Source organism: Chamaea fasciata, unplaced genomic scaffold (assembly GCF_029207755.1).
Source record: "Chamaea fasciata isolate MVZ Bird 193981 ecotype frontalis unplaced genomic scaffold, bChaFas1.0.hap1 SCAF_16, whole genome shotgun sequence".
In the NCBI taxonomy this organism is placed as follows: Eukaryota; Metazoa; Chordata; class Aves; order Passeriformes; family Sylviidae; genus Chamaea; species Chamaea fasciata.
Window position 1 is genome coordinate 13242795 of NW_027094101.1, and position 235690 is coordinate 13478484.

At 46.1% G+C, this 235690-nt stretch overlaps 7 protein-coding genes across 28 annotated transcripts in view; 4 read left to right on the forward strand and 3 right to left on the reverse strand.

Moving 5' to 3' along the window:
• Window positions 1-3929, forward strand: part of IL20RB (interleukin 20 receptor subunit beta) — a 14265-nt gene extending 10336 nt beyond the window's left edge. Inside the window, exons 5-7 of the mRNA XM_066198033.1 lie at window positions 2067-2217; window positions 3127-3272; window positions 3804-3929. Of these exons, the coding sequence (XP_066054130.1) occupies window positions 2067-2217; window positions 3127-3272; window positions 3804-3929 (423 nt within the window). The remainder of the gene's footprint in view (window positions 1-2066; window positions 2218-3126; window positions 3273-3803) is intronic.
• An 11020-nt stretch (window positions 3930-14949) lies between these two features.
• Window positions 14950-70053, forward strand: GSG1L (GSG1 like). Of its 4 annotated transcripts, XR_010723246.1 has the most exons (8): window positions 14950-15556; window positions 31689-31736; window positions 47024-47176; window positions 51262-51373; window positions 56389-56556; window positions 61997-62064; window positions 62628-64230; window positions 68400-68480. XR_010723246.1 is itself a non-coding variant. In XM_066198258.1 (7 exons), the coding sequence occupies exons 1-7, from the start codon at window positions 15256-15258 to the stop codon at window positions 69935-69937; spliced, it is 1815 nt and encodes a 604-aa protein (XP_066054355.1). In that variant the 5' UTR covers window positions 14950-15255; the 3' UTR covers window positions 69938-70053. The 4 variants fall into 4 exon arrangements, 3 of the variants coding, with proteins under 3 accessions (XP_066054355.1, XP_066054357.1, XP_066054356.1); XM_066198258.1 differs by lacking the exons at window positions 61997-62064; window positions 62628-64230 and adding an exon at window positions 69511-70053 and having other exon boundaries at window positions 68400-69005; XM_066198260.1 differs by lacking the exon at window positions 62628-64230 and having other exon boundaries at window positions 68400-68507.
• Window positions 70054-80771: 10718 nt separating this feature from the next.
• KATNIP (katanin interacting protein) lies at window positions 80772-137125 on the reverse strand. 10 transcript variants are annotated; one of them, XM_066198036.1, is made up of 28 exons: window positions 137005-137125; window positions 136726-136853; window positions 136221-136296; window positions 134541-134710; window positions 129830-129912; window positions 128061-128210; window positions 125792-126056; window positions 124322-124471; window positions 122116-122279; window positions 120952-121028; window positions 120423-120537; window positions 119833-120039; window positions 115600-115740; window positions 114644-114691; window positions 109935-110832; window positions 104931-105659; window positions 104153-104361; window positions 100440-100503; window positions 98384-98561; window positions 95875-96040; window positions 92479-92636; window positions 92100-92164; window positions 91637-91747; window positions 89680-89819; window positions 86804-86905; window positions 85980-86140; window positions 83545-83642; window positions 80772-82224 (listed from the first exon to the last, which is right to left on the reverse strand). In XM_066198036.1, the coding sequence occupies exons 3-28, from the start codon at window positions 136280-136282 to the stop codon at window positions 82169-82171; spliced, it is 4767 nt and encodes a 1588-aa protein (XP_066054133.1). In that variant the 5' UTR covers window positions 136283-136296; window positions 136726-136853; window positions 137005-137125; the 3' UTR covers window positions 80772-82168. The 10 variants fall into 10 exon arrangements, 8 of the variants coding, with proteins under 8 accessions (XP_066054133.1, XP_066054134.1, XP_066054131.1 ...); XM_066198037.1 differs by having other exon boundaries at window positions 83545-83633; window positions 129830-129915; XM_066198034.1 differs by having other exon boundaries at window positions 129830-129915.
• Window positions 137126-137264: 139 nt separating this feature from the next.
• Window positions 137265-175572, forward strand: GTF3C1 (general transcription factor IIIC subunit 1). Of its 2 annotated transcripts, XM_066198106.1 has the most exons (37): window positions 137265-137494; window positions 138349-138558; window positions 138729-138905; window positions 140019-140162; window positions 140725-140821; window positions 141279-141402; window positions 144354-144509; window positions 145121-145236; window positions 146295-146616; window positions 147589-147806; window positions 148290-148429; window positions 150818-150971; window positions 151923-152026; window positions 152267-152448; window positions 152801-153067; window positions 153299-153444; window positions 153845-153942; window positions 155471-155567; window positions 156286-156463; window positions 156879-157014; window positions 158049-158184; window positions 159917-159998; window positions 160659-160844; window positions 161324-161481; window positions 161619-161761; window positions 161947-162028; window positions 163185-163297; window positions 164229-164291; window positions 164817-164910; window positions 165819-165991; window positions 166508-166792; window positions 168532-168785; window positions 170139-170425; window positions 170947-171607; window positions 173082-173121; window positions 173812-174004; window positions 175066-175572. In XM_066198106.1, exons 1-37 carry the CDS (start codon window positions 137265-137267, stop codon window positions 175285-175287), a joined length of 6468 nt encoding a protein of 2155 aa, XP_066054203.1. In that variant the 3' UTR covers window positions 175288-175572. The 2 variants fall into 2 exon arrangements, with proteins under 2 accessions (XP_066054203.1, XP_066054204.1); XM_066198107.1 differs by lacking the exons at window positions 137265-137494; window positions 138349-138558; window positions 138729-138905; ... (1 more) ...; window positions 140725-140821; window positions 141279-141402 and having other exon boundaries at window positions 144496-144513.
• A 267-nt stretch (window positions 175573-175839) lies between these two features.
• Window positions 175840-176379, reverse strand: POLR3K (RNA polymerase III subunit K). The gene is made up of 3 exons (XM_066198119.1): window positions 176269-176379; window positions 176093-176180; window positions 175840-176022 (listed from the first exon to the last, which is right to left on the reverse strand). Exons 1-3 carry the CDS (start codon window positions 176377-176379, stop codon window positions 175895-175897), a joined length of 327 nt encoding a protein of 108 aa, XP_066054216.1. The 3' UTR covers window positions 175840-175894.
• A 13-nt stretch (window positions 176380-176392) lies between these two features.
• SNRNP25 (small nuclear ribonucleoprotein U11/U12 subunit 25) lies at window positions 176393-179228 on the forward strand. 2 transcript variants are annotated; one of them, XM_066198117.1, is made up of 6 exons: window positions 176393-176540; window positions 176609-176699; window positions 176878-176983; window positions 177068-177142; window positions 178130-178192; window positions 179008-179228. In XM_066198117.1, the coding sequence occupies exons 1-5, from the start codon at window positions 176415-176417 to the stop codon at window positions 178182-178184; spliced, it is 453 nt and encodes a 150-aa protein (XP_066054214.1). In that variant the 5' UTR covers window positions 176393-176414; the 3' UTR covers window positions 178185-178192; window positions 179008-179228. The 2 variants fall into 2 exon arrangements, with proteins under 2 accessions (XP_066054214.1, XP_066054215.1); XM_066198118.1 differs by having other exon boundaries at window positions 179011-179228.
• A 102-nt stretch (window positions 179229-179330) lies between these two features.
• On the reverse strand, window positions 179331-217117 carry RHBDF1 (rhomboid 5 homolog 1). 8 transcript variants are annotated; one of them, XM_066198114.1, is made up of 20 exons: window positions 216876-217117; window positions 216662-216739; window positions 199204-199348; window positions 197202-197335; window positions 194976-195080; window positions 191967-192180; window positions 190128-190334; window positions 189326-189448; window positions 189006-189166; window positions 186570-186821; window positions 185897-186008; window positions 184964-185038; window positions 184231-184392; window positions 184025-184125; window positions 183307-183370; window positions 182782-182876; window positions 181798-181873; window positions 181217-181317; window positions 180792-180945; window positions 179331-180088 (listed from the first exon to the last, which is right to left on the reverse strand). In XM_066198114.1, exons 3-20 carry the CDS (start codon window positions 199324-199326, stop codon window positions 179669-179671), a joined length of 2679 nt encoding a protein of 892 aa, XP_066054211.1. In that variant the 5' UTR covers window positions 199327-199348; window positions 216662-216739; window positions 216876-217117; the 3' UTR covers window positions 179331-179668. The 8 variants fall into 8 exon arrangements, with proteins under 8 accessions (XP_066054211.1, XP_066054207.1, XP_066054206.1 ...); XM_066198110.1 differs by lacking the exons at window positions 216662-216739; window positions 216876-217117 and adding an exon at window positions 214359-214679 and having other exon boundaries at window positions 194976-195077; XM_066198109.1 differs by lacking the exons at window positions 216662-216739; window positions 216876-217117 and adding an exon at window positions 214359-214679.
• Between the last annotated feature and the right edge of the window lie 18573 nt (window positions 217118-235690).

Consider the following 235690-nt stretch of genomic DNA (forward strand, 5'->3'; position numbering starts at 1 on the left):
CAAGGTACAGGAACACTCAGTGTTAACACCATAAAACAAAACAAGTCTTCCCACTGCCTTGTCTCTCCAGCCATTGTAAATGTGACTACCACAGAGCTGACAGTCCCATGGAACCTGAATCCTAGGTTCCTGTTTCTGATGGAGGATGCTGTGAAAATGTAGGAGAAAAATTCTCACGAGCATAATTCCACATTTATTGATGTTCAATTGCATTTGTTGCTTTATCATCAGATCCTCCTGCTGTTCTTCACAGTTATCTGTCATCTTTACTACTGTGAAGTGGGGTTTTGGTATCACTAGCAGGTATCAGTTTTCATTTTTCTTCATACATGATTCCCCACCATGACTTCCTGCCACTCTCAATTAGCAATTTACTCATACAAAAGTCTTCAGTCTGTAAGGAGGCATCAGGAGCAGGACTGCCCACAGTGAAATCCAGCTAAATGAGATCAGCCTTGTCCATGGGCTTTCTGACACCTCAAAAACAATCAATAGGTTTGTATCTGATTGTGTTTTATGAATAAAATATTAAATCTTCTTCAGTATGTGATCTTAATGACCTTAACATTAATTCCAAATTTCAGAATACTTTCTACCAACTGGACTGTTGCAAGCATTAGTTTTGCTGATCAATACAGGTCCTATGCTGGGACTCTTGTTTTTTTTAAAAAAATTTTTTTGCATTTGACATGTCTCATTTGATGTTTTTGCAAGAGGTCACCCCAGGTAGTCACAGATCTGATTTTGCCCTTGAAATCTTTTCAAGCTAATGTCCTTCCATATCATATTTCTGTGGAGAAGGCTATTTTGATGGTGGGAAGGACTTGCCCTGCCAGGAGAGCCCTCCTGGCCTGTTGGAGCTTTCCATATGTGTGTGGAGCTGGAGGCTGATCAGGCCTTCTGTGAGAACAGGTTTGCATCTGCAGCACAGAAAGAGGAGCAGCTGGGGAGCTGTTACCCATCCTCTTGTGGCTGGGGACACTGGAAATAACAAATTCATTTTGCTAGCAATGAATGCCGACCTATTTATGGCAATAAAGTAATGTACTGCTGACCACAGGCTGTTTAAGCCTTGCTGGAGCGTGTTACAGTCACACACATCAAATTCACTCACCCCTCGCGAGGCCAGTCCATCCCCTCTCTGAGCTCTCTGGCACAGCTCTCACACCCCTATCACAGCATGGTGATGATTTTGGCATCCATCACACCCAGAAAAACCTCAGATCAGTTCAGACCTCAGACATCCCCTTCCTAGCAGGGTAGCAGACTCTGGTCGAGTGTTGTGGCCCAGCATCATCCTTATGACTCTTTGGCTTACAGCTTCTTCCTTCCATCCCCTCCTGCCCTCCCCCAAGTGTGTGGGCTCATTCTGCACTCCACTGTGCTTTCTTGTTGGCTGATTTCATCCGTTTCTTTGTTCTGCTCACACAAGCCTCAGACATCCCCTGCTGCTTCCTCCTTTTCTGGCTGGACAAGCATCATGGTGATGCCGAATCATTTTTTGCGTTTTCTCTTTTCTGTATCTCTGTATTCTTTACACATATTTTTGGAGCTCTGTAGCTATTATTGCATTCCTACCTAGTTTTCCTAGTACTTTTCTTTGCCCTGATACACAGAAAGACAAAACATATTCCAAAGTCCCTGTCCTACCTTGGTTCTTCTTAGAAACCAAGGTTGAAAACCAGCTCTTTGAGACACATTTTCACCAACAAACGTCAGTTCCATCTGAGGGGGGAGGATTTAGAAGGGGCCTGAACTGGGGGGTGGGGGAGAGGGGGGAGGGAGTTGCATCACCACTTGTTCTCCTAATTGGTGCTTTTTGTCAATTATGCTACTTTACTAAACTTATAAATCTGTATTCACCGGGGGGTGGGGGGGCTTTTGTGGTTTTGTGGACCTTTTCCATATCTGCCCCTGGAGGCCCCCAACGAAGACCAACCTTTGTATTACCCCCTATACTAATATCATCTCCAAAGTGTGTATTGTTTCATTTGCAGGTTCTTTAAGGCATCGATAGCAGGGCTGCTGTTCGATGTCAGATGTTTTCTGTTCTGGGCCTGTGGCAGGTGCAGCAGAAGGTGATGAAGGAGGTGAGCTCCGTGGTTCACCTGGACACCATGGAGGCAGGAGCTGAGTACTGTGTGAAGGCTCAGACGCACGTCGAGGCCATCAACAGGAGCAGCAGCTTCAGCCCCACGCAGTGTGTGAGGGCACAGGGTGAGAGCCAGCCCTCCCTCCTGTTCCCCCGCTCTGGTCACGCCCGACGCTCCTCCTTTTGTGTCCACCCTGAACCTCCTGCCCTGTTTGCAAACGTGCTGTGTTTGTTCCTTGGGAGAGGTGAAACAGGAAGAGTCAGGAGTGCAGCCCCCTTGTCCTGGTTTGGGGCAAATTTGGGAGAAAACCTCTGAATGGGATCCCTCTGGAAAGCAAACCCAAACGGGACCTCCCCCAACTGGTCCGGGAAAGAACTTCCTTGGAGAAAAGTGGAAAAAACTATTTATTTAACAAAGTGCCCAGAAGCATTGAAAAATGAATAATATGAAACAATAAAACCTCTTGCTGCTCTGAAGAGAGATGGAAAAATTGAGAAAGTCCTTGCTGTGGGTAGCTCAGCTCTCTCAGTCTCCTCTCAGTCCCTCTGGAAGTCCAGGCCCTGGTGGGCCACAGGTGCAGCTCTTGGTGCTCCTCTGGGTTTTCAGTGCAGGGCAGGTTTAAACAGTCCCAAGAAAAAGAAAAAAGTAGTCCAAGGAACTTCTCTGCCTCAGCTAGCTAAAAACTAAAAGCACAGGAGATCTCTGTCCCGCTGTAGATGACACAGTCCAGGGGCAGAATGTGGAGGAGTCAGAGCAGTTTCAGAAAACAAACTCTGAGCTTCTTTCCCTCCTTCTCTCTCAGAACCAGTCTTTAAGGTACAGGACATAATATCCAACATCAACAGAACGGACCATTGGGGATACAAGCATCACAAAGTCACCCCAGGGCACCCCCCCACTGGCACTGCAGTTTGCTGGGGAGGGATGTCCCCAGGGTGGGGGAAGAGCGGCCACACAGGGCTCAGGCTGACTGCAGTGAGCGCTTGGTCCCTGCGGTGTCTCTGAGAAGTTTTGCTGCTTCTGTCGTTTCCAGGTGACACATCCGTGTGGCTGGTTACTGCCCTCATCTCCTCCGCTGCCTTTGCTGTGGCAGCTTTAACCCTGCCTTTCCTTACCTGGAAAATAATTAAAATCTTCCAATATTCCTGCTGCCCTGCTGCTGTCCTGCCAGACACACTGGTAACGTTTTTTTACTGTGCTTTATTGGTTTTTAGCATGATGGGCATTCGCAGGAGCGTGGGGCAGGCAGAAAAAGCAGATTCCCAGGAAGCTTTACCCATTCCAGAGTGAGGAGCTGAGCTGCAGGGATCCAGCAGCCCTGAACTGGCTGCAGAGCTGTCACTGCCTTTGGCCCCGAGCCCTGGACAGGGAAGACGCTCCTGGTGCTTCTGGGGAAATGTCTTGGGACTGACCCTGCCTAAGCAGCTGCTCCCTGAACCAAGCAGCTGTGCCACTGTGAGCACTGCCCTGCGTCCCCTGCTACCCCCGCTGGGCTTCTCAGCAACTTGCTAAGGAGCAATCAATCAAAAGCTCCTTGTGAGTATGTTTAAATGTCCAGGTCAAGTGAGAATGAACGTTAGCAGCTTCTGTGGCTGTGGGTACTCTGGGCAGCTGTGGCAGGAAGGATCAGAGGAACACGTCGTGGGGAAAAGGACAAGCAGACTAACTCAGCAGCCTGAGGGTGTTTGAGTGAGTGTATTTGTTTTCCAGAAGGAATCAGAGCCCCCCACCCAGCTGATCCTGCAGGGCAGTGAAGAAGCTGAGCAATGTGACCTGACAGTGGTGGTGATGCCCTCAGAAGAAGCTCCCCAGCTGTGGATTCAAAAAGCACTTTAGAGCATCCCAGAAAACAAACAGGCCCTTTGCATCGTCTTCATCCATCAACATCAAAAGCAAGTGAAGGTGACAGCTGCCAGCTCCTGTCCTTACCCAGGAGCAGATGTGGGATGACCCAGGCTCCCTTCTGCAGCCCCACTGGTGCTCCCAAGGCGGAGCTCACCAGAGCAGGACATGGAGAGCCCAGTCCCTCAGTTCCAAATCATTTCAGCCTCGGTGTTTTTACCTCAGTAAGAGCTTCCTACATGGCTAAGCCGGCTGGAATGACCAGGGGGAAAATGCAGACCCTGAAGTGAGGTCACGTTCCTTGAAATGGGCAGTGAGTGGATGTAGCATCCTCATCTGTGCACGTCACAGGTGACAGTGCTGGTGCCACCAAAACTTGCAGACAACACCATGAGGGATGCCTGGCTTTCAGTAGTGCTTTGGAAGGACGGATGTGGGAAACAGCCAGATTTCAGAAGTGGTTGGAGGGAGCACTGAGAACCTCCCTGGGAGCAGAGCTCTGCAAGACCACTGACAATTTACAGCCCCAATATCACCCAGTCGAGGTGTCAAAAATGCAAAAGCTGTGTACACATGAAGGGAAAACCAGGACTTTTAGGGAGAAGAAAATTAGGGGTGAATTATTTAAATGAGAGAGGATTGAAGTAGAGAAAGATTGGAAAAAGACGAAGATGGGCTCCAGAAATAGTAAAAGAAATGGGAAAACAGGAAAAAAAGATGAGTGAATAGTGGTCAGGATTGTCCAGGTTGCCTGCTGGGCATCCCTGTGGTTCAACACCATACCTGAAACGGGACAGGGATTATTTCACACAAAGCAGATGTGTTGCTGTGGTCAGGAGGGCCAGAGTGAGGGGGAAATGCAGTGCTCACCTTGGCAAACACAGGAATATCAGGCTGGATGGATGGAGCATTACAGCATCACCATTTAGTGACCATCCCATTATCCTGACAACACCATTTGCCTCCAGGTATCTCATGCTCTTAAGGAATGAAATTGCAAAAGACAAGAGAAATTCCTTCTAAACACAAAAAAAAAGACAGGTATTGTGTATATTGCAAATCTGGCCGTCACATTGGAAAAAAATCATTTATCACCTGTTAAACACAGACTTGTGTCGGCAGGGCATGAAAAGACATCGATCTGAGAAGCTCTCAGTGGTTTTAACGACATGCAAGACATCTCAAAGAATTCACCTTTTCCAGTTCCGTTCTTGCAACCTTGTGTGAGGCCATCGGGTGGCAACAGAGCACCGTGGAAAGGCAGAAGTGACTCAGGAGCCAGTACCTGTGTGCTGCCGAGGCCATGCGCTCCCTGGCTCCTGGCCAGCACGTCATCCTCCTGTTGCAGCCCCCTCGCTTGGTTCATTCCCGTCTCATTAGCTTCCTTCTGGACTCTATTGGAGTGCAGTGCTTTGGTGTGGAATTGTAAGATTGATATTGCTGAATATTGAGCAAATTACAGGGTGAGAAAATCCGTGCAGGTCTGGGCATTGAACAGTCAGCGTTGATTATTAGTTTGCTGACAATTAACTGGGAAATGCCCGGTTACAAGCATCCATGAGATGCTGGGCCAAGCAAAGAGGGAAAGGGCATTTTCATGGGCTGATATGAAAGTGCCCAGCAGGTCTCAGCCTCCCTAAACCAAGCTGGGGCAGCAATGGGAGGCAGGCAGTGAGTGATGCTGGCAGTGAGCTGCAGTGTGTTTGGGGAGCACAGACAGCACAGAACTTCAGTTCCTTGCAGGGTCAAGGGCCCTTGGTCAAACATCCCTTTGCACAGCTTTGCCCAGTGCTTGAATTTTCAAGGGCAGCTCCACATAAGAGGCCTTGGTAGAGGCGCTGGTTTAGGGAGCTCCCGTGCGTCATCTTTATCCTTATTTTATACCCCATTGATCTGGAGTTCAGTGTCTTGATTTCTATACACCCCACAGCGGTGCCCCCACGCAGGAAATTATCCTCTGGCTTGTTCGTGCCATAGGTCCAAGAACCCTCAGCAACTCCTCCTATCTCTTCCCCCCACACTGCTGCGTTTTCAGAATCACAGAACCAGAATCTTCTGAGCTGGAAGGGGCCCACAAGGACCAGCAAGTCCAGCTCTTAAGTGAATGGCCCATGTGGGGACCAAACCCACAATCATGGCATTATTAGCACCATCTTCTAATCTGCTATGGCAGCACCAGCAATTGTTCAGGGATATATAGAAAAGAAGGGAAATAAAAGGCCATTGAATGTGAAGGGCTTTAAAAAAAAATTAATGCATATTTTCCAGCTGCACATTAAGCATAGAACATATGTTTCTTCCCCACTTGCAATAACAGATTTTATGTCCTTCCTCATTGCCAATAAAGCAGTTAAACTGTTGTAGAAAACGGCACAGACAACATTAAACAAAAGAAACACCCGAGAAAAAATTCTTACAATGGGGACATGGGAGGGAGCTGTGTAAGTGCCACTGCCACCTTAGCAGACTATTCTCAATTTACATTAGGATATTCCAGTTTATGGCAGCTTGAAGCCAAATTTGAGATGGTGATTGAAAATCCCATTCAACCTTCGCCTTTTGAAGAATGTGCTGCATTTTGTTAAGCCTGAAAATCAAGGTAGAGAACAAGAGCAATTCCCCTGCCCGCCATGCACACAGGAGCAGGGTGGCATTGGCACAGGCAGCTGCCATCAGTGACTCCTTAATTCATTTTCCTTCCAGCCAAAAGTTAATTTTGGCAGGGCAAACACTGCCTTTGATAACTGATTTTGCTCCCACCACCACGGTACCACCTTGCAAAAAGGCCCAGACCAGTCACCACAGTGAAGAATCTCTACGGGTGAGCTTTGCTCTCTTCCTTTCCCTTCATGAGGTACGAAGTGGCTCCATTTCTTTCAAAATAAACTTTTCTACTTTTCTCAAAAAGTGTTGCATGCAAATAAAGCAGAATCCTGCATCGTCTTTTGAGTGAGTTTTGGTTCTGTGCTCCATCACCTGTGGGATGTGAGTCCAAAACCTCAACCTTTTTGTGAAGACTTTGTAAGAACAGAAGAAATGGTAATTAGAACAGTCTTCAAAGAACAAATTATGAAGATCAGCATGAAAACTGTTGATTACCTGAGCATTTGAGCAGAGTTACATATTGCTGCATTGACAAGAAAGCAAGGAATTCAATTATCTGTTCCATGACACTAACAGGCTGGAATTCAGGGTAATTTTTCCTCTGAAGTATATTTCATTTGAAGTATATTGCTTTTTGCAATTTTTTTTTTCAGTACAGCATTTCCCTCTCCAATGAAACTGAGATCTTTAACTTGATAAATTAGCATTTTATGTGTTTCCTGCACTATTACTTTATGTTTTGTCTCTTTTCTTACAAAATCTAGAGGTAACCAAAAGCACTACTTTTTTGACTGCAAATCAGCTCAGTTTCTTGTGAAGGTGGCACTCTGTCCTGCAAATAAGCTGCTACAAAAATAATAAACATCCAAAGCAGAGACAGATATTTATTGTTTAAAGAATTTGCCTACAGATGATTCTGTTGCTATTACAGTGCAAAAGCGCAGAAAGCAGAAAATTACTCAGTTCACATCTCTTGTGGTGTTTCTCAATAAATGGAACTATTAAAAAAATCAGAAATTACTAAATCAAGATATAAAAGCAATTAAAAGATGGCAAGGTTAAGTGAAACTGCCCGAGTAAATACTGCACACGGAGCCCTAATTCGGTTTCCTGTGGCGCATGGGCTATAATTTAGCTGTTACGACAGAAATGGCCCCATCTGAGGAGTTTAATGTCCATGATTTGCTTGGGATCAGCTCAGACCTTCATTAAGAGCCAAGGACATTCTGTGCCCATGCAGACAGTGCTCCTACCACAGACACCCTGCCCACCCCTCAGCCCCAGCCCCAGGGTGGCAGCAGCTTCACTGGATTTACACGTCCTCAGTGCTGGAATCAAGCAGAGACAAGAGGACACTGCCAGCCTGAGCTCTGCTGGCGTGGCTGCATTTAATGGTGTTAAGGGCTGACTTGAGGGGCAGTATTTGATTTTTCAAAAAATTGTGTATAGTATTCTTTCTTTGATCAGACATCTAAATCAAGAGCGTGAGGCTTGTTTAAAGACTGAGCAGAGGTTTAAGTCAATACATCCTACCTGCCAAACAATTCACATTTGGCAGAACTGTTTTAACTGAGTGCTCTGTATCTGTGTCAAACCCTGCAGCCTCTGGTAAAGGGTGTTGCATTAACCCGCACAAATATCAGGGGTCTGTGAAACCCAAATGATTTGGGCACTACCAGTAGAGCCCATGGTGGAGGGAAGGAAGGTCTCCTCAAAGACGCACAGAGGACAAGTGGAGAGGTAATGTTCCCTACCTGGAGACCTTCCAAGACACCAAGAATAGGAAAGACTTTTTCCCATCCAGAACCCAGTCATGGAAGGGGTTGGAAAGAGGAAATATTCATGACCAGCTATGAGGCTGGAAATACAGCTCCCAGGCTGAGCAGCCAGTATGATACTGCTGAACTTTTTGCTCCTGTAGCTTCACTCCTATTTAAGTTCCCAGAAGATTCATAACATTTTCCCTTTGAAGAATTGCTCTCTCATTTGCTGAGGCCAGAGAGTTCATGTAGACCAGTGAAGGTGGTCTTTGATACCAGCCAGCCTGCAGCTCTTTACTTTTCATCATACTGTGGTCTCCAAACCAGCCTTCCACTGCACCATCCCTCCATGCTCTCTGTTTTCACTCTGCTGCATGTCCTGCTTGTCCTCCAGGTTGCTCATATATCTCCTCCCTCCTGCTGCTCTCCAGACAGGCTGATGGCTAACATTTTCCCTCTTGCTGCCAAGTCCTAGCCTTGACTCCCTCTTCTGCCATCTGCTACAACTTCATTGTGAAATTTGACATTGTTCTCAACACTCTGCTGGGTTTGGTGCTGCCTCAGAAGCCCCGCAGTTTGGAGGATGTCTTTCCCCATGACGCTGTGTGCCATTTTGGGACAGTCTCAGCCAGGCCTTCTACAGCAGTCTGGCATTTTCTCTAGTCACTTTTGACTCCTCATTCACTTCTCCTCCAATGCACTGTGAAAAGCTGGCCCCAGCCAGGCAGAAGCTTTCCATGCACCAGCCTGTCTTCTGCCTGCTGACCTTTTCTCTTCCCCTTAGAACAGTTATGCAATTACCTGCCTTTGCTCTGGAGAGGCATCTTTGCCACTGTGTTTTGCTTTTAGTATCGATCTCTTGATTTTCAGTTTGGTTGCTTTGTCTTCTGCTCTGCTCCTGGGGGAGAGATTTCTGCTCAAATTGAGGTTTGCTGCTGAAATGTTTAAAACCTGCTGGCTGTATGTATAATTTTGCTGTGTTCTGTAACTTCTCTCTCAATGTAGACCAAATGCAGTGTCCTGTTCCATTCAGCTTCCAGGGCCAGCCTGACCATCCTGCCTTCCTGTGGCAAGGGAGGCTTTCCCTCACCTTCAGCATCACCACCCTGATGGGATCGTGGGCACACCCCAGGGGCTCTTGATGCCTTGCCTTGGAACACACCCCCAGTGACACAATGTGCACCCAATTTCTGCAGGGCTGCATGGCCCCATCAAAAAGCCATCCCTGCACATGAGCAGCCTCTTCTACTCTGCTCTGGTGAAGTCTGTTTCCCCAAGTGCATTCTGCACAATGTCTAATTTCTGCAGAGAAGATACAGAAACATGAAGCTCCAAGTACAGACCTTGCTCAAACAAATCTCCCTGATCACTCCTTTCTGAACTAAAATCCCACTGCAAATCATAATCTAACACTTAAAATGCCTGGACATATGGATGAATCTTAATTAGGGGGAAAAAATACATGGACATACAAATAAGCAACATTATTCTTCATATAAATGACACCAAATGCACACGGTTTACTCCTTTGCCAGGCAGAAACTGAAGACTACAGACATTTAAATGTTCTAGCTTCTGTCCCTAAAAATGGATTGATAAGAGAAGGGGAAAAATGTCTTTAAAAACACAACAAGCAAGTAATATAAATGAATTCATCTGTAGTTAGTGGATTAGACACTTCCAAAAGCACAGTGGGATATGACAATATATAACTTTATATGAATATGGAAATCAGATGCCTGGGTTATAAAAGAGCATATTAGGGTAATGAACCCTTTGACATTTCTCAGCACTGCGCAGTTTGTTGTGGCCATTTTTGCTCTGGGGCTGCTTTCATGCCAGGCCAGGGTGCCCAGGAATATTGAAAGACTCAGAAGCTGCCATTAAGGCTTTGATGTGCAAGAATGCTTCTTTAATTGCAGCAACAAAGAATGAAGTGGGTTCTGCTTTTAGAGTTCTTCTTAAGTGGGCCTGTAGCTTCTTGTAATAACAGACATATCAAAGTTAGCCTTAACAAAGAGTACTAAATATTAATTAAACTTCCATCTTAATCCAATCCAGCTGTCAATTGTGAGGAAATAATTCTTGTAACTCTAAGACAGAAAAAATTCTAATTCAGGATGAAAAGTAGGATAGCGTTTCACTTAATTCACTCCCACCATGGGTGGGCACATGTAAATAGCTTGTTGGGAAATGCCTCAGGAATGTGGTGCTTGCTCAGCCCTGACCTTTTGGACTGCCTCTTCAGGCAACTTAGCCAGTCAGCTCTCCCAGACATGAATCAAGGCATGACTCAGACCTGTCACTTCTTTTCATCTCCCTTCCTCTCTACCAGCTGCTGGAAGAATTAAATGCAGACAGGAGATCAGTACAAATCTGCTGGCATCCCAGGCCCACCCAGCTCTGACACAAAGTGCAGTGCTGGATGACGGATCTGATGCTGTTTGGGACAGTGGCAGGAGGGTGTCTGCAGTCCCTGAGTGGCACAGCCCTGCTGTCCCAGCCAGGATGAGCAGTGCTGAGCACTGATCACAGCATCCAGAGCAGGAGAGGGATCTGGAGAGGGCACTCAGGGATGTCTTGTCTACAGCTCAGTGACGCCGGACCAAGGAAATTTTTATGGGAGAAGCAACAGTTTATTTTACCACTTTCATTTCTGTCAAGACTACTAAAAGTCTTTGCTACAGTATTGTCAGAAACCATTTTTTGCCTGGTTGCTTTAGGAACAGGGAGAATTTTCTGAGCAATCCTCTTGTCCTTGCCTAAATGCCCACCAGCAAAGTACGTGAAAGACACACTGCGAGCCATAAGTTAAAGTGAAGACCAAGTTTCCTGTGGTATCAGCATTCAGCCCACCTTCACATGGACCCCTGGGGGCAGCCCACTTGCTGAGGGCTTAATTTCTGTCAGAAAATCAGGATTGTCTCTCAGCAACATCTCCGAGATGAGCAGGATGGTACAGCCCAGCCTGTGTGCTCAGAGTGCCAAGCATCACTGCTGCACACAGACTGCTTTGGGTCAGAGCGCCAAGAAAAAGATAAAAACCGGGGTGAAAATGGCAAAAGGGACCATGAGCCTGGAGTGGAGAGAACACAAACTGTTCACAGCTGGGTAACACAATCTGGGGAAATATGGACAGTATTTCCATCCCAACCCTCTTCTCCAAATGTAAAAATAAAACCTGTTAAGTGACTGAAGTAAGGAGAAAGTTCCCATTTTGCTGGACAGAGCAGGGACAGGGGAGGTATACTGGGGGCACACCAATAATTGATATTTACCGTGGAAAGAGAGCAAGAGAAAGATGAGCTATGCAGAGCTCTATGTCAAGGGAGGAAAATTCCAACTAGAAAAGGAGATGTTGAGCCATTTGCAAGACAAATGAATTGAACAAGTGAATCCTGTAGCTCTGTGGTGCTGAGGAAAAGCAAAGAGGAGCTGCCAGGAGGGGTCCGATCCAAAGTGGCAGGAGGAGCTGGAAAATCCAGTCCAGTGTCAGCTGAAAAGGACAAAATAAACACATGAGGAAGCCCAGGAGGGACAGAGCTGTAAGAAATGAAAATTTAAATAAAAGCTATAGGGGGTTTAAGATGTTGATTTAAATCCAGCATATAATCCCATGCTTTTGACATTGCTGGTTCCAAATAAACACCCAGACTGAGCTCACCGTGCCCCCATCAGCACCAGGGGACCCAAAAGTAGGGGTTCCTCTCACTTCAGTGAATGGAGCCTCTGTTTTCCACTAGTGAAAAACAGAGCCTGATTGAAAGATTCCTTTTGCAAAAGCTGTCATTATTTTAAATCCTCCGAGTCAAATTCTTTCTGTACACAAGTAAATACTGAGTAATAACAATCTACAATGATCCTATAAGAAATGCTAAAGGCAAAAGGGGTTACTATAACCTGTGAAGGTAATTTTTCTCACAACATCAGAGAAAAGTTATTGCTGCAAAAAGGTTTTTAAAGATTCTTGTTGCCACAGCCTGAAAACTACATCTCTGTAGCATTTAAACCCTTCTACGTTATCATTAAAGATAATACCACATAAATACTACTTAATCCAGGCATCTGAACTGCCTTCTGCAACATATGTATGATCTTTCCATTTTTATACACAACAGATCTGATAAACAGAGATTATATAAAGAGAAGTCGTTGGAGAATTACAGCATGAGTGTAGCACAGAACAGTTTCCTTCTTTTCAAGTAATCCCAACAATGAAAAAAACCCTGATTTCCTACAGGAAAAAGAAAATTATTCATATTTTAAAATTCTCTGACTGAGCCTACTTTACTTTGTTCTCATTATTTTTAAATGCTTAATATTCTAAAAGCTCTGTATCACAAAACAAACTAAATTTCTGCTTTATTTTGCTTTTCCTTTTTAATTTACTGCCACCATGTCTGTTCTTAACAACTCTGCCAATCTGAAAAACAAGAAGGAAGAAGATAAGGAGGAACAGAAATAGAAATATCTCTTAGGATTAGTAGTAAAAACAAAATGTAAGAAGCGTTTAGGACAAAATTATCCCAGATAACAAAAGTCTTGGATGCTCACCCCTCAGGGAAAGGGGCACAGGGAGAAGCAGAGTGTGCAGGCGTTGGTGCTGCAGGCCAGAAAACACAATCCACAGGGCAATAGGTAGAGAAAATTTGTGAGAAAAGAGCTGTAAAGACCTGTATTCACACTTGGAGAAGTGTGATGATTCAGATGCTGGCAGCCACTTGAAAGACAGTCTTGAAGAACAGCACCAGCTTTCTTGTGAAGGCTTTCTGTCAAAGTTTCAAGTGCTTTGTTTATTCCTCTTAGCAAGTGGATAACCCTGAGAAATACAGGAACACCAGAAACGCATTACTGAGTAAATGTCCTGCAACGTAAAAAATAATTGAAGTAATAATCCTGTGGTCCTCTGAATAGCTATCACCTCGATTTCTTGCATGCAATTAAAACCAAGGAAAGAATGCTGATTACCTGGCTGCAATGTGTAATGCTGAAAGGGTTGGGACAGGGAGAGGCACTCTGCTGGTGCAGACCACAGGGGAAAACCTGGCACTGAGGAGGTGGCACTCATCAGGCACAGGCAGGAGTGGGCAAGGCAAAGGCTCCTGGCTACAAAGTTATTTCACCAACCTTGCAGAGCTGCCACCACAATTGCTCTCACAGAGCCCTGTTGAGTTTTCTCACAAAAGTTTTCTATTAACTTTCCAGTTTATTTATAACAAAAAATGACCATAGCCAAGTGAGTGAAGAAATAGTGGAAAATCTCATCTACAGTTGGGCTCAGACATTCAGGACAGGCACCAAAAAGAGCCATGACGAGTCCTGTGAGGGTGTGTCAGGGTGGTAGGAACAGGTCCTGGATGCCGTAAGGAGAAACTTCACCTCATCCTCCCTGGCTTTCTCAAGGAGCTGGAGAAGTTCCCCCCATGTCCTGTGTGCAGGCAGCAAAGCACAGCGAGTTTTACCTGTGGGCTCCGTGGGCACTGTCCTGTGTGTCCGTATGAGCCTGCTTGGCTACATGGATGTTTCCAGGGAAAGCCACTGCTGGACTGCTCTGAGAGGCCACCAGCATCCCCACGGCTCCTGCAGGGAGCCCAGACTAGGCTGGAAGGAAACACCACCTCAGAAGGCACAAACAGCTTCTTCACCACACAGAACTCCACTCATCTACCAAGGGACAGAACTGTTGAGCGACAAGTGTGGCCAGCCCCAGCATGGAGCACGGGGTCTCATGGGTTGTGCGTCCACCACCACCATCAGGTGCTCTGCTCCTCACAGCACTCAGCGCTCACCAAAGAGCTCTGGGCAACGGGCAAAGGGGCAGAAACTCTACGAGCCAGCAGGACACTGTGAGAGGACAATACACTTCTCCTTGGAAATGGGATATTGAGTATTGAGCACTCCCTGCTCTCAGCATTGCCATCTGGTGAATAAAGCCCAGGGTTTGCTCTAATTAGTCCTGTCCGTCTGCACAAAGCAGGACCCACAAAATTTACTCCTAATCCACTTCAGCCAAAACATCTGCAAGAGCTGTGTCTGGGAATAAAAGCCTGGGCAAGGGGCTTCATTTGGTGTTGTGAAAGATGTGGGTTTCACACATCACACACTTTCAAATCTAAATTCCTCTGGGGCTGTCAGAGCAAGCCTCTGAAGAAAGAGATTTACACCATTGTGTCGAAAGCAGAATCAAGCCCTGGATTTACTACTCTCTAGCTCAGAGCAGAAATGCTAAAGTACCACTCCATCCCTCCTCCTCTTGGACTAATCTCTACCCCGTGGTATACGAAAAACGCCTTTCGCAGCTCCACATAATAATAATAATAATAGTAATAATAGTAATAGTAATAATAATAATAATAATAATAATAATAATAATAATAATAATTCTTTTCGGGACTGAGCCGTGACGCCTCCCCCAGCCCGGCGTGCTGCAGTGGGCTCCGAGCGGTGCCGGGGACGGTGGCAGCGGGGTGGCAGCTGTCCCTGCCTCCTCTGCCGCACGCTGAGCCGCTCCTGCCCATCCTCCGGCAGCAGGGGACAGCGAGCCTGGCAGCCTGCAGGTGTCTCCCAGCGGAGGAGGCTGCGGAGCCCCTCGGGAGGATGATGTGTGGTACCCGAGCAGATGTTCACTCGCCTCTGGTGCTCCTGGGGAGGCAGAGCCGCTCCGCTGCCCTCAGCGCGCTGAAGCTCCGCGGCTGCGAGAGCCCGGCCCCGCTGCCGCGCCGGCAGCTGCTCCTCTAACCTACACAGGCAGGGCTTCGAGTGAAGGGGAAGAATGGGAGTCTGCCTGCAGAGCCTCCTTCACCGCTTCGACAGCAGATTGGAAGAAGCTGAGAGTTTTGATGCCTGGACAACTGGATTCTGAATCGTGAGAGGCTTTGAAACCCCCCCCCTCCCAAATAAAACAAACCCCTTTGACTTCTTCTCTCAGCAGGAGGGGGAGGGAGGGCGGATTTACCATGAAGACAAATCGAAGATGCAGAGCCCTGCTAGCAGTGAGTCTGAATCTGATGGCTCTCCTCTTCTCTACAACAGCTTTTATCACGACCCACTGGTGTGAGGGCACACAGAGGGTCCCCAAGCCGAGCTGTGGGAAAGAGAAGAAGACAAACTGCCTCAACTACGGCGGGAATGAGACTGCAAATGAGACGAACCAGAATGTGGTTCACTACAGCTGGGAGACGGGAGATGACCGCTTCCTTTTCAGGTATTTCCACACTGGGATCTGGTACTCCTGTGAGGAAAACATCAATGCTGCTGGTAAGTATAAAACAACTTCCTCCCAGCCTGCGCTGCTTTGTGTTCGCCTCGGTGTGATAAGCGACGGGCAAAGCCGTTCTGTGCCGCGTCTTAGAGCAGATTCGCCCTGCGGGGAGAGAGGCAGGGTTCTCACAGATCTTTGTTGAAAAGCAACCTGTTTCCTGCGAGAGCAGGGATTTGCTTGTTTACCTGCCGGCTGCTGCAGGGTCTGAGCTGTCCAGCCAAGCCAGCTGAGCCCCCGAGCAGCAGCGGGGCCACCCTGCCGGGCACTGCGGCCGCCGGGCGGGCAGCGCTCCCCGGAGCGCACGGCAGGGCAGCGGCTTAAGGAGCTGCTGGCATCCCACAGCAATCGCCCCCAGCACGGCGGGCTGGATGGCAGGGAGAGCACAAAGGTCGCGGGTTTTACCAGCTGTAGCCCAGCCTGCCTCTTTTCTGCTCTCCCTGAAGTAAATGACCACCCGCGAGCCCTCCCTGGAGTGTATGTTTATTGAGCAGGGAAATGCGGCTAAAGGGCACAACTGGGCACAGGAAAGCTCATTTCTGTTCCCTGCTCAGCCGTTTACTTGCTGGGAACCACTCAAAAAGACATGTCTCCAGCTTATCAGTGCGTTGATTTCCTCTGCTGTAGCCTGGCACTTCCCAAGGAATAAAACACTGGAGGGTGGATGGCAGGCAGCTGCCCTGGGACCGATTTGAGTCTCAGCAGATGCAAACTGACAGCCCCTGCTCCCAGAGCTGTCTGCTAGAGCTAACAACCACACTCTGCTTTTGAAAGAGCTCTTTTCTAGATTATGTGACTGAAAAACAAAGTTTACCAATGTGACACGGTATGAGATGATGGCTTGTGGATACTTGTTCATCACTGGGCTGTTCCCATCCCATCCTGCCATTGTCCAAGGAGTAGATGGGGGAGTTGTGTTATGTCTCTGAGGAAACAGCCCCTCTGGTAATGGGAAGTTTAGGTAGAATTCTTGTAGAATTGATAGAATTCTCTGTAAAAATGTACTATTAAACAGAGCAAACCTGGGGAAGTGCTCACAGCCTTTTTCATCCCAAGGGGTTGTATATTCTCCCTGGTGTTTTTGAGGAGAGTACTTGCAGAAGTAGTTGTTTATTAAAACTCAGTTTAATGTAAAAAAAGGAAAGTTCATGAACTCCAGCCTTGGGACTGCAACAACTCCAGGCTAAAACAAGAGCACCAAAGCAACACTCCTGATGTTAGAAAGAAAAACATAGGAAAAAAAAAAAAAGGCTTGTTTGTCTTACTGATTTGGGAATCAGCTTAGGCCACAGCAGCCTGAGTGAGAAGCCTAAGACTCTCTGGCTTTTTGAGCATCTTAGCTGGGGTTGGCACGATCAAGGATGCCCATATTTCTGGCAGATATTGAAATCTTTCCAAGTCCAGATTTTTGTGTGAGATAAGTTGTAACTGTGTGACTCTAGCCCACTCAGAAAAGTGAGTTATCTGTGGGAGAAGAGAAACACAGTGATCTATTCTGTACCGGGTAAACAAAGCTGTGCTGTAGTGGGTGATTTCAGGAGAGAGTTGGAAGCCAGCTTTGAAAAGTTATGGTAAAAGCAGGAGAGAAGGGGTTGCTTCTCCCTCCCCACACCTCCACAGCAGCTCAGTGTTTCCTCTTACTTGAAACTCTTCAGTTAGCAAACTAGGAGTGACCAACCTTTGGAAATAACCCAGGCAGATACAGGGTTATAGTGGCTTAGACAGACAGGTGCCTCTTTCAGATTTACCACATCTTCTCCTGGTAAGGACAGGAACAATGTAATGGACATGGGTCTAAATTTGTCCCTAATAGTGCCAACATAAAATACCCGACAGCTCTTCGCTCAGACTGATGGGTTTGTAATACCAGACTGTCAGGGTGTTGTCATGGCCTTTTGCAGCCTGACTGATGATCATTTTATCTGAGCTGCAGGGCACTGAGACACCAGCCCCAGCCCAGGAGCACAGTGGCTGTGCTTATACAGACAGCTCCCACTCCAATCCCCCTGTGAGGAATCCCCCCCAGAGGCTCATCCCCCCATCCTCAGCACACCTGCTGACCCCAGTCCTGCAGGCATCACAAGTCACACGGTCATGGGTGTCGTGTTAAGGCCGTTAAATAGTGGTGTAGTAAATTAGCCAAAATCCCCAGCTGAAATGCACTGTACACTGTCAATAGCATCTCTCTTAAAGCTTTACCAGCAGCACACTGAAGTGACTGCAGTAGCAGCCTTGCTCCAGGCAAAGTCCCTTCCACAGTCACTCACAGCCTCACACTTTGTCAGCAGAACATATGGCCAGAGCCCATGGGCAGCACCATTCCCACAGCTCCCAGCTCATCCCTGATTCCTCCCTGACCCGTCGATGTCTGAATTTAAGCAACATGAGAGGAGCTCTCATCACAGTCTACAACTTCTTCATGAGGGGAAGAGGAGGGTCAGGCACTGATCTCTTCTGTCGTGATCAGTGACAGGACCCAAGGAAATGGCCTGAAGTTGTGTTGGGGCGGGTTTAGGTTGGATTTTGGGAAAAGGTTCTCCCCTAGAGGGAGTTTGGGCACTGGAACAGGCTGCCTAGGCTACTGGTCCGCACTGAGCCTGCCAGAACTCCAGGAGTGTCTGCACAACACCCTCAGGCACAGGGTGGGATGTTGGGGTGTCTGTGCAGGACCAGGACCTGAGTTTAATGATCCTTGTGGCTCCCTTCCCACGCAGGGTCCTCTGTGATTCTGTGCTGGATCTCACCAGGCACATGTGAATGCCAGGAACTCTCTGTGTGATCCTGGTACTGCCAAAACTCCCCAGAGCCTCCAAATTTTCACAGCTATGAGCCAAATTCTTCCTCCAGCCACCAGGCTTTTGATTTCTCTCTCCCCCACCCACACTGTCAAAACTTTCTGTTCCCTGCACTGGTGCAGCTGCAACACAACAGATCTTGTAGTGCCAACAGGACCAGCTCCCAGCAGGTTGATGCTGCAGGGAACAGGATTCCAGGGCTCCCAGTTGGCTGGAGGGGCTGGGACTCAGTCACACCTTAAAATGACATTTAGGCAGCAAGCAAACAAAATTTTGAGTGTCTTCTCCTTGGCCCTGTTTATCTGCAATGTGCATTTAGATTCCAGAGGCTGAGGTGCAAGCAGCATGCCATCCACTTTGTGCAGAGCCCAGCGGAGCGTGCCTGCCTCTTGGTGCCAGCTTCTGGTTTCCACTGACAGCTCTAACAGAGATTGAATGCTGTGATTATTTCTGAAATAATTTGTGAATCTAGAGTTTATTTTTATCCAGCATGTCTAGTACAGCTCAAGAATTCAAAAAGCATTTAGTACCTGAGAAATGTAATTGTGAATCCCCTCTGGGAAAAGAGGGACTGGAGCATTTAGATTTCATTGGTGGGGGAGTCCTGCAATTATTTAGCACAATCTCTGACTCAAAAGTGTGCTGAATCCCAGTCTGCCAGAAAGTCTACCCACCTTCCAGAGTGGGTTCAGTGCTTTGGATGGCACACAGGTGGAGGTGCCTTCTGTAGGAGCAACGCACCCAGCCTCAGAAGGGGATGAAGATAAAGTTCTGTGATGCTGCTCCTGAGCCCTGCTCTGCCCTCCCAGGCTGCCCCTGGGGCCTCCTTGTGGGCTGTGAACTCCTTGGCCAAGGCCAGAGGTCTCAGAACCAAGCTCACCAGCATTTCATTTCTTTTTAAATGTGACTTTGAGTGTATATCTCGTTGCACACACAGTCTAGGTCTGTGCTTGGGCACCACAGGGCACCACACAAGTGATGCGCTGACAGCAGCAGTGGTGAATCAGCTGGTGGATTCCATGACTCCAGAACACCCATGCCATGAAGAAATTAACCCATGAAGTAGGCAAGGTGGCATATCAAAGCAAATAGGGGAGCTGGAGAACTCAGAAGCAATAACAACTCAGACAGTTTTGTTCAATAGTGCATTTGCTTTGATGTTAATAGACAAAAAACCTGAACTCAGACTTTGCTTTAGTTGCCAGTGAATAGATAAGCTCAGAATTAACATCCACAGCCACAGGGGAAGAGCAGAGGCCCAGCTGCCTTTTAAGAGTACTGTCCCATTAAATAAACAAGGATGCTCACCATGCTCCCAAGAAAACAGGAGAGCAGGAATGGGCATGTGTATGGATGGCTTGTTTTGTGGGTTTGGATTGAATTTTTTAGAGGGCAAGGGGTCCGTAGCCCTTTGTGTGCTCTATGCCACCTTTTCCTCAGCATTCCTGAAGGAGGAAATGGTAGAGTAGAATTTAGATTTGATGTCAGTGTCAAAATGGGCCAGAAGTATGGGCACTGAATGTGCCTTGAGGAGCAGCCAGAGAAGGAGAGAGGTTTCTCCTGCAGAAATGAGTAAATCTGTGACATAAATACCAGAACTTGCCATAGCCTTTCCCAGCTGCAGAGCGGTTCTGCAACACCTTTGTCCCCTGCCCTCTGTGATAATCACACATCACAGTGATTCACCACAGGTGGCTGCTCAGAGAGGGGCTGGGGAGAAGTATCTTGTGAGCATATAATTAAAAGCAAGAGGACTTGGGAATTCTTGCTGGATTATGAGAAATACAATATAATTGGCATGACTGAAACCTGGCAGGTTTATTCACATGAGTGGAATGTAAAAATTGCTGGTTATAAATTGTTAGGAAGGAAAGAGTGGTAAAAGGAATGGAAGAGGTAGAGCTCTATATTAAAGATAAAATTTCCAGTGCTAGAGGAACTGAACCCAGGGGGCCAGGATAATCTCCATCTGAGGATGTTGAAATAATTGGTACATGAAAATGCAGGTTTGGAAGGATCTGTACATCACTGTATTTAAAGAAAAGTGGAAAAAAATTGTACAGGCCACTTGACCCAGGAATTTTAGGACAGTTTTCAGAGAAAGCATTCATTGCATGGCAACAAATAGGTTTTATCAAAGGCAGGGGTTTATTAAAGGTAAATCTTTTACCAAGATGAATCACTTCTCAGACAAGGGTAATGGATTAGATCCAGTCCCTGTGGATTTGCGAAAAAGCATTTGGTGGAATGTCCCAGTGAAAATTCTTCCCAGAAAAGCTGCAGAGTGTGGGGAGGATGGTAAGGACAGAGAGAGAGGCAGGCAGGCTCCCACACTGGGGGGCACTGAACTCCAGTGGAGCCTGAGCTCCAGCTGGACAGAAGGCCCAGGGCATTGGTGGGGACCAAGTGACAAAGAGCTCAGACAACACGCACCATTGACTGCTTCCATGACTCCAGAACAAAAAGGCATAACAGACAAAAATAAGGACTCCTTCCTGCAGACCCCCCTGCCAGGGAAGGTTGAGAAGGCCAAAACTGGGAATTTCATGGATCCAGAGAGGAAACCTCCATTCCTGTTACTGACAGGATGATTTTAGAGCAATCCCCAAAGTGCTGCTGCAGTACTGGTGTGACAAGGGGAGTACAAGAGCAGAATCACCCTGTGCCCACCCCTTTGTTCTTCCCTAAATATCTGTCACTGGAGACAACACAAAGACAGTGGAGCAGGGAGACCTTTTGCATCAACCTGTGTTTCAGATTTACTTTCTTTTATTGATTATCAATGGGATAAGTAGATTTTAAACTGACTAAAGAACAGTGCTACAAGGAGACTGTGGCAAGTAATACAGAAAGGAGAATTATCCCGATGGAGACCAGATACTTGTAGTTGTCCTCAAATTTGGTTTTGGGACAGATTCTGTTATTGCTGGGATTAGCTACCTAGGAATAAAAGAGCTAGGGATACATTTTGTGTCGCCTAAAAAAATAAAGGTGAGATGAATCCTACAGCCAGCCCGTGGCCATCAGCAAACAGAGGTGTCTGTGCCCAAACTGATCGACATCCTCATTACAGAGGAGAGAGGGAGCCCTCCTTGGGAGGTCACACTGCTCCTCCCGTGGATCTGAGCCCTGGCATCACGTGTTTGCCTCATTGGCCAAAAGAGAATCTGTCCAAGACATTGCAATTCCCAACACAGAAATCTTAATTTGAAAAGAATAATCCTGCTTTGAGCGTGCCTCTTACGTACGCCGCCACACAAAATCTGGGAATATTGGCATTACGGAGGAGAGATTTTTCTGCCTAACTGAAAATGTGAGCTGGCCTGATAGGGTTGTAAGAACAGCATTATGTTTTAAAAAAGGTTAAAAGCACCAGATGCTGGGGCCTAAAGCCCTGTGAGGTCACGGGTAGGTACCAGCTGCGGGGGGAAGATAAGAATCAAGTTGGGGGCCAGTATTTGTCTCTGGGGTGGCTGGGAGCTGCCAAGTCCTGTGGCGTAAGGAAAAGGTTATTCCAGGGAAAAAACAGCACCACGGGCAACACCAGTGTGTTTTGTAAATGCCACAGGTGCATAGCTATGCTAAGAAAAAGGGGAAGGTGAAATAGGTGCAGAGTGGGGTTTCCGAGGTTGTTAAGGAAAAGAGAATCTCCTTCAAGAAAAGGAAGCTGGTGTTCTGTAGTGTGGCAGACTGAAGAGCTAGAGGGGATGCAGTGATACCTTACACACGTGTGGATAAAGAAAATAATATGAGCTTAGTAACTCATAACTGAGGGGGGAAAGTGGCAATCCAAGGACAGATTCCTGCAGAGTGTGCCTGGACCTCACCTCCACAGAGGGCAGTGTGAGCAAAGGAAACCCATGGGCTGAAATGGAGCCTTCCAAAGTCCCAGGAAGAACTGCAGGAGAGAAGAGGAACATTTCTGGCCTGAGGAAGCTTGGCGTGACTCCTGCACAGCTGATGTGTTGGTGTTCTCAGGAGGGCTGGGAGAGCCCTCTTGCCTCCCTGGCTCACATGGGACATCCCTGCTGCGGGGTGGCTGCTGGGCACCAGTGGGAGCCAAGGAAAAAAATAGCTGCTGACTGAGGGCCCATCACGTTTTCTGGAGGTTTTAATGCCTTCCCTAATCTGAAGCAGCAGAAATTGGCTCCAGGTGGAGGCAGTGTGTGAGGAGGCTGCTCTGCCGCTGCTGACATTATTACAGCTGCTCAGGATCTAATTGGTATGGCTGCTCATGCACTGAACATTAAACTGATGATCTAATTTGGGATCAGAAGGGAAATCTCCCTCAGGCTAGATAACAGGGAGAGTAATAATTTTATGCCTTCCTTTACAGCATGGGAAGGATCCACTGCAGAAAAGCACTTGTGAACTCCTCCTAACAAATCCCTGGTATTTTGCTTTCAGGATGAGATAGGTCTGGCCGTAGGAATTTACAGATTTATTCGTGTTCCTCACGAGGACTCTTGCTCCTTTCCTGTGGTACATGATAGCTGTGATTTCTGTGGTGGTGATTGCTTTATTGCAGACATTCAGGTTTTTATAGCATGTTGGGGATATTTTGTGTCTGCGGTGCTCTGGGAGTTTCAGAGTTTAGGTCCTCCTGATCCTGCTGGGCAGACTAACTGTGTGAACATCTATCATCCATAAAACATGGACATAAAGTCCCTGCAGGCTGAGCCTCATAACAGAGCAAAGTAAGGGACCAGGCAGCTAACTACTCCTTATTAGATATGTTACTCTTCCTCACCAGTGTTTGGATGTGTCTGTTCTCAGCCATTTAACCCAGCAGCCTGAAAGGAAACATCTGAAGAGTTCTGGTAGTTCCTCATAAATGGGATAAACTTCAAAGTGCTGGAAGATTAACACACAGGTCCCAGATTTCAAAGGGAACTGAGATGCCTTACCCCAGTGTCAGCGCAAAATATGAACAGATGCATTCAGGGCTGAGGAAATACAGAAGGGACAGAAGATCAATCACTGTGGTATCCCTGTGGGTTTTAAATTACACCAGACTCAATCCTGATGTTAAAACTTCCCTGATGTGGAGTAAGGAGAACTGGCTGACTGGCAGATCTCAAAATTGGGACGTGCAGGTTGTTGTGGTTTAACAACTGATAATTAAATACTGCTCAGCCCCTCACTCACTCCTGCCCCAGTGGGCTGGGGAGGAGAGTCAGAGAAAGGTAACACCAGTGGGTTGAGGTAAGAACAGGTTAACAACTGCAATAAAATAAAATACAACAACAAGAAGCAATAAAAATAGAGAAGAGGGGAGAGAGAAGACTAACACCCCCAAACTGTTGCACAGTGCAGCTCCTCACTGCTGCCCAGCCCATCCCAAAGCAGTGACTGGCAGCTCCCAGCAAACTCTCCCCAATTTACACACCGAGCATCACATTCTGTGGTCAGGAATATCCCCCTGGCCTGCTGGGGTCAGCTGTCCTGGCCATGCTCCCTCCTGGTTTTTGTGCACCTTCTCAGGGACAGAGCATGAGACACTGCAAAGTCCTTGATTTGGGCAAGCCCTGCTCAGCAACAACCAAACTGCCTCAATGTTATCAGCATTATTCTCATCCTAAACCCAACACACAGCCCTGGACCTGCTTTAGGAACAAAATTCACTCTATCCCTGCAGAAACTAGGATAGGAGGGAATGGGGCTGCTTTTTCCTGGAGCCTCTGCTAGTCACAAATTTGTGTAACATCAGTGTTCTTGTTGCTAAACCAAAAGGCAGTATCAGTCTTTGCTGATCTAGCTTAGAAAAGAATACAAAAGTCAATGAGTAATAAGAAGCAGATGTAATTACTGTGGAATGACATGGCTTGTGACATGGTAGAATAGTCACAGGCAAACAAAATCCACTTTCCTGTGTTCCACCTTCCATTTGGCTACCAAAAGGACTCAAACCACGCTTACAAGGTGGAAAATCAGTTGAGAGGGAGAGACATTCCACCATGCTTAGACTCACTAGGTTTGGAGAGACCAAAAAAAAAACCCACACGATACAGCCTGATTTCACTGTGCATCACCTGGGCAGACAAAAAACGAAAAAGAATTGGCTTTTTTGAAACAAATTCTAATAAGAATTTGTTTCAAAGTTATTGGGTACGTGCTTGGGAATAGGGTTCACAAGAGGAAATGCAAGCACAACTTTTTGCACTTGATTTCAAAAACTAGATACTTATTTCCAGTGTGGTGCAGTTCACTACTTTTAAATGTCATGGAGAAAAGGTTAAAGTTACCCGTTTCCATACCCCAAGCCAGGGATTCCTGCCTGGAAAAATAGGACACCTCAGCCCAAAGAGCAGCCAGGGCAGGCACAGGAGGGCAGGAGAAGGCAAGACTTCATATGGTGAGGGACATACAGCAGCTATATCCTCTGTAAAGAGCGTTGGGTTTTGTCTTTCACAGCTTTCTGGGTGTCTCAGGGATCCTGGATTGCCAATATCTAATTTAATTTGGCATATTTACATTGGCTGAGGGTCAGCACAGTGCGTCACCTCTGGAATGAGCAGGTGAAACCTTCCCCTTCCTGTTCTACAGCTTCAAACACTTAAAGCAACTCAGAGGTCCTTGATTTAATGAAGTCAGCTCTAATTTGACACCAAAATCATTGAAAACCTCTCTCAGCACTGCTGTTCCCCCGATTCTCACAATCACTTGGAAACCTGAACTCTTTTCCAGCTCTCCAAGTGATGGATGTGTGTACACATCCTCCAGGTCTCACCAAGATAATCAGCTGAATATTGCAACTTGGCTGGGTTTCAATTAGCCATGATTTGAGAGCAGCCCGTGGAGATGTTTGCTTTGAGATGCTGGGGAAGATTTTTCACATCAGGGAGAGTTGCAGCCTGGAACAAGCAGTTGCCATGGCATAGTCCCAGGCAGCACCAGCAGCATTCTCAGCCCTGCCCACACTCCCTGCCCTGCACTGCCCTTCCCTGCTCCAACCATCCAAGAGGGAACCCCACCATGGGAATGGGAGCTCTGGGATAAAATCAGCAACATTCCTTAGGAAATGTGCAAACGGAGGAGAAGCACACGTCTGATATGGAAATTGGGAACCTTGACATTTTTTCCACTTTGAGACGTAGGAAGTTGGAAGGGATTGGGTTTTCTGAAGGAGAATTCAGGTGTAAAAGCAATCCCAAAGGCGATACAGGCCGTGAGGAATCACTGAGAAATTGGGAAAATCCTCGAGATATTCAGAGGCGGCAGAAATGTTGATGGGCAGCAGCAATGAATGGCAGCTGTCAGAGGAAGAGAAAATAATTATCTGCATAGTTCAAGATACATTTCTGTGCAATTCTGTGTGAGCTTGTTTGTTTTCCAGAAGAAAATATTGCTCCGGCAAAATCAACAGGGTCAACTGGAAAATGTTGATTTTACAGATTAACACTCTATTTTTCATTAGGGGAAAAAAAGTCAATTAAGTGTTCTGAGATTACTTTAATCAAAGTTTGAATATTTCAGTTGGTAATTAACCCGCTACAACTCAGTTTGAGTGAGCCCATTAACCTGTATTTTCCCTCATGTAGTACTTTTTTTTCACTAAAGTTGTGTTGGAGTCCTCAGCCTTGTCTAGGCTGGGATCCCTTGAGGGTTATATCTTTTTTTAGAAAAATAGTGATTTTACTCTCAGTAGATGATGTGGGATCTCATCAGAATCACATGACTCCAGATATAATTGGAGAGATAAAGATGTGTTAGGACCTAGTGGGAAAAAAAGGGGACCTTGTCTGTCGTAGGCTGGGAGCCAGGGTGTTACTAAAAGGGAATGTTGTTTAAAAGAAATGTAATCATTTAAATTTCCATCATAACTGCACTTTTGAACTCGTCAAATTTTATGCAGAGTAAGTAGATACAGACAGCTTTTCTTTCTTCTTTTTTTTTTTTTTGTGAGATGAAAAGCAGAGTTATAACAGAGTTCAGCCAGAACTACCAGATTTCTTTTAAGTCAATTTATTTAACTTGAATATTTTCAAACTGTGTTATTGGAAGACATATAAAGTAGGATTTTTCAGGGTTGTTTTTGTTTTGCTGCTCTCATTATTAATCAGGCATTTGCCCCTGGCTCAGAGAGGAGGGAACTCGGGAATGCAGGACCAATAAGTAGGACCCAGAACATCAAATTCTGCCCTTTGCTATGACAACAGCCACGTTAGAAACAGAAGATTATCTTGAAGCTGAAGCACTTTTTGATGTTTTTTCTGCCCTCTTCCTCATTTCCAGTCTAAACCAGGTTCTTTGCCTTTGTGAGGTCCTGAGAACAGGAGCAAACCTTTTAGGTGGAAGAAGAAGTAGAATGTGGGTCTCCCAAAGGCTTAAAGGCAGAGGGCACACAGGGCTTGGATGAACATCTGTGGGCTGGGGTTCAGCCCCAATTCATGTGCCCCTAGGCCTGCCTTTCAGCAGCCCTGTGCAGCTCTCTAACTCCATGGGCTCAGGGAGGAATCCCACGCTGGAAGCCACAGCCAGGTGTGTGTGATGTGTCCACAAGATGGGCAGGGCAGGGCAGGGCAGGGCAAGGCAGGGCAGGGCAGGGCAGGGCAGGGCAGGGCAGGGCAGGGCAGGCAGCCCAGGGCCCTGAAGCAGCAAACCGTGGGACCTGATGGTTCTTTGGAACACGTTTGCCTCAATTTTCTGGCAGGATTGAACTTGGAGGAACTTGGGCTCTCATATTCTGCTTAGGCTGGAGAGGTGCTGAACTCTGAACTCTGCTTTGGGAAGGTGTGAGGATTTGCCCCCAGCACAGTCCCAGCTGCCCAAAGCATGTGTGACACTGACCCGCTGTGGGGAATGGATTTGTAGAGAATCCTCAAAGCCTGACAGAAGGCTCACATAGTCTTCTGCATCTGTATGTAAGCCTTGAGATAAAGTGTGCTGACTTAGAAAGGTCATGGAATAGGACAGACATTGCTGAGAGAGAAATTGAACCGGAAACAAGTTTCAAAGGATGACCCTGCAAATCAACTGGATAGTTTGGAGAAATAGAACTATGAAAGATGTATTGTAGCAGGACACACGTGAAGTATTTTAATAGATGACTGGTTTAGAAGCATTAGCAGAATTGTGTGGCAAAAGCTGATAGGCCAAAAAACACTTACAATGTATTATAATTAGGAAATAGCTTGGCTTCTGATTGTGATGGCGTGAATCTGTACCATCTCACCCTTCACGTGAGACTGAAAATAGAATGAAAGTCTTTCAAACGCCTCTCAGGAGCCTTGTCTCTGGGTCAGAAAAAGGATTTTTCCAACAATCCTTCAGTAGAGCAGGTAATGGAGCAGCCCCACTCCTCCACTTTGTAGGAAAGAATTTGCCCTGCAGAGCTGAGGCATCTCCCTCAGCTGCAGAGCCACAGGATGGGAGAATTCTCAGAGAGCTTGTCTGAGAGCATGCTGAGCATTATCCCAGGAAGCTGAGCCTGGAGACTTTACGGCCCAGGGAATTCCTTTTCCCCTTCATCTGTTTGCTGGTGGTCCCTTCCCATCTGGGCTGGGAAAGTGTTCGAACACACACAGAGGTGTGCAAGCCTGACACAGATATCTCTGACCACACAGACCCCTGGAGAGAGCTGTGCCTTCATCAGCACCCACAGAACTATCACCCCCAGCACCAAACTCGCTCCTCTTCCCCCTCTGCCTGTCCAGGTCTGCAGATCCAGCTGAAACACCTCCACCTGTTCCCGCTGCAGATGCATGGGGACATCACGCTGGTGGTCCCTCAAATATTTTCACGGGCTCGACATCCATTACCCACACGACCTCAAGTCTCTTCTCCACCCACCAGCTCACTCTTCCCAGATGTGTCTCCTCCCACTCTGCCTGCTCCAGTTTGAAGTTCCCCAGCAAGTTACAAATACTCATAGACATGCACATATACAGAATTAGATTAATTAATTAGGATTAATTAGCCACGGATAAATTTTGGACTCCTGCTAGCTCCCAGTCCTGCAGATCCCTGTGACCCACGTCCCCTCCTTGGGAAGCCCAGCAGAGGCACAGCTGAGCCCATGCAGGCTCAGTGTGATTGGGAGGGAGTGAGTTCGCAAGGACTTGCACAGATGTTGTTTCTGCCTCTCCCTTGGGAAGCCACAGAAGAAGCCGGTGCCAAGAGCTTTGCTTATGGCTGCTTAGGTGTTGGTCAGCCCTCTCTCCTCAGCCTCCAGCAGCTCCCTGTCACTCCTGAGCTCCACAGAGCCTCACATGCTCTGCTCACAGCCACTGCTCCTGTGTGGAAGTACAGAGAATTCCAGCTAGGTCCCATCTCTTCCTTCTGCTTGAGTGAGGTGCAGGAGAGATCACTCCTCGGCTTTCTTCTCTGTCAGGAGCACAGCCACAAACAAGTGAAGGCAGGACTCTCAGGGGATGAATCCCAGAGACTCTTCTTTTTGCTTCTCTGAACAATTTTTTCTGTATTCTCTAAAGACTCTCCAGGAACTTGGTTAGGGGGAGAAGATGCATCTGGAAAAGGACAGCACAGCAGGATAAACTCTGCCAAGTCTAAAATTAAACTTAAGAGGGCTTAAGAGATCAGTTATACAAGATACCCAAAAATAACTTAGAATAAATCCTAAGAGGAACAGTGAAAGCACTGCTGACATCTTCAGTTCTCAACGAGATGCATGTCTGCATGTGCAAGTGTGGCTGTGCTTTATAAATACCACCAGTGGTTACCACTGAAAATGCAAGAGGGTTTTCCAGTGCTCCAGCAGCGGGAACAACAAAGGGAAGGGTCAGGAACTGCTTGTGCGGTTCCTACCACGACCTTCAGTAGCAAGCCAGGCACAATCAGCCACCGACAGTGAGGGGACATCCAGGCTTTTCTCTGTCCCCAGTCATTCTTTTTGCTATGACTCCTAAAGGACATTTTCTGGATACTCCAGCACTTTCTGTCCTTGTTGTTTAAACTGGAGGCCTCACCACAGGGAGAGATGGTGTTCTGGGCAAGCTAAATTTGAGGGAGGAAGAGGATGCACATTCCTCCCAACAGCCTGTGACCACCCTCTCCTCTGTCCTGCAGATGAGGCACCTCCAGTCAAACACTCTGGTAGCTCAGAGAAATTCTGTCCCTCTGTCTGAAGGGCACCACCAGCTCTCAGAGCAGCCTGTGCAGTTTTTCTAGGAGCAAAGGCCGTTCCCCTTTGCCTCTCTTGGGATAACATTCCAGAGAGTCAGGTATTTGTTAAAGGTTTCCAGTAATATGGCTTTGGACTCACTGTAACACAAGGGAGGGATGATGAGTGAGAGACAGCTTGAAGTCAGGTTCAGATAAAACTGTGATAAAAGTAATAACTTACATCTGACCAAAGGAAAAAAAAAAAAAAAAAAACACCAAAAAAACCCCACCAGACCCAAGCCACAGATCCATGCAGCTAGAATGAAAAATCCTGCTTAATCTACTTATATCAAGTCCAAATCTAGAGGTCACTCTCCCTATGGTCCCTTGATTTTATGTCAATAAAATTCCTGAAAAACCTCATGCCCTAAAACCCAGAGGCTCTGGAGCAGAATGTTTTCTACTTACACCTTAGTATCTTTTATACTCCACTTATTTATCTGGCTTTCTTGGTCAGGAACCTAAAGTAAAGGACCTGGGGGAGCTGGGCTTGTTTGTGTCCCTACAGACAGAGAAAGGATAACTACCTTGATGCCAGAGCAGCCACAGAAGTTCAGATTGGGTATAAGGAAACACTTCTCCAGAAGTGGACCAGAGTGGGAAGAAACTCCATCTTTGAGTCACTGAGGGATGGGTATCACCATCCTTGAAGCATTCCAGAATTTAGGAGGGAAAGGTCACAGCCCTGCTCTGCACAGGAAATGTGCAGGGCTGGTGATTTCTGTGATCCATCCGTTACCTTTCCATCTGTCTGCCCCAAAACTGACTGACTCACTCACCTGACACTCCTGCTCAGATACAGCCTGCCCTGCCCACCCCTTTGGGAACAGAGATGGTAATTTTGATAAGCCAAGTGTCACTTCCTTTTCTTGGCTGTCCTCTGGATTCACAGAGTAGAAATCTTTCCCCTGGACATAGCAAAATGTGCATTTCAATGTCAAGTGAACCCTTTCTTTTATAATTATTTATACAGAGACTACGGGCTACATACACATCACCTCTCAGTGTAATTAGTATAGATTTAAAACTGCAAAAAGTAAATAAAAAGTAGTAATAATAGCATTATGATAATAGATACTTATGTCAGCACAGCCATCATTTGAATGATTACGTTATCTCAATCTTGCCAGCAAAGACACCAGAAAGATGAACACTTTATATTGGTTTTTATGTATACTGAATTACAAATGAGGAAAAAAGTACACTGACTTCACCATCACTGTGGCATTTCACTGTTTATTCTTTTTTAATGGCTCACCTTTCCTAAATTAGTCTTTTGAACTTTGTAATTAAAAATGAAGAAAGCTAATTTAAAAAAACCAGCCTAGTCCTATAACTGCCTTTGCATCAATTAAAACCTTAAAGGGCAAAATGGACTCTATTCCATGACCTCTGGCAGATGTGCCAGCACACCTTGGAGCACATCGTACCAAAAGAAGCACATAGACTTGCTGGAAGGATGCACCCTGGGCAGAGGAATTATTTTATCATCTTTGATTACCTGAAGAAGTAAAAAGAAAGGTCGAAGCATCCACCCTAAGATACATTTCCTGTTCAGAAACTTGTCAAGAATTCCTGCAAGGCCAAAGGTGGGGTGCTAAACAGAAAGAGTTTAATTTACCGTGGAGCACAGGGAGTGGCACAGGCTATGATGCTCAGAGCAAGGCATTTGCCTGCTTTTTAAACATTTTTTTTAAAACATTTATACATTTGCTTAACTTCTTTGAGGTTTTGTCTTAGTCATGTGTGTCTCATCTATCTGTGGACAGCTCTGTGCCCCCCAGCACCGGGAAGTTTGGTCACACTGGTTGGGGCACGGGCACTGTCTGATGGTGAGGACGAGGAGGGCAGAAGTGTGGGTGGAAGAGTCCCGTGCCTTCCCAGTGCCACCTGCCGAGGTGTTTGTGTCACCCTGCATGGAGACCAGCCCTGCTCCTGCCCTGGGGAAAGAGCACCACAGGCCCTGCAGGGCAAAGAAGGATTTCCTTCACTCCCCATAACCCACATTCCTGCTCAAGGGCGGCAATCCCAAGGGAAGCCCAGCCCTTGGGCACAGGGGGTTTGGGCAGGTGGAGGCACAGGGCAATGTCTGTCCCCAGTGTGAGACAGCCCCGAGCTCCCGGAGAGACTGGGGTGGGACTCAGGGCAGGAACCCCAGGCAGAGCGACACCAACCAACTTCCGTCTCCTAAAACAATCCTTTTCTTTTCAAGGTGAAAAATGCCGAAGTTTCATTGACCTTGCCCCGGCTTCTGAAAAAGGTAAGAGCACACAGCCAAGGCTTCTTCCCGTTTTACAGATTGCATCAGTGTTGTGTCTTGTGGTAGCTGAGGGCCAGGGGAGGCACGGCTCCCACAGCACACGGGGACCCACATGCTATCCACGGTACACACAGCCAGCTGGAGCAAGCGCCAAGGCCTTGTGACAGCTGTGTGCTCACTTTATGCAGGTCTGTCATTTATTTGATCTTAACTCAGATGGCTTTTTTCAAGAAAAAATAAAGATTTATACTGTCAGATAGACATTCCCCTTCTTCCTCTACTGAGGAAGGAGATGCTGAGTGATCTCCTCAGGCCGTGAAGACATTTATGGTCAGAAAAATACAGTCACAGTATCAAATATCTCTTTGGGAGAAGGAATCATCCAGTTGCTGCTTTGGTTGGTTTAGCCTTGTCAAAAGTTATATATTCAAGTGCACAGAAGCAGGTTGCAACCATTTTCCTCACCCTGGTATCACAGTTTAATTGATTAATTATTGAGATTTCTTTCGTTTTCAGAAGGAATTTATCCCACATTTGAAAATCTATAAGGGAAAAAAATGCACAGAGTTCAGTTAAAGTGAACTGAGCCCGTTCTGGTCCCAGCTGACTAGAGGCCCCATATATTTTACCAGATCACTTTAGAAAATCCCAAAACCTTTTGGGCACAGGCTTGGTGGAGCAGCAGTAAGTGGCGTAAGGAACAATTTTCCTTAATTTGCCTGAATTGCTGATCCACTGGAAAACGGGAAGAAAGGCAATTACTGCTAATAAAGCAGGGGGATATTGCAGGGAGAGAAACAGCCACAGAGCCTCTGTGAAATTCATTGTAAGCAAGCCCAAATAAATTATGCACATAAGGGAAGAACAAGCCTGGGATTAGTGTCGCTAATGGGCTCCGAGTTAAATCTCACACACACAAACGGGACCTTGGGGCACAAAGGCTCTCACGAAACCACCAGCTCAACACTCAGCAGCCAGCAGAAAACAAACTCTGTGCTAGAAAACATTACAGAAGGACTCAGTGATGCCTCGTCAGGCTACCTAAAAACAGAAGCCAGACAAAATAAAGGAAATAAAAAGGAGGTATATTTATTGAAGGACCTTCAGGTACATTTTGGGCAGACAAAGCCCCCCAGGGGTTGCACCCAAAATGGTCCACGGGTCACGGGTTTTCACACTTTTATAAGTTTGGTCCATTTGCATATTGGGGGTTAATTTTCCAATTACAGCTTCAGGTAATGAAGTCATTTACCCCAAGTTTGCTGCCCCCACAACTCACTTTTGTTTCCATCCCTCAGGGCCTGAGGCAGAGAGGTGTCCTTGGTCCCCAGGCCTGGAGAGGAATTGCTGTGTCTGACCAAATGGGAAAGCAGCAGCTCACACCGTGTGTGGAGTTTAGAGTCATACACTAAAGAATTGCAGGGTTACAAATATATGGAAAATATAGAAGCTAAAATCCTAAGGCGTCATCAGGAGCAGGGCAGAGAGCAGGCTGCACACAGCTGAAAGCTGCACTTCTCTGTAATACAGTGGGGTATTTAGTGCTATTAATGCAGGGGCCAGAACAGCAGCGAGGACATCAAAGTTCTGGGAAGTTCTGTGCAAGGATGGGAGTAGGGCTGCATCCGGAAGGAGGGACACAGGAGAGGAGAGAGAATGGACAATGCTAGGGGTGTGAGAGGAGCTGAAGGGGCAGCTGGGGCAGGGAAGCTCCCTGCCTTTCCCATCCCCAGGGCTGTGGGCACAGCATGGCCCCTCCAGCAGACAGAGAACAGCAAGCACAAGGTGCCTGCTCTGAAGGCAGTGGTGTGGTTTTCTGCTTTATCCCCTTCCTGTGGAACTTCATTATGGTGCTTGGTGGCATCACCCACACACTTTCCAAAACAGCATTTAGTGCTTTACTTTTAGGATTTCTTTTGGTTGTGTGAAATGCTGTCAGCATTTTTTTTTTCCAGGAGAATTTTAGAGTTGCTGCATGATGTCAGTGCGTATTTCTAGACGATTCTATTTTTCTTTTTTGAGGAAGGAAGGCTCATTCTGTGTAGTATTATGAAGAAAATTCTATCTATTTCAGAAGACTTTCCATGGAGTTGTAAGGCATATTGACAGAAAGAGAGGGGAATGCTTTGTCAGAGATGGAAAGTGCTGACCATCAGACTCATAACCAGGATAAATTCCACCACTGTGCATCAAGTTGGACACTGCAACATGGTTAATCTGGAATTCTCTCTGTCAGTCTCGTACTCTCCAGAGCTACCTTCACCACATGTGAAGAGAAAATTGATGCCTGATTTACTTTCACTGAAGAACTCTTTAATGTCTTGACTTAATCTGCTCTTTTCCAGTTAGAAGGAACTTCCCATTCCTTTAATTTCTTCATCCCCTCTCTCAGCATTGACTTTAATGGTCAGAGGCTTATCAACTGCTCAGCTCCAGTCAGTCTAAGTCAATGAGAAAGGATGAAATTTGAGTTCAGTTCCAACATTGTGGGTTTCACAGGCAATCGTGTAACTGGGAAATTTGGCGCTAAACTTACCTTCACAATGAGACTGCAACTAATTCATTTCCTGTACGTATTCTTAGCATCACTTACCACCAAAAATTGGTTGTTTATCTGAAATGTCTCTGCAATACAAGCTCAATGCAGCTGAGCATTCAGGTTTCCCAGACTTTTCCTTTTAGTTGGTTTTACCTGATCCAAAGAGGATCCGTGTCTGACCAAGTTCTAAGCTGAATACAGGCTCTTGAAGCCCGTGCCTGCTTCTGAGCACGTCACCTTTCGCTTTTAAGACATGTTAGAAACAAACTTGGTGTAGCTGCACAGCCCATCTTTGCTTCAGTCCATTACCAATTAACAGCAAGGTGGTGTTAAACTCCTGCAGATTATTTAAAACCTTCTGATATAGGAAAAAAAAATCTATCACAAAAACTCACAGTAAATAAAACCATCCATGATGAGGTCTAGTCACATCCTTACCACAAAGCTTGCATTCATAAATGAAAATCCCTACAGTAAAAATCTGATAGTTTATGGCTGGGCTTCCTATCTTTATGCATCAGTGCTGATCTCCAGTGTAGCTGGAAACTGTCTCTCTGATCAGTTATTGTACCCTTTTCATATATCTCACCAATGACATCTACTAAAAGGAGGCAGCAAAATTTGGGGCAAACAGACCCACAGTATGGTATAAATAAGCATTTCCAACCCACACTAGGAGAGCTTTTTCCTGCATTTAAGGCAGCTGCCAGCAATCTGTCAGAACCTCATAAGCCTAACATTGAATTTATTAGCTGTTGCTGGTTCTTAGTGCCAAAGCTGCTTAGCAAAATCAGCTTCATGATGGCAGATATTAACTAGAAAAAAAACCATTTTCCTATGAGAGTTTACATTTGTTATTGATAAAAATGATAGAGAAATAGCTGGTTACAGTGGCCAGGACTTTTAATGGGCTCTCAGAGAGCAGATGTTGAGGCCCACGAAGTGCTCTAATTTTCACTACAGACATGAGCAGTAAGACAGCAAATATTTCCAAAAGAAGTTGGAAGGGAGCTGTCAAAGTAGGCTGGACTTGATATTTCAGTTCTCAATTGCTTCTGGGATATTCTCCACAGAACTTAATCAAAGTTTTGTTGCTGTTGAATATTTTGCTGCCTGAGGAAGAAAAGGGTGACCTGCTCCGTGAGGGACACTTCTGTCCCTGTTGTTGTGTCCCAACACTGAGGCTGGCACACTCCTCCCATGGCACCTCCTGTCATCCCTTTCCCACGGCCTCAAATCTGTGCCCAAGAGAAATCCCAAGAGGGCACGGATGATACATTCAGAAGGAAGAAACCAAGGAAGAAACCAAGACCTAAAATTGCATCTGGAAACCATGACACCACAATGGTCCCAACAAATGATCAAAAGATCAGATAAATGGCTTCAATGAGCCGATATCACCACAGCTGGACACATCCATAGGTGTTCCTCCCCCTGCCTGGGGCTGTGTGGGGATTCCAGCTCCTGCATCTTTCTCTGAATGCATTGCTGCCAGCTGTCAGCCCCAGGGAGAGCCACAGGGTGAGCCCAGCCCAGATCCTTGGGCAAGAGAAATCAGCTGGAAGCAGCACTTGTGCTGGACGCATTTCTCTGGAGGAGAGCAGGGCTTTGCAGGAAATGTGGTGCCCCCAACAGGTTCTGGGATGGTGCTGGTGGAGGCTGTGAGTTTGCAAGCACCTGGAGTGCCCACAGCATGGAAAGGAGGGGCTCTGGCCTGAGGAGCCCTGAGGGGAAGCTGCTGCAGGAACAGGCTCAGATGTCAGTGTTGGATCAAAACTTAGAGATGGCTGCACAAACACAGGGCAGGATTCCCAGCGCAAGCTCCAGCTTGGTCCAGGTTATTCCAATGCTCTGTAGTCCCTGACTGTGTGGAACAATTCCCACAAGGAATGGCAAGGCAGGAGGCCCTCAGCAGCTGCCTGCATTGCACTGCTTCCTACCCATTGATAAACTCACACACATGAAATAAGCAAGGCTTTTCAGACACCACAGAGGTTGAGGCAAGGCAAAATCCAGCAGAAGGAAAATGCTCATGGCTAGTGAACATTGAACAGTCCGAAATCTTATGGGGGACTTTTTAAATGAGAGACTTGTCCTGGCAGAGGAAGGAGATGCCTCCTGCACATCCTCCACACAGGCTGTGATGGTGCATCCTGGAGAGATGAAGCAATAACAAATCTGTATTGCCTAAAAAGTGGCTGGCAGAGCTAAAGTAGCACATGGCAAACAGCAAGTAAACAAATCAAGTCTCACCTAAACACAGCACAGGAAAAAGAGAAAGCTAAGCCAGTTCTGTGCATGTTCCTAAACCAGCATTTGAACAGCAATTAATGAGAAGAGAAAAACTAGATGCCTGATTTTAATGGATCCTGACATAATAGGTGTACCAGAAATGTGATGGGAGAAAGATAATTAGAGGGACAATAACGTCTTGATGCTGATTACCCTGAAAGACAAAGCAGATGTCATGTACTAAAGCTGAATCAGAATAACAAGGTAATGTCATTAATGAGCAACACAATCTCTGTGGATGGATTCCACGTTCAGATAAAAAATGCAGAATTATGTTAGTGATCACCCCTTGGGACAACTTCAGAGACAGCAGGGTTAAGCTTGATAGCAGAGAAGGTGTAAGGACAGAAAACAAAGCAGCAGGAGCTGACTCTAAAACACCATGCACAGACCAAGAAATGCTATGCATGATGTAGAGACAAAATTTGGATATGGGTTTGGAGAAATTAGTGGGAAGCTTGTTATTCTTGACTTACCCCTGCATTTGATTCAGAATGTTAGTAAGAGATCCCTGGTATGGCTGACTAACAGATTCAGCATCCTTCAGAAGCAATAAAAGTGTTTTTAGAAGTTGTGAAGAAGGAAACCCAAGAAAAGCAAATGCTGATTAAAATACATTAAAATGTTCAGCTAAAAGGACAACTGAAGCTTGAAAGGCTGAAAAGCAGTGGATATACTGCAGGCCTCTGAAGCATGCACAAACCCTTCACTGAGTGCGCGCAAATGGCAGATAATGATCACTGCTGATAAATGCGAGGTGGGGAACATGAGGAGTCATCCTACCTTTACATATATAGTGATGGGTTCTGAATTAGCTTTTCCCCTCAGGATAGAGTTCTTGGAGCGATGACAGACACTTCTATGAAAACATTAATTCACTGCTCTGCAGAGATTAAGATGAAAAAGAAATATTAGGATCATCGTAGGAAACAAAGAACAAAACAAAAAAGTCACCATGCCACCACAAGCAGTCATGATGTACCCACCTGCAGCTCCCTGTGAGCACCTCTCATCCCTCCCCTGCCAGCCCCAGCTCAAAGCACTGGAAATAGAATTTAAAGACATAGAGAGAAGAGTGACATTTATGGTCAAAAATAGAGAAATACTTGTTTGCATGAGAAGGACAATGCAAAGCAGACTTCAGGCTAGAAAAGAGACAAACAAGACTTGTAACAGCCAAGTTAAAAAACAAACCTCCTTTTTTATGTACCGGGTAGATGTTCCCAAGAAGAAAAACAGAGGATCAATTTTCTAAGAGGAGCACTTAGAGACCTGCATCAGTAAAAAGAAATGTAACTGTGTCTCCCAAAAGAACTGTACACTTTCCAAAACAGGCTCTATATTCCCCTTGAATACTTCCTATTGCATTATTGTTCATATATCTGCAATAGGGTAAATCCATACCCACACAAATACCTGTGCATCTGTCATAGGAGAACTATGATTAAGTATGCAGGAAAAAATATGTGTTACTTTTATTTTATCTGTGTTTTCTGGCACATCTGTTATGAATCACTGAAGTTAGTTTTAAAAGGCAATTAGAGACATACAAAGTTGAAACCATTCTTACCAGCAGAATTCAAGCTAAATTCCTAATTACTGAAGGAGGAAACAGCCTTGTTTTTCACACTGGGGATGCCAAAGAAGTGGGGAGCACTGGTCTGAACATCACCCATTTCTCAGCCCAGTGCTGAGGGTTGAAGTACATCACAGGCCCTGTACCAGTGGCCTTCAAAGAGAAACATTGAGCCCAAAAATATTTAGTAAGGTACATGGGATAGTCCTCCTTTAGAGTATTTTTCATCATCTTTTCCACTCTCTTGCTCTACTCGTTATAATACTACTACACCAGGAAAAAGAGAATATGGATACAAAGATATCCCACAGTCTGCTCTGTATCATGCACAGGATTCAATCTGCTCGATGCCAGAGCCATCAAAAGTCAGAGAAAACACATCATCACATAGAAGAGAATCATTTTATGAGTCACAGCTCCACCTCACCTTCCAAAATAAAGAGACTTATGAAGAGCTGAAGCTAAACAAAATCAAAACATGGCTTTTCCTCCCTCCCCTCAGCAGTGTCAAGTATTTCTCCTTTGGTTTCCCATGTTCTGCAAAGCGCAGTCTCTTGTCTGGGTGCCAGCCATTTGCCTACCCTTGCTGCCTGATTTGGTTGACCAGAACAGGCAGCTTTAGGTACCTGAGGTGACATTTAGGGTCACCTGAAGCTTGCCTTGTCTCTGCTGGCTCTGTGGTGTGCCTCTCTGCAGCACGGGAGGAGCGGGCAGATGGTCGGCTCTGCTGTGACGCATTAACCAGCAGCGCTCCGTCCCAGTGCCAGCCACAACAACATGCTCAGGGTTTATTCTTTTCACCATTTTGTATTGATCACTCCAGTGTATCTGGCTTGTGATTCCCAGTATTGGAGTGGCAGAGGAGAGCAGATGACTAAACCCATCCGAATGGCACTGGAAGAGAGAGTGAGATTCCTGTGAAGCTGGCCTTACTGCTCTTCCAAAACAATGTGCACAGCATTGCTCAGTGTGTGCCCATTTGCCCCATTTTTTCCTCTCTTCTCTCTTGAAGAAGAGAGAGATTTAAGCAAGATCCAGGTGTCAGTTCTAACAAAGTCACTAAGTCTGGAAAAGCAGAGCAATGAGTCCAGAAGCACAAGGACAGCAAAAACAGACCACACATGAGCAGAACTTTGTGTTGCTGCTAACATGAGCAAGGGTAACAAGCTGGGGTTGTTCAGCCTGGAGAAAAGGAGACTCAGAGGTGACCTTATCACTCTACAACTCCCTGAAAGGTGGCTGTGCTCAGGTGGGGTTGGTCTCTTTCTCCGGGCAGCAACTGACAGAACGAGAGGAGACAGCCTCAAGCTGTGCCAAGGGAAGTTTAGGTTGGATATTAGGAAAAAGATTTTTACAGAAAGGGTGATAAAGTACTGGAATGATCTGCCCGGGGAGGTGGTGGAGTCACCATCCCTGGATGTGTTTAAACAAAGACTGGATGTGGCACTGGGTGCCATGATTTAGTTGAGGTGTTAGGGCTGGGTTGGACTCGATGATTTTGAAGGTCACTTCCAACCTAATCATTCTGTGAATTCTGTGAATTCTGTGAACTCCCCCATCTCCCTGGCTGCCACAGTGTGAATGGAGAGCAAGGAGGAGAACAAAATGCTTTTGCACGAAGAAGAGATGACACCTGCAGGGTTTCCTCTGTGCAAGTTCACAGCACCCAGAGCCAGGGCTGGCCCTCAGGCATGGTTCTTTTCTTCCCACATGGGGTGACATCTGTCTGGTTGACATCTCACAGCCTCTTGTTTCCCTGTGTTTCGTGGCAGTTCAGGGATCTTGGGGACAATGACTGGGAACCACAGGCTGAGAGGAGCACCTTCTCCCCCAGGCAGCAGCAGCAGGGTCTGGGTTAGCAGCTGCCAGTGGGGAGGTGAAATGGTTCCACACTCTCCATTGCGTGGACACTGATGTCTCCTCAGCTGCTCAACAATGCAGCACTGGCTTGTCCTTCAAGTGCCACGCTCTTGATGTCATCTCAGTCAGGCACGAGGATCTCAGTGGTTATTTAGGAGCACACATTGCTCAGCTCCACTGCTTTGAGCAGATAGAAGGGGGTTTTGTCATATGATGAACTGTGATGCAGAAAACCCCCCAAAGCTTCTACTTGCCTGCATCAGACTTTCTCAGGCAGCTCAGGGTTGAACTGGCAGAGGAGTAACTGGAGCTGCTGTCTCACTGTAGCTCAGAGAGACCCTGGCTGTCAGGGCAGACATGTGACACTGAGTGATGAGGAACTCCAAACCTCTCCCAGAGCTCTCTGGCTGCCTGCAGCTTTTTCCAGCCTGGTCACTTGCTCAGGGACAGCATGGCAGAGGGTGACAGCTCAGGTGAGGCTGCTTTGGTCAGCCCGCTGAGCCCAGGAGGGCAGCTCTGCTCTGGGAAGGGCTGGGATGCAACAGCCACAGATCCACAGGGAGCAGAGGCTGAGATCGTGGGTGCTCCTAAGGAGGATGAATTCCCACTGAGGCATTTTGAATACGAGCTTGCCCCAATTGGGAAGCTAATTTTCTGTCTTAAAGGGCCCTCAGAAATCAATACAGAATCCAGACCATTTCTTCTTGGGCGCTGCTCAGGAAGGCTGGGCTTTCAGCAGGCAGTGTCACACAGCATGGCAGGTCATACATTCATTTATGGGTTTCGTTATGCTGGCTGATTTGCAAGCCACGCTTCAAAATGCATGACAGACATTTCCAGGCACACAATCCCTGCCTTTGCTGGGTATGACATGGTTAACATGACTCAGCAACATCCTTCAGGAATAGCAATATGATTTTCCCTGCAGAGATCCTCTAAGACCAAACGGCTCATGTTTATGGATTCAAAATGCTTTGAACTCGCCCAGCAATTCCCCTGTTGGGCACCTCTTCAGTGTTTCCTTGAGAACATGCACCAACACTGGATCTTTGGCAGTCATTTCCATGGCCTGACCAGCCTGAAGGAGCATCCAGAAGAGGATTTCATTATTTCATCTGGAGACAGGACCTCAAAATCTGGCATCAGATCCCGTTGGCATAGTGAGCTGGCACCAAACCCCAACTTTCCTGTTTTGACAAGTATGCATCAAACTCCATGGCTGCATGTGACTGTAGGTGGTAGGAGGTTTAGATGTGATTTAAACTCTCCAGAACTGGTTTGTTGGCCGCAATAATCTCAAAAACTCAACAGTAATTGAAATTATGGAACTTTGGCATTCCAAAAACAGCAGCAAATGTTTCTTTATCATCCTGCACATAATCCCATTCAGATGTTATCAAAGTTCTTTGTGTTTCAATCCAAATTGCAAAGAAGCCTGAGAATGGTTTTAATAATGCAACATAAGAATCATCTTGGCATTTTGTGGGGAAGGTGCACAGAAGAACGTGTCAGGCTTGACAGGCCTCAGTTTAACCAGAGCTCTCTCATGGAAAACATGGAGTGAACTGCTGCTGTTTTGAGTCAGGAAATGGCAGTGGACTAGAACAAGGAATGAACTTCGGGTATCAAACAGTCAAACTCAGCTCAAACATCCTGGAAGTCATTAACAACGCTGTTCTTTGGGTTCCTTCATCAGGAACTCACTGAATGCCTCGAGTTCCTCTGAGCAGAATTCCCATGACTTTTATCAGGATCCCTGTTGCACAGGAAGCTCAGCACTGGAGCCCCGTGCTGGGAGGTGACAGTGCCCACTCACAGTGCCCTCCTCAGCAGCCAGGGCTGACCTGAAATGATTCCAGGTTCTGGGAAGAACTTTGTGAGACTCATCAGAGGCTGAGCTGAAGATTCTTTCTCTCACTGTCAGCAAGAATGTTCCCTTTGTTTCATCCATTTAGGACTGTCTGGGATATCCATTTTCTAACATCTCGGTTCAGGTGGGTGCACTCAAGTTGATCACCACCTTTGCAGAGATGCACTCAGATCTGTGGATCTTCTTTCAAAATGCTGCTGCTCTCTGCTGTCAGACAGAGAGGCAAAGGACTGATCCTGCCAGATGGTTCATGGAGTACTCGAGTGTCTAAAACCCCAGTGACCTTGTGGGGAACAGCTCTTCTGTCATACATGAAGAACATGTTCACTTCGCTGGAGAGTGCTGGAAGATTCATCTCCTTGTAACAATGCTGCTGCAGGGGCCAAGCCCTCGAGGAGGTGGCACTGGTGCTTCCCACCATGAACTCCACAGAGAAGACAGTCTCTCACACATTGATTAGGAAATAACAAAGTTCAGAGACACAAAGTTCTTTAATGTCCCGGCTACTGCACTGATCTTCTTCCTGCCATGAGATCAGATGATATGGATGTGATATGATTCCTTCAGGTGCAGGAGCCCTTTGACATAAGTTGATTTATGTGAAATCTTTTGGTGAGTCCCACCTTTTTAATCTCGAATTCTGGGTGAGAAGCTGAGCCCAGGTCCTGTTCTTTCACAGATTTTGCTTCACTGGGAGGTTGTCCTGAAGCTGGTGAGCCCTTTTCCTCCAGGAAAAGCCTCACAATCTGCGGTGCTCAGGTTCAGAGCAATCCCACCTGGGACATACAGCATATCTGTGTGGAGCAAAGATGCCAAGTGTCCCACAGGGCACAGGAGTCGCTCTGTCATTGTCAGCAATGCTGCTGAGGAGTGACAGACTGGCTGGTGGAGAAGCACCAGAGAGAAAAATGACAGGGAAAGGTGTGTTAGAACAGGAGGTGTTGATGGTGCTGATGTCAGTGGTCATCCAGACCACAGTGCTCACCTCCTTGCAGTTTCTCAGACACCAGGGTGGGAGATACGGGACAAGCTGATGTGGCACAGAGATGTGTCAGGGCAGCGAGACAGGTCTCTGTCAGCTCCTGGCCAGCACAGAAGGGAACATGCAAACCCAGCACGTTTTTATCACCTAAAAAAAGCCCAGCAGGCACGAGGAGGACTTGACAGCTGTCATCCTCTGCATTATTCCAGGGAATCCTGGAAAGATTGGCGGAACACATCGTGTCTTGGTGCTTGCAGGCTGGGTGGGCTCCTCACACATACCCACCCTCATGAGAACGTGTGTGCGGGAGTGCCACTGAAACCTCTTTGGGTTTAGTTTGGCTTTAAAATGCCAGACTCTCCTTTCCTGGGAGGCCTCACATTGGAATGTCCTTGGCACAGTGGCGCATCCCAGCTGAGCTCCTCTCCAGCCCCTTCTCTGCACAGGCAGCAGGGGGTTTGTTGGACAAAAAACATGCATGAACAGAATGAAGACCAAAAGATGAGAGGAATCTGTTGATTGATGAGAGTAGAGACCTCAGTTACAGGCCATCCAGGTAGAACTCCCAAAGTGCACCAAGTACTGACTCTTCTGAAGGTAAGATTTTTCATAAAAGCTGAATTAGGCCAGACAGATCCCTGGGGTAGAGGACACAGGCTGGAGGGGAGTAAGCAGATAGAAAAGATGACAGGAGAGGAGACTGGAAAAGAGAAAAATCCCCTGGAGGTCTTCTTCCCTGTCACCTGGAATGACTGAGGTCCCCTCAAGAGAAGGAGCTCTCTACTTTGCAGGAAGGAGGCTGTAAGAGGTTGTGAGTGGAAGTGATGCCAAGTGACTGCCTCATGAATCTCATGTTGAGAGAGGAGCAGTGGGAGATCACTTCACCATCAGCACAGAACAGAAAAACTCTGTCTCCTGAATTAATAACCTGAAGCAACTGTTCTGCTTCAGGCAGCCCCAGGAAAAATGCAAAACTCAGGCACAGGTTGCATTTTCTGGGTGTTATTATTTCAGATGAAATTCAAAATCAGAGAAGCAGGACAGGACATAGAACTATGCAAACGCTGCATGTGGGACTTGTCTTTCTCCACATTAGATGCACTAAAAAAAGGCACAGCGCAGGTATTCAGTTACACCATGGAATAAGACAAGAGAGTTCCTCAGTAGATAGGAACAGGTCCCCAAAAAAAGTAGTAATTGACTATGCCTCCCACAACAAACTCACCCAGCCTTTGTGTCTCATCAGAAAAAGGATTTACAGGAGAGAAAAACTCACGTCTCATTGAGTTTTTCATCATTTTCTTGCAAGGTTATCATGCTGGCAAAGCCACTCTTATCCCAGCCCTATGGGAAGGGAAGCCAAAGCACTGTCTGTGACACCAGCCACACAGTCAGGTGTTCCTGTTCCTTTCTCCTTCCTTAGGAGAAGCAAGGACACCAGCTGGGCCCCCAGGCCCCCCAGGCTCAGCTCCCAGAGCCCTGCTGTCCCTCTGAACGTGTCCCCCTGCAATGGGCACACAAACCCAGATGCTCCCACGGGGACATGTGCACCTCCCCAGCTCCCTGCTCTTCCCAAAATCACTGCACTTGTGCCTGCAGCAGCAGCTTCAGGCGCTGGGTCATAGGTGGGCAACAGGTGGAGTGTGCATATCTAGAGCTGAGTACATCACCTGAACCCCCAAAACCATCAACCAAACCCCCAGACCACTCCTGCAGGGCTGCACTCCAGCTTCTTGTTCCCCTCTCTGTAGGTACATCCAGGATTGCCCTGGCCCAGGAGCAGAACCCAGCATTTGTCCTTGTTAGATTTCATGTGCTTGGTGACACACTCAAATCTACCAAGACCTCTTACCAAGGACCCTCCACTCTCAAGGGACTCAGGGCCTCCTCCTGATTTAGCATTACCAGAAGGAAAATTCCTTAAGTGTGTCCAGGTCCAAACATCCAGGAGAATTGGCCCTAAACCTGAGCACCAGCAGCCTGATGTTACCCCACGGACTGCTGCTCTCTGAGCCCAGTTTCTCCCCCAGGGAAGCACAGATGGAGCAACACCACAGCGGTGAGCTGCAGCTGTTAGAGCAATGCCCTGGTGTGCACAGAGCACCAGGGGGGTCCACAAGGGTTGACTCAGGGCAATAAACACCTGGGCAGGTGTGTTGTACATTAATGTTTCAAGTGTGGGCTAAATGAATTACAGCTCATTAGGTAGGGCTCTGTGCTGCCTCAGTTTGTGGGTCAGGTTTACATCATCTGATTCTTCCAAACTCAAATCATTCCATCATTCTCTCATCATAGACACTGCAGGTTTGAGAAAATGAGGTAAAATCCCTTCTAAACCCTGCTGTATCTCAGAACAACACCCTTGCTCTCTCTCACTTGCATTCCTTTTTGGAAGAGTGTGCCAGTTGCCTGATACCAAATTGACTAAGAGGAGTGAGATAAGCAGCTGTTTGCTGTTGATAGATGCAATATTGCACACACAGCCACTGTGAGCAATTAAAAGCTTTATTTATTGCTATCTCTGTAGTGTGGTTTAAGAACTCAAAAGGTCAGCTACAGTGGCAACAACGAATAGCACATATTAATTAGATGTAATTATAAAGATGAGTTCACAGACAAAATATGAGCTGGGATCAGCCTGGTCACCAAGAGGACACTCAAATATTTGATAAAAGTGAGACTGCATATCTGGTTTGATAAGCTGGACTGTAGGCTTTATCACACATGTGCTCTCACAGAGAGGAGAGAAGGTATTAATATAAGTGAAGCCTGTAGCAGTCTCTATGGTTACAGCTAACATTTTCTAATATAAGCCATTGTCTTCAGATGCTTAACTTTCCATGTTTCAACTGCTTAGGCTGAAATTTTCCATCACTGCTCATTGTTTCCAGGTGAATTCTCTAGCAATCAGGTTAGCAAATGTACTGGAGAATTCGAGCAGATTCTCATGCTGAAACAGCAATTGGAAATTGGGCAGGGACTCAATCTTGTCATATGTTCCCATCCTCTCCAATTTACCCCACGGCTTGGTGACTTTTAAAGACTCAGCAGATCCTGCTGGAGGTTTTGTGTTGGAATTCCCAAAGGTGACATCTCCTGGTGGTGCATCAGTCCCTGTTGGGCACTGCCCCGTGCCCTGAGCACTGCTCAGAGTCCTGCAGAGCTCAGACACGGCCCTGACTCTCAGGGCTGCACCCAGGGGCTGAGGAAACTCGAGCCAGGCCGAGTTTTGCCTCTGCAGCTCCTCAGTTGAGCAAGTTATAAACATGTTTTCCCACCCTGCTGCAGCTGTGGCAGTCTCTGTGTCAGCCCCAGCGGCACAAACCCTGTGAGGTGGATCCTGAGTGACAGCAGCAATCCTGCAGGGCTCTGGCTTCTGATAACAGCCCCCAACTCTAGGCTGTGGCAAGAGTTTTCAAACATGGACTGAATATATTTTCTCTGTAGAAAAGAGGCATCCAAGCCTGTCCAACTCCCACCAGCACACAGCCAGCCAGGTGTCCTGTGCCATCACCTCCCTGTGTGGTGGATTGTGCTCATCTAAACTGTGGCACAGGTGGGAAAATTAATTCTGTGAGCTGTGCCTTGGCTCAGAGGAGCCAAGAGGTTCTCACACGTACCCACAGAGGTTCTGTAGCCAAGCTGAGAACAAGAACAAGCAACAGCTTGTTCTTCCTGCAATGTCTTTACCACCCTGCCACTCTTCACATCTTCATTACAGCTTTTTCTGTTTTTCAGAGTTTGGGCCATGGTTTGCCGCGTTTAAACTCTGTGAATCACAGAATCATTAAGGCTGGAAAAGACCACCAAGATCATCAAGGCCAACCTTTTACCAAATGCCCCCATGCTCACAAACCGCACTGGGAAGTGCCACCTTTACTTGTTTTCTGAACACTTCCAAGGGATGGTGACTCCACCACTTCCCTGGGCAGACTGCGCTTAATAACTTTTTCAGTAAAGAAATTTTTTCCCAATATACAGTGGATGTGATAAACACTAAAAAAAGAAATTTACAATTGGTGACCTTAAAAACCAACCAACTTTTTTTCAAAAATTCCTAATACACAGTTACTCCTAGATACTCCTGATTTCCTAATTAATTTCTGCCAACTTTAACCTCTTGGAAGTATTCCCCAGGTGATGACTGGTTGCTGCTCTTTGCCCCCAGGTGTGCTGTGGCTCTCAGTGGTGTCCGAGGTGTTGTACATCATGCTGTTGGTCGTCGGGTTCAGCCTCATGTGCCTCGAGCTCTTTCATTCAAGCAGTGTCATAGATGGGCTCAAGCTAAATGCCTTTGCTGCTGTCTTCACTGTGCTTTCAGGTATGAACCTCCCCTTCCCCTTTTACCACCACAAAGCAAAATTCTACAACTTTTGAAAGAATAAAAAACCGGAGGCTCCAAGGCTCTCTTATCCCCATTTAGCTATCGCAATTTTTCACTGTAATTTTTTGTTCCTTTGGCACAAAGACTGCATGATAAATTTGCCTCTTGCCAGGGAGAACATCCTCATTCCTGATTTCACAGCAGCAATGCAGTAATTATCCTTCCCCAGCCTGCACAGCCATTACCCCAGCTCCAGCCTCAGCTCCATTTGCAGCATCATCACACTCCTTTTCCAGAGGAAAATTAAAAACATGTAACACTGAAAAGTCTTTTTTCTGTGTTAATCCTGAAAGTAGGTGAAGGCTGGAAAACCAAAGAAAGGATCTCCTCTTGTTAATTAACAAAATTGAGACTGGAAAGAGTTCTAATAATGGCACAGAGGAGCAGCCCCAAGAGCGGTCTGGGACAGGTACATCTCTCAGAACAACTGTTTCAGGCTGGTTTTGTGCTCCATCTGAACTTGGGGCCCCTCACTGTATGAACTTGAGGAATTCACTTCTGAAAAAGAAGTCCAACCATGTGTTAAGTGCCCCTTCACTCCTGTGAGGCTTTTTCTGGTTTAAACCCCCATTTTCCAGGATTTCTACAAGCAGCCAGGGTGCTCGTGTGAACACTCCTGCATGGGCCTCTCTGGCAGAATGAATTTCTGCAATAGAAGTGCATTTTATTCTGCTGCATTTCAGGCTGGAAGACATTTCAGCAGGCAGTGTACATTCTGGGAAGGACTTTGTATCTTCAGGGATAGCTGCAAATGGTGAAATACAGCAAAAAGGAAAGGTCAGAAGTAGAGCTGAGTGACAAAAAAATCTGATAAGAACTGTCAAAGCATATTTTTCAGCTTTGGATATAATTTGGAACTTAAAAAAATCAGTTCCATTTTCAAAATCAGACTTTGTGGAATTCTTCAGCGTTCAGTCAATTACTTCCATGCTGTTCCTCTCTCCCTTCACCATTAACTGCAGTTTTAAAGTTTTATAAGAATGATGAAGTTTTCTTTCCTACACAACTTTCTATTTTTATTTTGGCCTTCCTTCTTTTTAAGTTCATTGCCAAGATAGTCCAAATATAAACTTCAAAAATTTACAGGGAAAAATGATAGAGGAATTGAAACAAGGATAAAACCCTAAACCCCAGCACACTGCTAGCTGTTATTTTCAATGACAGGGATATCAGAGGAAAGAAGGAAACTATATTTATTTAAGCTTAGCATATTTATAATGACATAGCTTAATAGAAATTAGGTAATGAAGAGGACTTTCCATTGGAGCATAACACTCCTCATTAAATTCATGCTTGAGTTCCCTCATAAAAGTGCAATGAGATCTCCACATTCTCAGAGCTCAGCATCTAAAGGTTAGGAAAAAATATCCCAATAGTGTGGTCACTTATTGCTCTTCCCATGAGCCACTAAAAAATACCCCACAACATCACAATTTTGGTATCCCTCTTAACCTTATACAAATAAAAAACTTACATATGTCTCTCATGTAACATTTATAATAAAACATTTTAATTAATGTGCTATATTTCATAAATAGAATTTCTAGTCAAAAAATATGGGAAGATGCTTTAAAATACATTGTCTTTTCCAAATTTCCTTCATCTCCAGCTTTCCAAAGTTCCTTAATTTCTCCCATTACTGACACTTCCAAGCAGCTCAGGTCCTGCAGGGCTCAGGATCTCAAGGCAGCTCTGAATGATCAGTGTTTCTGCACTGCCAACCACCCCAGCACACCGTATCACCAGGATCTTCCATCTGCAAACACCTCTTGCCCTGGAGCCCGGATGGGCACAGACACTGTGCCCTCCCTGCCCAGCCTCCAGCAACCAGCTGGGGGAAAAGATGATCCTGGGCATGGAGCATTTGCTGATTTGTGTTGCAGGCAGCTCATTTTAGCTCATTAAATGTACAGCAAAAAGGACCAGAGGCTTTTCCCCTGGAGGAAACTTGGCGAGGCACAGCTAAAATAGACCAGACCCAAAGTGGATGAAGCAGCACAACAAAAGATTTGCATTGTTCCATTTTAGTTTGGATGTGGCATAACAGCACCAACAGCCCTGCCAGGCGCAGATCCAGCCCCATCCTGCCCTGCCATTAGGCAGATAAAACAAGGAACGTTTCCAGTGTTTGCTGGTGACCTTCTCCTCCTCCCCGGATCAGTGAGTGTCACCTCAGCCTCCCACACAGCCACAGGGCTGCAGGTGGCTGAAACCCTGAGCAAGGTTTGCGTGACAGAACCGAGCAGCTCAGCCCTGCTGAGGCTCGTTCTGGCTGTGTCAAACCTCCTGCTGGCTCTGAGTGACTATGACAGGTCTCAGAGCAGGCTGTAATATTTTATTAGGGTTGAAAAATTATTGACAGGACATATAGAAACAGCAAACTCCAAACTTAAGATCAAGGCACAACAGGCAGCTGAAGAAAAATCCACTGATTTAAAAAGTTCAGCAAGCTCCCGGTGCATTCTGGAAATTAAATACACCCAGGAAAAGGCAAGGTGTGCAGCACTTTGCTGTGCTCCCATTAGGCCACCCACCCTGCCCAGATCTCATTTCTCCTGGAGTGATTTGCTCTTTCCACCTCCTATCTTTGCAGTGTGTCGCTCCAACACGAGGCAGCTGAGCAGATCTCCCCAGCTCCCTGTAACACAAGGTCCTCCCTCAGCCTCTGCAGTTGTTTGTATCAGATCTGACATTTCTCCTGCTGAAGGTCCTGCTCAACATGCCCACAACACAAGCATTCCCCAGCTTCCCTCCTCCAGAACTGCCCTGAATCATCCACATGTCTGGGGAGACCAATGGAGTGGTTTAGGTTCTGAAGGAAAAAAGAGCCAAAATTGGGTGTGGTTGGGGGAGGGAAATCAGGATCTTCCATGTACAGGAAGGACAACAGTGGAAAAAAATTAGATGGTCAGAGAGAACAGTGAATGAATGGTCAAAGTGTAACACACAGACCCCACTGCACCCACCATGGCAGAATACTGGTATTTCTAAGTGCCTTGAACTGCAGCACAAGAGGCTTTTGCACACGTGTAGGTCCAAGAACTATTTGGGATGTAGTGATTCAGCCCCACCTCCTTAAACTGAACCCTGAACCCTCCTTAGCCTGAACCCACACCGCCCAGATCTCAGTGGGGATCATCCCCCTGCACTGCCCAGGTGCCATGGCAGGAACATCCCGAATTACTGTAGCTAGAAAATTCTCCAAGCCTCGGAGCTGCTCCTGACCACCACTGCTTGAAAAGTGGGGTTTGGTTTTCCTCAAAGAGATGTTTAAATATAAAGATCAGGTGTTTTTTTTCCTGTTTAAACTGCAGAACTACACTGGCCAGCTAAAGGCAGTCACTCAGGCCACCCTGTGATTTACTGCAGCCTTGTTCTTTAACATGACAGAGACTGAAAGTCTTACACATCTCATCCTCACCCAGCTGCAGTTCTCTCAGTGAGTTCTAGCAGTGTCACAAAAGCATCACCAGCACTGCACCACCAAAAGTATCCCAGTGGTGTCCTCTCACCACACATCGCCAGGAGAAGCAAGCTCACTTCACCTCCTGGGGCAACTTCCAGGTGTTTGCTGAGTGTTCAAACTCATAAATCTTAGCAACTACTGGGACAGCACAGGGTTGTGTGGCGTGAGCACGTTGAGCCTGCACTGCCTGCAGAAGCCTCTCTCCCCATTCTCTCACCTGAGGCCTGTCTGTGATGGGCTGTGAGATAACTGTGGGTGGCACACCCCTGGCTTGCAGCAGCAGGGTTGGTGGGGATGCTCGCTGTGCAACATTTTCTTCAACGATTTTCTTACTTCAACTCCTCTTTTAATTGAGGATTCAGAATGATGTAAAATAATGAGCTCTCAGTCACATCTTTCCTCTGCCCATGCAGCTCCCTCCCCCACAGTGGAACAGGAGGCATAAAAGTACAACAAAGACTTTTTTGGAGCTCTCAAAGCACGTACAGCAGTAGCTCCCTCAAGAATGATAAAAAACGTTGGCACAAAAATTCCTGTTCTAATCCCTGCTTCCCAGGTCTCTTGGGGATGGTGGCACACATGATGTACACTCAAGTTTTCCAAGTGACAGTCAGCCTTGGGCCAGAGGACTGGAGACCACATTCCTGGGACTATGGATGGTCCTTCTGGTAAGTGTCACCCCCAGTTCATCCCTTTTCTCTTTGGAGCTGTCCCATCGGCCTGTTGGGATGTTGCACATATCACCTCCAATTGCCAGGAACACCCCTGTGGATTTCCAGCTGCCAAGCTTGCAGGAGCACAAGCCCCCAGGGCCATGCAGGTTTCGAGGTGTGGGGGACAGCTCTGGGTGGCTGTGCAGCAGCAGCTGTGCTATCAGCAGGTACAGAGCATTTGTAAATAAACAGCACCCACTATTACCAACACAGATTGAGCACTCTCATTAAAGTTCAATTTAGGAACATAATTGCCATGGCATTTCTGAGACTTTTAGCTTTTTTTTTTTTCCCCTTGTTTTTAATTAATGTCTCAGTTGAACCTTACAGTGCAGCTTTGAACACAACTGCAGAGGAAGGTGCAGTGCTCCTGGCACGATGAGACTTCCCTGTGGATCATGGGGAGAAAGGTTGAGAAAATGGACATGGCGTGGTTTGTCTGTTTATTTTTTTACCTTTCCTGTTTATCTTCTAAAATCGCATAAAACTAATTTGGCCAAGACACAGGAACTGTGTTATATTGCTTGCAAGTTTATAAGAAGCTTACCAAAAGCAGGAGGCTGTGGAGAATAAAAATACCTGCAAACAACATCCCCAGTCCTCCAGAGGCATCAGCCTCTTTAGATGGATAGGGAAAATACTTTCTTCTTGTCATTTCTAAATATAGCACATTATTTTCTCTCCATCTTAAAGCAAAGACAATAATCTTTGCTAACACCAATAAATAAATACTTCTTATGCACAGCACTGCAGGGAATTATTAGTCTTTCCTTCTTGCTTCTTTCTACTGTGTTTCATAGGAGGAGTTACTACCATTTTAACAACATGTTAAAAAATACAAATCACATTATATTTAAAATACAGCTTATTTGGTGTCTCAGTTATGAATATTTATTGCATGTGATGATGGACTTATAAATACATTGCATTCACATATTTATAATATTTATATTAATATTTATAACAACTCTGTCACAATAATTGTATAATTTTCAATAGATTTAAATAATAAGGCGTATTTGTCTTCGGTAATCTATTTTGTAATTTCCTGCAATACTCAAACTTTGAAATGTTGGTAAATGTCTTGCATGATAAACACTCATTAGATTATTCTCCTTCATCTTGTGCAAGCCAAGAGCCCCCATGGCTCAGAGTGGGCACCAGGGTCCCTCAGGGCATCCTGAGCTCTCCCTGGGCCCACTCATCCCACCCACACCCTCTGCTGGAGCTGTGTCCCATGAAAATGGAGCTGGTGTCCCACGGGACGTGGGGCCGGGAACAAATGTCCCATGAGAGATGGGCTTGGGAGCTGTGTCCCCCAGAGATGGAGCTGGAGCTGTGTCCCACAGAGATGGGGAGCTGGTGTCCCATGGGAGATGGAGTTGGGACCTGGTGTCCCATGAGAAATGGGTTTGGGAAATGTGTCCCAAGGCAGATAGAGCTGGGAGCTGGTGTCCCATGGGAGATGGGGCTGGGAGCTGTGCCCCCCAGGGATTGAACTGGTGTCCAATAGAGATGGGGAGATGGTGTCCCATGGAAGATGGAGCTGGGAGCTGTGTCCCATGGAAGATGGAGTTGGGAGCTGGTGTCCCATGGAGACGGGATGGGAGCTGTGTCCCATGGCAGATGAAGCTGATGTCCCATGGCAGATGGGTTTGGGAGCTGTGTCCCATGGCAGGTGGAGCTGGCAACCGTGTTCCATGGGGGATGAAGACCAGACCCCAGCCCTGTCCCAGAGCAGCCTCTCCCTCAGCTCTCCCTGGGCAACCACAGCCAGGGAAGACACAGTGGGCTTTGGTTTAAGGACCAGGACTGCCCCTGGGATTAGTGTGGAGGACCCTGAGATATCCACAAGCAGGGAAATATGTGGGAGCAACCTCCCCTCTGCCCGTATTCCTGGGATGAGACCTCAGCTTCACTCCACACAGCCCCCCAGGAGCTGAGCTCCTCTCCAGCCACTGCAGTCACAAAGCTCCTTCTTGGACCTACTGCAGTCACAAAGATCCTTGCTTTTAGTCATCTCCTTTTCTCCCTCCCCTGATGCTTCCAGGGCAGCACATTTATCCATGCAGGCTGTGGGCCATGGTGCCAACACCAGCTCAGCTGGGACAGGGCTGAGCAGCAGCAGCATTTTCAGCCTGCAGTGGTGCTCAGCAGCCTGAGGAAGGCCATGGGGTCCCTCATGCTAGTGATGGGTAGCAGACCTGGAAAAGGAAGGGCTGGAGGCCAAAAGAAGCACACCCAAGGCTTCTGCCTTCAGCTACCACTGTTGTACAGACCAGAGAAGCTCCCCTGGCACCACCCAGATCCGAACACCTTCTTTAAGAAGGGTTAATTTCAAATGCCCACCCAGCCTGGTGGAAAACCACACAGGTAGGAATTATTTTCTGCTCCACATGGGTTCTGGTGATGTCCTGGAACATGAGCTTCGGGAAGCCCTGAGCCAGCAGTTGTCACCACCACCCTCATTTCTGGACTGCAGTAAATGTGCCACTGCAGCACCCAGCCACAGAGCAGAGCCCAGAGAACTGACACAGCCCAGGCAAGTGGGGCCAGGGAACACTGTCCCCATGGCCCAGAGCCAAAGGGTCCTGGGGATCCACACTGCCACCCCTTTTCCAAGGGCCTGTGGGAAAACCAAGTTTTCTTTGACACTACTTCCTCCCTATTAAAAGGGAATGATAAGAACACCTCTTCCCAAAATGAGGAAGGGCTGCTCATGCTCTGCTCAGATGTCTCGGAGGTGTCTGTTATCCTACCCCATCCCCAAGCCATTGGCAAACCTGGAGGTTGTTCTGGGCTCTGGCACGAGTCAGGAGTGGGTCAGGGGACTCTCCAGGCAGGGGATTTCAGTGTCTCAGAAGATCAGTAGATGTTCAAGTTCAGACTCTCTAAAGAAAATAAATGTAAAAAGCCTGAGCTGTTTGAGCCATGGAGGAATCTGAGAGCCCAGCCCTGAGCTCAGCTACAGGAGGCCCTATGGGTACAGTCCCAGCACATCTGGGGCACAGCTGGCAGGGAGTATTAACAACATTGCTGTTAAAGAGGCCTTCATCTAAGGCGAGTGTAACTCCTAAGGTAGGACAACCACTCTTTACAATTCAAAAAAAATAGCATTTAACCAAGGGCCATAAAAACTAAAGTACATCAATCCCAACTGCCTAATTACTATGATTTCCCAAATGCCAGGCACTGAGAGTCTTCATTCTGTATTTCCTTCTCTGAACCTTTTAGCACTTCTGATTTCACGATTAGAAACCATCAGAAACATCCAAGAGAAATTCTCCCTCAAAGATCATTCCACGGGCACCTCCCAGGCACAGTGAGGCTCCTGGTTTTGGCTGGCTTCTTCCTGGGAGGAGATCCTGCTTGGGAGCCCAGCTGGAAATGTTTGCAGCTGCTGGAGCTCTTCCCCACACTCCACGTGGGCAGCAGACTCATGCCAGGCCAGGAGGATGCTGCGCCTGGATACTCACACCTAGCACAAGCTCCCTTCCCACTTCTCCTCCCAGCCACGGGAAACTTCAGAGAACTTTGTCACCCCAGGGGTCACCACATTTCCTTCTCGTTTGATTGCATCTGGCAAACAGGTTCAAAAATGACAGGGAAAGAGCTGCCTCCACACAACTCATTGCCGCAGGAGTCCCTGCAGGACTTGTTATAAGCTGAATTTTGAAATCACTGAAATGAGCCATTTCTGTTTACTTGAACCATTTTTCCCCCAGATTTTTCAGTCCATGAATATGTGCTCTTTTTCAAGTTTTGTCTAATTTGAAGTGAGAAACCGCTTCCTTGTCTGCAGGTCCTTTGCAGAATGGGAAAATAGCTCATGCTGAGGGCTGTGTTGACAATGCGTATTTATAAGATAATGCTACTGGGGCTGGATTCTTTCTGCTCTGCATAATTCAGATCAATTTGTCATAGAAAAAGTGCAAAAAGAAGCAGGTAAAGTATGTCACCATCACAGTTGATGGAGTTAATCCAGCTTAGTTGGGCAGCCACTGTGAACTATGTGTAGCCAGAGTTGTTGGGCCAAGTGTGAAGCCAAGGGGAGCTGGAAGCCAGAGAAGCTCTGCAGACAAAAGGAGGAATTCAGAGCCTTTTTTTGCAGCCTCATTTCATGCTCAAAAAGCATCTCAGCTCCCTGAGGCCATGAGTCCCTCACCAGCCCCATCTGAACATGAGGTCAGGATGGGCAAAAGAAGTTGGTGTCCACAAGCAGGGAACAGAGCAGCTCCCAGCTGGCCCTGCTTGCCAGGAGACCCAGGGCAACACTCGCTGCTGCTCCAGCTTGGCTCTGGGCCAGTCATTCTTTTATTTCCACTTCCCTTCTCCCTGTGCCTCCCTGTGCTCCTGGTTGGTACTTGCAGGTGTCCTGCCCCTGGCTGGCCAAGGTTGGCTGGCACTGCCTTCACACTGGGAGGGTCAGTCAGGAGACCCCCAGGTTGGTGACTCCGCAAAATGGAAATGATGTCTTCTATTCTGGTCAGGCTTCCAGAGACCGGACACCAGCTAGGAATGCCAGAGGTGTCCACGAACCAGGAAAGACTGATGAAGGCATGAAAAGCAGATTAGAAACCATCCCTGCAGTGGCCTTGTGCAGCCAGTGTCCCATGGGTGCTGGAAAACTGTTCCAAAAGACACTCTGGAGCATTGCTTCTTCCAGGAGTGTGTGCATTTTAGGACATGTCTGCAAGGCTCTGAGGGACTTCAGAGGGAGGTCAGGAGGTTTTTGTCAGAGTGCACCAAGTGTTCACCTTAGCACAGGGGTCTCCATGGAGTGAAGGCTGTGCCCAGCCCCCAGCCCAGCCTGAGCCTGCCTGAGCAGGGGCCACAGATGTTCGCAGGTAAGATGCGCAGAATGTCACCCCCACCTTCCCTGCCTGCTCCCAGTCTGTGTGTTTGTGTCAGAAATGGGACAAGAGCTGCTGTGTTAACCCAGCTGTGTATGCTGGTTTCTCTCTCCACAGTCTGGCGTGGGGCTCCTTCACCTGCTGCATGGCGGCCTCTGTCACCACCCTCAACTCTTACACTAAGACTGTCATTGAGTTCAGACACAAGCGCAAAATCTTTGAGCAGGGCTTTCGAGAAGAGCAGAACTTCCTAGACCAGGAAGCCATCAAGTACTTCAGAGAAAGGTCAGTGCAGTCAGTCACTCCATCAGGGGAGGTTTCCATGGCCTCTGCTGGTGTCAGAAAACCCAGGCTCTCACCCACTTCAGCACTCATGGGTGAAGTCTCTGAGACACCTGGAAAGGCAAACACCAAAGGTCCTTCTTGATTTGGTATTTCTGAATTTTTGTGACGTCCCGGTGCCCACCCTTTCTCCTATACTCATTAAAATCTTTACAACACGCACCCAATTCACGAAAAGCTGTGCTGCCAATGTAAGCTGATTTTCCCCCTCTAGAAAGGTGAAATTGTGGGGGTGTACCAAATGTGACATCCATCCTTTCTCAGCACGTGCAACAGGCACCTCCCAATAATCCCAACAACTGCTGAGGCATTTTCCAGCCACCACCTGGCCACTTTGGAGCTGCCATCTCCCACGGTCATGTGCCCATAATCCATCCCTGGCTGCTTTGCACGACCCATCCTCTGGAGCAAATCCACACAAATACAGCAAAACACCCACAGGGTGCCACCCACACAGTGCTACCCACCCTGCCACGCTGGAGCCCTGGTGGGTCCCAGGGCCCAGAGATGCTCTGTCACTCTGGCCCCTGTGGCCGCTCCAGGAACCTCCTGCCCTCATTCTTTGGTGAGAAAGTTCACCAAAGCTTTGGATAAAAAGATGTGGATTGTGAGGAACACGCAGATCCTGAGCTCACACAGCAGGGATGGGCTCCACAGGGTGATGGACCTTCACAGGATGAAGAGCTGAGAAGTACAGAAAATCCTCACCAAAAGTCTATGGCCTGAAGTGATATAAAGATATTTTGGGGGCAGAAAATATAAGCAGGATGCATTGTTGCTTGTCAGACCAGTGGGGCAGTTTCTCCATGGTGGAAGAGAGTGGTTGGGAAGCTCTGAGGGAACAGAAGGTTTGGAATGATCAGCATTTCAGCAGCAGAGTGAGGAGCTCTCCTGATTATTGCTCCCATGACAGCTTCCATGATTATTGCTTTTCCTTGGTTGTCTTGTTTATTATTCTGTTGTTGCAGTTATCCCCCTGCTATCGTCCAAGTTTCACTCTACCTTTCAGACAGCCTGCAAGGAAAAGGGAAATGAGGCAAACAAGTATGATTTTCCTAATTTTGCATTTGGACATGACAGTGAATTCTAAAAAATTCTCTGTGGGAGAAAAGAAATCCCAGACACAGTGAAGAGGAAGGGGTCAATGTGTGCCTCAGGGTAAATCAGCACACAGGGAGGGAAACCAGACAAATTATTGAATTGAGAATTGCAGATAAGAGCCCAGAAGAATTAGAAGGAATTGTATCTTGAGTTAGATTGGGAAATGCTAAGAAAACTTGTTGAAGTACCACTACTGCCCTTTCTGGAACAATAAATAGCAAAATATATTAATGGCCCAGAGGACAGGGACCTCTTTGTCTCACATGGGCATTGTGGGTTTGATTTGGGTTCTTCTTGCCCTCACAACATGACACAATTCCACCCCCAGCAATTCCCTCCTCGGTCACCTCCTCCCAGCCCTTCCACACGCACTTGGCACACTCAGCTCAAGCATGTGGTGTTCCCTAACTTCATGATTATGACTTTCTTTTTTTATATCACATTATTTTAATTGTTGTATCTGAATACATAATAGGAAGCCCAGAGACAGTGTTACCATGGGATCATTCTAGAGATTTAAAGCTGTGCAGCAATACACAATTTTTTATTTTTTTTTTAATTTTTAAAGTGATGGTATTTATGCTCAGCTTCACTGCTGTGCCCTGGGAATGCTCTGGCTGCAGGGGTCCAGGCACTGTCCGTTAGCAACACCCTGCTGCTGCACACTGTGAGTGGCCTCAGTCCCACACCACTTCCCCGAGCTCCCATCTGCCTTTGCACAAATAGAAAATAAAATAAATCCTCTTTCCTTCCTGTGCACATACCCAGGGATACTTCACATTCCCTCCTACTCCTCCACCTCCATGTTCCTTTTCATACCTCATGAATAAAACCCTCCAGCCTTTCTTCCTTCCAGTTACTTGCACATATCTTCACCCTTTTTGCCTGTTCCTTTGCCTCAGTGCAGAGCCAGCACCCCCTGGAGCACACATCCAACCTCTGTGCTGGACACACCCTGTGCAACAGGTACTTTCCTGCTGAAAATTAAAGCCTTATCATTATTCCCAACAGCTCCATTTATCATCTGGGACTCAGGGAAGGAAAGTGTCAGCCCCATTTTGAGTGATAAAACTTTTTGTTGCAATATTATCCTACAGGCCCCCGCTCCCAGGGAAGAAATTTGCTTTCTGAGAAGTACTGACAGTAAAATGCTGCTAATCTTGCACGTGTTTCCTCAACTGCATCATTGTATTGTGCTTCATTTTAATTGCATGCAACTGCACATAACAGCAGAAGATGTGCTGGAAATGTGGATGTAAGAGCTGAAATGGTCCCTTGAGAGCTCCCAGTTCCCCAGCTGTGCTCCTGTCCCCAGCAGAGCAGGAGGTGCAGGGGCTGAGCCACACCATCCCACGGTTTGCAGTGCTGATCCCCCCTCCAGCAGCTCCCATCCACTGGCACAGCAGCCTCACCCTCTGGGGCCCTGCTGCTCCTTCACTTCAGCCCCTGCTCAGAAGAACGTGGGGAAGGCTTTTAACACACATGAATGTCTGTGTACACTCCAAATTCTGCTCCACAGCCTGGTTTGTCTCCACCCTGGCCAGCACATGGAGTTACCCAGCCCTCAGTCACTCACACAGGAGCACATCCTCTGCCTCCCTGAACCCCAAGGCTCTGTCTCTCACCAGCCAAGCATCTCACTGGGAAATGGGAAAACATTTCAGCAGCTGCTCAAAAATCAAAGATTCCTGGTGTTACACACAATTATGTCCTATCCAGGCCTGGGATGTTTCGAAAAGTCCAGACAAAACAGACTCTGTAGCTCACAGTATAAAATCAAAAGATACCAGAGCTCTTCAGATGTAATAGGCACAGAAGCCCTCAGGGTAACTCTAAGAAAACCAGGTCAATTATACAGACTTGGAGGTATTATTCATGCTTTAAGTGTTCTATAAAATTATCAGAATTATCTGCAAAGTCAGCTTTCAGTCTTTGTCCTTCAAGTGTTCTTCCTTCCTTTTTTCTTGTTTTCCTTTGAAATGAATATTTGTCTACAACTTTTGCTCATCTTTTTCATTTTTTTTTTAGTTCATTGGGTGTCAGTTCATAACAAGTATCTCTCTTCCATCCCTCCCAGTTTTACTTTCTGCTCTGTTTCACACTAACACTCTTGTCCCATGTGGTCATGAGCACAGTCCCTCGTCTGTGGTTTACCCCAGCCAGCAGAGGAGGAACCCTCCCTGCCCTCCTGATCCCTTCCTTCCTGCTCTGGGGATCCCTCCAGATAAACCAAAGGGACGGGGATTCTTTGTTCTCTCCCACGAAGTCTGATAATCTCTGTGACAACAGCTGCAGGAATGGTGACAGACCTTCTCCTCTTCCCCTGCCCAGCTGTTTAGTAGCTGCTGTTTTAGCAGCTTCAGCTCTCCCCTGCTGTTTTGGCAGCTTTGTCCTACGGCTGTGTAATAATTAAGATGCATTCACAAGAATTCTGCTGGTTTAGACCAACCAGCTCCACCAACAGCATCATCACATCCATCCAGGCAAGGGCCAGCACAGCCAGCTTACTCAGACTCGATATCTTTCCCAAGTTTGTTCTCAGTTTCTTGCCTTCTTTTTTTCATATATTTAAAAAAAAAACTTTCAGGCACCCTCCCCAACACACCTTTCCCTTCTCCCAGGATTCTGGTGGATTTTGCTTTCAGGTAAAGAATGAAAACTTTCCTCTCTGCTCCTTTGCTCTGCTGGGGTCAGGGCAGGAACTGCTGGTGGGGCAGAGGGAGCCCCTGGGCAAGGGGCACAGCTGCAGGGACAAGGACAGGAAGAGCTCCAGGGAGGACAAGGGAATGTCCAGGCTTGGGGGCAAGGTGTGTGAGGGCTGAAGCCTCAGGTGAGGAATTCGAGGCCTGAAAGGGTGGAAATCAATCCAAGTGAGATCCTCGTGGAGAGCTCCTCACTGCCTTGGGCAAGGAATGAAGTTTGTGAAGTGAGGAAATTACCCGTGGACCTCTTTTAGGGAGGACTGGATCAGCTTTTGGACGTGAATCCAGGCTGGTCAGGGCTGCAGAGCCCCCAGGAGCTGAGGCCACTGCAGAGAGGGGTCAGGGGCTTATCCCACCCTGGCACCAGTGGGAAGGGGGAGCCCAGAGATCAGCACAGCTCTGTCTCAGTCTGGTATCCAGCCTCCTGCTCCCTGTGAAGCCAATCTCACTTACCAGGGGCTGTTAAACCAACATATTTAGCAAGTAAATCTGGAAGATTCAGCCTCCCCCAGCTCACCCATCCGTAGCACAGCGTTTGCAGCTGTCCATCAACACCCATTGTGCCATTGCAGCTGATTTCACAACATTTTTCTTGCTGACAGGGCCCTTACTCTGATCTGCAGCACCAACCTAAGCAGGCAGATGCTACTGGTGAAATTCTAGAGTGAGCTGAGTTCAAACTGCCATTGACAGCAGTGCAGACAAAATATCTCTGCAGGGACAGAAAATGTAGTTTTAAGTGCTAGGAGCAGTTTGAAACAGACAGCAGGACCAAAGCTATTGCAGAGCTAATAAATCAGGACTATTCCCACCACTGTGAGAACCAGAACTTTTCAAATCATCATTCACACGCTTTTTTTTCCCCTTTTTGCACATTTCTGTAATGTATCATACTCACAGCTTGCTTCCTCTGACTCCACTGTGCTCGTGTCAGATGTGCAGATCATACCAACGCCTTCCAAAGACATGCCAACCTTTTGCTCTGGTTTCCTCCTTGGTCACCCAGGTACCTGAACAGGGTTTCAGTTACTGACCTAACGTACCTCCCATTGGCAGAGTCAGTAGCTCTTCACACAGACATCAATATTTCCAATCTTCCCGTTCCCCTTTCATCCGTGCACAGTGATGAGTGCAACCTCCTGCCTTGGATTTGTTCCGTACTTTATTCTGCAACACAGGAAGTTTAATCCACAGAGCTGCTCCTTCTGGAAATCACATGGACTGGCACTAAAATGGTGCAGCAGCAGCACCATCCCCACTTCCAACACACACGTACTGTACAATGCTGCTGGGCACCAGTGCTTAGATCCATCCTGAAGAGGGAAAGAGTGGAGAGATGCAGCCCTGAGCCCCTCATTTCTGTTCCCCATGGCCTCTTTACATGAGCTTTCCCCAAGAGGGGCAAAGCCAGGGGAACCAAGTCCTTCCTGAGCCCATCACGCTCTCCATGGTGGGCCTGGCTATAGATGGAGGAGCCCAGGTACGTTGGACTCTTATTGGTTTTGACCCTTCCATTTGTTTACATTTGGGAGCAGCCTTTGTTTCTGTTAAAGGTGCTACTTGTATATTCTCTTTTCCAGGGCTGAGGAGGAGAGGGCTGAGGCTGGGGACCTGAGGTTACAGTGCCTCCATAGCTGCTCCCCAAATAGTAAGTGACCGTGGCTCGAATGTGTGCGGCACACAATGGCTTGTTCTGTCCCCACGCTGGCTCCCCGGGGCCCAGCATGAGGTCTGCAGTAGGAAGCTTGGGGAATAGAGGTTTGTTGCTTTCCCAGACAGCATTGCCCAAGAGATAACCAACCAGCATAAGAACAGTACAGAATTCTCCAGCATTCAATTTAGGATGTGCACATATCCTATAATTTTGTGTTATCTCAAGAAGCTGTGACTTCATAGTAGTTTAAAAATATGCTCTAATTTACACCTGTATAACTTTCATTATCACTACCTTTTTTCATCTATATTTATCACCAATTCATGATGATGCATGCTATTGAATATAAAAATGATTGAAAGCAGCTTTGGTAGACAATAACATTAGTATAATTAATGCCATTTCTTGCACTTTCTCTGGAAATTGCAGTGCTTTTATTCAGTGTTTTCAAAAGCTCTTGCTTTAAGCTATGGGAATCAGTGGTTCAATGTACAGAGCAATGTTGGAGCATGGCTCCTGCCCTGCTCTGAATACTATACTTTTTCTTTACTCTCCAGGAAAGATGTGTGCAGTTTCATGCATCTATTTCCTTGGAAAGAAAGCAAGTGATCCTTCATTCAGCAGGAGGGAGCCTTGGGAGAGTGACTTGCTGGCTCTGCGCTATTAAAATTTGGAAACCTCATGGCATTTTGCTGCCTCTGTCTTGCTGAGATGCACATCTCAGCCACATACTCATGGAAGCTTGGTGTCTGTAACCCCAACCCCTGAGGGTCCTGCTCCCTCCCCAGACCTGCTGGAACAGCTCTCCAGTCCCATGTCACTGCAGGTGGTGTCCCCACAGGCATGATAGTGCTGGCACTGCTCTCCAGCTTGGTTTGTCGTCAGCTCACTTGGTAACTCCTGCTCCTTGAAAATGTCATGTCAGTCATGGACCTTTCCACAGGCAGATCCATGTCCTTCATTTTCACAGGCCTGAAAATGTCTATTGGTACAAAATTGATCTGTGTCACATTTCATGAGAAAGTTTCTCACCTGCCAAGCTCCTGGCAGGTGCTTAAATGTGTTATTTTATTACTGAAGCCTCTCCAGAGGTCTTTGTTTTGAAGAACCAATAACAAGTCTTGACAATAGGTGTCCCAAGGAATAGGCTCTCCTGGTCCTATGGCCAGCCCTGTCCCAAGTGTTTCCATTTTAAAGGACCCAGAGCTCACCCCACAGAGTGCTGGCAGCTCTGGGAAAGCAAACCCCAAACAAGAAGCCCAGAGTCAGGTTAAAGAACTGTGGCCATCTCTCAGTATTCCATCAGGCTCAGCCTCACATCCATTACCTTCTGTAATGAAATCAGATCAATATTAATGAAGTGACAGGAGTGAAGCTGTGCTCTCAGTTCACAGTTTACTTACAAATCCAATAGAAGCTGCAAAATGCTCATTATCCATGCTTATTAGGGAGGGAAAACCATTAGTTACTGCTGCTTGGGATGGCACAAAGCCTCACAACGTTCAGATGAACCTCTCCTTCCTCCAGCAAGACCACCAAGCCATAACTGGCCTGGGCCTGAGCCCAGGATCCTCCTTGATGCTGGTTCCAGGGTCCCACACTCCCAGTCCTTGTCACATTCCCCATTCCAGGGGCCTGTGGCCAGCAGAGGATTGAGAACGGCAAGCGAACGGTGTGAGAAGGGCTTGGCTAAAAGCACAGCAGCCACCAAGGTCACACTGACCCCGTGGGTGGTGTGGAAGAAGGGGACACATCACCTGGAACAGACCAACCCAGTGCCACCCGCAGAGGGAATGCCAGCAGGTCACTGGGAGCACTCCATGGACACTTCCCACAGGGGTGGCCCCGTGCCAGCAGGACACCAGGAAGCACCACCTGGAGTTATTCCTGCTGCTCTCCTCCACCAGCACCTCATTCCCTGCAGGACCTCACCCAGGAATGCTCTGAGGAGGTTCCAATCTGAACCAAACAGCAGATAAGGAAGACTGGCTCATCCTCAGGCATCGTGAATCTTTCTGTCCTCCCACGAAGACAAACAGGGCATCTGTCCTCGCTGAGAGGAAAGGATTTGGGGGAGTGTCCCTGAGGAGTGAAAGAGCAAAGGCTGTAAAGAGGAGAACAAGGCTGAGCAATTGTGGAACACAAGCACTACCTGGCCAGGTGATTTTGGAAGAGAGAATGTTAAAGGGTTTTGAGCAGCCCAACAGCACTGTGGGAGCACAGGTAGCACAAAGGGCCTTATGCCAGGGCAGGATATCAGGTTCCTCTGTTGGCAAGACTGAGCTCTCTGTTTTGAGAAGTGACCTTAAATTATAAATTCCATCAGAAGCTTGAATCCAGAGGAGTCTCAGTCAGGACAATGCAGTTATTCAGTCTGGATAATTCTATATTAAACCATTTAATGTCCATCACTGAACTATAATTTTCTTTTAACAGGGCTAAAAAGAAAATTATTTTGTTTCCTTTAAACCCCTTTAGCAGGGTTTAAACTTACCTGAGCTGAGAACAGCACCAGGGAGCTCTAACTATAACCTGGCATCCTCTGCTCTCCCCAAGCTGCCTTCCTGTGCAAACATATGGCACTGGCCCCTATACATCTGATACCCCCGGACATACCAAATTTAGCATTTCCAGACATTTTTAAAGTTTATTTGCTGTCATTTTTGACCTTGGAGGGCTCAGCTTTTTCTTTCAGAAGTGCAGGGCTGGGAGATCACAATGCTCCAGCTGTGAATAGCCACAAAAATATAGAAGGAGAAGTTTCACATCAGGATATTTTTGATGTTGTTGCACAGGTATTTATTAGCAAGAAATGCTCAGTGTTATTAGGCTCCAGCCAGCAATAGTCCCTGATTTCAGACATCTGTATGTCCATGCCACTTCCACCCTTTCCTCCAGAGTTCTCCCACCATGAGGCATTAACATGAGGAGCATGGATCCCATGGGGCAGATGGGAGAGATGCAGGTGGTGAATGTCAAATGGGCAAGGGAGAGGCAGGAGAAATATCACAAAGGACAAGGAGGGACAGGTGTGGTGGCAGAGCCAAAGAAGAGATAAATAGCAGAAGAGGAAGAGCTGAGCAGGAAACAGCAAATTCTTACTGTCTGTGGCTGAAAGCCTTGGTGTTATTTGAGGCAGATAAACCCAGAGTTCAGGACACCAGCTTCTCTTGTAGAAAACTGAAAGATTATTCGAAATTAATTCAGTGTTAAAGAAATAATATGTCACTGTTTTGGCAGCGTGGGCATTTCAGAAGGGTCACCTGACAAAGAGGAGGCCTTGAAAAAAATAGTTTTATTCTCATGTCATCACCCTGTAGGCATTTCCCCTGGGTCCATCCCACAGCTCTTTTACCATCCTCCCACCCCGACTGTCTACAGTGAGATTTATGCAACCAATCCCTCCGTGCTTCACTCTAAAGCATAGTGTAATTTTTTTTCTATTCAGACAAGTTCATCAGAAGAACTCTAGGTTTAAAACACGGTGGAAATGATTCATAAAAACAAAAAGAATATCCACTGGTTTTTTTTTCCTTCAGTCGTGAGCGCCATGGAAGCAAAGTAGTGCTGGATGTGCGGGCAACTTTCAAAAGTCTCCAAAAAAAGTCTGTAGCACCAGCTCAGCTGGAGAGGGCAAGGCACAGACGGCAGCCAAGGTCACTGTGACAACGGGGAACATGCTTTATATGCTGAGCAGCACAGGCTGGGAGGCGGCAGACAACAAGGGCTTGACGCATTTGAAGTGTCGCTCAAAGTTGAGCCAAGGTTTCTCCTTGTGGAGGTACCTGACAGCTGCAATCAGCTGCCTATTTCATGTCAGCATTGATTCCAACTCCAGGTCTTGCAATTCTTCCTGTAATTTATTCAGTTCATAGTGATTCACCGCATTAAAAAAAGGGGTGGGGAGAAATCCCCTCTGATAAAGCACCATGGTTACGGGTCAAAGATCCAGCCTTGCTGCGCTGGCAGCACTGGGAATCTTGTTCCTGTCTTCAGGCAAAGCTTGGCCCACTAGGAAATTCCAAAGCTAGAGGTCTCACTTCTGTCCTCATTTACCTCTGCTAACATCCAGACTGACGTTTTGCTTTAACATTGCTTCTTGAGCTACCAGTTTTCCTGCTTCCGAGATAAGGAGGATGATAAAAGTAAACGCAGTCCCATGTGCAGCATGGCAGCCCATGAAAACTAAGGGGTGGAAAATGGAAGCAAAATAAACTGACAGTTTATAATACTTTTTTTTTTTTGTTTCCTCCAGTGCACAGGTGAATTGAAAGGTTTCTTATATAAATTTCAGTGGGATTAGTTATGAAACGTGCTTTCTGTCACTCTTTTAAATTGCATCTTTCAATAAATGCTTCATCTCCTACAGCTAATCCTGGATTTATGCAAAAAACTCCCTAAACCACCTCCCTCCCCCCCAAAAGCCAACCCTGTCCCACACTGCTAAACATGTGAAATGAAGTCTTTCAGACTGTATGTGCACCCAAATAGCCTTTCTGTGCACACCCTATTCCCCCCTGGGATGGAAGTGGGGATTGTTCTCAGATCAGGTTCAGATCATTTTACACAGTGAGATATTTTAGGATAAATACATATAATTTTAACAGCAAAAATGCATTTTTGTTTTAATTGCCTTAAAATGGGGTTGTCTCTTGTCTCCCACGGTCCAAAGCCTGAGCTACTGACCCTGACATGCAAGAAAGGGGCCGCAATCCCTCTGAGCCAAATAACTCTGGTTTTCCTGTAAAAACCTTTTCATTCATGAGGGGCTATCCAGCAACAAGCACTATAAAGTCAGTAGGAAAAGGGACAGCCCAGAGGCTCCAATGGAAGAGAAGGATGGTGAGGTGGGACTCAGGGGGGAGAGAAGTGAGAGGAGAAAGGGGAATGGGGGGAGGAATAAATTCTTTTCATAATTAGGCAGAACCACAGAATAACACGGTGTGGGCAGGGACCCCAGAGAGCTCTAGTCCAGTCCTGTGCTCCCAGAATGTCCAGGCTGGATCAGGCTGCTTCATTCCTTGTCCAGTTAGATTTGAACACATCCAAGGATGGCGATCCCGATACCTCTCCTGGCCTCTGCCCCACTGTTTGAACACCCTCAGGGTGAAAAAGCTTTTCCTCATGCCCAGTTGGCAATTCTGGCCTCCCAGTCCTGTTCAGTCAGGTTAAGAAGGCAAGGCACTCCCAGGTGCTCCCTGGGAGCTTGTTTTGTGCTTGTTTTCTCTCCTGCCCTTTACACAACCCATTTTATGATTCCTTTTAGGTTCTGCTTTTACACGGTATCTCTGTAACTGCATTTCCAATTATAAAACCTTTAAATTTGATTTAAACCTGATAATTAAGCTGTGATTTAGCAAATTAACCCTATTGAAGCCCAGAGGTGTGAGACATGCTCTTTAGAACCTTAAATGTTTGGTGTTTAATTGCATCCAACACTGAGAAAGGTACAGGGAGGAGAAGTGACTGTGTAGCTAATTCAGGCCTCCGGTGCTGACAGGACAGGACCTCATGCACAGTTCTCACACATCCCATCCAGACCAGGATTTGCTGCTGTCTTCCACCACAAGAATTTACCAGATGCACAAAAAGACTCAGCTGGTCCCTGGCATCACTACAAAAGCTTGTCATGTCCTTTGGCTGTTAGAAATCCTGCACCATGATCTGCACAGCAGTTGTCTTTGTGTTCCCCTTCAAGGTCAAGGCATTTCTAGCTGCACTCCCTACCTGTCAGGACAGTTCCAGGCCATGGGGGTGGAACATCTTCCTCTCTTGCCATCAGCATTTACAAACGAAGAAAAGTTTAGCCATCCGCCAGTTCTCTGGGTTCCCAGGCAGCGCTCCCAGGAGACTGAAGCTTGAGGGCCCACGGAAGGAAGGCAGGTCTTCACACTGGGCAGGATGGGCAGGGAGAGGTGCTGTGGCCACCTGCAGCCAGGTTTTTGTGTTGTCACAGTCATTATGCCAGTAGCTTTCATCCCTTCCTGTCCTTCCCCCAGCACCAACTCCTTGGTTCTCACAGAGCTGTGTGACTTTTGGGAAGGAGAATGTGGATGTCCCAGTGGTTCTCACACTCAGGGTAACTGATATGTGCTCAGCTGGCAGCAGGGAGGAGCTGGTCCTGAATTCATGTGCCTTATTCTCAAATAAGTGCTTTGCTCTTGGTCATGAGAAGTAGAAGGTTTTACACAGACACGAGAGGCAAATCAGCCTGTGGGGAAATGCAGTTATGAGAAACAGGCTTTAAACTGTCCCAAAATAAGCCTAAAATTTTCTTATAAGCCTTTAGCCCAGTCCAGAGGAAAAAGTGTGTGTTTGTCTTTCTTTAGGGCTTCACAACACCCAGCTCTAAGTGTCACTAGCCCGCAGAGGAACAGGAGTGACCATAATGCTCAGAAAATACCCCCATTCGCTACGTCAAGCTCTTCCAGCGACACATCAAGCAGCTCTTCACTTTCATCAGAACCAACCAGCCAGATCTCCATGGTTCAGGATCAAACCCTGCTGGACATCACCTCCATCACTAGATTGGCCCCAGGGGAATCACCAAACCCTCAACCACTTGAGCAAAGAGATACAAATTTAGCAATATCGTGTTCTAGCCCACTGGGAGCAAGGACTATTCCAGCATCTCGCCCAGCCAGCCTCAGGCTCAATCTAACACCCAGCTCAGCCAAGCCACAGCAATACTCTGACTCCTCTCCAGTCAGCCCAGGGATCAATGCAGCTTCCTTCTCCACCTTCTGTCCTCACACAGCACAAAACATACAAGCTTCAGCTTCAGATCACACTCTGACCCCAACCAGGACAAGCACAAGGCCTCCAGCAACAGCGACTCCTGAAGAGAGTTCCCAGGCTCCTGGCTATTCTAAAACTGAACTAAAGAATACAGGAAAGGGGTTTGAATCAGATCTGGAAGATCCTGATCATGAGAGGTATGTATCCAGACCACACAGGTGTCTAAGTCCTCAGACAGCCCATGTTGGTATAGAATCATTAAGAGCCCCCCATAAAGATAGTTAAATATTTTTTATGGTTCAGATGTTCCCGGTGTTTGCTTTCCAGTAACCACCCTGTGCTTCCACTAAACCCTGCTACCCAGGAAGCAAAATGCCCTATTTCCATATACCCATTTAAGTCTCCAGACCTCATGACAGATCTGGGCCAGGTCGTCAACCTCAGCTCCTCCAGCAGGGCACAGTTTTCTGGTGCCTCCTTTCCTTCCAAACAAGCAGCACAACTTTCCCTTGTAGCAGCAGAGAGAAGCTCTGCTGTCCCTTGGCGCCTGAGAGAGCAGAGCAGGGGATGGTGCTCAGCGACATGGCCGGGATGTCCCTCCCAAACCTCCACTGCCTGCTCCGACCCCAGGCAGGCTGGGCTGGTCCCACTGCTCCGAGCCTCTGAACTCCACCCTGTCTCTGCCACTTCTTTCCTTGGCAGGAGATTTGTAACCACACAGGAATTCCAAGCCATGGAGAAAGAGCTAGAGGATGTAAAGGAAGACCTGAAATGCCTGAAGTGGAAGGTGAGACACATCGGGGAGACGGTGCAGCCCCTGGCCGAGGACAGCAAGAGGTACAATGGCTACACCCTGATGGAGCTCAAGGCCATGGTGCAGTTTGAGGATGACCCTTACAAGGCTGCCCACAAGATCCTCACCGCCCTCTTCAGTGATGTCTACTGGCCACAGCACCCAGCCACCGAGCAGGCCTGCAACTCCCGCTCCCTGCCCAAGCCCAGAATAGACCCAGAGCTGTACATGGTCTACTGTGACATTCTGAAAAGCATATTCCCTGGAATTAGCAGCCAGACCTTGAGGGAGGAGACACAACACATGCAGAAAAGCACCCAGAAAGCAGTGCAGTAACAGCAGAGCCCGCAGGTGTTGTGCCAAGTGCGAGGTCTGTGGTGACTTTCGAGGACTGGACTGTGGTAGGCCCCGTCGGTTGAGTCTGTCCCTTTTAGGTATGGATTGTCTGTGAAGGTGTTGGTGAGCTCTGAGCCCTCACGCCACTTGCCCAGTGACACAGAGTGGGAGGGCATCCTGCCCTCTTCCCACATTTTAGAAAACAATTGCTCCTTTGGTGTCTCTTTCAATCTATGGACGTTTCCTTGTCTCCAGCAACTACAAATGCTGACAAAAGAATCCCACGAAGGCGTTGTACGTCCAGGCAAGGGCCTTCTCCCAGCCCCAAACAGACCAACCCACCAGCATCTGGGTAGTTTCTATTTTCTAGAGTGTATCATTCATTAAATGACATTACTTGTTAGAAAATGGTGCCTGTTCTTTTTTTATTTCTTTGTCTAAAAATGCTTTGCACATCAAATCCATCAGCATCGTACCTGGAACACACACTGGAATGAGACCTGGTAATTTCAAACCTTCCTCTGCCCAACCGAATCCTTGGTTTCAGGGGCACAAACCCAGGGCACAGTGGTGAGCAGCTGTGGTAAGCCCAACCAGGACCCCTCCCAGGGTACAAAACTCTGCCGTGTGTCCCTAAATCACCCACCCCGCAGTGGGACAGGGGAAGGTCTGTGACCTGCAGCTCTCCCAGTCTGAGGTGACTGGGCTGACAGGCCAGCTCAGATGTGTTAATCCAGATGAAAAGTTGTGGCCCCTCGCAAGGGTCCCTCAAGGCGAGCACTGCTATGGAGCCTGTCCCAGGGGGAGGAGGCTGCTGGTCATGGAGGACACACAGGAAAATGGCCCTGGAACTCCTTCCTCCCCATCTGGGAATAAGCAACGTGCCATGGATGAACCGTTTGTCCCCCAGGTTCTGCCCACAGGCCTGGCCTTGCAGGCTGCTCTGTAAAGGTGACAGTGGAGGGCTGGAGGGATGTCCCTGTGCTACGTTGCTCAGTGTCAGTGGCAGCCACACTCCCCTGCCCCACTGGTTCACCCAGTCCCTCTCAGAGTCAGAGTCACTTCCCTGGTGGCAGTGTGACAACCACGTCAAACCCCAGAACACGTCCATCCTGCTGCTCCTGCCAGGCCCCGAGGAGGGCAAGAGGTAACCTGAGAGTTCAGCCCCCCTTCCCCTCTGCTGGGCTATAATCCACTTCTAAAGCTTATTCCAAAAACAACAGGGAGGAGAAAAAAAACAATTACAAAACCACTGAAAGCAGATCATTCCCAGTGCCACCACAGATCCAGACACCTTGGGCGATGGGAGGGGGCCACAGCCACACTCTGAACCTGCTGGGCACATCTCCATGGGGACACTGACTTTAGTGGCAGAGCTCCCACCTGCCTTTCAGCAGGACGGTCCCTGCTGCACTCACAATGACATTGGTTTAAGCTCCCTGTCGTTAGCAATTTATTTCACTTCCAAGCTGCTGTGCAGACCCAGCCCACGAAGCCTCTCCGTGCCACACTGCAGCCAAGATCCACCAGCACAGCTGGCACCTCCAGGTACCTCCAGGGATAACAGGGTTGTGCACGGTGTCCCTTGGGACAGTGACAGCACCCAGAGGGACTGGGAACAGCCAGCTCCCTCCACAGGTGGGCACGGGGGTGTGTAGGATGATCGGGGTCACTGGAGATGCAGTGTCCCCTCAGAGCACATCCCCCAGGGTGGACCATCACAAACCCACTGGAAGGCTCTGTGCACTGTGGAAGGGGTGTCTGAGCCTCACACAAACACCCCCTGCATCCTGTTCTGCTTTCATGGCTCTTTCTTGCAGGAAAACTGTCCCTTTGGATGACATAGGTGGGACTAGGCTGATCCTCCACCCACGGGACACACACAGGCACTGTTCCACACTGATTCCTCTGTGGCAGACCAGACCCCCAGCTCCTTCTGAGGTCTCTCTTTGGAGCTTTCCATAATCTCCAGTGGACACTGAACTGACAAAACCACATTTAGCAATATCAGTCTTTAAATGTTGCATTGCCTGCCCTCCCTGCCTGTAAAATCTTGACACATTTGTTCTGTGGGAACAAGCTCTGTGGTTTCTCATGTTCATGAGGCCAGATTTTCTCTTTTAGCCTCATTCTCCTCATGCCTCAGACCCAGCACAAGCCCATGAATTATTTTTATTAACCTTACATAATCAGGGCTGGTTCTATCACACAATGTCAGTTCTGGGTCCTTTCAGGTTCCAGTGTCTTCTTCTACAGGGTCAGTTGTGCTGTGAATCACCTCCACCCACTCTGGAGAGGTGCATCAGGTCTTTTACCCTGATAGTTCTTGGCTTTTAGCTATTCCAGTGGAATTTCCAGGTTATTTGCATCCAGCTGGAGCTGGCCAGTCTTGTCAGAGCTTCTATACATTATTATTATTATTATTATTATTATTATTATTATTATTATTATTATTATTATTATTATTATGTATCTGCATCTTCTGAGCCCTCCAGTCCATCCCAGAGCCTTGCCAGCCACAGCAGCCCAAGTGCTCAGCTGCAAGGGAAGGGGAAGAAAGCAGCAGTTCCTTGTACTTGAGGCACCTTCTCTGATTTCTCTACAGGTAGAAAAATCCACTGGTTTTCTACTAATTTTCCTCTTGTTGACGTGCATTACCAAGTCCTTTCATCCCTCCACAAGTCTCAGCTTTCCCTGCTGCTTTTCTGGGGAGAGAAGCACAGCTGTCTGCCCACAACCCCAAAGAGTTTTTCTGTGTCCAGTCTATTTTTTTCTGCATTCACCCACTTCTAACACAACAGGAGGGCGAGGGCTGGCCGCCCACACCTGCAGGAAGAGCCCTTCTCCCTGCAGAGTACAGAACTGAGTTAGCACAACCAAACTAAGACAGCAGTGTCTTAAATATCCAGGCCTGAATGCCATTTTTTGGCGTTGATTTTTAACATCCTGTGCTTGCCAGAATGTGCCCTGTTACAAGCTTGCTCTGTCTTAAGGCTCTAGGTCTTGCTGCCTGGTATTCAGACAGAAAAGCAATTACACAGCCCCATTACTGTGACAGTTAAAGAGATTCAGCCATTGTTCTTCCTGGACAATTCACACTGATTCCAAACCCTCCTGCACGGCCCCTTAGCATAAATAAGCCCTCTCTCCAAAATGTTATCACCTTCACTTGTATGGAGGCAGGCAGGGCAGGCAATCAGACACACAGTGAAAAATTAGCCTTTAAATCCACGCTGCATTCTGTCTACTCTTCATTAAACTATTTTTTTTTTCCTTGAACACATATTCTCGAGTTCCAAGACCCAATACCCGACCAAATTACTTTCTTTCCTTTTCTCTCTTAACCACAGGCATTACGTTTGCTATTTTCCAGCCATGCCCTGATCGAGAGTCATTAGTATCACACTCATCCAAGGGACATGCTGGCTGCTAGGACTCATCCTGCCTGTATCCTGAGGGCCTCAGAGCCGTGGCACAGGCTGCCTTCCCCCGTGTCACCTCCCAGAGCAGATGTCTGGTCAGAAGTGTGAGGACAACAATACTTTTTGCAGCCTCGGGCAATCTGTAGTTTGCACTGATTGATTGCATTAAATAAGCAACCTATTAATATCCCCCCTGCTGTGGCTCCATGGGCTCCAGTTGGCAGAACAGATTCTGCAGCAGATAAGTTGTGTTAAACAGAGGGTCCTGATGCATACTGCTCGTGGAATCACAGAATAATTTTAGCTGGAAAGAGCCTCTGGAGGTCAGCTTGTCCAACCCCTCTGATCAGACAGCATTCCAGTAAAAAACCTGAATAATAAACTCTGTGCTGCAAAAACTAAACCATTGCAATAAAGACAATCTTCTAACAACACCAACAACAACACTTTAAAAAGAATAAAAGAACTTAATTTACATCTGCATCAGTGGATAAGGAAGATAAATGGCAAACTTTTTGTAGCACTGAGGTTTGGAGGGCTCTTTGCTGTGGTTAGATCTACATGCATCACCAAGTCATTTATCAGCCTTCTCATTAATATCTCTAATGCATAATTGCAGTCAAAGTCACTCATTGAACCATGCATTTTATGACCTCAAGGGTTACCCCTTTGTACTGTTAATAATAATATCCCTGCATAATGCAAATGCTTTATGCAAAACAAGTCCACCAGCTCTTCTGTTTTATGACTTAAAATATAGCACAGCAAGTTTTAGGCAACTGTCTGCATCTTTATATCAATTACAGGCATCATCTGTCCTGAATTGTGAGTCACAAGGGCTTGGGCAGTGCCATTAATTACCAGTAATGCCTTCTCCATTATTCCTACCTGAATGTCTGCTCCTCATGATGTGTTCTCTATGCATTTATATATCCAGTGCCTCTGGCACACTCCATTTCAACCTGACTTCAGTAATTTTCACAATAAACCTACAATCTTTGTTTCCCAAGGTGAAAGTGCCTCCCTTTTCCATTTCTCCCATCCATCCGTTTCTGTGAGTGGTTACTTTTCCACTCTGAGCAGGAGCCCTCCCCCATGGACCCCTCCCTTCCTCAGAGTGTGACAGGGAAACAAGTGCCCTATAAATCATCTCTGGACACTTATTCCCACCCCACAGGCAGGTGGCAAAAGTGCAGATGTCCTGGGGGCCTTAAGGCTGCTCCCCTGGGGAGTGACAAGAGTGACACTGGGGCGTCCCAAAGGGCTTCAGACCAGCACACAAGGACAGAACACTGATCCTCCCGAGCACTGCCCTGAGAAATGCAGATCAGAGCTTCTTGCAGATTTATTATGAAAAGTAAATTATCTGAGTGGCCCAAAGAGAGTGATTAAAATACACATCAGTGTCTTGCTGGGTCAGTGGGTTTTGATCAGATCTCCCATTTTGTGTTAATATTCAGATACGTTACTACCCCAGAGAGATGAATAATAGTGGCTATTTAATTTCTCTGACAATATTAAACATAATGAAAAGTCATACTATCATCCCACATCCTTCCCCATGAATTCTGGCCACCGACAGATCTCCTGTTGGTAATGGAAATGTCACTTTGATTCATCTGTTCACCAACAAATCCTTACCAAACAATTTCCAGTATATAGCAAGCCATCCCAAAACATTCCTTTGGAAACAAGCCAGAACTGACATTCACTGTAAATTAGTTTTTACCACTGTTTAGGCTCAGACCATTTCAGGTAGCTTTGCTACTTACTTTATTTTTAGCAGTGTCTCCAGCATACCAGGAAAGAGGTGGATCATAAGACTTCTGCTAATCTGCAAATCTGAAATGACAGTTGAGAGATGGAATTTATTATTACACAGCTCAATGACAACAACAGAGATGACCTTTCTGCAATGCCAGAAGTCTTATCCATGCTGATCTGTGCCTTTAATTTAGGGGAGCAAGGAGTACAGGTTATTACGTGTCAAAGGAAAAAGTTTTTCCCTATTAGGACAGTTAAGTGTTAAAGCAGATTTCCCCAGAGAGGCTGTGCATCCTCCATCCCTAGAAATTTGCCAGGCCAAACTGCTTGAAGATCTGTGTAACCTGGTCTGACTTCTGTAAGGTTAAAAAAAAACCAAAACCAAAAAAAACCGAGGTGTGTAATTGCAGCAAGCAGTCAGGGAAACCTTTGATGAATGGGAGCACAGAGCCAGGAATAATAAGAGGCAGAACAGCCCCGCTGGGGAGTTACAGGACTGAGCCCCACCGTGTCCCAGCTCCCTGTGCTGGCCAGAGCATCCTCCTGCTGTGCTGGGGCTCCCTCGGCCCTCGGGCCTTTCAGACGAGACATAAAAGCTCTTTCTTGCTCAAGATGAAAGTCCTTTCCCCAGCTTGTTCCACACAGAAACCTCTGTTCTGGCAGCCACCTCACACTGTCAGGCAGAAGAGCATTCTCAGTGAAAGAGATAAAAGGGCTCAGCTGTCCTGGCTCGTCGTATTTACCACAGGAACCTCCTCTTCCCCCAGCACAATGGTCCCCTTGGGTGAGGATTCATTTCCCTGAGAAACCTTCCCAGCCACGGCAGCTTCCTCCATGTTCCCTTTCCCTGCTGCTGACCACACTTGCTGTGCATCCCAGCATTTGCCCCACATCTGTTTCAGCTGCAGCTGCACTGACTGGGGACAGTTTGGAGACCAGATCAGGGATAGAGACAGTTCAGTCCAGAACCCTTAGCTGGGCTCACACCCTCAGGAGGCAGCAGCTGAGTACCAGTCTCTTCCTCGCCCTTATGATGGCTCTGAGGTGCAGTGTCCAGACCCAAAACTTCCCCCTCCACTGCTTCCACCCCAGGCTCCTCCAGGGCCACAAGACTTTCAGGTTGTAAATGCTCTTTTGCTGAGACGGAGACTTGGCTGTTCCTAAGTTCTTTTAACACTCCCTGATATTCACCACCACGTGCTTAGCCCAGCACAATGTTCTGTCAAAAACCAGTGTGCAGCTCCTTTCCCTGTTAGATCCAGAGAACCTGAGGAAAATAAGCAATGGAGCTCTGAAAGAACAAATTCCCCAAGCAGCAAAGCTGCATTTCACTTCTTGCATTTTTCAGGGCAGCATTTTCCCTGAGGAACACATCTGCTCCTATCCCCTCACTCTGTTTTCATCCTCCTCAAGCTCCATTCCATGAACCTCCTGCACAAGCTGGACCTTACCTCAGGTGCCACATTGAGGCCAATAAAATCCTGGAATTCTTTCATGTGCTGTTTCCCTCCATCATTCTTTTGGATATTTTTATTTTACAGTTGGGTGAGAGAGCTGCCTGCTTTAGTAACTGAGGAGTTATGAATGCTCTGGTCTGGTTGACAGGGTGGTGATCAGTCACAGGTTGGACTCGATGATCTTGGAGGTCTTTTCTACCCTGAATGCTTCTGTGATATCTTAGAGGGAGGAGCTGAGTGTGAGCTAATCCTGTCTGTCTGATGTATTTCCTTGCATTTATAGTTCCCCAAGATGCCCATCCTCTTTCCACAACCTGCACAAAGTCTGTGCACGCTGGCATTTTTGGAAGTCCCATGAGCAATAGGACAGAGACCAACACTAGGAGCTTGTGAGTCAAGTTGATTTTAGTCACACCCTGAGACCCTGAGGGAGCTGAAATCTAAAGGCAGGATCTCACTGTGGTCTCACTGCATAATTGAGACCTTCCAGAAATAACCAGGACACCCAGGGAAGGTGGCTCACGGATTGTGTGGTTTTCCTCTCCTAACTAGAGCCAGAGCAGTGAGCCATGGGTGGAGGCTCATGGGGTGTTGGAAGCAATATTCCAGGCTGGGAAACTCCTACCCTGCTGCTCATTGGGATGGTCAGTCCTCTCCTTCAGCCAGCAGCTCAGGAACAGAACACCAGAGAGCTGTCACAGAAGTTGTACAGCCTGATTTCCCCCTTCTCCAGTAATTTCTAGGTCAGTAAGAAGAAGTCACCAATTGCAAATGTTTCCTTTTGGGCTCAGATCTTAACATTGCAGCACTTCACAGGGTCTTGAGCCAGGGTGAAGGGAACTGATGCTGTCAGACAAGGGTGGAAAATTGATCTCTTCCCAGCAAGATTTAGAGGCCAGTTGGACAAGAAATTACTCCAGCTAGGCACTCGGTCCCCATCTCTCAGCTCTTCCTGCAGCTTGGAGATTCACTCTATAATTGGTTTCTTAGTCCACATTTTATCCTCAGCTGACAGAATTCCATTAGGGTGATACAAGCTGTGTGATAAAGGGATGTTTGTGTCTCACATGGGCTGTAAGTCATTTCTCAGCAAACACGCAAATAGTCACAGAAATGGGCAAAGAGGCCACTGAGCCAGGAATTCCCTTCCCGTGCTCTGGCCAGCAGGGCCTCAGCCCACAGAGGGAAGTAAACCCTCCTAAAGTGTCACTCTGCTCCCTCTCTGCTCTTCAGAGGAGACACCTCCAAAATGAACAGCTCTCCTGCAGCATTTCTGGGCACACAACAGCCCAGCAAGCACACAGCACTGCCATCCCCAAAAATAGGGACCCCACACAAACAGGAGCCACGGCACTGTGACACAGGGGTGGGTGACACCCTCGATCAGAGAGCAAGTGCCCTTCATATGAGAAATGTAAGAAATGAAACTAATCCTGCAACACATCTGAGCACGTTTGTCTGGAGAGTGAAACGGGTTGGTCACACCAGCAAGGCAGAACAGTGACTCTGAGCAGCACTTTCAGAATAGTTTTGGCAGACAAATTGACCTTCTAAGCATGATGATGCAGCTAAAAGATAGTTATGATGGGAAAAAAAGCTAAAAGGGAACCCAGGAAGGTGCCTCAAATGCTGCAGGGTGCACAGTTTCAGGACCTGCAGTATCTGGTGAAGGACAATGGTGAAGCCACCTGGTGCCCGTTGGAGTTTACGTTCCTTGAAGAATGTTGGAAGATATTTGGCTACTTCAGTGACTTCTACCAGAGGAGCAGCTCCTATTGGAGCTCAGCCTCCTGGATCAGCAGCCCACAAGGTTTGGATTCTCACCACTGGCTCTATTCCCCTGGATGGTGTGGAGCTGCACGGAGTGAGGACAGAGAGAGCAGAAGGGAATGGGAAATGCTTCTCTTAGCAATCCATCAAAGGAAACCTGACTTCAACCCCTGCATGTGGGAGAACCCCAATGTCAATGCAGCCCTTCATGGTTTGCTCCTACCCAACTTCTGCTGGGAAGTGAGCGTTTCCTGGAAACTTCAGAAAGCTTAAAGACTCCCCATTCAACTTCCTTCATGCACTGCTCTCCCCCTCACAGCCTCACTGGCAGCAGCTCCTCTCTCTGGCCATGGCAGGGTGTTCCCAGACCTCCATCCAGTCCCACAGCACCCAGTCCCTCCTGGGCACTGTCAGTGCCACCAGCCCAGCACACATCTCTGACGTGGTAGGGCAGGGACATGGTACAAGTGCAGCAGGAGCAGGTTTTACAGAGAACAGCACCACCTGAGCAGGATGCTGTAGTGCAATTCATGTCCCAGTCCAGCCTAAGCCATGAGCAGGGCTCAGTTTAATTCAGCTGCTAGATGTAGCTCCTACGAGTTCGTGGATGAGTGTCCTGACTCAGGAACACAACTTTCCATGTCTTCTGTGCTGCCCTTTGCACCCTGCATCACTGCTTGCTCCCTTATCCATGGAGAGATGCCTCTCCCTGTTTAAATGCTCCTGGATTAAAGCATAAAAAGGCAGAAATTGAAAAGTTGTAGGCCTTCCCAGGTATTTCAGATTACACTGTGAAGACTGACAAAAATATCTTATTCTAGATCAAAAAGTAGGCATCCTGGCATGTACTTCCTCAGAGATTATTTCTTTATCCTCTGCCCTTCTCAGTGTCATTGTGGGACAAACAAATTCATTTCTGTTATCTTGATTCAAGCCCTTTAAATCCAACCACAGCAGGTGAAGGTGAGCAACTATGGCATAAAGGTCTTTGTGGGGCCCAGATATTGAAACTGAGTGAAACTTAAGTAATTTGCATCAAAATCTTAAGCAAGAATTCCTGTGAATCCTTCCTTTTACTTCGCTGTGCTTTTGACAATGTCAAATGATGTTACGGGGCACATCCTTGTTGAATTACTCCTGCTGAAACTGTGCCTGACATTGACTCAAGAGCTCCGTGGGGATTTTCTTGATTGCATGTTTACTCTTCCTCTTGTCCCTCCTGTAAATGCCAGTCTGACATGAATGTACTTGTGAGTAGTTAGTTTAAAAAAAGGTGAAAAATGGAATAAAGCCTTTTTTTAATCCTTATTCACTGAGGAATGAGTCAAGTGTCTGTGTTTGAGTGTATAGGGCTGACTAGGACTCTTAATTATCTTTGGTTATATAAAGGGTCATTACATCTCAGCTCCAATTAGGAGGGCAAACACTGACAGCTCCTACCCCACAGAGATGAATGAAGTATTTTCTAAACATTATGTTGCTCTCTAGAATGACTGACTGGAACCAAGGACTCCATTAGGCTGTGCCTTGTTGGTTTTTGTCATCCCAGACAGCAGGCTGGCAAACTCTTCTTTCACACACAGACACTGCAGGGGAGGATGTTCCACAACTTGACAATCTTTTAAAATATTTTCAAGACTGTCATGGTCTTTCCACAATGTGGCAGTTGTGGGCAATCTCCTGAATGGGCTGGAAGAGGATGGTAAATGTTTAAGCCATTGCAGTCTGTGGCAGATGCCAGACCAGCTGCACTGGATACAGATTTCCAGGGGCAAAAGGTGTTGAAAACTGGCTGCAGTCAACAACTGAGGTGAGAAAGATTTGGTGGCAGAGAAACACAGAGAGAATTGTGACCCATCTGAGCTCGACCAAATAGTTTGCAATAATTTCCCAAACCTGGAGCATTAGGGTTGAAAAATCGTTAGCCCAGCACGCAGGACGTGAGATGCTGCAGACAGACACAGAGAATACAGGTGTCACAGAAGGCCTCTCCCCCTCATACCTTTTCAGATCAATAACAGAGATGCTGTTCAGTGCCAGGAAACAGCAGATTTCATTTCTCTGCACAGCCAATGCAATTTTCTCAGAACAAACAACGTGACAGGCCCCATCCCATCTAGAGATTGCCGACATGACAAATCTGTGATTGTGCTTTAAGCCTTGAATACCTTGCTACACTCTCTCCCCTTCCAAATACACACATTTGTATCTGCTCTGAGCCCTTCCAATACCCCTCCCCTCAGCTCCTCCTCTTTTTCATTTGGAGTTGCCTGTTATATGATTTGGAGCAAAAATTAGCACTTGGGTTTTGGTAGAATTACACCAGAAACAGAGGGGACAGTTCTCAGAAGAAGAGAGTTCTTTAGTCAGTGCAGCTTGGGAAGAGCCCTTAAACAAAGTACAATGTATGCACACACACTATTTTACATTTAATAGTCAAGTTGTTTATATTTAGTACAAAATAAATTCTTTTGCTCCATCAGTACACAGAAACCTGGGAAATGCATTGTTATCTTGTGTCCTTTCAGCTCAGGCAACAGCAGTGAAGTTTTAATAAGCAAATATACAAGATACTCCAGTCGTCACAGGGCAGAGAGGGAAGCAGCACAGTTTGATTCTAAACTGAGCTGCACCAGTATCTCTGGTTCATGTGTAAAAGCACATCCTGACTTCAGTGTTCAGTTCTCTCTGGAAACAATCACAGAATCACAGGAATGAGCAAGTTCTAAGTGAGAATCCATGGAAGAGATTTATAGGTTGTCACAAACACCAAGTTTTCAGGGAGAAGTCCATTTGCATAGCAAATCCTGCAGCATATTTATTTCGTTAGAGTTTTATTTAAATGACTACATGTGCAGGGTATTTTTGTTTAAAAATGCACTTCTCTCCTTACCTTCAGCTATTTAAAAGGCATTTACCATTTCTCAGAAGTGATGATCTGTTGCTGGCAACATCTGGTTAGTGCAGCACAGAGGCATAGCCTCCTTGTTCATATAAATTCAGGCAAAATAGGAGGAAAAAACTTGCTCTGTAGCAGGAGGACTCTGAAGGATGTGCAGAGTGCCTGTCAATGGCACTCCAGGCAAAACACCTCACTTGCTTTTTCCATGGTAGTGAAATGATGAAAGAAATAATTATTTCACTGCAAAACATGAAAAGGTGACAGCTGAAATGCACTTATTATACCTTGATAAAGCCACTTCCTGATCTCCACTTCCTAAAAGCATCCATCACATTTCTGCAAGCCCAGTGGAACCTGTCGAGGTGTCAGAAACAGTGGCAGCTCCTACAGACAGCCCTGGCTGTCATCAAAACATGCCCAGAGACAAACAGCTAAAGAGTATTTCCTCTAATAAGTTCATTTCCCAGAGAACTATTTACAGGCATCAGAAATAAAGCAACACCTCCTTGTAGTGAAGATCTTCGTGATCATCCAGCTATTATTTAGGAATAAAAGCTTTAGAAATATTCTAAAAAACCTGTGGACAATCCTGCTTAACTCAAGTTCCCAGTACTTGGCAGAACAGCTGTCAGCAGAAAGGTTCTCACTCTCTCCTTTATGTTCTTTCTTCCCTGGATTTTCAGTTAAGAGATAAGGGGGGAAATTCAGACAGATCATGTCCAAAAATCCCCCAGGAAACTGAATTCACGCTTTAGATTTCATTCTGAAGAAAATTTCCTGTAGCAAATAAAAATGCCTCTCATGAGAGGAGGTGGTTCAGCAGCAGCAGACATAGAAAATCTTCCATTTGGATATGCATATTTTGGAGCTCTGGATTGCAGTTACTTAGGGCTGGATGCATTCAGGACTTTCCTTGTTATATTTTCCTCCTCTGCAGTCCTTTCTCATAGATGCAGGTTTTGGGGCGCAGAGCTGTTGAGGAAAACGAAGGGCTGCTTTAGGACTGTACAGTAACAGTGAAGGCATGGAGTAAATGAGGAACAAAAATGCTCATTTCTCTTTCCACCCCAGAATGAAGCTGAGCTACCCTTCTCAGTAATGCTCCTGACACTGACAGTGAGTGCTGCCAGCTTTTTCACAATCCCAGGAATTGCTTTCCTGTGCAACCTGCTCTCAATTCAGGGTTGACACTGTCCTGAGCAGGAGGTTGTACCCTCCCTCAGGAAGGGAACCCTCTGAGGTCTCCTCTAACCCAAATCATTCCACAAATGTGTTATCAACACCCTCTGTGGTTGATACCAGCCAGGACTGCAGAGGGGACAGAGCTGAGGCCACCCTCAGCTGGTGACTTCAGAGGTTCTGAGTCCTCAATGCTGGGAGAGATGTGCTGTCCATGGCAATGACAGCTGTTCTTCACTGGCCAGGTCTGCTCTGGAAGCTAGGATCCCATTCCAATGGGCACAGAGATGTCCAGGACACTTTCCACAAGTATTGTTAAATATAGTAACTTTCAAGCTGTTTTTTTATAGGCAATGGCATTTCAAATCTTTCTCCCATGGAACTGTTATTAAAAGCCATCAAATAATATCTGTAACACTTTCTAGAGAACCAATTGGAGAAAGTGTCATGCTCAGGAGAGAAAACAGATCATGAATATACCAGCTTGGCTGAGAATTTGAGATGTATTTAGGGAGCTATTCTGAGTAATTTACAATGAATGACTGGTACTCTTCAGACTATAAATACAATCTACTCTTTCTCCTTGAGAAAAAAAGAGAGGTTGTCTTTTTAATGATCACTTTGTAAGCAAAAAGACCAACCAGAAAGACAGTGGGAGGAAGAGAGTCAACACGATTTCCCCCTTGTTACACTCTCTGTGACTCTGGGTTTGCTCAAGGAGCGACAAGCAGCTGATGCTCAGACACATCTGCACCATCTCTGAAACTGCTTAAAAGGCCAGTGGGGATGCAATGAGCTTATTGTTCCAAAAGTTATCAATGAACCTGCACAATTAACAGCCATTTTCAGATTATATTCAGTCAGTTTCTTTGCTGAGCATTTCTGCATTTGTGGTGCTGAGCCACAAGCACATCATCCCCTTTCAGATTTAGATACGGAGCAGAAACCCACCAGATGATGGAATTTGCAGTTTGTCTTTCTATGACAGAAAAAGCAGAGCTAAATATACATAAGACTTCCCACTTTTCCCAGTTTAGGGCTATAACAATGCTCATTATCCACACTGTGTCTACAGGAATTGAGCAGAAGAAAAATGTGGAAGACAGAACTCACCCGGATCAGCCACAACTTGTTTCTTTTTGGTGCTGGTGACAATCTCATTTTCATTCATCATTCGTACATCCTGATCCTCCACATGATTGCTGAAAAGACTGAAATCAGTACAACAGCCAAAATAATCAACATTTGGGAAAGTTATGAGAGTCATGGACAAGGATACCAAAGAAGGGATGTCTGCAGTCCTGCAGGCTGAACAGCTCCACAGCACAGCCACAATACGCAGGATTATCCACACAGGAATTATCCTGTCCTCATCCACCTGAAGGATTTCTTGCCAGTTTTAATTAGTGGCATTCATTCAGGCACACATTCAAATATAAATATCATATTCACTCTACAATTTTCAAGCCTGCCTACACAGCTTGAACCACAAAGCAAAGTGAGATTTTAAATGAGAGCTGTACAAAGAGGGTATAAAAATCCTCACATGGAACTTCCACACTGCTTTGTAATTCTGAAAGAGCATTTTATGAAACTTATATGAAACTTATATGAAACAAAATTCATTTACTGTGACAAGTTTTGCTTGCAGGCTGCTGCAAAATTTTAACCATTTCTTTTTGGGAAAAAAGTAATAACTTCAAAAGTAAATTAAACGAAACAAATTACAGGGAAAAACATGAGCTGAATTGAAAGGTAAGGAAAACATCAGAAACAACATCTCCCTTTCACACAGACCAGAAAAAAACCCATTTGTGCCTTTGCAATAAAAGAAGTGTATTTTTTCTTTTCTCTCCAAATACTGCACAAAATGAGTTTCTGTTTCTGAAGAAAAATGTAATGTCTCTCCAACTGGCAGAGTGAAGCAGGAGAGCCAAAACTGAAGCAAACCAAAACTTACATTATTGATGATAAATAATATCAGATGCAAGTTTGGGTTCATGAAATACTGAACAGTGCCATGTGAAAGAGAAAAGACCAACATCACAAGCAACAATATCTAAAAGCTCCAGAGCATTTTTAAAATGAAGGGATATTATCCAGCAGGTCTTCTATTGCTGCTGAAGTACCCTGTATTTTAGTAGGGTGGGAGGCGAAAAAAAGAGAAAAGACGATTGCAGACTAGGAAGGGAAAAAGAGCAAGAAAACTCCTGCACAGAAGTCTGGAAGAGAAGAGGCTCAGCATGTTCCCGACTGGAAAAGTGTTTTTGACCCCAAAAGCTCCTCTTTAATGTAGATCAAAGGACATATCTATGTCTTATAAATATGTGCAAAGGAAGTTATGTGAAAAAGATCTGTGATTACAGCTGGTGCTTCCCTGGTTCCAATAAAATAATTTTACTCTTAGAAAGATCTGAAGCTGAGGAAAGTAAAGGCTTGTTTCCCATCCTCTTCCTTTTTCTATCGCATTGAAAATTTTCTAAAATCTTCTATTTCCTCAAGGCATTTTCATTTCAGTGACTTTTTCAATTTGAGAAATTGTTCACCTCCGAGTTTTACCATGACAACACAGCCACTCATCCAAAAACATGAGTCCAACACAACACATCCAAACAATAGTAATTTATTTAACCCCTGACAGGACCAGTGGCCAACGGCCAATGCTTTAGGGAAACACAAGAAAACAAACCCTGTAGGCAAATGTGAACTTCTGGCTTTATTCAGGTCATCTCATGTTCCTTCTGCTTATTTCTAAATGTTTGAATATCCTTCTGAGTGGATCACACACCAGCTATCCATGCAAAACTTGCCTTTTTTTCCAAGTGATGCATGTGCAAAACATTCTATTTGTCAGCTGTCCAACATGCAAGAAAGTGTTCATTTCTATAAGCTTCCATTTTTTCACTTTTCAATCCCATTTAAAACAAATTATTCTTTCAAATCTTTACTTTCCTTGCCAGGGACTGTTTTTGAGCCCCTACCAATCCTGACTTTCTAAATGTAAGTGCACTTTTCACTGCATTTCATCACATTCTCCATGAGATTGCCAACTCAGTGGTTTTAAAGCGTCATTCCCCCAAATGCAATTCATTTCTCATTTTAGGAGTTCATTATTTTAGACTGTTTATAAAATAGTAGAATTCTGCCTCCTTAAATAGCATCTATGTCAAATCAGAGTTTATTTTCTTTAATTTTGATGCTTAGTTTTTTTCATGAACTTGCTATTTTTTTCCCCCTCTATGTAATATCATTGGGATTTATTAATCCTTCTCTAAGGAAGCCCAACTTTTTTATTTTGTGTTTACAGGCTTTCATGAAAACAGATGTAAATACAAATCACTAATACCAGGAAATGCTAAAAGATGCTTGCCAACAAAGCTGGTATTTTGGTCCTCATATCTAAAAATCTCCTTATTCCTCCTCAAGTGAGGCCAGGGATGCTCAGGAAGGGAATTTCCCTCAGCAGTACACACACTGCTGACATCAGTCACATCAAACCAGATTTTAAAGCCAAGATCTTTTGTCCCAATCCAGCTCCCCTCACATACCTGAGGACAGTTCTCCTCTCCTGGTGGCAAATCCTCTCATCATCTGTGAAGAGGATGGTGTGGTAGGGCACCACGGGGTCACACGTGGGCAGGATGCCTGACACCACACGGCTCACCATGTCCAGAATCCCATTGTACACCAGCAAATCATCCACCAGAAGCTACAAACATCAAAGAAATAAACCAAAAATCCATCAAGAAATCAGGCCTTGCTTTCAGCAGCTGTCTCCAGCAATGAACTAGAAAGCATTTTGCCCTATTTGTTTCACAAATCCTGTCATTAATTTAGTTTTTGTTCCTTAAAACTTCCATTTCTCTCTATTTGCTGCTTGAGCTCGATTTTTTTTTTCCTCCCAAAGTTTTTTATCTTGTCACTAATGTTTTTTAATGCAGCTTTCAAGTAGGTAATTAAAAATGTATTTCGTGTTTTACATAATTGCCATTCTATTCATTGGAGTGAATCACTCTTAAATCTAGGAATTAATGAATCTCACCTCACTTCAGCTGTCTAAAACTTGGGTGTGTAGTTCAAACTAGTCTTCCAGGCCTACTCTACAGTTAATGGAAAAAGGCAAGTGTTATCCTGTCTTAAGACAATTATCTAAGAGAAAAACCAGATAAGGTTTTCTTTTCCTGGACAAAAAAAAGGGAGGACAGCTGACTGGCAGAGATTAGTCATTTTAATATTAAATGCAGAGTTAAATGAGATGAATCCCATCCTTTGAGATTACACGGAATCACACTTCAACAAACTGTGAGAGCACGTACAGAATGGAGCCAGCTGACTCACCAGGACATGCAAAATGCACAGGAAAATTACTTACACCAAACTCCTTCACACCTCTCTGAGGCGTCTTGGCGTAATTCCATAACTTGATCATTGACACGGTAGTAGGTACATCAAAAATGACATATACCCTATTCACCTGTAAAAGAGAATTAATTTATATTTAACAGCACAAATTCCCCAAAGAAATTGAATTCTCATGCTTGCTACATCAAAAGAGGTTCATATTTAAAGAGAGATAGCTGGAGGAGAGATAACTGATGCTGAGGATGAAAGTTCAGCTATCACCCCTGCCGATAATTCCCAGATGTTGACTCTACCCCACAGCTGCTCTCAAAAGCACAGAAGGTGAGATCTAGAGCATCCTTGTCATCCTGGACTGCCTGGAAATTGGCAGAGGGGGATAGAGAAACTTTTAATGAGTATTTCATAAACTAAATGCAGATGTGTCCTTAGGGATAAGACAAGCTGATGCCTTTTCTGTTCTTTCTACTCTGCATGGAGCCTGCAAGAAAGATGGAGAGAGACAATTTCCAAGGGCCTGGAGTGCCAGGACAAGGGGGAATGGCTTCCCACTGCCAGAGGGCAGGGTTAGGTGGAACACTGGGAGGGAGTTGTTCCCTGTGAGGGTGGGGAGGCCCTGGCACAGGGTGCCCAGAGAAGCTGTGGCTGCCCTTGGATTCCTGGAAGTGTCCAAGGCCAGGTTGGACAGGGCTTGGAGCAGCCTGGGACAGTGGAAGGTGTCTCTGCCCATGGCAGGGGTTGGCACTAGATGAGCTTTAAGGTCCCTTCCAACCCAAACCACTCTGTGAATCAATGATTTTATTCTATTCCATTCCATCTCTTTCTACCAAATACAAAAGGAACCCACCTTTCTATTCAAAAAGCTAAAACTTCCCCTGTATGCCCTGAAAGCTATTGCAGAAATTCTGCATTTCTTGTGTGAGTTATACTACCAGGAATTCAGAGACAATCCTCCAGATGCTTGCTAAACAATTACTGCTTGAGGTATTATTCATCTGCCTTTCAGTGACGTTAATGTCAAGATGTTAAGACCAAAGATTAGGCAGGCAGGAAACCAATCTTGCCTGTTACAGTTAATTCCATGCTTTTCCTTTTATGAGCCACTATATCAACTTTGGATCAACATATCTTAAGCTTCATCTTTAGCATCCTCTGAAGTTTTAATCCTTTGATGTACTAGAGAAGATACTGTAGGTGATATTAAATCATTATGCTGGGGTTTTTTTAACTGAAGAAAGGTAGATTGGATCAATAGAAATGTTTGCATCTGTGATTTTCCATGAGACAACTGCAGCATTGTCTCCAACAACAACTCTTAGTCCCACAGATAATGATATATTTGATTAAAAATCCATTCAAGCAAAGAAATAAAATGACAATCAGTAACAGGAGAACAAATAATTCAAATTCTGCTTATGTAAGAAATGAATTTGTAAAACAGGAAACCACTTTTAGAATTAAAAAGGCAAAGCCATTTAGAAAGGGAAAAAAAGGCTATAATACCAATTCTCTTCAAGCTTTGAAGCCTCCAACACATCAAAGAGTTAATGCAGCTTTCCAAGCAGCCTGCACTGAGGGTGGGAGCATTCACAAGCTCTGGTTCAGTAGCCCAGCTCCAGAGGCTGAGCATCAACAGGCTGATGCTCCATCCAGCACCTCCCGCCTCTACAACCATCCCAGGGAAGATGGAGAGGGGAAAAGTACTCTGTGGATCTTACAGAGCTGCAATTTGTTACAGTTCAAGGACAGAAAACACCATTAAATCACTTCTGCCTCCTGCATTTCACACATTATCAATTTACCCTTTAATACTGGTATTTTGTGCTCTTCTGCAGTATTTTGGTGTCAGGCAGAACAACACAAAGAGAGAGAACTCCAGGGCCTGTTATTTTCCTTTTTCCCAAGTGAAACAGCCTCTGCAAGCGTGTCTTTTGTAAGGACATGAGCACACTCAGATGGCTGTCAAATCAATCAGTCATCCTGTTATAAGAGACATCTGAGCATCCCATCAGATTGCCAGGGATCTATGCAGCGGGAGCCTCAAGCATCACGCACATCTTCCACTTCCCTAGGAAAAGCAAGTGCTCACTATTCCCAAGTATACTTAAAAGCTTTACCTTAATTATAGCCCTTCATTACAACACATCATGATATAAATTCACAACTCCTCACTTTTAATATTCTGATTAATAACTGCAACATCTGGAGTGAGGATTTCGCCAACACAGGAAGTGGTAACTCACCGCATGTCAGGTTTATACTCTGTTTTCTTTTTAAATCCACTCTCTTATAAGAAAACCAATTAATTATGTCCATTACAGGCCCCTAAAAATGTCCTTTCCCAAAACAAGGTCAGAAGTCATCTAAGTTTATCTACTTTTCCTCTTTAGATTCTTAATATCCCAGCTATTAAACATGGAACTTCTAAAAGGGCTGAATCATTTGTGGCCTTAGGACATGAAACACTAAGTCTGCCATCCCTAATCTACAAATTTGAATTCAACAGAGATAATGAGATTAAAAATAATTTCTCACTGCTGCAACAACATTCATTGCATTTTGTAAAAGTGAACTTAAAAGCACCAGAAAGGTGTTTATTGCACAGAACTCCTTCGTCAGTATCTTTGTCACAGTGACTCAAAAACCACCTCTGGAAAATCTTCTGCTGTTGCCCCATGGAGAGAGGAGATTACAAACCTGGGAAACCTCCATTGCTGCTGCCCGTGCAGTGCAGAGAGGTTGCAATGAAAGCAATTTCTAAAAAGCAGTGATTTAGCATCTGTTACTAATATCAAATTTAGCTATGAATTCCATAAGCTTCCCTTTTCCTCCATGCTTCCAGTTCCATCCATACACGTCACTAAAACAGAATGAAAAGGGAAAATGTACCAAACCAGGAAGAACTGGTGCCAGCCACATGTGCCTGCCATCAGTGGTGTCATTCACTCTGTCAATCAGTTTGTCTGGAGTCCGGATGTCTCCAGACACGTCATCTAAAATGTTGACACTATCTGGAAAAGCAGCAATATCTGAAAAAACACTTTAAGCATAAATAACCCAAAAAGGGATATTTCAGAAACACCAAATTTCAAAGTTTATGCTCTTCCCAACACCATGAATGAGTTTCCACCACTACAGCAGTACTCCCAGGACTCCATAGCTGAGAAACTTGGGGGCACCTATTTAAAAGCACCTATCTAAAACCCTTAGATATTCTGGCATTCCAATTTATTTTTATAATAGGAATCAAGTAACTTTTAGCTGCATTTAATTTATTCTCAAATATGTACTTATTACTTCATCAATAAAGTTCCATTATCAGGAATAGGCACTTCCCAGCTTTTTGGTGACAAAGTCCCATATTTTTATCATAGACTTCTGCAAATTCCTCATATAAAAACCTATCTCAAGAAGAGTGTCTCTGCAGGAGGCAGTCATCAGTCAAATTTGGTTTTGCTTGAGTTTCTCAAGGTTTGCGGTAAAAATCAGTAACTGTGTAATAAAACCTTTTTTCATTTCTTTGAGAGGAAAAGATTAAACCCCTATTGAACAGGAAAGCAGATTTTCTCTGTAAGAGAACATTTACATTAAAAACATATATGAATGTTAAAGAAATGCAAAGGAATGTGGATGGATGGCACTGTCTTCAGAGTTATGCATCCTGAGCAATCCAGTTTGAGGGACATTAATTTCCATTTAATTTCCATTAAATTCTTCCTGTCCTGCTTTCTAAAAGTCTCTAAGTATTTACAAAGAATTGAAGGAATGACACAGCAATGCCTCAAGTGTTTAAGAAAAGCTTGATTCAGTACTGAATTATCACATTAAATACTGCACTAAGACAAATACTCTGTTTTGGGATCCTAATACATCCCGCACACAACTGCCCAGGCAGGAACAGGTGATCATTCAAAAGGAGCTGAGGATTCTTTAGCTCGCACTGTTTTACACTGTACAGCTGTACCAGGTCAGTTAAAGATCCCTGGTTCTTAAAAGACAGATTGTTATCACTTCTCAATTTCAAAATGTTTCTTGTCCATTATACATGTTTCAAGTTCGGGGTGTATCATTGAAAATACAAACCAAAATAGCACTTGGGGAAAAGCCTTTATTTCACTGAATTCCCTATTAATTAGGCAGTGAGGATCCTTAGAGACAAACAATTCCTGCAGCATTTGTGCTATCCATTCTTTCCAGGGGGCTAAGAAATGTTCCTTCATGTACCTGAACTATGGGAGTTGTATGTTGGAGTATGAAGCTTTCAGCTCTTAAAAGACTTTAGCTGGTCCAGAGCACAGAGTGTAACCTTGATGAACATCAATCTTCCCAACATGCCCTTCATTCCCTCTGTTGGATATCCAGGGAACACTGAATCAAATTCAAACTCTCAGCCCTGATCTTCATGACTGCATTGGGTGTCTAGAGCAGCCTAAATCCCCAGAAAAAAAGAAAAATTTCTTTCTTGAGGGACAATGAAAGATTCCATTAAAAAAAGGCACTGAACTCAATCTTTTCTTATGAATTTATAGCTCAGCAAACTTTCTGGTCCTTCCCCACCAAAGAAGAAATGTCAAGAGAAGAAAGTACCACACCCTTCTCAAGCCTTCCATTCTCTAACTTTGTCCTGCTTTATTGGTGCATCCCACTGAGAGCAGAAATGGTCTGCAAGTTTACAGATTCCATAAAAACATTCGGAAAAGTGGTTCGTCACCCAAATACAGAGAAATAGAAGCAGAGTTAATCCCACAGGACAACTCGGCAATGTGGAAGTGATGCCCTGTGGCAATTTGCCAGGGAGTGAACTGTGCATCAGCAGGGCCAGGGGTGCTTGGTGTACAAAGGATACTGTTTTCAGTCAGTAAGATTTGCTCTCCGTGTTCATCAAACAACTCCAGCCCGTTCAAACCAATGTAGTAGGGATCACCCCAACTCGTCAGGAGCTGGAACTGGAAAATAACTAAAAAGCAAAATGCTATTAAGGAAAATATCAGTACAGAAGCTTTGTCCTAACAGACCATTTAATCTGCAATTTGAAAAATGATTGTGCAGCCCATGATGTCAGACACTCTTATTTGCAGTTCAGGACAAAAAGCTACCAGAGGGTCTGAAAACAGGCCACATATTTATATATGATGTTTCACAGGTTTTGTCTTAAGCCATACTTTATGGAAGCCTTTCTCATATTCTTGGTATCTTGTTAATACCTTAAAGAAAACAAAATGGTTGGATTCAAAACACTCAGGACTCCTAACCATGGTATGTAATTCTAAAATATTCCATATGATAAGGAAGATGACAGGGAAGGATACAACCACAGGGCATTAATGGTGCTTCATAGTCCATACTGGCTTGTTCCAGTGTCCTTGAACCAGCCCTGCCAAAAAAAAAAAAAAAACCAAGACAAATCAGGGTTTTTATCTATTGGCTCATTCAGAAAAGAAGAAAACAAACCCAAAGAATTAAACCTTCACAGACACCACCCCAACCCCTCCACCTGTGATGATGGCCCAGACTCCCCTCAGACCTCAGTGAAGTTTGGTCAGTTTAAACCAAGTGAAGCTCTGCTCTATGTGCTCCATGTTTTCATCCAGGAGCCTCACACGGTCAGTTCCAACAGGGAATGGGAAATGACACTACAGCAGTGAAGAGAGATCATGTGGTTCAGACAACAGAGACATCCTATTTTACCTCTTGTGTGCTTTAGGAATTGGCTGGGGCTGTAAATAGTCAAGAAAGAGAATTTCCTGAGCAAAGTCGAAGTGGCAGTTGCCTGGTCCCTTGCGGATAAGGAAGCCCTCCAGGGGGGAGATGCTGTGCCCATCCAGCATCACATGGACCACCTTAGCCTGGTTTAAAAGAACAAAACATCAGATTACCTGACATTACATGACTTACATTAAAATAATTGCAAACAATTATTTTAATTGTTCTCTCCATTCACTTCAGAGACTGAAATAATTTCAGGTAGCTGTATTTGTTTCATCCCTCTAGAGTGTGACTTCCTTTGGCAAAAGAAAGCCTAACCCAGCAGATACCAGCTGCAATCCACAGTGTCCACGTCATCACTGACATTGATGGGGATGGACAGGTGAGGATTTGGGGAGGGAGATACTAAAAAAAGTATTGACAGATCCTTCAATTCCTGTGTGGCACTAGATCTCAGCAAACTGAAGCTGCCCTTCTTCACAGAGAGGGTGGTTAAGCATTGGCACAGGCTGCCCAGGAAAGTGGTGAAGATCCCATCCTGGAGGGATTTCAAAGAGGTGTAGATGAGGCACTTGGGGACATGGGTCAGTGCTTGCAGTGTGAGGTTCACAGTTTGACATGATGACCTTACAGCCCTTTCCCAACCTAAACAGTCCTCTGACTCCTGAGCCTGCAGCAATATTTCCACACATTAAGGGAATGGGAAGGCTCAGCTCTCAAGTCAGTCCATGTCACAAAGGCAATCTGAGGACACATCATGCACCTCAATGCTCTGCTAAATCAGCTGGGATTGTCCAGCCCTGGATTTCTGGAGCCACTCTTCCAGAAGACCCACAGCCTGGTGCTCTCTCCAGAGAAGACTTTGCTGTTTCTGTTGCATTTACAGCAGCCTGTATTTCAGCAGTTCTATTTATCTTTGTGGCAGGTGCCACTTCTCCAGGATCACACAAAGTCCTCTGCCAAGCAGTGCTGTGTGTAACCTCAGGGCACAGCAATAAAGAAAAGGTACCTGTACCAGACAGAGACAACTGAGCTGTGGCCACCTCAGAGATGCAAGCACACCTTATCCAACCTCTGGAGATCAAAGGGAATAATTCAGGCACGTTTATTCAGATGATGCAGGAGTCCTGGCCCCTTTGCCCTCGCCCAGCAGCAGCATGTGGAGCTGTATCCATGATCCCAGGCACAGGACAATTCAATCACCAGCAACAATTAATCACTGCACCTTACTCTCTCATATGTTAAATACAACTTAATGTTCATCACAAGCAGCATTTACTGCCCTGGGTCTTTAACTGAGTACCAGTTTGTGCTAGACTGGAGGGGGGGCTCAGTTCATTTCCATGAAGATTAATTAGGTGGGAATGTTTGTATGACTACCAAGTGTAGAGCAATAACTATTTCTGGCTTCATCTTTAATACACTTGGGATCAAATAAAGGAAACATCTTTTTCATATGAGAAACTCTTCTGTATGCTGCTTTCCAGCTGAATAAGTCTGCCAGGCTAAGGAGAGGAAGTGAGAAATCCACTGAAACCCACTTTCCTAAACGGAAACACGTAGCGAATGGGAAGTCTGGAGAGTTAGAGATGGAATCTTACCTATTATACCACAGCTGCTTATATTTATGTGCCCTTTACAGCCCTCATTTCTAAGTAATTCTCATCATCTGAGGAGGCACTCAGCCATCACATATTGCATTTTACAAATGGCATAACAAAGCTCTCACAAGGTGATTTTTCACAGAGCTGCAAATAGCAGCCAAGTCTTCATTCTGACAGTCACTGCCATTACCCTCTCACACTAAAGCTGTGAATAGAATCCCCCCGCCTGCAGCTGCCTAACAAATCATTCCATCTCACACCCAGAGACTGGCTCCTAGAATGTGCAGCAATACTTCAAGAGACAGATGTCAGGATGCCCTGGGTTTACAGCCTAAAACCTCCTTTCCTGTGGCCCAGTGGACCTTGCATCTTTTGTTTTCCAAATAATTTATTTTATCCTTCTACAAGACAGCAGGTATGGGGTCCTCCTTTAAGTGGTACCCACTAACTCCTTTGGGACTTGCAGTATTCATGCAGGTAGAGACCTGTATCAGACTCACTTCTTTTTCCTACCTAGCCAAGTAAACTGCTGAATATACACCTTTCCTCTTTTCTTTTCTTTTTTTTTTTTTCTTGGTTTGGCCTCCAGAGACCAAATTCCATGTTAGATTTTAGAGATTTAATAAGCACTGCTCAGCAACAACTACAATATCAGTAAGTTACCAACATTATTATCACCCTAAATCCAAAACACAGCTCCTGGGAAAAAAATTAACTCTATCCCAGCTGAAATCAGGACACAAATGTCACTAAAAGCCCTCATTTGTACAGGGGGTATTTTTAGATGGTAATGCTCAAAATGCTCCAGAACCCTCTCCCATGTGTCAAACGTGCTGGGCAAATGAGATGGAGCACAAAATCAGGGGCTCTCTGTTCAAATCTCTGGATGAGCTAGGATTTAATTGGAAGACCCTTTTTGTCTTCTCTCCAGTTTAATACATGCCAACACTTTTATTGTTATTTACTGCCTAAATTTGGACATCAAGAATGCAACAGTTGCCTTTTGGGGTGGAAAATCTGGGAACAAGTGGATTCCTAAACTTTCTGAGCAATGAACAGTAACTTCTGTTTGGTCAGTAACTTCTGTTTGGTTATCATTATCATTACATGTGTCAGTACAGCAGGGAAAGGAGGAACAGCCAAACCCAGAGAGAAAAGGTGTAAAATTATCTCCATCAGCTGTCAATTGTCAATCTCAAAAATTTAGTATGGAAAAAAAAATATAAACCAGGCAATTTGCAAATAAGAGAGGATTTATGATAGACAATTTTAGCTAAATTATTTTAGCCAAACTGCTTGAAGGTGGCAACTTTTCGTTTATGAAATGTTAATATTTCAAAAGACTTTTCTTGGGAAAGGCAGTAGTGAGTGAGGGGCCTTGTAACCTGAACTAAACAGAATTTCTTTGGAAAAGTTTCCCTCATATCGTTCCCTGCACTTCAGGAAATACAGAATCATACAGTGGGTCTAAATACAAGATACTGAGAGGATACCACTTCAGAATCATATATCCTGAAAATAATATGTGCTATTGTATGTGTCTCTTAGAAAAATCAGCTGTGAAGAGTTCTTTAAACCATCTCTGGCTTTTTTTCCTACTATCTGCTGTTTGTGGAGACAGGAATGCATTATACCTGCCACAAAATTCAGCCTCAGACAATCTAGAAAGATTTATGGTGTTCCATTAAGGCAGCTATATTCATTCATCATAGTACCAATTTTCCAATGCACTGCTGTATATTTTTGCTGGCAGTGCTCCTTTTCTTTTACTTACCCCTCTGTAGGTATCCTCTGGAGATTTATTATAGTTCCAAAAGCGAAGCCCTGCAATACTTTCAGTTTTATCAAAATAGATTGTGAGCAGATGATCTTCTCCAAAAGAGAAGGGAATGAGCCACATATGGTCATCCTCCACTGTGATATTAGTCCCATCTATTAACCTACAAAGAGAAAAGTCCATTAGCTGCACAAAGGGAAAAGCTGGCTTCTCTCAACAAAAGCAGGGACTTTCCTAGGGTTCATTTTATTCCAGATGCCACTTCCAGCTTCCAGGGCTTCTTGTGTCCTTGTGCATGCAATTAGAAGCCCAGAAAACATCAAAAATAGCATGCAAGTATTGAACAGAAGGCAGTGGGGGGAGAAAAAACCCAGTGTTTTCTTTAGTTGGGTCTGCTTAAGGCAAAACAGCAAAATCCTTAGGTTTTCCCTGTGTGAACAGGGACAGGCAAAGGAAAGCTCAACTGCCTTTGTAGCAAAGTGGCTGAAGGCAGAACTCTAAGCCAGCCACAATATAATTTATGAAGCCAGCTCCACGCCCAAGGCAGTGTATCTGGCACCCTGCAGGGTGTTTCTATGCCAACACAACTCTGCTGGATCTGAGGAGGAGCTGGATAGCAGCTGGATAACCCTGCGCAGGACCAGGGTTTGCTCACATCCCTCATGGACACAATTAGCCACATCCCTGCTATTATACAAAGCTCCCAACCAGCAGGACAGTGTCTTTTCATGACAGCACAGGCTTCAGGCTGACTAAATAAAGTTCAGTCTGGTATTTTCTGATATTATATTCTTCTACCACAAACTGTGCCACACAAAGATGGAGTAAAGGAGAATATGAATTAATTTTCCTCTGTAATTACTTTGGTACACTGCCAAAAAAACTAAGTATATACTTACTATTTATTTAAAAGTTTAATGGAAGAATGAGTGCCAGACTTGGCAATTCCTTAAAGAAAAAGATTTGAATAATGACTCTTTCACAGAGGAACTGATTAGGGAGTCCATGAGAGAAGAGATAATTCTTGATTTGGTCTTAAATAGTACATGGGACCTATTCCAAATGCCACAGTTGAGAGCACTGCAATGTACTCAAATTCAACATGCTTGCAGGAATATCCAGAGCCAAAAGAGCCTCTGTATCTTGTGGCCTAAAAAGTTCTCCAGCAAAACAATCAAGAATGTAAAAAAAAAAAAAAAAAAAAAAAAAAAAATTTTAAAATATAACCCACTTACTAAGAAAGATGTTAGGAAGAAAAAGGATTTGAAAACTCAAAACCAGCCTGGCTCAGTAGCAGGATAAACAAAGTTATTATGGGCCATCTTTCAGCAAAATTCATGATCAAAAAAGCCCTCAATTGATAGACTCATAAACTCTGGAAGGTTAAATGCGTATGCACAGGCCAAAAAAAGAGTCTGAAGGCTAGCAAGCAAAAGATACAATAAATAAAATCCCTCAAATACATCAGGGGCAGAAAGCTTGCCAGAAATTCTGTAGGATCAACATATCACTAGGCTGAAAAAGGAGCATTCAGAGAGAAGGCACCAACAAAAAAGGTAAATTAATTCTTTGTATCTGGGTCTATTAGGGTGGGGTCTGGAGAGACTCCCCCACCAGAATCTGTTTATCACAGGGAATGTCATGGGAAGATTTCTTCGACCAGCAACTGCCTACAGAGGAGATTTTCATATAAGATGGCAGAAGGAACAAGGAATTGCACACAAGGAAGGTCGATATCTGCAATCACTCAGGTTAGCAGAAACTACAAACAACGGAGTTAGTGTGCATGGAGATAAATACAACATTCTAAGGAAGACTCCAGAGCCTTTGAAAAGACAAGTCCTAATTCATAAACCTGGTCACAGCCCATAAACATGCCAGCAAGACAGGATTACAACCAAAAATACCCTTTAAAAATGGGAGAGATGACTCAGAAACAACAGGATGCAGCTTCAATAACATCCAAATGCCAAGTCCTCTCCAGATCTCTAGCCTATAATTTCTATACTGCTGCCATTTACATGCACAAGTTAATCTTAGGATACTTGTCAATGAAGAAAACTTCATTAGATTTGCCAAGAAAAAAAAAAAAAAGCTCTGCAAAATGGCCAAAAGAATGGCACCTATTGATGCAATTCCCCAACACATCCTCACTCTTCGCTAACGTGAAAATTTTCCTTGAAATTATCCAGAAATCCTGCATAAATATCACTCAGTATGCACAGACAGATGCTACAGAACACCCACATTTCTTCCTGGAAAGTCCTTGGCAGAAACACCAACCAGGCATGTTCTCATCTCCCAGCTCAAACACCATCTTTTGGAAACATCTCATTCATGTTTCCACAACAAGCTGTTCCTGGACAGCCTGTGAATTCCAAGAATGAGCAGTGATGAGATGAAAATCATGTTCACATTAACATGTGTTAACATAACTGAAGCTTATAGAAATCTGTCACTTTAGAAAATCTGATGTAAAATGCATCCCAATTCTTTGCTTACTTACTTTTCTAACGTTCTGGAATCTCCTGTGTACTCTGGAAGATCATTTAAGTCTTGGGGTGAAGCAGAAATCTGTTCTGCATTGATTTTTAATGCTTGACCATCCTTTCCTATCACCTCAAGTCCTGTCAGTCCCAGGTAATGAGAGTCTCCCCAGGTCATGGTAAAGTTCAGTTGCAGGCCTACATAAAGGAATATACATTTAATGTCTCTGTAAACTTACTGGTCTGTAGTAATGAGCCAATACAAACATGAGTGCAAACCCCAGTGATTAGCAGCATGGATATTTTGTATAGATTAAATCACTTTATATCCTGGAATTGGATATTTCCTGCTTTGTTTGCCCACCTCCATGTAACAGCAGCTTCTTTTAATCTGTGTCAGAGCCCTTTAACGTGCTACCAACACCTTGTTCACTTGAAATTACACAAGTGCTGATCAAGCACGTTCCCAGTGCCTCATCACTGGGCCTGCACACTGACAGCCAGCCAGTGACACATTTAAGCAGTTACATGACAGATTTTGTGATTATGCAGACACGGAGAAGACCCATTAGTCTGAGGTCTATCCATCATCTTTCACCAGCTAAGTGACTGTATAGATTCATATAAATCCAGCCTCTCAGAAACCCATACATTTTTAGAGAACACCTACTCACAGTTAAGGCAAAGAAAAAGATCAGTTTACTAATGTTTTTAAGTTGTTTTCTTCACATCAGAACCGGACACATGGAAGCATTTTTATGGGGAAAGCAGAAATATTGATTAGGCTGTATCTCCAGAAAATAAACAGGAAAGGAAAGCTGGATGGACAAAAGGCTGAATGTGAATCTCCTGTTCCACCTGTTTTATGCCTTACTGAAAAGAGAGAAATAGCATGCACAGATGTAACAAGTGAAATTCCGATCTGATCAGGTTCTATAAAAATAATCCCTGTAAATTAAAAATACCTTTCATTTCACACACTATAGAAACTCACAAATAGTCAGGTTGGGTGGTATCTAAAGAAGCACCAGTAGTCATGATGTTTGTAGAATAAACAAGCATTAAACCTCATAAAACATCCAGCCCAGTTACCCCTAAAAAGACAGAGCAAGTCTTGATACACACAGAGATTCACTTGGGTGTAAGATCTCACCAGCATTTGGAGGGACACAGAGACATGAATAGCTCTGTCAGCTGACAAATCTGGAGCTGTGGCTACAGCTGGCAGCAGATACAACTCCCAAGGCCAGTGCTGAGACCAAAGCTCCTTGGGGTACAAGCAGGCAGGAGCTCTCAGGAGAATCAGTCTGTTCTCCGGTGGAAAACTGCACTGAAGCAGCCATCCACACAGATTGAGTATTCCCCAGAGCTTAGGATTCCTTCACAGACTCTGAGGATGACAAGGGGAAAAGGGACCTCTGGAGGTGTCTAATGCAGCTCCAAGCTCAGAACAAGTCCAGCATCAAGGCTCTCAGGACTTTATCCAGGGGAAGTTTTCCTGTCTCCGAGGCTGGCAGATTCCAAACCCTCTCAATCCAGTGTTGGATTGCTCTCAGGGCGAAAAGCATTTCCTAACACCCTGCTGGAAATTCTTGTCAAAGGACCAGGAACTGCTCCTGAAGCTTTTGGGCTATCCAGAAACAGTCTGGACGACAGCTGAGAGGCCCACAGAGAGCTGGCTTGGTACAGGATAATAAATCAGGTACTTAAGCAGGGATATAACACTCTGATCTAGCTTTACTGTAGGGTTTCTATTGTCAATCCAATCTAAAAAATTCAGTCAGTCTACATAAATACAAAGGATTGGGAGAGAATTACTGGGTAAGGGACACAGCTATTAGAAATCCCATTCAGGGACTAGGCAAATGGCTAATGTTATTTTTCTAAGATTAAAAGCCAACTGTTCCAATATAATGTTGTAAATGCCATAGCAAACAAAGCTTCTGCCTTAAATATTCAATGACTCTTCTTTATTCTAGACCTGGCATCTATCACAAAGTGCTGTACAGCTCTGACAGATCAGATAACATGTTTGGGGGAAGGCTGGTTAAGCAAGATGTAAATGTAAGAACTCACATTTTCCAGTAAATATTCCTGTTTCCTTTGGTATGCCTTCAGAGACAGAGTCTGGCTCTTGAACCTAAAAAGAAAGTCCAACAGGTGCAAGGAACAGGTTCAGTATTACATTTACACTGACTGCTTATAAAGTCTGATATTTATACCTGTTTCTTTTAGTATATCAATCTCCCCTGTGCCTCTCCACCCAGGCTGTCCTGCAAATAATGGAAAACATGACTCAAAATGTAGAATATCAGGTGGGTTCTTAGAAAGCCAAGACTCTGGGCAGGTTTTTTGCTTAGTGCATACAGAAATGTGAAATGGGAGACTCTATAGTGTGAGCTACCTCTTCCCAAAGAAGCTGAAATCTTTAAATCACACTTATTCCCCTGCAGACTGCCATCAGCAAGTGATAATATGCTGTATCTGCAATATGTTGCAAATCTGTTGCAGAGACAAGGAGTCTGGAAGGAAGTCAAGACCAGAGAGTGCCACCCCAATTTCTTCTCAAGAATTAAGAGGCAGAACAAACAAGCAAACTTGTCCAAAAGCTTGTGCTCGTGCTCTGGCAATGCTAATTAAAAATTGCCTATGCTATTCAGAAAAGTGAAGAAACAGATGACAAAATTTGCTGATCACACTGGGGCAATCAGGGTAGTAAAGACAAAAATGGCAAAGGACTGCAGATAGAATTCACTTCACTAAGTGTGATAAAATGACAAATGCTGTTCTCTGTGGACAAATGTAAAAATGCTACACACAGAGAAAACAATCCTAACTTCACATATACCAGTACTGGCTCCAAAATAAATAATAGTAGATTAGAATGAAATCTTGGCATTTTTATAAGTAGTTCTATAAAAACATCAGCTCAATCCTCATAAGTAGTCAAAAGGCCAAACAGGAAATTAGAAGTCCAGACTTTCTCTTTAATTCATCATTAAAAATAAACTTCCTGTCATCCACAATACATCTAATGGATCTCCACTGTGCCTAAGAAAAATAAATAAAGACTTGACAACACTTGTCTTCTAGTGTCCCATTAGATCCCTGCAATTTAACCACCGATCCCCAGGATCTCATGTGTTCCCAGACTGCAATATCCTCCATGTGGCAGCAAATGTCCCTGAGGGAATCAAGGCAATTCAGGCGAGACTGAACAAGAAATGGGCTCTGAAACAAACCCACAGAACCCACGAAGTGGAAAAACCTCTCTCACTGGAGGTACCTCTCTCAGAAACCAGTTCTGTTCCTCAAAACAATTCTAAAACACCAGGCTGGGAATTAAAATTTGCAACTTCACCGAAAATCAAAAGCCATGGACACAATAAAAGGCACTGATTGCAAAATAATGCTCTCCCTAACAGACCATAAGCTATTTGTGCCAGGGCACGTTATCACCTCTATTCTCCTTCTTATCTACTCAGATGTCTTCCTGATGATTCCATTGCACTGACGATCCCAATATATTTTCTTTCTGATATGGTCTCATTTTCTACTATTTTAACTTCTTCTGCTAGTGAGCATTGTCCTACCTGTGTTCTTAGACTCCTATGGCTAAAACAAAACACCACCATAATACAGGAGTTATTGGAAAAGCAATAAAAAGTAGAAAGTATTACCATGGTCTTACACCTGACCACACTGTCCAACACCTTCCCTGTGAGGAATAACTAAAGTAGGAGCAACCATTCTGGAAAAGATTTAGAAGACTAACACAGGGATATAAATCTCCTGAGTGGCTTGAAGAAGGGAGTGGGAAATAACTGTTTACTTTCTTCCAACACAAAAGCTAGAGAACATTAAATGAAGGTAACAACAAACAGAAGGAGGTTCTTTGTGCCGTGCAGGTTCAGTTGGGAAACCTGCCATGAAGCACTGTAAATTTTAAAAGTGCACTCGGGTTCAAAAAGCTGGTGGATGAATTAATGCACTAAAAATCTGTGGCAGGATATTAAACACAGAGGTTAAGTTAAAAAGTCCTTGTGAGACACATTTCTAAGGGCTGAATGAGTGTTTCAGAGAAACACCACTCTGTGTTTGTGCTGTTCTTTCGTTCTCTTCACGCAGCCACTATTGGCCCCAGGGTTGAACCAAGTGCCATAGCCACAGGTTTGATCTGTTACAAAATCTACATGTTAAGGATTCCTGAATTCATGGACAGACAGATGGCCATGGATAACACTGAGAGAAAAGTAAGACACCTCTGTAAGAGCTTTTGGAAAGTTTTCAGTGAAACACACCATTTCATCTACTGAATGTGCAGCAGGGAATAAAGGGGAATGATCAACAGCAGGGGCTGCTCAAACTAGTCCATACAGGTCTGACAACATTAGGGTGGGGAAGACAAATTGTGCAGTGTATCTGTATCACTCTGGTAGCATAAACATCCCCCTACAGAAATCCTGATGGTACCAGCAAATACCCAGTGACAGAGAGATCAATGGCTCAGGCACAATAGCTTTGGTTATTCCACTGCTGACACAGCAGTGTCAGAGTTAGACCAGGGTTGTGAAGGGCATCACAGCTGAACAGCAAAAGGAAAGGCAGAGCCTGTGTCTGAGCAAGGACCAGACAGTCCAGGGCCAAGCTTCTGCCATGGAAGAGGTCCTGGGGAATGCTCACAATAAACATGTGATCAGGAAAAGAAAGACCACCTGCAGTTTGTCTTCATGAAGTCCCGCACTGCACACGGTTCTGAGCAGTTCCAGATACTGCAAGCAAAGATGGGATCAAAATTACTGCAGAAGTCCAAGAGTTAAGGCCACTGACTCCTGATCTTAACAGAGAGATCAAATTCCAATGCCATTGGATCTCCTTTTGTCTTGTGAGCCAACAGAAAAAGAGGACAAGACAGAAGGGGAAGGTTTGGCAACCACACAAGGCTCATTAGGAACCATATATCCCTGGGAAGATTTTGGCTGGAGCACCTGGAATATGGATTGATTTGGATCTTTGGATTTCCTAACAGACTCACAGGTAAGGGTGTGAACTCTAGAAAACCTCACTGATGCAACGGATGGTGGTCAGGAAGACCCTGAGAAAGTAGAAAATTTTAAGGAAAACAGGTCAAAGACTGCCACACACCATCTTGAGAAAATCCTGTGGGATCTTTGCTCAGACACTGGACTGCTGGGCTGGAATGGCATAAGGCAAGAGCTCAAGTGCTTGGAAATACAGCCTTCCTCCAAAGAGTGAAATACCTTCTGCATGGACTAGAAAAGAGGCGTTTTTATGCTGCAAAATGCACCCAAACCTGTGACAATGCTAGTAGCCAGGAAAGAAAAAGAGAAAAAATAAGGGGAGGGTTGAGAGGAAGAGATCCTTCTCATTTAACACCCTTAATTTGTGGAGGAAGAAATCAGCAATGTGAAAAATATGATAAAACCTTTTGGTTTGGAGTGCCAGGGAGCACAGCTGCTCGTGACAGGAGTAACCGTATGGGAAAAATCACTGACAGTGCAGAAACCTTCAGGAACACCCAAATCGTAAAGAATTCCCCCTGGTCTCCATCCCACTAAGTAAAGAAGAAGGCTTAATGAATCAGGGAAATCAACATTTGGAGGACCTTTAAGGCGTTAAAAAATAGCATAAATTATTGATCTGGTGAAACAAAAAATCTTTAAAATAGTCACAATTGTGTTAGTTCTTCTGCAGTTTTATTCCTGCCTGGAAATGTGTCCATTACTTCCATGTTTCAAACAGAGAGTCTTGAACAGAGAGGCTCCTACCTGTTGTTCCTCTGTTCTCAACCCTGCTTGTGTAAAAGGTCTCTCATCTCCCTCCCTGTCTGCAGTCGTTGGCCTCTTCAGCTCTTCCTCATATCTCAGGGAGCTGGAATCTCCCATTTCTCCATCATATGTCTCATCATAGCAGTAAATCGCTTCAAGAATATCATCATCAGTAGTGAACAATATGGTATCCCCAAAGTGCTCAGGAGCTGAAGGCAACACACAGAATTAAATGGAGAAATAATGCAAAAGGAATAAAAAGAATGAAAAAAAAACTATTTTTGGTCATTCTTTGCATTTAATTTGCAGCAGTGTTTAAAGATAATATATGGCGAATTGATACTGACTACAGCTATAATTAGTGTTTCACTCTCAAACTGATATCTCACAATTCAATAACCTAGAGAATTCAGTCAGTTTTCAAATAAATATAAAAGAAAATGGGGAAAAAAGCTTCCCAATCACCTTTTCCAAAAGACCACGTGTGTGAAAACAACCAAAGAGCTGCAACTTTGAAATTTCTAGTGCCTACCTGATGTGAATAAAACACAGATTTGTTGCTAAGACATAGTTAAAAACAGAGATTAGCTCTGTATGCTGCTAAAATCCCCAGTATCACTGAAGAACGCATTAATGGGCTTTGCATTATGGTTTTAAATTAAACACCACACAAAGTGCCAGCTTGCTTTGAAGTGGAAAGTGATAACAAACAAGCTAAATGTATTTTGTTTGTATTGTACTGCTGTTTGCACAAGGAAAATAAGAAATGATAGCCTACCTCCAGACAGGGTTCCTGAGGCTTTGGCAATCTCTCCTTTAAAGATGCACTGCTCATCCAACACCATGATAATGTCTTTCACACCTCGGAAGGAGTGGATGCGGGATTTATTGTAATTCCAGATCCTAATCATCGCTACCTGACAGGAATTCACAAAGTCAATAAAAACAAAGTGAGGTTTTCCAGGGGTGAATGGTGCCAGCCAGAGGTGCATATCATCCTGGGTCCGATTCACCCCATCTATTAGGTTGGTTACTATCCTGGGATCATTTCCATAAGCTGGTAAAATATTTATATCAGGGGGTTCAGCTGTTATTTTTGCAATCTGAACAGGCTCTCCTTTAGAACTGAAAATTTCAATTCCATTAAGACCAACATAATGTCTGTCTCCCCACGTTGTTCGGATGTCTATCACCAAGTGCTGCCCGTAAGGTAAAACAGGGATTTTAAAATCACTTCCATCCTGTATCTCCACAGAATTTTCTTCCTCTTGCCTCTTGGGTAGTGTTTGTAGTCCCTCCTTTCTCTGATAGTCTCCAGGCCGGTTGATTTTCTGTTGATGGAGAAATTCATCAAAGATATCCCCTTGAAAATCCATGTTCGAGATCCGACCACGGTGGGAATAATTAAATTTCACCAAGGAGTTCCAGGACTCCTGCAGAGTGTGTTCTTGCTCACTGCACCACTTCATTCTAGAGGTTGCTACGTCCTTGATGTGAAAGTCTTCATCTGAAAACAACATTACAAAGGCATTTAATGTACAAACAGGACTGGGAGCAAACCACTCGAACACTGACTTTGCAGAATGATGCTGTGTCCCTCACTGGGAAATTCTCTGACAGCAGCACTTTTATTTTGCCTCTCTATCACGAAGGCCACATGTCCCAGTTTCCCTTCCCCACTCAGACACAATGAACAAAATCACTTTTACCTGTGGAGGAGCAGAACTCCTGCCATGGTGCAAACAGCAACTAAGTTTGAGGCTGTGAATTCTTGCCTCAGTCCTTAAAGAAATTGGGATTTTGCCCAGTGAAACTTATTGTGTGGCTGTCACAAGAGTTTAAATCATCCCTCTGCATTGCTGCAGATCTTTCATACAGCTGGGAATGGCTGAACTGGTTAATGTAAAGCATTACAGAGAAAAGCTGGTTCTTCCTCTCAAAATGAGCCACAGGTACATAAAGAAAAGTGGTGGGAAAAGGTTCAGCAAACAGGGAGGATGAGGTGAGCACTGCATTTTAGGCAGGTAATGTCCAAATATTTTTCCCACTTTTCAGCAAGTGTGAGATGTAGGAGGATAATGATAAGACGTCCAATGGGAATGCAGCAAGGACAACAAATCAGAGGGGCACAGTGGGAGCAAAGCATGTTCTCCCTGTGGCTGCACTGGGGAACTGCTTCATTTCCACCTCAAAACAATTAAGAACAGATAATAACCAAGATTTTCAATAAAGCAGACACTCATGTATTTTCTTCAAATAAATGAAGAAAAGGAAGTGGAGTACTAAACAATTACAGGCCCGTGGGTCAGATTTTACTTCTGTACAGTGTCCTTGGGTGGATACTAAAACAAATGGTTATCAAGAATAAGTGCCAATTGCTGTGAAATGTAAAATAAAGTTTTCCCAAAAGACTGCTCAAGACTAACTTTTAACTTTTAGTGTTTTTGGAAATACTGGGAAGAAGCAATATTCCTAACCTATCCATGGCAAATAATCATTTACAGTGGGGACATGTGAGATAAAATTAAGAATTTTAAAGCAGATGGGAAACTACCTGGAAAAGGGTTGTCTTCCAGAATGAAAGGCTGGAGACCAACCTGGCCACTCCTCCTTACACCATAAGGAAAATGCAGACATAAAGCAAAGGTTCATATTTCAGAGAACATCAGACATTTGTAAGTCCCTCTCTTGCTCACACCACTACCAGTACAGACACTCCAGAGGTGGGTGATCCTCAACAATACATCCCAGAGCCTCACAATTCACCTGGACAAGGTACTGTACATATATTTTACCCCTTGAAAATGTCAAAGCTCAAAAATTTCGGGATGAGCAGAATACAGAAGGGTATTTAACATCCATTGACTTTCTTGTTTGGGAGGGGTTTTCTCTTTTCTTTTTCAAACATGAAATACTTCCAACAGTCCAGAGGTTCCAGTTCTGAAGCCCCTCTAGGGCAGTGCAGTGTTAAGAGGTTTGTGAGCTACTTTAAGGAGCGGTAACAGGAGAAGTGGAGCTCTGAAAGGAAAGCAGAGGTGACCCAAAGCCAGACACCAATGGCTGAAGGCTTACAGGGGTGTGGCTTTTTTCTTTTAAGAATCTAAAATGCATTATTTATTAATGATACCTCAAACATCCAACTTCCCTGTGGGTTCAGAAGCGTCTTGAACCACCAATTCAGCTTCTGATGGCAACACACATCACACAATTCCTCTCGACACTTTAGTAAACTACATTTTGGGTCAAGACTACATAGAAAAAAACCACCTTTCTTCTCCCTCTGTTGTGTTAATCTCTTTTTTTACTCCCTGCAGTTATAAACAGCAATCATATTTCCATGCTGCAATCACATGCTTCATTTCCCAAATCATTCTAAAAGCTCTCCTCTGTATCTGTTCCACTTGGTAATCAGCTTTCCTGAAAATGGATGATCAGAGCTGCAGTTTTCCAGATGAGGTCTCACAAGTGCCTGTGTCGAGATATTGAGGTTTCCCAAGGACCCAAAAAGCCTCTGCTGCTCCATCCTGGGAGTGCACTGCTCCAATCACTGCTCACACCAGCATTTCAGTCAATCTGCTATCAGCTACTCAGCCGTGATTCTTCCCTTCCTCGGTCATTTGCAATTGATGATTACTCAGCTTACAACTTAATTTTTGGTTATTAGTCCCCAGATGAGCCTGCAAGCATTCTACTGAATTGCATTCCATTGCTCCAGTCCTCAAGCTCATCGTTCTGTGCAGTTCTTCAATCTCCTTAACTCATAATAAACCAAATTATATGATATTTGCAAATTTTATCAGCGTGCTCCCACCATTTCCTTTGCCCATTAAACTGGTTATCAAAGAAAATTTGATGTTTTTATAGCAACATTAACTCAAGCCAAGCCTGTACGTGCTGTTCCTAATTCCTGTTGTTCTTGTGAGCCACTTAGTGACCAAAGCCATGCTGTGACATACACAGGAGCCTCTGAGCCCTCCCCTTGTCCCACCCTCCACCGGGAACTGCCCTTCTCCCAGCCCCAGGCCAACTAAAATCCAGCACTCTTAAAAGGTTTCCCTGTTGTTAAAGCTCTCTCAGCTCCACTTTGCAGTTGGCTTTACCCTGCACACACAGCAGAGAGAACAAAAGCGGCGGGGTGGCTGCAATTTCCCAGGGACTAAAACACATCGGGAGCTTTAAGCACTACAGGACAACCTGCTCTGAGCAAAATCAGAGGGCATTACACTGAAAATTATAACCCTCATCTTTTAGTTGACATTGAAATTCCTAATTTACCTCCCTTTTCACAACTGAACAGAACTTCCCCCGGTGGGATTTATTTACAGTTTTCCCAATGTGAAGGATTTAATGTAACAGATACTGTAAAATGTGTGAAACAGTAAATGGGCTGTAGGGAGAGGGGTGGGTGAAGGGCAGGTGGCACTTATTCCAAAATTCTCTGTTCTTCTCTTCTTTGAGCTAGAACTTCAGGTACACTGATGAAATTGCTGTTTTCTCCACAGAGGGTCAGACAAGGAAAATTCAGACATTCTAAGTTTAGAAAGAACCATTTTCCTCACCTTTGTCTGAAAAAAATATGTGCAGTACCTGCTATAGAATTTGAACTGGCACTTCATTCAGGTACATTTTCTGTCCCTTGTCACCCTTACTTTCATGTAAACACCCAAATTCAATATACAGCAAGATACATTTTCATGTAAATTGTTCTGATGTTCAATCCCCCCAAAAATTTCCATTTGTAGTTTTGTAACATCTTATTTCAATTCTCTGGGTCTTGTTGTCCTTGCATTAAACTCTTCATTTGAGACAAGACACTGAATGCTCAAGAATTACAGAATGCCAAGGATCATCACAGAATGAAGGGCCCAAAGACCAGGAGTGAGAGTGACATGGCTTGAAACTGAAAAAGGAAGATAAAAATATATCCCAAGCAATGGCAAGCTGGGTGAAAGAGAGACAAAGTAGAACTTCTGGGTAAGAAATTCTACTTTTCCGTTATTTACACTTGTTAAAGACACAAACATTATCTCATGCCCTGAAAATTTCATAGCCATGGATTGCCAGATGTTGGGATAGAGGGGAACTCGGGAAGTTGCACAAGTCTCCTCCTGTTCCCTGGGGACACACTGCTGGATCCTGCCTGAGGCAGAACAGAACTGCACAAAGCTGGATCCTGCAGCTCCAACACGAGGTTTGGAGAAGGAGGACAAGGATAATCAACTGCACAGAGCAGACAACAGCTACATTTATTAGAAAACTCTTCATAAATAAGCAAGATGTCTGAGGGAGAGGTTTGTAAAGTTATGAGCAGAGAAGAAAAATAAGGGTAGTTTTCCATTCACTCTGAATAAATATCCTCAGCATCTATTCTCACTGAGAAAAACACAAAGCTACTACACAAATAAACTCTGCAAATTTGGGATGTAATCTTCTTTATCTTTCTGCAAATTTTAATTGATACTAGCAAACATTTGCTGTCTGCAGGACTGTCAATTTTTAGAATATAATTTACTGAAATTTAGTCTTCCAGCAGCTCCAAATAAATTAAAAGCCCCTAAATCAGAATGTAAATTTTTCTGAAGAGTGTTTCATATCAGGTGCAAGATCAGCAGAGAGACTGGGTATTCTCATGAGGAAAATATCACAAATAGCCAAACTAATATCCCCTGTGTAAACTTCCAAGAATCTCAAGAGGTCCCTTCCCACCTAAAATGAGTTTGTGCTTCTGCAAAACAGAGAACACATCAGCACTTGTACTAAGGTTGCTATTGTGACCTCTTACTTTTGAGAGCAGAATCATCTTCTCCAAGATTTGTAGGGTTTAATCCCAGCTTTTTACCACACGTGACACTTCTCCTTCCACTCATAGGGTACTGTGAACTGCAGCAGTTTTTGTTAGAAAGGTGGTCAAAAATGTCCAAGTCCACATCAGCATCCTTTCTGGTCAGCATTTGTGATCTCTCATCTCCAGTTGCGTTTCTACTATTGGGTCTTCCCAGTTCATGCCTCTGACATTTGACATCCTCGCTTATCAGAGCTGAGAAGTTTTTCATGATTTCATCTGGCTGTGTTTGAAATCTTGAGTTGAAATTCTGTTCTGTGGCAAGCCATGGAGGCTTCTGCTTACTGGGAGTAACTTGATTATTCTGTGTTACCTGGGAAGATGACTGTAACCAAGAAGGAATTGCACCTGCAGAATCAGTCAGTTTTCTTCCTGTTAACTTTTCCATTTGCTCACTCAAACAAAGCTCATCATCAGATTGAACATGCTCTGGAACTGCTGCTGCTGCTGCCTCCTCTTTGGCATCTTTTATACAAGCCTGAGATGGGAACACTTTTGGATCATCCTCTAACTGCGACAAATTTTTCTTTGTAAAGCTGATTGAGTTCATCTTAGGCTCAAGAAGATTTTCTTCTGGCAGAGCTTTCCAGTTCAGTGAAGCACTGTTTGATTCTGAGCATTTAAAATGTAGGTCTGTTTTCTTGTCTGGGCCTGCAGGTGCATTTCCTTCTTTCCTCTCAACTGAGGGAGATGCTGAGGTATCTTGCTTGTGATCTGTAAGGTCAATTGTAGTGTTCTGGTCAGCAAGGAGATCTCCAGAGCCTCTCTTTAATTCACCATCAAATACGAGGTTCTCATCAACATACAACTTCACTTTCTTTGCTCCAACATCAAGGTCCTACAAAAACAAAGGTATGAAGATTTCAATCAAGCTTTCAAGCATTAGATATCACTGCTCTGAGACTCTGACATTTGAACACTTTATCAACAGACAGATTAAAACAATTAAACCCTGTATGTGCTTTTGACTGCTTTTTAATCTGAAGTTGAAACTACTAAAAAATACTGTGGAATATATAAGATTTTTTTAGAGGACTGAAGACCCTGCTAGACACTGCTATGATCTTTGTCTGACAAGGTTTGATTATTTAAAAAAGCTTGAGGGAAGAAGCCTAGATTAACTACAATTATATTTGATCAGGATATAAATTCCAGAGGCACATTTTGCTTCAGCATCCCCAAGACTCACCACTTTCACATGTTCCACAGTGAATAATCACCCAGATCAAAGCCACCGAAGTTAAAAAGAGTTACAGAGTTACAGAAATGCAGAGCTAGAAAGTACAGTGAGAAAAAAAATCATCCAGTCCATCTCTTTCCCCTGAAGAATGTAAAATAACCTACAGCATTGTGAAGAAATCTGGTTTTAACAGTTTTCAACTGATCTGCCTTGATAGCCTATTCCAACATTTAACTAGCCTTTTAAACAGCAGGCCTTTATCTCAGACACAATTCTGCCACTCACAACTTTATGTTCTCCTTCTCTGTGGCACTCACCAATACCTGATTTTTTTATTCCACTGAAGTTAGAACTAATGTTCTTTCTATTCCCCTCACCATTTCAATATAACCTTTTGTCCCTCTTGACAAAAATACCATTAACTTCAAAGAAAATACAGATGAGACACAATCCATCTCCCTTCTGTTCTCTACCTTGTCCATCTTGTGGAGTCTTTCAGAGACTCTCTGTTCTTTCCTTCTTTTTGTGAAAACTAAGAAGCTTTTGTGAAAGTAAGAAGTTTCAGTTTCATCCCTTTTGCTCATCTCCAGCCTGTCAGTTCTCCTTGAACACTGATTTAAATTTTCCTCTGCTCCCAGACTAAACCAGTCACTCCTTCCCTTCCAAGCACAAAAGTCTCTGGTTCTTCACTTCCTGAAAACACTGTTTAAGCCTTACAAGTCTTCACTGCTTCCATCCTGTTGCCTTCCCAACAATAACATCTCTGAGGCCAAAAAATGCAATATGGATCTACTCAGAGGAAAAGCAGAAGATGCAGGCATGACAAGAAAGCTCCAGGTGAGGGAGAGCAGTGAGTGCAGGAATGCAGGACCCATTCCTGACAGGAAAAAGATAACCTTCACTGAGTTCCCAGTGAACAGCTGCAAAACTCGGTTTAATTGGCTGTTATAGCCTGGCTGCCTGTGGAACTCCTGTAGGATCATAAAGTGCTGTATTTCTGTGCTGATGCAGTCAGCCATAAAACAGGACATTTTTTTCCCCTTGAACGAGCACACTGCTAGATTGATCTAACTAGGGATCAAAACATTTCAATAATTACATCTGTTGAAAACTACCTGCATGGCTTTGCCTAGAATTATGATGGGGAAGGGAAAGACTATCAGGATGTCCCAATAATGCTGTTTGTTAAAATTTCTGTATGTCTAAACTGCCAATGTCCTCCTTAAATGCTAGAGATATTGGATATTCACAGTTGAATTTGGGATAACTGGAACATTTCTCCATAACATTCCAGCTCTACTGCTGTTAGGAACACCCAGCCCTTAGTTCTGCATTTTTACCTGGAAATAGGTATAAACTGAAGTGGACCACAAAAATGCAGGGGTACATTTGAAAAGTATTTGTCAATGCCATCTTTTTAAATTCAAATCAGCAACTTCTTAAGAACAACTTGTTTTGAAATGAATCCCGCTGCACTCACCAGCAGCAGAGGAGATCAGGTAGACAGAGAAGAAAACTACAAAATGAGATAGTGGAGTTCACTGTCCCTGAAAAAGGGACAGTCAAGCCCAAAAAAGGGCCGCTCACTTCAAAATATCTTTTCCAGTCAGTGGGAGACACTGTTCTCTGATGCTTTGGAATGTCTGGGATAGGTATTTTAAGAAGCAGAAAAGGTGTCTGAACAGTACCAAGATGAAGCAGGCAGGTAGTTCCAGGATAACAGAGACAGACTGGACTGGGGCAGGCATTCCAAGAGCTGATAGCTCACAAGAGCTAATGAAAATCTGCACCAAAATCCTGAGCAGACTGAGCCTCGGGGAGGAAAAATCTGAACAGATCTCAGAGACTCCAAGAACAAACATATGCAGGCACAAGACTAAGAACTGCTCTTTTTCATTCCCTCCCACCCCTCTTCTGAGTTTCTAGTTGCTTAGTGATCTGTTCTGGTGGAAAAGATTGACAGTTCAGCTTCCCCAGTACCACTGCTCAGCTCTCCTCAAGCGTGAGGCTGGAAAAATCCCTTCCTCAGGAGTAATCCCCCCCTGTAAACAAACACTCAATACTTTGTCCAAGGCAGGGCTTTTCCCTCATGGAAAAGTAATTAAAAGGGCACAATATCTCAGAACAAGCAAGTAGGTATGAGCATGGTCAGAAAGAAAAAAGATTTTGTGAAAATAATTCTGGTTCCTTTTGATGTTCCTTCCCAGCTTGCACCCTCAGCCACTGCAGAGTATCTGCTGGGATAGTGCTTCCCAAGGAGAAAACAAGGATGGTATTTCTAGCCATTTCTGTGATATTTGTGCACAAAGGACAGAGCTTAAAACCAGAGGCACTTTTCTGAGAATTCCTCCTGGACAGAGGACCTGAAATTGCTTCTGCCTGACTTTTCAGAAAAGTGTGAAAAAGAAGCAGTAGAAAAGAAGTCAAGAACCAAAGAAAATTCTTCTACAAAACTGATTGTGCTGGAAGAAAGCTGCTGCATCCTTACAGACAATGCACCTGTCTGTATACAGGCATAATCCAGCACTGAAAAAAACCCAAGAGAATGGACAGGAACAGAGGCACAAGAAGGAACAAACACACAGGCAACCTCCTGAAGAAGAAAATTATTCAACTGGAGAGCAACTAAGACCATAATGCATTTAGGTATTGATTCCATTCCCAGTTTTGCAAAGACATGAAACAGACACTGGATTAGATCTTTGAAAAAAGTTTTAATAGCACCAAGTAACCATGCAATTTCAAGGCTGTGTCAAGCAGTTACAAAATGTCTGACTGTTGCAGATGAACTTCAAAAAACTGGCTGCCCTTATACTTGTTCCCTTCCTGCAAACTAAAAATCACCTCCTTTTTCACAGGTCTCATCTGAAGTAAAAGCAAGATGAAGCATCCTCTGAGACCTTCCTTGTAATTCAGTGACTCAAGGAATCTATGACAATGATGTCATCTGACTTTTACAGCTTCCTTCAGACATATTTTTTTCTCCTTCCAGGCTCAAGTTCTGAAATTCAAATATACAAAAGTACTGGCCTGACTTAATTTTTGGCCTATTTTTGGAAGCAGTACTTGGACATCTCTCAATTACGTGGTTTTTGAGGGAAAGAAGGCAGTTAGAATGATTCCTAAAATCCACACAGAAATGTGGCTCTGGATTTACATTAGCAGGAAGAAAATTGTTGATTGCATTTTGGGGTTTTTTACTTGTTAAACAAAACTTCCTCATGACAAATTACAGAAATAGACAGAACTGCCTTGTATTATTCGTTCATCTTAAGGATAACGAGACATTTCTTCATCAAGGGTAAACTGCTGCATTTCCACCAAAATCCATAGGATTATGCTGCCAATGGATTTTACACATTGCCTCATAGCAGGTTATTAAAGAAGCAGAGCCTTGAAACACAGACAAACATTTCTGTGTACTTCCTGCATTCTATTCAGTAGATATGGTAACAAATCATACCATTACCTCCAAGAACAGCAGCTCTTTCACACACTCTAATGATGATGGAACATCCTGTAGACCACATTTTAGTGAGAAAAGCTATTAAAATTCCAGGAAAAGAAATATAAATCATGTTGTAGTAATTTTGTTTTAAGCTGTCCCTTCCACGGCCATTTCCATATGTATAAATTACCATATGTGCTTATATAAGAACATGGATGAGAGCAAAACCAGAGGGATAAAGCTTCTTATTTATAATCCAGGACAGCAAATCCTCTTTGATCCAGTACCTGAGATTTTTTTCTTAACACTGCAGTGTACAAACAAGAATAATATTCATGGTGACATTCAAACACACAGACAAGAGACCATCTGCCATCTGCCATGATATGTCTCTCTTGAAACAGTAGATTACTGGTTTTATTATGAGCACACAGCAGTGGACTTTTTAATTGTCCCTGCCGAGGGAGGGGGGTCTGGAACTGGACGATCTTTAAGGTCCTTCCAACCCAAACCATTTTATGATTCTCGTTAAAGTGACAAAGCCCAAACTGAGCAGCAGTCAGCCTGTTTATATTTATAGACACCAGAAAACACATATTTAAACACGTATTTATTTACATTGTGATTAAACAGCTGAAAGCCCTGAATACTGAGATGCACTTACCTTTGTATCTTTATTTCTCACCACAGTAAAGGATTGATGACAGGACGTGCAAGCCTTTTATTAGGTCTTTAGCGATCTCTAATAGCTTTGAAAGCAAATGCTCTTGTGCCCATGAAAACATTACCACTACATTGTTAGCACTTACAATTAAGACAAAAGCAAATTTCACAACAGCCAGGGACACTTCGTAGCTCCTGTTTTATTACAGGAAATTGTATCTACTTTTATTTCATGCTTTTAGAAAGAAGATCCCTGAATTTCCCTGGGCAAGGCAAGAGCAAATAGACAGAGGAGTTGAGAAAAGACTACTTACACTGGGAGTTGTTGTGTTGTAATTCCAAATCTTGATCTTGGATATACCAAAGTCACGTGAGCGGGTGGGATTGCGGATAACAAAGTAAAGTTGGACGGGTGGGTGGAAAGGGCACATCCAAAGGCAGCTTTCCTTGGGGAGCTAAAAACACAGACAAGCGGACTGTCACTAATGCTCCTTCTCCTGGAGCAGGGTGTTTTAATTAACTCCCCACCCCCCCAGCACAACAGGCGGCCATGAGAAAAGTAAACGTTTCATAAAATCTCCTACGTAAAGAGCAGAACCTCAGCCTCATTTCCCAAGAGTAAATCCCACTCTCCTGCCTGCCAGACAGCTCCCAACAACCTGGCAATGAGCTAAAGGTCAGCTGCCTGCTGTCCCAGGAGACATCTGCACGCTCAGAGCACAGGCAGAGCAAGCCCAGTTTATTTTTATCAAATTAATCAGCTTTGCTGGCACTAGGGGGGATCACTGAGCACAATGGACATTCTACAATCATGTAACAATTTCTTCGCTTCTGGTTCCTCCCCTTAGGAGGGGAATCTTAGAGAATTTTACTTTACTGCCTGCCTCTATTTTAATCAGGCTTTGCAGATAATCAGCTTCACTTACAGCTCCTCAGAGCTATACTGGACTCTACACTGGAAATTTTCTAAGACATCACAGAACTCTCAACATGAATTTTACATACAACTGGCAATCAAGACATTTGAAAGTACCAAGAAATGCCTAATTCTGGACATTGTTAAGAACTGCTACCCCTACGTGTTCGGAATGTAAGAAAAGGATATGTGGCAGCTCAAAAGGAAGGAAGTTTCAGAATCAAAATATTGAATATTAATATATTTGATGTCCAGTGTTACCCCAAGAAAGAGATGAACCAGGGCACAAATACACATGTGGGTAACATGCCAGTGATCTGAAAGTAGCTGATAGCTTAGTTCCCCTTCTGTTCTCAAGGACACAGTACACTGATACACACACAGAAGATAACGGGCAGTCTTTTTCCACACTTTTCACTGTGAAGTGAGTGCTTCAGTTTTTCCTGAAGGCATTAACCACAGAACTGTCCTCCAGAGTCCTTTGGCTGTGAGACTAACAATGGCAAAGACAGTGCCCTGGGGCCCTGGAACCTGTTCGGAGCCATCAGGAATAGATCCACTTCTCACCATGGTCATCTCTGTACTCCAGACTCTGATCAAAGTCTCTGCCCCAGAGCCTCTCATAAAGCTTTGGGAGACTGTTTCTCCTTTTAAGGCCAGTTTGGAGCACAAACAGCCATAAGAGGGCCAGACAGGTTTTATCCTTTCTACTTCAAAAGAAAGAAGCCTCTTGACACCAAAGAAATGAAGGACAGTACTCAAATCACTGTTAACCCAACCCTGGGGTCAACTTCAAAGCTGCATCAGGTTTTTGAAGCCATGCTATGAACAAGAATGGTTAAAAAACAATTTCCCCGCTGCAGACAACATCTGATAAGCAATCCATCTGCAGATCTCTCAAGTCAGGAGCTGACTCCCCAGAAATCAATAGGTTCTGGTGTGTTCTGAGAGCCAGAGGTGCCTTCACAGGAGGGCACCTGATTAAGCACCAAAATGACCTGTTTCTGCTTCTCACTGGTTTCTCTATGAAACTGCACACAGTGTTCCAAAAAATAGAGGTTTATCAGAGCCAGGCCAAGTGTCATTTCCTGAGTGAGAGGCAGCCATGGAGATCATTTTGTTTATCGGAGGAAATAACTGACAGGGCTGAGGTTGTCACACACTGAATGACAACTCCTGCAGCATTCCACCTGAGATACAGTTTGGTTAAAAAGCTGGGCTCCAGTTTCCAGGTGTAACATTCCCCAAGAGGGTGTCAAAGATCTGACACCAGAAATTGAAGGCACCTTGATGAGTCCATACCAAAACTCAAGAGCCTGTGGAGGACTCTCATGTTTTACCCCATTGAGTGATGTCATATCTTGGCCTTCACAAGAGGTACTTGAGCCTGGGCTTTACTGTCTTGGAGCTGAAAAAACTAACCCAAAAATTCTTTGAACCATCAGGCTGAACCTGGTATGCTAAGGAGTCCAAATTACACTTGAACTGGACCAAGAAAAAAGGGGAGACACCTTTAGTCTTAAGATTTTGTGGGAGATTGGCACTGCTTCTTGTGGGCACTGCAGGTGTCAGTGATGGAGAATCAAGAAGCCTCAAGCACTGTGAAGAGGAATGACACAAGTCTAAGGGTTCCCCATGGGGAAGGAACACCTTTGTTAGGTATTTACCTCTCCTTGTTATTTTGAGGTTTAAAAGACCTCTATCTGTGTATAAGAATCAAAAAGTTTTGTGGAAAACAATTTCAATAAAATACCTAATCTATGACTTACTAAATATAATCACATAATCCCAGATTTTGGGTTTGGGTTGGAAGGGACCTTAAAAATCATCCAGTTCCAACCCCCTGCCATGGCAGGGACACCTTCCACTATCCCAGGTCACTCCATGCCCTGTTGGCCTTGGAAACTTCCAGGGATCCAGGGGCAGCCACAGCTTCTCTGGGCACCCTGTGCCGGGGCCTCCCCACCCTCAGAGTAAAGAATTCCTTTCTTGTATCTAATTGAAAAAGTTGAGAGCACTTGATATTCTGCCAGGCAATTTTTTCTTTTACAGTATATCACAAAATACAAGGAAGGAGGTAGTTTTAAGTGCTCTTCTTAAAAGTCTGCAAGGGTAATAAATAAACTAATAAAATAAAATCCCTCATCTTCAATAAGAGTATTCTCAAAGACAAAAGTACACCTAAATGATCAAAGATGGAAGTGTTTTAACCATGGTAAAATGAGTTTTCCACACAGTAAGTTTTTATTTCAAGTTTTTGTTCAGTTGAAAATGTTCATTGCTTGGAGATTGATTAATTTATTGGGTTTTTAATGCACCCTAAAGCTTTCCTGTATGATCTGAAATGTACACAAACTGGAAATGCTGCTCTGCCTTCTGAAGGAATCTGCAGCTCAGGCACCCCATACCCACAGCCTAAGAGCATATTCCCTGCCCAGATTGCATCTTGGATGCAGCCTCAAGAGAGAAGATTACAGAGTCACAAATCAAGGGAATATATTAATCAGTGAAATATAAAAGCTCATTACTTAAGAATAATGGGATCTGTAAATGTATGAGTAATACTGAGAGTAACACGTTCATAATGGCTTAATGAATGTATTACTACATAATTTATAAATATCTAGAGAGTCTGAGAGTCACTACTACAGCTAGTACTACTACTACTACTACTACTACTACTGCTACTACTACTGAGTGTCACCTGCCAGTCAGCACAGCCTAAAAAGAAGAATGGGTATTTATGAGAACCAAACTACAATTTTCAGGAGATAGTAAGGAAGATGCTTTACTCTATTTTCTGTTTTCTATCTATCTTCAGTATTATTTGCCTGGAAATAATACTCCATAAGGAGTTTCAAGTAAATTTCAAAGTACTGCATATTTGTCCTCGTTCAAATCTCATCTACCTTGCAAGCAGAAAAGCACCATTAACACGAAATGAGCTGTAATTTATGTTTTTAATAGACTAGGTCCTTCAATATCCTCAGCCACTAAAATCATACTGATTTTTTACTAGAATCCTTGCTCTGAAGGCCCAGGAAAAATGGCACAGAGTGAATGTGCAGCATAAATGAAACTATGGCTGTATGAAGGGCTGTGGGCTTTTGCTAGTTCTTTCACAGCAGTCACTGCCTCTTGCCCATTGTCATAAGTATGGGAGCACCTTGTATCTCCTCATCTTACTATCTCACACAAGAGCCATGAAAGACTTTTACCTGCCATATATTTTTCTTAATGTCTTGTTCAAAACTACCTACACAGTCTTATATTTCCATGGTTCTTCCCTAGGTAAAAAGAGAACAAGGGAACAAGAGAAAACAGGCACATTTTCTTTATAAATTTACTTAGATTTGTATTATCCATCTGAAAAAAAATTAGCTGTGAAGCTCCTGTACCTTGAGACTACAAGGATTACTTCAGTTCTAAAACAAAGTGGTAACTGAATACCAACATCTTGAACAGGAGAGCTGGAGGTGTTAATAAGAAGCAATATTTGTAGGTTTTTTTACTTATCAGATAGTTGTAATGCAGTCAGGTTCGAAATGTTTCTGAACAAAAAACCTGGATATAGAGTATTATAGGAATATTATAATGAGAGATTTTAACATGCAGGACTAAGCTGTCTTACATTTAAATTCTTATTGACCAGGCAGCACAAATCCCCTGCGTTGTCAGCATTTCGAATGTCCACGTCATGAGGAGACACAAAGATCCTCTCGTTGTGTAAATCAAAGAATTCCACCTGACTCAGGCCCACGTTCACTGGATTCCCCCAGTTGGAAAGAAGTTCCATAGTCACATAAATGGCATCATGTACTTCCATACTGGCTGTCAGCTGGACCAAAATAAAATATGGTTAAAACATCAGTGACCAACCAATAAAATGTGAAACAAAAGATTGTTCAGACTGTAAAACTGATGGGTCAGAAGCAAAAAGATTGCAAAGTCAAGGCTATTTGGATGACATTCAATCAATCATTTGGGGTTATACCAATTCTGCTACACATCAACACTCTTAAAAAGCCTGAAGAGAAGGCAACTAACTCTCTGTTCTCTGATTCCTTTGTCATTCTGATGAACAGCGATAAATTCTCTTTTCTTGCCCTGCCATAGGTTTATTCCTTGATGTAAGGCAGAACTGAGTGACACAGCTCATTCAATATACTTTTATTTCAATATCACTGGGAAGCACCAGTTATGGTGCACATATGCACAAACCTTCTCTCTCCACATGGACTTTACTCCAGCTTTGCCACCAGCCAGGGATCTGTCACTGTCACAGGCTGAATGGCTCCCACGCTCCACTAAGGCTTTCAGGAGTCTCTTCTTTTGTCTGAAACAACATATTCTGGCTTATTTCCTCATAATTCCTGCATTTTTAAGAAATAGTTGGTGCAAAAGTAAAGAGATGATAGGATGAACCCCACAGGAAAGTGCACTCACACACTGAATGACAACTTCTGCAGCATTCCACCCGAGATACACAGAGTTTGGTTAAAAAGCTGGGCTCCAGTTCCCAGCTGGTTCTGAGGCAGAGTGAGAAGAGAATGCAGAGATGATCTGAAGACAATAAAGTGAGATGTTTGCAGATCCTGCTCCACAGAAACAGGCCCTGCCTGCTTTGCTACTTGCATGGTGTCTCAAGTATTTAAGACCTCAGGGTGTACCAATTGGACTGGTGGCATTCTAAAAAAATCTCTCTTCAAAAAAGGAAGTTATCCTAAAGCAAATATACATAAATATATACCTGCTTCCAAAAGGGCAGAATCTCTCCACAGCTCTGGTGACTGAAGTCCTTGTCAGGCGTTTTTCTGGAGGTTCAGTCTATGCAGAAAGAATAGATGAAACAGAAAATGTCTTCTAAGTAAGAAAAAGATGAACATGTTTCAGTTAGATTGTTCTCACAGAACAGCATCAATCTGCACCGCTGGAACAAAAAAGAGTTTGGGCCCAGCTCATCTGGAACTCTATACAAACTTAAAGTACATTTAATGGAATTGGTCTTGATTTACAATGAAAGAGCTGAGCTTGGAGCTTGATCTTCTATGTGGAAGAAAACGTAGATGCAAACTCAGAGGACTAGAAAATGCACGCACACACACACACACACACACATATATAAATATGTCTATAAAATCTTTTTGTATACATTTGGTAGGACTCAGGGTTGTACAAAGCTTTGGCACAGGTCTACTAGACTTTCTCCTCCAAAATCATGAAGTCTTTTAAAATCCCCAAATCCCTCAATTGTATTAGCATAAAATAATGATTTATTTTTTAAATAAAGAGCTATCAGTAAGATACCTAAGAGAAAACAGAGGAAAAGCGCCACTTTCTAATAATACATGGGCTCTCTCTTTGACTCTACATAAGTTTTTTGATGATTTTTATTGACTTCCTCGCTTACGAATTTTAAATTGTTTTTAAACATGGTTTCTGGAGGTAAGAGATGAAAACACATTGGGGCAGAAAACCGTCCCCAGCTCATCCTCAGTGAGATCTAGCAGTGTACAGGACAGCTCTGCACCAAAGGCAGGGAGCAGTGCCCGTATTAATGAGTCCTGGAGGAAGGCAGGATTTATTGGAATGGAAATCACACATTGCCTTGTTTCAGAAGCTTGCAGGATGCAAATGGCTCAAGTGGGCCTGCAGCTGTGCATCTGACTGTATAGACACATCATATGGCTGCTCTATCAGTTGCTCAGTGATCCCTGTAATCAACAGGGAGCTGTGGGATGCCATCCTGAGGAAGCAGATTAAAGGAAACAACCCTTTGGAAGAATAACACAAATTAAATTACACTTAGGGGACATCACCATTCATTCATACACAATCCTAATGTGTAAGAGATTGTAATTCATGGGAGTTTTGCTACTTGAACAAACAGCTCTCTTTTTTTTTTTTGCCATACCTTCTGGGGGCTTGTGGCAAATGCTTGCCTTTGCAGATCTCCCTGCAAGAATTCATTCTCAATCTGCACTGCTTGAACAACAGCTGAAACAGAGAGGTCAGGATCCTTCTCACACACATTCTTCCTGGTTACTGAAAGGGAGGTTTCTGGTCGACTTAAGGGCTCTGGGACCAAAAAAAAGGGGAAGAAATATTCACTTGTTCAGGACATGCAAGTATGGAACATTCCAACATCTGAAACTTCCCATTCAGTTACTGACACAGGGCGTTGCAAGCAGTCTATAACCATCCCAAGTGAAGCTGAATTCCCCCAAATTGCTTTTGTGTTAAGATTCCAAGTCACATCTTCTTTAGGCAACAGTTAAAACAGCATCGTAAGGAGAGGAAAACAGACAAATTGGAACCATTATTTTTATGCTTTTAGATTGCTTTGTTCTGGTATTTAGTGGAAATGCCTTGTAATAGTCCATTGAAGGGAAGTAAATATAATTTAAGCACAGCAGGAGTTTATAATTGGGGTATTCAGCTATTTTGGAGGAATCCCCAGAGACTTCTAGCAAAACAAGGGGAGTCAGGAGTTGCAATTTACAAGGCAAAATAAATGACCTTATCACTTAAGCAGTCATCACAATGCCCACACGAATCCCAATCTTCCCAAACTTCATGGAGAAACAGAAACATCACAGCCTAGAAACAGGTTTGAAAGAAAGGAAATCAAATTTAACAACAGATGATGTGAGACTGGACTAAAAGAGAAGCACAGTGGTTATATCTGGGGGCTTTCAAAGTCAAGGGAAGAGAAGAGACTGAAGTTGTACAGACATTTAGAGTGAGGGGAAACACTGAAGTGCCAGAGTGCTCTCAGTGCTGCAGGGAGGAAAGCACAGTGCAAGTAACATGAAGTCCACCTTGAAAAGACAAGAAGTTCAAACTGAGCTGAGATTTGTGTGCCTTCACTCTTTGCACATACAGCCATAAAAACTTTCAACAAGCATCAGTCATCTCTGCAAAAACAGGGATAGAATAAAGACCTGCTTATGCTTCTATACTGTATCATCCCCCTGAAATGAAATTAATTTAAGATTTATCACAGTAGTTGGACAGAAACAGCTCCAACCAGCAGTATTATAACCTGAGAAAATGCTGCACACATCTCTGGGAAGTCAAAGTACCATCTGCTCCAACAGATGGTGGGTGAGGGTCTCAGAAGTTACAAAGGGGATTTATTCTGGAGCCAAAATGAATTAACTTCTTTTTCTCTGTTTGGCTTCCTGCTAATTAAGAAACTAATTATTTGGCTTTTCAAAACAACTGGCCTTAGTGCTTTCTTGGGACACATCTGGATTCTGCTTTTATGAAAAGAGCAGCTTGACCACAAAGTATGGCAGGTCTGAAAACTTCACCTCAGACCTTTCAAAACTCAAGCTGATCAGACTTGTTCAGTTAAGCACTGCACTGAACTACAACAGCAGTCACAACTTCAGCCCCTACATTTGGGGTTTGCTGGGTTTTGTTGGGGTTTTTTCCCCAGGTAAAGACCACACCTCAGCAGCAGATTTTTAGAATAAGCAGCAGTGGCTTCAAATTATGTTCTCCAGACCAAGAAAAATACTTTCCAGTATGGTTCTAGATATTGGCATATCTACCTAGCACTGCAGACTGATCTCAGGTGTAATTCAAGTACAGTCCCAAGCAGTCACAGGGCTCTTTTGTCATGCTGTGAAAAACTGTGCCTTTATTGTGCTAGAGAACTCTGCATTTTGTATTGCTACAAATGTGTTGTGTTAAACTCTTCCACCAAACATCTACTGCTGCCTGGGAGAACACACATTTCCATTTATACCACAGGGAACAGACCTCCACAAGGGAAGTGGGAAACACAGAGCAAGTACGGAACAAGGACTGAAAGGGAGAGGGAAAATCTTGTGCTGTGGAAACAAAAAGAGAAGGAAGATGGTAAAGATGTGGCAGAAGATTGAAGTATACAGGCTTTTATACTTTATCACAATTTCACTGAAGTCAGAACATTCGAGGTGTTAAAAATAACAAAAGCACAGAAAATCCCACTTTAAAAAAAGTTAAACAGGCAGGGGAGTGACAGCTAAAAAATCACATAATGACAGATGTGTGCTGAAATTGCATCTGAGCCAGAGGGGGAAAAAGCATGAGAACTCTCCTTATTGACATAATATATTCTCATTTCTTACTAGAACAAATTGTTTCATGTTTGTCCTGGTGGAAGAAGTCAGCAGAGAGTGGCCGAGTGCCTTTATTTTTCAGCATGACTGGTTTGACAGGAATGTACACTTCAGCACTGTCCTTTCTTTTGGCTGAGAGAACTCGCACTGGCTTCACTTCTGCAAGATAAAAAAGGGAAAAGAAATAATAAACTTTAAAGTTACATGAAAGCAGCCAGCCCAGGAAAAAACTTTGGATTTTAAATGATAAAGTTTTGCCACTTTAATTATGTTGGCATAGTTAAAAGTGGTAATTTCCCTGCCTTTCACTGACACTGTTCTATTGATGTAGAAGCACATATGGATGGCTGGCACTAACTCAGTGCAACAAAATAAAAATAGTATTATAATGGACCAAGATATCTCATTTCTGCCAGATATTTACCTGTCAAGAAAAGCAAAAATAAAAAAGAAGTCCTGAGTCATTTGTTAACATAGTGATACCAAAGTAAATTCTTAACAAACAGATGCAAATGTTGTCTTGTTTAGAAGTTTAAAAGGGGGAGAGGGCTGCTTAGAACAGCTTAGGTAAGTATGTCTTCACTTTTTGATTTGGGAACTATAAATGCCTCTATTGTTTCCATCACAGCTCTGAAATTTCTCTCTGGACAAAAAGTCCTGCCCTCTCTCAGAGATTTTGTTCTCCCTGTGCTTTCATCCCTTGCTCCTGTCTCTTCTTCTGCCCCTCTCCCCATTCACACTCCACTCACATCTATGATAATGAAAGGAACACTCCTCTGCTTAATTTATTCCAAGATTGCTCCTCTGAATTTATGCAATTAACTATAGGGAAAGAAAAAAAAAAAGGAAATAGTAAAATAAACAAAATCAAAAAACCCAAACCAATTACTGTACTGGAAAGAAGTAGGGAGGGAGTTTTGAGAAATACTGAAGGCAGGTCTAGGTCTGGTTTCTGCCCGAACTCTCCAGCCTTTGTTAAACCATCTTTGAGACCAAATGACTGGTTGTGAGTTTGGACACTGAGGTCCCCAAAGGAGACAGAAAGAGCCAAAAAGAAGTGGCTCATGTCAATCACCAGGGATGAACAGCACACACTGGGACAAGTATTCAGCACCCAGTTAAAGTTGAGACTGGGAAGATTTGGCTGCCTGAATTATCGCAAATACAGTTCAAAAATATGTCTAAAACCACAGCAATTTCTTGAGAAATCCTCCGGTCTGAGACAACCTTAGTTCAAATGTCCAGAGCTGGTGATGCAGGTGCAGTAACCAGGTCTATACCTTTGGCTTTGCCAAAACATTCTTAATGAGGTACAAGAGCATGCAAGTGTCCCAAATCAGGAGATCAAAACAACAGGCTTGCTGAAGAGCATGAGAACTTAGGAGGGTATGGAGTAACTCCTTAAGATCAACCTTAAAAGTAATTCACTCAAAGAATAATTATTGTAGCACTGCAGTAGTGTGGAAGACACAGACTTACTGCTTTGATCCTGGCTGAACTCCAGCACAGTCGGGGCACCAGAATCAAGGCCAGAGGCTCTCCCAGCATCCTGAGGTTCAGAACCTTCCTTCTGCAGTGCCCCACTGCTGTCCAACTGAAGGCCTTCAAAGCCTGTAATTGCTTCCTCAGTGGGAGATGGTTCTGGAAACACATCCTCTTCAACAGAGTCATAATCATCACTAAAGGAGTCTTCTTCCATCCTCTCCTCTTCCACACTGCGCTGCAAGCTGCTTCTCAATTCCTGCTACAATATAAACACATCTGTCAGAAAAGCTCAAACTTGTATTTTAAAATAAACCAGAGTGGCTGCCTCTTCCTCCCCAGGAGAAAGAAAAATCTTCTGATGAACCCAGAGCTGTGATGCAGCTAAAAATATTCCCATTCCTATGTCATGTCTGGCCTCCTTGGATGAGGGCTTGTAAAGAAAAATCATCTTACAACTCCTGTGCTCCTTCTCATCAGTATCCAGCAGGAACATTCTGTAGGCCAAGGAGTTTTTATGAGCAATACTAATTTCTAGGAGTAAGTTACAAAAAGCAAGTAAGGGGGAGAGCAAAGGCATATATTTGTGCAGTCTCACAGTTGTGCCTTGCTATTTGAAGAGTAGCTGCAATCCTGAATTTCCAAATGCCTTCACAAGACTGTCAAGCTCGTGTAGCAGCAACTCCTTTTTAAGCACGTGATAGATGATAATAGTCCTGCCTTGTACACATCTGTACTTCAAAAACCAGCAGAAAAAGAGTTGGGGTCTAATGGGCTAAGCTCCCAGTTTGCATGGAGTTTTTTGAAGTGGACACACTGTAACAAGATCTTATGCAAAAACTAACCTATTTTGAAACTCACTGTGGAAAAAACTGCCCTGCCTCTCTCATCACACACCACAAAGAGCACAGATGATGCCGGAGAGCTGTGTACTTTCATGAATGCAAAAGGAAAAGACCTTGCATCTCTTAAATGCTTTTCCCCCACCCCAGCTTTGCTGGTATTAAGAGTTCTGAGATAAATATAGGTAAGCAAACTGCATAAAATGAAAACCTGAAGCTACCTTAGGTACAAACGAACTGTGACAGTCTATATTCAGTTTGCAATGAAAGCTTCAAGCTGCTACAGATTACACTTGTTAGGAAATCCATGTTGACAGAAATATATTACAAAAAGCAGACAAAGTCAGGTTCAAAAGAGGGTTTATATGCAACCTGAGCCTTGATATTGAGCATGTCTTTATGACAGTCAAAACTAATATTTCCAGCTCTTTGACAGGAAATTGTACAAGCTTTCTTTTCCTTTGAAACCTCTGCATCTGCATTGTAACAAGACATTCCAAGAAACACATTATGGCCCCAGCAAAATCAAAATTATTTCCATCTTGACTAAAAAGAAAAGTGGGGGGTTGTTTTGAAATTATTAGCTTCCTATTAAAAACATAAAAGATAGAAATATCCATCAGTGTAAACAAGTTACCAATTTGTAGAGCAAAAAAATAATCATCAATGCAAGACCAATATAGGAACGAGAGAAAGATGCAAGCTAGGAGAATATGCTTGGGAATTTTGTCTGATATCAGTGGTGAGATCTGTAAACAATTTCATTTATAGATGCTACTCCACTACCCAGAAAAGCTTTATTTATGTCATTAATTGATTAGGCAGAAAAACATTCATAAATTTTTGTTCATCGATTCATTTTCTTTCACATTTGTGAAGTGTGCTAGAACAAACTGCAATTAGTGATCAAATGGAAGGCTGCACACTCAATATAACAACAGTCCTTGATGCAGAGCAACTGCTTTGATTATAACATTTTCAAATAGTCTGATTTTTTTAGGCAAAACAATGACATGCAACAATTTTAGCATCATTAGTTAAAGACTACCCTAAAGGCACCAAAAGCTGTTGTTTCAGCTTTCTCTAACCTGACACCCAGGAGGGATGTTCACTTGCACAGCCTTTAAGTGAACCGAAAGAGGATCCTTGCAGGAAATACCTTGATTCAACCCAACAGAGACAATATTTCACCTCCTAAAAATAAGGTTTAACATCTTGTAGCATTGCTGATTGAGACTTGATTTTTCAAGAAGCTTTACTTTTCATTTTTTTCCTTCTTTTTGTGACACCTCATCAAAGCAAAATTCTCTAATGAAGACACCACTATAGACTGGTTTGGGTGCTCCAGCTGAGGCTGATACCTGGGCACAATCACATTCCAAATGACACTGCCATGAACAACAGAAGGCAACTGCCAGTTGTACCTGGGACAGACGACCACCATCATCATCATCATCATCATCAGTGCTGCTCTCCACACTCAAGCTTTCATAAGTTTCAAAATCGCCAGAGTACTCCAGGGATGGTTTAATGTAGAGTTTGCCTCCTCTTTCTGTTTTAATTGCTACAGTTTTCTGTCAAAAGAAGTGCTCAAGGAAATTAGATTTCTTCTGTGTATCAGTAGCACAAAAACAGTAACCATCACACTTTATATAACAACAGCATGATCAAGCACTTCTTTTCCCCTCTGTTCCACAGAAGGTTTCTGTCCACCCTGAGCTCACCTTTAGGCCCCTGAGTTATGGTTTAACAGCCCTGGTCAAACTCCCCACTTGCAGCTGCTGCTGCTGCTGTGCCCAGAGTGGGCAGTGATATTAAACCTTGTTCTCTGTTGTTCCCTCACTCCTCTAGCATTTTCTAAGTGCCAGGGGCATAGATGTTCCAGAGGGAATATCCTAAGACAACTTGGGTGAATTCTTTCAGTGAGTCCATCCTTCCCCCTCACAGCATCCCTTAGCACAGCCCAAGTTTGACAGGTTTGGCCAGGAACTGCTGGGTCCTCTAGTTATCCAAAAAATCCCCATGGAAAAACACTGGGAAAGGAAACTGCTATCTGGCACAACCTCCTTTTCAGTCTGTGGTTGCATTTTTCCTTAGCTAAATAATTCCAGTTGTTCATAAGGGTTTAATAACTCCTATCCTCCCATCCAACTGGATAAAAGGCTTAAGGAATCATCCTAAGCTAGTCCCAAGTAGCAACCAGGTTTTAGTACAGAGCCACACATCTGGCAAATTCAGCAAAGAAGTCCTGACAGGCCATAATGGAAGCTGAGAAAATGAATTCAACTAAGCACTAAGGGTGGTAAATAAAGTAATGCAGCCTTAAAGCTTGAATGTGCAGTATTTTGTGAAAAAAAAAACCAAAAAAACAACAACAACAACAACAAAACAAAACAAAAAAACAAACAAACAAACAAAAAACCAATCTGCATAGCACAAATACCTGATCCACAGAGCCAAAAACCTCTGATCCCATCACTCAAGCACAGACTGGACATCCAGCCAGGCCAATGACTAATCAAGTAGTGTAATTACTTGGGTGACATGTCTCTATTGTTTTGAATTCACACTTCTTCTTTTAATTAAGTCCTTGACAAGTTAACTCAGATCCTTCTTTAGGCTAAAAGAAAATAGGTTTGTCTTCTGAGATTTCTCTGGTGAACCCACAACTATGGAGCTGATAGCTCCAAATTTCTTCTAGATAGGATATTTTTATTTATATGCATTTCCCTCTCTTATGATAAATTCTTAAGAATTTATCACAAATTACCCCTCAAATTATGCAAATTACATTTCTTTGTCCCTCAATCCTGTTGCAGGGTGGAGAACTGCAGTAAGAGGCAGGGATGTCTCTCCAAAATTAGTTTGCACTAGATAAATTCCCTAGGGTGACATCAGAGCTATCCAGCAGCAGCTATTCTGCTGGAGGACACATTGGGCCACTCATGTCCAGGCTTCAAACATTTCTGTGATCAGTGTCACTGAAACCAAACCCTTTCAATGAGATTTGCCTTTTTAGGCTTCCAAGCAGACACAAATCTGGGCAGGGTAGCATTACATGTTGTCAGGATCCAGACTCAGCCATTCAGAGAGTCCCAGCTGCCCACTCTGTACCACTGGCAACCAATTTCCCCTAAAGTTATTTGCAACCTAAGAATTAGTTCAAAGCCCCATTTCTTCACCTGCCCCATACCTGAAGCCAGTTCCTGCGTTGTGTCTTGCTTGGGGCAGTTGGGGTGCTGTGCTCTGGCAGCCCACTCTCCTGTAGCTGGGCTGCTTCTTCAGCAGGGACACACAAGGGTTAGAACACAGGAGAGAGAAAGCAGAAATACAATATTAGACGGTAAACAGACACGTTCATTCATAGGTTCATGGGGTGGTTTTGTTTTCTCCCCAGCTGAGGACAGAAGACACACAAGTGGAATCAACAGCTGCAAAGAAATCCCACATCAGATCCCGGCCAGTTCTGGCAGCAAGAGTTTTGAACCTCTTCAGGGACACTTATGATCAAGTCTTTTTAAGAGAATAAATTCTTTTAAGATACACTGGCTTAACAGCAGGGGAAGCCCCACCTTTTTTGATATGAAAATACAGAAATACATTCTAGAACAGGGGTACACATCATTCTGACCTCCAGCTGGGTAGAATGTAACTTGTCTGAGGAAGCCAACTGAGCCCAGAACCCAACTACCAAGTGCAGACTGACAGACATGGTTCTGGTGAACAACAGGTGATATGTTGGGTTTACAAAGGAATTGTGTGTATTTACTCTCAAAATTAAGGAAACATAAGGTATTGGCAGATTAAACAGAATATGTTGGGTATTGAACATACTGTGCAGAGAAGGATTCTTCACCTATAAGCCATAAATGAAGGACAAACAACCCCTATCCTTCATTTCTAAGGCAAGGAAGAGTTGGTTCAGGAACTCCTACAAAAGATCTCTGTATGCTCAAGAACTAAGGGTCTCTGTGCTGGAAATGGCCCCAACTTAGAGTGGAACAATGGATTTTTGAGAAGATGCTTTGATTGAGAGAAAGAGACAAACAACTTGCAGGTCACATCAGCGTCCTCAATGGAACAGAGGCATTACCAACACTCTCAGTAGCATCCTAAATAAAGGCATCTCATTTCCTATGGCCAAGACAGATTTACAGCTTCCATTTCTTCTCAGTGGAGAAAAACAGCTGATGCAAAACCTTTTTTCTTTAAACCATAATTTAATGGTCACCCTAAGGCTGCAGGAACTGGCACTACCAATAAAAGAAGCTATTGTCCTACAAAGGTCATAGAATCACAGAAAGATTTCATTTGGAAGGAACCTCTGGGGGTCACCAAGTCCAGCTTTCCACTCAAAGCAGGGCTTACTTCAGAATTAAATCAGGTTGCTCATTACAGCTCTCAATACCATATTTTTTAGGGGGAGAGTTGGACAACCCTACATGCACCTGTGCAGTGACCTGTTCACAGAATTGATACAGAAAGTTTTGACAGTGGGAAAACATAAAAGATTCATTTTAGTTACAGCCCTTGGGCAATCCGCTCCACCAAGAGACTGCACAAAACCTGGTGCAAGCAGACAGGAGGGAATAGGCCCAGGGTAGGACCATCCTGGGGGAAGAGTGTTTGCTCATGTCCATCTGGGCATTACAGGATGCCTTTCTAGAATGCATTGTAGCATTACAGGATGTTGTTCAATTGCTCCAGCACAAGGTATCTCTCTGTCTCAGAGGCCCAAAACATGACTTAACAAAGAGGGGAAAAAGAAAGGACTGCTCCAAGCAAGAGAAACAGCCCTTCCAACCAGAGCTCCTGCTGCTCCAATAGGCTATTCCCAAGGAACACCAGAAATCCTTTGAGTCAGCATTGGTGCTGATTGCTCTGCTGCACTGGCTCTGCTGGCTCAGAGGGTGAACTGTCTTGAGCTTACACTGTGAGAAGCAAGCCTGGATTCAGTCACTGCTTTGGGAGAGACTGTAAGCACCTTTCCCTTGCACTCTCTGAGAATTCATCTCTTCAAAGCAACTGCCCAGAAACCCCTCAAGTGTGCTGCAAGTGTAAGTAGGAAAGGGGCAGATGGCAGGACTCATGCTGCCACTGCTGAGTACTCCATCCTCAGAACTGCTTGAGTGTCTGAAGAGAGTCTTTACAAGTCATGGTGTGACAGGACAAGAGGGCTTCACACTGACAGAGAGCAGGGTTAGATCGGATATTAGAAAAAAATTGTTCTCTGTGAGAGTAGTGAGGCCCTGGCACAGGGTGCCCAGAAAGTCTGTGGCTGCCCCATCCCTGGAAATGTTTCAGACCAGGTTGGACAAGGTTTGGAGCAACCTCGGATAGTGGAAGGTGTCCTGCCCACGGCAGGGGGTGGAACATGATGAGTTTTAAGGCCCCTCCCAGCTCTGTGATTCCATGACTCTGCTCAGTGATGGATTCATATGCCCAGGTCTCTCTAAGCAAGGATAAACAGTAATTGAAATCCCAGACAGAGGCTGATGCAGCTGAGCAAGTCATCTGTGCAACAAACATTACCCTGGAACAAAAATATCCTTCCCATGGGATGAACGGGATGTGAACACCAACCAGTACCTGTTTGGGCACACAGAACAGCTCCACTGGTGTCCTTCCCCCAGAGATTTGAGCTGTTAGTGCTTATTTGACTAGGCAAGGACTGAGAAATACTAGTCCTAATCCAAGGAGACCCCACACTACCCTCAAGCCACATATTTGTGACCACACAGACATTCACTGGAACAACAGAGTTGTGAAACCATGTGTGGGTTATAGACCCAAAGAAATGCCAGCACAGCTAGAGCCCAACTTCACCACCCTCCAACCCATCATTTCCTTAAATTCATTACCAATCCTAAGCATAAAAACTTTATCAATCACTACTATCAGTAATTACTCCTAGGGAACACAACGAAAACAGTCCTGACAAATAGATTTATGATGACACTTTCAGGAAACAGAAAGAGGGATTTATGCCCGTTCTGGATTATTAAGTACCACCCTTTCCTAATTTTTCAGTGAAGACTAACCCTATAGATGGATGCTTTAGAAGTAATAAATGATGCAATAACTCTCAAGGGAGATGGATAGGGAAGAAAACTTAGTGCTGTATCTCAGCTAGGAATCATTCCTGTAAGTAAAATCCTGTTCAATCATTGAGAAGAAATGCCTAGAAATGAAAAAGACCACAAAATTGCTAAGGTAGAACCCCCAGACTAGAAGCTCATACAGACTTCATACAGAAGTCATACAGCAGTGACTCCCATTCTGGACTCCAGTGGCAAAACCAAATGGAAGAGGAAAAATGACAGGATATAGCTTCAGCTGGTATCTTTCACTGCAGCTTCATGTGTCTAAAACAACACCACTGGAGAGTTAAGAAACAGCAGAACACTGAGTTATCTTCTGCAGAGCTGGTGCTACAGTCTCTGATTGATGGAGCTGAGGAAAGGAACAGAGACTGCAACTGGAGCCTTCAGAGATCCCTAAGACATGTATTCTACCTTGACTGAAGCAAATGGCTTTAAGGGACCATAGAAATAAAGAATTTTAGTTAAGCTGAGACATAACAACTGCACAGCAGAACGTTAAGAGGAAATTTCTTTTGACAGAGTTCCACTAGAGCTGCTGCCACAATATCCCTTGACAATTTTTGGAGCAAAAAGTCCAAGATGCTGATTTACACCCTCTTTAGCTACCTGAAGATGTATCAGCTCTGTGTGACAGAGCACCCAATTTCCACCATTTCCCAGTATCCAAGAACATGACCATTTTTACATCATTACAAACAAGATTTCACTTTCACAGAGAGCAGTAAAGCCAGGTGACAAGCTGATTCCTCATCACCATCCCAACCTGCAGGAAATTATACAAGCTGAACACACCTAAGCCTGCAAACAAGTAGTATGTGCCCAGTGCAGCAGGAAAACAAATTAAGGAGATGAAGTTAGAGCTCTGGTTGGAACAGTTATTGAAGGAAAAGTTAGTTTCCAGTATTGTTGAGATTAATAAACTTTCAATCAATAAATTTTCATACTAGGTAACTTTTTTTAACTCTTTGTCTTCATTTTTAGGTGAAAATGAAGCTTAAACAGGCTACCACATTAAAAAAACCACTCTGAGATAGGTGGTAGCAAGTGTGAACATAACTGACTAAGGCTGGTAAACTGCTTTACACAGGGATTTAATAAAATCAACTTTCTTTTCATTATGCTAAATAGATTAGAAGGCCAGTAAGCTCATACTTTATACTTTCATGCATGCAAAATTATTCCTGTCACTGCACTGCTCTCGATGACAGACAGACTTAAATTAGAAACAAAATACCCATTTTTCCATAAAGCCAGCTAATCACTGGGGGAAAAAATGGTCGATTTTCCTCACTTCAAATATTTAAATAAAGATTAGCTATCTTTTTAAGACAACTATTATAGCTTAAACATAATTTATGAGCTTAATGAAGCTATTACTGGACATAATTTGATTACAGTCTATGTCATCAAATGTCATTTGTCCTCAGGACACCACACTTGGATAACACTGAAGTCCATCAGATCTTAAATCCTCTTAATGGTGTTATGTGTCAAAGGTATACCAATATTTTCCCCTGACAATTTATATACATTTCTAATCTTCTACTTTTAGTTAGAGCTGTTTAACAAACGAAGAGGCAGGGAAATTAAATGTTGGAATTAAAGAGGGATGGAGTGAAAAATTGACAGGGTGTTGCAGAGCCTATTCCTTACACACAGCCAGCTTAAGCACTCTGATTTCCATGGGATTTCATCCCCCCAGGCTCCAGTGGTGCTGTCCCTGGATCACAGTGACCTCTGTGAGTGAGTCCCAGCTGTGGTGCAGGCTCACTCCCAGGGACTCACTCCCATAACACTCACCCTTTGTCCTGCTGGGTTTGGGCCTGTTCCTCAGGAAGCTTTGTGGGGTGACTTTCCTGCGGTGCTTCCTCAGCTCAGAGTTAGCTCCATTCACATACAGAGAAAATCCTTTTTCCAGCTGCTCCAGTCTGATTTGCACGGGATCTTTTCTTCTTAAGCGCTCCTGCAGCCTGGAGGAGAAAGGCCAATAATTCATCCTTGCACAGTGCATACACAGATGGTCAGATCAGCAATAAATACAATAACACACCATGCCACAGAGATGAAAAATATGTTCCCAGTTCAAGGAACCCTTTCAGAATACATCTTCTAGGGTCTGTTCCTCTTCTGTACCGTGTGTATGAGCACCCACACACTGTGACAGATGAAGTTTGACCAAGCTTTTCCTTTCTGAGATGTTTTCCCATGTCATTTGTTATTGCACATTATTTTTTCCATTTGGTATTTTGCATATTTAACCTTTCTTCTTAAGAATTTTAAAGAATTTCACTTAAAATTTCAAAAAGTTTAAAAATTGTTGGCTTCTTTTCAAGAATAAAAAAAGATGATTTGTGTTTTGAAACTGGAGGTGGAAAGCCCCCAGTCAATACTGCAGTTAGACATACCAGAAAATTAAATGCTGGTTAAAATAATATCAAAATAATGCCCTTCAATGGGCTCAGTTTCAGTGAAGCAGCTGCTCTCCCTCTTCCAACTCTCATCTTCTTTCACCATGAGTGAAAGAACCCATAGTATAACCATGGGTTATACCCTGTCCACTGCTAATTCCTTTGGTGAGGAGACATGCAGGCCAGGAGGTTGGCATCATGTGGGTGACAATTTGTGCATTCCCCTGCACCATCTGGTTTCCCCCTGACTGCAGGATGGGCCAATCCACAGGCCAAAGTCCCCCATATGTCTGTGCTGTCACACAAGCCACCTTTTCCCAAGAGCATGCCCCCAGCAGTCAGAATTAGAGCTCTGATACCAAGGATGCAAATCGGTTTAACCATTAAATGAACTGGTTTTTATCCTTTCCTAAAACTGCTTTAAGGATACTATATAGGAAAGAAACCTGGGGTCATGAAAATTGGCTGGTTTTTTTAACATAATTGTGGCTTTAAGGTATTTTTACCCAACCAGTCTGTTATGGAATTTGATTAGAAATCTTATGGCTTGTGTTGAAGGAAGGGATCCAGCAAGAAAGTTCTGTAGACTCTAAACTAAGCTATAAACTTCATCTGTCCAGGGTATAGTGGCAGAAACACATGAACAAAGAGGAAAGGAAATGTTTAAAACTTCTCTGAAAAACACTGGAGTTTGCAAAGGCAACCTGGCTGTCCTTATTTCCCACCTCTCTTATTTCACAACATAACAGCTGTGCCTCATAACTACATCCTCACACAGCATGAGCTGCCAGTTATTTCTGAATCTACAACCTCTTGCTCCATAAACAAAAATATTCCCCGTCAGCACTGGAAAAAGTAACTATTTTATTAATAAATGTATTTATATTTTAAATGCTGAAGAAACATTGTGATTTCCTCTTGAAATAAGAACTTTTAGCAAACAAAGGGGGAAAGAGAGGAACACCTGAATGTTTTAAGGCACAGCAAGTTGGACTTTGTATCACAGCTGCTGATATTTGATACAATACAACAAATATTTCATACCCAAAGTGGTAAAAAATGCGAATCTTACCGGTTTCTCTGCTGAAGGGATATTAAATATTCGTCATGTTTTTCATCAAAGTCAGTCACCATGTCTTAACATGAACCTGAAATGAGAATATAATGGTCACACTGAATGATTTATCATGGAGTACCACTGGTTTTGCACCTTCAATAGATGAGAAGGCTATAAACTGAAAAACATTCCTCCTTCAACCATGCATAAAGCTGTCAGGGCTGTAAATAAAGCTCCTGAAGAACAGAGGAAACAGTAGTTGTTTTACTTATTTTTCAGAACCCTTCACAATCTACTGAAGAACCAAAAAACACTAAAAGTGGAAGGCATATGCTATAACAAGTTTATAATGCCAGACCTGGCATTATAGACAACCCTGGGGCACAGCAGAAGAGTTGTGCCCAAAGGCCAGCTGTGGAAGGAATTCTCTGAGCTGCTACTATTCCTTAGGTCAGTTCATCCTACAGTTTATTCACTGCTGAGGCTGTATATATTTGAAGTGTTTAATTAAAGATTTTACCTGGCTTGCCATTCAGGAAATCTGAATTTTTCCAGCAATCCTCACCACGCTGCTGCCGCAAGTTGTGCTGGAGCGTGCTCTGACCGTCTCAGAAGTTTAAATGTGCCACCAGCACGTTTCCTTGAGCTCTGTACCAAAGAGAGAACCGCGTGTTTTGTCTCTTACCGACCGCAGGGCAGCTCTGCCAGAGCCCGGCCCCGCTTCGGCTCTGCGGTGTGGGGAGCGCCGAGGAGCCCCGGGCACGGCCCGGAGGGACACGGACCCGGGACGGACACTGACCCCCGGACAGAGATCTCGGACGGATACGGACCGGGGAAAGAGACCCCGCACGGACGCAGATCCCGGGGCAGAGTCCGCGGACACGGCCCCCGGACACAGCCCCGGGGCAGACGGGCCCCGGGCAGACACGGCCCCGGGCAGCACGGGCCGGGCCGGGCCGGGCCGGGCCTGTTGCTCGGTCTCCCTGGCGACGGTCGCGCCGGCGCCGCCGTCAGTTCCTGCGCGCCGCGGGCCCGGAAGCGGCGGCGGCGGCGGCGGGGATGGAGGCCATGGAGCCGCTGTGGGTGCTGCTGGACGAGGTGGCCCTGGAGGGGCTGGACGGCATCACGCCGGCCGCGCTCTGGCAGCGCCTGGCCGCCCGCTCGCCGCCCTTCCCGCTGCCGCTGGAGCCCGGCACGCAGCAGCTGCTCTGGGCCGCGCTCAGCGCCCAGCCCCACGTGCGCTTCTACCTGCTGCCCCGGCCGCGGCCGCCGCTCCGCCTGCACGACCGGTGAGGGCGGCGAGCGGGGCGGCCCCGGCCCCTTCCGCCGGACAACCCGCGCCTGCCTGTTGGGCTAAACCCGGGCTTGGTCGCCGGGCTAAACCGGGCCTGGTTGAGGGGCTGACCCCGGCCTCATTGCCGGCTAAACCCGGCCCGGTTGCCGGGCTGCCCCTTCTCGCCCAGGCTTTGCTGCAGCAGCGCTTCGGCAGCCGGTGACAGCAGGCAGGGCCGGGGGTGGCTCTGAGCTGCTGTTCCGATATTATAAAAAAAAAATTTCACTGTCCGGGGAGTCTGGCACTGGAGTAGGTTGCCCGGGGAGGCGGTGGAGGCACCATGCCTGGAGGTGTTTAAGATCTGGCGCTGGGTGATGGAGTTTAGGGGTCACAGTGGTAGTGCTGGTGGATGGCTGGATAATCTTAACACTCTCTTCCAATTTTGATTGTTCTGTGATTTAGGAGACCTGTATATGAGTCCTGACTTGATTTACATTCAAATGACTGCTTGCTACTTAGGTACAGGCAGAATTTATATGTCCTGGTCAGTAGGGTGGATGTACCTGTCATTTTCCTTACTTGTGGACTATATGTTTCTCTTCTTCCCACTATTTTTCTTATTTCCACCATATCTTTGTCTTTTCAAAGACTGAATAATGCATCTCCCTCCTTCTCCCTCCTGCACTCTGCATGCAGAAAAGGTTTGGTCATGCTTGAGGAGTGCAGCTCTGCTATTCATATTTTTCCAGTTTGGAGGTTTCAAAGGAGTTTCATTTTTCCAAGATACTTCCTAGGGGTATAAGCATTGTTTGTGGCAATCTTGTGTTTCTCCTTGCTTGGTTAAATATTGGCTCTTTGTTTTTATTTCAGATATGAAGAAATAGACCTTGAAACAGGAATATTGGAATCCAAAAGAGATCCTGTTTCTTCAGATGATATTTATCCTATCCACATGATTTTGGATAACAAAGATGGCATACAAGGTTCCTGTCAGTATTTTAAAGAGAGAGTGGATATCACTGATCAAATGAGGAAGAAGGATTTGCAGCCTTGTTATACTTACAAAGAAGCTGTTGAAAAGTGAGTGAAATCCTTATATCTGGCATTAAAATACTTCTGAGTTCTATAATTTAGTCCTTACTGAGTTTGTACAGATTATATCAAGAATGGTATTTGTGGAGTGAAAGCGATCGATCTCTCTGTTTTTATGGAGCCAATAACAAAACATTACTTTTCCTTCTGTTTCATAGATGGGGAGAGAAATTAGTCATAGTTGCTTCCCAAGAGCAGCGTTACAGAGCGTTAATAGGCTGGGAGGGGGACCCTGACCTGAAACTCCCTGACTTTTCCTACTGCATTCTGGAGCGTTTGGGCCGAGCTCGGTGGCAGGGAGAGCTTCAGAGGGACCTTCACAGTGGGGCTTTCAAGTAAGTTTGTATCTTACTCTGAGAATTAAATCTAAGGTGGTTTTTAGGTATTCCTGTGTAAATTTGAGCTCTCACCTGCACTGTAGTGTTTCATTTGTTTCATTCTCACTACCAGGAGTGCTTGGTTTTGGGAGCCTGTTTGGTAGAACTGTATTGGTCTCATCCTTCAGTTCATTATCCTTCCTGATATTTTCTCAGAGAGCCAAAGATTTGTCTGGTGGGTCAATACACAGGTTTCTAATTTGTGGAAGTTCTTGCTTTTTCTAAATTACTTTTTCTTCAAATTTGGGATGGAAAAATGGTTTTTATTTCCTTTTCTAAATTGCTGTCTAAGTATCTTACCCAAATTCTGAAAGGATTCTTGGATGGCCACCTTTTGTCCATAGCATTTCCCTGTGTGACATCTCCATTGAGTGGGAGCCTGAGTTACCAGCTCCCAAACTAGGCCATGTATTTTGCTGATGGAAAAGCATTACACATCTTCTTAGAGAACTTCTGGATGTGTCCTGAAGTTCTGGAGAGTATCAGCATTGCTCTGAGTATTCACTGCTTTTAGGACATGAGTGGGTTGTAGCTTGCACACCACCTGGCATTGTTTTTTGCCACTTAGGGAGCTCTTGTAGGTAACTAAGATGGTGGGGACAGAGGGGAAAACTTAAGATGGTGGGGACAGAAGGGAAAACTTTTATGGATGCTTTTATGTCAGTTTGGTAGCCCAAACCAGCTCACCAAGGCGGGAATTGAATCCTAGAGCTGTTACAAGGAGGCCAGTGGCTGCAGCAAAGCCACAAGTTAGAGAGGATGGAAAAGGAGGGCATGAGGATACAATGCTGATTCAACCCCCTCATCAAACCAAGTCATGACATGCTGTGCCCAAAGGCTCTAGGTTAAAATCAGAGGTATTCTCTGTTTTATTGGATTAACTATGGAAATAAATTTCACAGGTTTTCTTAATTGTGCCTCTTCCTAACTCTGAGTTTTGAGTCACATTGAAAACTAGCATGTGTCCCTTAGGCTATGGGTAATATAGGTAAAGTATTCTGGGTCGTGGATAGTTAGAACTTGTTGGCAGAAGTTCATGATCCTGTAGATATCTTGCCATCTTTTCTTTAGAGTGGATGCTGGAAAGCTTCATTATCACAGGAGGGTATTGGACAGAAGTGGTCTGATAACAATGCAGTCCCATGTCATCCGACTGCCAAGTGGAGCACAGCAGCACTCCATTCTGCTGCTCCTGACTCGCTTCCACGTTGATAGGTATGGTTTAAGGGTCTCCTGGGTACACTTTGACCTTTTACTGTGACGAGGGATTGTTCTGTTGTCACAGAGCCTTCAAAGTTTCCTGGAATTGACACTTTCCAATTTGTTAACTCCTCTTTCAAATGTCAGAGACTTTAAAACTTGCCTTGGAGCTGTAAACAACAGGTTCTTCTAGTGCCTGTCACCTGCCTGCATCAACATAACTCCTCTTTTTGTAGCACTGATCATTCCGTTAATTTTGACTGTTTTCACTTAAATGCATTTCTAGTAGATTTTTTGTTTTGTTTTCCTATCTTGTTTATGATTAGAACTCGTGCTTCTGTGGGTTGCCAGTGAAGTAACAGCTTGGGCTTAGTCATTGTTTGCTCATTGAGGTCTTTTCTTAGAGACAAATTATCTCATGTGCTATTCACAGGAGGCAAAGAAAACTAGAATTCCTAAACCAGTCTGAGAACACTTAGCATACTTTCTCTAGTGACTGACAGTTTCTAAAGCTACAACTCATGTTTATGAAGCTATATGCATACTTGCGTGTAAAACAATTCTCTTTCTTGGTTAGGAGGAGCAAATATGACATTCTGATGGAGAAGCTCTCAAGTATGCTAAGTGCTCGTTCAAACCAGATGGATACATTAGGAAACTTGAGGGAAGAATTGGTGAGATGAATTACTCTTTCAAATTCTCACTCAGTAGAATCTGGATGCTGAGTATCGAAGACTCATTCATACTACCTGCTTCTAAAGTTGCACAAAATTCTGGGCTAGGATATCAAAAGAGGGTATTAAAAACATACCAGATCAAGCTGCTGATGGTGTTTGTCACAGGGGAGCAGTTCTGTTCCAACCACAGCCTCAGAAACGTTTTGTCAATGGATGTCATGATGCAGTTCTTACTTTTCCACTGCTGCTGTTATGTGGATGGCAGAGTTGGAGGGATACAACACGCTCAGGAACATCTCAGGTTCTACACTCAAAGGCTTTCAAGTTTTTTATGGATATCCTACCCCAAAATACTGTGTTGTAAGAAGAGGTGGTATGAATGCCTTTTGATACCAGTCAGCACCAGGTGAAGATTTTGGGCTGCAGTGACTTTTGCCATTTCTCTTTGCATCAGGGCCTTTGTGAGAGAACCTTCAAACGTCTCTATCAGTACATGATGAATGCTGGCCTGGCCAAGGTCGTGTCTGTCCCCTTGCAAGACATAAACCCCAATGGAGGACCCTACAAGACAAAGAAAGGTGACTGGAACAGTGGCTTTGCTCTCTATTTGTGTAATTTCATTGATGCCATTCTATCTAGGAGCTTCATATCTTAAATTGAAAGGGGTGTAAGTAAAAAATCTGTCCATGCAGTTATGTAGATAAATGTGCCACTAAAGTTAAAATGCTGCAGCCCATTTGAATTAAGCGTATGTTACATACTTTTTAAGGAATTAATGTCATCAAGTTTGTTGGATATCAATGTAAGCTGTGGTCTTGGGATGTGATGAGACTGCTCAAGCCAATACAGAATAGGAGCAAAGCAGTCTGCTGACCTTTCAGGTTGAAGTTGAATGACAAGTCAATGAACTTGACAAAAAAATACAAAGAGTTATGTTGAAACGAAGGCTCATTATGAAGTAAGTTAAAAACCAGACCAGTCTTGGTCATGACTTTCCCTGAGAGTCATGAGAATGCAAAGCTGCTCTGAAAAGTTCCCTATCAAATTATGGAAGTAAGGTCTTACAGCACTTGGAATTCACAGAACACAGGATGTTCTAAATTTGAAGGGACCTCCAAGGACCATTGAGCTCAACTCTTAAGTGAATGGCCTCTACAGGGGTCAAACCCATACCCTTGGCATTATTAGCTCTCACCAGCTGAGCTGGTATCAGGGTTGAGGTAAGTGCGATACCCAAAAACTGCTCTCCAAAAAAGCTACAGTCTGCTGAGGGGTGGTTTAATGCATAACCAGCTTTGAATGCCAATTTAATTGGTTCACAAGAACTTCTGATAATTTCCAAACATGTGGTGGAAAGACAAAGAAGAGCGGGATTGCCTGAGGAAAGGGAACAAAAGAAAGCAACTGTTCTCAGAAAAAGATACAGATAAAACTTGCACGGGAGAAAAACTTCAAGAATTAATAGTGGAAAGTATGAGGAAGGATAGTACCACCAATGGAATTAATGCAATTCCTAATGGAAATCTAAAACAAATCCTTAATCACAGAAAATCCTAAGAGGCAGATCTGCAAGGTTAAAAAGAAAATAGTTCTGGAAGATAAACAGCGTCTATTTTAGAAATATAATGAACTGTGAGAAAAAAAATCAATCTGATATGAACTAAACATTGCAAAGTGCATATTCTTGGTGAATAGGAGTGATCTTAAAGGAGCAAGTGAAAGAGCCAATAAAACCATGAAAAATTCCAGAAAGACAAAAAAGAGTTCAGATTACATGGAGTTGGATTAAGGCTCTCAATAAGACAAATTCCTTCAAATCCTTTAAGTCTGGGGAAAGGAAATTCTCTGTAGGGAAAGTGTATTCTGAGCAAAGAGAAGCAGAGGCCAAAAGTAGGTACAGCATCAAGTGTGGCTGAGAGAGAAATGACCCAGGTCTTTCAGGGGTGTTCTAATGAGCTGCAAACACTTGGAAATAATACCCAAAGACTAGACACCACTCCTAAAAAACAGTTTACAGGCAGTAGTAAAAACATTTAACATCCAATTAAGGTATTTACTTAGAAGACAAGGAAATACAAGTCCACTTCTAAGCCTGGTGGCAGCCCCCAAGGCATGGGCGTTTTATGCTCTGACAGAGACTGGCAGAACAGCAGCTGCATTTACTGCTCTAGTTTCTTGGGAAAAATGCCCCTTGATGAATCTTTCACTTGAATGATAATTCCATCTTACAGATGTAAAAGCTGAAAATCCACAAAAGTGCCTTTAAAACACTAGGTATTAAAGGAGGATGAATTAATAATAGCTGATTTTCAGCAGAGATCAAGATAGTTTAATCTCTGGAGTTATACAGGAAAGAAGATAGAAATATGTGGGACACACTGAGGATGAAGCCAGAGCATCTGCTATGGGAAGAACATTATTGGGCAGCAGGAGCTAAAGGAAAAGGCATTGATTTGTTTGGGGGGAGATTTCTTTTCTGTGGGGAGTTTTTTTGTTTGTTTTTTCAAATACTGCTTCCAGTGAAAGTTAAGGGGCTGTAGAAATACAAAGAAAATTAAGGGGCTGTAGAAATAAGAGTGCTCGTAACCCTACCAAAATGCCAGCACTTAAATCCTAAGCAGCATCCTGGGGAAAGGATTCAGCTCAAGGAAAAATAATGGAATCATGTGGCCTGGAGCTCAGTCACATGGTGAAGTGACTGTGGGTTAACTTTGTGTCAGCTGGGCGTCAGTAACTGCTCAGATACATAAAATTCATCAGCTGAAACCTTAGTGATTCCAACCAAAGCCTTCACCTGGCCTTTTCACAGCAGTCTGGAGCAGAGGAGCAGAGATGGCTGGAGATGTTCTCCCCACTGCTGCAGGATGAACTGGCTGCTGCTGCAGCAGCTGCTGAATCACTGCAATTTGCCAAGGTGGCAGTGTCCAGTAACCCAGTTCGAGTTACCACTGGTGTGAAATGGTCCAGCAGGAGCTCAGTGACACTGAGGAGAGCAGGATCTCAGCTCTCCTGCAGCCGTCTGTCCTCACTCTGCCCTTTGCTGGGAGGTCCCAGTGAGTGGAGAGTTCCCACAGCACAGCTGATGGACAGGAACATGCTAAGATGTGGAATTAAATCATCTACAAGAATCTTGTGGCTGGTGGGCATTGTGTTCTGTCCTTGTAAAAAGGAATGGGTTTATACCTAGTGAGTGATCTCACAAATATGTGTTCTCCAGGTGTAGTTCTGGGGATTGGCACTTAATCCCTCCATTGATGTGTTTATACTGTGGATGTTTCTCCTACTGGACAGTCCTAGCATTGGCACAGATGTGAAGTTTTGGAGCACCTCAAAAATTCACCTGATTGCCAGATTCATACAAAGGGAAAAGTTGTTGCAAACCTTTCCTAGAAATACCCAGCTCTCTCTAGTCATTTGTTCCCCGTTACACTGCTATTTCTTCGTGTTGCTGAAAGAAAGAAAATTGTTCAAAGCTGTGCACACCCCGTGCACTTTGTCAGGAGTTGTTACTAACACTAATTTTTCACAGGGACTGATGTCATGGTGCGTTGCCTTAAACTGCTGAAGGAATTTCGGAAGAAAATTGAAGATTATCATGATGATGATGAAGAGATCATCACAAAAGTTGTTCAGCCTGTGGATATTGTTTATGAAAGGGATATGCTCACCCAGGCTTATCAGCTAAGTAGGTGATGTAAGACATCTGAAGACTTTCCCCATTACCTCCTTGCTCCTTGTAGTAAAATAAATGTGTGTATTGCAGGTGGTTTTACATTATGGTTGCTTTTGCATCAGTAAGTGTCAATTTTTCATAGCAAAATAAGCTTTATGTCCAGATTAGACTGGGGGTGCTGCCACCTGTTAGCCATCCTGGAAGCTTAGCAACTATTAAGTACCACCCAGCAGAAACAGGATGTCGTGATGGGATGGGAAAAGATGAAGCAAACAGTGTTCCTTATTCTCCTGTCTCTTTTCTTTTCCAAATGGTGAAATGAATATCTAACTGTGGAAAGCAGCCCAGGGAAAAAATCATCCATGCTTCTAATTTGAAGCTGTCACCTCCATACCTCATGCTGCTGGGCACTGCTTCATGTAAAATTGTGGTTTATGACAGTACTTGGCTGAGTATTTTATGTGTCTGTAAAAATGTCTTTAGTTCATGGGGAATCTTAAATTTAACATTCTGGCATATACTGTTACTCAGGAGATATTATTGTATGTAGAAAAAAATACATATATAATGCAGTCAGATCATTTTTCTGATATTTTTTTTGTTAATTTTCCTTTCTGCAACAGTTGAAAGTAGAGGAACCAAAGGTATTTCCCAGGCAGAACTTCGCCTGGCTATGAATGTGGGGAAGCTGGAAGCCAGGATGCTCTGTCGTCTTCTGGACAGGTACAAAGTTGTCAAGGTAAGACTCAAATAAAATAATTCAGATACTGATTGAAACTGAATTCAACTGAATTCTGATTACTCTGGGAATAACATTGTTAACCTCAAACATTAGAAACAGCAGAGATTTGAGAATGACAGTGGGAGAGTTCTGGTAAGATTGAAGAGAGAATTAATTCAGTTGAGTAAAAGGTGTGTAAGGCAAGGGTTCAGAATTAGGATTGCAGCCTGCTCTAATCAGAGCACTGAAGGAAAGACCCTCTCTGTCCATGTGAAATCATTCATCTACTTGCCTTTTGAAAATACGAGGAAATTCTGGAGCAAGACAGTTACTTGTCTAGGAGTTTTGGTGACTGAACTTATTTCTAGATATTTCAATGTTTTTTTATTTCACCCGACAAATCCAGCTGTCATGTCTTGCATGCACCCAATGGTCTCTTTCCACAAAGGCCGAGTAATTGCCACCTTCCCTCAATGGGGAATCTTTTCAGAAAAGTGTTGTCATTCAACAATAAATTGTAAAAGTTCTGTAAAAAGTAAAAAGTTCTGTAGAGTTAAAAACAAGCTGTATAAACCATTGGCATATCTATGCATTTTTTCCCCAGTCAGCTTTGAAAATGAAATCTTCCCTTATTGATTGGTGAAGTGTGTGAGTTTGTAGATCCTTGAAAGCTCCTGCTGTAGCAGACAGGGCAGCAGCACTTCCACTGAAGTCTGAGTCACTCAGAGAGCTGCAGTGCCCGTATTTCACAAACACTTCTGTTCTGAAATAATTGATGTCCACTCTGAGTACACACTGTTTGTTCTTCTTCAGACTTTTCTCCACCCCACATACTGTAGGAGTTCCTTTCTAGTACACTGGTAATGCAGATTTGTTTATTTTTCAAGCACAGAATTATTTTTGATGTCTCTGTGTGAAGGTTAGGCACATTCTTGTTACTTAGAAAAAAATTAATGACATGGTATCTTTTGATGTGGGGGAGTAGCACTGAGAACGTTTTCCCTCTGTTGATGCTGGAGAATATTGATAGAATGGAGAAACAAGGTGGTACAATAACATTCCAACTGTTTCCTTAGGGTTTTATGGAGGATGAAGGTCGGCAAAGGACAACAAAGTACATTTCCTACATTTTTGCAGAGGAGAGTGATTTAAACCGTCAGTTTGAGAGGGAGAAGGCCAGGAGTGAGCAGTTGGCTACAGTTACTTTGGCTGTGGTGCCAGAAGAATCCGCACCTGTGGAAGATGTGTCCCCTGGAGAAGAGGAGACTGTGGCCTCCGAGTCTGACAATGAGGAAGGAAAGGACAGGAAGAAGAGAGGAAAAGGTCAAAAGGCCAGCTCTGGTTCTCCACTGAAATCATGTGTCCAAGATGATGTCCATCAGACAACGCCAGCCAAAGGTAACTTGTGATTTGGAAATCAAGGCAACAACCTGCATTTTCCTTATGGATCATATTATTAAAGAACAAATAGCATGTTATTAGCTTCCATTATGAGTTTTGGTCACATATTTATTTTTAAGCTTATTTGGTTATTTTTCCTGCTTTCCCCCCAAATTGTTATGGTTTGGAGCACCAAGTGTGGTAAACTCTGGAGATTTTCAGGGCTGAGGTGTGGCCTGATGTCTGTGTCCCAGTAGTGTTTGTGCTGCCTCTCCTGACCCCATGCCATGTCTCCCCTTTTCCCCGAGCTCACACACTGTGCTCCTTGGATATTCAGGGTTGGGATGACTTGACCCACAGCCTTACTCACCTGAGCATTTTATAACAAAAAGTCTTGTCCCCTGAACTTAGTTCCCTCAGCTTTTTCTTTAGTTGTTTGGAATATCTTAGTGTGAAAACTACCAGCCTTTGGGGACATATTTTAAAAATATATGGGTGAGGGGGTACTTAATTTTTTTTTTTTTTTACCTATTTAAATGTTCCTACAACTTCTCTGATAAACTCCAAGGGAAAAGAGATCTCTATTTTTCTATGTAGATTATCTTTGGAGTAATACTAAATTCTTATTCTCATTCTGCTTTGAGTCAGAAAAATCACGTTTCTGGCAGAACTTGAGAATCTTTGAGACAGAAACTCTCCTTTCTTCAGCAGTTTCTGGATAAGCCCTTCATGGCTTTCCAAGCTGTGGAAAGGTTTCTGCATGGAGAGAATTATTTGATGACAGAGTTCACCTTTTTTTAAAACTTTACTTTTGGAGGCTGAATGCAGTCTTTCATGGTCAAGCTACTACTTCCAGCAGAGCAGAATATGTGAAAAGTGTAGTAGAATGCTTTTAAGTGCAGCTACCTGGGTGGATGGGAGAATGGCTCTTAGAGAGAAAGCTGAACAGGGAGAGCAGAACAATTACAAGGCTTTTTGCTCTCAAACCAGGCTCAAAGCCAACAGCTGTGAAGTCTCAGCGGAAGAAGCAGCCTTCCCCTCAAATTCTTGAAGATCCTGAGGAGCTCCCAGACAGCATTTCAGGGGATAGTTCTACTTTGGGAGCCCTAAAGCAGGAGTCCAATGTTTCCACCTGTGCTCATCCCATGGATGAAGATGGAGATGGAGATGTGGCTGTGGTGGAGGAAGTCAGACTTGAAGATCCTAAGGTAAGACCACATGTCTTAATATCTCCTTGTTGGTACAGCTGTCTGAGCAAATTTTTGTGCTCTTATAGCAAGACTTCAAACTAGAGTTTTTGTATTTATTTATCAAATTGTTTGGCTTTTTTTTAAAATTAATTTCAAAGTACATTCATATTTTGGCTGCACTGCATTGTAGGTGTAGGTGAAAATTTTTCCAGGGGACAGGTGGATAGTTGTCCAAAATACAGTTCTGGGTTAGTTCCCTGGTGCTCTCCAAATTCTGTGTTGACTGAATACATGTCATAGCTTAATGCAGCACAGAAGTGCTGCTTATGATCCACTGCCTGCCTTCCTGAGAAGGGGAGATAAGAGAGGATCTTCATCTGAGTAGTTTGTTGTAAATAAATCCATCCAAAGTGGGAATTGCTCCACTGCTGCTGTGTGAGGAGCCCCCTTTGGCTGCAGACAGTGGCTGGTTGATGTCCCACTTTGCTGTGCTGTCCCCAGAAGCCCTGTGGCCACAGGAAGGAGAAGCGTTCCAAGGCGGCAGCAGTGGACAGGCCCCATGAGACCTACAGGCTGCTGAAGCGCCGCAACCTCATCGTGGAGGCCGTGCGGAACCTGCGCCTCATCGAGAGCCTCTTCACGTGAGCACAGCACCACAGGGGGCTGGGAGCACTGGGGGCTTATTCCTGTCTGCCTTGGCTTGTCCCTGCTGGCACCACTGCTGTGAGGATGGAGAGGGTGACACAGGGAGCGGGTGTGTGTCTTAGTTTGGAAAGGCAGGTTCCTGCCAGGGAAAAGCAGGAGCTTCCTGTGGAATGGAGAATGGAAACCCTCTCCCTCTGAATTATTAGAATTTTGAAATTAAGGGGCTTTCAGGCAAAGATATGGGAATAGGAACAACAGTTCTTTACTAGGAATATTAAAAAAAATGTAGTAGTACAAAAAAGCAAACAACAGAAAAAGAGAAAAAACACTGACGGAGTCAGAACATGACCTGACACCCTGTTGGTCAGTCCAGGTAAGTCCTCCTGCAGTGACAGATGTGGTTCTGTTGGAGCAGAGATGATCCTGTAGAAGGGTGCAGTTTTCCTCTGAAGGTCCAGTGGTGCTGAGATGGGTCTGGTCTTCCTCTGGGAATCCAGTGCAAACAGGCTGTCCTGTTATTCTGAATCTCAGGTTTTATCCAGGTAGGAATGCTGGGCTCCTCCCCCTGGCTGGAGCATCTCCCAATGGGATGATGTAATTGTATCAGCCGTGCAGTGAGCCTCGATGGCCCATGAACAGCAGATATCCCCTGGAGGGAGGATGGGTGGTGGAAGAGATAAAGAACACTGCCCCACCTGGTTTAACAGCTGGCCCATTAACAGAGCACACCTGCCCACTGCCCCTGGAGCCATGAGGAAAGAAACACCTCCCCAGCCAGTTTCAACAGATGGGAAATAGAATACATCTTGCTTTGAATCCAAGACAGTGTGGAGGGTTGAATCTTAATCAGCTGTTTGGAAGCAGCAGTAGTTCCATGCAGATAATTACTCAAGAGTGCTTTCATTCATTATATGTCTCATAAACACAGATCAAAAAACTTACTTATCCATTCACAGTATGCCAGACTTGGGGCCACATTGTAAGGTACAGTACTTTCCTGCTGCAGGATTCTTGCATCTGCATCAGTTTTATCTCTGCATGGTTTCAAAACTAGTTCTTGTGTTATTCTGTGTGGACTGGAGAGACTCAGGTCTTCATGTAACTCATCACTGGTCACTGGCATCCTAGCAGGGACTTCAAAGTTTGCTTTTCAGTGCAGTTTTATGTGGTGTGGTTATATGTCTTCTCCTGACACCTTATCTGAGCTGAAGGTACTTCCCTAAATGTTGTAATGTCTTTCAGCCTTTTAAGATTTCACCTCCGAAATGAAATGGAAATTCCGGTGCTCTGCTGTGTCTTAAATTGGCAGTACTGTGTTGTCACAAATAGGATTGCACCATCCATCTTCTGTGTCAGCACAGAAGATCCTGGCAGTCAGTATACCCAGGGCTGCTTGCTGTAGGAATTTAGTCAGAAATCATGGTCCTACTCTCCTCTGGTCTGGGAATTTTGAAACCTTCTGTCACCTTGTTTAATTGCAGAGAGTTATAAAATTAGAGCCTCATCTGGCACCAGCCTCACCAGTGATTGATTGAATCACATCCAAACACAGCCTTGGAAGATATTTCAGGTCCCTGCTGTCCCCTCAGTGCTGCCAACAGGTTCCTCAGAAGTTCCTCAGAATCAGTGGAAGTTCTGTCCTTCCCCAGTCTCTGCCAAGAAAATTTACTGGTGTTTGCCTTCCATTTGTTAATTACCAGGATGTGGTAATCTTTTGGGACAGTTGGAAGTCCATGTGTACATTCAGTTATTGCTTCATTCCTTTATAAACTTCCAGGTCTTTTTCAGAATTGATTCCCCAGGATTGAAAGAGCCCAGAATTAGGGCCTGGAACATTTGTGGGAAAGTGCATGGGAACAGGCATGGGGAGAGTAAGGTGTGAGCACACCCCTGCCAACTGTGGCATGGGAAGAAGGGAGAAGGGAGCTGGCTTCATGTGGTGGGATATGTGTGTCTGTATCGATGTTGTGAATGCAGGAGTCGTTTCTGTGCTCTGAAACCATTGAATAAACCCTTTCTGCCTCAAGCTGAACTGAGCTCGCAAACTGCAAGAACTGACTGCTTTTGTTAAATCACCACCTAAGAAAGCTGTAGGTTCTCCTGACCTTAGGGAGCCCACATTGGTAATTGCACTGTAGCCATGCCCTGGGGAATGAGGCATTGAGAATTTGCTGTTGTAAGAACTGCAGTTGTCCCCTAGAAGGAAAATAGAGCTGAAATGTAAAACCAGAGTTCCCAGTTGTCTCCAGCAAAAGGGAACGGGGAGCAGGGACTGGTAGAAGTAGGGAAAGAAATGGCCATTCACCCACATCCTCTAACAAACCACTTAGGCGCTTTGGAGCGTTGCTGGCCTTACATCGCAAGGCCTCTTTGTCATCTTTTAGACTTCAGAAGATGGTCATGGATCAAGAGAAGCAAGAAGGCGTCTCCACCAAGTGCTGCAAGAAGTCCATCGTGCGGCTGGTGCAGAGGCTGGCGCGGGACGGGCTCCTCAGGCTCTACCGCACCACGGTCATCCAGGATGGCATCAGCAAAAAGGTGACAGCACAGGCACAGCCTTCACCTCATTTCTCACAGTGCCCTGGGCCTTTTTACTGGAATGCATGGGTGACTTCTCTTCTTGTAGCAGAACCTACAATGGAGCTACCCAGAAGCTTCATGTCAAACTAAGCTAGTGTGAGAACCAGATCACTGCTTTCCATTATTGGGCTGCAGATAACTGAGACCAAGGAATGGGCCAGAGATCAAAGTCTCTGAATCTCCCTTCTGAGAGGTTCTGCTGCTTATCAGTTCTGCGCTTCATGGTTCTCTCCTTGCACTGCCAGGCTGCAGCAAAAATCCATTTAAACCCCTTTTGAAAGCCAAGAATGTATGAAAAATCTTAAGTGAGCTTCTGAGTTGAAATTTATAGAATGTGATTTTTTTTATTTTAAAACAAAAATCCACTGTTAGTGAGGTTTATGGAAGTCGGATGTCTGTGGTTGTAGAGCTGAGGCTTGTCACTTTCTCTAGTGTGAAATGCTCATAAGCAGGGAATTGAATCCACTGAAAATCACCTGCTGTATATTTAGTGTAGAGCACATACGAAATCTTACCAATCTAAATTGCGTGTGTGCTTTCAGCAGCAATATGTGTTAGTTTGGCCTTACGCCTAATGAGCTCTGACTTTTCATTTATCCCTCTCAGCCTAATATTTACAAGTCAAAGTATTTGTTTCTCAAATATTTCAGCTTTTAAAAACCCAAACTCCAAGGTTTGTAGAAGTTTATTGGTATGAAGACCATGTACTTCGACCTCTTGTTTAATACAAAGTAGCAACAGGCATTTTCATCCAAAAGTGTTGATGCTCTGTGAATTATTAAAACCATCACAGGATTCATCCATTGTGGCTACTGCTAATTCACTGTTAATCTCAGATAATTTATGCAGCTGATTAAGAGCCAATATCTCCATAAACAGCTTTTGTTTGTGTTGTGCTGCTGTGAGCAGGTGGAGTTCGTGGTGCACCCCTCAGTGAGTCCCAGTGATCCTCTGGTGAAAAGCGCCATCGAGCAGGTGCGGTTCCGCATCTCCAACTCCAGCACTGCAAACAGGCAAGTCAGCTCTGCCTGGGGTGGCTTGGGGGGATCTTGGCTCATCTAGGGGGTACGAAAATAGGCAGAGGAAATAAACACAAGGTAAGTAGAAAAACCCAAACAAACAGCCTCTTCTTTGGCAGAAGAGAAATGGAAGCACAAAGCTGAGGCGACGTGCTGAAATCTCCTGAAGTCAGGGAAGAGCAGGAATTGAACTCGACAGATTTTGTACCTAAGTGCTGTGTGCTTTTATTACAGGATTAAAGCCCCCCAGACACCAACATCCCAGGACCATGGTGAGGAAGAAAACCAGGGGCAAGAGGCAGCTTCTGATTCAGGAAAAGTGCAAGATAGCTCATGTAAAGCTGATAATAGTCGGGCAGGAAAAACTGATGACAAAATGGGCATAACACAGCTAAGGAACTATCACCCTGTTACAGGTACAGCCATCTCTGGGGTTTCTGTCATCCTTCACCTTCCCAATTATTATTAATAATAACTTTCAGATGTCTCCTAAGATAAAGAGTTTTTTTTTCTTCTCCTATAGAAATAAAATTTGGTTTTTATTGTATCAGTTTCACCATCCAGTGTTTTTTTAGCTGCTTATGTATTTTACAGTTGTGAACTTACATTTGCATTTACTACTACTTCTTTACTATTTGTACCTTATATTTACTTTCAACCATCCATCTTTCCTTCCAGTTTTCTTCAACATTAGTTTTGCATGGGATGATGTTTCTCCTGCTCTAATCCTCTTTTTATTTCTGTTTGGTCTTTATTCTTCCCTCCCAGTTCCAGGACTTGGACGTTCACTTGGCTTTCTTCCCAAAATGCCCCGTTTAAGAATGGTCCACATGTTCCTCTGGTACTTAGTTTATGGACACCCTTTAAATGAAACACAGCAAAAAGGAGGTGGTGATGGTGAGAAAACACAAGGGCTGGATGAGAATGCAGCTGTAATTGAAGCACAACCAGATGGGACCCTAGAAATTGTGGCAACTGTGGTGAATCCTGAGACCTCTGCACAGGAGACTGAAGTAGATCTGTCTAATCAAACAGGTATGAAGTGGCACATCCTGACTTTACTACAGACCTTACCATGGTTCAACACAGAAAAATAGATAAAAGTCTACTTCAGAAAGGTTTGAAAATCAAGAGTTTAGAGAATTTTCAGGTCATTTTAGATTTTCAGACTGTGAACTGCCAGTTGTATTGTGCTTGAGCACTGACAGTGAAGTCTCGGTGTGAGTGTTGGGTTTGGTGTGTCTGAGGCACTGTTCTTGTTCCCAGTGTACGTGGACAACTCGTCGTGGATGCGCTACATCCCTCCCCTCCCCGTGCACAGGGAGTTTGGCTTTGGATGGGCTCTGGTCAGTGACATTCTGCTCTGCTTGCCTCTCTCAGTCTTTGTTCAGATTGTACAAGTCAGCTACAAGGTACAGTGCTCTTTGTTTTCTCCAAAGTCTGGTGATGTCAGCTGTAGCTATAGGCTGGAACAAATATCCCTTTAATCTGTTTTAGCAAAACTAGACCGTGGAGAGGAGAGGAGACACTTCAGTCTTTTACAGAGAAAGTAGTTGCTTTCGCAGGCTCACAGAAAAAAAAATGTATAGCCCTGTAATACTGCAAAGTCTTAAGCTACTATTTCGCCAAGAGCTTTTTATAATCTCACTGAATCCTCTGCTTCATTGATTAACAAGAATTATGTTTAAGCGTTTAACAAAAGCAGTAAGGTTTGCTTAGAAAATATTTTAGTAGGCAATTCTGGTAGCAAAGCTTTATACTTGAGGGGATAGTTACGTTTTGCATTTTGATTAACTTCTAAAATAATTCTAGGTGGAAGGTCTGGAAGATATTTTAAATGATCCACTAAAAAAGCACACTCTGATCAGATTTCTTCCAAGGCCGGTCCGACAGCAGCTCCTGTACAAAAGGTAAACAGTTGGGTCAAAATAAGTGGCTCTTGTGAGGAACCAGCAGTGGCTGATTGTTTTCTCAGCTATTTCCTGTTCGTGTCAAAGAGAACTGTGGCACTTAGGACAAGGATCATCAATCCTCAAGGGACAGTGTGCCAAACTGTATTTTTCTCTCCCAAATAGAAGGTAATAAGAAACTAATAAACAATATTCATGTATCCTGTCAGGCAGTGCTTGAGACCTGGGAGGTTCTGTCCTTCATAACTCATCAGCAGGATGTTGCTTCTGTATAAAACACACTCCTCACTGCTGCTAAATTCAGAATTTAATAGGGTCTAAGTGTTGCTGTCCTTCATAAATCTTTCCAGAGGTGCCACATTTCCCAGCTCCTGCCTCTCACACATTCAGTTTCTCCTCATACTCTCTGTGGCATGTCTGCTATGGTTTGCCATTTCTCTTCCAAGAGATTTAAAACTTGAGATTGGACTGAAGAAAAGAAAATGATTTGAATGTGTGGAATCAAGAGCACCATGTTAGTTTTCCCCAAAAAGTCACTGCTGACAGTCTGAGAATGGTTGAAGTTTTATATGACATTTTCCAAACCTGCGAATGTGTCTTTGGTGAGGGATGTGTCTTTGCAGGGCTGGGCAGGATCAGCAGCCAAGGCTCTTGGGGAGCCCGGGTTTGCAATTCCAAACCTATTGCTGCATCATAGAAATTAGAAACTAGATTGATGGCATTTCCTGAAATCTGCAGGCTCCATCTGATGGGTTGATGCAAAACAGTATGACACATAACCAAGCTCTCTCTTCAGCCTCCGTTCTCTAGAACTTCTAACTGAGCCAAATTTCTAGGCTTGATCTTTCTGACCCCCAGAGAAAACTCCTGCCAAAATCCAACTGCCATTTAACTGCATTTAATTAGATCTTAATGAAGTTAAATGTGGGCAAAGCTAATTTTTTACTGTCTGAGAAACTAAATCTTGCAGGAGCTTCCTGCAACTGCCAGAATTTTGCCATAGATGTAGGTATGCAGGATGGAAAATGCTGCACTTTTGGCTCTGCCAAAGCTTTGAGCAACTGAAAGCAGTTTCTTGGAGCAGTAGTTTTAAACAACCTGAACTCCAAGAATCTTTGCCCAGTTCTGCATACATATACACACAAAGGTCTGTATTTAGCAGTCGTGTTTTCTTACTCCTGTCTTCTTTACATAACATGAAATTGTCTGCAGATCTGCTGTTGACCATATTTAATTCATTTTTATATATGTTATTTCTGGCTTTTTTTTTTTTTTTTTTTTGCTAGCAAAATTTTGCTTAGTATTTGGCTAAAATATTGGGTTTGTGATTTTAGGAAAGGAAATTTGGACCCTTGATGTATTACATGTTTTCCATAGGCTGATAATTCGAGCAAAAATAGCACTTCAGAAATTCTATTACTCGGTGGTTTGCTGAAAGCTGAGGTTGCTGCATGACAATGTTGGATTTTCTGGTATCACTTTGCTGTTTTCATGAGTGCTAACTGCAACACTCCTACCATTGCTACAGGAGGTACATCTTCTCAGTGGTAGAGAACCTTCAGAGATTATGTTACATGGGGCTGCTGCAGTTTGGCCCAACAGAGAAGTTTCAAGACAAAGACCAGGTAATTAAAAAAAAAAAAATTAAAAGGCAGTTTCTCTTAATAAATTTTTCAAGATCTGGGATTCGTAATTACCTTAAATGAAGTACTGACGTTTCAGATGTATGTGCAAACCTCCAGACCCAAATCTCACTGTAAGTTGTGCAGATAATTTTTCACCTCTTTCTCTGGAAGGGAACTGCTGAAATGTATAATGCTGAACACTGCACACAATAATGATCCAGGAGGCCCCAGACTGGCAAGACTTAATGAAAAATGAGTGTGACACATTCTTTTCCATCAAGATGTTAAGCTTGGATGTGTGATACAGAATAAAGGCACTGATCAGAGTAAAATGATGAGATTCATATGCATCTTTTTAGATAGAGAGCACCTGCAAAGGAAAAAGCAGACCAGACTTTATGAGGATAAGAAAGGTAATTAGGCTCCCAAACACATCAATGCAAATCCTGAGTGAGGACTTGGAGGAAACAGCCACTCTGGAAATTTGGAATATTTTGTGCACAAGGGTGAAAAGAAACAGTTCTAAATCTAGAAAGGAAATTCCTGGATTGCTGTCAAGGGAATTCGGGAATACAGTAGTGTGGGTCTGGGTTGGCCTCTGTCAGAGCAGTGGCTAAAAACAGCAAAGCCAGAAACTGTCCAGTCCTAACCTAGCTGTGTCCTGCTGATGAGGCAGTTTCAGTGATGTTTACAGCCTGAGCTGTGCTGTGTCTGGCAGGTGTTTGTGTACATGAAGAGAAATGCTGTGATTGTGGACACCACCATCTGTGACCTGCACTACAACCTGGCACAGAGCAGCCGCCCCTTTGAGCGGCGCTGCTACGTCCTCAACACCCTGCAGGACGTGGAGAACTTCTGGTTTGATCTGCAGTGTGTCTGCCTGAACACACCCCTGGGTATGGCACAGTTGGACCTCTTGAGCAGCCTCACTGCCCCTTCTGAGCACACCTCAATTCCTCTTCCCTTCCTAAAACTTAAGCTGGGCTCTATTTTTTCACTTCTACTGTTTTGGAATGTTGTCCTGTGCATCACAAAAAAAAAAAAAAAAAAAAAAAAAAAGTTGTTGGGAGCTGTGTCTGTATAATTCTGTGAAGTTGTGATGCACTTGAGTTCATGGCAAAGCATTGCTGTCCTGTTGGAGGTATCAAGGTTGACAGTAGCCCTTCTCTGTGAGAAGCAGACATGTTGTATTGAGAAGGGGTAAAAATGGCATTGCTATGTGTGAGCAGTAATTTGTCAGAGCAGGGTAGATTGAAGATGAGTTCAATTCTGAGTTGTCATGCTGAGAGTGAAACCCCTTTGTCTGTCCAGGAGTCGTCCGCTGTCCTCGGACAAAGAGGAGCAACCTTGCAGGGGAGGAGAGTGCCCTGGATGTGGAAAAGGAGCAGGAGTCAGCAGTGAACAAACACAACCTGGAGCGAAAGTGTGCCATGCTGGAATACACCACGTAGGTCACTTGGGCCCCTGAGAGCTGCTTGAGCAGGGCAGGCAGGAAAAACTGGTCAGGTGTTGAGGATGTTACTCAATAGCAAAAGCACCCGAGACTCCGACATCTCAGCTGGGTGTTCTGTGGAGTTCAGAGGTGAACTGAGTCAGAGGAGATGGAGTTCTGTTTCGTGTTCCCAATAACTTGGCTGCCAAGCAGGTTGTTGTGCTGGAGGGATGGGATAAACAGACTGGGCTTTCCTTCCAGAGCAGTACAGATGCACAGGACATCTGTGCTGTTGCAAGGGTCCTGAGGAGAGCAAAGTTGGGAGGGAGGGAGGGAATACTTCTCAAGTACAGTGAGTGCCAGGAATAACAAATGTAAAGGTTCTCTGTTCCTATGCTTTACATCATGGTATCTCAAGTAGCTTCAGCAGCTCCCCAGTGCCACGTTCTGAATCCTGTCCCTTTGTGCACTTGGCTGTAATTGGTTGCAGATTAATTTCTAATGTGCACTGTGATCTAGAGGTGATCTCTGGAGCATTTAATCTTCTACCTAGTCACACCCAGAATACCTGGGAGGGTTGCATGCTCACAACCTGTGGCAGCCATGCAGAACCCCAGCTAAATTATTTATATTGTGTTGTGCACTGTGGTTTAGCTCTGTTAATATTCTCTTCTGTTTCAATAAGCAGTCTGTTTAAAAGTATTTTCAGTTAGTTCCATGTTGCAGGTAAACATATCAAGTTATCTTTGAAAAAAACGGAGTTGAGGGACCCAACTCCACTGATCCTTGCTTGAGCTTCTGCATATGGTCTCTCTGTGTGTCAGTAAATCTTTTAAATTGGATACCTGGTGTTTACTTGCAGTTAGGCTGGGGATGACTGTGACATCTTTAGGAAAGAAACTGTTTGGGGATGAATTGATGGTGTAATATTACCCCCTAAACTGGGAGGGCAAGGGGAGAGTTCTGCACATTGCACACACACCAGTTAAGAGCACTGGGAAGGAATCTGTACAAAATCATTCCTGTGGGTTTTGCTCTTCTTGCTGTAGAGGCAGCAGAGAGGTGGTTGACGATGGATCCATCCCTGGAGATGGGCTGGGTGCTGCAGGTCTGGATTCCAGCTTTTATGGGCATCTGAAACGCAATTGGATCTGGACAAGCTACATCATCAACAAGACCAGGAAGGTGAGTATTTTAAAATTTATACACTGTAGTGACTTCTCCAAATTTTAACATTCTTAAGGTTGAGGTGGTGACACCGAATTCTTACTGTTTGCATGCTCTCAGTAAGGGTCTGCAGCACTGGAACAAAATGAGTGCCAGATGTTCACAAATCTTGGTGCTGAAGTGAATGAAAGAATTGGACGTAAATTTTATTTGAAAACTGAATTTGACAATGGATTTGTTAGTGCATTCAACCAAAGGAGAAATCCTTCAATGAGTGAGCAGTTCACACTACTCAGTGGTTCCTCTTGCCTTTCTGGAATGTAGAGTTTGTCAGACAAAAAGCAAAACATTCAAAACAAGGAAATACACAAGGGGAGAAAAATAGGGAGCCCAACACATGCAAATCAGAATTCTGGCTAATATCCTGTCTCTGATGGAAGCTTGTAAGACCAAAGGATATTTCCTCAGAATGCTCTCCCAGCTGTCTGCAGTTTTGGCTCAAGGCCATTCTAAATCTGGGGCTGTTTCAAAGCAGTAATAGCTTTTTTCTTTCAGCATTAATTTGTCTGGGTTTTGAGCATATATAAGTCTTTACTATCCCCAGCCTCCTGTGGCAAAGTGTTTCAAATTTCTGCTATGTGCCACCACTTCCTTTTGATGCCTTAAGCTCCCCAGTAATTGAAGAACTAAGGGAAGCTGTGAAGAATACATTTTTCATTATTCTTACTGTTTCACTGGATTTCTGTAAACATCTCTCATGTCTCTCATATTCATCTCCTTTTTTTAAGACTGACATCTACTATTCCCAGCGTGGAACTGTCATGTCTTTAATCATTCTTGTTGCCTTTATTTTAACCCATGATAGTTCTACCTGTCCTTCTTACGGTGGGAATACAATCTGAAAGTGCTTTAAGGTTGTGGCCAAGCACAGATTTTTTACAGCTGCTCAGTGTTGCTTTACTTCCCTAGGAATCCCATCCATTTCCTTTGCTTTTTCACCATCACCAGGCATTGAGCAGGGACTTTTCACTGAACTGCCTGTAACTACTCTCCCCTAAGCAGTGCACAAATCAGAGCCTGGCAGTGGATGTAAAATTAGAGTTGCTAGTTTATTTCCCTCAGGCAGGATCATTTCACTCTTAGTTCTGTCTGCTGTTCAGTCACCTCGTTGTTGAACAGTAACACAACTTCCAGCAGCTCTTTGGTCTCTCCACATCTTGTGACCAACTTTTGCCCCCAGTGAGCTCCACACTAGAGAAATGGTTTTAGCAGAGAATGGCAAAACATCCAAAACATTGCAGTTGGTTCAGGCTCAGATTTAGGATGGGCAGAATGTGTTGTAGGAGGCATTTACTCGGTGTTTGTGTTTGCATTTTGGTTTTGTACTTTTCAGAAGTTCCTTTGGAATGGAAAATGCTTTGGAAAAATACTGTTTTACGGCAAACCCTGCTCAGTCTCTGTAGCAATGAAAAAATCCAGCATTTCTTTTCCTGTAATTACTGCTTTTAAACTTGAGGAGATTTCTAACCTTCACAGTCTAGTGGTCATTCCAGCGTGATTTAAGAAAAGCTCTGGAGCCATTCTAATGTGTGGTAGTAATAATACAAATGACTTCTTTCTTATTGCCAGGGATCTTTTCCTTTACACTGAAAATTTATTTCTGACACTACTTAGATCGTAAAAGTAGATTATTGTTAAAACCAGTGCACCCCTTTTGCATGTCACCTTTTTTAAAGCTGTGTTATCTTAGGAAAATACAGTTCCTGAAAATGGACTGACAGCAAGACTCCAAACCTTCCTCACCAAACACCCCCTGCCACTCAGTACTGGAGGTAAGGCCTGAGACTGTGCCACAGCTCCTCCTGCCTTTGTCAAACCCAGCATGAGGGGTGTGGGCTGTTCTTGTCTCCTTCCAGCAATCTGGGATGCTGCTGTGGCAGTAAAACAGATAAATGCTTTCATTCCCTATTACTGGCTATATGGAACAATAATTTTTTATCTAGTATTGATGACATGGGTTGGTCCTGTCTCCTTACAGTGATCTAGGATACTTCTGGGGCTGTAAAACAGATGTGTGAATAACTTCTTATAAAACAACAAATTCTATCCTTTGTAATTTCTGATGTGCAGTTTGCAGAAAGTCCAGGGGGACCAGTGTTTTGTAGCACTGTTATCCAGCCTAATGTTTGAGCTAAGGAGGAGAAAATGCTTCAGGTTGAATGTAAAACTGTTCCCTTGCGTTTGTGCACTGTAAACTAGGTTTAATTACTTGATGATTCCTCATTAATGTAGGAATTTATTCTGTGAGCTGCTGAGAAGGGGCATGAAATCACAAGACTAACAAAGAGCAGTTCTGAGAGAGCATTTGTCTTTTAATTTACTGAAATTTGTCATTTGGTCTTTATACCTTAACCTTAACATACCTTTATATCTTAACATTGTAGAATGTCATTGCTATAAAGCTCCACTGCTGTAAATATGTCTCATTTTAGGTAACAAAATTAATATTTTGGGAGAAGCAAAGGTAGGATCAGAGTCACTTTTCCAGAAAGAGGAATGTATTGAAATAACTAAAGAACCAACTGAGGACCGAACGAAACGAGTGAGAGGTGGAAAAAGCCAAAAGAGGAAGAGGCTTAGGAAAGATGTTGGAAAGAAAGCAAAGAAGAAAAAGAAAGGTAAGAAAAAGGAAGAAGTACCATTCTTTACTATGCCTAGGCCTGCAGGAAGCTGCTTTGGAGAAGAGGGTGAGGGACAGGGCAGCTTTGTGGCCATGTCAGTGAGGGGGCTCAGGTGTCCTGGGGAGAAGCAGCAGCACGTTATGCCCATGAGCTGTGTGTGAGCCACGGCTGCACAGGCTGGAGGAGTCCTCATGGAGTCTGTGCCACAGCAGCTCCCTGCAGTCCGTTATCAGCTCTCGATAGCTGGCTTAAAGATTCCTCATGGAATGATGCTCTAGGTTGCCAATTAAAGTGTTCATTTTCTCCTGCCTGGGAGAGCTATTGCTGCTTTTCACTTTTAGACTGCAGCGTCCTTCCCTGCTCGTCTCTCATTCTTACCAACTTGAACTGGTGCTGAGCCTGTGATAGAAGTTTGAGTTAATCATAATACAAACTGCTGAGATCAATGTCTTTTTTTGTTTCCCTGGCTCTGTCAGAAGAGGATTCTGTAGACAAAAGCAAACGGCTGCGCTATCATGACAAGGCTGACCAGAGTGCCCTGCTGAGGATGACGCGGCTGCGCGTGACCTGGACGGTGCAGGAGGACAGCCTGCTCATGCTCTGCAGGATTGCCAGCCACGTGCTCAATGCCAAGGTGCTGAGCACACCCAGGGCACAGAGCTGCTGGGTGCTGCACACACATTTCACCAGGCAGGACCTCCTCCTGCTCTCCCCGTGCGTGTAAGCACGCACAGCGAGGTTTGACTGCAGGCACTTTTGTTCCTCCCGCAGGTGAAAGGGCCCTTTGTGCCCTGGCAGGTGGTGAGGGACCTCATGCACTCCAGCTTCGAGGAGTCCCTGGATAAAACCTCCCATTCCGTGGGACGGAGAGCCCGCTACATTGTCAGAAACCCACAGACCTACCTCAATTACAAGTGAGAACTTCTCTGTGCTCTAGATGCAGGCTAAATTCTCCTGAAGGGACATGGTCCTCCTACATACTTCTTTTGTTTCATGGCACTTAAATATTTCATCTTGTTTGCACCCTGCTGCTGTCAAATCTGTTTTGAACTGGGAAAATTTCAGCTCTGAGCAACACCTTCAATTGTATCTCTTGCAGAGTTTGCCTTGCTGAGGTTTACCAGGATAAAGCCCTCATTGATGATTTCATGAATAGAGAAAATAATTATGAAGATCCACAGGTAGGAGGGAAGTATTCCAAAAATTCATAGAGTGTTTTATGCTGTTTGGATTACTGAGTACTTGCACAGATCACAGATTTCATGTCTTTTCTTTCCCTTGAACCTTTAGCTATTTTAAAAATAGCTTCATTGTAAAAACGCAGCATCATTGCTGGTTTGGGAGCAGAGTGGACACAGGGCAGCTTTCCAAAGGCACATAAATAGCCCCCTGTGCAACAACCATTGTGTTTTCAATGTGCTTGTTTATCAACATCCGTGACTAAACATCTCTATCTGCTGATTCTTTTTTTATCCTTTCAGCCACGTTGTTATCTGAGCAAGAAAACGTTTTTGCTCTGTAGTTTAGAATTTTTTATTCCCGTTGTGTGTTGAAATCTCACCTTAGCTTCTCTGGATGAGTGCAGGAACACAAGCAAATTTTATAATACTTAATTTGAGCAACCAAAAGATTTTATTTCTTTTTATTTTTTCATTTAAATGAACCATGAATTCAAATTGGAAAGTTCTTTACACTTTCAGTGCAGACAATTCCATTTTGACTTTCAGAATTTTTTCAGAATTGGGACAGTGTCACAGCAAGATGATTTTTATCCAGGAATGACAATTCATACCATTATCAGAAAAGCCCATCAGTTCTGTTGTTAGATTCCTGTTGCTTAAAGGAAGAGCAGTTTTTTATTGATGAGACATCGCTGAAATAAATGTGTGTTCCCATTTCCAATGTCTGTCTTTGGAAGGAAATACAAACTTGTTTCTGGAGAACACTCCTCTGATGTAACAGGTGTTCTCCAAGCCATGATTGTGCAAACAGACTTCATGGAGAACATGGAAAAGCCTGCAGGGCTTGAGCAGAAGCTTAAACATAGCTCTAGCAAGAGATCTTGCTGTTAATTCAGGAAATTGTCTTAGAACATATGTTCATGGTGCTTGGCTTGTAGCTGTGAGCTGATTACAGATGGAACCTGCAACTGTTCACTGAATCAGCAAACACAAACTGCACAAGCTTTTCCCTGCCTTGCCTTGGCTGTTGGATGCCTTCTGACTTCAGAATTCAGCTAATTGCTACAAGAATTTTCATGCACACTTTAAAAGCAGAGGGGTTTTCCCTACCCTAAGAAATTAAGGTTGTTGACATTTCTGTCTCCTCTTTCCAAAGGTTTGTGCAAAGGAGTTTAAAGAGTTTGTGGAAAGACTGAAAGAGAAATTCAGTTCAACCCTGGGGAATCCCAAACTGGAGATTCCTGACACTCTGGAGGAACTCTTTTCCAGGTATTTTAATCATGGTGCTCTTGGCTCTGCACATAGGGTGAGGCAGTAATTCAGAGCAGGTTTCTTCTCTGGGCATGATTTACACCCTCTGTGCTTGCACCCTTAGAAAGAAAAGAAGTTTTACTAAATACAATCAGCAGTGTTTCTTTCATATCCACACTTCCTAAATACAAAGAAGTGATTTTCAGTTATTTGCACAATTTTGCTGATTTCAAACCATTCTTATTGCTAAATAAGACTTTTAAACCAGAAATTGACTTCAGCAGATTTTTCTAAATTGTCAAGTCCTCAGCCTCAGTGTTAGAGATGTTGCTACTCAGGTGTAACTTCTCATTGCAATAGAAATCTAGCGTTTTCCAGATTAACTGTGGCCCCATTTTCTATCACAATTTGTAGCTGGTTGCTCAGCTGAATCATTTCAGTGCTGCTAAAAGTATTGATAAGGAAGAGCACTCAGCCTTGTACAGCATTCTCCAGCTCCAGGTTGTTAAGCTTTTTCATGGTGATTAACACTTGAAGAGCAGTGTGAAAAAATTGTATCTCAGACCATTTAATGATAATAAATTTAGCACCTTTGTAATTTTTCTTATTTTGGGAAGAGCTGTGCATTACAGCAGAAGTGCTGCTGGCAGTTGCTGGAAGTTACCAAAACCACAATAAAATGACAAATCCTTTCGGTGTGGAACTCTCTCCTGTCCATTGTTTTATCTCCTTGTCAACGGATATTTGAGTGGAGACGGGTCTGGACAGTTCTTTTCCTGTCTGACCCTTGTGCTGAGGGCTGCTGGAGCAGACAGTCCCCTGGGCTGGCCCAGCACTTGCCTCGTTAGCAGTTGTGCTCATCAGCCTCTGGGCTTCATGGCTGATGCAAAATCACAGAAAATCACAGAAAATCTGGTTCCAGCGTTCTCCTTTCCCTTGCCTTAACTAGATTCCGAGTGCTGGCAATCGGAGAAGACACAAATCAAGGCACAAAAGAGGATAATCTGAGCAGGTGAGTAGCAATAGCACCATTTTCCTCATTAGGACCAGGCCACATCAGCCCTCCCCCCATCTGTGGAAGTCATATAACAAGTGTCCTAATTCAGTGTTTTTATCTGTTTGCTGCAGAGTATAAATTTATTAACAGAGAAATACTTTGACAAGACTGTAGGGACCTCTGACATAGATTTGGTAGATAAAATGATAACAGAGATGACCTCAAAATTATTTTATCAGTTTTAAAATGGACAACAGTGTACCTTTTCTATGTGGGTGTTGTATCTTAAGAGGAGATGTTATCAGAGAGAGCTCTATGTCAGATTATCTGGACTGATCCAAAAATTCAGGGTGGAAAGTGAGGGAAAATGTAACAGATTCCTTTACATGAATGATCCTCAGCTGTAGGATCTCATGTCTCTATGCTTCTATTTCAGATGCAGGTGATGGAATTTGTAGATTTTTGTGCTGGTCTAATGGGTGCTTCATGTTCAAAAAGCACCAGAAATAAATGGGTTTTTTTCTTTCTTTTTTCTTTCAGTATTTATGATATTCATTTTCTGGTGCTGCAGAATCTGATTCAGAGTACTCTGGCACTCTCAGATAACCAGATGGAATCTTGCCAGTCATTTCAGGTACAGTGTCTGGACCAAACTTTACTGCTCATAGAATCATGGAGTTGTTTAGCTTGGAAAGATCTTTAAGATCATCAAGTCCAACCATCAGCCCAGCACTGCCAAGGCCACCATTAAACCGTGTCCCCAAGTGCCACATCCGCGTGTGGTCATACAACCCTAAAGTTTCTCCTCCCTCCCTTTGCACATTCCTTTTTCAAATGGGAGAAAAGAAACCCAGAAATTTGGATTTTTATCCATTCTGTGAGGAGTATTCTGCTTTTAGGAAATTATATATTGTAGGAAGATTATCAGTTTGTTGTTTTCTCTCTGAGGATGAGATCCCAAGATGTGAGGTTGAAGCAATCCCCTAAAACCACATGAAATAAGCTCCACATCACTTCCAGTGGGTCAAGCTGTACCATGCTTTCGTGCCCACCTGAGCAGCTGGAATGTTCTGGAGGAGATATCACAAAAACAATCCTAACACCCAGCTGACAGTGGTGTTGGGGCACCTCTCCTTCAGCATTGGGGACTACAAAAAGGGATCATCAATTAGTCAAGTGTTTAAGTAAGGTCGAAGTTCAAAGGGAGTTTAACAACTCATAAGCAAGAGTGGAACCTGGATAGCCAAGCTCACAGAACCGAGTGTTCCTGCTGAAATGAGGGGAAAAATTTCCCAAAATGTGTGGCAGAGGAGCATTTTTCACATCTATAATTCCAGTGGGAGCCTGATCCCATTTTGAATATCAAGTGTTCTGTAGTATTTAGTTAATTTAATTGGCATTTACCATGGCAAGTCTGGAAGGTCATAAAAGGAAGAGAGGAGTAAAGTGAATTTATATGGATGATTTTCCTTCTGGCTTGTGGGCACCCCCTGAGTGCCTGTGAGCTGGATGGTGCAGAGGTGTCACTGAGGTGTCGTGCAGACGTTCCGGCTGTACCAGGAGTACCGGGATGACATCCTGGTGAAGGCTTTCCTGGAGTGCCAGAGGAGGAGCCTGGTGAACCGGCGCAGGGTCAACCACACGCTGGGGCCCAAGAAGAGCCGCGCGCTGCCCTTCGCGCCCATGTCCTACCAGCTGTCCCAGAGCTACTACAGGTGGGTGGCAGGGGACACTGCTGGCCTTGGGGCAGAGGAAAACATCTACCCAAGCGTGCTGTGGAGGTGACAACACACGAGAAGTGTGCAGAGCAAGGAACCTTCAGCTGAGGGTGCAGGGGAAGCTGACATGGCATCAGTCAGTCCTTACATGGGGAGCAGTCAGGGCACTGAGGGGATACTGGGGAGGACCTCAGAGACACGTTGAGAGGGGAGGAGATGCAGCACCACACTTGCAGATGTGGTGGGAAGATTTCTTTAGCACTCCTGTGAAGCAGAAGATGATACCTTTTGCTTTTTATTTGCTGTATGCTACCTGACCTTTACACAGTGCGTAAACACCTAATGTTGTGGAAATGGTAAAAGGACTGTAAAAGCAGGTGTGGAAGGTGCTTGGTCACCAGCTCTAGCATGAAACTTAAATTTTTTGGCTCCTTTATGCTACCATGATTGTAAAAGTTGTTCTCAGTCAGAGCAGATTTTGAAGGATTTGTGCTGCTTTGTGGTTTTGTGCAGAGTTTTTACGTGGCGCTTCCCCAGTACCATTTGTACAGAGTCCTTCCAGTTCCTGGAGAAGCTCAAGGATGCTGAAAGATCAGACCAGCCACACAACTTCTCATTTAAAGATGAAGAAAACGCATCATCAGAAGGCATGGTGGCATTTCCTATGGATGGCCCTGGTGGCCAGTGTGTGGCCATGCTTTCTCTGTTCTCCTTGGGACTGGTGGCTGTGAATGTGAGAATCCCAGAGCAGATCATTGTGGTGGACAGCTCTATGGTGGAAAATGAAGTGATAAAAAGGTAAATGCTGTTATTTTCATTAGAGAATACAGTTTGGGGATAACTTGGATGAAATTGGACAGGAATTAGCATTTCCTGCACTGCATTGTGGCGCTTTTACTGTGCTGTTGTTTAGATTTTTATTTCTGAGGAGACTTAATGGCACTTAAGTTAGTGCCTGTCATTATAGCCCTGGGCTGCATTTGCCTTCACATGTGACATTTCAATTGCCTGGCACTTTAGTGCCATCAGAGCTGACAGGGAAAGGAGAGCACTGGGTGCTACAGGAGCATTTTCATCAGCATTGTGCCTTGCCATGTCACAGACTGAGAGGACTGGTAACAAGGTTTCAGCTTTATTAGTGAAACCTCTCACCACAGCAGTGCTTCTGTGCACTGCCTTCTCTTGGATTTAATTCTCCTGTGAGCCTGCGGTAATGGCATAAACTGAAACTGTCCCCAGGCAGTGGGAGCCTGTGAGCCCCTTTCCTTACAGTCATTATGTGCTTTCTTAAAAGTGCAACTAAAATCTCTTAGTAATTTGACCTGCTGCTTCCTGTTGTGAATACACATGGAAAATACTTTGTTCCTTTTCTCTGTGCAGCAGCTTAATACCTACTTGAGGACTGTTATTGTGGTCCCTCTCTCATAACATGCTGTTCTTTAAAATGGGCAGCTTCAGCTCCTTCACTTTATTCGTGTTAACCCAGTTCTCTTTCTCATTATTTTCTTCTGCACTGAACTGTGATGTCAAAAAACAAATGCCATGCTCTTGCTGGCAGCTCTGTGCCAATTCCCTCCTGTTACATAGGTGAAACACCTGCTAATGCATCCCAGGATTCTGAAGGGCCATGGCCTTGCCAAAAAAAAAAAGCAGCCAAACCCCCCCCAATGCAGTGATCCATGAACAGCTTATGATTCTTGTGACTCACTTAACAAGCTTCTTTTCCTTTATCTGGTTAATTGTTCGCTCTCAGTGTGCAGGGACGGATGCAGAGTACTGTCATATAAATAACATGCATTTGTCATAGGGAATCGCTCCCTGCTCTTTTCCAGGCTGATTCTCCAGTGTGCTGGAGATATTCTGAATGCAAATCCCAGCTTCTCTTATACTTGCAGTGCCTTCAGTGATGCTGTGCAAGCTGAATGAGCTGTTTTGTCAGCCAGGTCATTAACAAAAATCCACTGAGCCCCGTTGCTGAGTAGGGGTATCTTGAATAGCGTTGTGGTTTAGGTTTGCTTATCTGAGTCATGGCACCATTTGTGTGGTGGTTTTACATTTGCCAAATTTGTTTGCTAACTGAGAGATAGGATTTTGGGAGAACAAGGCAAAAGCAGGCTCAGCTTAGAAGCAAAAAAAGATAAATTTTATTAGTATACACTAAGAGAAGATAATAAGAAAAGGAAAAAAAAAAAAACTAACACAAATTAATTTCTAAAACCAACCCTTTCTCCCACTACAAACTGTTCGTTTTCTACAAACAATGTAAAGAGGCAAAACTCAGAACCTTAGGTCAGTACCACTTATAAAACAGCCTTTTATTCAGTCTTGGAGAGAGAGAAGTCACTCCTGTGGTTTGGTGACTTTCACACAAGAAGAATCTGCATTTGTGGAACTTCCCATATCACTGCCCCAGCTGTCCAGGACTAAAGCCCAGAGCTCAGGAGCACCGTGTCCTCGCTCTGCTCAGTGTCATGAATCACTTTCTTCTTCTGGGAAAAACCCCAACAAACAAATCTAACCTCCTGTGTTTGCTGTAGCTTGGGAAAAGAAGGACTTGAGGATGATGATGATGAGGATGATGACTTGGATGACAGCTCTGGAGGCAAACGCAGAATCGAGGTGAAACCCCGCCAGGCCTCTCACACCAATTATTTACTGATGAGAGGCTACTACTCCCCTGGCATTGTCAGCACACGAAACCTGAGCCCCAGTGACAACATCGTGGTCAACTCCTGCCAGGTGAAGGTCAGGCTCAGATGTACCCCCATCCCAGGAAGGCTCAGCTCTCCAGGTTAGTTCTGTTTGGCCTAAAGTGCACAGAAGTGGCTTGGAGCAGGAGACATGGTGAACTCACCTGCTGAGGAATTGATTTAAACAAAGCCCTCTAACAAGAACATTCTGTTTTCATTACACATCAAGTTTGTAAGGCTTTCTCTCCTGATGTAAAACAGATGGCTGACTTAGGCTTTTGTTGGTAACAAGGCCTTGCCTCTGTCTCATGTTGTGTTAAACTATTACTGCAATCTGTCCTCTGCTCTGTTACCCCTCTCCAGGAGGTTTTTCAGTCCCTTCAACAACTTCAAATACCATATGGTGTCACAACCAGGCTTTCTCTTCTGTAAAGAGAAAAGAAAAGCTTTCAGAGCTCCTTGAATGGCAATTCTCATTTAATTTGTCTGATGCAAGTGCTTGAAATAGTGGTGTCCAATGTCCGGCCTCTTACCTCAGTAACTTAAACATTCTTATAGTATTTAGAGCTTGACTGTCTGCAGTTCATCAGCACTGCCTCTTCTTAAAGAGCATCTTGTTTTCAGCTGTGATGCAAATGTATCCAGAGCCTTGAGCTCTCCAGCTGACATGGTTTAGTGCTGCCCCTGCCCATTTCCACTGCTGCTGTGACAGAGGTAAATCAGAAATTCTTTCTCCTGTTTCTGCTGCCTCTCATGCCCTCCAGCTGAGCTGAGCTGACTGCTCATTACAGCTGAGCCCATTTTTCCTTGGTAGCTGCCCTGAAAGTTCAGAGGCAAACGTGGAGCAGCCTACAGGTAAAAGGGAAGGGAGCAACAAGAGCAGTGCCAGAGCTGCCCCCTCATCAGCCAGGACTGGGATAGGGGTTACATGGCTTCAGTTGTGGATTCTCTGGGCAGGGGCAGTGCTGGACCTGTCACTGAACACAGAGATGCTTTGTTGAACTAATTGTCTAAAGCATTGTTGAGTGGTAACATTGTCAACTGGCCAACGGCTTTCTGCTATGGATTTTTTGATTAAAAGTGTCCTCTACAGCACTTCCTTGCCCTAGAATTTTCACTTGACCTTCTTCAAGAAAAAAGGAGAGGATTCCCCCATTAACTCAGAGCAGAGCTGACCCAGTGTTAGAGAGAGCACCACTAGATGCTCACTGCCTTCTAGCCATAATTTGTTTTGCTGGGAGAGTGAGCCCTTGTAAACCAGTTTGCTCCTCTTTACAGGTCTTTTCAGACAGATATGCAAGGTGGAAAGAAAAAAGGGAACTGCAGCAATGAAGAGAGAAAACTGTGCTCTGTTTTTAATTGGTCTAGAACACCTCTAATCTGTCTTCATGCAGTGTGTTACACAGTAACTGCTGCTTCACATCTTAAACTCCCATGCTTTATTTGCTTTGCAGTTCCTTCCCTGCTGGATCACGTGGCTGTGGGCATCTCCTGCCTTCCTGAAACTTTCACCAGGCTGATCAAAGTCCAGGAAGAAGACTATGAGGTGGAGAAGTTTCTCCATGAGTGTACAGAGCATTACGGGTACAACCCCGGGGATGTGGCGGCTGTTCTGGAGGTCAGGAAGGCCATAGAGGCCACTTCCCACTTTGGGATTTGCAAAACTGAGCTGAGCAAACACTTCTGCAGCTATGAACAGGTGGAAGCTGAACGCAGCAGGAGCTTGGAGCAGTACATTCAGGTGGGTTTACAGCCAGCTGCTTTCCATACATTCGTGTTTGCATGCTTAGTATTCCCCTTGAACAGGATGAGCTTCCAGGCTGTCAGAAGCAGCTATAAATTGAACAGAGTTATTTATGTTAGGCAGGAGATCACACACCACACCTGAGAGCAATCTTGCCTCAAAGTTAGGAAGGCCAAAAATTAAAGCAGCACTTAATCAAAGATAGGAATGAACTGTTTCAGAAACCTAGAGGTGCTAACATCAATCTTACAGAAATACTTGTATCCAGTTATATTTTTAACTTACTTTAAGCTGAAGAAAAACATCTCATGCTGTAATTTCAGGAAGCCTTAAGGGGTAAAACATATTTTCAACTTCAGTGCAGCTGGGGGCAAAATTAAATATTCTACTAAACTCTTGCTCCTCCCTTGCTGCCAGTTAAATCATGACAATTCCATGACACCGGGTTATAGTGACATTTTTCAGTGGAAGCTCCTGAGATAATTTGTTGTGGGGATTTTTTGTTCATTTTTTTACAGGACCTCATTGAAATGCAGCAGGTTTTAGAAGTAGGAGGCCACAGTGTCAGGCTGGTGGCAATAGTGTTTGCCAAGCCCTGGCTGCTGCGCTCGGTGTGCCTGAAGAACAGAGCAGAGGATGCTGAGCAGCCAGGGGCAGACATTGCCCCAGATGTGCCACAGGAGCAGCTGCCCTCAGAGCCAGGGAAGGGACAGGAATGTCTGGGAAAGGAGGAGCAGCTGGGAGAAGACACACAGTGTGCCAGTGATGATGAGCCCGTGAGGAAGAGATGTAAGACTGACGTCCTTGAGGGTGACAGTCACCTCTGCCAGGGTGCACAGCCTGCTCTGACAAGTGCAGAGGGCAGGAACTTGGATGCAGCTGTTCCTGAGCCTGTTCCAAGGAAGGAAGCTGTCACTGGGGGGGAAGAAGCTCCAGAAGGAGGCTCCCTGGGAGGGCAGGAAGAACCCCCAGCTGAACTCCCAGAGCCTGCTGCAGAGGCTGTGGATGTGGACACTTACGAGGAACAAGATAAATCTTGTTCTGAGGACAAAGAACTCGAAGTAGAGAACGATGAACTCAGCACCGAGCACAGAAAGCAGATCGCTATCCCTGAACAATCGGCCAGTGAGCAGGATGATGATCTTCCCTACTTCCAGGAGAACCCAGGACTCTCTAAAGGTAAGGAGAGCCCTCTGCATCCCTGAAATACAAACCAGCTCATCAGCAGTTGATCCCAAACCAGTAGCTCCACTTAATAAGCAAATCCTAAATCCTTTATGCAGTTGTACCAGAGAGATTGTCTTCTCTCACAGATAAATTGGCATAGCACTAATTCATCTGGAAGGCCTCAGAGTTTTCAAATATGTCACATAATCCTTCCTATGCCTCTTGCTGGAATGACTAGTCCAGAAGTATGTTTTCCTTAGAAACTTGTTTCCACGTCTTAAACTTTTCCAGAATAATTTGGATCTGAAGTTTCTCATCTCTGGCTTCAGTCCAAAGGTCAGGCATCTCTAAGCCTAGAAAACAGAGCACTGCTGGTGTGCACTTAGCTGGAATGTCCATGGCTGAAAGTCCTAAACTCATTAAACCACCAGGAAGCAGCACATGCCAGTGAGATTAACAGCCTCATTTGTAACCCAATTGGACTTCATTTTCCTTTCCTTTTTACTGCCAGTTTTCTAATAGCTAGTAGTTCTTGCCAAGCTTTACATTTAGGAGTTTGTGAGGGATTTCATTTTGGTTTGGTTTTTATGAGCTCTAATCTCAGACTGAACCACAAGCTCACTGCTCCTATGCTACCTTGCCAAGCCCTGCCAGTACCCATGTCCAGAGGGTGATCCCTAACATCCCACAGCTTGGGATTGTTTAACTGGAGCCTTCCTGCAGGAAATGCATTCTGGGCTGTCTAAACAGCAGAGACCTTAGCAGTTCTTAAATTAAACTAGTGAAGTACTTTCCTGGGTTTAACATCCTTGACTTGTTTGTAGCATAGGAGGGAAAAATCAGGATTTCTTTTATCAAACACAGAGTTCTCACTGGCCAGTGAATGTTTACATGTGCTTCACCCAAAGCTGTTACCCTCTGGGTGTGGTAGGAATACCTCGTTAAGTAATTGTCTAATTAAAACCCATTACATAATGTAATGGGAGTTGCAGAGACAGCCTTTGCTTTGAAACTGAGCCCTGCTGCAGTCTTGAGTTTGCATTCATGTCTCCAGCTCCTTGGAGTTCTGCCCAACTTCCCTCTGATGTCCAGGAGCTTCAGGTTAGCCAGACCCCTGGGAGAGCTCCAGGCTGAGACCCTGCACCCTCTGTGTGAACCTCAGTTCTTTCAGCCCATACAATCACCATGGTTCAGCCACAGCATCAGACTTGTAGGAATAAAACCTGCTGGGACTGGGGAAAGGAGCCGCAAAAAGTGGGGTTGAACAAAGAGAGGTAGCTGTGGGAGGAGGTGTGGGAAGAGTGTGCTGCAGGCAGGGCAGAGGGACAGCTCAGAGCTCCCCAAAACTGAGAGCAGCATGTGGAGTACTTTGCTGCTGAGGTTTCCTAGCAAGCTCTTGCACTTCACAGCTTGGCCACCTTTAACTGTCCTGCCATTAGATAAGGAGTTTGAGTTAATTAGAAAATATGTGTCCTTTTCTTTCCAGGAAGCTCCATGACAGATGTCTCCCAGGCAGCCAGGGAGCGGTGAGTAACAGAGATGTCTGCAGAATACCAAACACTGCCGAAAGAAGACTGGGAGCAGTGGTTTGGAAACCTCAGTTTTATGCTCTGATGAGCAGTGAGCATTGATGATGGAGAAACCCCACTCCATTGTTCCTGTTAATGTTCCTTTTGTTCCTGTGCATGCTGAAAAAATGTCTTTGGTAGATATTTTTACTCAAAAAACAACAAGCTCTAAATATCAGAGGACCAAACTGATTTTACTGCACAAATAAGTCCAGTGCCAGCTTCCAGGTGCCCAGGAAAGGCCTGGAGCGACTGCAAGATGAGAAATGTCTATTTCCACGCAGGAACTGTCTTTTGGACACCAAAATGCTTAAAAATGAGGAATTTTCTTCCCATCAGAGCACTGTTGCTGCGTGGTGCAGGTCTTGGGTAACTTTTGGAGGATATTAGAGCTAAATGCCAAACAAAGCTTCCCTGCTCATCAAGACCTGAGGCAGCTGCTGGGTTTGTAATGGTGCTAAAAGGGATGAACCCCTGGTGAAAAACGCAGACTGGGTAGAGCAGCACCTGGCCTTGCTCAGAGCAGCCACAGGATTTACACTCATGTTAAAATGGATGTAGCGAGAACCTCTGTTAGGCAGGAATTGCACTGATGAGAAACCCACCCTGAAGAATTCCTGAGAGCTGAGTGTTCCCCGTCTTTGGCAGGGCCTGTGAGAAGGTTTGCTTCATTGGGAGGCCGTGGAGGATCGTGGATGGGAAGCTGAACAAGCCAGTGTGCAAGGGCATGATGGAGGCCGTGCTCTACCACGTGATGACGAAGCCGGGCGTGACGCAGGCAGGGCTGCTGCAGCACTACTGCGGCGTCCTGCAGCCCGTGGCCGTGCTGGAGATCCTGCAGGTACTGCACTGGGGGCTGCGGCACTGCCAGGCCCAGGGAAATGGGGAAAAACAACCTTCTCCATTGGCTGTAAATGGACCGGAGCCAGAGCGAGCCACTGCTTGCAGCGAGCGAGGAGGGAAGCCTGATTTACCCCGCGGATTTTACACTCTGAGCTTGCTTCTGAAACGGATGTACAGGGCAGTTGCTGAAGAGCAGGGGCTGTTTAATGCAGTGGTAATCACAGGATCACGGAATAGTTTGTGTTGGGAGGAACCTTAAAGATCCAGCCCCCAATCACCACAGATAATCCAAATACTCTTAATTTTTTTTCTTATATACCTTCTAGATGGGTAATGTGCCATGAGAATCAAACTGAAATGTGTCTGTGCTAGACAATGTGTAAATCAGACCTTCTGACCTGCCTACAGGTCCTTAATTGTCAAAACAAAAGATGGCAAGAAAATTTTGAGTTTCTCATAGTTCTGTTCCCACATCTTGATGTTCGACTGCCACCACTGCTACTTTGTACATGGAACTTTGACTTCTATTTTTTTTTTCCTATAAATATTCAAAATCTGAAGCAGAGCAGTAATCAGACACAGCTTGTCATGTAGCTATTACCCATTAACAAGAACTGGCACAGAAGTCTGGGATTGACATCCAGACCAGCCTTAGATTTTTTGTAACTGGCCCTAAATGTTGACATCTCCTGCTGAGCACCTTCTGTGTCAGTAACCATGTATCAATCACTGAGCTTGAAAATAACTAGATATATCCAGCTATAGCCAGAGCTTGCACGTTTTTATTAAGCTGTTTATCCTTTTTACCTTTGTGTTGTAACCATGGGCTCCTCAGGGGCTCAAGTGAAGCCACTTTTGGTATAAATTGTCAAACATTTCTGAGAACACTGTAGATAGAGCAGCATTCACTCGGGGGGGGGGGGGGAGGTGTTGTGTGTTTTGGTTGGTTGGTTTGGTTTTGGTGGGGTTTTGGGTTTGGTTGGGGTTTTTTTTCTTTTTTATTGCCTTTTTTTTTCCCCCTGCAACTGCCCATATTGAAATACGTGAATTTTTCTGCAGGGTCTGGAAACTCTTGGTTGCATCAGACGATTCTACATGAAAAAGCCATCCCCGGTGTCACTCTTTTCTCAGCCAGTTGTGGAAGAACAGCTACAGAATCCCAAACTGAGTGAAAGCCCAACCATCTACTACGAGCCCACAATAGACTGTACCCTCAGGCTGGGGAGAGTGTTCCCCTGCGACATGAATTGGAACAAATGGGTGCAGATTATCCCTGTATAGGAGGGGTAAAGCTGAGTCATACGAGATGGGCTTAGCCCGTGTTCATGCAGAGTGAATGTTACAATTTGTGTTCCCTCATGTTTTTATTAAGTTATTTATCCTTTTTACTTTTGAATGTATTTAAACTGAGAATAAAGCTTGGTGTTTAAACACAAGCAATATGTGATCCCACTTGAAGTATTCTCCTTTCATCAGTAATTGGTTGCAGTGTGTAGTTTGTAGCTGCTGCTTTAACTGACGGGGTTTTCACAGGTCACAGCACAGGCCCCTTTTTCATTGTTGGCTCTCTGTCGGGCCACAGTGTCAACGCTTCACCTCTGCCATGCCTTCTGTGCCGTGGCACAGCAGCGGCCTCAGGGCTGGGGGCTTTCCTCACGGTCGCTCAGCTCGGTTACCTTCAGGCGTGTCTCCGTTTCGAAGGCGAGTTTCTCGGTGTGCAGGGCACGCCTTTGTTACCCCTGCCCTCCCCGGGCCCGCACCGGGCACAGCGCCCTGCCGGAGCGTGTTTCCCGTCCCTGCCAGGCCCGCAGGAACCACGCAGCAGCCGCTCGCTCGCCAGCAGTGGCACCTTTATTGCCGGAGCCGCATCCCCGCTCCCCGCGGCGCCTCAGTCCCGCCAGCGGTGCCCGCACTGCGGGTTGCAGCACTTGTAGAAGGTGGTCATGGGTTCGTCGGCCGAGCGCGTCTGGATCTGCATGAAGTAGGCGCGGGGGTGCTCGCACTTGGGGCACGGCTCTGCGGGAGAAGGCCGTGAGGGGCCGGCAGGGCAGCCCGAGCCCCGCGCGGCCCCTCGGCCCGGCCCTACCTGCCGTGGAGTCCACGTTCTCCCAGGCCGCGGCGCCGCCCAGCACATCGTCCACCTCCTTCAGCCGCGGGTACTTCCTGCTGGTCACCTGCGGGAGCGGCCCCGGGTCAGCTCAGCGGGGCGGCACGGCGGGCCCCCCGCCCCGGGCCGGCCCCGCGCCCCCCGCGCCCCGGTACCTTGCGGGTGACGTTGCGCACGTAGGGACAGGTGGTGCAGGCGAAGCGGTGGCAGCGCGGCCCCTCCTCGGCCACCAGCACGTTCCCGCAGGCCGGGCAGAAGAGCAGCATCGCCGGTTCCGCCGCGCCGCCCGCCCCTTCCGGCGATGGCGGCAGAGCCGGCGGCGGAGGAGCCGCCCGAGGAGCTGGCGCACGCCGAGGTGCTGGAGCTGTTCCAGGCGGCCCTGGCGCGGCTGGTGCAGGACCCGCTGCTCTGCGACCTCCCCCCGCAGGTGGGCCCGGGGCGTGGGGGCCGCGCTCACGGCGGGGCCGCGCTCACGGCCGCCTCACTCGCCCGCAGGTGACGGCCGAGGAGATCGGCTCGCAGGTGGCCCTGGAGTACGGGCAGGCCATGACGGTGCGGGTGTGCAAGGCGGACGGCGAGACCGTGCGTGCGTGCGGGGCCGGCCGGGGGCGGGCGGGGACCGGAGCCGGGGGCGGGCGGGCGGGGATCGGGGGCGGGCGGGGACCGGGGCCGGGGGCGGGCGGGGACCGGGGCCGGGGGCGGGCGGGGACCGGGGCCCGGGGCCGGGGCCGGGCGGGCCTGACCCGGCTCTCCCCGCCCCGCAGCCGTGGTGGTGGTGCAGAACGCCTCGGTGCTGGAGCTGAAGAAGGCGCTGCGGCGGCACATCCAGCTGAGGCAGGCCCGGCAGGGCGGTGTCCAGCACCTCAGCTGGTGAGCGGGGCCGGGCGGGCGGCTCGGGAACGCGTCCCACCCCGGTCCCCCTCCCGCGGCTGCCCCCGAATGCTTTTCCCCCAGGAAGTACATATGGAGGACGTACTACCTAACGTACAATGGAGAGAAGCTGGCGGATGACAGGAAGAAGCTGAGAGAGTGAGTTCCTGAGTCGGTGCAGGGGGCTGAGAGGAGCCCACGCAGCATCCCCACGGGCAGGGCTGAGGTGGGAGGTCGTGCCCCTGGCTCAGGTGGGTCCCGCGCTGGAATTTGGCTGGGAGGTGGGACAGCACTGCCCACAGAAGTGGGACAGGCAGACTGAGAGGCTCTGTGCAGGACAGGATGGCCCTGGGGGGTTCCTCATCCTCAGCCACCACCAGCCTGTGCGAGGTTCAGCCAGTTCAGACCACCCACAGAACCCTTGGCCATCCCTCCCAAGCCCCTGCAGAAAATGGTTACAGTGACTCAGCTCGGCACAGATACTGATGTATAAGGATAGGAAAGAGCAGGGAACAGAACTGGAACAGGGTGCCCAGGGAGGTTGTGGATGCCTCAGCCCTGGCAGTGGGTTAGATAAGGCTTTGAGGAACCTGGTCTGGTGAGAGGTGTCCTGTCCACGGCAGGGGTGTTGGGACTGGATGGGCTGTAAGGTCCATTCCAACCCCATAACATTCTACAATTCTATGAAGAAAGCAAAGAAGAAACCCAAGGATGGGTGTTGATCTTTGGAGCTGCTCAGCCACCTCTCAGTCTGGTAACAACACTTCTAGGTGACTCCCATGTTTCCCTGCCCATTTCTTGAGGCACTTCCCAGCAGTGATGGGTCTGCCAGCCTGTTGCAGACCAGCAGGAAAAGGTGGTCTGAAGTACTAAAAATTCAGCAAGACAGCCCTAATCAAAGCTGTCCTTGGAAAAGTGAGCCTGGGTGACAGATGTTGCATTTAAGGGGTTGTTGCAGTTAAAGGCAGATGAGCAGATCCTTCAGTGCTGGCAGCATGTCCCACATACACAAATGAGAATTTTAATGTGCCCTCCAGCAGAGCACAGCATGGGATAGTAGGAGTCCATCTGTCCCTGGAAAAGATGAAGCTGTAGGGTTTCACAGGTTGTTTTTCCTGGCATTTAACAGCATAAGTCTCTGCTCAGGTACGGCATCAGGAACCGGGATGAGGTCAGCTTCATAAAGAAGCTTCGGAAGTAACCTGTGGGGTAAGTCCTGGATGCCCATTAAGAGCTCCCAGTTCCTCACCTTCCCCAGGCCGTGGTGTTGAGGTTCAGAGCTGATGCTGCTGCTCTCTGCTGGCTGGCAGAGTATTTCTGAATGTCTGCACGAGGCTGGGGCCTGTTTCCAGATCCTGGTAGTGTTGTTTGTGCTCCTCTCAGGGCAGGGAATGATGCTTCAGGTAACAGACACTGGGAGCAGCAGCAGGAATAATTGACTCTATGTTTAGACTCTCAGTCTGCCTCTACATTGTCTTGAGACTCATTAAACACAGTGTTCCTTTGCTCCTGTGATTGCTTCTAGGACCCTGCCTTCTTTTAGGCTTTTTAAATGTCTGGAAATCATTGTCAGGAGCGTGGCTGGGTTTCTAACTCATGCAGACATAATTCTGGTATTAATACTGCTATTTTGAGTAAGTTGTGCACACAAACACAGATGTGGCCGGGACTCTCAGGCTTAGTAAGTTTTAAATTATGATTTTAAAAACAGTCACAGTGGCTGAAAAACAGGGATAAGAGCAGCTTGTTCAAAGCCGTGCGTTGTTTTGCTGCTCCAGGTAGCTGGGTTAAAAACTGTTCCTTTTTGACCACAGTTACCTTTTATTCTTCTTTCAAGGCTACCATATTTTCAAGATCCAGTGTAATAAAATGTGTGCCCTAACAACAGCCACCTGCTCCAGCGTGCCTGTGACCAGCAGTCACCTCTGGCACTAGCTGATCCGTCCTGGACCATCATGGCAGTGTGGTGAGAAGAGCCCAGCATGCAGTAATTATTGTTACTGACACATATATTCTTTCTTAAGCAGAGAGAGCAGAGACTCCAGCCCTACCAAGACCATACTTTGGATTCAGCACCTCCCTGGAGGAAAAGGTTGTCACACTTCAAAGAGGAACAAACTCAATTGACTGAATTTTCTCACGTTTTTTACAGTTGCTGTTTGGGGTGTTTGCCTCTGAGCTGTATGTAGATTCATTCCAGGGATTAAAGAGACCCTCTCGTTTTGTGAGGCTTTTCAGGCCCTTATTTCCAGCTGCAGATCTGTATCTGGCTGGTTTGGGTGCTCCACAGGGTACATGAAACAGCAGAAATGGGATTAAGGAACAAAGGTAGGCACAGACTACTCAGAACAATTCACAGTAGCTAAAACGCTACCTCACCGTTTAATCACCACCTTAGCAGTAGTAAACAACTCTGGTTAAAAATGTAGTATTGAAACTAGTGTAATAAAAATAATGGCAGCAGAAAAGGTTCAATACAATTGAACAAGGCACAAACGTTCTGTTTTTCAGAGTCTTCTGAGATAAGGCAAACCATGCCTGCCAAGTGCTAACGAGACAGTTTAAATTAACCACGGGCAGGGTTAGAAGTGTCATTGGATTAGAGACTTTGTCCCCATGGAACTGGCACAGCAAATGCAAAGACAGTCCATCTCCAGGGCCTGCTCGAGAAGCCAGTCTTTGCTGTCAGTGGAGCTGTGCATCCAGGTCGTACTTCTCGCAGAATTTGTCTGTGAAGGGTATACAAGTGAGGAACTCGCACCACTCGCACTTGATGGGGTAGAAATAGAACAGAATCACCAGTCCTGAGAAGAGTGCAATGAAGATGAGCTGGAAAACTATAATTTGGCATCGTTTCCTATATAAATCAAACTTCCCAAAGCTAATGTAGGGCAGGAAGGCAAAGGAGAGGAAGAAACCACTGATAAATCCTGAAATGTGAGCGAAGTTATCGATCCAAGGCAGGAGGCCAAAGGCAAAAAGAAAGAGCACCACAGCCAGCAGCTTGAAGAAAGCCCTCCATGGGCGTGCCAGGATTTGCCAACTCTGGAAGAGCTCCACAAAGAGACAGGCCAGAATTCCAAACTGGGATCCTGCAGGGCCAACCTGCAGAAGAAGAGCATTACAGATAATGTCAGGCTCATGGCACCTGTCTGGCCTCTGCAGCCAGCTCCAGGAATCAGTTACTTCTTATTCAATTCCTGTTCAGTGGTTCTTGGCAAAGAGACTCTGCAACTTCATCCATATATTGGGGTGCCAGGAGTAAAGGGGCCTGATTGGATTTAGGATCAAGGTGTGAGGCCAGAACAGACTAAAGAGGGCAGATCTGGTTCCAGTTGCCAGAGGGGAGAAGCCCTTGAAGGCAATCTCCTGGCTCCCCCCACCCACCAGGTAGTTTTCCTTACAAAAGGAGCTGACAGACAGTCCTGCAGGTCCAGCCATGCAGTGTCCTGTGGGCAAGGTGAGCTCTCCTCTTTGTCACTCTCACATGGAGAGTGTCTGACACCAGGTACAGCACTTGATTCCCAGCCTGCCTGGGGCCTCTCTCACCCCATGGTTGGACAATCCCCCATCTGTGATGAGAGGCAGTCTTTTTCCTGCAGTTTTTCCAGCCCAGGCCAGTCACTTGGAAAGCCCATGGTACCCAGCAGTGAAATGATGGTGTGGTGCCATCTTTGAGCTACAAGTGCCAAGGCTGCAGTGGTGAGCCCAGCTCTGGTGGCTCTGCCTCAGCCACAGAGGTACAGGCACGTAGAGAAGGGTTGTGCTCAGGGCAAATTACCAGGACCCTGGGCTGCAGGAGACCCACCTCTGCTCTGTAGGGTAGAAATATGGCACTGGCAAGGTTCCCAGTGATGCCACTGAGAAGGTAGATGATAGAGATGCGGTGCCATCCTGCCAGCTTCTCTAGGTCCCGCAGGATCGTCATTTGGAAACAGATTGAAACCAGACAGTGCAGGATCCTGCCAAGTGCAGAGTACAGGAGCTGAAGCAGCAGCCACTGAAGTCACCCCTGTGCTTGTGCTCAGTCCCCAGCCTTGCTGAGAATTCCTGCTCTGGCCTTACCCATGCTGCTACTCCCTCCCAACAAACACAGGATGGCAAACCTTGGCTGAGAGCACAGCTCAGCGTCCCTGTGTTCCCCACGGGGGACAGCCACAACAACCCTCACAGCCTGTCCCCAGGCTGAGGGTGCCCCCACCCCAAAAGTGGAAGTTTTACACCTCAGCTTACCCAGCATGCAGGAAAAGCGAGAGCCAGAGGCGGTAGAACTGGTCAGGGACTTCTGGATTTAGGAAAGGAAGGAGCCCACAGACATCATCCATGCAGTGCACCTAGGGCAGAAGTGGGTGTTGAGAGGGGCCCTTTCCCAAGCCTAGGGCAGACTACAGGTAGCTCTGGAAGAGGGGCTCCCCTCCCACTTCTCTTGAACCAAGTCCCAGGCCTTGTCTCCAACACAAATTTACATGGCCCCATCCCTTCCCTGTGGCAGCTTTAAGCCCTCATTTTTCACCCCAGCACCCAGAGCTGAGGCATCTGCTCGCCCACAGAGCAGACTGCAGATTCTTCTCCCACTGCTTTCACAGTGGTCCTGTGCTGGGCTTTCACCCAAGTCCCAAACTGGCCTGCGAATGGGGACACGTGCAGCCAGCTCTGGCACTCCAGTCAGGAGCAGCAGCTTCCCCCAGGCTCAGGGTGGCACAGGACACAGGACTCCCACCTACCCTGCAGCACTGCCACCCTAGATCCTGCCAAGCTGCTGAGGGCACCTGCAGGGAGAAGGGCAGCCATACAACCCCCCAGCTGCACCTTACCTGAGAGCAGAGCGTGGCCTCCTCATGGAAATAGCCCCGCATAAATTCACAATACTCCCGGGAGGTTATTTCACACCTGCAGGAGGCACAAGTCACACATGGAAAACACAATGGATCATTCCTGTGCCCTCCCGGGCCACCCACTCTCCTTTGCTCATCCCATCCATGAGAACTGATGCCTTCAGCTGCCCCTGACAGGCTGTGGAGTTACAGCAAAGGCACAAACACATTCCCATTTGAGCCCAGTGCTTCTCCACACACCCCTCCTGCTTCTCTCCTCCAGGAAAGCCTCCACAGGTCTGTCTGCATGCCAGGGCACCAAGGCAGGTCCTAAAGCTGCTGTTTAGAGCTGGGAAGAACCACCAGAGCCTGGGGAAGCTGTGTCTTAGACTGGGGGAATCTTGTGCCTCTGCAGCTGGCAGAGGGGAAAGAGGAGCGATGTCAAGGGTGTCCTGGTCATGACTTTTGGGGACAGAGAAACTCCTTGGGGCAGCACACATTTTTCTCCCTAGCAGAGAAAGCCAAGCCCAAGCACTGGGTTACTACTCAAGCTCAGGGATAACATGAGAAAAACAGCATCCTCCTCTTTGGCAAACCCAGAGTGGGTCATTTCCTGGCATTTCCTTTGAGTGCCCAGGGACCGTAGGCTGGGGACAATGGAGCCTGTCTAGAAAAAGCTGCCCATTCCTAAGGAAAAGTGCAGGACTCTCCAGCAGAACTGTTCAATCCTTCCAAACTGGTATCCAAATCCCTCCATACTGCAGGACCAGCTGAGAGAGACGCCCTGCAGTGCCACAGACTCAGGCTGGCTGTTAACTCCTGCTCCATCTGGGAGAACTGTCATGGCTCTCTGTCCAACTCCCCAGCAGGGCTCTGGGGTGTGTGTGGAAAGGACAAGGAGGGCAGATGGCTGTGTCTACAACCTGAAAAGGCCCCGTGTCTCAGCCCAACACCCAGCCCCTCCATTCAGGTCAAACTCACTACCTTCCCTTGGTCCCAATGCAGCAGGGCCGGCCCGTAATCACACAGTCCATGTGGAGGTGGTTGGTGTAATTCCCAGCACTGTTTTTTGTGCAGATCTGGAAAACAACAGGCTGCAGTCAGACAGCCACAGCTTTGCTTGCTGGCTGGGTAAAATCAAAACAGCCCCTTGGGAAGAAGCCAGATTCCAGACACAGCTCCCTCTGACAGCAGGATAGTGCCTGATACTCCATCTGCCTGAGCATCAGTTGACACCTCCTCTCCAGCCCGAGGCTGAGTTGGTTTCCACCTCCCTGTTACCCTGACAGGATCCAGGGCTTTAGCTGGCACAGAACAACTTTTGTTGTTGGAGGGCTTTGAGCCTTGGGCTGAGCAGAGCACGGCTGCCCTGAGCTGGTGTTTGTGACAAGCAGCAGAAGCTGCACCCGAGGCCCTGCCCTCCCACCAGCACAGCTGAGGCTCTGCAGTGGGATGCAAATGCCACATTGCAGCTGCCCATGCAGGCCCCGTGCCTCTGGCCACGCTCACCGGCCACTTGGTGATGTCATCTGGCCACTCGTGGGGCTCCATCGAGGCTGGCTGCTCACACACCCTGCAGCAACAAAGCACACATCAGCCTGAGAAATACCTTTCCCCAGCGCCAGGTAGGACTTCCACGCTCTGCTGTGCCCAGGCTGCCATTCCACAGCTACCTGTGTCCCTGGCTGGTGACACTGACACACCAGACCAGATCAGCCAAGGCCATGCTGGTCAAAGCCTCAGCCTCCTTCCAGCAGAGATCACAAAGGCAGGGAGCACACTGCTGCCCAGCAACAAACTGGATCCTTTCCAGGTGGACACAGCCCAAGGGCAGGAATTCAGCTGGTTTCAGCTCAGTATCAGTCCACAGTGACTGTGTGCCAGGGCACCCAGCAGCTGGCTGGGCTCCTGGACAAAGGTGTGCTTGGCTTGTGACTGCTGCACCCAAGCAGAGAGCTGTGCAGGGGGCAGGTGAGGAGGGGGAGAGGATTGAGGAAGGCCCCAAAGCTCACAGCAGGCTGCTGTTCAGGTGGGCAGCCCACAACAGAGACCGGGGCTGAGCAGAAATATGATCACACCCTGCATCACCTTCCCTGCAGGGTAGGGTCATCACTGCCCCACACCCCTCCAGAGCAGCTGCTGCCTCATCCAGCAATCCACTGGCCTGGGACTGACTCTAGAGCAGCCCCGTCCCCCCAGGATGGCAGCTGGGCCAGGCAGGACCTACCTGGGGTCCTGATGACAAACCGAGCCAAACTGCCTCTTGTTTCCTGCCAGCATCGGTGTGCTGGGGTGATGGGGCCACTTGACCCACACAGCCAGCGTGGACTGCAGGACAGAGAAGAGGGGTCACCATAAAGCCCAGGGAAAGAAGCATCAGCAGAAGTGGCCCTGAGCCTGCAGGGCTGGCAGGAGAAGGGCCATGGCACTCACTGAGCACTCCTCCTCCGAGGTCTGCACACAGCCTGACTTGTCGTTGCGCACGCAGCACGCCGAGTGCTTCTCCTTCTCCCGCTTGGCGCTGATGAAGCTGTGCACCTGCTGGTCCTGCCTCATGCACGGGGAGAACTTGGCCCCCAGGTGGATCAGGGCCTCCTGGCAGAGATGGAAACCCTCAGCTCAGCCAAGGGGCAGGCAGCAATTGCCTGGGCAGAGCAGGCTGGGGGAACCACTAGGGGTGTCCCATCCAGACTCAAGGGCCAGGGACAAGTCCTGCGTGGTGAAGCCCAACACACACCATGCACATTCTCCATATTTCCTTTGGAGACAGGTCGAGAACAAAAGTTCAGGGATTTCTTTGCCCATAGCCCCAGGAAGGCCAGCACTATGGCTGGGAAAGAAAACTTTGCGACATTTCCTCTTCATTTTTGTCTTTCTCAGGGGGAATGGCATCAGGAAAGCTGTCACACACCATACAACTCCTGCATTTTTTCTACCCCCGTGCTTGTCTTTGTAGGAACAGCGTGCAAAGCAGGAAAGCCAAGGTCCATCCCAACCTCCAGGCACCCCATTCTGCAGGGTGGTTGGGGCTGGGAGCACTGCTGCTCCCTGACAGTGACAGCAGAGCCCTGAGCTCCAAGCAGCAGAGGGCTCTGGTCCATGGGGTGGCACAGCTGCAGCACACAGTCCCCCATCCACCCCTAACAGTCCCACCAACGGCACTCACTGAGCTGGGGCCGATCCAGAAGTTTTCCTGCTGAACATATTTGACATTTTCATAAACCCCTCTGTTTCGCAAGACCTACAAGGAGAGAAAGCAAGAGCCCTGTGAGCTCCAGCCCCCAGGGTCAGCAGGGCAAGCAGCAGGGACTGGTGAAAACAGCCCCCAGGATGAACAGGAATCCCCACTGCCAATGATGGAGCCCACAGCTCTCTCCAACTGGTCTTCTGCAGGATCACATGTAAAGCCCTATCAAGATGTGGACACCTCCATGTTAAGGTTTCGTTTAAAACGTCTATCTCTGGCTACGTCAACCTTCAAGATATCCCAGTGCCTGGAGCCCTTGGAGTTGCCTGAGCCTGCACAAAGCTCCATAGAGCTGAGCAGCACAGGCAGCAGCCACAGACAGGGCAGGTCCACGTGCTGGTGGCAGTGCTCTGAAAGCTCAGGGCTCCCCAGGGCATCTCCTGCACGGAGAAGGGACACGGCTGCAGAGATATCTTTACCCCAGGAACCTTCAACAACGTGTGGGAAGGCTGAAAACAGCCTCAAGATCAGCTCCCAAAGTCAGGCAAGTCAGTTTTGCTCCTGGCAGAAGTAAAATCCTGCAACTGTTGCAAAAACTTAGCTCCGGTTTGAAGTATTTCCCTGCAGTGATCATCCTTCTGGTCTCCACCAGGAGGGGAACAAGCTGTTTGGAAGTGCTGCCAGCACAGCCACCGTGCTTTGTGTCAGATAAAATCTGACATCAGGAGAAAGGTGGGTGCAGGAGGGAGGGAAGGTGGTGTGGGGGCTCCCAGAGACCCTGCAGGCAGCCCCCCAGGGCTGGACAGCCGGCACCCAGCCAAAGGCAAGGAGCCAGCATGTTGAAGACTGTGACACAACAGCTGAGGGCTGAAACTCAATCACACTGCAGGCATGTCAGAGGGATTCACTTACTGAATCAACAGTTTCATGTTGTGAGAACCCCACAGGGGCGATGCCGTAGATGCACACAGCAAGGATGGTGATGAGCGAATGCACAAAGGTGACCCAGTAAGTGAAGAAAGGCCTGGATGGAGGGAAGGGGAATGGATCAGAGGTAGAAACATAAGCATATTACATCTGCTAACAGAACAGAGAGGAAAAGCTGCTGTTTTCCCCCAGAAACCTCACCAAAATCTAGGGTACATGTCCAGGATCACCTAGGAGTGCACAGGACAGGAAGCAATGACCTAAGGTCTTGCTGGAAGACAGAACCTGTTTACTCTGACTCCCCCATTACACTGGACAACCACCCTTTCCCAAGAAAACATCCATAAGAACACCAAAGCCTGACACCGAACTGTGCTGCGTGTCTGAAACGACGACTCCAGGGGAATGCTCAGAGAGGCAGGGATAGCTGAGCCTTGCTGTTCACCACAGTGGTGGTGGTACAGAGACCTGCAGACCCTCCAGGTAGCAGAGATACAGACACACCCTGAGGAGCTGGGTGAGGTGACACAAACACGCTGCTGTGGGCTGCGGCTGGCTCTGTACTCCAAGGGACAAAGACAGGCACAAAGCAGCACCCAGTGACCTGAGCCCCCGAGGGCCAGCAGGGCTGGGAACCCGCCGTGAGTGCAGCTCTCACCTGTGATCATCCATGTCCTCGATCTGCCGTTTGACGTAGCTGTCGATGCGCTTGCGGTAGGTCCTGTTGGTCAGCTTGCCCACCATGCCCAGCCCGTAGGGCCTCTTCTCCTTGGCAAAGAGCTTCCTGACGGGCACGGCGATGCGCTGGCCGCGCTTCTGCGGGCTCACGCTCACCACCTCCTGCCGCAAGCGCACCTTGGGCTGCGCCAGGCCCCCGTCCTTCTGCTTCCTCCAGCCTCGCTCCAGGGGGCTGAAATCAAAAGCAGGACAGCAGTAGGGACCAGCCTTTCCGTGCTCTTTGGTGGCAGCAGAGCCTTTGTCTGACCCACCCCCTCCGGGCTGGCAGCAGCTGATGGCAGACAAGGTGCCCTGAAGTGGGAGCTGTATTTCAAAGGGTTACACACAGCCAGCAGATGAAGGCACAGAAGCGGCAGAAAGCGCAGCAAACACGCAGAAAGTGGCACAAGGCAGCTGTGCCAAACTAAGCCCCACCACTGGGGAGCTCTCGAGGCTTTCAAGTGTTTTAGCAACAGCCTGAAACGGGGAGGCTGCAGCAGGCACCTCTGCAGCCTCAGGCATGTCTACTTCTTCCCCTGCTTCAACCCTCTTACTCTGCCCTCTGCTATGAAATGGAGTTTAGCCCAGCAGTGGAAAGACCCACCTTTAAATGTCACTTCAGTGCCTCACTTCAGTGTGACTGCATTGGCAAATTGGACAAAAGTGAATCCAAGCAGTTTCCCAGACCAAGAAAGTGGCACTGTCACATGCTGCAAGCTGTACCAGCTACCTCTCATAATCTCCCTTCCATTCCTTCTTTATTTGTACCAATGTGTGCATTTTTCAGAATAATTAAAAAAAAAGCAGGCTTCAACAACACTATAAAAATCCCAAGCATCCCAAGCTAAAAGAAGGCTTTTTTGTCAAAATAAACCTGATAAACATTGCACAGGTTACTGGTGAATAATACCTGCTTTTTAAGTCTCCATCACATCCAGATGGTTTTGTATTTCCTTGCTCTTAGACAGCAGTATGAAGGTCACATCTGCAGCACCCAGACCTGACCAAAAAAACCCAACTACCTCCCATTTCACCCTCCTCATTGCCTGGCACTGTAAGTAGGTATGCTCCCAACACGTACTCTAGTCCAGTGTACCTCCTCTGGCTTCCTAAATGTCCCACTCTGCACAAAGACAGCGCTTGTCAGAAGTGCTGAGAGAAAACAGCCAACAATCTTTCTTCCGAAAGACTAGAGTACCTGGAGAGATCATGACAGTTCTGAAGTACGGGCAAGCAACAGGATAAGGGAGAATCTGAACCTCTGTAGCCAAAATACTGCTGGAAATTCCAGCTCTTTTCATACTGCACCTTGCAGAAGATGCATTTGACTATCCCAACTTCCCCCTGGGAAGTCCTTCTCCAGCAGGAGGTGCAGATTCCACTGCAGCCTGCTCTTGCCCAAGAGGTCAAGTGGTTTCTGTGTGGCGGACATGCTGCTTCCCAGTATTTCCAGTGCTGGAAATGCCCAAACAAACACCTCACCACGTGAAAGGACACCCAACTGTGACTCTGATAGCAGCTCTCTGAAGTGTGAAACAAGTGCATTTTCCTCAATAAATAAAACTATTTCAGGAGATTCAAAGGGAGCCGAGAAGACTGAAACCATCTCAGAGGAGTGACAACAAACTCCCACCATTTGTGCTTCCCCTTATGTTAAACTGAGTCAAGTTCTTGGAAACACTTGAAGGGAAAGTGCCAACACAGCAAGACGGGCTGAGAGCAGCAGAACCACAACAAGGACCTCCCTGTCTGCTCCATGTTCACACCCAGCAGAGCTCTCCGCTGGGGTGAGCTGACTCGGAAGCAACACAGAGCAATTACTCAGTACCAGTTACTCAGGTGGAAAAAATCCAGGCACACAGTACAGCACCACCCACATATTTGTAGGGCTCTCAGCATCAGTGCCACACCTTTCTCTCATTTCAAGTGAGGAATGCAGCCCAGCTCGACATTCTGCAATGCTTCACCGCTCCTTGGAGCATGACAACAGTTACTGGTGACTGTGGCAACGGCAACAGCTTTCTCACTTTGCCATGCTCTCCGTAGCCAAAGGCTGGGCCCTCAGCATCCTCACAACTGATTTAAAGTGTCTTTTGCTTCCTCCAGGCATGATGCAATCTCTGAAACACATTACTATGAAGCTGGAAGATGCTGGAGTGATTGCAGAAGTGGCCTCAGAGTCATCTTTTACATGCATGGGTAGCTGGGGCAGGAGCTCTTCAGCTGGATTTAAAGAAAACCCATCACTGCACTGCTCTGAGCTCTGCACCAAGCACTCACAGCACTCACATCTTGGCTTCCTCCATGCAGGAGACCCCACTCCAAATGGACTGGCTACCCCATGTTAGGCTTTGGCAGCTACCATGAAGATACTCACAGTAGTAAGTGGCTTCTTTCAAGCTCATTTTTGTCCAAGGCACCTCCTGTGAGATCTGCCTGATCTGAAGGTTTCACCTCAGCATCTTTGATTGCAGCTTCTGATGGTGACTCGAACACTTCATCCGGGTAAGTAGAGAGCTCCTCATGAAGGACTCCTTCCTGGGCAGAGAGACAGCAGTCCCATCAGAAGCAGCCAACATCCCACTTGAGACAGCAGCCCTGGCAGAAAGCAGTGCTGCTCTCTGCAACACACAGTCCTGCCAGAAGCAGAGTCCCGCTCTGCCTCCAGGCCAGCACCACGCCAGCCCTGCCCCTCACCCGAGCGAAGAAGGAAGTGTCGAGCTCATCTGGGAAATCCACCGTGTCCTCCTCCAGGAAGCTGGCGGGGGTGAAGCTGCGCCGCTGGGCCCTCCTCAGGGTGCTGTCCTTCACAGAGCGGCCCTGCAGCCAGGGACAGGGGCATGGGGGCACTGCCAGAAACGTGAACCCCCAGCCCACAAACCCACCCCAGCCAGTGCACACAGAGCCCAGGCGCTGAGCTTGGTTCATGCTTGTGGATGGAGCGCAGCAGATGAGATGTGTGACACCGTTCTGGTGAGACACACAGCTGCCACCACACTTCTCAACCCCGGGCACCCACCTCCAGGCTTGCCGTGTGCTCCTCTACCACATATTGTATAATGAGTCTGACCAAACCACAGTGCTGGCCGCTGCTGGACACAGCAAAACACATCACTGAGCCCAGGAAAGCAGGCGCAAGGCAGGATGGAGAGACTTGTATAGCAAGAGCCTCAGGTATTTCTGCTCTTCCGTGGCTGCTTACCAGGGACCACCCAAAGGTCCAGACAGGCTGAACTGGGCCTGCTAGAACGCTCTGAGGCTGCTGACTGTGGGAATCAAAGCCCCCTGGCCAACAAAGAAAAAGCAAGACCTGTACCAAAACTGAACCACCATCCTTGCTTTGCCAATCCTGCCTCCCGTACACATGGTCAAAACACAACAGGAGGTGACTTCATTTCCTCTCCTCTAGCACGGCCATCCCCACGCTCTCTGCTGAGCAGCTCCTTGCCTTGCACCCATCTCCCAGGGCAGAGAGCACCCAGGCGGGCGCGGGCAGTACCTTCACCAGCGCGGCGGCCGCCCGGAAGCTCATTTTGGCCACGGACTCGCGCTTGCGGCGCCGCGGGAGGCGGTTGAAGCCCGAGCGGGAGCTGGTGAAGGAGCAGAGGGACGTGGCCCCCGGCGTGATGGGCGTGTGGGGCATGCTGCAGCCGTCCGTGTCCTCGGCCATGCGGAACGCCCGTCCCCGGGCCAGCGGGTCGATGATCTGCCAAGAGGAGCAGCCCGTCAGTCCATCCGCCCCCAAACCCTTCCCAAAGCCTCCTCTCTCCTCTTGAGACTGTGACAGGGGCCCGGCTCCTGGGATTCACCAAGAACCAGGCTGCAGGGACCAATAAGCTATTCTGCAATAAGGAGATAAGGAATTGCCTATTGGGTTTTTTTCTCTTTTGTTAGTATTGACTACTGTCAACCAGTCTGTTCCAGTATCTCACATAAGACTCCAAACCTCCTCCAGCCCTTCCTAAGCTCTTGGTTTCATTGTCTCCCATGACAATGAGCTCAACAGACAGAGAATGTGCTGTCTAAATAGGAGTTTGAGAAATTCCTGAAAACAGAAATGCTCTTTCTTCAGCTAGCTTCCTTCCTGATACTGGACAGCCCAGGACTTAAGCAGTTTCCTGTTATCCTGTTGAAACTTTACTGTAGATTTACATCTGCCTCCATTAATTAAGTTTAACAGCTGGATAAAGCAGGCAAGCTTCCAGGAGCTGCAAGCCCTTCCTCAGGCCAGTGCTCTCACTTACTCCAAACATACGAATGAACGTAATGAAAATATTGCCTTCAGCTACAAACCTTGCCTCTGTCCTTACATCATCACAGCTGTGGTTTCCATAAGACCTCTGTGCTTTATCCCAGGGTTTTACGAGCTTTTTTAATCCACAGTTGCACACTCAATAGGAAGCTTAATGGGCTCACACCTACTGACACCATGTTATGATTTAACGTAGCCCACATAGAGCTCAAGAATATTTCTAAGCCTCCTGTGACCAAAGATTAGGTGCAAGACATTTAACAGAAAAGTGGACAACTAGGTGAAATGTGATTGAAAAATGCACTACATTCTCCTCTGCTTTGGTGATGCCACCAGGCTGCAGGTCACAGATTGACCTGCTTTGGAAGGAACTGTTTTCCCACTCATGCAGTGGTGCTCACCAAAGCACAGTCATCAACCACATCAATTGCTGTCACTGAGTGGAGCAGTGTTATTGTGGTTAGTTCTGGTCACTGGATGTGCTCATCTGGGCCCTGCCCCCTTGAGTCACACTTAAAGGTAACGAGCAGGAGGTAGCACCAAACCCAGGTGCCCCTTGCAGGCACTCAAAACCACTTCTGAGGACCCAGGAGCAGAGCTGTAGCACCACTGATACAAGAGAGACTTTGAGAAGTCCTAAAACATAACCAGGTTTCTATGAGGACAGTAGCTGTGCTACAGCCTGCATTCTGCTCGGGGCAGGGCAAATGTCCCCAGTGATTCCAGCCCTGCTATTGTACATTTGGGTCCAACGTAGTGGCTGCTCTGAGTACAACACAATTGTGTCCTTGCAAAATGGCAGCAGGAAGCCGGAGCTGAGAGCTCCTGGACATGCTGCACACCCCTGATTACCACAGTCACAGCATGACAAACATGGCTCTGAGCTGAGGGATCTCAGCCAACGAGACCCAAGAGAGGCTGCTGGAGAGAGGTGCCAAACTGTACCTGGGACGTGACAAGTGTCTGAGCACAGAGCCCAGACGTGTTGAGGCAGAGCTTGGCCCAGACAGGTCACAGCTGCCAACGTGGTGAAGACACCAAGCAGGGAACTCAGCGGTGGCCTTGCCTCTGTCCCAGGTCACTCACCTTCTGCATGCCCAGCTGGCAGGGTCCCACGTAGAGCGGAGGAGGGGTCTCTGTGCTTGTCAGAGAAATATTGTCCTGACTGGGCAAGTCCATCTCCCGGATGACCTGAGGCTTGAGCTTCCCATAGCGCAGGCTGCAGTGCCGGAGGCTCTTCCTCTGCCATTTCTGAGTGGCATCGCTGTCTTTGCTCACCCCAAACCAGTCTGCTGTGCCTCTGAAAGATGCCAGCAGACAAGTGCTAAGAAGGAGGACGTTTGCTTGGACTATCCACGTGAAAAGACAAAGCCCTGGTGGTCACTTCCAGCCCATCCCAATTCAAAGACAGAACTCTTTCCCAGGAGCGTCTCGCAGCTTGTCTTCAGCTGGTTTTAGCAACCTGACAGATGCTGGCCAGAAATGTTTGACCATCAACAGCATTCTGTCTCTTAAGACAGAAGAAAAATGACAGGAGATATTCACTGTGGGTAAAGGAGAGTTTATTCTCAGTTTTTCTAAAAATAAAGGAAAAGAAATGGTACAGAAATTCAGCAAATAACTTGGCAAAAGGAGCTTTTTTACTTTAAATACCATCTATTGCAAACACTTACCATCTTCAGGCCAGCTCTGGGTCCCCATTGTGAGACTGTACTGTCTCATAGCTCTGTTACTTCTTTCAAAAGCCACCAGAAATCACTCTTCTCTCCCAGCCTCCCCTCCACACTCCCAGAATCTCCCTAACTTCTCCATTTCATGCTGTAGGATTTCTAACCCACTCAAGGGTAGCATTAACAGCAAAACTTGCTGCAGTTCTGGTCTCTGCAAAGGCAGACACACACAGTTCTAAGCTGCTGGTTGCAGAAGCAGGAGCACAAGGCTGCAGCCACAAGGCAGGTTTGACTGCCAAGTGGCTGCTGCCACAGAAGAGCAGTGGATCAGAAGCAAAATCCCAAGGAAGGCAGGGAGGGATCAGGATAAGTCAGACTAAAAGCCTATTCCAAATCCTGCAGGACAGTTGGTATCCTAAACTTACAGGGGGCATGGCAGCCCTGCCAAGCATTTCCCACCATGGCTAATCCATCCTCAGGAGATGACAAGCTGTCTCAGCCTACAGCTGACCGGCCCAGGTGTTGAAACCTGAAAATCTTTCCAAGCCAAATCCAAACCCTTGGCCTCAGTCCCTGCTCAGGGGCAGGATTTCCAGCTTCTGAGAAGCAAGACCTCACAGATCACAAAGTGAGCATTAAAATACACACTGGATAAGGGCTGGGATAAATCTAGAATTAGGCCACACAGGGGAACTCAGACAGTGCACTGGAGACAGGAAACTAGTCCTGTGGTTGTGCACCCTTCAAAGCAAAAACCCCATCACCAACAGGTGAAGGTGCTCTGCCACCATGTCAAAAGGAGTGTTTGAAATCTACAGCCTTGCTGGCTAAAACCTTCCATATGCAACCACCACACATTTTCCTCAGCCCTCCCTGTTCTCACAATGATACAGAACAGACCCTTCAGAGGTCATGTGGGCCACTGCTGGAATTCACCCAACCTCACTGACCCAAATGCCACCAGCAAGTCAACCAGCCAACCTCTGGAGATGGAGCTGTGTGAAAATCTTGGGGCACCTCTCTGCTCCCACAGACCCACATCTCGAAGCAATCTTCCCCTCCACCCAGAGCAAAGGCCCAGGGCCAGCCCCTGCCCTGACAGACTCACCAAGCCCATAGCACAGAAGTCAAGTTGCCAGTTGCTCTGGCACAACACACACCACAGAAGAGTCTGACAACTCAGAGGGCTCCCCACAGACTGTAACGAGAATTTCAACTTCTAGCTGATCTTGGGTGACAAGCCTGTACACGGGGCCTCAATGGGAGAGGGGCTGAGGGTCATTTAGGCTCATAGAAGCCTGCTGAGGGATGGCACCACCAGCAGCCTCAGAGCTCTCCAAAACTGTGCTCCCACTAGTCTGGAAGGACAAGCACCACCACAGCTGTTGGCACTGTGAGGAACACACCGGAACTGTCAGAGACCACTGGCTGGGCCAGGGCTAGGGTAAAGAGCTGTCCCACTCCCTGATCATAGCCAAAACAGTCCACTGAAGAGTTTAGGGCATCTGGAGCACCCTGGGAAGATGCTGAATGCCTCTGTTCAGCTGGGGAACTCCATCACATCCTATGGAGTCCCCAGGGCACTGTAACAACCAACATCAGAGTCAGCTGTCACTCTTCTGTCATGATGAGCCAAGCAGCCCTGAAAGCCCAAGGCCAAACACAAGCAGCCCCAAAGGTGGTCACAGTGCCAGACTGGCAGCTGGCCAAGGGCAGCAGTGAGGATGGTAGGACAGGAACACGGGGCATTAGGTCCAGTCCCTGCCGTGCACAAAGTCACACTGTCTGCCTGATTTAAGAGTTTCCTGAGCCCCAGATTTGGGGTGATGGTCAATGGGCCGTTGTGCCCTGAATCCTGGAGTGGCTGGTCTCCTTGGTGCTAAGTAAACAAAGACCTCCACCTCAAAAAGAAGACAGTCACATTTGCATTAGAAAAAGCCATGATGTCAACAGGGAAAGAGTGGATGCTGTATTCCATTCATCAGCTCTGGACCAACACAACAGTGTCCGTTTGGGGCTGCTTCCTCTCCTTCCCCTCCTGCCCCAAGAAGGCTTTGGGGTCAACATATGCTGCACTGCTGCCAGCAAAGGCAGGCTGGGCTAAGGCTGCCCTGGGGAGATATTCCAGCTATGGTGAACACCAGGAGGTTGACAGCTTGTTAGGAAAGGCAGGAGGGAGTGAGGCTGGCGGGTGGACAGCTTGTTAGTCCATGCTACTTATTGACAGCTGCCTACACATTTAGTAGGAGTGACAATTGTTTTTTGTTAGAGGCACACATGAACTTTCTCACTCTGCCTGTCTGTAGGCCTCTTGGACAGTCCTGGGAAGGCAACGTGATCTCAACAACAGCCAGACTCTGTGCAGCTCACAACAGCCCTGGCACACACATGCAGGGGTGGGTTTCACACTCAGTGCTACCAGTACCTGAAAAACGATCGGGGCAGGGACTGCCGCTTTCTCAGGGAGCTCCTGCCCCCCCGGTGCCCACGAGCGGGCAGGGTCTGACTCCTCTGAAACCGAACCTGCCTGCTGCAAAGAAAAGAGAGCTGAGGGGAAGGAACCTCCAGGGCTGTGGAGAGGAGCAGCCACTGCACCTCCTTCCATAGCCCCATGGGCAACAGTTGTGCCCCACTGTGTGTGACAGTGGCCTCCAGCTGAGAGCATGACCTAAGAGAAACAACCAAGCTCAAGCCACACAGCAGCATCTTTGAACCCAGGAGGCTGCTGAATCCTCTTGGTGCACCTGTGACTTGTGTCTCACATTGCTCTGGAAGGTACCAGGAGTACTGCCACCCCCTCAGCTCCCCCTCTAAGACCTGCCTTCCTCAGCCCAGACACTCAGCTACAGATCCCACGGCTGGCTTTGGACACCAGTGTGAAACCATGGAGGTGTCAGCAGGCTGAGATATGATCTGCTTAGAGACAGGTCACTGGTGCCCTGACAGGATCTTGCCTAGTGCACAAGTCTACCTGTGCCACATCTGCTGCCTTGCATGGACACCCTGGGAGACTGGACATGGTGTTAGATGCTTTCATATGAATCACTCTCACGCCTTCTTCTGGACTACACAGGCTTGACCATGTTCACACTTCATCTGTGTCCTCCAGGGAAGACTGTATGGAGTCCTGCTAGAGTTTCACGTTCTGTGCATTCTGAGGGCTGTGTTAAGCAGAAAGCTTGGCAGTCAGGCTTCCTCGACTCGCAAAATAAATCCCAAGACACAATTTAGAGATGTTTGGTCTGCAATCTCCACTGCATCCTTAGCTCTGCTAAATGGAAAACAGGGTTTTTAGGCCTTGGTACTTTCCAGTTCCCTGGCCTTGTTTCTGATCCACTCATTTCATGCTTTTATTGCTAGGGTTGTGTAATGTGTGCATCTCCTGCAGTTCTGCTCCCTGTCAAAGTAAATTTGTCACACCAGCACCAGAGCTGTTCACAGCTCCTCACTCCCCTTGATACAAACTGCATGTTGTGAGGACTTCTGGGACAGGTTACCCTGGCCCTTCTACCCAACGCTTCTTGTCAGGGCTTCCACAGCACTCTCCCAAGGTATCCCCTCATCCTTGATGTGCTCTTGCCTCATTGTTCTGGCAAGGAACACGTCAAGGGCAGGGAGGCAAGGGAAGAGACAGTGTAGGTGTGCCAGGACAGCCTCCACAGGCCCAGAGGCTGCCCAATGCCTTGAAAAGAGCAGACGCCGCTTCACGGGCTCAGCCCTCCCAACCTCACAAGCAGCAGGATCAGAGTGGGCTGATGAAGGAGAGCTTCACCACCAAGGCAGCTGGGGAACATCTGAGGCAAAGGAAAACAGTGTGTGGGAGATCTCCCAGAGCTGGAAAGCTGCTCCTTTGTGAGTGGGCGAAGCCTGGCTGGCTGGAAGTACCCCTGACCCATGGAGTTCCAGGGATGCTCCTGGGATCCAGGCAGGCCTGACACACTGCCAGAGATAGAAGCAAGTCATCTCAGGAGACAAGCTGGGAGAACCACTCCCTCTGGGAAAACTGGGGGAAGCCTTTGCCATGGTGAGGGTAAGAGCATCCAGCTCTGTGTGGCCGTATCTCAAGAGACTCCTAATGAACAACCCTTTGTAGCAGTGAGACACAGGACCAGAGCAGCCTCTCCCTGCTCTCCACCACCCCTCAAAGCCATCTCAAGGACCTGCCAATGAGCCAGCGCTAGGAGCCAAGCCGCTGAGAGCCCTGCATTGCTCTGATGGGCTTCTGCCTCCCCCAGTAACCATGTGCTCTCAGACACTGCACCAAAGCACACCCAGAACATCCCATCTACAGTCACAGCTAAACATCAGGGCCTGAGACATCCCGTTACTGAGAAACAGCCCCCCTGGGGCATGGGGGCTGCCAAAATCTGTCTGTAAGTGGCAAAGACCATTCACTGTCCTGGTCACCAGCATCTTCCTCCCAGGACATGTCTCCTCACGTACTGTAGACAGGCTACACAGCACCACTGGGCTTCTATATTGGGGACCAACCTGCACCCACCCTTCCACAAGCTCACGAGGTAACGAGGGAGTCACCCTAACCCTGCTGTTCCAGGTAACGGGATGAGCAGAGAACCATGAATCCACAACTCCAGGATGGCACTGGATGTCGGAATGCACTGCAGCAGGCTCCAGGAGCTCCGTGCCTCACCTCTTGATGGTCTGTGTGATGGAGGTCTGTCGCTGCAGCGCCGGTCTCCGGGCGGGGTCGTGCGGCAGGGACGGCACGCGGCTGTTGTCGGCCGGCATGCTGACGCTCCGCAGGAACGCCTGCCGCCGCGTCGGCTGCCGGGGGAAGCACCAGAGAGTCAGAGCTCTGGGAGTGAGGATGTTAGCAATTCAACACGGACTGCATCAGCTCCTGCAACACACCCTCCTGGCTGCTGTCTACCCAAGTCACACTCTCCTAGGCCATTCCACAAGGTCAAGAGAAGCACAGTCAGTGGGATTTACTTCTTAAGTGGCTCTGGATCTGCACTAAAAGCCTATGAGAGCTGTGGGTGGGTCTGTAGTTGCTGCCTGGTGCAGCCTAAGCAAGCTGGGAAAGGCTTTGTTCATAGCCTAACTGCCTGGGCACACTCACATGTCTTGGCTAAATGTCACCTACCAAACGCGACACAACTCACCAGGTTGTTCTCAGCTCATACAATGGCCTCTCCAGGGCTGCTCTGGATTATATTTTTATCAGCTCAGCAGAACTCATCTCCCATTTGACAGGGCAGGCTGAGCAGACTGCCCCTCTGGCAAGCGAAGCTCTGATTGATCCTCTGGTCAGGCACTGTCTGTGCCTCCAGACTACTTCAGCCTCTCTAGCCCAGAAAGCTAATGAGCGTTCATTAACAGCTTTGATATCTTTTATGTAAAAGCAGTGCACACAAACTCAGGTTGTAAGTCAGAGGAGCACACAATGCATTCTTATCCTGACAGCCTGGGCTGTGCACACGAGACCCCAGAGAACACCACCTCCTCAATCTTCCATCATAAGCACAGAGTGTCTCTCCAGGTGCCCAGCTGCATTTAGAGATTCCAGATGAGGGAAGATTCATCAAAGCCTTAAATAATTGATTCAGAAGGTTTCAACCTACACTGGTAAAACCCTGAATTCCACTTCTAATCTCTACAGACTTTCCTTCCAAGGGAAGACCACAACCAAGATTTATCAGCCAGAAGCCATCGTGTAAGTGAAGTGCGTTTGAGTCCCTGGATCACAGAATGCTGAAGAGGACAGTTCTTGCTGTTCCAAGTGCAATAGAAATTCCCTCTTAAGACAAGCTTGTCCTCAGCCCCCTCCAGGGAAGCTGCATAACCCTCCATTTCTCTAACGACTAAACTTTTTTCCACATAAGCAACTGAACCCAAGCCCTGTACACACTCATGGAGCTGGGTAGCAAGAACCCTCTGAATCTGCCTTTGGTGCACAAAGTCTCTGTTCCTGCAGCAAGGTCACACAAGCAGCCAGCATTCAAACCCAGGTCTCAGCCCTACAGCAGTTTTTAATACCTTGTAGCAGGTATTCCTGATATTCTTCCTATCCCCAGCACAAATAAGGGTGTTTTACTCTCATGCTTTGCACAGTTCCTATTAACCTATCACCTCATCTCTACTTCAGCACTCCTCAGTGTTAAGTATTTCTCATCCCACATGGTACTCTAATGTTCCTCATGCTGCTAACAGCTTTGTGTTGCCAGTAACTGTTCTTTGCTGTTACTGATGAAAGTCTGTCATTATCTTGGCTATTCATAAGTCAGATTCATACCCTGCTCATTTCAGCACAAGCTCCAGCACTTCCAGGCCCCCATGCTTGTCTGGGAGACCTTCAGTCCTCCAGTCCCCTTAAGAAATACTTGTTTGAATGCCTCACTCTCATATCCCAGCCAAGACACTTTTCACAATGCCCACATCCAAACAGTCACAGCCACTGATGTGAGCACATCAGCCACCCACCCTCATCCCTCCCACATCCCCTTCAAGGGGAGTTAATTACTGCTCATAAATTCACTCAAAGGCTCTGCCCCTTCTTATGTGGCCGCATGAATTGCCATCACACGCTGCCCTTCCCTCAGCCAGGAGTGATGGGGACTCCAGGCACAGGGATGCTCCCAGCACATCCCTCCCCAGCTCCACAGATCCTCCCTCCTCCCCAGGCCCTGTACCTGCACAGGCTGGGGGGGCTCTTCTGACACAGGCATGGGCACTGGCACCGGGATGTCCAGTTTTAACCATGGTGGCTTCTTCCGCTGTAAACTGCTCGTGCTGTCGTGTCGCGCCTCCGACATCGTCCCGCGCTTGTCCTCAGGCCTAGGAGAGAGGAGACACCAGAGTCAGGAGGAAATGTGGCATCTCATCCCTCACAGCCCATGTTGGCAGGATGAGCAGAGTTCTCGTCCCGGCTGTGACTGGTGGGTCCCAAGCCTCACGTGGGACGAATTCCCAAAGTGCCTCATGAGGGCTCAGCTTGTGCCCACACTGGTCCTTCAGCACCCGACACTCAGAGGACACAGAACCTCGAGCCGGATACAGAGACTGCAGTCACAAGTTTGAGTTGCCTCCCATTAAGATTTTTGCTGAGACTACTGTGAGATCTAGATTCCTTAAGAACAAGCTATGAATTAAATCTTAATGAGATCTGGATCCAGACCAACCAGCTAAGTAACTGCAATATCAAAAGCCACTGACCTCCCTCCAAAACCAGCTTGCCACTCACAGACACCCTTTTTTGCCCACCCAAAGCCAAGCACCACACTTTCCAACCCACCTACCCCTTAACAATTAACAAGTGGCCATTTCTCATCACTGTTTCTAATCTCTTTTAAATGTAGTGTTTTTCTAGAAACACAACATAGCGCACAGAGCAATACCAGTATAGCATGAACATTAGAGAACTGGCACTAATCCTGAAGTAAGAGTGGTTTTCATACATTAATAATAATGATATGGTATTTAAATAAAAACCGCTGTGTAATCCAAATGCTGCAATGAGCAGAGTGACTCGCTGTCATCTTGCCCACTCTGCTGCAGTTTTGTCCTCCTGTTTGGGACCACAGGAGTCTTTCAGGCTGGCAGAGCACCCACTTAACTGTGCACGCTCAGAGAAACAATTCAGAAAACAGATTTCACTGGAGGCAGATCAGCTCAGATACCTCCACAGGTACCTTCCAATCTAAATTAGACTCCAAGTTTGTATTTCTTCCTCTCCTATCACACACACAACTTCAAGTTAACAGTGGGAAGCATGTGTGCTGAATGGAACAGGAGATTCCATTCCCTCCCAGCTCTCTCCTTGCATGGCCCTAGCCTGGCCTGTGGCCCATAGCCACAGGGGACAAAAATAATCAAGTGCCCCAGCCTCTCCACCACAGTGGACAGATGGAATAAGTAACCAGTTAAATGAGCAGGCACACATGCTTTGACAGGGAGTAGGAGAAAAACTCTGATTAAAACTTAGTGCTCTTACAGTGTTAACACAGCCCATTTATTTTAAATGCAGACTGAGTTTAACACCTAAGGATTCTTCCTTGAGAGAGGCCAAGTCCTAGGCCAGGACCAGAGGCAGAGGGATCTCCACCCTCTGAGACATTTGGCACACAACAAAACGAGGCCCTGAGCTGCCTGAATTATCCAAGCCTTGCAGTGGCTGAGCCAGTCAACCTGCACGGGTACCTCCCAACCTAAATTAGGCACCGGTTCTCCAAAACGTGCACTGCCTTGCAGGGCATTTCCACCGTATTCCCACAGCTCCCTGCAGCTGCTCTGGGAAGGGAAGTGCACACGCCATTGCAAAAGATACAAGCTGGGGGGCAGGCAGGGGGGAAATAGGTCAACAAATGGCAGTGGGGGATGATCTGGATTGGGTTAGGAGAGAATCTCATCTAAAAGGAGCTGAAGGCCAGCTGCTGGTTCAGTCGCGCGAGCCGGGCTGGCTGCCAGGAGCGCTGTGCTCAGCTGAGCCGGAACGACAGAAAGGGAGGACTCAGCTGTAGGTGGATGAAGGTTGGGTTTCAGCAAATACCACAGGCCCCCAAAAGTCTGGGAATTCATGATCTAGCCTGTACAGACATGCCCTTCATACATGCACCACAGTCCTGTTGCACAGATGCAGTGCTGTGCATGAGAGGGACACAAATCCTTCCTTCCCTCCCCGCCGAGCTGCAGGGGTGGCTAAACACAACTGTTCTAACTTCCTATAAGATAAGAACAGTGAGAGTATTAGGGGAACTCCTGCCTGTGCTTGGTATGAGTAAATCTGCTATGAGACACGATTTACTGAAAGGTCTTGCAAATTTGTCTTCATGGTGAGGTCAGAAAGCAAAGCAGATTTCTCACACCTGAAACAGCCCAGCAAAGAGCTTCAGCATTTTCCCCTGAGGATCACAAGCATGACATCCCCTCAAGGTGCCCTAATCAGAGACCAGCCAAGAGAGACAGAGCCACCACTCTGGCACGACCAAACGCAATCTATTTCACACAACTCAAGAGTCTCCTTCCTGTTCCTTCAAGGGCAAATTCAGAGCCTCTGAAGTAGCAACTCTGCTTTTTCCAGCACCTCACCACTGAGCCAACATCACTCAACATCCTTCCTGTCTACCTACAGAGCTGCCTTTGTGAGCAGGAGCTCTGGGTGTAAAGAATAGAAGAGTGTAAGATTTGCAGCTTTATCAATCAGTGAGGCCAAGCCAGGAAGGCAGAGGATGAATCACGCCTGTATTGCCCGAAAGTTGCTGCAATAACATGAAACCCTGTGAAAGACCTCCGATTAAATCTGTTTTGAGTTTCCCCTCCTAAATTGCCACAGACCACAGACAGTGATGTCCACATATCTTCACTGGCTTCCTTGCCACCCTTGCAGAGTAGCACAGGGGATCTCCAGGGTGTACACACCTGTCAAAGAGCACAGGGCATGCACACACAGGGGTCAAGCCTGTGGCTTTACGATTACCCCCCAAAGTTGACTCAACCTTGTACTTCAGGCAAGGTGAAGATCTCAAGATGAAATTCACGTTCTGACAGAGCAATGGATTGCTCTGCTTTCTCCCCACTTCAGCAGTTAAAGAGTTCTCTAAGTAGCAAAGCATAAAAATGCATATATAATAATTGTCTAAATGCATTTGGTATTTAAACCCCAGGTGAGTTTCCAGGTTGGCTGCAAACAGAGTACGTAGGAGCAAATCTCTCCACCAGTTCAACCTTCTTTACTCACTAACAGGTTCATTTCCCAGGAAAAGAGTGCAGTGAAAGCAGAGCTGTCCAGCATTCTCAACTCCCTGTGTGCATTTGGAGCAGCCAAAAATAAACCTTACAAACACCTAAAACTGGATCAGAGCCCTGCCAGGGCAAGCACTGTGAATTCTGTATGAATAATCAGCCACAGCACAGATCAGGCAACTGCCTCTGCCCCAGGCACAAAAGGCCTGGGGTATGGTCATGAGAGACAGGTCTCCAGGGGGTTAATGGGGAGCCTGAATGTGGATCCAGCTGAATATACAGATATATAGACTAGACGAGCATCAGTGCACAGCTGTGTGCACAGATGTACAGAGACATGGTCCATTTGCACGGCAGGTAACACCCTTATTACACCTGGCCCTCAGTCAAAGTGCTGCGAATTCCTGTCTCAGCACTGCAGTGAAAGCACTTGCTGAGTTTCACACTGACCCCTTGGTTACTTTTAGGGGTCAATGTTTCAGGGTCCAGTGTCCACATATTTCATCAGGCCAGTGGGTTTTGTTTCAAAGTTGACTGCATTGATGCATATTTTGTTTGAATGATCCCACACCATCAATCTCAACTTCTCAGTACTGTCAAGAGGCCACCAACAGCAGCAGGATGGGAACACACAAAGCACAGCCATGCAGGGTCAGGCTCAGTGTCCCTCTAAAGCCAGTATCCCATTTCCAACTGAGGATGCAGGCACGGGGCAGGAGTACAGGATCACTCGACAGTCCTATCTCCCAGGACAGAGCCATGGCACATGCTATGAATAGCTCACAGGCTTCTTATGCCAGAAATGTCTTTGCATGTAACATTTCTGTATCCATCTCTATATCCATCCAATGGTTATTATTTCAGAATTTATCCAGCTCATTTTTTTAATCCAAGCAAACTTCTGGCATTCATAACTGCACAAAAGCTCCAGAGCTGAAACACATGCTGTGTGACAGCCTGCTGCAGCTCGTCTGCAAACCTGTCGTTTCCTGGGTTCACTTGTTCTGTAGTTCTTGGACTAGAAGAGTGACCAGCTTTTCCCTATCCTCTTTCTCCATGCAAGTCCTGACTCTACACATCTCTTCCATGCTCTTCCTACCATCCCCTCTTCCCACACTCACATCCAGAAGCTCAGTCCTGGTACAGGGGCTGTTTCAGACCTCTTGCCAGTGCTTGCTTAGTCTGGACTCTGTTCCGCCAGCATCACAACATTCAGGAATATGCAAACACAAGGCTGAATGAGAGGTATTTGCAAATCCAGCTTCTTCTAACTGATCAGCTGGTAGCAGCATAACAGTTATTAATAATGTCCATTTCAATTAAAATAAACAAAAGGAAAAATGTATCAGTAGCAGATAGTCTGGGAAATTCATCTTCAAAAGGCCTGTGCAAGGTCACAGAACCAGAATGAAAGGCAAATCCACTGTGCTGTGGGTCAGGCTAAGAAAGGGGGAGAGCACAACAAATACCAAAGTTGGCACATGATCAAGGAAAGCTGCTTAGTGAAATCTACTGACCCAAAGAGCAAAGGAAAAGCTTTGTCCAGAAGCCTGAGCATGTTCCTAAAACTGACAGGCATCCTAAATGCATTTAGAAGCTTGCACAGTCATTTCAAAGCAAGACCATCCTTACATTTAAACACACAACTGAAGCTATTCCCATGTTGATTTCTTTTCTTCCAAAATCTCCATTTTACCAGCATTCCCATTTAAAATAAAGCTGGCCTTTTTCCCCCAAGAAACATTCCAAACAAAAACCAAACCAAAACAAAACCCCAACTTAATTCAACACTACCACACAAACAAACAGCATCTGCTTTTTCCAACACCACTGCTCCTCTCCAGCACAGTGTGCGCATGTTCCTACAGACACCCCCACGAGGTAACAGACACCGGGGTTATTCCGCTGCAATCCGATCACCAGGGAGTCACACTCCAGCTGTTTTCTTCCATTTTTCAAACCCCATCACTGCAACAATTGTCTTTACAGTGCCTGCTACACAAAGTCCCAGGCAAGCCCCAGGTACCTGAAGGGGTCTGCACACACAGCTCTTCTGGCTGAGGCACAGGAATCCAGGTGGACACAGCAAAGAAACAGGGATCCTCAATGTGTTCTCCAGACAGGATGAGCCAGAGCAGCCAGAGCAGAAAGCTCCTGGCTGTGCCTCTCTCTCCAGGAGGATTGCTGCTGGCACATCAAGGAAAAGGCAGGAAGTCCAAGGACAAGAGGAGCAGTGGGGTTTCAGTCTCGTGGCTGCCAATAAAACCATCTAGCATGGATCAGACCCAACGAGCTACAAACAATATCCCAAACACCAGGCATGAGCCAGCCCTTTGAAACAGGCCAGATGGAGGAGCTGAGGGCAGGCAGGGATGGGGAAGGTGGGACAGGCCTGTGGCCCTGCACTCTTGGGGAAAGCTGCTGAGGGCACAGCAAAACCCAAGCTCTGGCTGAGACCACCACCACTAAGAGAATACCTGAGGAATGAAACAAGGCCAGCAGCACTGCCCAGGGCCCTCTCCTGCTTTCCCAGTGCTGGCTGCTGGGAAATGCTGTAAGGCTTTGCAGACCCACAGGCTGCCACAGCAGAAGCAGGGTCTGAGCAGCCCAAGCAGCTCTGAGCACAAGGCTGGCACAGAGCTGTGCAGACACAGTGCCCTTTGAGCCCTGCCCCGCAGGGAGCTGGCAGCGCTGCCATTCCCACACACACCCCACTGGCCCTCTCACTGCTCTCTGCCATGCACAAGCTCTGCCTGAGTGCTGGTACAGGCTGATGCTGCACCAAATCACATAGGCAACAGTTCCTCAAGGCTCTGGCTCCTGCTCACAAGCAAACCCATCTGCCAGCTAGCTGCTGTGCAAGCAGCAGGCTTGCCTTACTCCACTGAGCCACTACAAGGTGTTAAACCAGCACAAACTAACCCTAGTAAATTATTTCCCATTGATCTGGCATCCTGAAGAGGCTCAATTTCAGATAAGCCCTGTGCAACCCGGAGAGGAAGGGTAGGACCAGCCTATTCGGTGATGGCTCAGCATGACAGCAGCTCAGGTGAGACATCAAATACAGGCCCCAGCTGCTGTCCCCTGCTTGTGTGAAACTGTCCTACTCCATCCCCAGTGGGGATCTCACCATGAACCACTTAACTGAATTAGCTGATAAATACCAGCCGAAACTGCCTGGGTTGGAAGAGGCCAGGCAGACCCCTAGATAGGAAATGGGAAGCTGCATTGGGTCGGTATTTCATGCAAAGCCTTGTAGAGGGATGGAATTCAAAGAGGCACAGCAAGAGGACAAAGCTTCAGCTGAGACCCAATGAACTTGGAAAAGGTTCAGCTGCATATAGAGACGGAGGGTTTTAAGTACAGTACAGGTAATGAAAACATCTGCCAGTGAAGTGTGAATGTACGTGAGCCAATCCCACGATCAAGAAAGGAGACCTGACATCCCTTTGAGCAACTGGTTTTCTTTATTTTCAGAAAAACATGAAGGTCACGACGGAAATCAAACAAAAATGAATTCCTACTTGAACACCAGCATTAAAAGCTTACAAAGCAGCTTCACCTGAGACCTGAAGGTGTGGTGCCCTCATATAGAAGAGAGAGGAAAAACAGGAAGCTCAAAAACCTCTTCTGATTTCTGTTAGACCCCAGATCTGCAGCTGAGCTCCCTCAAATACAGGTTAAAAGATGACCCCCAACTGCAACATGCAAACACTCACAAGCAACAGGCTGATCTTCAATGTCCTTTTGTTGCAGCAGACAAAGGGCAAAATAGTAACAAGAATTTGGAAACCAATGCTCAAAATTCAAGCTAAAAAGACGTCTCAGACACTTGAAAGAGATGCAAGCCAACAGAAGAAGCAGTGACCCAGCCCTGTGAGCTGCCCTCCTCCTCCTGCTGGCACCAGCATCCCCACAGCTGTTGGGTGATCCACACTGGGAGCTGACCCACATGAGGTCAGCAGAGAAAATGGCTCGCTCCAGCCCCAGCTCCATCCCACATGGCTCCACAAACACTTGTGCCAGCAGAAGGAAAGGGGAAGAAGCAGGAACAAACAGAGCAGCTGGAGCCAGATGACTGGACTGCCTCTCAAGGCAGAATAGTTTGAAGTGATTGTTGAAAACATGGCCAAAACCTCAGATGTGTAGCACTGTGGGCAGCCAACAATTACCCCAGGGAGCTGGTGGGTTCACCATCTCTAAATAATCTTCTGAGAAGCACCCTCAGTGCAGGTGTTGAGTGCAACAGGAATAAAACACTACTGCATCACCAAAGGCAGAGTGATTTTTTTGGTGGGGTCATTAGATGGGAAAACATCCAAGCCATCCACAGAATTCTCCGGAGCTGACAGCCAAGCCTCACAGCCGGGCAGCTTCCACAGAGGGGCTCCCAAGGCAGGAGCTTCCCCTGCTCACCCATGGCCTGGAGCACCCACAAGAAGTAGGTGGAAGGGAGCCAAGCAGAGCAGGCTGGGCAGAGGGGCCTCTTCCATCTCCTCAGCACGTGTGGCCCAGATGACAGAGGCAGGTCTGCAGCACCAGCCAAGCACACCCAGGCCCATGCAGGGCCCGAGCAACGAGCGATCTCCAGCTCCACCTTCCAGAGCAAACCCAGCCCAGAGCGATCTACAGCCTACCGAGACACCAGCAAGGGCAACAGCCTGCACACAAACCAACCAACAAGGAGAGGGGAGCAGTGGAAAACCTTCTGGAGCACTTTGGCATCTTCACCCTGTTTATGTTTCTCTGTGAACACACCCTGCGGCTTTGCCACCGTATCCAATAGCCACGTTTCCAGCAGCCACATCCTCAAAGTCTGGTCACAGCCTGTCACTTACAAGCTCCATCAGGGCACAGCACGATGAGATACCTGCCAAGAGCTCCAGTGACGGCACAACAAGCTCAGAGCAGCATTCCCACTCCTTGGGAAGCCAGCAGAGTCAGCACTGCCTGGTCCAAAGGAGCTGTTTCCACCAAGAAATCCATTACCAGCTACCAGAGGAAGGATCATCTATGCAAGCCTTGGTCCTGCACCCTGGTTGAAGGTAACCACAGCTGCCTGTTGGCTCACTGGTGCCTGGGCTGAGCCAGCAGAGCCCTTTGCTCAGGGGTCCCCAGCAGCCTCAAAGCACAGCTGTCTCAGTGTTCTGCATGGGTCTGCACCTTCTACAGGAAAGAGTGGCCACAGACACTATTTCAGTGCACACTGAACTCATTTAAATGATTCAATGGGACTTCAGAGGACCCTGTCCCAGATTTACTTCCATTGCTAGTAACACAGATGCCCGGTTAAGCTCTGGCTGACCCAGACAAGTACCATGGGCACAGTCACTGCCTCAATTATACAGCAAGGTGAGAGTCACAAAAAGGTTTTTGTCAGTGCAGCCATGACCCAACATTAGGAAACAGAAGACAAAAACCAACAAAGGTATTATTTTCATTGAAATCCTGCATTTTGAAGTTTTTTCTACCAGCTCTCATACTCATTACAGGTACTATAAGGGTTCAGGACACACGGCTAGCTGGGAACAAGCACTGGGATGACACCCAGGACACAAGCAAACACTGGTTCTGGTTGATTTTGGAACAGCTGCTGCCTGTGCACCCAGCTCAAGAGAAATTTCCTTGGTAATGTGTCTTAGTGATTACAACATCATTCACTTAGAAAATACAATATCAATAAACAACTGATGGAAAAGCAACCTCCCCTAAAAAGATCACAATAGGCCAAACCAAAAATTAGGTCAGACCAAAAGCTACTCATCCTCTACAGCAAAGACTCTGGGTACTAAAAGCAGCTAAGAATCACTGTTGTGCTAAATAAAAAGGTTTCAATGGCAAAAGAGATCAAAACTGCCACAAATGACAACATTTCCTATGGAAAGTTACATAAAACCACGCTGAATAGCAATCTAAAAAAATCTTAGAGGAAATAACAATAACAAACACTGGAGCCACCAGAAGACAGACTTTATATTCAGGAAGGATGGAAGCCACAGAGCCATTCAGAACAGTTTTCTTGGCGTGTTCCTTTGAAACTCAGAGCGTCCTCACTCCCCATCACACACCTGCTTTCTCCAGCACCACCACGGTTCTGCTCACCTGGGTACAAGTGAGAGAATAAAATTGCCCCCAGCAGTCAAGGCCCAGAGGAGATCCTTCGAAGGACCAATTACACAGCCAGGAATTCAGAGCAGAGCTGGTTTGGCTGGAGCTGCTGTTCCTCACCATTAGCTGATGTAGCCAAGGACACAGGAGAGCCACTCTGGTGCTCTGATTTCTCCCCTAGCTCATGCTTGATAGCCAGGCACACACCATCTCCTGCTGTGTCCAACTGGAAACAGCTGCAGGAAGAGCTTGTCTTGCTCTGCAGGTGTGTGCACACCTCTGCACATTCATCGTGTGCCCCGTGGCACAACTCATTCAGAATGCAAATAGACATAATCATAATTCTAGCTTGGTCTAGCAAAAAAAAAAAAAAAATTTAAAATTCTAAGTGAACCACACTTCTTCAGTCTGAGTGAATGGCACATTCTCCCCAAAATTACAGTCCCAGAACAGCCAGGGAAAAGGAAGGTACACTCACACTTTTAGGCAGAAAACCTCACAGTTTTTTACAACTTTAAGGCTTTGAATTTAAGCAATGCAGTAACAAACCTCCAGTGTGCTGACTGCTACAGGGCCATAACTCCCAAAATACAGAAGCTGCATTTGTCAACCCAGCTGTCTGAGCCCTCCAGATTTTAAAATCCAAGCAGTTCTAACTTTCACTGAACCAAAGCCAAGTAAGTGCCAGACCTGAAGGACTGTAAATGCAGCGTCCTGTGCAGTTCCAGGATGACCTCATAGGGATTGTTCCTATTTAAAGGAAAGAAAACTTTCAAAGCAGGCATTGCTGCTGACCAGCAGAGCAAGGGGCCGGCTCTGAGCAGAGTGGAAACAGGAAGGGGAGGAGGTGGCAAAGGTAAGCTTTCCAGAAAAGGCAAGATCAGGCATGGCTTGCTATCTCTTCTCCCCCTGGGAAGGCTCTACCGTGCCAGGGAGGTATTGTGCAATGATACCTCAGACTTCTCTGAGAAGAAATTGCATTTCCTTTAATAAACACTGTGCTTTAGAGATGCTCTGATTACTAAGGCAAGGTCTGTTTGTTGCTGAAGGCCCCAGAATTTAAGAACATATCCGCTGCTCAGGTCTGTATCACCACAGTTCCAACATTTCTCTGGTAGGCAAAAAGGAGCTGTAATTATATTTTAAATAAATTGTTTACCTAGATAGTTGAAGAGTGCATCCAAAGGAAATTACAGCAAAAACAAGCCCTATGTCAATCTGACATTTGCTGTCTGTGCAGCAAGCAGAGCACACAAGCAATGAAACATGCACTCTTACAGCTTTAGGAGATTTGACAGCCAAGGTAAATGTGAAGAATAAGCTCTCTATCTTCATCCAGTGGGAAACAGACACTGTTACTGAAAAGGATTTGACGTAGTTTGGATGATTTGTCAAAATCTGAGCTGCTAATTTGCTCTTTGTCGCATCATCCCAACACACGTTTAAAAAAAACACCTCCTCATTCCTACAGCAGCATGGACTGAAACAAGGATGAGAGGTGTGATCTGAAGCTTCAACTGGTCCTGGACAGCAGCAAGATGAGGAGGACCAAAGAAAGTTGCAAACAGTCGGAAATCCCTGAAGTTGAACTAACAAGGATATGACAATAGGCAATCTCAGCACAGACGCAATTTCCACTTCTCCCTATGGAAACCTCACTTCCCGGTGGCACAGACATTCATCCTGCGAAAACAGAGACGTTGGCAGGCAAGCCCTGCCCACCCCAGGGTGCACTGCAGGGAGGGTCTCCACAACTCCCTGCAAACAGGTCTGGATGGTCTGAGCACACATCACACATCAAATTAGCCTGGGGTTCTTTGAGGACATGGAAACAGAGCGGCCAGCATGACCATGGGAAATGCTGCCAAACAGATCCATTTCCTTCCAAGGTTAAATCTTGCCTGTTGCCTGCCTAATCTCCTGGGACTAAGAGCTGCAGGGCTAAGACTGTCCCTTTAACATGTTATTCTCTCAGAGGGGAGTTATTGAGCACTAGTAGAGTAAGCAACCTGATGCTCACTCAGGTCCACTAGTTCTGAACAAAGCAAAAAATAAACAAACAAAACCAAAACAAAACAAAACAACCAACCACAAAGCTAAAGAAAAAGCCTACCACCAGGGAGAGAACTACCTGCACAACCCTAGACACCAGGGCTTCCCCTGCTCTGAAGAAAGAAATGGTCTTCATCCTACCTTCCAGCAGCACTGGGATGTTTTACCCATGACCCAGACACAAATCCCATGAAATTCAGGCTGCAGCACCCACAGCACACACTGAGATATTGTCACACAGCAGAGAGGATGCAACAGAGCTCCCTGAACAGGCAGGCAACACATGCATTCCGTGGGTTCCTTAAAACTCCAACATATACATACCCAGCAGCTGGGAGGAAACCTCACAGCAAGAGTGTGAGATCTGCACAGCTCATGTCCCTTGCCTTCGAACTAGATGATGATAAATGTTAAACTTGGAGTCCAGCACCTCTTCAGCTGAAAAGAAAGGAAACTAATCCATATCTGAGCTCAGGAAAAATGTTAAGGAAGGAATCCATCCTTGAGTTTTAAGTATTTCTACTGAAATGGGTCATATACAGGTGACAGGCTGGTGGCTGCAGGAACAGCAATTAATAGAAGTGTCATGTCAGGTCACAATTAATGCTGGAATCTCTGAGAAAGGCACATGATCTCCATGGGGTGCCAAAGCCTCCAGAGATAGCTATGGAAGAAAGGCAGCAATCACAAGGGAAGAATCTTATCAAAAGACTGGTCTACTGGATAAAAGCTGTAGAGTGACAGAGAAATGTCAGGTTCTTCAGCTCACAGCCAGTCCTGCTTGGCAGGCACATCCCCAGCAACACAGGGTTCACACAACACACGCTCTGCTCGACTTTTCGCTGGATACATTGAATGGAAGAGGAAAACAAGCTGGTAATCCTGGTCACGTTGCCCAACTCAGGCCTTCAGCACTAACCAGGCTGTGTTTGCACTGCAGAGAGATCCAACACACTGAAGAGAATCAAACCTTTACTAATTATATCTGAACATGAGGGCTCTGTGCCCAGAATAAACTGTCCTATCATGCCACACTCAGCAGACCCTGCCTCTTTCAAGGGAACATGTCGGGACTTGCTGGCTACTTTCCGGGGCTGGATTCCAGAGGAACAGGACTGATGACCCCAAAAGGAATTCCTATTCCTGCCTGGCGACCTCGCACAGCTGCAGCCTCGTTGCAGTCCCTGCCACGAAAGTGAAACGAGCCGTCTGCCAAGTCCAGTGACAGGGTGCTGGCCCTCTCTGAGGGACATAATTCCTGCCTGTGGTGACATATCAGGGCCACACGGTCTCAGTACCAAGACACAGAGAGGACAAGCTTGTTGGAGAAGAGGTATCTGCTGTGCTCTGCAGGCCAGCAAAACTCTCCACATTGAAAGCTCATCCCCTTGGCTGAAGCCTACCCAGCACAGAGCAAGACATTCCTGAGACCAGGGCCAGCCCATGGCTTTCCCCAGAACCTGAAAAGCCAGTTTGTAGGCAGATCTCTTGCAAGTGGATTGCAAAAAAAAAAAAAAAAAGAAAAAGAAAAAAAAAAAGGCCTGTCATGGGAAGTCCCAGAGCAGAACTAGTTTTGTGGGAGTTGCTTTTACGCTGCAGAGCATCAACCTCCTTTCATGGGAATGCACAGAAGCAGGAACAGCATGGACACAAGTCCACATGCCAGAGCTGCTGCCTTCCTGGGGGCTCAGGACCAATGAGTACGGAGACCGAGACAAAGCAAAGAGGGGACCTGTTCCAAATGCACAGCACCTCCTGGAAGCCTGGCAGTATCCCAGCTCAGAAATGGCACAGGCTCCCCAAGAGCCTGCACACAAACAGGAGAGACCTGGGCTGAGTAGCAGCAGCCATGAGGATTTAAGGACATGAGGGATGCAGCAGGAGGGAGGGATGATAGCTGTTATTAGAGCAACTAAGGGTTAAAAAAAAAACCAGACAAGCCCTTTCCTAAAGTCCATTTAACAATCAAAGCTTAAAGGAAGCATCTAAAGTTCATCTCTTTCTTCCAACTATATCAACCAATCTAACACGAGTCATCACCTCCTCCTGCAAACCACTGCGATGGAAGAGCTCGAGAGCATCATCCTCCCATACACTGGAGTGGAAACGCAATTCTTCCAAGGGTCTGCTCCCCAGCTTGTCCCAAGGGGGCCGTTTTTATCCCCGTGGCCACAGCCCACAGGCAGCTATTTGTCCTTGCTGTCCCATCGGCGTTACTTCAGTTCACACCCTGTGCTCCTTCCTCGTCCCGTGCTTCATTCAGAAGCTTTGCTGCCTTGTCCCTTTCCCGTTACGTGTGACTATTTTTTCCCTTTACTGCAGAATACACTTTTCTTCCCAGAGGAAATTAGCAGGCATGGGGACAAAAACAGGAAGAAAGGAAACAACTTCCTGCTTGCTCAAAGACCCAGCTTAGAGACATCCCTGACCAGCACCGTGCACCCCGCCACGAAGCCAACCTGCAAGGGAAGCAGCAGCCACAGAACCGAGTCGTGCACTAGGACGAGCACCACGCAAAACTCATCTGTGCTGCCACTCACCTCTCCTGAGTTACACTGCAGAAAAACACAGGGCAAAATATACACATGGGGCACTTTAGCACTGCAGGCATGTGTGTGGCAGGATGGGGTTGCTCGCTGAGGAGCCCCAAAGGATTTGGCACTGAGGGTGCAACCCTGCAAAAGCTTAGGTCTTGCTCGAGTCAGGCTGCCGTGATTCCCTTGCTTCGTGCCAGCAGTGCACAGCGTGAGAACTCAGTCCAGGGACTCGATCCGGCAGGAAAACTAACCTTTACGTGTAAAAAGCCATATATTTTCCACCAGATCATCTCCCAAAGTCGCCGCCAAAGCGCGGGTGCCAGCATCAGGGGTGGGACGGGTTGGAAAGCGTGGAGAGGGGATGGACTCGGATCAGCTGAAAGAAGCCGCGAACGCGCACCTCCACCTACAGCCGACAGCCCTGAGATCGCCAAGCTCCCAACATCCAAACGCGGGGGTCGGGGGCGGCACCTGCCGCCGGCTCTCACCCCGCGGGCCGCCGAGGGCCGCTCCCTGCCCGGCGGAGCGGCGCGGTGCCGGTCCCTCAGCCGGGCAGGGAACGGCCCTGCCGGGATGCCCCTCCCGGCCAGCCCCCCCTCGTCCCCCCGGCCCCGCACTCACCGTGCAGGCGGGCGAAGCGCAGCGGCCGCTCGGGTCGAGCCGCCCCCCAGTGCGGCTTAAGGGACCGGCGCCGCCGAGCTCGGCCCGCGGAGGGCGCGGAGACTCCTCCCCCGTGCCAGGGGCCGGCCGGGCGGGCACGCCATTCACAGCCTCGGCATGCAAATCGGAGCCGGGAGCCGAGCGGCGCTCGGCGCTGAGAGTCCCGGCGGGGAGCTGCCAGCGCCCGGGGCCGCGGGACGCCGCATCCCGCCGCGCCGCCCTGACTCACGGGGTAGGAATGCGCCGCGCCGGGCGGAAGCCACCGGCCCGCCCGCGGCCCCCGCAGCCCGCGGCCCCCGCCTTCCCCGCTGCCTCGGCGGTGGGCAGCGCCCTTGAGCCCCGCCGCTGGGCTGGGGTGGCGGGGCTGAGCGCCGGCTCCAGTTAGCATCGTCCCCGCGGGTGCTGGGAACGCTGCCGTGCCCGGGGGGAGCCGCGGCGATTCCCGTGCCGGGAGTCCCCTTGGCTGGGCACCGCTGAGCTGCCAAGCCCTGGCCCCGTTGACCCCCACGGGAGCCTTTCCCACTAAGCCTCCCGCACACTGGGCTGCGATGCTCCCCGGCTCCTCACTCTTTCTTGCTGTTTCACTGTACTTTACCTTCTCCTCGCCCCATTCCCCTACACTTAGTGCTGTGTTTCCCATCAAGTCTTCACACCTCCTCTTCCAGCCATGTGGTTAGCGTATCATCCCTCTAAGCTGTTTCTTTCCTCACAGTTTAAACGTTTTCCCCTTCTGGAGGGCATCCTCCCACCTCGATTGCTCAGCCATCCTCTCCTTTGTCCTGAGATTGCTGCAGAAGATTTCTCTGTCCATCCTCCAAGGAGCATCAATCAGCACAGATTGCTCACGAAGAGCTTTGCTGGAGCTCCAGCGAGGCCTGCAGGGTGCACATCCCTCTTGAGCAGGTCCCCAACCCACAGCTCCAGATGCTTTCAATGTTAGTAATAACTGGGGGGATGATGTTCCTTTCCCATCTTACTGCATCTTCCCCGCCGACCCGCGTGATCCAGACGAGCTGAGCTCATCGGCACCGCACCCAGCCCCACGACTGCCCACGGCAGCCACGCGTCGAAGGCAGCCCCCAGAGAGCCCTGCTAACCATATCATGGCTCGTTAGCTAATGAGCAAACGCGGAGCAGCCCCAGCTAGTCCTGGCTGAGGTGGAGATCAAATCGCACGCAGAACCCTGACTGTCCGCAAAGCTTAACAGGCACAAATTATTTTCAGATGTTTCTACCACATAAACAAGGAAAAGAAGCATCCAGTAATGCACTCGTAGGGCCCTTCAGCATCTCCCAGGAGGAATGCTCTGGAGCTGGAGTAGGAATCTGACCCACCCCTGCTCGTTCTTTGCCTCCTGCCAATAGTATGTGCATTTTGCAAGAATAGCAAAGCTCTGTCACTGAAACGTGACTTCTTGCTCCTGTAGAACACTCTTGCAGACAGTGCTGCCAACCCAATCCCACAAATTCTTGTTCCCCAGTGCTTCCCTGCCCAGCTCCCAGACTCTGGATTCTTTTACCCACGACATAGGAATCTGCAGAGCTGGATTAAATCTATCCTGTTGGTAAAGAACACACCTACCTTGCTGCCATCACCAGCCAGGGTGGTTCTCCTTCAGTGCACTGAGTCCTCCTAGTCTAAAATAGATGGAATAGGGTGACTTAAGGCCAGGTTCTGACTGCTCAAGCACGAGGTGGTGAATGGCAGCAGTTCAGTGTTGAGCACCCACCATTCCTGGCCTGAAGCAGGTCATCTAGCCCAAAAGCCTTGTTTTCTCCCTCTTCAGGGAATACTTTTATTTGAAATGTGGATTCTGAGGACCAGTTGAAGGAGAGCTCTTTCTCGGTGCTTGTTACGTTTAAGGTGAACATGTGATTACATGAATTTGCTTCATTCTTCTCTGCTGGAAACTGGAATTTCCTCCCTACTTGAAACCCATGAGGAACTGTGATCTTGCCACAAGACATGGTTAAAGACCCAAAGAAATAGATATCCATCACCATGTGAATGCAGCACTTTCACTGCTGCAGCTTGCTAAAACTGCCTGAAGGCCTGGTGAATCACACAGCTGCCTGCTTCCAGCCAGGCACTGCTGGGTCTGCACTGGCCAGGAGTGGTGCAGAATGGCCCGCAGGTACTGGAGAGAATTGTTCAACACCTCATCTCCAGCTGCATCCTCTCCTGCATGCACATCTGTATGCAACACTCCTTGGAGCATTGATCCTGTGTCATCAAGTGTTAAATTGTGGCTCCACTAAATATGCAATATAATCCAAGCAGGAAAATGGTGGTGTTACAGCCTGTGTGCCTTGCCTGACAGTTTTGTGAGGACAGCTAGGACACACCAGGAGCACAGAGGTCTGTTTTTATCACGATCACCAGTTCCCTAGACAGATGATTTGATTCTGACTTGCTTTGTTCAGTGTTTAGGCCAAGAAAGCATCCCAGTACCTGGCAAACACAGCAGAGAGCATCAGATTGCAGCCTTGACCAGTAAAAACAAAGCTCCCCTTGCCCTCTGGAAATACACGGGCTTTGCAGTGCCTCCTGTGCTGACATGAAGCAGCAGCACAGCCCTGGCAGCTGTCCTAGCAAACAGGGAAGAGGTCCAGAAAGGCCTGGGATTTCTTCTGGGGAGGATTAATAACACAGAAACGCAAGCGAAGTCCCACGGAGTTTCAAACACAGGTGGCCTGGCCAGGAGCCAGAGAGGGAACTGCCAGGAGAGAAAGGATGGGGATTCCCTTCAGGGAATGCCTTTCCAGGGCAGATGACTGGACCTGCAGCCCCTTGCTGGGGAGCAAACCAGGTTCCTGGCTACCAGCAGCTGATCAGGTTTTCACCCCCAGCTGCACGTGTTTGTGGGATCCTGTGGATAGGAGAAGTGGGGATGGTAGAGCAGGATCTGATCACCAGAGCTGCTACAGAAATATCTCCCACTGTTCCTCACTAACCAGCTCCTAGTATGCAGCTGGCCCAGCTTTCTGCCCCAGGGAGAGCAGTGAGGGCTGCTCTAAGCACCCAGCCTCAGCAGGGCCCTATCTCACTCACCATGGGAGTGCTGGTGCAAAATGCTGGGAGTGCAGATGCCCTCAGAGTGGACACCAAGCTGGGGATGGTGCTGCTGACCTGCAAAAAAAGAAAAAAATTACATTTTTTGGAATGCAAACCTTTCACTTCCCAAAAAAATCCCAAAGAACCAAACAACTTCTATTAACAAGCAGCTATGTCGCAACTTCGATTTCTTATAATCCACTCAACTTACATGAAGTTCAAAAACCTCAAACTGGGTGGAAGGTCTTCTGAAGCCTCTGTCACCCTCAGGCAGCAGCAGACAGTGCAGACATTATTGTGTGGGATCACGTCCATGGCAAGGAGGGACACAGAAGTGACTTTGGCCTGGCAGTTCCATGCACCCACTCAGGTGCTGGATGTGCCATGGGCTGAGCTGGCAGCAGGCCTGCAGGCACTGGGGGGTTTAAGCCCATGAAAGAGGTTCAAAAATAAAGCTAAGCCCCACCATCCTTGCCTGAAACTTATTCAGCTCAAATCAGGACAGATAATTGCCTTCGCAGACATCATCAACGAGTCCACCTGGGGCTGGGGAGCAGGAGACAGGTCGGGAGAGGAGCCAAAATGTTGATCTGGGAAGATGGTGGTATCCCAGACCACTCACAGCCATAGGAGCTGCTGCCCAGCAGAGCACAAGGAAATCACATCAAAACTCAAACCCTTCGTTTTCTGCCCAAATTAATTGCAATTGATCATTCCTGGCTCTAGCCACAGGGAATGTGTGTGCTTGCAGTGCCAGGAGGAGGTGGAGAAGTGGAAATGAGATACAACTAGGATTTCATGGCTAGCCCATACAGAAATATTCCTTTTCAGTTTTATTTCACCCAGAAAATCCACTCAGATCAAAATGGAAATTTTCATTTTGGTCAACGCATTGGGGAATTGGCCAAAAAAAAAAAAGAGGGGGGAAAAAAAGTAAAAGATCATGTGTAAAGCAAGTTATGATTTCCAAAATATTTAGGAAATGTCACTTAGCAAAATAGCTTCCTTCTCCCTAGTTTACTTCAACACAAAAAGGTGCTTTTAACATACATATATGTGTGTTTCATATGGAAGGAATAAAAATGTCATGGAAGAAGTAAGATAAAACTCCCAAAATATCTCTTATGTAGCCTGAAAGACTCTTATCATTTTCCAATCCACTCTTGGCAAGAGATGAAATAGTATTGCTTCAGAATTTCAAAACTGGGCAGATTTATTTCCAAGAGGCACACAAGGACTCTTATAAAGCAGTCAAATACAGAGAGCAGTGGCCAAGGGTGTGATCAAACCTTCACTGTTGGAATGCAGCCCTGGAAGAGTCTGAATCCAAAATGCACAAATTACCTTTTAGTTGTTGATCTGTAATTCTAGGGCACCTGGGTTTTGAGCAGGGACTTTCATTTAAGTGTCCAGGTTCTACTAACAGGGAAGGGGTGCCAGAAGGAAAAAATGAGCCCCAGGGAATGTGAGCTGGATATCATGGTGCTACTTGGGATCTTTGTTCGTGGCCCCCACCCCAGGGCTGGGTATCAGCTACTGGTGTCAATCTTGATTCCCGTACTAAGAATTGTTCCTGTTGATGAAGAAGAGGAACACAAGCGGTAGGAACATGCACATCAGCCTGCAGGTGCCAAAGAATCCCCAAAAGCACTGTGAGAGATTGCCAGGTGGAGCACCAAGGTTTGGTAGCCTGCAGCCAGTAAGGGCATCCTCCAGGTTAGCCCAGGTGGCTTCTAAGGTGCTGCAGGGGACAAGCACTGAAGGAGAACACTGAAAATTGGCAATAAGGAGTGATCCAGTTCAGACAGAACACTGCAGAAAGGACTCAAACGTTGCATTAGTCACAATGAAGCTCTCCATCCCCTAAATTCCCCTGTTAACTACAAGGGAATTGAATTGAAAAAAAAAAATTAAAACAAAACCAAAAAATTTCCAGTTAGTTACTCATAAATGAACTGAAGGAGTTCATAAATGAGCTGAGGAATTTTGGTTTGTCTGTCAGCAATAAGCTACATTTTTGAAGAAAGAGCAGAGATGTGCTATCTTGATGTAAAAACATGAACTGAGTAATTGGAGAAAAATAATTCAGTTACTGACAACAAGCTTGTAAAGAACTTGCTCAGCTAAAATAACAGGACTTTGTGTAAATCCAGCAAATCTTTACACAAATCTGTAAGAATAGTTTTGGCATAGGCAAGTAACAAAGTAAGAAGCTGAAATTTCAAAGTAAATTCAACTCTCTCTGAGAGTCAGTAACAAAGATCCTATCTCCTGCAACAACTAATTTAACCATGTCACCCTGCAGTTAGTTAGACTTAAGGAACAATAATATTTAGTGTAAAAACTATTCCAAACAATCCAGTTTCATGGGTTCTGATCTAGACTTTGTCAATTCCCCTGTGCTGCCAGCAAATGACTCCTCTTCCCAGTCTGTCACTGCTTTGCTGGTTTGTCCCTTCTGCACTATTCCTGATTTTTCAGGTTGAAACAGTAGCCAAGGAAGAGAAGGGGGTTACCAACTTCCCATTTTTTATGAGCTCTGTCTCTGGCATGTCTGGAGTGTGGCCTTGCTGTTGGATTTCCAAGGACAGAGTTCCCACCACCTGTCTGGGTCCTGGGTCCTGGCCCTGGGTCCTGTCCCACTCTCACAGGGACAGATCTCATCCCAGCATGCAGCCGGTTCCTCTGTCACTCCTGTGACCTCCTGCCCTTGCAGGGCCCCTGGGTTTCACCCTGCTCCCCCTCATCCTGCAGGGAGAGCAAAGCCACCCCTCAGCTCTCCTCCCCAGTGCTCCCCGTGGCCCGTCCCTGGGCTCTCCAGTTCCTCTGCCTCTCCCCTGTACAGAGGACCCGAGGCAGGATGCCATGGTGTGCACTAAAACACTGGTGCTATGCAAACAGGAGCAGAAGGATTATTTGTACTTTAACCCCATCAGCAGTGAGCTTACAAACATCTGTCAAACACGCTGAGCTGTAAAGGCTCCCTGTTTTCCAGCAGAACTTTTGGAGCAGGAACTAAAGAAACTGTAGCTTACTTTAGCTGAGGAAGCACTGGTGGAGCTGTCTCTGCCTTTCCAGACCTTCTGCAGGACATGGCTGAAAGAGGAAGCTGCCAGCAAAGTTTTTAACAAATACTCTGTTTATGATTGTCATAAGATGCTGAACAAGGGGAAGGCAAGAAAGGAATGAAAGCCCAGAAGAGAACAACTCTTAATCTTGACTTCCACCCAAGCCTACTGCATGTATTATATTTTATCACAAACATTTCTTACAAAAAGTCCACACGTGGATCAAATGATCCCAGTGGAGTGACATGGTTCAGCACTAGCCAACCTACTAGTATCTGTATTGCTTGGTTTTCCTTTTTCCTGGCACGTGAAGCATTTTGAAATCATCTGGAGCTTCCTACTGCTTCAGGACTTAAGAGGTCCCAAAGCCAGTCATTCAGAAGACTCCTAAGTCACCCTTTGGAAAACTTTTGGGTGCATGTGTGACCAAGCTGTTCTCTTGGAGCCTCAGCTAAAGCAGACTGGCTGTCCCAGAGACTCATTCCCTCAGTCACAGGATGTGACAATTGCACCAGTGAATATGGTCAAAGCTTCAGCTAGGGAGAAGGCAGGCAGCCAGCATCCCGAAGGGTTTGATAAAAGAGAGTGTGTCTTCATTCCAAATTATGACAGAGCCCCTGGATTCAAGTTGTTCACAAAGGAAAGATCTGTATGAAATATCTAAGCCTTTCCAAAAGAAAAAAAACCCAAATCCCGCAAATGCTTGGACATGGTCCATTTTTTCATGTAATATACAGAAACCTCTCAAAAACTGGGTGGGGAATTGATTCAGAAAAGGGCAAAACCTTCCAAACTGCCTGCTTCCAGAAGCCCTCTGAACCCTGTGGAGGAGGTGGACAGATATTTTGCTGGAGTCCCAGTGGAATCACCTCAGGGCACACGCGAACAGCCAGGAAAGGGCAGATCTGGAGTTTTGCTGCCCCAGTCCGATTTCTTCCCGGTCGGGCTGCAGCAGGAGGGACCAGAGGGTCATCCCTGGGCTCTGCAGCTTCTCTGGCGTGGGGTCTCTCCTGTGCTCCAACATCGACAGTTTGGATCACAGCCTTCAGTGCCAGAAAGAGAAAGAAGCTGCTCACTGTCTCAGTCCCATTCTCCCCTGAATAAAGCCTTGCAGGAAAGGGAAGGGATCGTTTCATTTCTTAAAGGGCAGCTGAATCCCCTCTAAATGGCCACATTCTTGTCCCTTTTGCAGAGTGTGACTGGTGCCAAACTTGGTCACAAAGGCGTATTCACGACTTTTTCCTTCCTACACATTCAGGAGTTGAAAGCCAGTTTGGTACAAACTCCCCAAAATGACTTATTCAGCAGCTGCTTGCCAGCTTCCTGTTTGCAGAGCAGGGGGGCTGGAGCAGAGGCATGAGCCCCAACACTAGGCACGCTGCCGTGGGGACCCTGTGCCTCTGGTGCTCCCTGAGCCTGGCAGAGCATCAGCCACTGCTGACCGGGCTCGGCTTGGGCAGAGACCCCATCACCAGACTGGCCTTTTCACCTCTGCTCTTGGTTTCACCACCAAAGTTGCTTTTTCTTGAGGTCACTGGTCCCTGGGATATGTTCCAGCTCTAATGAGGATCTTTTCCCTAGTAAAAAATTCTCCTCTCACCAGGGGAATGGAGCAAATGCTCAGCCTCAAGCTACTGAGCACTGAGGGCAGCCAGCTCCTACCCTTGCCAACAGCCATGGAAGTGATTATCCTCCCTGTGATCAAGAGACTCAATCTCTTGTCTAACAACCTGCAGGAAGACATTGAGGGAACAGGGACAAAGCTGTCCTTCAGCTCATAGGTTCATTTATAGCAGGGAAATCAGAAAAAATGAACAAACCTTGCTCAGCACAATAACACCTTCATACTCGCAGCCACAGATCCTTCCTCATTGCCTTTCAGCTCCATCATGCTTTGGAGAAGTGTAGGAAAGACCAGGATAAGGACAGTCCAGATGCTTTTTGTCTGGGAGCTGAGCTCCCAGTGGTTTGGGGTGGCAGGTGCCCCTGCTGGGCACACCATGGGTTTGCTTAGGAGAAGGAACCCCTGGGTCTGTGCAAGCTCACAGAAGAAAGAGTGTCTGATGTAAATGGGTCAGTGGTGACTCCTGGCTGCAGGGGAAGGTGATCAGGATGTTTTCTCAAGGCTGGCTTTTGGTTCTGTGGTTTTTTCACCATCTGTGACTGCCAGCAGTATGGTTTCCCTTCTCAGCCTCCTATTTAGCCTTTTGCTGGAAAACACTCATGTAATGTCTGCAATTCCTGCAGCCACACTCACTGCTCAGCTCCCGGGGAGGAACTGCAAACTTCTTCATGTCCATGACATCTCCAGCAAAACAACTTGCCTCATGCAAGGGATAGCCTTCCCAAGAGCAGGCCACAGCCCATGGGGAAGGATGGCTGTGCTGGTGGATAGAGGTGCATTTCTTCCACAGTGCCACCATCTCTCCAATTCGGGTGTTGTAACTGAGCAAGCTGGGTCCTCGTGCCCTGAGCCAGCAGGGAGGTGGTATGAGCCAGCAGGATTTCACTGCAGTGGCCCCATGCTCTTTCACAGGAGCACACACCACACTGGCAGCCAGGCAGGGGTTGAGCTCTGCTCCCAGGCAACCAGTGACAGGATGAGAGGACACAGTCTGAAGTGGCACTAGGGGAGGTTTAGGTTGGACATTAGAAGGATCTTTTTCACAGAAAATATGATTCAATTGCAATGGACTGCTCAGGTGGGTGGTGGAGTCACCATCCCTGGAGGTGTTTAAGGAAAGACTGGATGTGGCACTCAGTGTTCAGGGCTGGGTGACAAGGTGGTCTTTGGTCACAGGTTGGACTCAAAGATGTCAGAGGTCTTTTCCAACCTAATTGATTCTGTGGCAGGCTCAGGCTGTCTCAGCTGGAGCTATTTAATCAGCAACGTGCTGATAAGCTGACCACCAAAGCTGCCCACTGAGAATCATTAGCGGCAGGGCAGTGGTAAATGAGCTCAGATGTGTTTTCCTGGCAGCAAGGGACCCTTCCTGCTCACTGAGCTTTTATTCTTTCAGCAGTGGCTATTTGTACATGCCAGCAGTGTTCACACCTGTCCTTGGCTGCAGACCATAAACGTTGCCCTGCTGCAGCAGTGACAGGGGCAGAGGAGCCTGGGGCTGCTTGCACTGGCTGCTGTGCCAGTCACAGGAGTGGGACAGACACCCAGCCACACGGCTGCATCCTGCTCAGCCACAGTGTGCTCCTGAGATGAGGGGCAGAAATGCCCCTGGCAGGAGCAGAATGTACTGCTGAGGGTGCATTAGGTCAGGAATGTGGAAGGATTTGACAGCTAAGACACCAGAGATGAGGACAGGGGTGCTGCAGGCAGAGAGTCAAGGCTTGTTGGTACTCACATCTCCTGGATCAGGCCTCCTGCCCAGGCAGAGAGGAGCCACTCCAGCCTTGTTAGTTTGGAAAGTGTGCATCCCTCCTTTCTGGAAATGGGCCTATCCTCACCATCATCCTTTCCGTGTGGTTACCATGGAGAGAAGAAATGTTTTTGTGCCTTCCCTGAGTTAAGTTTGGCTCTAGCTGCAAGTGGAATTGATTAGCAAAAGTTACCTGATATATTGCTCGGTAGATCCAAGGGTAATGCTCCAAGTCCCAGGTGTGCACACGTCCTTTGGGCTCACGGCATCAGCCCCATTGGCATTCCAACAGGAGCATGGCTGTGACATGTGGGAGGGATCCCAGAGCTCCTGGGTGGGACACATCTCCAGCATAAGCTCTTCAGCCTTGGTGCTGAGCTGAGATTCACTTGCAGCATCTTAAGCACTGATCTTGTATAAATCACTGGCTGATATACATTGTGCTGTGCACAGGAGCTGCTGCTTCTGATTCCAAATGGACACTTCTGAGGAAAAATCAGCAATTCCCAGAAGCATCAAAACCAAACACTTAAGAAACTCTTCCAGGAGAAGCATTTGAAAGACAGGAGAGTGCCAGCACAGCACTCCGGACATGTCAGGGACCAGGGAAGATGGAGAGACCACAGCATCCAGTGTTGCTGACTCAGAGTCAGCCCTCACCAAGTCTAATATCATTTTGTTGCACATCATCACCCCCAAGGAGCCTCAGTAGGTGAGTGGTGTCGCAAGTGAGGCCAGTTTTTCACGGTATGTGCTGTATTCTTACAGTTACTGATTCAGCTAAAAGCATGTTCCACCCTGGGGCTGGGCAATTACAAATTTAGCAGCTCTAGTCCTAGGTCCATAAATATCTTTGTGGTAACCTTTCTCGTTGCATCTGGGAAGGGCCCAAACAGGAAATCTCAGGTAGAAATGGGAAATGAAACCTCATAATTTGAGTCATCAATCCTATGGTAAAGTTAGAAGAGGAGTTAGCCTGAGTACAAAGGAGCGTGTCCCTGGCAGGGCTTCTAGAAATAGAAGCAGCAATTTCTTCTGGTTTCCTGGAAATCTTGTATCTGAACTTGCTCTTAATTTTCCTGCTGGAAAAGGACTAAAATCTGACCTACTTTTGAGCAAAAGAGCCATTGGGATCAGAGTCCCAAAATAAGCCTGGGAATAGATGCTCCCTTCGTGCCCACTGAGGCTGGTCGTTTAGTGCAATGAGATAATGCTTCTCTGGACAGATTTCAAACAAAGAGATTCTGTAATCAAGGCTTCAAATAAAATTATCTGCCTTGCTGTTCAGGGCTAAAGAGTCCATCCTAATATTGAAAGACAGTTGTGTCTTCTGTCTTGAGCTTGAGTTTTGTCATAAATTAGAAAAAAAAAATCCTGGTAACCAAACCACTGAGGAGCCACTGCTCAAAGTGAAGTCAGACTCTGAAATCAGCCCTCACAAACAGTTGGTTTTGTGGCCTTTTGAAAATAACTCTTTTCAGATGTACAATTGGGAATTTGCCAGGCCACTCCAGATATTTCCCCAGAGGTCCAGATGGTACAAAAAGACATGGAAAATAAGATATGTCATTCTTAAATAAGATTAGTGACACTCTGCCTTGCTGTAAAGTACTCTCATTGTATCAGCATGGGTTTGGGGTGCATGACCCAAAGCTCTGCAGCCTTTTGCAAAGAAAGGGTGTTGTGAAGGATTTGTGCAGGGTTCCATGAACACACCCCAAGCAGCCCAGTCTCACTGGAGGAGAAGAGAAGCATCTTCCACACCAGCACAGTGATATTTTTTTCATCTGTAACACTCAAAACGCTGCTAGAGTGAAAACCCTGTGAGCCTCAGAGCACCCAGCGAGCCCCTGCCTCAGCCTCTCACTCAGGATGAGCCTGAGAGCTGCCCTGGGACAAAATGCTTGAAAGCTGCTGTTCTCTTTGAGTGAGAAATTCCAAAGAAGGGGTTTGGAAAAAGTTGCCATTCCACTTCACAATGAGGACCAGATTTTCAAGAATTCCTACTGAAAGAATATTCCGACACATTTGGAAACTAATTTTGGACAACAGAAATATTTCCATCCGTTTGGGAGAGAGAGGCAATAAATGTCCCACACAGAGCATAATCCCAGCACAGCTCTGAGCCTCAGGGTATCACTCTGGAGGACAGGGGGTCCTGGTCAGCAGAGGACACTTCCCAGTGCCCTGGGAAGCACACGGAGGAGACGTCCACACAACTTCCCACTAACTTGGTAGCATCTGCCTCGCATTTTTGTTTGTGTATCTGGTTTCAGTCTTGAACAAAAAAATGAAACAAGACTAAGCCCTGGAGAGCACTTGCTCAGTGTGTCTGGGCAAAGCCATGGTAAGCCCGACTTGGCAGGCTTTGAGAGAGAAAGCTAAGCCACTCCTCAGCCTCCCCATCTTCTCCAAAAGAATGTTCCCAGAGCCCCCAAAGAGATGGATGTGGGATTTAGCAGGACTTCAGGAGCCACCTGTGGATTGAGGGCTGCCCAGCAGAGCCAGCAGCTCATCCAGACCTCTTAGACTTCACCACCTGCACCAGAGCTCCCCAGAGTGCAGCCCCTGATTGCTCTTTGGGAATCATGGGAGGATCTGGACCATTCTCCAGCTACCAGAGTGGCAGAGCTGAGGGCCTGACTCATCTCCCTCTGCAGGATGGAGCTGGGATGGAGCTGGGATGGAGCTGGGGTGGTGGGCAGCCCAAAGGCCGCTGCTGTCCCTCAGCCCCCATGCCCCACTGCAGACACAGGAATGTTTCATGGGCTAATGATAGCCCAGTGGAATCTGACTGCCCACCGGACTGCTGCATGCTGCTGCTTGCAAAATACTATTTCTGGCACCATCGCCATCCCAAACCCCAGACCGCAACGCTGCAGCCACAGTCTGCCTGATTACCAGAAATTCCAGCAATGGATGAGGCAGGGGATTTTTCTCACACACCCACCCAGGAACTTAGAAAAGGAAAAGCTAAATGTGTATGCAGAAGCTGTTGATGATGGTCACCTAAGTCCTACCTAAGCATCCAGCCTGGAAAAGCTGCTGTCTCCTGAGATATGAAATGCTCCCAGGGCTTTACTCAGGAATTTTCTCCTGGGGTCTCTGACTGCAGCCTCTCCTCGTCCAGGCTGACCCCCTGTCACTGACTGAAATGTGTCTGCCATATTGAGAGGAGAACAGCCCATTGTGCAATTGAAGAATGTGAGTTTCTCCAGGGATTATTCTAATTAAACACCAAGTATTTTTATCCCATATCATATGTTGGAAATACAACTTTAAAACCACACGGGAGCAGCCAAGTTAAATACTGTAATAACCTTGAAAATAGGGTTAGCGACTTTTATGGCTAACAACAGCATTTCCAGCAATAACTCCAAAGCAGAGGGAATAACTGCCATGCTTCTTGGCACAAGCTGGACTCTGGGAGAATCAGTGATCAACCTGCAACCCTTGACAGGAGCTCACAGCTATCCAAGTCCATCAGCAGAAACTCTGTCATAACCACTGCAAATGATGGGTGGCTGAAGTGGCTCAGATAAAGACTGTCAAATCCTAGAAACAAATTACATTTACAACAGCTTCTGTATTCATGACTATCACTACAGCAGGTCTCATAAATTTTCCAGCAAACCAGTGATTATGGCTAATGGGAAGGAGGTCAGTGGCTTAGTGCCCAGAGTAGCTTGGGAATCCTGGGCTCCCTCACAGCTCACGCTGGGACCAGAGCAGGAAGGAGCAGCACTGAGTCCTGCCTGACCACAGTCCCGCCGTGCCGTGGTGCTGGGCAGCTCAGCAAGCCTGGGAAAGCCATAGACCTGCAACCATCCACCACCACTGGGCTTCATCCTGCTTTACTTTTCCTAGGCCACGTAGAGAGCTCCTGTACCAGGACCCTGCTGCCTAAGCTACATCCTCATGCTCAGAAACTGAGATTTGGCAAAAGCTCTGGAGGAAAGAAAAATCCCTTCTTCTTCCCAAAATATCCCACATGCTCTACAGTGGGCTAGTCTGGAAAATCTCCATTTATGTGGGCACAGGTTTGGCAGGACTGGGGTTAAACTTGGCTCCAAATGTACACAGGGTTGACATCTTATTTTACAGCTGCAGGATGCCAGCTCAGTTTAAGTCTCAAAGCCCTTTTGCTGCCCCACACCCTGTCCCTTTTCAGGTGGGGTCCTGGTGGTCTCCAGAGGGTATAGAGATGCCCTGTGTCTGCAGCCAGCTGAGTGATGGCACCACACCAGCTGAAGCCCTGTGTCCAGTTTGGGATGTTGGCTGAATTTTCCAGACAGATCATCAGGTATGTCCCATTCTGCTTCCGCAGGGCCACCCAGGACAGCTGCCTGGCACTGGGGATCAATTGCGCCCGGGTTTCCAGAGATGCTTGGGATGAGAGGCTCCTTGAGAAAGCCCCTGGGATGCTCAGCTGCAAAAGCCCACAGCAGACAGCCTCCAGGGGTCAATGCATTTCACCACGGTTAAACTTGTTTCACCTTGTGTGCAGCTCTACGCAGAAAACTGGGAATTGAAAAATACATTGTGCAGTCAAGTGACCCTCACCTGTGCAAGGTAACATCTTCCTGTGCTGCCCATTTTCCAAACCTCTGAGAAAATACCTGCTGGCTAATGCAAGAGCAGCCCTGGAAAGCCCCCAGTCCTAGCCTGCTGTGTGTACAGCTCACAGGGAGTCTCAGACATAAGGGATTTTCCTGAACACATCACAGTGTGGATGGACCAAGCAATTTTGACAGCACTGGGATGGTTAAAGACTAAGTTTGGAGCATTGAAGGGTTTTTCTGTTTTGATCAGTTTCCTGTGGTCTGCAATGTCACTTTAGCACCTGCCTTTAGCTTAGGGAAGACCCATCCCATGGACACCAACTAGATGAAATGTTGCTCAGCAGTTTCTTAAATGCCCCAGGTTTTTTGTTACTGTAGCCCACTGTGCCAGTGCCTCATTTGTTTCTCATTGTGGGATATCTCCACATCCCAGATTTGTGGCTGCAGTCCACATCACTGGTCCCATCCCTCTCTGCTGGCATCCTGCTCTTTCCTCATAGCTCTGAAACTCTCTTGACCTTCCTTCCCACAGTCCCTAAAATAGTTTAACTCCTTTCCATTTTTAGAGGTCAGGCTCAAAATCCGTTGTGGATTCCAGCATCAGAGACCCAGGTGCCAAAGTAAGAGGATGAAGGCAGCTCCTGGGAGCACCTCACTGTGCCATGGCCAGGAGACCACAGGAGAGGGCTGGCATGGCATCTCAGCTTCTCTTGTTCCCACCCACACCAAATCCCAGGAATATACATTATCCCATAATAGTGGGATCAGCCACGTGGATGTACTTCTCTTGGGAAAGGGCAGACAAACAGCACGCTGTAGGGTGACAGGGCAGGACAGAGGAGTTACTCACAGAAGCATTTCCTTTCTCATGATCACTCCATTTATCTCTGATTTGAGCAGGGGTTTTTTAAACTTCAGTCAGCCTGGGAAAATAGGATGGTAGCTCCTCTAACTGTCCAGCAAACTGCTTGTGGAAAGCATTTGTGAGGGCTCAGCTAATCCACAGAAATTGCTCCAGACAGGCTGCACTGACTCCAAAAATTTGTTATACATTTAACTTCTAAACCTCTTCGTCAAAAAACCTAAACTCAATTCCAATAGGAGCTGGCTTGTAATGAATTTGGTGTGGATGCCGGTGTGAGGTGTGTAAATAGCGTGTGTAAATAACACCTCAGCTATTTGGCTGTAGTCACTGCAGCAAATACATCAAGCTATTGTGCTTCCCTTCCAAACCTGTCATCATGTGCACCACCCCAGCTGCCAAAGCCTCTGCCTTTTTTTTTTTCTCCCCAGATGTTTCAATCTCCAGTTTGAAGCTGACATCTGGAGAAGTAATGTTGTAGAAATTGCTACACATCAGCAGGCCAAATATGGGATATGCTATGGAAATGAAAATGACAGAAGTGACAGAACAAAATTAATGGGCATCCAGATGCTAGTCAATAAGTGATAAAGTGCCTGTCAGGAGTTTCCTAATGCAAAAACAGGCAAGAAACCTTGCTGTACTGCAAGCTCTCCCAGAAGGGATGTGACATCTGGCCAGTCACGGTTTCTGGAAAAAAGGCACACTCTGCAATCCGAGCCCCCCAAGTCACTCAACATTTCCAGTGCTCCTCTCTGCTCCTCACTCCCATGTGCTTGTTAAGCTGCCCTGGTGTTCTCCCATCTTTTCATCCTTCACAGCCATTTCTGCCAAGGAAAAAGGACATCTGAAATACCTCCTCCATGGTGTTTTGGGGCCTTAGCAATCTCAGGAGATGAGACTGCAGGCAGGAGACATGGGGCCTGGAGGTAGGAAGACCTCCTTTAAGGAAGAGTTTCACAAAGAATGGCTTAGAATAGTCCCTCAGGCAATAGGCAACTGCTCTTCGAATTCCACCGTGGGCAGAAAGAGCAGATTTTCTGTGCATTCTTTGTAAGAACTCATCGGGCTTGTGAAAGATGAACATTTCTGCTGGAGCAGCAGTTGCCTTTTTGGTGAAATCAAGAAAGAAACCATTGCTGGTGGGATTTTTGCAGCAAAGGGCCTGCAAACTGCAAATTTGTGTGCTTCGAGTTGGGCAAAGTGGTGATTGTGGCTGACAGCAGCTGACAGCTTGATCCTTAAGTCATACAAAAAATTTACTGAAGGATTTTGGTGGCACATGAGTTCTGGAGGTCTTCTCTCCAACCTCCTGCTCAAAGCAGGACTGGCAGCAAAGCCAGAGCAAGTTGGTCAGTGCCTTGCCCAGTTGAGTTGAAAACTCTCCAAGGATGGAAGTCCCATCACCACTCCAGGCCCTGTCTGGTGTATGGCAACCAGAGTTTCCTTGGTTACTACCAGTGGCTTCCTGCATTATAAGGTCCATGTAAGCTCCAGGAGCAGCTCAAGGTATGATTTGAGGGGTATATCCCCCTCCCTCATCTCCTCCAGGGTGACCAAAACCACTCTCCAAGTGGCCACTGGACTCCTAATTTTGTTCTTGTCTCTCCAGTGCTGGTTGGTTTACTGTATAGAAAGGTGGAGAGAAAAGTGAAACAAATGTGTTGACTGCACTAAGGCAGTTTTAATTTTTTTTTTCCCCCTCAGACATGTTGAGGAATTCTCCAGCAGTTCAGATCGAAAAAGAAAACCCCAAACCCCAATTCTGGCCATTTTATTTACACAAGGAGGAATGCAGGAATTCTGACATACCCCAAAGTATCTTTGGTTACCCTGTGTCTCTACAAATTTGTTAAGAGTAGAAGTAACCCACAATCCCACTATAGACACAACTGCAAGTTTTAATTCAAATAGCTACTGCAGCCCACAAAAGTAGCAAGACACAGCTCCTGCTGTACTTCAAGAAACACATCAGCAGAGAAAACACAGGTAAGTAGGAAAAAGCCATGAGCTAGGCAAGTGTGATAAATTTTCAGGAAGCAGGAAGAAATAAATTTGGAGTTCAGCTCTTTTGCAAGTAATTCCTATTTTTTCAGTGAATATTTATATTGGCTCTGTGTTCCTATCTTTCCAGTCAAAATTCTGTTTCTCCACGTGATGATATATTTTAACACAAGGCCAAAAGGGATTCATATTCCAACTAAAGCAACATAGATGTGCACATTGTACACACATGATTTGCCTTCAGTGAGGCTGCCCGGAGAAAGGCAAGAAAGTTTCACATCATTGCAAGCAGATGTGGTGTCAGTCTCAATCAGCTCCTAGACCAGAAAGGGAAACAAAGCTCTGATGGGCAGCAATCCGCAGTAGGGAAAAGGGATTCCTGCTTGGTAACGGAGCACAGTTTACATCCCTGATGGAAATTCCCATATTCTGCTCTGGGAATAAAACCTGCTTCTGATGCCAGTTCTTACATGGGTTTTGGCCACCCATGACAGCAGATGGGACAGAAGCAGATTCAGCAGTACTGGCTAAATCGCCTGCTTCATGTGTGTCAAGACCTTTGGTTAGGGTACAAACGCCCCAGGGAATTGCTGATTTCAGTATAATCACCCCAAACTGCACAGGAATGCCGGGAGAGGCTGCCTTAGCTGTAGCTTTGCTTGGGAGAGAAGGTGTCTTGGATTTAATCTGGTAACCTAGACAAGGTCACCTGAAAGTTGGTTGCAGAGAGACTTGGATGTCCCAAAAGAGCTGGAGGCCAGTCACCATCTTTGCCCAATTTCAGGAGCTGTTGCTCAGCAGAGATGATTCCTTACACACTTGATTTACCTCTGAAGCTGGATAAAAACCACTTACAAGAGATCAGGCTTATACTGCCAAGAAGCATTCCTGATTACTTTGGAGGAATTAGTACCTCAAAGAGTGTAAGATCCCTTAGCAAAGGGACTCATTTTTCATTATCAAATTACATTTGTGCTGGGGCTTTCCCAGCAACATAGTTTTACTGGTAAGGATAAGATCTTTTCTTTCTTCTTTTTTTTTTTTTAAATTTATTTTTTACATTTCTAAAGGAAAAGACAGCCTTGCTGTGTTGCAAAGCTGAAACACAGACCCATCCTGACTAAAGCAGCGGGTGAGGATGGAGATGTTAGAAATGAGTGAGCACTGCAGAAAGCATTAGTGATTTACATGTAAAAGCAAACTTTACATATATTGTATTTATATCCCTAGACCATTTTGGGGGGTTGGGGGGGGGGGGGTGTTGATTTTTTTTTTCCCTGGGAATATGTGAGTTCCCATCTCTTCAAAAGGAGGAGTTCGTTTTCAGTGGCAGTTCTTGGAATTGGAACACTAAGTCTGATGCCAACTGAAAAATTGATATGCAGAGGGTGCACCCTGCTGCTTTCCAGTTACTTGAATTCTTACCCTGGAGCTCTGGCTGCCTGTGCTTTTCTGGGAAACAAATAATCACATCAAACCTAAGGGATTTGTTTGAAGACAGATTTGAGGGTTCAAGAACGCTTTTGTTTAAATGGATCCTCAGACAGAAACTGGAGATCCTTCATGTTGAAGTTGCTCTTTGAGAAACGGAACAAAGTACAGTTTCCTAGACTCCTCTGTCCCATTTCCTTTCCCTTCCTTTCCACAATAACCTCTGTCTCCTCTTGCTTTCCTGAGGACCTGGTGATGCTGACAGCTTCCCTGTCCCCAGCCCCCCCACACCATCCACTTCCCGTGTCCCACAGGCTGCATGCACTGGCTGGCCAGGTCCGATCACCCAGAACACTTCAAACAGTGTAGGGAGCTGCTGAGCACATTCACATTTCTTTTTGGAAGGAGGGAGGAAGATTCCAGATCTTTTCCCTCCATCCAGAAACCAGGTTTTATTACAGAAACTACAGGAACTCAACCTGCAGATTTAAAAGAGAAGGAGATAGGCAAAGGTGAGTGTGTAAATTTTCTCATCCTGAGAAATACGGTTAACAGTGAAATGTAGCAGCAATTTTAGTTACAACAATTAAACTTGAAATGCAGACCCCAAGAGAAGGAGTCTCTGTCTTTTGGTCTGCCTTGTGACTTTAGATGGTCTCTTGGAGCATTTTAATTTTTCCTTTAACTAAGAGTACAAGCAGGATGGAGAAACAAATTACTCCAACTATAATTAACTTGCAGTGTATGCAGAGCTAATCTTTGCGTTGCCAGCATGGATACAGGCAGGAAAGCCTTTCTCAGACCAGGTCCTATGTGCCAACAGTTCTGGTCAATGATTATCCCTTGCAAAAAGCCTGTGACATACTCCCCCCTCCAGTCACATGTTTACATCCCCAATGTTCTCAAGTTCTGCTATTTCAAGCTTAACCCTTGTGACCTTACTCAATGATATTCAATCCAAGTCTCTTTACCATATCCTGCAAGGCAAACAACTTCAGGTCAGTTTTAGTAACCAGTGCTATGTCATGCCTGTGGTCAATGACTCTAAGTATGCCCACGCCCATGTTTCCTAAATTTGGATGTCTGTGATAGCAAACACCAGGGGCTGGGTGGGCAGCCCTGTTTCACCAAAGAAGAATTTGAGGCATTTTTTTCTCTTTGGGCATCCTCTTTCACCTTCTGAGCATTTCCTGGATGAATTCAGATTTACTAGAAGTCATCACCTAAGCAGGATGAGCAAACCAATTGTGAGTCCTGCAAAACATTTCTAAGAGGTGAATGAGTCAGATAACAGATCCACAGAGCAGAAGATATCCACCCCCTACAGCAGCCAACTGTCAAAGCTTACAGACAGTATGAAAACAGGTCAAGTATGGGGTACTATTTCTCCTAAATTCTTCACCAGACCCAGTGGTTTGTGGCTCAGGGACTTCCTGAAGCTGAGATGCTATGTTGGTGTGTAATAGCCTGGACAGACTTTTCTTCCTGGTATTTCTTCAATAGGTTCTTGAACCCAAACATTTTAGTACCCACAGTGTCCTGTGGAAATAAGCTCCTCAGTCTATGTGTGAATTGTCCCTTTCTTTTTCATCCTGGCACTTTCTAGGCCACTTTCTTTCCTTTTCAGTCTTTGCTCACTCTCCATGCCAAGTTTTGTAATGAACCTCTAAGACCGAGAGTGAGCAAGTCCCACTCACTACTTAACTTCTGGTCTCCTTTGGAAAATGCTCTAATGTTTTATCCCAGGGGAGCCAGTAAGTATGTGACCAATTTTTATCCCAGTACACTCATACACATATGCATTACTGTTGAAAGTTCCCTCCCAGCAGCATTTCTGTATTGCAAAAGGTAGAGGATTACTCCTGTAAAAACAAATTATCATCACCAGCTCAACTGCATCCTAATTTGCACAATTTTTCATCTGTTATAAGATGAGACACTGGTGGAGCTTATCTGAACTGCTGCTATCTGCTGGCATGCTGACATTGCACAGGATGCAGAAAACCGGTGATTCCTCAGTGTATTACCCTGACCTCAGCTTTGCACCCCATTTATGCCTGTTTCTGCTCTCACTGCTCCAGGCCATCCGTGTCAAAGGTGACGTGTTGCTCAGTCCAGAAGGGCATGGACACAGCAGCAGCAGCAGCAGCAGCACAGGGAAGGGATGTGAACCTCCTCCAGTTCAGGGAGCTGGTTTAAGCACAGCTCTGCACGTTACTGCATTGGTACAGTGGAGAGGAGGCTGCTCTGCAGGAGAGGCAAGAATAAGTGGTTGGGGGCAAGGAGCCAGAGGAATTTCTTTAATAGGCTTTTTCCCTGCATCCAGCACATTCTGAGCACTGTCAGCAGAGGGGCAGAGCTGGAGATGGCTAACAGCTCTCAGGCTTGCAATGCTCTGGACAGACATATATGTATTTCTCCACAAATCCCTCCAATACTCTCATGCATACCCCCTTCTCTGTTCTGACTGATTTATAAGCATGCTTGCATCTTGATCTGGAAAACACTGAATGAACTGCCTTTAACCCCTTCAGAACAGGAAACTACCATGTTTAAATAAGCTTGGCTGACTGTTGGTGCAGCTCCATCTCATTCTTCCTCACTTTCTTTTAGTTCAGCTGAGCCTTTGGTCTTGCTCTGCAGCTTCCCATTGCTCCGGTGCAGCTGGGAGAGGCTCCCAGGCATGTCTGTCCTATGGTACCACCAAAATCAGTTTCACCAGGGATACCACGTAAGTATCAGTCAGTCCTACAGATGTAGGGAGCAGAACCCAGCAGTTTGCCCTGCTCACTTGGATTTTAGCTGCTTCTTTTTCTTTTTCTTTTTCTTTTTCTTTTTCTTTTTCTTTTTCTTTTTCTTTTTCTTTTTCTTTTTCTTTTTCTTTTTCTTTTTCTTTTTCTTTTTCTTTTTCTTTTTCTTTTTCTTTCTTTTTTTTTCTTTTTCTTTTCCTTTTTCTTTTTCTTTTTTTACTGGTTTGGGTTGGAAGGAACCTTACATGGAAGGAAGCTTACAGCCCATCCAGTTCTACCTCTGCCATGGGCAGGGACACCTTCAACTATCCCAGGTAGCTCCAAGCCCTATCCAACCTGGCCTTGGACATTTCCAGGGACAGGGCAGCCACAGCTTCTGTGGGCAACCTGTGCCAGGGCCTCATCGCCCTCACAGGGTAGAATTTCTTTCTAATATCTAATCTATTTGTTTCTCTGCATTGAGCAATCCTGCAAAGCCAACCATTTCTGTCTTGTCAGAGAACAAAAATGTCTTTCACACAAAACAAACAAACAAATAAGGCTCAGTAGAATCCATTAATATGTTACTAAATAGGACTTGCCTGCCCTCTCTGGTCCAGAGCTGAGGCTCCCAGAAGCTGTGCTGCTTTACTGAGTTTTCCCATAGCTTGCAGTGCACTTGGAATGATTCTTTGCACCCTGAGTGCAAAGCAGGTGGACCAGTACCTACCATGGATACCCCCAAATTTAGGATAATACACACACATCTGCTTACATAACGAGTGGAATGGGCCTGGTTTACAGAACTGGATATTTGATCTGTGGCTCAGCTTGGGTGTGGGAGATACCAAAGCAGCTACGAGCACCTCTCCCTTCCAGTAGCGGGTTTGTTCTGGTACTAATTGGAGTGCTGTATGTACCTCAGACACTGATTGGAAATAGCTCTGGATAAGACACACTGGCAGTTGTGGATAAGTAGGAAGCAGCAGCCAAGAC

What these genes read in the sequence shown, in the direction of transcription:
- RHBDF1 (XM_066198109.1), bottom strand. Translation starts at nt 214,420, where the DNA reads ATGGACAGAGAAATCTTCTGCAGCAATCTCAGGACAAAGGAGAGGATG. An exon ending in AACATGAAACTGTTGATTCA is followed by an intron (nt 185,039 to 185,896) that starts GTAAGTGAATCC and finishes CTCTCCTTGTAG; the next exon opens with GTCTTGCGAAACAGAGGGGT. An exon ending in TTCTACCCTACAGAGCAGAG is followed by an intron (nt 180,089 to 180,791) that starts GTGGGTCTCCTG and finishes CTTCTTCTGCAG; the next exon opens with GTTGGCCCTGCAGGATCCCA.
- GTF3C1 (XM_066198106.1), top strand. Translation starts at nt 137,265, where the DNA reads ATGGAGGCCATGGAGCCGCTGTGGGTGCTGCTGGACGAGGTGGCCCTG. An exon ending in CTCATCGAGAGCCTCTTCAC is followed by an intron (nt 148,430 to 150,817) that starts GTGAGCACAGCA and finishes GTCATCTTTTAG; the next exon opens with ACTTCAGAAGATGGTCATGG. An exon ending in CAGACCTACCTCAATTACAA is followed by an intron (nt 161,762 to 161,946) that starts GTGAGAACTTCT and finishes TATCTCTTGCAG; the next exon opens with AGTTTGCCTTGCTGAGGTTT.
- GSG1L (XM_066198258.1), top strand. Translation starts at nt 15,256, where the DNA reads ATGAAGACAAATCGAAGATGCAGAGCCCTGCTAGCAGTGAGTCTGAAT. An exon ending in GGAAAACATCAATGCTGCTG is followed by an intron (nt 15,557 to 31,688) that starts GTAAGTATAAAA and finishes TTTCTTTTCAAG; the next exon opens with GTGAAAAATGCCGAAGTTTC. An exon ending in ATCAAGTACTTCAGAGAAAG is followed by an intron (nt 56,557 to 68,399) that starts GTCAGTGCAGTC and finishes GTCTTTCTTTAG; the next exon opens with GGCTTCACAACACCCAGCTC.
- KATNIP (XM_066198034.1), bottom strand. Translation starts at nt 136,282, where the DNA reads ATGGTGACTGACTTTGATGAAAAACATGACGAATATTTAATATCCCTT. An exon ending in AGGAATATTTACTGGAAAAT is followed by an intron (nt 98,562 to 100,439) that starts GTGAGTTCTTAC and finishes TCCTTTATGTAG; the next exon opens with GCCTGCAACTGAACTTTACC. An exon ending in AATCTTACTGACTGAAAACA is followed by an intron (nt 89,820 to 91,636) that starts GTATCCTTTGTA and finishes GTGTTTTTTCAG; the next exon opens with ATATTGCTGCTTTTCCAGAT.
- POLR3K (XM_066198119.1), bottom strand. Translation starts at nt 176,379, where the DNA reads ATGCTGCTCTTCTGCCCGGCCTGCGGGAACGTGCTGGTGGCCGAGGAG. An exon ending in TGCGCAACGTCACCCGCAAG is followed by an intron (nt 176,181 to 176,268) that starts GTACCGGGGCGC and finishes CCGCTCCCGCAG; the next exon opens with GTGACCAGCAGGAAGTACCC. An exon ending in GAACGTGGACTCCACGGCAG is followed by an intron (nt 176,023 to 176,092) that starts GTAGGGCCGGGC and finishes CTTCTCCCGCAG; the next exon opens with AGCCGTGCCCCAAGTGCGAG.
- SNRNP25 (XM_066198117.1), top strand. Translation starts at nt 176,415, where the DNA reads ATGGCGGCAGAGCCGGCGGCGGAGGAGCCGCCCGAGGAGCTGGCGCAC. An exon ending in TCTGCGACCTCCCCCCGCAG is followed by an intron (nt 176,541 to 176,608) that starts GTGGGCCCGGGG and finishes ACTCGCCCGCAG; the next exon opens with GTGACGGCCGAGGAGATCGG. An exon ending in GGTGTCCAGCACCTCAGCTG is followed by an intron (nt 176,984 to 177,067) that starts GTGAGCGGGGCC and finishes CTTTTCCCCCAG; the next exon opens with GAAGTACATATGGAGGACGT.